The 288,358-nt window shown below is 40.3% G+C and overlaps 5 protein-coding genes and 1 long non-coding RNA gene across 9 annotated transcripts in view; 4 read left to right on the forward strand and 2 right to left on the reverse strand.

The window, feature by feature from the left end:
- The first annotated feature begins 8,147 nt into the window (after positions 1–8,147).
- Positions 8,148–8,891, forward strand: LOC134853225 (uncharacterized). The gene has a single exon (XM_063869186.1). The coding sequence runs from the start codon at positions 8,148–8,150 to the stop codon at positions 8,889–8,891; it is 744 nt and encodes a 247-aa protein (XP_063725256.1).
- Positions 8,892–13,167: 4,276 nt separating this feature from the next.
- LOC134853227 (uncharacterized) lies at positions 13,168–13,911 on the forward strand. Its single transcript, XM_063869188.1, has one exon. It carries the CDS (start codon positions 13,168–13,170, stop codon positions 13,909–13,911), a length of 744 nt encoding a protein of 247 aa, XP_063725258.1.
- Positions 13,912–30,879: 16,968 nt separating this feature from the next.
- On the reverse strand, positions 30,880–31,795 carry LOC134853278 (uncharacterized). Its single transcript, XR_010164334.1, has 2 exons — positions 31,692–31,795; positions 30,880–31,326 (listed from the first exon to the last, which is right to left on the reverse strand). It is a non-coding gene; the product is annotated as an uncharacterized LOC134853278 (long non-coding RNA).
- An 11,933-nt stretch (positions 31,796–43,728) lies between these two features.
- On the reverse strand, positions 43,729–151,570 carry LOC134853103 (polyamine-modulated factor 1-binding protein 1-like). 3 transcript variants are annotated; one of them, XM_063869042.1, is made up of 38 exons: positions 151,561–151,570; positions 134,832–135,030; positions 130,136–130,219; positions 109,083–109,145; positions 108,680–108,763; positions 98,331–98,504; positions 97,099–97,314; positions 89,614–89,688; positions 89,438–89,521; positions 82,157–82,303; positions 79,878–80,098; positions 79,191–79,359; positions 77,140–77,223; positions 76,837–77,004; positions 76,580–76,759; positions 76,055–76,159; positions 75,742–75,888; positions 75,508–75,657; positions 75,250–75,397; positions 65,646–65,758; positions 65,182–65,412; positions 64,547–64,777; positions 63,713–63,871; positions 63,345–63,505; positions 62,797–62,971; positions 62,240–62,385; positions 61,818–62,036; positions 58,469–58,586; positions 54,499–54,687; positions 53,968–54,135; positions 53,340–53,591; positions 52,713–52,964; positions 49,132–49,304; positions 48,656–48,854; positions 47,843–47,986; positions 47,513–47,740; positions 44,546–44,632; positions 43,729–44,175 (listed from the first exon to the last, which is right to left on the reverse strand). In XM_063869042.1, the coding sequence occupies exons 2-38, from the start codon at positions 135,006–135,008 to the stop codon at positions 44,026–44,028; spliced, it is 5,871 nt and encodes a 1,956-aa protein (XP_063725112.1). In that variant the 5' UTR covers positions 135,009–135,030; positions 151,561–151,570; the 3' UTR covers positions 43,729–44,025. The 3 variants fall into 3 exon arrangements, with proteins under 3 accessions (XP_063725112.1, XP_063725113.1, XP_063725114.1); XM_063869043.1 differs by lacking the exons at positions 89,438–89,521; positions 89,614–89,688; positions 97,099–97,314; ... (4 more) ...; positions 134,832–135,030; positions 151,561–151,570 and adding an exon at positions 87,223–87,671; XM_063869044.1 differs by lacking the exons at positions 82,157–82,303; positions 89,438–89,521; positions 89,614–89,688; ... (5 more) ...; positions 134,832–135,030; positions 151,561–151,570 and adding an exon at positions 81,359–81,467.
- Positions 151,571–222,969: 71,399 nt separating this feature from the next.
- On the forward strand, positions 222,970–261,473 carry LOC134853001 (trichohyalin-like). Of its 2 annotated transcripts, XM_063868910.1 has the most exons (10): positions 222,970–223,042; positions 223,494–223,672; positions 232,755–232,851; positions 233,347–234,023; positions 242,038–242,929; positions 249,255–249,307; positions 250,303–250,407; positions 253,060–253,208; positions 256,921–257,321; positions 260,819–261,473. In XM_063868910.1, the coding sequence occupies exons 2-7, from the start codon at positions 223,523–223,525 to the stop codon at positions 250,348–250,350; spliced, it is 1,917 nt and encodes a 638-aa protein (XP_063724980.1). In that variant the 5' UTR covers positions 222,970–223,042; positions 223,494–223,522; the 3' UTR covers positions 250,351–250,407; positions 253,060–253,208; positions 256,921–257,321; positions 260,819–261,473. The 2 variants fall into 2 exon arrangements, with proteins under 2 accessions (XP_063724980.1, XP_063724981.1); XM_063868911.1 differs by lacking the exon at positions 222,970–223,042 and having other exon boundaries at positions 223,074–223,672; positions 233,350–234,023.
- Positions 261,474–278,867: 17,394 nt separating this feature from the next.
- LOC134853231 (outer dynein arm-docking complex subunit 3-like) overlaps positions 278,868–288,358 on the forward strand; it is a gene marked incomplete in the record, with an annotated part of 44,972 nt that continues 35,481 nt past the window's right edge. The window contains 3 exon segments of the mRNA XM_063869199.1: positions 278,868–279,002; positions 279,381–279,565; positions 280,357–280,606. Coding sequence (XP_063725269.1) covers positions 279,399–279,565; positions 280,357–280,606 — 417 coding nt within the window.

Raw genomic sequence — 288,358 nt, forward strand, 5'->3', positions numbered from 1 at the left:
ATTAATATAGGCTGTATAAGTAATAATATTAGTAATACTATACCCCTCCGGGTTTGTTTAATATCCGAATTAAGGTGCTTAACTCGGATATTCGCAGTTCGGTGAAGGGTCACTACAGTGCAGCACTGTCGAGCCCCCCACAGATTACTATCTTAATTTTTTTACCAAAAGGGATACAAAACTTGTTAACGATACCCAACAGTCGATTGTTGTTGTCGTTGAGACCCTTCTTGTTGCTCCTTGTACTGCTTGCCGGATCAGTCGTCTCCCAAGACCCTTCCGAATTGAGCGCAAATCAGCTGACCCTTCCGGATTGAGCGCAATTTATCATTAACGTGCTTAATTGCTCAAATAACCCTAGAGTACAAGCCTCACAAACGGGCCACAAAATTGATCGTAACAACCTTGACTGAATTAAATGCCTGTAACAACAATATATCTATCAACAACAAACGGGGGGGTCGGATCACATTTTGTCTGGGGGGATGATTTCTACTGATTGTTTACTTCTTTTTAACTGTTTTTGGTTTTTTTGGTTATTTTTCATGTTTTTTGTTTTTTTTGGTACTAAACTACTTTTTGTTTGGTTTTATATATATTTTTAAGTGTTTTTGGTCACAAACCTCTCAGGGAACGAGGGGATGGCCGATCCCCCACCCTTCCTGGTTCGTGAATTTTTGGTCTTAACTAGGTTAAAAAGCTATTCACGGTAATCCGGAAGGCTTCCGCGTTCCGAACTACCCTTCCACCCCGGCGGCTTAGGCCTATTAAGGGCGTTAATGTGAGCATCCGCTCGGCGCGGAGTGCTCGTTAACAGTTCTGCCGGTCATGATGTTAAAAAAGGATAACACCCAGGAGCGCCATAAAAACATCTATGTAACATTCGCCCGGAAGATACATATCGACTGAAAATAAAGCTAGGTTCTAAGACGACTGGCCAACGTCTAAACAGAGCTCTACATGTTTTTCACCGTCTCTACCAAAGCCAGTTCTTTTGGTGATCTTTCTAACATCGGGTCGACAAAAACGTTACTGTTCTCCGGCTTCGACCAGAACGCTCAAATTAACTTAATTACATGCAAAATCAGTAAGCTCATGGCTGGGTCTCAGTAACCCCAGACCACGAGGTCACTTCTAAAAACAAGGCTACTACTATTTATTGAATTATTATTGTTTTTGTTCAGTAGATAAAAAATCATCATCTCCATCGAAGATGGATCAACCGTTTCCCCCAACTCATAGCTTCTCATCCTAGCAAAATGAATTCAGATGTTAATTAAATTCAATTCAAAACATAATAGGGAAGCTAAAAGTTTATATAAAAGGCTAAGAGTTTCAGTCCCGAGACCTCTCCGGATTCTTGAATCCGGGGAAATATGACCTCTATTTTCCTTTCGGAAGGCTGTCTTCTACAGTTCACCGTTGTTCGCAAAGGCCTTGCAACTATTGTAGCGACACACTAGTTGCATCTCGGAACGGTCTCTGCTATTTCTGCTCGTCTCTAATTCCGATTCTAAGTTTTTCCGTTGTTATCGTCGCAACTACTGTTGTTTTTGTTGTGTTTATTTCGGTTTTCTGCCAAAATGGTCGTTTCTGACGTTTCTCAGAAATATGACGTCATTCTTCAAAAATTTAAAAAATTGAAACACCAGAATTTTCTAGCCTTCACAGTTTGACTAATCGTTCCAATAACACTGCCAATCCTTCAAAACTGCTAATTCGGAAGGCTAGCTGCTAAAATTTCGAATCTGCATTTTCGTCCATTCTGGTCGAATGGCACACAACCGGCAGGTGACCAGTCAGCAGTGTGATCAAAACAGAACAGGGCAAACGGAGGAAGGTTGACAGAGGTTCTGTTTGGTGAAACAGGTATCGTTAAAATGCACTTTACATTTTAGGAAATAGGTGTAAATTAAATATGCGAATACCCACCGTTTTGGGGAAACCTTTTTACTTGAGCAGAGGTTTAGCACCCATCGCGCTTGGGGTATTTTTCGGCTTAAGTGGGGGGCTAGAAAGGGGGGAGGTTAGAAGGGGGCTGTCTAAGATAGAGGTTTGCGGTTGAAAATTGTAAAAAGGGGGGACACATTATGGTAACTATTCAATCGATATCGTCGATATAGTTACATTAGTAGTCCCAGAGTCTGGAACGATCCATCTTTAGACTCAGAACAAGATTTGCAACGCAAGGATATCCGAATTTGAGATCGAATTAAGGTAGGTAACCTGGTCGGATCGGGTGGGGGGATCGGAAATAGACAGTTTTTGGAACCCAAAAGGAGAATAACCATAAGACCGTTAGTAGGGGTGAAGAAAAACGCGTGACAATCAGGTATCAGACATTATTTTTACGAAAGACCACATTGGTAGCTTTTGAATATTGGGTGAATTCATCACATTTTTTGCTATTTTTTTCATTTTTCTCAGTTAAAATTTTACGTTTTCGGAACAGATTAAATTGGCTTTTAACGAATCGAAGATATCATAAGCGACTTGCTAACAACTCGTGTTTCGACTTGTGTCGGATTGATAAACGAAAAGCAAGTTCAAGGGGGGTTAGCAGGTAAACTTTGATTAAAGAGATCGAATTTTGGGGATTTTTTAATACTAGGGCTCTAGAGGTGGTACTGGGATAGTTGATCGGGAATTCCAATACTCGACACAAGGTACAAGAGAATTCACCAGAAGAAGAAACACTTGAGCTACGAGGTTGGAAGAAGTGCAATAGTCTTGCCGGCTTTCTTGGGATAGTGATCTAAGTGTCCTAACACTTGGTCTAGGGATAGTGAGTGTCCCAACACTCAGTCCTGGTATAGTGATCTAAGTGTCCAAACACTATGGAGCAAGAGATCCGACTGTCCCAACACTAAAGACAAGAGATCCGAGTGGACCAACACTCGAGCGAAGTCTCCTAGGAGGGTTCATCAAAAGTCCTGGGACAGTAACTAAGTGTCGCAACACTCAAATGAAGTCTCCTAGGAGGGTTCAGAGAAGTCCTAGGACAGTACGAAGTGTCCCAACACTTGAGCGAAGGGTCCTTGGAGGGTTAAGAAAAGTCCTTGGGCAGTAACGAAGTGTCCTAACACTTGCGCGAAGTCTCCTAGGAGGGTTCTGAGAAGTACTGGGACAGTATGAAGCGCCCCAACACTTGAAGCGAAGGGTCCTAGGAGGGTTCAGAGAAGTCCTGGGACAGTACGAAGTGTCCCAACACTTGAACGAAGGGTACTAGGAGGGTTCAGAAAAGTCTTGAGACAGTAACGAAGTGTCCCAACATTTGAACTATGGGTCCTAGGAGGGTTCAAAAAAGTCCGGGGACACTAACGAAGTGTCCCAAAACTTGAGCGAAGGGTCCTAGGAGGGTTCAGAAAAGTCCGGGGACAGTAACGAAGTGTCCCAACACTTGAGCGAAGGATCCCAAGGACTGAAATTGATTTAAATTCAAAACTGATTTAAACTAATTTGATTGATTTTAGCTTTTAATAAACAAAATTTTTATGTATATATACATAATTCCAATCAGACTTCACAATAGGGACTTGTAAAAATTAAAATTGTAAATAAAGAAATTGTATACAAAAATCATGAAACGAAATAGGGTATCGATAACCGAAAGAAAAAGCAACAAGACAAAAACAGAATCAAACCTCGTCGCAACGGAAAGCACCATCAAATCGGAAATATTGAAAAAGAACATTTCAGTACACATGGTCAATACAAGAAGCATAAAGGAGAATAAGGCCTAGGAGAAAGCAGTAGAAGAACCAACTGTACCGGCTAGAGAAACCGATCTTGAGACACCAGATCAGAGTGTTGACGGGGTGGAAAGAAAGACAACGGAATCAACATCAATGCCAAATGCAGAGGAACAAGAAAAGAAGACGATAGAGTTCTCACCAATTGAGATTGTAGACGACACAACAAGCAACACGCCGGAAACGATAAAAGACTATTCTCAAACAAAAAGAACGTCGTTCACAGAGAGGATTGCAGCGATGGTCGGAATGAAACCAAGAGAGAAAGAAGAGGTGATACCAACGACCGAGAAAAGCAAATTATTTGGAACAGTTTCCCCAATAACAACAGAGGCCAAACAAGAAGAAGAGCAGGTCACACATGGAGCAACGGCTAACCACGAGAAAACAATTTCGTTTCAGCTGGGCGACTTGATGGCAAAGTTGGAGCAAATCGACAAGAAACTGAAGTACAGTGAGGAGGATCGCCAAGAGCTAAAAAGGGAAATACGATACAACAAGAATGAGAACCTGGACAACTGCTTCAACCTGGCAAGGGCGACGGAAGTAAAGCTACAGCAGATGTCAAACAAGGTAGAGGCTACCGACAAAAGCGAGAGAAACATATCAAGAAAGATATGGAAGAAGTGAAGAAACGGTATGGCACCGTGAACGAGAAATTATGGAATCTAGATACAATGGGGAGGGAACAAGCTGACAGTTCTTGTGCCATACAGTCCAAACTGTATGCTCTCTTGAGAAACTCATTAACCCAAGACAAGTCAGTGGTGGAAATGCCATCGGGAACTAGAGTCCATTTTGCGGAACCGCAACGAAAGAAACGAGAATCTACACCGTTAGCACGGACTGATAGCACCATAGCGTCGGGATGAATAAGGACTGCCATGAAAGTGGGTGTCTCAAACACAGCGAGGACAAAAGAGGATTCAGGACCAAGTATAGTTGTACAACCGGATGCCATGACGTGGGCCAGTACCTGGGAAATGATGAACAAGACTCTTGAATCATTCGCAACAAGGAACACAGACTTCAAGAGACAGATAGTGGCAAATCTCGAAATACCTTCAAAAAACCTAAGAAATTCAAGGACGATTCAGATGGTTGCATTGATACATGGGTTGAGATAATGAGACTCCATCTAGAACAAGATAAGTTGAACGACGAAAGGCAGGCCTGCACGGCAATACTAATCAATTTAGAAGGCACCACACTAAAATGCGTGGTAGCAAAAAAGGAGAAGGAACGTGATACAGCGGACAAGATCTTCGAGATACTGTTGAACCAATTCGGGTCGGGGATGAGAGGTCATCAATTGATGATGAGATTTGAAAAAAGAAGACAGAGGGAAGACGAGTCAATCGATAGATTCCTGGATGATCTTGAGAGCTTGAAAAGAAGAAGCGACCCGGAAGAGTCGACGAATAGAATAAACTTTAGCATCGCCTCAAAGTTTTTTGACGAGGTGAGAAGTGACGACTTGAGAACAATGCTGGCAACGTATTATACACTATCAAAGGATACTGCATCGACCCCAGAGGAGATGAGACAAAAGTCAAGAGAATACATGTTAATGAAACCAAAGAAGTACTCATACTCAGAGGGCAGGAACATGCAAGGGGGGAGCCAGCCACAAAGGTCGTCATGGTACAAGCCTATAGACGACATGGACAAACGTAGGTCTTTTGCAAATTGTGGATCAGCAGATCATCATGTGATGGATTGCACCACATATAAGCAGGACATGAAGAGCTTGGGATACGCACCGGAAGAAGAAGACATGAGTCAAACGGTAGAACATGAATTTTACAGTGGCCTGATCATCAAGATAGGCGCGAGGTGCTTTTTCTGCAATCAAGAAGGCCATTTCAGAATGGAATGTCCCCTGTAGTGGGGTGTAGGGAAGAATCCGAATCACCCGAAACACAAGCTAGCACTGGCAGCAGTGCAAATTACTAGGAACAGACAAGCTGAAAACGATTTGAACAAAAAAGAAGCTGCGAGTTGTGACTTGTCAACAAAGACAGTAAAGGCCGTGACACAAAACAAAGATGCCAGGGGGTCCGAGAAAATAAACTCTCTAGAGATAAACTACGAGAGGGCAGCTGCAGAAGCGATCGATAAAGTGAAGCAAGACTTGGCGACGAAAGAAATCGAACAACGGCTTAAACAGGAGATAGAAAAACAGAGATTGAATGAGACACTCTGTATGACAAGACCAGAACCGGAGACCGGAGAGAACTCGATGAGCAGGAGCAACTGCTACACCTTGAAAATGGTAACTGGAAAACCATTTGGCATCACGAAAATTGGGTCAAGAATCATTTCAACACTCACAGTGGGCGGCAACGAAGTAACAAGAAACCTGACTGAACCGAGTGATCAGACAGTGATGCACGTAGATACAATAAGCCCGCAAACTGCTTCTAGAGCTTTAAGGGCATTACTCACGAGAGGTGATAGCAAATCAGTTCGCGTAGACAACAGATACACAGAAGCCTATGGACCACATGAGGTCATGTTGAATATAGATGGTATAAACATCCCTACAAAAACGATGATAACATGTGATGAGGATCTTGCCGGGCCATTCTATGTTGGTACAGAGGAACTAAAAGTGAGATCCTTTTGGCAGTGTAGGATACTGGAGGAGGATGCCATGTATCTGGTGACAGAAGCTGACGTGTCTGCACACGTATTGGACTTAAATGGAAAGAAGACACAACTGCGTGGGTTCTTGGACGCGGGAGCCGTCTTGAGTGTAATACCAATTGAATTTTGGAGAAGAATGGGATTTGACAAAGATGACCTGATCGATTCAAGCTTACAACTGTCAGCAACAAACAAGGGGGCGCTTCGGGTTATAGGTAGGACACCAATAATAGCCCTTAACCTGTGAGAACGCAATCTGTGGATGAGCTTTCTGTTGGTGGAGAATCTAGATGAGTCTGACCAATTCATTTTAGGGAGAGATTTCATCAGGAATTTCGATGTAACTATTGATCTTAACAATGCGATGTTCAGGGTTCGGAACCCGGAAAGGAAGTACGTAGTTAAACTGGTAAATTTGATAATGGCGAATGAAAATAAGGCTCCAGTTTAAATAAAGCTGAAAACAAATGAAGCGGCAATAGTAAGTTTAAGAATGAAGAACTATAATGAACTAAGTGACAACAAACAAGTATGTATAGTACCCAATCCAAAAGTCAAAGTGCTGCTATTTTAGGAAGATCCTTCTCGATAAACAAGGGTGGCCTCTGCGTCAGTGTCTTTTTGGGTGCTCTTGATATACCAATCACACTCCGGAGGGGAAGGCAGCTTGGATACGCACTGCCAGTGAAAACTAGGTATGAAATAACTGAAAAAGTGAAAGAAAATGAAGTTCTTGATTGCCCCAATCACAGGGACAAAATTTGTATCTTGAGACGATTGAAGAAATTAAACTGTTAATCAGGTCTTGTGAAGTCACTTAAGTCAGAGACAGACAACGGACTGTCGGGTTGTTCGAGTTTCTAGAAAAACCCACGCTAGAGCAATTGGAAATGGATAAACCAATATTACCAGAAATTGAACAGTTAAGGGGGAAGGTATCAGATGAACAGCTCGAAGCAATCAAGGACGTTCATGATAGGAATCAGGATGTATTTTCGAGACATAAGGCAGACATTGGAAGCTGCAACTTTGTTGAACATGAAAAAGAGTTAGAAGAATTGGCGGTGCCACATAGGGAGGGGGCGAGTTGTATGACCTCAAACAAATATGATGATTGTAGAAAAGAGATAGAGACCCTACTAGAGTATGACAGGATAGAACCATCCAAATCACCGTGGGCGTGTGGAGTAATGATGGCTAAGAAGAAAGGAGACCAAATTAGGTTTTGTGACTTTCGATATCCGAGCTCCGTCACGGTGAAGGATGCCTATCCCATACCTAGGATAGATGAATGTCTCTCAAAATTAGATGACGCGAAATTTTTCACAACTCTTGTTCTAGGGTCGGCTTTTTGGCAGGTACCACTGAGGAAGCAAGACAGAGACACGACGGGTTTTGCATGCGAACTGGGGTTGTTTCAAAGGAAGAGGATGCTCCTTGGCCTCTGCAATGCGACAGCCACCTTCCAACGACTAATGGCACAAGCGCTGACGAGCGTAACGAAGAAATATGGCAATTTAGTTATGTGCTACGTAGATGACGTGGTGATTGCCACACCCACACTGGAGGACCACATTGAACGAATGCACGAGGTGCTTACTTGTATGAAGAGAGCGGGACTGAAGTGCAAGCCATCGAAGTATGAAATTCTAAAGGACTTGATCAAATACCTGGGAAGAATGGTGGACGAAGAATCATTCATTCCAAAGAATAAAAAAGGATTTGTATGAAAAACCAGAGTTGGGGATGCCCACGGAAAAAGGAATGTACGTGCTGGACACGGATGCATCAGTGATAGCAATCTCTGGGATACTCCACCAAGAACAGGAATGGAAAGGAAATACAGTCTTGAGACCGATAGCTTACGGGAGCAAAGTCTTGAGTGATACAAAGATGAAGTACGGAGCACCCAAGGCGGAGATGTTCGCGGTAGTGACCTTTGTAGAAAAATATAGATCATATTTGGGCAGCGAGCCATTCAAGCTACGAGTCGACAACAGAGCACTCAGTTGGTTAAAAAGGTATTCACTGGATCAGAGCTATATCGGGAGATGGATAATGTGCCTGGATGGTTACGACATGATCATCGAGCACAGGACAAGGGACAAACATCAGAACGCCGACAACTTGAGCGAAAAGACGAAGTTTTACGAGAGACAGGAGCAAAAGGAGGCCGACAGGCCTGAGATCAAAAATGGATTCTCGTTTATGGACAAGGAGACGTACGACAATCTTCCACTCACGATGTGGCTTGACAAGTCAGGGAAACCAATAGAGGACGGGCAGTCCAGGATGAAAGCACAGAAGCTTTGCGTCCCCAGGGAAACAATGGCCCCTTTGCAGGCATCTCAGCCTGCAACGAGCTCTAGGAACAAATTACCCGATCCTTCAGACAACTACATGGCTCCTCAATTCCATGAAATATTTGAACAAGTAGCCAGAGCGGCGATGAACGGAAACAATGGAACCAGCGGAAACGGACCTTCCTAACGCACAGATAGCTCTTCAAGCAACTCAGACCGAACTCAGGCGATTGTGCCAGCGGGAGCAAAACGTGGCGAGACTACCTTGAGGTCTCGTGTGGTAGACATCAGAAAGAATCGTGCGGTCAGCAACTTCTTTTTGCAAGAGGCCGAGGAGCAACCTCGAGCCTGCCTAAATGGGATGAGCTGGAGCCCTGCCGTCAGCAATCAAGCAATTTGTTCGGGCAGTCGTCATCTGATTATAATGGACAGCTTGGTGAGGGATCTGAACGAGATCTTTGTGGGTAGTCAGACCACTGTTCTTTCCTTTAGATGATCCTCCGTGGCCCAAGCGATCAAGATGACGGAGTTCCAGAACAAAGATCAACTGTTCACGCTGATAGTAATGACCACCAACGACATCTCAAGGGCTTCGGTTACCCCAGAGAGCAGATGGGAACCTCTGTTGGTCTGCCTTTCGACTGAATTGAAGGAAAATACAAGCCGAGGTTCGTGGTGTGTGCACGTTTGCCCAGAATCCGGAAGTGGGTACAGCAGTGGCTGACTTTATGAATGGCAACGTGGCTCGATGGAATGAAATGATCCGTAATCTGGTCAGGAGCAATCCAGTCGAGTTAAGACTCGTGGATCTTGAGAACACGTTGCGCATGACTGACCAACTCGCGCTCACCAGAGATGGCATACCTTTTAACACCCTACAGGGAAGGTGATATATCAACGACGCCTTTCAGACAAATATCAAGGAGCTACAAGAAGAACCTAGGACGACTGACTCCCTGGCTGGGACTCGTTTGACTGGAAGAGGCAGAGTGATGAGCAGTGTGCCGGAGTCACTCACTAATCGTCTTGGGCCTCTGGCATCGGAAGCGAATGGTACTGCTCCCGCGGCTCCCAACTCAGACGTAAGAGAAAAGCTAGAGACTGCTCTCCCTCCTCGAAGACAACCATTGGAGAGCCGACTGGGAAGACCTAATGACCAAAACCAAACGAGCTCCCAGATCTCCACGAGTGCAAGTAACTTGCCTGCGACGATCCCTGCTCCTGCATGGAATTCATCGGCGAGTACTGTACCTTCAGAGGGAGTTGAATCGTCCAGTGTGCTGCTCTGGAACCGTCCATATCTCAGCGAATGGGGACAATACAAGGCTGAAATGGTAGCGAGTTTAAATATGAACACGTTGACGTGTAGATCAGACGCTAGAAGAATGATGAACGGAAATGGCCCCAAGGTGTCAGGATTGTACACGGTGTCAGGATTGTACCTCGGTGGGTTGCCTCAGGACAAAACCATTGAAAGTCCGACGGAGGTCCAGAGAATTGATACCACCTCTCAGAAAGGTTAAGTTCACGACAGAAAAACATCCTAACCAGATGTATAGGCAGTTCTCCGAGCCGCCGGGCCAATTGCCTGATGAATATTCAAGAGACCATCACCGTACAAGCTCGGTAGAAGGGGACGACAGGAGGTATAAAGGACTGGACACACCGATGGGTGGTAGTTTGTTTGCTGCCTATGACCCTCTCGACATCATGAACGCTAAGTATTTGATAGTGGCTAGTTCGGATTACCTCTACACGCCTCGTTCTCTCTTTTGGCCAGACGTGATTTTTCTGACGGCTCCCAAACTGGATTGGGGACAAGCAAAAGGCATGGCGATAAGCGTGCAGAGAATTATCAGTCTGGATCCACAAGTAATAATAATAGCCGGCTCAAATGAGGGACGATTCGACGTGGTCATTCTCGCGCCAATCAGATCTATCGATCCGAACCCCTATCAATTCCTTCGCTCTGAACTTCCTGCTGTCTGGGCAGACATTTCTAACGCAATCCATGGATTAAAAGAGCACAGAAGGACCCATGTGGTGCTGGATGACGTCCTGGGGTTGAAACTGTCCAACTTCGCTAGGTTATTAAAGTTAAGACCAGGATTGAATGACGACCACGTATTGGCGCAGCAGGTGGCGAATGACCTCTGCTTTAGGCAAGTAGATTATGAGAAGAACGCGCAGGAAAAAATGGTGGCGGAATCTGACGTCATCAGAGGAGGACCTCCTGGCACTGGCCTTTAGGACAAAACCGCACACTAATTCGTGGCTGTTTTTGTCGCCTAGAGTGTGTCCGCTGGGAGACGACGCCCATGAACATGCTCCAGCAGTAATAAAAGATATCCACGTGTAAATGAAGAACTTGCTGAACGAAAGGGAGCTAGCTGGAGGTTTGATCTTGCAGTTGATGCAGGATGTGAACACAATGTCGCTGGAAAAATTCCAAGCGGTAGTTTTAGCCACGAAGGCACAAAATGAAAAATCCGATGCGATCCTGGGCGGAATGGGAGTGGGATGGATGCCATCCTTCTTGTCCACGTTTTATCCGAGGGCCTCCAGGAACCTGATAGCGAGCTTTGTTAAAGACATCAGGAAGTTGCCGATCCGCCCAGTGCTGGCTATGTGCCAGCCTAGTCTCAGTAGTAGATTGTTCTGTACTAAATTGGGTGGAACAAAAAGAACTGAGAGGGCTGGCCAGTGACGACAGACTGTTTGGAAGAATAGCGGAGCCTAGATGGATATTGATGGACTTTAATAATAACTTTAAGTGTCAGATGAGCGGTGAAGACCTTTCCCATATCCAATTCAACCCCATGTTCTGGAATCTGCGACCGATAGTGAAAAATTCTGTTGAGGCGATGCGAGTTCCGTCCTGGCCGGAAGCGTACGCACACGTTGGGGAAAATCAGCAGGTGTGGCTTGCAGGGTCCAGGCTTTTACCGGACCAGTGCCCTCTGTACCTGCCGATAAGGATACTGCTAGGAGTTACGTCTCCTGTCATTGGACCTCAGTTCGGAGCAGCTCGCGATGTGGAAGAGAGAATACAGAAATGGAGTGATTGAATGGAGCCACGTTTTATCAGCTGGAATGTTGCGGCAATGCATACATTTGATTTCAGTTTTCTCGATGCATGGAGTCGAAAGAAGATGAAGGCACCACCCCCTAGGAAGCCCGGAGTTTTCTCCGACGTGTAGAATAACGTGTATCCACCAGCTTACGATTGGTCCAGACTGAAGTGGCCAGGAGAAGAGAAAGTAATATTGTTGGAACTATCAAGGGAGTGCAGAGGAGGCATCTACATGACGGTGGACGAGCTGGCGCCACATGGTGTTGAATTGGTGGAATTCCTAGTGAACGATGAGGTATTTTACCACGCAGGTGACCTGACTGTGCCGGCTCGGCCGGACTCGGGCATGGATATGCACCAGGGCCCTTCAGGACCGGAACGAAAACCAGATGATGCCAACAAAATTTGTATCTTGAGACGATTGAAGAAATTAAAATGTTAATCAGGTCTTGTGAAGTCACTTAAGTCAGAGACAGACAACGGACTGTCGGGTTGTTCGAGTTTCTAGAAAAACCCACGCTAGAGCAATTGGAAATGGATAAACCAATATTACCAGAAATTGAACAGTTAAGGGGGAAGGTATCAGATGAACAGCTCGAAGCAATCAAGGACGTTCATGATAGGAATCAGGATGTATTTTCGAGACATAAGGCAGACATTGGAAGCTGCAACTTTGTTGAACATGAAAAAGAGTTAGAAGAATTGGCGGTGCCACATAGGGAGGGGGCGAGTTGTATGACCTCAAACAAATATGATGATTGTAGAAAAGAGATAGAGACCCTACTAGAGTATGACAGGATAGAACCATCCAAATCACCGTGGGCGTGTGGAGTAATGATGGCTAAGAAGAAAGGAGACCAAATTAGGTTTTGTGACTTTCGATATCCGAACTCCGTCACGGTGAAGGATGCCTATCCCATACCTAGGATAGATGAATGTCTCTCAAAATTAGATGACGCGAAATTTTTCACAACTCTTGTTCTAGGGTCGGCTTTTTGGCAGGTACCACTGAGGAAGCAAGACAGAGACACGACGGGTTTTGCATGCGAACTGGGGTTGTTTCAAAGGAAGAGGATGCTCCTTGGCCTCTGCAATGCGACAGCCACCTTCCAACGACTAATGGCACAAGCGCTGACGAGCGTAACGAAGAAATATGGCAATTTAGTTATGTGCTACGTAGATGACGTGGTGATTGCCACACCCACACTGGAGGACCACATTGAACGAATGCACGAGGTGCTTACTTGTATGAAGAGAGCGGGACTGAAGTGCAAGCCATCGAAGTATGAAATTCTAAAGGACTTGATCAAATACCTGGGAAGAATGGTGGACGAAGAATCATTCATTCCAAAGAATAAAAAAGGATTTGTATGAAAAACCAGAGTTGGGGATGCCCACGGAAAAAGGAATGTACGTGCTGGACACGGATGCATCAGTGATAGCAATCTCTGGGATACTCCACCAAGAACAGGAATGGAAAGGAAATACAGTCTTGAGACCGATAGCTTACGGGAGCAAAGTCTTGAGTGATACAAAGATGAAGTACGGAGCACCCAAGGCGGAGATGTTCGCGGTAGTGACCTTTGTAGAAAAATATAGATCATATTTGGGCAGCGAGCCATTCAAGCTACGAGTCGACAACAGAGCACTCAGTTGGTTAAAAAGGTATTCACTGGATCAGAGCTATATCGGGAGATGGATAATGTGCCTGGATGGTTACGACATGATCATCGAGCACAGGACAAGGGACAAACATCAGAACGCCGACAACTTGAGCGAAAAGACGAAGTTTTACGAGAGACAGGAGCAAAAGGAGGCCGACAGGCCTGAGATCAAAAATGGATTCTCGTTTATGGACAAGGAGACGTACGACAATCTTCCACTCACGATGTGGCTTGACAAGTCAGGGAAACCAATAGAGGACGGGCAGTCCAGGATGAAAGCACAGAAGCTTTGCGTCCCCAGGGAAACAATGGCCCCTTTGCAGGCATCTCAGCCTGCAACGAGCTCTAGGAACAAATTACCCGATCCTTCAGACAACTACATGGCTCCTCAATTCCATGAAATATTTGAACAAGTAGCCAGAGCGGCGATGAACGGAAACAACGGAACCAGCGGAAACGGAACTTCCTAACCTACAGATAGACTTCAAGCAACTCAGACCGAACTCAGGCGATTGTGCCAGCGGGAGCGAAACGTGGCAAGACTACCTTGAGGTCTCGTGTGGTAGACATCAGAAAGAATCGTGCGGTCAGCAACTTCTTTTTGCAAGAGGCCGAGGAGCAACCTCGAGCCTGCCTAAATGGGATGAGCTGGAGCCCTGCCGTCAGCAATCAAGCAATTTGTTCGGGCAGTCGTCATCTGATTATAATGGACAGCTTGGTGAGGGATCTGAACGAGATCTTTGTGGGTAGTCAGACCACTGTTCTTTCCTTTAGATGATCCTCCGTGGCCCAAGCGATCAAGATGACGGAGTTCCAGAACAAAGATCAACTGTTCACGCTGATAGTAATGACCACCAACGACATCTCAAGGGCTTCGGTTACCCCAGAGAGCAGATGGGAACCTCTGTTGGTCTGCCTTTCGACTGAATTGAAGGAAAATACAAGCCGAGGTTCGTGGTGTGTGCACGTTTGCCCAGAATCCGGAAGTGGGTACAGCAGTGGCTGACTTTATGAATGGCAACGTGGCTCGATGGAATGAAATGATCCGTAATCTGGTCAGGAGCAATCCAGTCGAGTTAATCTTGAGAACACGTTGCGCATGACTGACCAACTCGCGCTCACCAGAGATGGCATACCTTTTAACACCCTACGGGGAAGGTGATATATCAACGACGCCTTTCAGACAAATATCAAGGAGCTACAAGAAGAACCTAGGACGACTGACTCCCTGGCTGGGACCAGTTTGACTGGAAGAGGCAGAGTGATGAGCAGTGTGCCGGAGTCACTCACTAATCGTCTTGGGCCTCTGGCATCGGAAGCGAATGGTACTGCTCCCGCGGCTCCCAACTCAGACGTAAGAGAAAGGCTAGAGACTGCTCTCCCTCCTCGAAGACAATCATTGGAGAGCCGACTGGGAAGACCTAATGACCAAAACCAAACGAGCTCCCAGATCTCCACGAGTGCAAGTAACTTGCCTGCGACGATCCCTGCTCCTGCATGGAATTCATCGGCGAGTACTGTACCTTCAGAGGGAGTTGAATCGTCCAGTGTGCTGCTCTGGAACCGTCCATATCTCAGCGAATGGGGACAATACAAGGCTGAAATGGTAGCGAGTTTAAATATGAAAACGTTGACGTGTAGATCAGACGCTAGAAGAATGATGAACGGAAATGGCCCCAAGGTGTCAGGATTGTACACGGTGTCAGGATTGTACCTCGGTGGGTTGCCTCAGGACAAAACCATTGGACGTCCGACGGAGGTCCAGAGAAATGATACCACCTCTCAGAAAGGTTAAGTTCACGACAGAAAAACATCCTAACCAGATGTATAGGCAGTTCTCCGAGCCGCCGGGCCAATTGCCTGATGAATATTCAAGAGACCATCACCGTACAAGCTCGGTAGAAGGGGACGACAGGAGGTATAAAGGACTGGACACACCGATGGGTGGTAGTTTGTTTGCTGCCTATGACCCTCTCGACATCATGAACGCTAAGTATTTGATAGTGGCTAGTTCGGATTACCTCTACACGCCTCGTTCTCTCTTTTGGCCAGACGTGATTTTTCTGACGGCTCCCAAACTGGATTGGGGACAAGCAAAAGGCATGGCGATAAGCGTGCAGAGAATTATCAGTCTGGATCCACAAGTAATAATAATAGCCGGCTCAAATGAGGGACGATTCGACGTGGTCATTCTCGCGCCAATCAGATCTATCGATCCGAACCCCTATCAATTCCTTCGCTCTGAACTTCCTGCTGTCTGGGCAGACATTTCTAACGCAATCCATGGATTAAAAGAGCACAGAAGGACCCATGTGGTGCTGGATGACGTCCTGGGGTTGAAACTGTCCAACTTCGCTAGGTTATTAAAGTTAAGACCAGGATTGAATGACGACCACGTATTGGCGCAGCAGGTGGCGAATGACCTCTGCTTTAGGCAAGTAGATTATGAGAAGAACGCGCAGGAAAAAATGGTGGCGGAATCTGACGTCATCAGAGGAGGACCTCCTGGCACTGGCCTTTAGGACAAAACCGCACACTAATTCGTGGCTGTTTTTGTCGCCTAGAGTGTGTCCGCTGGGAGACGACGCCCATGAACATGCTCCAGCAGTAATAAAAGATATCCACGTGTAAATGAAGAACTTGCTGAACGAAAGGGAGCTAGCTGGAGGTTTGATCTTGCAGTTGATGCAGGATGTGAACACAATGTCGCTGGAAAAATTCCAAGCGGTAGTTTTAGCCACGAAGGCACAAAATGAAAAATCCGATGCGATCCTGGGCGGAATGGGAGTGGGATGGATGCCATCCTTCTTGTCCACGTTTTATCCGAGGGCCTCCAGGAACCTGATAGCGAGCTTTGTTAAAGACATCAGGAAGTTGCCGATCCGCCCAGTGCTGGCTATGTGCCAGCCTAGTCTCAGTAGTAGATTGTTCTGTACTAAATTGGGTGGAACAAAAAGAACTGAGAGGGCTGGCCAGTGACGACAGACTGTTTGGAAGAATAGCGGAGCCTAGATGGATATTGATGGACTTTAATAATAACTTTAAGTGTCAGATGAGCGGTGAAGACCTTTCCCATATCCAATTCAACCCCATGTTCTGGAATCTGCGACCGATAGTGAAAAATTCTGTTGAGGCGATGCGAGTTCCGTCCTGGCCGGAAGCGTACGCACACGTTGGGGAAAATCAGCAGGTGTGGCTTGCAGGGTCCAGGCTTTTACCGGACCAGTGCCCTCTGTACCTGCCGATAAGGAGACTGCTAGGAGTTACGTCTCCTGTCATTGGACCTCAGTTCGGAGCAGCTCGCGATGTGGAAGAGAGAATACAGAAATGGAGTGATTGAATGGAGCCACGTTTTATCAGCTGGAATGTTGCGGCAATGCATACATTTGATTTCAGTTTTCTCGATGCATGGAGTCGAAAGAAGATGAAGGCACCACCCCCTAGGAAGCCCGGAGTTTTCTCCGACGTGTAGAATAACGTGTATTCACCAGCTTACGATTGGTCCAGACTGAAGTGGCCAGGAGAAGAGAAAGTAATATTGTTGGAACTATCAAGGGAGTGCAGAGGAGGCATCTACATGACGGTGGACGAGCTGGCGCCACATGGTGTTGAATTGGTGGAATTCCTAGTGAACGATGAGGTATTTTACCACGCAGGTGACCTGACTGTGCCGGCTCGGCCGGACTCGGGCATGGATATGCACCAGGGCCCTTCAGGACCGGAACGAAAACCAGATGATGCCAACAAAATTTGTATCTTGAGACGATTGAAGAAATTAAACTGTTAATCAGGTCTTGTGAAGTCACTTAAGTCAGAGACAGACAACGGACTGTCGGGTTGTTCGAGTTTCTAGAAAAACCCACGCTAGAGCAATTGGAAATGGATAAACCAATATTACCAGAAATTGAACAGTTAAGGGGGAAGGTATCAGATGAACAGCTCGAAGCAATCAAGGACGTTCATGATAGGAATCAGGATGTATTTTCGAGACATAAGGCAGACATTGGAAGCTGCAACTTTGTTGAACATGAAAAAGAGTTAGAAGAATTGGCGGTGCCACATAGGGAGGGGGCGAGTTGTATGACCTCAAACAAATATGATGATTGTAGAAAAGAGATAGAGACCCTACTAGAGTATGACAGGATAGAACCATCCAAATCACCGTGGGCGTGTGGAGTAATGATGGCTAAGAAGAAAGGAGACCAAATTAGGTTTTGTGACTTTCGATATCCGAACTCCGTCACGGTGAAGGATGCCTATCCCATACCTAGGATAGATGAATGTCTCTCAAAATTAGATGACGCGAAATTTTTCACAACTCTTGTTCTAGGGTCGGCTTTTTGGCAGGTACCACTGAGGAAGCAAGACAGAGACACGACGGGTTTTGCATGCGAACTGGGGTTGTTTCAAAGGAAGAGGATGCTCCTTGGCCTCTGCAATGCGACAGCCACCTTCCAACGAAGGAGGAGAATCGACGAAACTATAAGAGTATCCTTTCTGGGCACGTTGCCAGAGGAGGAATGGGAGAGATACCAAAGTGAAATGGAGTGACTTGGAACCGAGTCGCCTTCATGGAGAAAACTTTGCACGTGATAAGTAGGTACTGTACGCAGTCCTTAATGAAGGTTGGGTTAAATCAACCCATCATGCGTGAGATCCTAGAGAAATTGATGGGCCCTACGGGGTCTGACTGAGTCAGTCACGGAGGACAGTGCCGATGATTAGCCGATCACGAAGAAGCAACCCGTTAAGGGAGCTAAGAAAGGGCTGAGGAGACTGAAAAGCAAAGTAGGGCGCACAACGGTGAATTCCAGGATGATAAAGTCGAAAACGAATGCAGCAGTGACCTCGTTAGCAAAAGTATCCCATCCAAACGAAAATGGTATCGTGCGGCACCGAGTGGAGGAGAAAAGGAAAACCTGATACCACCTCTGCTATTGGCCGGCTTGATCTCAACAGCCTCGAAATCGAGAAAAAGCGTACGAACCCTGTTAGATACGAAACTTGAGATCAGGATTATGGAAGTCAACAGCCAGTGCGGATCTGGTGGGGTTGGTGACTGCAAGCCCTCGCGAACGAACATGGCACGTATGAAGCTGGAGGGACAACTCGACGTGGTCTAGTACTGTCGGACCACGATACCTGGTTCAATCCACATGAGAGATCCTGATGCTGGCTATGTGGAGATTCTCAAGGCGAGGAACTTGGCGAGAGGACATTTGATTGCTTGGAGTGAGAAGAATGCCATGCAAGAAGATCTACAAGGGTTAATGGAGAGCTCCAATCTGAAACGAAAAAAATGGCACTATGATGTCATCGGAGGTAAATGAAAAGGATTAGAGCAGCTGTTGAAAATCTCTTGTAGGGTCGCCCTCCAGAAATACTTTGATAAGTCTATGAACGCACCTTTAACGGTGATGGCGTGTCTAGCATACCCATGCTTGAGGACTGAGTGGCAAGAACGGTTGCCATGGTGTCTCATATGAATCAAAAGGTCAGAGTACGAAGCCGGTAAGGAGTTGAGATCGAAGGAACAGGAATTGGAACTGATGGAGGCGCAGGGAATTTTGATCAGCAGAGACGACTCTGGGATAGCATGGGCTAAACGTACAGATGCTCTTTGTTTGTGAGATCCGTGGTCGATCGCATCCCCACTCCTGTGTTAGAAGAATGTATAAAAACCATTCAGCAAAGGGTAATTGCTCGTGAACGGACCTTCCTAAGGGCTCTGCTGGAGTTATACCAGGACACGCCGCTCTAGATACCGATCAAGGAGTCTAATGATACAGAGAGCTACTGTAGATTGGAGGAGGTGAGGAGACACTCCAGTAAAGAACTTAAAGTGAATCGTGAATCAATTGAGAGAGCCAGATATCCAAAGGATTACGCGACCTTGGGCAAACTTAAATCATTTCAGTACGTGTCAGGTATACTCCGAATGGCGTATAACCCCTTTGTGGATGAGGAAGCCAGAGATGCGTGTTTTGACTTCGAACAGGGCATAGTCTTCGAATTCTGGGTCGAAAGAGTGAAGGAGATTGGCCTGCTGACAGTCCAAGATTAAGAATCATCTTAGAGGAACGAGTGGTCGAACCTCGGCTCCGGAGCTGAAAGGGCAAGTGAGCTTTGAGTGCGGTTCATGGGACGGTCCCTTAAAGTAACCATGTGGGAGCTCATGAAGCCTTCATGGTGCCCACACCCAAACGCCGGTTTGATATGGGATATGGCGGCAGACGTCGCACTAGAGTTGGATGATGACGGAAGTCTGGACGATTTGGCCGTGATACACCACCTATTGGCTCTCAAAATAATGAAGCAGGATGACAGATTAACCACGGAACCGTCCGAGGGGAAGTAATTGGATGAAGAAGGGCACTTGCCCAGCTTCCAGGTGTGGGATGGCAGGAAACGTGTGTGGACAGCACTGCTGAGTGAACAGCACTGCCAGTAGGCCAAATTGTACGGAACATTGGGTATGTCGGACAAAAGTGAGATGGAATTGTTTGCGGATTGTCATGGAGTATCGAAGGTGAACCTGATGACCGCCTTGGAGTTTTACAGCATGGTCAGCTCGATTGAGTCATTGGAACGCCTGGAGCGTGCCCATCAGCTGGTCATATCCTTAGGTGTGCAAGTGTTCCCTGGAGCGTTACAGACGGGAAAAAAATTGGAGACTGGCGAGAGGCTCTGGAAAACGAGATGAAGCTGAAAGATGGTGAAGCATATCATAGACATACTGGCTCAAAATTTCTTGTGAGTTCAAGTTCTGCGCAATACTGCAATAGTAATTATCCTACGCACATGCTGGTGTTAGATGCGAGATCACAACAGGTGTTGATCGATCAACTTTTCTCAGTACCGAAATGCGTCAAATTGGCCAGAATGTCGGAGAGGTCGTATGAATTGTTAACTAAGATCAGTTGGACTGTCCCGGCGAGATCAGAAGGCGATTTGCAAGACGTAGTGGTGAAAACTTTATGAAGTTGACTGAGCGTAAGGTGAGTGAATTCCAGAAAAAGAAGGCGAGAGGAACAATACCGACCTAATTACCTATCATAGATGAAAACGACGGAATGCGTCAGATCATGATCGCAGTAGAATCGCTGCTAGAAGCTTCAGGATACCTGGAGAAACATTTTGATGACCCATGGGGAGTATCCCTACCACTGTCTGGCTCAGACGTTAAGCTACCCCAAACGCCGAAACTTGATGTTAGTTGGGGACGTGGAGGAGTTGTTCTATACGGGATTGCCTGACCAAACCCAGCTTGTATCGATCTTGGCAGTCAGTGCCATGATTGCGGTGAGGTGGTTGGAAGCCAACGCGGGTGCGAGCGAGCAGGAGATGACCGTACCGACACCTAAGCAACTAAGCAACGTGAAAATTATTAGCTTGGATCTTTTCAAGACCACCTGCAAGGTCCTCAGGATACCCAAAGCCATCGAGAGAATATGGGCGAAGCAACGTCATGGATGTATGAACGTGCGAAGCGTCATATGCCCAGGAACACGGAGCGCAATCATTCCTTCCTGCTAAATATAGGACCGGCAGCCTATAAGAGAGCATTCCTGACGCTCAGGAACGCCGTGACTACTGCTAGGAAACGAGTAGTTGGAACGCCTTGCCCCACGGAGAACGAGAAGGAGGTCTTACAAGCTGACCTGGAACGGAATGTGACCTATGCTTGCACAATAGCTTCTGTAGGAATCGAGAACGTAGGAAGGTGAACGTGGATCTACTGCCATGTTTCAAGCAGAGGTTGCTAGAACGAGAGAGCTGGGGCATGGCCCACAGCTCTGTTGACTTGCTGCAGAAAGTCCTGGAAGACAGCGAGGTAGGTTAACCGGAACAGGAAGCGATGGAGTGAGAATTGAAGACGAGACACGGAGCAGAAGTGGAGAGAAGTGAAAAATTAATTGTTTTAGTGCGTTAAAACTTGAACGAATCAACCAAGATTGATTAATGAAACTTTTAAACTCTTTGGTTTGTTGATGTTTGGTCAGACCAGACTTTGAAATTTTAGGAGTTTCTATTAAAATGGTTGAAGTGTAATGGAAAGTCTTAGTTTATTGCTATTTATTGATGCAGGACTTAGGTGAGTATATTAACCTATTTAAAACTGTTTGAATTGTTTTTACTTGTGTAGGACACATCTTCACTTTGTCGCAAACTGGTAGGGTTTGGGTACGCTCGCTCGAGGAGGGTGTGTACCTGATTACCTTTCCTAGCCAGAGAGTTTCGTTGTTTTAATATTGAGGACAAAAACATATATGAACAATAAAACTTTGTGAGTGACACTAAGTTAACTTTAACGGGGGTGTGGCCGTGCCACGTCCCAAATCTTTTTAAATCAGCAAGAGCGAATAAAATTTTAAATTGACATGACGTAAGAAGGCAGAAAAGAAATTTTATCTAGGACACTCCTCATGGAGCATATTTTGTTAAAATCTTGAAGGTAAGAGGCATCGAAGCCATTTGTGACACGCGGTGAGTTGGGGTGACCTGGATAAAAAATAATTTCTGATGCGATTTGTAAGTTGATGATACAACACTGGATCACCACTCGAAGAAAACCCAGAGTTATGCGTTCAATGGTGATATTAAACGGACTGTCCGGGTAGTATATGCCATTCCCCCGGATTGGCACAGTGGAACCCTCCGACAAGAACCAAAAAAGGCATTATCGACATAAGCATCGAAATCGTTAGGAAAGGTAGGGTAGGATTATTTTGACGAAAAAAGGAGAAAAAAGAACACAACCGAAGTGAAAAGACGAAAGACAATCTTAAGAAAATAAGAGAAAACGAAGCCTCTTATCGTGACGACCAGACACGATATGACGCTTAGCTGAAGTGTATCAGAAAAAAGGAAGGTCCAGTGGGACATCCGATGCGGATCCATACCCTCCCGTAACACGAGGTTAGAGAGATAACGACCTTATCTCTGATGGAAGACGGAATTGGATGTGCGGTGCCTAGAGACTGTTGTATACTGTGAGAAACCATTAAACGCATATTCTTAGACGCATATTCTTAGATTTGAGAAGAATCAACCTAAGAATCACGTTATTTCAAATACGCTCAAGTAATTCAAATTCAGAAACTCACGGCTTCTAGACAATCAATTTGAATCTAACTCCATCAATGCACTTACGTAAATTAAACAAGAGTCTGAAGTTTTATAACACCTGAGTAAGTTTTATTAAACTTAAGTTGGTCGATGGACCATCAGATCGAAATATTGGGATGGTTTGTCCTTACTGCTAGTAGAAAACCCATGCTTGCCATCCTTGCCCATGATGTTGTTCATTTCCTCTATGATCTTTTCCAGAGCGCGAGAAGCGACATGAACAACGAGTTCTCTCGATACTTCGATACTGGTAGTCCGACAACAGCCCGCCGTGGTTTTTTATTGCCTTTTCAACACCCTCCCATTTAGACGTACTCCGGACGAATAGGAAAAAAACGACCCTTGTAACCGAATAAACTAAGCAAACTTTTAACCGAATAAAGTAAACAAAACACAAGCGAAACAAGGCTTTGCATTCATGCAATACAACACATATATAGCAAGAGAAACTGACCGACAGGTATAGAGACGATACTGTAGAAAAATTCACAAAAGTTCGAATGCCGCTTTTAGAAATTATCCATCATTTTTCTTGATTTTCATGTGAATTAGGTTTTATTTGAGGAAAATGCGCCAGCAATAAGGGCATTTGAGAGTTTAATAAACATCGGAGTAAAACTTACAAAGCAGCAAAAAGCGGAAAACTCTTTAGCAGGGAAAACTCTTTAACTCAAAAAATAACTAATGTGCCCAACCTCAACAGAATCAGATAAAAACTTATTGCTCTCAAACTATTTGTAAAGATGCGTCTAAGTTGATATATGAATGTAAAGGTTTTTCTATTTGAAATAAAACCCATATTTTTGAAAAATTGTACTGATAATACAACTTTCATTTATCAAAACAAAAGCACGACAAAAACTAGTACGAAAACCATAAGTTCGAAAAAAATCTACTTCGAAAAAAGTATTTTGAAAAATTAGTCAGGCCTAAAAAAGACTCCACTTAATAACAATCTAAGGATTAAACATTTATAATGAAATAGTAGACAAACAAACGTTTTCGCACATTTTCGCACATTCAGCTTGAAGTATTTTAACTTATATCAACTGAATGTTCAAAAATCATAAAAAGTGTCAAACCCAGTATTCACAAAAATCAATTTATTCAAACTTTACATAACATCTGCTAGGTAATCAATTTTCACAGGTTATTAAAAACATCCACAGCTCTTCCTTTTGTTTTTTTTTTTTTCAGTATTAATTTATAAAAGTAGAAAGATTTTCTAACGCTTTCGGTGTTTTAATATTGGACTGTAAAAAATGATGAAATCTAGTGGCTGCTTGAAGCAATTTCTCAAAGTGACCTTTGAACAGTGCTCAGTATATCATTAATCCAGCGGAGGAAAAGTTTTCTTCCTCGCTTTGCAGTACCAGGCCGATTCAATTACTATTCGGTAATTCGCGTTTGATCTATTTCCGCAATAAACGCAATATCAGATCAAGCATCTCTTCCACAGTAACTCGTTAGCCTGTAGATAATTTTTTTGTTGAATTAAGGGTACAACTCACTACAATTATTTGTGATAGTAGTCAATTCAAAATTTTCTTTTTCAAGTACATATTTAAATACTCGTCGAGCCAAAAACTTGCTATACGGCAAAAAAATAGTGCTGAGGGCTAATCCAAATTTTCAGGCAAACTGAAAATCATTGCAATTAAATTGCACCTGACTGACGGCCAATATTACTAATATTTTTTGACTTCTTGTAATTGCCGGTGGTGAGACCCCTTGTAGTGTTATAGTTTGATCAAATTCAAGCTTTTCAATGCACTATTTGCAGCACCAAGTCATTTTCGATAATCATTTTACTCCTCAGCCAAGATCCCGCCACAGTGCTTGCGATACCATTTCAAATGACCTTCATGTTTACTGTCTTAAAAATCATCTTTCTTTTGCATTTTGAGCACTTTCCGTTTTCAGCACTTTGCTCAAGCCTATCCGGCCAAAAAAAAGATGCGTTGACGAGATGGTGTAGTCTTATCCAAAATTACTCTGCGCGAAGACCAACCTGGACCTAAACTCATCTGATGCATCCAATGAGTCTCAAGCAGACCTAACACTAACTTAGTTTTTGAAGAAATAATCAAACAAAATAAGATCAAAAAGACAATTCCTACAAAATTGTTTTTCAAGGTAACGTAACGCAATTTCTTAATCTGCGTTGCAACAATCATGCGTAATCGCAAAACCCTCCAAAACCAAGCAAGAAACCAAAAAACACAAAACTTTGAGATAAGATATTTTTTTCCGATTGCGAAAATCATCCATAAAAAGCAAACAACTAAAAAAATCAATTATAACGAAAACCAGTACTGACATACATTTGAAATCAACCTATGAGGCATATTGAAAGTTAAACTCTAACAGTAAAACCACTCCATAGAAAAAGATTCCATTCCATTACGCTGAAAAATTACGCTGATAAGTGACCCATTACGCTGAAAAAAAAAATTTTGCCACAATGTCAAAACAAAATCTTTTTGAAAAAAAACAGCCCTTTTAAGTCCAGTAACAGTCCTTTTAGGTCCTTTTAGTTACTGAAAAAGTAAAATTCTAGTAATACCTGACCAATATCTAACAAGTCTGTGCAACATAACCTCCCATTAACCTCACAACCTCAGTTCACAATCGAGTTTCAATCACCAGACCTAAATTATCAAATCCCATATAAAATACAAAAATTGACCAGTAAAAAAAGACGTTCAAAAATTTTCGTAGAATTTGTTAAATAAAACAACATCAAAAAATTAAAACGACAAGCAAAGTCAATTTTTATGAATGATGTTTTTGCATTATCTTATATTGCTTAATCGTGGACCGAGACGAAACAATTTTTTTTGTATCACCACCACAAGTATGACGTCATACAGCAGAAAAAAAAAGAAATCAAATTGTCTTCAATATTGTTTTCAAATTGTTTTCAATTGAATAAATCCTTATCGCAATGCCAGTAACAACAAAACAAAGTATCTCACCAATTTATCCTGCATTTACAACACCACAAACAAAAAACACACCGTTCCAAAATTCAAAATTAAAATCAACAGATAAACCAACTCCCATTGGCAGATATTCATCTAAGAGAAAAAATTTCCTATTGAAACTCTGATAATTATAATTTAAACTATCAAAAAGTTTGAGTATTCAAAAAATATTTGAGTATAACACTGAATTTTGAGAATAATGTTTTTTTTTATGTTTAGAACAACGAAGTACCTGATTGATATATATTTGCTTAGTGCAAGGGTGAAAATTAATTGATATGGTTTATGAAAAAAAACAATCTAATAAGAATTTGACTCTTTTGGAACTATGTGCTTTGTCAGCTTTGGGAAAAAAATGTTATAGAACACATTACAAGGCAAATAAATGTTTCGATGCAAAACTTTTCAAAAATAAAAACCAATCAAATTTAAGCCCTATTACTTAAAAATAGTACTACTTAATGTCTAAAAACTTCTGGTTTTTTTTTATTTTACTTAACCTTTTCTTATTGTTTTTTTCGAATTTAAAATTTTTTTGATTAACCTCTACTGCAGAACTTCTTTCTTGTGTTGATCCCAAGCCAGTTATCCTTTATGCACCGCTTTCAATGTTAGGAAGTATGATAATGTGTTCGACTGATTTATGATCTCCCAAAATGACTGAGCAAGGATTGCATCCTCTCCACACTGCCATTTGCGTATGATAAGTGGAGTTTTTTTGTCGTGATCTTCAATCTTTGAGGCTAGATATAGAACAGTCTGTACAATATACGTGGAATAAAACTCACCACAAGGCAATTTGTAGTCCATAATGATTTTCAAACTAACTTGAAAATGACGAACTAAGGGAGGGAATAGCGGTGTTCGTTTTCATTCGTAAACACAATTGGTGCATTGGTGACGCTGCGCACCTTGTTTGGCAACAATTGGTTTTTGTATTATAGATATTGAGGCTTGATCGTTGGTTGTTCGTACAACTTAGAAGCGTGCCTGTATGCATTGGTTTTTGATGCCATCTACATATATAAATAAAACTAACTAGATCAAGTCACCGTTCTCGATCGTTGTTTGAACTTTCAAATGTAGTTTATGTTGCAATTTAATGACGGTTTGCATTACCGCGTGGAGATTGCATTTTGCTGCACTCAAAAAATCATCTACATATCGTAGGAAAAGCTTCAGACTTGTTATTATAGTCTAATCACGTTCACGCCTTTCATTGCCCTATTTTGAGAACCAAATCATTTTTGATTTTCATTTTACTCCTCATCCGAGATCCGGCCACATTGTTTATGATACTAATTCAAACAACCTTCACTTTCCATTGTCTTCGTTTTAAAAATCACCCTTCTTTTGCGTTTTGAGCGCTTTCTGTTCTCGTCCTCTAAGATATCAACCTTTTTCATGGATGTCCATAGCCAGAATCTTCTCATATTCTTTCATGAGAATTTGATGTGATGCATAAAAGGCCAATTTATCCTCTCAACCTTGCGTATAACCCATCTTGAACATCATCCCTTTTGTTAATCTCTTTAAAAATGTTTTTTTTTTGCGATTGTTTCAAAAATGATCAAACTTCTTTTTATCTAAAATTTAATCAGTGACTGGTGGATCAGATGGTGATGTCGGCAACATGGGACATGAAAACAATTCCACATAGCCTTTGAAAGCTACCTACTTAATCATAGCCGGAAATGACCAGAAAATAAAGGCTAACTTCGCAACGTAGGGTATAGCCATCAAGTTAAAAACATCGAAAGTTCAAATTGAGTCTTTCATGCTTAGTTTTGCCTGAGAAACTGAAAATTTAAAATTTTGCCGGATAAACTGAAAAAAATGCATGCTCACTCTAAGTTGCAATTAAGCAAAGATGGGAACTTCAGGTTTAAGACCCTTTTCCCTTGGCCTAAATTTGCCCACAAAACACTTTCAGAAACTCTGTAACAAAATTAACAAAATTTGAAAATTTGATAAACTAATCAATTCACTCAATTACATGTAGATAAATTATTTTTCTGGATTTGATTCTAAACTTGTTAATTTGTCTTGAATCCTACATTTAATTATTTGAGAACGTTTTATCTGATTATGTTGTTAAGATGACGTGAGTTCTTTTTCGATCCACCTGAAACGGATTACACACACATTGGCTAAAAAATAAACATTAGGTTCCCAGTCCCGTTTTTGTGGCGTTCGTTCTAGATACGTTGAGTCCTGACCGAGGCAAAGACTTTTATCCCGAGCGAGAAAGATATAGAGAGAGACAGAGAAACACAGAGAGAGAGAGATGAGAGAGAGAAAAAAAGAGGAGAGAGAGAGGGAGCAGAGAGAGAGAGAGAGAGAGAGAAATAGAGGAGAGAGAGAGAGAGAGAGATACGACAATACATAGACACTAATTTTGAAAGGCTCTCTAATTACAAATGTGCAAACAGCACAAATTTTGTGATTTTTTTTTGGTTTGAAAGTGGGTGTTAATTGAGTTTCCATGGGTTTCCATGAAAGTGGGTGTTAATTGGGTTTCTATTGTCCCAGTTTTCTCCATATAAGTTAGTTTTAAGAAAAAAGTGTCAAAACCTGAGAATAAAATCAATTTTAACATATAGGGAAAATTACATCAAGCTTTATTTTTAAGAGTCGATGAACGTTGTTTAGAATCTAATTTAAGTCGTGATGGTTTCTTTTCAGGAAAAAAAGTTTAAGTTTGTTCAAGCTCAATTGTGATTTTCGCGGTTTGACTTTTGATTTCTTTTAAAGTTCAGTTCTTTTCCTTTGTTGAAAAGAAGACAAAATCGCCATTTTTGAACGTGAAAAATGCAAAGGCCACAAAAAAGGTGATTAAAATCTAATTTCGTAGGTGGATTCATATTTCCAGCGGAATAAGAAGTTTGTCTTTTGATGCAGTTTTCTCGGCTCTTTCCCCCCCCCCCCCCACCTGCAAATTTTTACATGTAACTTTAATGACCACATTGTTCAATTGTTATGAAAATTTACATACAGACTAATAAGGCCACGACAAACATATTTGGTCTTGATACTCAACCTCGTAAAACCACTCGTTACACTAATATATTGAAGCTCGTGTGAGGTGGGGGGAAAAGGAAAAAGAGCCGTTTTCTCAAATTGGGTTAATTTATCAAAAAACTGTCAATCATAAGTTTTCTAGAAGTTCAAAGAGCTTTAAGGCCATCTGTTTTTCTCTTAAAAATTCCAAGTTTGATTTTTTTTTGAAAAAATTGTAAATTATTTTTTTGTTTCTTCGCGTTCATTGACTTTTTTCCAATTGTCATTTGGCTATGTTTAACTGTTTATGTTATTCATCAATTTGCAACTAATTTTTTATTGGTCTCGCTGTTGCCACGCCTGCCGTTGTCACTGGGTATATTAATTTATGTCGCCATTTCAATCGATCTGACAGCTTCATTTGCTTCTTAAGCATCAATATTGGCCAAAGTGAGCCAATGTTACAACGAGATAAATATTGAACTTAAAACAAAAATTAGCATATCCTCTGAAAATTTTATGAAGAATGGGAGAGGGGGTGGGGTTAGAAATGAACCTGCCATTAAGACAACTTTTAAGGCGATAATTATTTTTTTTAATGGGACCTCAAAATGACGTCACGCATTCTCCGACTATGCGTCTGCGATAATATAAAGCACTAAATGCGAACGATTTAATTCAAATGTTCCAACACGCAGTTGTACAATTGACGTCACCATTCCCCAGATCACCACAATTAGTCTTTATCTGTGCACGAGCGAATATATTCGAGCTGCTCTGCCAATCACTGACTTCTATTAAAAATTCCAACTAGCATTATATCAAAATCAGACATCAATTCAAGATCTGACATTTATAGTCAAACTTATAGATTAGTGAAACCAATTGTTGTAAGTTTTTGATTCTGCCCAACCACGACAGAATCAAAAACTTTAGTAGAAAAATTGTTATAATGCGAATTGAGAATTTTTAGTGAAAATCACTGATTGGTAACTATCTAGAGTTTTCTTTGGAAAAACAAACCCTCTAACTTGTTTTTTAAACATAGTTTCAGATTATGTTGCATATACGGAGAATAGAAAAAATACTTGAAGCTCTTTTTCCTTCCAACCCCCCTTCCCCCCACCTCGAAATAGCATGAATTTTTTGGTGTAGCGAGGGGTTTTACAAGATTAAACATGAAGACCAAATATGTTTCTCAGGGTCTAATTAGAACGCATGTCAATTTTTGTAACATTCGGATAACTTATGAAAATTTGAAGGTTGGGCGAAAATAAAAAGAGCCTCACTTGCAAAAAGAACCATAAAAACTTCGATAACCCGAAGCTCATATTGGCTTTTTTACAAAAAAAGGGAAAAACAGATTACGCGGGGAATTCTGAGCACCATGATTTATCCTCCTTAAAATCAGCAGGTTAGTTTTTGAAGAAAAAAGTTTCCAAAAAAATGGCAAAGATTCAGAATTTGGACATTTTCTAAGGCCATATTTTTTTCAAAACGCAGGGCATAGCCGCTTGGACTTGAAAGATTCACACAACTGTTTTTTCTTTGGGTTAAACACTTTGTCTTCGGTTTAACAGGATAGTTTGAGACAAATTTCAAGAATTAAATGTCAAAAATTGGGCTTTTTTGACGCCATAACTTTTTTCTACCAAATAAACGCTTAAAAGGGAGAAATCCCTATAATTTGTTATTTGAATGAAACCTTCGAACCTTCGTTTCATATTTGTCCATTTAATATTTGAGAAAAAGAAAAAAAAATCAAAACAAATATGTCAAAAATCCCCTACTGAAACTTTCGAAGGCCGTAGAACGTGGGGTAAATCAAAAAAAGACTAGCGAAACATGCAGGCACATAGAAGAGCAGCAGGTTTGTCTATTGGTACTTTTTTCGGAAAACGGTTCAGTAGTTTTTGAGAATTTATTCCTCAAAAAATTTTCCAAAGCGTGGCAAAAAAACTAACAATTCACTTACATTTTCATAATAACTTTTTCAAACAGTACCTAACACTAGCCAAAAATAAAGCAACAACATACGCTACTAAATTTTCTATGCTTAAATAGGCTGAAATATGATTAAATTGAAATATATCAAAAATGTCACCAAAAGAGCACATTGAATTGCGACTTAGATTGAAAAAATTCTTCGTAATAAAACACTACGCTTTGCTGGTGTATATATCATAGTTTTTTTTGAAAACTGAACACTACTCCATAGAATTTAAATGGCAGTTGGACTCGCTTTTAAAGGGCGTCGCCCAGTTACGAGCAGCCTGGTCTAGTTGTGTGACAACTCGATTTATGCTAACAATGAGAATGAAATTGATATCAAGAATGTATTACTCTTTCAGACATTGTGGCAATAAAGGCGCTGTACAATTTACAGTCTATTTACAAAACAAATCTATCAATAGGAAGAAACCGAAGAATTTGATTCAAATTTACAGAAAGACGGCAGATTAGAATAGAAAATTACAAAAAAAGGATGAGGTCACAGTTTGTGTTGGACTGATTGATGGCTGTTTTATATGGTCCAGTTGGCTAAGGTGTCTGGCTGGTTTGTTGGTTGGTTGTCTGATGTTCTTGTGATGAGGGGGAATAGACTAGAAGAAGACTGTTCTAGTAGTCCTTATGGTGGCCTGTATGGTGTGTCTGATGATGCTGTTGTCTGTTGGCTGACTTGTGGCTGTCTGGGACTGTGGCCTGCATCTGAGCATCTCTCACTTTGTTCTTCCAGTACTCCGTCGACTGCTGCAGCTGAACTGACAACTAAACACACAACACTCATTCTACCCACTTCATACATTCTTGCAGAGATACAATCATCCTCAATGTTGGTCAGCCACCAAATATTCTCATTGATAGTTATTTTGATTTACCAGTTGCCAAAAACAATTAGGAAATTTACGAGAATCTGTTTTTCCAGTTAAATAATATGTATTGGTTTAGCTGGTTTCAGTTTAGCTTGGGTAAATGTTAGTGAATAACCACCAACCATTCAATCAAAGATTCTGACCAATTACCCGACACTGAACAGAGGTTTAAAAATTTCAAGACATCCAAGTCCCAACGAGGGTTGAAAGACGTCTAATTTGATAAGTTATCTGTGTCTACAGTATATCTCTGCTGCTTACCTCCCCCACTCTGGCGATCCAGTAGCTCTTGTCCAGATCCCCCTGGTCCCCCACGCCCGCCTTCTCCAGCTCCTTACTCACTGTACTCTACACAATACACATCTTCATCATCACTCGAACTTTTACCGACTCACTTCTTTGATATTTTTGCTAAATGAGAATTCGTAGTTTTATTCAGGCGAGTTGCAAGACGTAGTGGTGAAAACTTTATGAAGTTGACTGAGCGTAAGGTGAGTGAATTCCAGAAAAAGAAGGCGAGAGGAACAATACCGACCTAATTACCTATCATAGATGAAAACGACGGAATGCGTCAGATCATGATCGCAGTAGAATCGCTGCTAGAAGCTTCAGGATACCTGGAGAAACATTTTGATGACCCATGGGGAGTATCCCTACCACTGTCTGGCTCAGACGTTAAGCTACCCCAAACGCCGAAACTTGATGTTAGTTGGGGACGTGGAGGAGTTGTTCTATACGGGATTGCCTGACCAAACCCAGCCTGTATCGATCTTGGCAGTCAGTTGGAAGCCAACGCGGGTGCGAGCGAGCAGGAGATGACCGTACCGACACCTAAGCAACTAAGCAACGTGAAAATTATTAGCTTGGATCTTTTCAAGACCACCTGCAAGGTCCTCAGGATACCCAAAGCCATCGAGAGAATATGGGCGAAGCAACGTCATGGATGTATGAACGTGCGAAGCGTCATATGCCCAGGAACACGGAGCGCAATCATTCCTTCCTGCTAAATATAGGACCGGCAGCCTATAAGAGAGCATTCCTGACGCTCAGGAACGCCGTGACTACTGCTAGGAAACGAGTAGTTGGAACGCCTTGCCCCACGGAGAACGAGAAGGAGGTCTTACAAGCTGACCTGGAACGGAATGTGACCTATGCTTGCACAATAGCTTCTGTAGGAATCGAGAACGTAGGAAGGTGAACGTGGATCTACTGCCATGTTTCAAGCAGAGGTTGCTAGAACGAGAGAGCTGGGGCATGGCCCACAGCTCTGTTGACTTGCTGCAGAAAGTCCTGGAAGACAGCGAGGTAGGTTAACCGGAACAGGAAGCGATGGAGTGAGAATTGAAGACGAGACACGGAGCAGAAGTGGAGAGAAGTGAAAAATTAATTGTTTTAGTGCGTTAAAACTTGAACGAATCAACCAAGATTGATTAATGAAACTTTTAAACTCTTTGGTTTGTTGATGTTTGGTCAGACCAGACTTTGAAATTTTAGGAGTTTCTATTAAAATGGTTGAAGTGTAATGGAAAGTCTTAGTTTATTGCTATTTATTGATGCAGGACTTAGGTGAGTATATTAACCTATTTAAAACTGTTTGAATTGTTTTTACTTGTGTAGGACACATCTTCACTTTGTCGCAAACTGGTAGGGTTTGGGTACGCTCGCTCGAGGAGGGTGTGTACCTGATTACCTTTCCTAGCCAGAGAGTTTCGTTGTTTTAATATTGAGGACAAAAACATATATGAACAATAAAACTTTGTGAGTGACACTAAGTTAACTTTAACGGGGGTGTGGCCGTGCCACGTCCCAAATCTTTTTAAATCAGCAAGAGCGAATAAAATTTTAAATTGACATGACGTAAGAAGGCAGAAAAGAAATTTTATCTAGGACACTCCTCATGGAGCATATTTTGTTAAAATGTTGAAGGTAAGAGGCATCGAAGCCATTTGTGACACGCGGTGAGTTGGGGTGACCTGGATAAAAAATAATTTCTGATGCGATTTGTAAGTTGATGATACAACACTGGATCACCACTCGAAGAAAACCCAGAGTTATGCGTTCAATGGTGATATTAAAGGGACTGTCCGGGTAGTATATGCCATTCCCCCGGAACCCTCCGACAAGAACCAAAAAAGGCATTATCTGTATAAGCATCGAAATCGTTAGGAAAGGTAGGGTAGGATTATTTTGACGAAAAAAGGAGAAAAAAGAACACAACCGAAGTGAAAAGACGAAAGACAATCTTAAGAAAATAAGAGAAAACGAAGCCTCTTATCGTGACGACCAGACACGATATGACGCTTAGCTGAAGTGTATCAGAAAAAAGGAAGGTCCAGTGGGACATCCGATGCGGATCCATACCCTCCCGTAACACGAGGTTAGAGAGATAACGACCTTATCTCTGATGGAAGACGGAATTGGATGCGCGGTGCCTAGAGACTGTTGTATACTGTGAGAAACCATTAAACGCATATTCTTAGACGCATATTCTTAGATTTGAGAAGAATCAACCTAAGAATCACGTTATTTCAAATACGCTCAAGTAATTCAAATTCAGAAACTCACGGCTTCTAGACAATCAATTTGAATCTAACTCCATCAATGCACTTACGTAAATTAAACAAGAGTCAAGAAGTTTTATAACACCTGAGTAAGTTTTATTAAACTTAAGTTGGTTGATGGACCATCAGATCGAAATATTGGGAAACCTTCCCAGTCGATCAGGTTAATTGTTCACTTGAATTTGAAACGCCTGCTGAGTTGTCTGGCTTCTCGCAACCAAACTTGATTTTCTTTGGATAAAAAATAATTTTACTCTAGTAAGGTATGGGAAAAGCAATTGGGCTCAAGATCGTGTTCTCATGCGTGTTTCCCGCAATTGTAAAGTCGACTGTTGTGATTTTCGATTTTTGATTTTCAGTTACCACGTGATTTTCAGTTACCCATATTATACCTTAAGTCCACCCTCAACAGATTTAGATGAAAGTCTTGTACATTAGACGAAAATCTTCCGGTAAATAGACTGCCGAAACAATTCAAGCCGAACCAAAAGAAAGAACCAAAGCGAAAAGAAGAAGCTGATACACAACTAAAATTTTTGGTTCAACCATTCTGAAACACACAAAAAATATAAAAAGAACTTCGCCCTCGAAACTACCAAAAAAAGTTGCCATATTAGTTACCATAAGCCAGAACTGTTTGATTCAAACTTAAACACATGCTTCAGAAAATAAGAACTGGTTCAATCAAATTAAAGTTCGTGCTTTGGAAAATCACCCAATAAAAAACCGTACCAGATAAAATTGACATTATTCATTAAAAAACGTGAAACTAAGACAAAAACAAGAAGTCGCGGAATGGTTCAAAAAAAATTTGAAAAATTTGTGTTGCCTGATACAAACTTCTACTAATTACAACCTAACTAGAGCACAGTTTGGTTATAATTTTCATCGAACATAGTTTCAAAATAAATAAAAATCATCAAAAGTGTTAAACACACTATTCATTAAAAAACAATTTATCGTAGTATTACATGACATCTATCAAGTAATATTTCTTTTAAAATTTCCCCAAAAAAATTGTCTCGATGTTTTGTTCTTTTTTGAAATTTTAGCTTCGGGGTCAGCTCTCTCTTCTTCTAAATTCTTCTTCATCTCGTTGCTGAGACATGTCTTGACTTCTCGTTGCTGACGCGTGTGTTGAGAACTGTCTTCTCCTTCCTAATTAACTATGAGCCCAAACCATCGCATTCACACTGTTTTTGATGTTGCCCGACGGAAGTACTCGCTTTACGGTGCTCCTCAACGCTAGTGGTAAAATCGTTGATCGTTGGGCCGACCCAGATGGATTTATATACCTTACTTTTAAATTGCGTTTCGTGAACACTATTTGCACAGCGGTGATATCTCTTATTTTTTTTTTTTAAAAACTCTAAATGTGGTTACCTCGATTTTGAACTATCAGTGTGGATGGTTTGTCCTTACTGCTAGTAGAAAACCCATGCTTGCCATCCTTGCCCATGATGTTGTTCATTTCCTCTATGATCTTTTCCAGAGCGCGAGAAGCGACATGAACAACGAGTTCTCTCGATACTTCGATACTGGTAGTCCGACAACAGCCCGCCGTGGTTTTTTATTGCCTTTTCAACACCCTCCCATTTAGACGTACTCCGGACGAATAGGAAAAAAACGACCCTTGTAACCGAATAAACTAAGCAAACTTTTAACCGAATAAAGTAAACAAAACACAAGCGAAACAAGGCTTTGCATTCATGCAATACAACACATATATAGCAAGAGAAACTGACCGACAGGTATAGAGACGATACTGTAGAAAAATTCACAAAAGTTCGAATGCCGCTTTTAGAAATTATCCATCATTTTTCTTGATTTTCATGTGAATTAGGTTTTATTTGAGGAAAATGCGCCAGCAATAAGGGCATTTGAGAGTTTAATAAACATCGGAGTAAAACTTACAAAGCAGCAAAAAGCGGAAAACTCTTTAGCAGGGAAAACTCTTTAACTCAAAAAATAACTAATGTGCCCAACCTCAACAGAATCAGATAAAAACTTATTGCTCTCAAACTATTTGTAAAGATGCGTCTAAGTTGATATACGAATGTAAAGGTTTTTCTATTTGAAATAAAACCCATATTTTTGAAAAATTGTACTGATAATACAACTTTCATTTATCAAAACAAAAGCACGACAAAAACTAGTACGAAAACCATAAGTTCGAAAAAAATCTACTTCGAAAAAAGTATTTTGAAAAATTAGTCAGGCCTAAAAAAGACTCCACTTAATAACAATCTAAGGATTAAACATTTATAATGAAATAGTAGACAAACAAACGTTTTCGCACATTTTCGCACATTCAGCTTGAAGTATTTTAACTTATATCAACTGAATGTTCAAAAATCATAAAAAGTGTCAAACCCAGTATTCACAAAAATCAATTTATTCAAACTTTACATAACATCTGCTAGGTAATCAATTTTCACAGGTTATTAAAAACATCCACAGCTCTTCCTTTTGTTTTTTTTTTTTCAGTATTAATTTATAAAAGTAGAAAGATTTTCTAACGCTTTCGGTGTTTTAATATTGGACTGTAAAAAATGATGAAATCTAGTGGCTGCTTGAAGCAATTTCTCAAAGTGACCTTTGAACAGTGCTCAGTATATCATTAATCCAGCGGAGGAAAAGTTTTCTTCCTCGCTTTGCAGTACCAGGCCGATTCAATTACTATTCGGTAATTCGCGTTTGATCTATTTCCGCAATAAACGCAATATCAGATCAAGCATCTCTTCCACAGTAACTCGTTAGCCTGTAGATAATTTTTTTGTTGAATTAAGGGTACAACTCACTACAATTATTTGTGATAGTAGTCAATTCAAAATTTTCTTTTTCAAGTACATATTTAAATACTCGTCGAGCCAAAAACTTGCTATACGGCAAAAAAATAGTGCTGAGGGCTAATCCAAATTTTCAGGCAAACTGAAAATCATTGCAATTAAATTGCACCTGACTGACGGCCAATATTACTAATATTTTTTGACTTCTTGTAATTGCCGGTGGTGAGACCCCTTGTAGTGTTATAGTTTGATCAAATTCAAGCTTTTCAATGCACTATTTGCAGCACCAAGTCATTTTCGATAATCATTTTACTCCTCAGCCAAGATCCCGCCACAGTGCTTGCGATACCATTTCAAATGACCTTCATGTTTACTGTCTTAAAAATCATCTTTCTTTTGCATTTTGAGCACTTTCCGTTTTCAGCACTTTGCTCAAGCCTATCCGGCCAAAAAAAAGATGCGTTGACGAGATGGTGTAGTCTTATCCAAAATTACTCTGCGCGAAGACCAACCTGGACCTAAACTCATCTGATGCATCCAATGAGTCTCAAGCAGACCTAACACTAACTTAGTTTTTGAAGAAATAATCAAACAAAATAAGATCAAAAAGACAATTCCTACAAAATTGTTTTTCAAGGTAACGTAACGCAATTTCTTAATCTGCGTTGCAACAATCATGCGTAATCGCAAAACCCTCCAAAACCAAGCAAGAAACCAAAAAACACAAAACTTTGAGATAAGATATTTTTTTCCGATTGCGAAAATCATCCATAAAAAGCAAACAACTAAAAAAATCAATTATAACGAAAACCAGTACTGACATACATTTGAAATCAACCTATGAGGCATATTGAAAGTTAAACTCTAACAGTAAAACCACTCCATAGAAAAAGATTCCATTCCATTACGCTGAAAAATTACGCTGATAAGTGACCCATTACGCTGAAAAAAAAAATTTTGCCACAATGTCAAAACAAAATCTTTTTGAAAAAAAACAGCCCTTTTAAGTCCAGTAACAGTCCTTTTAGGTCCTTTTAGTTACTGAAAAAGTAAAATTCTAGTAATACCTGACCAATATCTAACAAGTCTGTGCAACATAACCTCCCATTAACCTCACAACCTCAGTTCACAATCGAGTTTCAATCACCAGACCTAAATTATCAAATCCCATATAAAATACAAAAATTGACCAGTAAAAAAAGACGTTCAAAAATTTTCGTAGAATTTGTTAAATAAAACAACATCAAAAAATTAAAACGACAAGCAAAGTCAATTTTTATGAATGATGTTTTTGCATTATCTTATATTGCTTAATCGTGGACCGAGACGAAACAATTTTTTTTGTATCACCACCACAAGTATGACGTCATACAGCAGGAAAAAAAGAAATCAAATTGTCTTCAATATTGTTTTCAAATTGTTTTCAATTGAATAAATCCTTATCGCAATGCCAGTAACAACAAAACAAAGTATCTCACCAATTTATCCTACATTTACAACACCACAAACAAAAAACACACCGTTCCAAAATTCAAAATTAAAATCAATAGATAAACCAACTCCCATTGGCAGATATTCATCTAAGAGAAAAAGTTTCCTATTGAAACTCTGATAATTATAATTTAAACAATCAAAAAATTTGAGTATTCAAAAAATTTTTGAGTATAACACTGAATTTTGTGAATAATGTTTTTTTTAATGTTTAGAACAACGAAGTACCTGATTGATATATATTTGCTTATTGCAAAATTAATTGATATGGTTTATGAAAAAAAAACAATCTAATAAGAATTTGACTCTTTTAGAACTATGTGCTTTGTCAGCTTTTGGAAAAAAAATGTTATAGAACACATTACAAGGCAAATAAATGTTTCGATGCAAAACTTTTTAAAAATAAAAACCAATCAAATTTAAGCCCTATTACGTAAAAATAGTACTACTTAATGTCTAAAAACTTCTGGGTTTTTTTATGTTACTTAACCTTTTCTTATTGTTTTTTTCGAATTTAAAAATTTTTTGATTGACCTCTACTGCAGAACTTCTTTCTTGTGTTGATCCCAAGCCAGTTATCCTTTATGCACCGCTTTCAATGTTAGGAAGTATGATAATGTGTTCGACTGGTTTATGATCTCCCAAAATGACTCTCCACACTGCATTGCATCCTCTCCACACTGCCATTTGCGTATGATAAGTGGTGTTTTTTTGTCGTGATCTTCAATCTTTGAGGCTAGATATAGAACAGTCTGTACAATATACGTGGAATAAAACTCACCACAAGGCAATTTGTAGTCCATAATGATTTTCAAACTAACTTGAAAATGACGAACTAAGGGAGGGAATAGCGGTGTTCGTTTTCCTTCGTAAACACAATTGGTGCATTGGTGATGCTGCGCACCTTGTTTGGCAACAATTGGTTCTTGTATTATAGATTTGAGGCTTGATCGTTGGTTGTTTGTTGTCTCGCTTGTCACTTTTTCCCCAGAGTTTCTATCTTATGTGGAACTTTTCGACCCCAAAATCTTCTATAGTGTTCCAGTCTCAACTTTAGATGACCAATCTTCTGGGTACTGAAATTCCTTCCATTGCTTTCTATTGATCAACCTTGCTTTATGTTAAAGTTCAGATGTAGATGTGCACCTTAAGCTTTGAGCGCCTTACCCTCTATAATGTTTCTTTCGTACAGTTTAGAAGCGTGCCTGTATGCATTGGTTTTTGATGCCATCTACATATATAAGAAAAACTAAACAGATCAAGTCACCGTTCTCGATCGTTGTTTGAACTTTCAAATGTAGTTTATGTTGCAATTTAATGACGGTTTGCATTACCGCGTAGAGATTGCATTTTGCTGCACTCAAAAAATCATCTACATATCGTACGAAAAGCTTCAGACTTGTTATTATAGTTTAATCACATTCACGCCTTTCTTTGCCCTATTTTGAGAACCAAATCATTTTTGATTTTCATTTTACTCCTCATTCGAGATCCGGCCACATTGTTTATGATACTAATTCAAACAACCTCACTTTCCCTTGTCTTTGTTTTAAAAATCACCCTTATTTTGCGTTTTGAGCGCTTTCTGTTCTCGTCCTCTAAGATATCAACCTTTTACATGGATGTCCATAGCCAGAACCTTCTCATATTCTTTCATGAGAATTTGATGTGATGCATAAAAGGCCAATTTATCCTCTCAACCTTGCGTATAACCCATCTTGAACATCATTCCTTTTGTTCATCTCTTTAAAAATGTTTTTTTTTGCGATTGTTACAAAAATTGTCAAACTTCTTTTTATCTAAAATTTAATCAGTGACTGGTGGATCAGATGGTGATGTCGGCAACATGGGACATGAAAACAATTCCACATAGCCATTGAAAGCTACCTACTTAATCATAGCCGGAAATGACCAGAAATAAAAGACTAACTTCGCAACGTAGGATATAGCCATCAAGTTAAAAACATCGAAAGTTCAAATTGAGTCTTTCATGCTTAGTTTTGCCTGAGAAACTGAAAATTTAAAATTACGCCCGAGAAGCTGAAAAAAATGCATGCTCACTCTAAGTTGCAATTAAGCAAAGATGGGAACTTCAGGTTTAAGACCCTTTTCCCTTGGCCTAAATTTGCCCACAAAACACTTTCAGAAACTCTGTAACAAAATTAACAAAATTTGAAAATTTGATAAACTAATCAATTCACTCAATTACATGTAGATAAGTTATTTTTCTGGATTTGATTCTAAACTTGTTAATTTGTCTTGAATTCCTACATTTAATTATTTGAGAACGTTTTATTTGATTATGTTGTTAAGATGACGTGAGTTCTTTTTCGATCCACCTGAAACGGATTACACACACATTGGCTAAAAAATAAACATTAGGTTCCCAGTCCCGTTTTTGTGGCGTTCGTTCTAGATACGTTGAGTCCTGACCGAGGCAAAGACTTTTATCCCGAGCGAGAGAGATATAGAGAGAGACAGAGAAACACACACAGAGAGAGAGAGAGAGAGAAAAAGAGAGGAGAGAGAGAGAGAGATACGACAACACATAGACACTAATTTTGAAAGGCTCTCTAATTACAAATATGCAAATAGCACAATTTTTGTGATTTTTTTTTGGTTTGAAAGTGGATGTTTATTGGGTTTCCATGGGTTTCCATGAAAGTGGGTGTTAATTGGGTTTCTATTGTCCCAGTTTTCTCCATATAAGTTAGTTTTAAGAAAAAAGTGTCAATCTTGGTAAAACCTGGAAGGCGCAAGAGTTCAAACCTGAGAATAAAATCAATTTTAACATATAGGGAAAATTACATCAAGCTTTATTTTCAAGAGTCGATAAACGTTGTTTAGAATCTAATTTAAGTCGTGATGGTTTCTTTTCAGGAAAAAAGTTTAAGTTTGTTCAAGCTCAATTTTGATTTTCGCGGTTTGACTTTTGATTTCTTTTTCAGTTCAATTCTTTTCCTTTGTTGAAAAAAAGACAAAATCGCCATTTTTGAACGTGAAAAGGCCGTGACAAAAATCGCCATTTTTGAACGTGACAAAATCGCCATTTTTCCTCCCCCCCCCCCCCACATGCAAATTTTTACATGTAAAATTAATGACCACATTGTTCAATTGTTATGAAAATTTACATACAGACTAATAAGGCCACGAAAAACATATTTGGTCTTGATACTCAACCTCGTAAAACCACTCGTTACACTAATATATTGAAGCTCGTGTGAGGTGGGGGGAAAACGAAAAAGAGCCATTGTCTCAAATTGGGTTAATTTATCAAAAAACTGTCAATCATAAGTTTTCTAGAAGTTCAAAGAGCTTTAAGGCCATTTTTTTTCCTCTTAAAAATTACAAGTTTGATTTTTTTTGAAAAAATTGTAAATGTTTTTTTTTGTTTCTTCGCGTTCATTGACTTTTTTCCAATTGTCATTTGGCTATGTTTAACTGTTTATGTAATTCATCAATTTCCAACTAATTTTTTATTAAGCTTATGGTCTCGCTGTTGCCACGCCTGCCGTTGTCACTGGGTATATTAATTTATGTCGCCATTTCAATCGATCTGACAGCTTCCTTTGCTTCTTAAGCATCAATATTGGCTAAAGTGAGCCAATGTTACAACGAGATAAATATTGAACTTAAAACAAAAATTAGCATATCCTCGGAAAATTTTATGAAGAATGGGAGAGGGGGTGGGGTTAGAAATGAACCTGCCGTTAAGACAACTTTTAAGGCGATAATTGTTTTTTTAATGAGACCTCAAAATGACGCTCCGCATTCTCCGACTATGCGTCTGCGATAATATAAAGCACTTAAATGCGAACGATTTAATTCAAATGTTCCAACACACAATTGTACAATTGACGTCACCATTCCCCAGATCGCCACAATTAGTCTTTATCTGTGCACGAGCGAATATATTCGAGCTGCTCTACCAATCACTGACTTCTATTAAAAATTCCAACTAGCATTATAACAAAATCAGACATCAATTCAAGATCTGACATTTATAGTCAAACTTATAGATTAGTGAAACAATTGTTGTAAGTTTTTGATTCTGCCCAACCACGACAGAATCAAAAACTTCAGTAAAAAACTTGTTATAATGCGAATTGAGAATTTTTAGTGAAAATGACTGGTTGGTAACTATCTAGAGTTTTCTTTGGAAAAACAAGTTCTCTAACTTGTGTTTTTTAAACATAGTTTCAGATTATGTTGCATATACGGAGAATAGAAAAAATACTTGAGGCTCTTTTTCCTTCCAACCCCCTTCCCCCCACCTCACAATAGCATGAATTTTTTGGTGTAGCGAGGGGTTTTACAAGATTAAACATGAAGACCAAATATGTTTCTCAGGGTCTAATTAGAACGCATGTCAATTTTTGTAACATTCGGATAACTTATGAAAATTTGAAGATTGGGCGAAAATAAAAAGAGCCTGACTTGCAAAAAGAACCATAAAAACTTCGATAACCCGAAGCTCATATTGGCTTTTTTACAAAAAAAAGGAAAAACAGATTATGCGGGGAATTCTGAGCACCATGCTTTATCATCCTTAAAATCAGCAGGTTAGTTTTTGAAGAAAAAAGTTTCCAAAAAAATGGCAAAGTTTCAGAATTTGGACATTTTCTAAGGCCGTATTTTTTTTCAAAACGCAGGGCATAGCCGCTTGGACTTGAAAGATTCACACAACTGTTTTTTCTTTGGGTTAAACACTGTCTTCGGTTTAACAGGATAGTTTGAGACAAATTTCAAGAATTAAATGTCAAAAATTTGGCTTTTTTGACGCCATAACTTTTTTCTACCAATTAAACGCTTAAAAGGGAGAAATCCCTATAATTTGTTCTTTGAATGAAACCTTCGTTTCAGATTTGTCCATTTAATATTTGAGAAAATGAAAAAAAAATCAAAACAAATATGTCAAAAATCTCCTACTGAAACTTTCGAAGGCCGTAGAACGTGGGGTAAATCAAAAAGAGACTAGCGAAACATGCAGGCACATAGAAGAGCAGCAGGTTTGTCTATTGGTACAATTTTTGAAAGACTGTTCAGTAGTTTTTGAGAATTTATTCCTCAAAAATTTTTCCAAAGCGTGGCAAAAAAACTAACAATTCACTTATATTTTCATAATAACTTTTTCAAACAGGACCTAACACTAGCCAAAAAAGCAACAAAATACGCTTCTAAATTTTCTATGCTTAAATAGGCTGAAATATGATTAAATTGAAATATATCAAAAATGTCACCAAAAGAGCACATTGAATTGCGACTTAGGTTGAAAAAATTCTTCGTAATAAAACACTACGCTTTGCTGGAGTATATATCATAGTTTTATTGAAAACTGAACACTACTCCATAGAATTTAAAGGGCAGGTGGACTCGCTTTTAAAGGGCGTCGCCCAGTTACGAGCAGCCTGGTCTAGTTGAGTGACAACTCGATTTATGCTAACAATGAGAATGAAATTGATATCAAGAATGTATTACTCTTTCAGACATTGTGGCAATAAAGGCGCTGTACAATTTACAGTCTATTTACAAAACAAATCTATCAATAGGAAGAAACCGAAGAATTTGATTCAAATTTACAGAAAGACGGCAGATTAGAATAGAAAATTACAAAAAAAGGATGAGGTCACAGTTTGTGTTGGACTGATTGATGGCTGTTTTATATGGTCCAGTTGGCTAAGGTGTCTGGCTGGTTTGTTGGTTGGTTGTCTGATGTTCTTGTGATGAGGGGGAATAGACTAGAAGAAGACTGTTCTAGTAGTCCTTATGGTGGCCTGTATGGTGTGTCTGATGTTGTTGTTGTCTGTTGGCTGACTTGTGGCTGTCTGGGACTGTGGCCTGCATCTGAGCATCTCTCACTTTGTTCTTCCAGTACTCCGTCGACTGCTGCAGCTGAACTGACAACTAAACACACAACACTCATTCTACCCACTTCATACATTCTTGCAGAGATACAATCATCCTCAATGTTGGTCAGCCACCAAATATTCTCATTGATAGTTATTTTGATTTACCAGTTGCCAAAAACAATTAGGAAATTTACGAGAATCTGTTTTTCCAGTTAAATAATATGTATTGGTTTAGCTGGTTTCAGTTTAGCTTGGGTAAATGTTAGTGAATAACCACCAACCATTCAATCAAAGATTCTGAGCTGACCAATTACCCGACACTGAACATAGGTTCAAAAATTTCAAGACATCCAAGTCCCAACGAGGGTTGAAAGACGCCTAATTTGATAAGTTATCTGTGTCTACAGTATATCTCTGCTGCTTACCTCCCCCACTCTGGCGATCCAGTAGCTCTTGTCCAGATCCCCCTGGTCCCCCACGCCCGCCTTCTCCAGCTCCTTACTCACTGTACTCTACACAATACACATCTTCATCATCACTCAAACTTTTACCCACTCACTTCTTTGATATTTTTGCTAAATGAGCATTTGTAGTTTAATTCAGATATTTCAGGATCAAATTTTTGGACGTTAACGAAAGCCAAAAAATATCATACAGTGCAGAACACGCAGAGAAAAGACACTCAAGTTTTTTGCGCATTGCACACAGAGTAAAACGCATCTAAAAAGCCACAACATGAAATTTTCATTCAGAAAAAAACTAGTCATCTCAAGCAAAAAGAGTGGCAGTATTTTCTACTGAACACTGACCTTGGATGAAAAAGTAAACATAAGTAACTTGCAAAAAAAACAGGAGAGAGGCTTTTCCAGCTTATACATGTGCAGAAATTATAACATGAAGTGGCTAGATAAGGATCCGATTGAAGACCGATGTGTTCAGACATAATTCAGGCGTAAATACTTTAAAAAAGTGCCTAGAAATGAATAGGATGAGGTCTACATGGGAAAAGCTGATGATTGGGGGCTGCGGAGAATGGGGATGGGGATAGGGTGGGTGGCATGTGGTACCTTGTACAGTTCGAAAGAGGCACTGGCGTGGTGCAGGTTAGAGTAGAAGCGAGAGAGGCTGTTGCCACTGCTGCTGTTGTAGCAACTACTACATATACTACCCCCGCACAGCGCGTGCTGCTAAGAAAACAACAAGGCGGATATCAGATTACACAATGAGCAGTTGATTATTGCTTATGTCAAAACTTGCATTTACTGACTGGTTCAAAACTCCGGTCAGTTTGAATTTAATAGGCTGTTAACAATAAACAAAACTGTTTCTCGTTCAAGGAACATACATACAGTGCTGGTTTAAATGAACCGAACAACATAAGAAACTTCAAACGCGTTCTTCTTTTCCAAATTGAGTTAATATTGGACAAAAAGTGAAGAGTACAAAAACTGTCCAGAAGTTCACCAAGAAATAACACTGTGCTATTTGTGATTCGAAATTTGGGTTCGAAAATTGCAGCTAAAGTTTTCCTTTGGTTCGAAATTCGCAGCCAAACTTTCACCGCGGCCAAAATAAACTAAATCAGCATTGTAACTGTCCCTTACGCTGGGTTGAATTTCGCCCGATTCCCAGCTCAAAATATTGAGTTCATGTTCCGTATCAAAATGCTTTTCTTTCTGCACAGTGAAGTTATCGCATGACCAAATGGGTAGTTGCTACACCTCCAATTAAATTCGTCATCTTTGAGTATCAAAAACTAAACTTTTGGGCAAGCGTAGTAATCTAAATGATTAATCAGCTCACAAAAAATTAGTTGCTTAAGCAATCATCTTAAAATATTTCAAGTTATTTGCTAGACCATGTCAGTTTGCGATAAGTTAAAGACTTTCTAAGCAAGCTATTCGGGCTAGGAAACTTTGAAATAATTCGAATCATATCACGGAGAAAAACAGTTCGTGGAAATTTTTCTGAGCAAGCTGTTCTTTCGACGAAAACTTCGAAACATTTCAAGTTAATTCATAGAGCGAACCGGATGGCGAAACGTTTAAGTTTTTCTAAGCAAGCTATTGCAGCTAAGTATTTTCGGAAAACTTCAAGTTGTTTCTTAGACCGAATCGTTTTGCAAAATCTATAAGTTTTTCGATTGAAGCCCTTCAAGCCATTATACTTTGAAATATTTTAAGTCATTTTATAGAGCTAATTAGATTACAAGAAGTTAAGTTTCTCTAAGCAAACTTTTACATATGAAACTTTGAATTATTTTAAATAAATTCCTGAAGCGAATGGGATGGCAAAAATTGTAACTTATTGTAAGCAAGTTATTTTTCAACTTATTTTGGGACCAAAATGGGTTGCAAAAAATGTGATTCTAAGCAAGCTATTGGGGCTATTCGCATAGCAAAATGCTTAAAATTTGATATTGAAGCCATTCAATTGATGAAACGTTTAATTAGTGCAAATGATTTTAGAGCAAATCAGTTCGGGAAAGTTCAAGTTTCTCTTATCCGAGCAAAAAAGTTTGAAATAGTTCAAGTTCTTTCATAGATCGAAATTATTCGCTAAAAATATAGTATTTTAAGGAAGCTAAGTACGCTTTAAAATCTTAAGTTATTTCATAGACCGAATCGCTTCGCGAAAAGTTGAGTTTCTCTAAGCAAGCTATTCAGGAGATAAAAAATTCTTGGTTTTCTCTTAAATGTGAAGCTTAGCGAACTTTTTAAACGTTGCATTCGACAAAGCTAAAACATTGCGCTCAGTTAAACATTGCGTCCTCAGCGCATTCCGACTTTCATTTATTATATAAGATTTGTTGTTTTCTTTCGATTATTTATGATAGAATTTTACATTTTCCATAACCTTTTCCGAGAATTTCAGAGTTTCTGGCATTAGTTTTCAATATTTTTTCAAGTTCCGTGAATTTATCGTAACCGCTGTTCCAATTGTTTCCATTAAAATGCTGTGTACAGCAAGCAGATTGGGATGTTGGTTTGAATAACTTTGAAGGGAGAAAAAATATTCCTTAGTTTGTCCACCGTTATAAACTGCTAATTCTTTCACTATATTGCTTTCCATGCACGCAAGGTGATACACTACAATAGTTGGTGATTGAGTTTCATATTATTTATAACTTATTTAAAAGCCAAATTTTTTGAATTTTTGATTAACATTTAATTTATTAGATTCATGTATTTACAATAAGTTTTGAGAATGAAATGACTGTATTATCCATTATAGTTCTGAAATTTATACATGCACTATACTCAAAATTACCACCTATTGTAACATATCACCACACTCAATATATAAAACAACGAGGCTCGTGATTTTATCTTTTAGCGTAGTTAAGGATGAGGATAGGAATTTTGTGGCATCACGATGAGATATGCAGTTACCTTTGTGTTGTTGTTCTTGGATGCCCTATTGTTGTTTTGGTGTTGTGAGCGTGAGTGTGGCTGTGACTCTGGGTAGAGGTGTGTGAGTTTGAGCTGGTCCAGCTGCTGTCTCAGCTCACTCACAGCTGTGGCTTTGGTCTCCAGCTGGTACTGCAGCATGTGCTTCTCACTCAACTCCTTGTCCAGTCCACTCTTCAGCCGAAGATTCTCCTTGTTCAGACTGTTTAACTAAAACCACATAAACATCAACACGATCATCGGCAGCCATTTGATAAATGTGGTGGGTTGAATGGAGATACTAAAGATACTATTGAGTGCAGTAGTGTTAACCTGCTGGTTGAGTTGTTGTATGGTGGACATGTTGCTCTTCAGGCGTGCGTGCAGGTCCTCGATCACCCCAGTCTTCTCCTGCAGCTCCTCCGCCTGCTCACTCTCGTGGTCCTCCAGACGCACCTTCATCTGCTCCAACATCACCTACACATAACATACTACACATGCTAGAAAGAAAGAAAGAATTGATTTCTCAAGTCCACATTTTTTCATTAAGAGCATTTTAATTTAAATATTATATTAATTCAACTAATGAGACTCAGAGAGGATGGACAACGGGAGCGCCAGGTCCTCTAAAGTCTACTCTTATTGATTATTAACACTTAATAAAAATCATAATAAAAAATTTTTATATATATATTCGAAAGTGAACTCTGAAGATTTTTTAAATGGTAGAAAAGGAGTTTTTAACTGCAGAAAATTAAATGATTAAAATAGACACATTATTGCCATGAAAGAACATGTTGTCGATAAGGTATCAAAATAATGCAGGTAATAAAATCATAATAATCAATTTTTTTTTCTTTTCCTGTTTGCTCATTTTTGTTCCTGTCTTTCTAATTTCTTGTATAAAAGATTGTTCTAAAATAGTGCACGCCTATTTTGACTCTAAAGACTTAGTTGAAAATGGGATAGATTTTTTCCTTTCGTCTTTTTGAAAATTGTTTTTTATTTGCGCGCGCTCCCTCTTAAAAATTAGCATATATTGGCTCCATAAACGCGCTCAGAAAAATTTCAGTGTCGGTAAGCCTAAAATGAATATAGTAAAATAAGGCAAAATGGCGCTTTTAAAAAATAGTCCTTGAGTCTGACCTGTTGTTGTGTGGACTGTGTCTGCAACTCCTTGTATTTGGCCAGTTCCAGTCGTCTGTCTTCCAGCTCTGCGGCAGCTGCCTCGTAGTTCCTCTGATACCTCTCCGCCTGCTGGCCCACGTGCTCCTTCTCAGCACTCAGTGCCACCAGAGCCCGACTCTGCTCCCTAATCTTACTGGCCAGCTTCTCGTTCGCTTGTCTAAACCACAATCACAACTGATAATAACCAGGTAAACACACAGCTGGAGAAGGATGAACTGTGTTTACTATGCTTTAGCCTATTGAGACAATTTGTTCGCTACAAATCAAAACAGGTCTTAACTGTAAAACTAAACGAACTTAAAGAATCCAAAACAATTATTGAGGCACACCATGAAACTACATGAATTTGGGGGATCATGTGTTCTATTATATGTCAAGTGCTTTACTGCTTAGGATAGTGGTATGTGGAGTAAGTTTAGTTGTCTGGTACTCACTTCTGCTCCTGAACCCACTTGTTCACATTGGCCACCACCAGTTCGCTCTCCCGGTGCAGTCTGTCCGAGTTGGCCCTGGCCTCGTCCAGAGACATCCGCATGGCCCCTATCTCGCCCCTGCTCGCCTCCAGCTTCGACTCCAAACTCTGCACCTCGGCCGACAGTCGGTTGTTCTGCAAACAACACACTACTTTCAACTCAGAAAACCATAATAAACGAACAAGGATAGCCGGTTGCGGTACAAAAAGCACAGAATGTTCCGTCCGCTCTTAACTTAAAAGAAGGACAAAAATACGCAACTTTTATTTTCTAGTTGAGTAGAAAATAAACTGCCTACACAGTCGAACATGCGCTTCGCAAACACTAGCGAGAAGACAAAAAATCAGCTCTATAAAAAAGAAAAAGTGAAAACAAGCCTTGAAAATTAATATTATGCTTTGGCGGATTCGATCCTACAAGCAGGATACTTAGAGTCCCTGTCCTCGCATCTGTGCCACGGGCCCTCGACAATTTACTTACACTAGCCACAAATAATGCAGCTAAATATGCGAAGAAATTACCAATGCTCGACAGCAAAAGTGGCACCAGATAAAAAAGACAAACGTTTCATGAAAGAATTCGGACAAAGGCGAAGCAAAGCTCGCACCAATTGCTATCAATCACAAACAGTAAAACACATAAGTTGAAAAAAATTTAAAAAGCAGAAAACGGTGAAACAAAACTTTTGCATGTCTGATAAAATATAATTAGTGGCCCAGCTAAAGCTTGATGAACGTGGTTGATACTTTTCGAATTTAGTTATTTAAAAAATGGGAATTTGACCACAACCTTAGTTGTTTCTCTACTTAACTAAGTAAGAGTGAAAAAATTTTGAGATATTGCAATTTCCCTTTAGAAAAGTAACATTTCTTTCAAAAAGTAAGGAGTTGCCGCTTCTTTAGGAAAAAAAATTGCAACAAATTCTTTCTACGGAATCCTTTATCTCAGATAAGATATGATAGTCTTTAAATCAAAAAATGGGTCAAACATATTCGAAGACTAATTCGAAGGCTGTAGACCCCTGAAACTACAATGAACAAGGACAAGAAAAACCATGGATGTGGCAACTAAGCCGACAAAACTTTAGCAGTCCAAGGAAAGTCCGATAAAATCAAATTCTACCGGAAAAATAATCTTTCATTTGAACTAAAAAAAAAAGCAAGGTCCAGCAGGAACCCGAACCCCAGACTTTAGGGTGCAACGACGACGGCATTACCTCCTGGTTAAGATTCCCGATTATAAAACACTTGCTTTCGCAAGTGTAAATATACTAAACTGAAGGCTTCCACACTTACTTCGCGTGCAATAAATTGGAAAGAATGAAAATAATGAAGCCAAACTGTGAATAAAATATGCTAATAAATTGGAAAGCATGAAGAAAAACTATGAATAAAATATGCAAAATATCAAAAAAAATACATGGCAAAAATGCCAGATATATTGTGCCGGAAAACTTCTGAAATGGAAATTCGCTCTTTCCCACCGTCCCCCCATTTGCATTTCAGTTTTGAAAATTAATTTTACCTTGTCATAATGTAATGGAATTTAGCGTGGCGAATAAAGTAACTATTGTGAACAAATTTCGTCTTCATATCTTACATCGTGAATAGTCGTACTATTACACTCTGCTTGCAAGTGTACATAAAACATACTGCTCGCAAGCTCGATTGTCTAATAAATTGAAACACAGAGGCAAAGCTGCCCTTTGCAAACAAAAGCGAGAAAACGACAAAAATAATTCAAAAAGGCAAAGAAGTGAAATAAGCAAAAAATAAAGGTAAAAAAGCCTTGACAACTTTTTTCAAAATGAATTCCGGAATTGAACTTCCGATCTGGAGACTAGGAGTCTCAAGTCCTCGCATCTGAGCAAAGAGCGCTTGAAAAATACATAAAATCAGCTAACAATAAAGCAACAACAGTTGCTATCAAATTGCCAATGCTATGCAGCAAAAATTCCTCCAAATTAAAGTTAATTTTATTCAAAGTGCCTGCATTGAGTCTCCGACCTGTCTATTAGGAGTATCACACGCGTATGCACCGCGGTCGCTTGAAACAAAACTAACACTAGCCACCAATAGAGCAGCTACAGATGGTATTCAATTGCCAATGCTTCAAATTATACCAAATGTGCTACCAAATCAGCACTTTTACTGGCAATTTGGGTTGGGAAAAAGTTTTTTCATAGCAAAAAACTACGCTTGTAAAAAAAACTGATATCCGAGAAAATCGAATTTTACTGTTCATCATTTGTACTATCTATCTGAATGAATTAAAGTAAAAACTACAAGGATGATATTTGTCACAGAAGCGAAGCTGCACTTCGTAAACAAGCAAAAAAAACGCCGAGAAATAGCATCAAAAAGGGTCAAAAAAGAGAAAGAAAACAAAAACCAAAGGAAGCTTAAGGGATCGAGTTTTGAAAAGGAAGCTTAAAAATTCATAATAATTTTGTATGTAACATTTTAAATGTAAACTAGAGGCAACAACACTAACTTTGCATGTAATTCACTGGAAATTATGAAGCTAGTGTGTATAAGTTATGCATAAATTTTGCAAACAGTTATTTCTGAAATAGATTTTTTTACAATTCTACTGTTGTATGGAACAAATAGCTTCTTCGGTTCATTTGATGAAGTATAAAACGTCAAAGCATAGGGTATTAACAAGACAGTTCATCCTTCTGCTGTTATAGTATCACTAAAAGAATAAAGAGTGCAGGTATCTAAAAATAAGCCCAAAAGCGATATAAAAATAACATAAAAGTAAACCCAAATAAGCCAGTGCAGTATCAAAACATAGCCAACAGACAGCTGGAAACAACTCGATTAACGCAAGGAAACAAAAGAAAAACTGACTTGTTGACTGAAAAAGCTCCAACTTAAGAAGTTCAAAGTAAAAAAATATACGGCTTTACAGCTCTTTGAATTTCAACAACATATTACGATTGACACTTTTATGATAAATTAATTCAATTTGAGAAAACTAGATCAGTAGGTGAAAATTTTATTCATCCGGGAAATCTAAAAATTAAATGCCACTTTCGACGCTAGAAGTCGATCATGTTTTTGTGACTTTACACTTTTGATGTTCAATAGTGGCGTTTGCCTTCCTTTTAACGAAGTAAAAATTAGTAGTCAAGCCTGATTTGGGCCTAAACTTCCATGAAAAACGAAATAAATCATCACGACCTAGTCCGTGGCTGATTGTTTAGTGTGTGAAAATCATAACCTTGCAGGTTCGAATCCGAGACGTGGCTGAATTTTTATTAATTTGAGGTTTTTTTCTAGCTTTTATTGCACTTTATAGAGCTTATTTTTGTCGTATTATTGCTAGTGTTTGCGAAGCGCAGCTTCGTCTCTGTTTTAATATGGAGCAGGTATAAGAGAATAAAGTGATTGTTACTCAATTAAACCGTAGTTTCAAGTTTTTTTGGAAAAAGACTATATTTCGAAACAATTATAACTAAAAGGACTAGTATGCGGAGAAGTAAAATGTTTGGTGTGGTATAATGGGCAGAGCGAGAGAATTAAGGTATGTTTTACCTCGTCGTGTTTGTGTCTCAGTTTGTCCTCCAGCGTGGCCAGTTCATGGCGCAACTGCCCCACCTCCTCCTCCCTCGCCCCCAACTCGGCCGTCAGGTGTCTCTGCTTCTCATTGGCAGCCCCCACCCGGTTGTTGCTCTCCTCCAACTGGTGCTGCATCACACTTAACTCGTCCTGCACCCCCCTGAAGTGCTCCTGCGTCTGCTTCAGCTCCCCCCTCACCACCCGCAACTTCTCTTCACTCGCCCGCACCTGCAACACATACTTAAGATAAGAGGAGTTATCCACAAGGCAAGGAACAACCTACGAGCTGTTTAGCTCTTCACGGAGAACCGCTGTTGTGCTTCATAAAGCCTTGAAAAAAAGCTACAACACTCAAACACAACGCTACTCTCTAATTTTAGTGGTCGGAACAAAACGTCAATTTTAAAGCCCAAACACAAAAAAATCTGCCAAAAAATTTGAGAAGCGAGCATCAAATTGTTAAACAAAGCAGACCTAAAACGTCAATGAAAGCAGGCCAATTAAAAAAGTCAATCTCACAAACAAGAGATTGGACGATGTTGAAACACACAAAACCAATTAAGAAGAGCGAATGTGACACAAAAATAAAGTGTGGTTGGTTACCTCGTTGGTGAGGTTCTCATTGTTCTGCGTGAGTCTGCTGAGGTCTGTTCTGAGTTGGGAGTTGTGAGATGACTTCTCGTTCAGCTGTGCCATGGTCTCCTTGTGGTTGCCCTTCAGAGTGTTCACCTCCATCTGCAGCTGCTGCACTTTCCCCTTGTACTCCTCGTTCTCTGTCCCCAACTGCCTCACCTCCTCCTCAGCCCCACCCAGCCGACTCCGCACATCCGTCAACATGTCCTCGTACTTGTTCACCTAAACCACACAAACACACGCAGATTGAACACAAAGGTCGACCAAATTATTCGCACCGGTTCCGCTTTGTAAGTAGAGAGCTTATTTTTCCTTCCCTCGTGAAATTGAACTGAACTTGAAAAAAACACTCAATCCACGTACAATCAATTTCACGAAGAAAACCAGAGCGTGCAAAACTAAGCAGGATTGATTGCGCAAAAACTTGTTAAGAGACTTAAGATATCTGGAGTCTGAATCAGACAACGGAGCCTTTGAATGTTTAAAACTAAGTAGCAAACTCTATCTCATAGAGATTTGACGTAGCCAAGTGTTCTCATGAAGGATCAGTGGATTATCCCTTGTCTGTGTGTGGTGCTGCATAGAATGTGTGCGTTACCTCTTCCATGTGTTTTCGCTTGTCTCTGTCGCCACTGTCCAGCTGTGTGTGGGCAGTGTTGAGTTGTGCCTGAGTGTCTGCCACTGTCTCCTTCAACACACTCACTCTACTGTGGCTGTCCATCAACTCCTCTTTCAAGTGACCAATCGAGTTCTCCGCCTTCGTCAACTACACACAACAGAACACAACATATGACACCAGGCACGATCATTAAACAACTCAAGCAACATATACGGAAGTATTTGAGCTCACAAAAATAGATAATCGAACACAGCATTGAGCCTTGAGCATTGTTCTTTAAAAATTATCAAATAAAAGAAAAATTATGCTCCATCGGGTATCAAGTTATTAGCGACAGAAAATCTAAGACAAGGACGATGCTTCTGATATTTGCAATGTGAGCATATGAAACCATCTTCGAAGTGAGCCTCTATTAATAGCACAAACCCCAACAGAGTGAGGAGGTGTCTTCATGTGCATACATATGTAATGAATGACATGATATGAGATAGATGGATGGTATTGGTTGACCTGGTTCTGGGTGTCCTTCAGTGTCTTCTGGCTCTGAGCATAGTCCCTCTCCACAGAGGCCAGCTGGTGTCTGGTCTGGTGCAGCTGCTCCTGGCTCTTCTGGAACTTCTCCCTTTCCCTCCCTAACTCCTCCTGCAGTGCCTTCACCCCACTCTCCAAAGTGGAGATCTTGTCCGCCAGGTTGGCGTTCTACAACACTCGAATAAATCCACACACGCACACACAACCTACATCAATTTTCGCAACAAATTGCACTATATCTATTCCACAAAATGTCCAAACTACATCTTTTTTTTTCGTTATTGGTCTAAATAAGGTTGAATTAGAAGCAAGTAGCACAGAATGTTCCCACCATAATTTTAAAAAATACAAGAAAAAAAGATCTCAACGAAAAACCAGAACTTAGGCATATTCGACAAATTTTTGTATAAAATGACTAGAAAAACGCTAATAAAAAAATTTGAGAAAAGGCGCTAGAATACTTAAAAAAAACTTGGTCAAGTAAAACTAAATTTTTACCGCTTAAATTAGGCAGTTGTAAGCTTTTAGGCTATTTAAAGCGAAAAATCATTAATTTCAATAGGTTTTTTTCTTGACACCGGGAAAATTTTATGAATTTTTTAAATGTCGTTCGAATCACGATTGAAAGGGCTTTGAAATGATCTCTAACTAAACTCTCACCGATGACAATTTATGGAAAACGCACAAAAAAAACTAAAACATACCCAAATACAAAGTTCCCTCCCATTTTTCAAATGGTCGGAACAACAAGGATATCCGGTTGGTGTGCACATAAAAACCAAACAAAATAAAAAACTTTTTCCTTTATATTAGTATCGTTTTTAGTGCGTGGTGTGACGAAAGAGCTATACAATTACATAGAAAGTTGATGAATTCGACATAATCGACAACATTTGTTTTCAAAAAATGAATGAAAATCAATAAAAAGAAAAAATGAAATAAAAATTCAGAGAACTCTTCCTCTAATCCAAGGAAGCAAAACAGCTAAATAAAAGTTTTCCCTTTAGTAATATCAAACCGGTTTTTCTCGACACGGGGACAAATTTGTTTTTCAATGTCGATAGAATTACGCTTGAAACTGCTGTAATAGGATATATTACTCTACCCATTCCGATCATTGTTTGTGATACCTGATTTAGCGTGGAAAACAAACAAAACACATGCAGTATCAATTAAAATACCAAAAATTAAAAAATAATGTGTTTCAAACGAAAACTTAATGAGTTCTGTTGAAACAACTGTAGCCTAAGAAAATTTCCAAAAAATTAATATCGCAATTGTTATGAAAATCAATTACCTAAAACAAAAAGAAATCGAGCTCCGTTCATTTCTTTCATTACCAATAGATGATAACGCCCAGAAAAAGATTTGGTGAAAACATCGAGATCCGAAATTTCCTAAATGTATTCAAAACTTTTGTTTAAAATCTTGCAACCAAACAACCTGCATCTGCTACACAAACAATTGGCAATAAAAATTAACAGGAACATTTTCTTTAAGCAAATATCACAATAAAGAAAAAAAAAATGAATGCTAAGAAAATGATGCTCACCAATAATGAATTTGATACGCAACGTTAGGGAAGCTGCATCCGAACAAAAAAGACATCAAAAAAGACAAAAACGCCCGTAAACGAAAAAAAAACAAGAAAAAATATTTTTTTTTCAAAAATTTCTGCCAGAAAGAACCACATTCCTGAATCTCATGGCACAATCAATACATATCTTCGAAAAAAAACAATCAAAACTGCAAAAAAATTAACGGAAATTGTAACCGTTGGAAAATGGTAACGAATACCAGGAAAGAGGAAAAAACCGACAGTATTTTTTAAAAACTTCAACTGTCGATTTTTTAAGAAAAAATATAAGCACTTGAAGCTCTTTGATTGTCAACAACAATTTATCATTAAAACTTTTAAAATAAAATTAACCTAATTTGAGAAAACTGGATCAATAGGTGAAAGTTTTATTTCACAGGGAAATTCGGATAAATAAACTCCATTTTATGGACTGCATAAAACTGACTAAACATCAAAATAGTTTGTTTCAAACTGAAAATCATTTCGATCAAAACCGGCAGATCACAGCAGCCAGTATTAAATTAGCTTGAAAAACTTCGCCTTACGCTACACTTTGCGCTAAAATATAGTCAGTGGAAAAAAAGACAAAGTAAAAAACACCTAAACGTGTAACTTGAAAAACTACAGCTACAAAAACTCCATGGTTGTATTGACGAAGTTCATAAACAGCCTTAAAAAAAAACTGGAAACCATTCACCGAGCGACAACATAGGCAACAAAATATGGGTCGAAACCTGTTGAGCTGAAAACAAAACTAATGTCATAAAAAAACTTCATTTTACGACTCATCCATACCGAAAAACAAAATTCTATACCAATATTTTTACCCTCAAAATTACGCATCATAACTTGAGTAAACTGCATCATAAAAAAACTGTAGAAACTTTACAAAAAACCAACGGAAAAATTACGCAAAATCAGACTTGGTAAAATCGCAAATTACAGAACTTTCAGTTATAGTAAAAAAAAAAAGTGTTTAAATTGAAATTGAAACCCATGCTTCAAAAATTCAAGCCAATAACAGCCCTACCAGATAAACAAAATGTTCGTTTAAAAAAACGAAAAAAGGAACCGACAGAAACTAGAACGAAAACCACGAACCCGAAAATTGAAAAAATAATTACAACCTAAAACAGTCTTTACTCAATTACTACTTAAATGATGGTAGTTTTATCTGAACTTCGAACATGTCAGAAGTGGTAAATTTTTACTATTTGGGTACCATCCCTACTAAAATCACTATTCTGTGAACAAAGTTATTTACAAGAAAAAGTTTAGTACCCGATTGCAATACCCTAGCTTATCTCAAGGGTAATCAGAGATCTCGAAACGAAAAAATGCATTTTTTGAAGTTAAAAAAGCTTTCTTTATTAACAGAAAGTTTCGGAGTGAATAAAAACAAAGAAATAATGGGCTATATTAACCAACGAGAAAATTAAGAAAAATCTACCCGGAAAATAAAGAAATATAATACCCGACAAAAATTGGGGCGAAATCATTGATCCCACAAAAAAAATTGTTGGATACAAATTTGAGCATAAAATTATACTTCACTTAGAACGACTCAAAAATTGATTACTAAGTCAATAAAATATAAGCCGAAATCATTAGGGCAGAGTAAAGGTTTTAAACAAAAAAGATACAAAATCAAGTTCCATAAAATTTCTAACAGCGAAATCAATAACAACATAACACAGCGGCGAAGTTGCACTTCGCATGCACAAGCAAAATTATAACCGATAGCGCTACTGGGAAAAACTGAATGATTAAAACTTTGAGTTTTCAAAATTTTTTAAGTGACGCACGCCAAGTATGAGTCTACATAGTTGCTAAGTGACGCAAGCCAATTATGAAGCATTAGCAGTACCAGTCAGTTTGAAAAAAAAGAAACTGACAAGCTAACATGCCTCAACTTATAGAGCGGACGCATTTTAGCTAGTATACGAAAAAGTTCATATAAAACATCCGACCCTGCCCAGGTTCGAACCCTCTTATTAAGTTGCGGGTCTCCTTCCCTACCTCTACGTTACAGATCCATGATACCTTGAAGCTAAAGTGCTATTTGTAATATAATAGTCTGTTTTAATATCCTTAGCATTGGCTAAACTTAGTAGCTGGATTAAAATGAACACTTTCAAAATGAACATTTTTTCGCAACAATATTTGCGACTTAGGTTGGACAAAAAAAGAAAGTTCATACTATAACACAAGCTTTGCTTGTGTAAACAACTGCAATGCAAATTGCATGCAGCAAAAACAAACAACTCAACGATGTGGCAATTAAGTCGACAAAACATGAGCAAACAAATATTAAGCCGACATTTTTTTGAAAGAATCGACAATTTGTAAGAGAGTTGAAGTTGAGTGTACCTGTGTGGCGCTGACTGCCAGCTGGGACTCCATTTTGTTGCCCAGTTGTCTCTGTCTGTAGATCTCAGCGGCAGCCTCCTGGTTCTTGCCCTTCTCCCCCGCACACTCCTCCCGCAGTCTACACACAATCACACACACACACTCAGACTCTATTCCATCACATTACTAGAAGGAGGCGCAATATCTACGAATGAAACCGACTGCATGACCGCTCTGCAACTATACCGTACATAATACAAACCTCACATAATACAGAACACATTCAGTTATGCTCCAGTTATATAGTATCTAGTATTATATGTAGGTATATTGTGTAGTATATAATAAGTATGGATGAGGATGAGAATGATGAGTGAGTCTCTATCTAATCTGATCTCATCCTCACTCTCTGCTCTTCTTTGTTTCTCTCTCTTCATTCTCTCCTACTAGTGCTACTTCTGCACACACACTTCTCTGCAACTTCTCCCCATTTTCATCAACAACTCCCTGATGTCCATCTCCTGGTCCACTTAATCCAGCTTCACTTTGTGCTTCTTTGGCGCCCACATCCAGAGGTGGGGCATCCAGAGCACTTAACGGGGCCTGTTCCCTGGTGGAGACAGTGCTGCTTGTGTTAGTGTTTGATGGTTCCAAGGGCGAACTAGACGCCTGTTGAGTTAGTGTGGCTGGCATGGAGTTAAACATGCTGGCAATGAAAGTGTCCATCCTAACAGGGCGCCAAACAAATGCAGAGTCGTTAGAGAGACCACACCACTCACAATTGGAGAAACGAGAGTGCGCATGAAGTGTATAAGGAAACTTAAATTTACATCCAGTCATAATCGCAGAGCACATAGAAGTCAATTAAATGGCTAATTAGAAGTCTAGAAATCCCCTGACGACTTACCTCACACTCTGAATTAAATGCGGCGCCAAGTATGCGCTAAGAAAGGACAATATAGCACTCCCCATTATAGGAGAGCCAGTGAGAGAGTGACTTTAATTTGCAGCACTCGCCGTGCATTATAGTGAACTAATGGAAGTGCACTTAATGAAACTCAAAATCTGAAGAGAAGCGACTGATAATCAAAGCACACATACCAGGTAGACATGTTAGAAGAGTGTTGAAAGCGCAATCTGCAATAAGGCGCAAAGTAAAGAGGCAATCTTGGGAAAGATCAAGATCAACTGCTCCGCCAGACTTAGGGAGGTGGACGGATACGCCCTTTCGCTCCTCATAGATTCAACCCTGTCACTACCCAAAAGGTACTCACTTTGGTACTAATTTATACAGGGAGGCTAAGCAAAGCTTCGCATCACTTGCGATACCGCAAATATCGCATTGAAAGCTATCAGACAGGAAAGCAAAGGAGAGCCACTAAGTTCAAAGAAAACGGAAAAATTATGGAAGATATCACAACTAAAAAAACTTCAGAACGTTGTCTGAAATGATGTTCTTTTTATGGAGAATAAGTCCAGAAACACATTCAATGCCGTTTAATAAAAATTCCAAAACAATTATTGAGCGAAAAGAAAATTTAGTCGGGAAAAAACTTTGAACTTAAGACTAGATTTTTAACGTTTAGTGCGATCCGGAGGAAAGCATACAAAATATGGTTCCCTTGAAGGACCCAAAGTAAGACGATATAAATAAGCCAAAATCAATTAGGCCAAAAAATCTGTTAAGAAAAAAACATAGCCAACTGACAGCTGGACTAATGCACGCAAGAAAACACTGCAGGAATAAATGAAAACATAACACAGAGGCGAAGCTGAGCTTCGCACCACCACTTGCGATACGAGTAACCTATACGTTCAAGAAAAAATAAACACAAGACAATATACGATATAATTGCAAAAAGCATTTGAGCGTAAGCAAATTTGTGCGTGAACGAATTCAAAGACTTTTCCTTAATAAAAGTCATCACAAGTATATAAGAGCCTGAATTACAATCGCAACCATCCAAACTTTTACACCACAAAATTCCAAACGCTTACACCAAAAGGATCCTGAAATTTTTTCAAAATATTAATTTTTGCCTTTGAAACGACACAAAATAGGCCGAGGCATATTCGTTACTTCCAAGCTAAGGTGGCCGGGAACGCTAAGAAATTTAAATACATTATGAAACAAGGTAAAAATGAGTCCAGACGAGTACAGTGGAAAAAGTTGTTTATTGGAAAAAAAATCTGGCACCCGATTGCAATACCCTTGCTTATCGCCAGGGTAAAAAACAACTACAATTAAAGCTACATGCAGCAAACAAAATTAAGATGTGGCAGCTAAGCCGGCAAAATATAAGCAGACAAATAAGCCGACATTTTTCTGAAACGGAATATTTCCCGTTTGAAAAAAAAAACAGGTCCTGGTCAGATTCGAAATCAGGACCTTTGCAGTCACACGCGTATTTTTTTTCCTCCAGACAGCGTATGTGGAGACGCTTAGAATTTTGAATTCAACATGATACAAGATAACAATTGATTCTGTTAAACAAATTGTTAAACCGGCAAAAAATTGATTCCGATTTGATAACGCTGGCTAATCGCAAGTGTAAGCAACCATTTTTACCAACAAACATTAACTTGTTTCTCAAAAGCAACTTCGAAGCAAATACATACTGGTATGCAACGCTAAAACCTTTGACAAAATGGTGCCTATTTAACGAATTGTTGAAACTCGGAAAGAGAATTTCTTCGACCTAAAAATATATTACACCCTCAAGAGAATGTCTAATTCGAAATTGTATCAAGAAAACCTTTTGCCAATGAATCAATACTAACTGAGCCATGTTAATTGAATCATGAATAGCCCTTGAATATTCTTATTCAGAATCCAAAACAGTTTCTCTCTCTCACACTAAGACAAAAATCTTTCCGTCTATGCTGCATCACCATGTATTTCTCTTTCTACACAGATACACTACGTTGACACAGAGGCGCAAACACTAGCGAGAACACGACAAAAAGCAGATCTACTAAGTGCAATTAAAGTAGCAATGCGCCTCGAATGAATAAAAATTCAGTTGCGTCTCGAATTCGCTCTGCGACCTGGAGATTATGAGTCTCATGCACTAACCACTCAGCCACGGACACTTAATACATCACAAACACTTGCCATAAATAAAGCAGAGAACAGATGCTATGACATTTCCAATGCTACAGAGCTTTGAACAGAGATTATCGCAAAAGTATCACCAAATTAGTGGACAGTTTTATTTGCGAGTTAGGTTAGAAAAAAAGGTTCGTACTAATACATTAGGCTACTCGCTAGTTTACATAGACAATGCTCTTACTTCAATGCGAATAGATTAAAAGTAGGGGACGGGCTAGCGGGAGTAACAAAGTGGGTGGCGTATAGAGTGTGGCGTACCTTCCGATGGCTGCTCTGGCGTCGTGCAGTTCCTGTTCGTGAGTGACCAGCTGTTCCCTCGTGCTCCTCAACTCCACTGAGAGTTTGTGAGTCTGCTGTCTCTCCCTCTCCAACTCACTGCTTTTCCCACTCAACTCATCCTGCGTGCAGTTCAGACTCCTCTCCACCAACTCCAACTTCTCCTCACAGTGCGACAACTCCTGTCCACTCTCCGACAGTCTAACACACACATATATATAGTCACACTCTACTCATACACACTCACACAAGTAAGAACACAACATTCTATACTGTAGCAGCAATAGAAGCTGCTAGCAGCAATTACTGCTCCAATTGAGAAAAACAACAACCTAGATAGATACATGATAGATACATGTTAGACACGTCTCAGTGTTTAGAGTAAGCGACTATGCTGTTCGTACCGCATCTTGAGAGACTTCAGCTCTGCTCTGGCCTTCTCCAGGTCCTCCGTCAGCTGTGAGATCCGGTTGTCCTGGTGAGAGTTCGTGCCACTCAGAGTGGCCACCTGCTGCTCCAGCTCCACCACACGCTTCTCCTCCCCACTCAGCTGCACACAAAACACAACACAACAACAACATCAGTACACAATACACAGTCAACAAACACAATATCAGCACCTTCTTATTCAGTGCAACCAACCCAGAAGAATCGCCTCGCCATTTTCCTGAACTGGTAAACAAAAAGAGCAACCGATTGAGCATTGTGAACTTCAATGAATGCATTGATTTGCAAAATAACTCAACTCAAATAGCGAAATGAAGTGGAAAATAAGGAAAGAGTGTGGTCATCTTTTACCGTGTGTTTCATCAGCGGTGACTGTATGTTCTGAATCTGTCTCTGAGAAGAACATAAACAGTTATGTTTGCTTACTTTGTCTTCCTCTAAATTGGTATGAGAGGGCGGTGGTAGGGTAGCTGCTGATATCTGATATTAACCAAGTGTAATGTGGAGTAGTTACCTGTTGTGTGGTGCTGTGTAGATTGTGTGTGGTGTCTGTGATCTGGGCCTGAGCCCTCTCCAGTGCCTCATTCTGCAGCTTGATGTCCTGTCTGTACTGCCGGATGCTCTCCTGTGCAGACCCCAGTTCCCTCTCCAGCTCCGCCACTCTGGCCTCATACGCACCACTGCTCTTCCTACGCACACAATAAATCTAGTGCTCATCGAAAACACAAGCAAATACTGATAGAAACTTCGCGGACCGGAACGCAACAGGGCAAACACAGCACGTTATAATTTTACAGCTACGACCACGCTTGTAAGCACTTTAGAAAACTTAATTCTCTGAAACGAGAAGTTTAAAGAATCCATCAATCGTCTTGGCAGATATTCAATTGCTATGCAGTTTATTTGCAGTTGCGTGAAATATTTCAGACGCAATCTAGCTAAGCAAAGTCGTTCAGCTGCTACAACATGACCCTACTGATTGGCCCATTGTTGCAAGCTTCTGCACACGAGCTCAAACGAACAGCGCGTGAGTTTTTTTGGCGATGAGTGGCGGTGACTCACTTGTGGCAGGCCTTCTCCTCCTCCAACAGTTTGTAGGTCTGCTTCTCACTCTTCTCCACCTTCTGCAGCTCCCTCTTCGTCTGGTTCCTCTGCTCCTTGATGGCCGCCAACTCCACACTCAACACACGCACCTGCTCCTCCTTCCCACTCAACTCACCGTCCTACACACACACAATAACACAACAGTTCACACACACGCAGTTAGAGTCAACACATCTACAACTGTGATTGACCCATTGCACACTCGCCTGACTGCATTTTATATCTAACTTACTCTAGACCGAACAGCGTCTCTTCAGCCAATAACTATTTCAATCAGAACACTTGTTCCACAATAGAACACGACATGTATGTATGTGTGTGAGTACCTTTGCCTGACACTCTGACTGCAGGTGGAGTGCCCTGTCTGTCAGCTCCGAGATGCGACTGTCTCTCTCGCCCACCTCCCCCACCGAGTGCTGATGCTGCTGCTGGTACTGCATGTACTCCGCGTGCACCTGCTTCGCCCGCTCCTCATGACGACGACTCTACACCACAAAACACAGCACACACATTAAAAGAAAACACAGGGGTCTATTAACAAGTGGATTTGTGTGTTCGTTTGGGTGGGGGGGGGGGGCACAGTAGAAATAGAACTCATGCATTAGGAATGTTTGATCGAATCATGCATCCGTCATTTTAAGAAAATACAGATCACGGGCTGCTTGAATTTAAAGGATATCTGTTTGATTCTTTTTCATGTTTTATCATGACTCTAACGTGAACTATTTCTAAGAGTTAATTGCAAAGATGTGTTCCTAATATTACATTGAAACGAAATTGATGATTGTGCGACTCATACCGTTTCCGATGCCTGTGAAAATATGTCAACGATTCAGTAAACTTCAGATTACAAAGGATGATATTCCAATTCTTTTTTTAGCTTCTTTTTGTTGCCACCACCTCGCAAAAACCTCAATTTTATGCTGTAACCGAACATTTGATTGGCAATTTTGAGTATGATGAGCAAACATGTTTGTATTATGGTAGATACTTATTCTCTCAAATTTCATGAATACGATAGGATTAATCGGTATATTAGTAAAATTTACACGTAAAACAGGGGGGAGGGGGATGCAATTGTATAGTCGCGTGTGTTCGCTCTTGAGAGCAAGAGTGGAATGCAGAGTAGAGGGTGTGTTTGTGTGTGTATTGTGTCTTACACTGTGTGTGGTCTCAGTCAACTTGTCCTTGAGCTCCTCCAACTGTGCTGTGAGTTCGCTGCACTTGATTCTGCTGGCACTCAACTCACTCTGGCTGTGTCTCAAGTCCCCATTCAGACTGGCCAGCAGCTCCTCGTTCTCCCTGATGTGCGACTCCTTCAACTCCACAGTGTGTTCCAGTCCCCCCACCTTACTGCGCATCTCCACCAGCTGATTGTCACGCTCCCCCAACTATCACACAACAACATCTTCTAACTATCAACCCTCATTTACATAACACTACTTGTGGTGGCTTCTCTTGGCAAACAACTGTAGCCACCATGAATAATCACTGATTTCTTCTTCGTTTTTTTTTATTCAAACACATGTGCTTCCAATCATTTAGTTAACTTCGCTCAATATAATTGAATTGAAAAAATGAGATCATAATAATGTGGGTTAATTCGAATGTGTGTATCATATTCATTGACTTAAAATTTTTCATTGGGATACCAAATACACATGTCGTCACAAATCATGTCAAATAGGATCACAAAAAAATGAGCATTTTCGATTTTCAAATTATCACATTTTCGATTATCACAGAGAAAGTAAAGATAAGAAAGAGTAGTAGTGGTAGTGGTGAGAGGACAGACCTGTTCGCGCAGCTGTTCCACCCGATGCTCCATACCCATGCACTTGTTCTCCATCTCGTTGATGGCATTCAGTGCCTCCAGATGTTTGGCCTGAACTGCGTTGAGGTCCTGCTGCAGTGCCTCGCCACTGTGTCTGCTGGAGGCCAGCTGCTGCTCCACAGTCATCACCTGGTGTCTCAGGGACTCGATGTCACTCTCACAGCTGCGCACCTTCTCAGTCGCCATCATATTCTAACACACACACAATTAAATATTACAACACTACACTTTTCAATACACGTCACAGACTACCCAAAGAGAAAGGAACAACACAGGATGGGGGATTGAACAGGACAGCTGCGTCTCACTCTTTATGCCGTCTTATTAAATCGAGATTGGTTATTTCCCTTTCGTTTATTAGGAATGATGATCAAGTAAGTGGTTGGGATAGACACTGTGTGTTTGTTTGCGAATGATTGACTGACCATGTCGCACTGGTCTGCATGCAGTCTCTTCACTTCCACCAATTCCCTCTCCACACCCTCCATCTCCCTCTTCTCCTTCTCCCTCGTCGCCTCCACCTCACCCAACTTCTTCCCTAAACACATTCACATCGACTATAAACTGCAATTACCACAACAGATGACAAGGCAAACGATGCCGCCATGAATTCATTTTTTGACCTTCAAAGAAGCAGTCGCTCTCCAACCTAAACAACGTAACTTGACCGAAAGCGAGTCGAATTTAGAATTCCTAGAAACACGAGCGAAGCAATGCCAAAGCTCCCAGCAGGGTGAAAAAGTCGAAAAAATGTCCGAAAGCCCAAGTTGGGCTACGACTTCTGCCCAAGTTTGAAAACGTTAAGGGAGCAGGAAAAGCCCTTTTTTTAGGTCGACCAAATTGATTTTTTGAGCTCTCCCAAATTGATTTTTCGAGCTCTCCCAAAGCACTATTTTTCCCCTATTTTGGGCAAAATTTTCAGCGCCGCAAGAAATTTTTGAAAAAACAGTCAAAGCCGTTTTTGGGCACTTTTTGAAAAATGTTGTTTAAAAAATCGCGTTTTTTTTGGCGCGCGCTCCCCCTCAAAGTTAGTATGTATTGGCGCCAATGGCGCCTTTAGAAAAATTTTAGGGTCGGTCGGCCAAAAATGGATTTCTTAAAAAGTATCAAAGGGGGGACCCTTTGGGTCGGCAGGGGGTCGAATCCCTGAGGAAGGGGGGGCGTCCCCCCCCCCTAAATCCGCCCCTGGACTAAATGAAAATAAAAACGAGGGCAAAGATTCAAAAGCCTTCCAATGTTTGCCAGGAACAAAGAATCAAGGCAGAATAATATCGCCAGTTGTAGTGAAGTTGATACACTTGCATAAAAATAAGGAAAGTAAATATTTTTGAAGTATGCTCCTAAAATGTTCAGCAATACTTTTGGTAAAACGTATGAACCGTATCAGTACAAAGCATCTTGACCACTCAGGTTTAAACAGAGGCGGAGTTGCACTTCGCAAACACACGTAAAACACGCCATGTAGCTTTTGAAAGGTTGAAAAAGAGAAAAAACGTTTAAAAAAAACTGAAATATGTTAATGAGTTTTGAAAAACAAAAGCCCTGTACGGTAACCGAACCTCAGTCCTGGGACATCTCAGCATTCAAGTCAACTGCGCCAAATAACTGTGCGACTGACGCTTAAAGGCACGAAAACTTAGCCAAGAATACTGCCATTATTTTGCAACAAAAACGACACTCAAATGAGCACTTCATTTGCCAGCTGGTTCGGAAAAAGTCGACTTCGTTTTATACACTATTGCTCCCAAGCTCGTTTAGGCAATAAATTGAGCACAGAGGCGAAGCTGGGCTTCGCACGCTATTGCGAGAACATAAGAAAAGCAGCTTTACGAAGTGAAAAAAGAAAAAATAGAAAAAAGCCTCGAATTAGTGAAGATTGCTATATATCGGACTCGAATCTCCAACCTCGAGATTTTCAGTCTCGGCCACGAACTGTTAACAGCCCGCACACACTAGTCACGAATAAAGCAGCTACATATGCTACATATCCACGTCAACTTTGCGCGTAATGAATTCGAAAGCCTGAAGCCAAATTATGAATAAACTAAGCACTTCAAAAATATTGCGAGATATATTGAGTTGAAATATTTCGGAAATCGAATTTTTAGTATTGCACTGGTCTTTGCAGCAAATAGCTTTTTTCAGTTCATTTGAACAATAAGAACTGCATCAACTGTGTCATATTATAACTGAACTAATTTCAAAGCACAGTCTATCAAAAAGCACCTGTCTAGGACATTTGAACTTTATTCTTTGCCGAACCTAATTTTGCCACATTTTCGACATGAATATGCCGCCAAATTAGTAAACTGAAAGACTCAAAACTCAAAAATCAAAAGAAATCATTTAAAAGAAACAACTAAACTACGATCTGAAATTGGAATCTTAATCATCCAAAACGTATTGCCATTGTCATTGGCGCACAATAGTTTTTTTTTAAAAAAGAAACCGAAACCAAGGTTTTTTTTTGTTTGAAAAATCAACGAACCCATCCTTATACTAACCAATCATATTGTTTACTTTTTTTTTCTTTTTTTTGGATAGTAAGTTCCAAAGAAAAAAAACTCAAAATCATTTTTTTTGTTACAATACAATTGCGAGGGTTCCATGTAATCAAAGGAATTACACTCCTTGTACTCCTTAGAACCAGCGTCTCAGACTCTCGGAGTCTCCTTACACTCCATGTAATCAAAGGAATTTTTGTCTGACACGTCAAAACGTGAATTAAGTTTAGGCGACATAGTCAATTAAAAATGAATTCAACCTATGATGCTGTTTTTAAAGTCATAGAAACAGACGTAGAAATTTTAGCAAAAGCAATTAACCAATCCATAAGCGATTCCGACGAAGTACAGATCATAGACGATTTCTTAACGGAATTGAAGAGCTTGCTTGACGATGCCAATAACGAAGCAGTCAAGATAATACGCACCGGAACGGACCAGCAAGACTCAATCATTGAACGATTGAAAACTTTGAAAGTTTTGTACCGAACGATCCAACTACAATCAAAACGATACGAGCGTACCCTCAAAAACACTGCCACGTCTTCTTTAAACTCATCACGAGTAGCCAGCAACGTCTCGACGCCTTCAATAATACTACAAGCCTTGGAAAATCTTCCCCTTCGACGCCAAACGGAAAGTTTAACCCGTAGTACCACTACACAAAACGTCACCATGGACCAGGACACCCCGGACGATTTGCCACAATTTTCAGGATTGTCAGCAATCTTAAGCGCTACTTCAAACCACAGATCAAATTCCGCCCAGGACAATTCAGGTCTCCTACTTCGCCCCGGATCTAACAGCGACGCCAATGCCTTGGATCATCGCATTCATCAACAACAAACAGAAACTCTTGGAATTCAAACTGCCCATGGAACTCACATCCATCCTCAGTCAAACCTCTCATTGCAGCAGCCGAACGCCGACTTGTCACAAAGTTCAAACCTTCAGCCGAACCACCCAGAAGCTCAACTTCAAGGAACGACTATAGAATTGAACAATGGAACTCAACTCCGAATCGACAATCACCAATTGACAGCAACAGTGGGACAAAGCAAAGACCGAACTCAGAAGCTCAACTTCATGAAACGTCACCGCACTCCAACACTGGAACTCAAATCCAAGTTTTCAATCAGCAGATGAACGCACCAGTAACCCGACAAAGAAATGTTTCAGCGCCAATATTTCTTCCGACAGCAACTTCAAAAGCAACTCAGAGTCAAATGATTGGACAGCAAATCACACACCCAAATCTTGCTCCCCAGACAGCTAGTCCCCCACATGGACTATACCAGCCTTCAAGCCAACAACAGAGGACACATAATCCGAACAGCGCCTTTAGACCCATCTTGACGATTGGAAGTCAGAATTCAACCAATCATCCCCCCACCAACGTGTTCAGTGGACACCAGACGACAGCTAAGGGTATCACAAACATCAACGGAGTACCGATACCAGCACAACCAGCACTACTGCCAACAAACCAAGCAGATCAACTAACAGCAACAAATTGGACCTCCAGCCAGCCGACCCTGACTCACCAATGTACACAACCTGCCATACGATCGTACCAGGAAGGATTTCTGGGAACCACGACAGCATACAACCCTACGAACATGCCGACATCATCAACAACAGCCTTCACTCATGCAGGCTGCAGGGGACCAACAGGAACAACTCACCCAAACATCAACCGACCTCCCCCTCAACATGCAGTCCATCAACATGCAGCACATCAACATGCAGCACATCAGAACCAGCCGACTTATTTTCCGATTCCGACCAACCTTGGAACAGCACCGACAGACCACAACCATCATCAAATGATCTCGAAGACATTCAGGAAATCAGTGCCCATTGTCAAACCATTCATATTCGACGGAGAACATGAACAATGGTTAGATTGGATAGGACTGTTCAATGCAACCATTAACAGCACCGACATGACAAACTCGGAAAAGATGACACATCTGCAGAAACTTGTATCCGGAGATGCCAAATCTCTCATCCGAGGATATGGATACAATGGAGCAATGTATGACGCAGCCCTTCAGCGACTGGAAAACGACTTTGGTAACCCGACGAAGATAGTTACATCCTTCCTTCGACGACTCGACGCCATCAGCGGCCCCAATCTACGACATACCAGAAGCTACAAGGACATCGCCAACTTCCTACAGACAATGGTCGATACATTCACGACACTTGGATTCCAGCACGATCTACACTCTACGACAAATGTCCAAACAGTTTTGTCAAAACTGCCTACCCCTTGCCGACTAGAATGGAATAGATACAATCTGCAATTCAACATCAGACAACCATCACTCATCGACCTCACCAATTGGTTCAACATCTACGCCGAAGCATGCAGCGATTTGCCGAGCAACAGCAACAACAACAACACCACCAGAAACAGCAACAACTACAACAGCAGCAACACTCAAGGATCATCATCCAACGGTCACACCCACCAACATGGACCATCGGATCACCGCGCCAATCAGAGCAACCGGAACCAGCAACGCAGCCAGCAGCAACATAAATCTGGACAAAAGGATCAACGACGAGATTTTTGCCCGGAGAAACGCAATTGCCAGTACCTTGGAAAATGCCAACACTTCATCGCAATGAACCCAAAGGACAGATTACAGCATGCCAGGGACCTACAACTATGTTTCAACTGCCTCAGCCCCCACAAGTTCGCCGACTGTCAATCAACGCAAACCTGCTGGACGGACGGATGCAGTAAGAAACACCACACGCTTCTGCGCAACAGCAGCACCTACAACTCGACGACACAGAGGGAGACAGCCAACCGGAACTCCAGACAACATGACGACACCACCAACTGCAGCACCAGCATAAGCAGAAGGAAATCGACTCGCCACATTCCTACCCTGCCAGTAACGATCTCTCATGGCAAACATAGAGTTCGTGCCTATGCAATGCTTGATTGTGGAAGCAAACTGACATTGCTTAAATCATCAATCGTCCTCCAACTCAAACCAGATCTGCAATTAGACAACACCATCCAGCTAAACCAAGCACTGACATCATCAGACACAGATTCTACAAAGATGACGATCGCGATTGGACCCTACAACCAGCAAAAGCAGCCATTTCAACTAAATGACATCGACGTCATAATGGATTGGAACCTTTCCCAATTCAACCCTGAACTCGTCAACTCCATCTGCCAAAGGAACGAGCCACTTCAAAACATTCGGATAGCAACACTGCCCTCGAAAGAAATCGGAATCACCATTGGATGCGATTTCGCCGAACTCGTGACACCTTCAGAAGTAATCCATTCAAAACAAAATGTGCCTATTGGATGGAAAACGCCACTTGGATGGTCTCTCTGTTGACGAGACAATGCAGCGACACCCAACGACATCAACACAATCAACTTCACGACAGACGATACACTGTTTCGCCACGTAGCTGAATGGATGAAAATGGACGCCGAAGGGATTTCAACTGACCAACGCAGCCTCTCAACAGACGACAAGGAAGCTCTCCGCATCTTGGAATCTTCAACAACCCGCTTGCCCAATGGACACTACGAAGTTGGAATGCTTTGGAAACGTGGACAACAACTGCCAAACAATAGATGGCTTGCCAAGAAGCAGCTCGACAGCCTTCTCCAACGACTGAAGAGAAACACCGAGATGGCACAGAAATATCAGGAGACCATCGACACCGACTTGCAGAAAGGTTTCATAGTCAAAGTTGATGATTCCCATGAAGACTCAACAGGAAAATGGTACCTTCCTCATCATCCAGTGACAAACATCAATAAACCTGGCAAGGTACGCCGAGTCCTTAATGCATCGAGCATCTACAAAGGAGTATCACTCAACAGCAACCTACTAACTGGACCAGACCTCCTCACAAACCTTACTGGAATCGTTATGCGATTTCGCGAGCACCAAATCGCTATTTCTGCCGACATTGAAGCAATGTTCATTCAGGTCTTCGTGAGCCCAGAGGACCAGCCGTATTTGCAATTTCTGTGGAAGGACAACACGGGCCAACCCGCAACCTTCCAATACACCTGCCACATCTTCGGAGCTACCGACTCACCATGTGTTGCCTGCTACGCCACTCGACAATGTGCGAAGGACAATGCCGACAAATATCCAGCCTTGGAGCAAATCACAAAACGCAACATATACATGGACGACCTATACAAAGCCGTTTCAACACCGACGGAAGCGACACAGTTAATGAACGACCTTCAAAAGATGTTCAGCCTTGGAGGTTTCAACCTCACAATATGGACCTCAAACTCTCAACAATTCCTCACAACAGTCAACGAGAACCACTTGGAAAACAGCGACAGCCTCACCAAGCAGGAACGACCCCTCGAAAGAGTTCTTGGATTCAAATGGAAACCAGACACGGACGTCTTTCTTGTGGAAGCAAAGAAGTTTCACGCCATTGACAGGAAGGACTTAACGCAGCGCAAACTATTGAAGTTTGCTTCTTCAATCTTTGACCCGCTTGGAATTACGATACCACTGACAATTCGACTACGACAATCACTTCAACTTGCCTGGAGTAATGGACCTCAATGGTACAAGCCTCTAAACATGGAGCATTTAACAGACCTCAACGATTGGATAGACAAGCGAAGCCAATTCAACGACATCTGCCTACCCCGGATTTACTTCAAACCAGAAACGAAGATACTGGAAACCCAACTCCATGTATTCAGCGACGCCTCCGAACTTGCCTTAGCATCAGTTGCTTACCTCAGAATCAGATACGACGACGACACAACGGAACTCAAGTTCGTCATTGGAAAAGCCCGAGTAGCACCCATCAGCAGAATGACAATTCCAAATCTCGAGCTTCAAGCCGCCACTAACGGAGCTAAACTTTCTCGTTTCATCGAAGAACAACATGACATACGAATCGACAGTACGACACTATGGACAGATAGTACAACAGTTCTTCATTGGATAAACTCGCCAAATCAACGACACCGGATCTTCATTGCCAACCGCCTGAATTTCATCATGGACTCAACATCTTCACTGGACTGGAGATACGTGCCCAGCAAAGACAACCCTGCAGACGACGGAACACGTGGTTACAAAGCATGTGACATGACTACCGATTCACAATGGACCACACTTCTTGTTAAGACCATCATCAGATTGGCCTAATCATCCGCCAACACAAACTACAGCCGATATTCATCTGACAGACAACGACCCACAACCGCCAACATCAGTAATCGACTTCAACCGATTTAGCACTTGGACAAGAGCACTCAGAGTTACTTCATATGTTCTTCTCTTCGCAGAAAACATCAAAAGGAAGACACGCCAGAGCCTCTCACTTCAACACCTCACCTTAGGATTCGCATGGATCATTAAACACTCACAGAATCAATCATTCCCCAAGGAAATAGCATGCCTGACAAAGAAATCTGACATTCCACCCCGCAGCCCTTTACAACCTCTTTGCCCCTTCATCGACGATCACGGATACTTACGTGCCAAAGGACGACTACAGAAAGCCCCGCTTCTACTTTGCAGCCGACATCCAGTCATTCTGAACGCAGAAAACTACCCAATACAACTCTTCATGAAGCAAACACACGAAATAAACTCCTATTGTGGAATGGAACACACCCGAAGCATTCTTCAGCAGGACTTTTGGATCATAAGATCACGCAAGCATCTGAAGAAAACTATTCGACAATGCATACCTTGCCGACGCCTTCGACAGGAACCAGTGAAGCCTCTGATGGCAGATCTACCCCTACAACGACTCCCTTTATCGGAAAACAGTTACCCATTCTACTCAACAGGAATTGACTTCTTTGGACCCTTTGCCACGCGGAACAACGACGAGTACAGTAAGCGATACGTTATCTTCTTCGCCTGCCTCGTCACGCGAGCAGTTCATTCAGAAATATGCCAGCAAATCGACACAAACTCAACTCTACAAGCCATACGCCGTTTCATCGCTAGACGCGGTAAACCCAGGATCATCTTCTCTGACAACAGAAAAGCCTTCGTTGCAGCTGACAAGGAATTACAGGAAAGCCTTTCTGAGATTCAACACAGCAACGACTTCAACAATCACTGCCAGTTACTTGGAATAACCTGGAAGTTCAACCCACCTGCAGCTCCTCACTTTGGTGGATCATGGGAACGCCTCATAAAAACATTTAAGATTGCCTTCTACAAAGTCATTGGAACACGGACACTGGACGACGAAACTCTGTCAACCTTCACGTGCGAGTTTGAAGCTATGATGAATTCTCGCCCGCTAACCCACGTCTCATCAGACCCAACCGACGACGAGCCCCTTACACCCAATCACCTTCTACTAGGACGACCAACAAACAATTTGCCTCCCGGATTGTTTCTCCCTAGCCACACAACGGACAAGAGAACTTGGAAAAAAGCTCAAGCCTTGAGTCAACAGTTCTGGAACAGATACCTCAAAGACTACTTGCCAACCTTGACGACCCGAACGAAATGGACAAAGCAAGTGGAAAATCTTCAGCAAGGAGACCTTGTATGGGTACTGGAAGACCTAACGCCTCGAGGTCTTTGGCCCCTGGGACGGGTACTTCGTACTTTCCCAGGTGCAGACGGAATCGTTCGCTCCTGCGAAATTAAAACTAGCAGGGGGATTCTACACCGACCAGCAGTCAAAATCTCGCGAGTATTGGACCACAGTAACAACTAGATGACCAACATGATCAACGACAGCTAACAACTAGATGACCATTACAATCAACGGCGACGTTACCATCAGCTTCAACGAACAATTTTCTAATTTGCAACCTGCAAATGGGCCCGGCTATGTCTACGACATTTGAACTTTAGTCTTTGCCGAACCTTATTTTGCCACATTTTCGACATGAATATGCCGCCAAATTAGTAAACTGAAAGACTCAAAACTCAAAAGAAATCATTTAAAAGAAACAACTAAACTACGATCTGAAATTGGAATCTTATCATCCAAAACGTATTGCCATTGTCAGCACCAATATGTATGAATGCACATTTGTAGTTATTAGAGACTTCTAAAACTTTTTCTGAACAAAAACAAAAAACATCGGCAAGACCTATATAAGAGTCTTCACTACGTTCATTACTTCTGAAAAATCCTCAAGGTAAACACAAAAAGGCAAAAAACTGAACTAAGAAAAAATGACAACTTTTTTTATAATAAATTCCGGAATCGAACCTCCGATCTGGAGACTAGGAGTCTCAAATCCTCGCATCTGCACTATGGTCGCTTAGAAATATAAGAAAACTAGCCAGGAATAGTGCAGCTACAGATGCAAGTAAATTGCCGATGTTATCCATTGAAGCAGAAAAATCCACCAAATGAGCATTCGAAAAAAAGCCACCAAACGCTCGCATGGGTAAAAATCCCCATTCTGGAAGATGATTATCATATATTTGTCTATAACGCTCTTTAATCGCAAGCACAATTAAAGAGGATTGCCACTAGCCAGCCCTGCCCCTGTTGTCTCTGCACTTACCAACGGAGTCCAGTTGTATCTGGGTGTCATGGAGGAGTCGGGTGAGTCTGTCCTCCTCCTGCAAGTGCTGCTGTTTGCCCTGTCTCAACTGTCTGGTCAATTCCTCAATGCTGCTACTGCTCTCCTCCAAACTCCTTTCATGCTCCTCCTGAAAAAACACATACACACATGCAATCTATATACAGTTTGATATACGTGATATACACCATGGGATAATTTGACGAAACCTCACTTCAAAAAAACTTCACTTATGTTTACCTTGAGTTGTTGGAGAGTGTTGATCTGTGAGTGGAGTGAGTTCATCTGCTTCCCACTCTCCTCCTCCCTCTGTCCCATCTGTGCCAACTCACTCTGCACACTCTTCAGTTTCCCACTCAGACGACACACCTCCTCCCCCTTCTCATCCACCTACACAGAGACACATTACGCATGAACGACACTTGCTACTGCTTCCCAATAGACGGCAATGCTACTACTACTACTACTACATGCCTCTTTCTGGAGTGTGTCCGCCCTCTGCTCCGTCTCCTCCAGGTCTGCCTTCAGACGCAGGATGGCCTGGTCTCTCTGGACAAGTTCACTCTGGGTGCCCCTGTACCGCTCCAGTGCCATAGAGAGATCCAGCTCCAGTTTATGCACCTGCAGCCAAAACACAAACAAATCAATTTCCACAATTAACACACCGCGTGGAAAGGGAACAGAGAAAGATGGATGCCATTTGTTGGAAGCAAGATCAGAGGCTGAGTAGGAGTTGTCGTTATTATAATTATAACGTTGTGAAGGGGGGCCTGTTGTTGCCACTTGCCTGTTCTGCCATGTTGAGCATCCTCTCGGCGTCGTTGGTGGTCTGCTCGTGCAGCTGGTTGTTATTCTTCCTCAGCTGGTTGATCATGTCCTCCTGTCTGATCACCTAACACACACATATATACACATTACCCCAAATCACAGGAGCAGGTGACAAATGACAGATGAGGACAGTAGTCGAGTCGTACTATCCAGTATGATGATATTCGTGAAACAGTGGCTGAATGGATGGGATGAGATGGGATGGATCTAGACTGATGATAATCATTGGGTATATGACATTAGGTGATCAATAAGTTTGCGCGTGGCCGCCAATTTACCTCTAGGTGCAAAGTGTGGTACTAAAAGAGGAAAAATTCTACTCTTGTGCCTCTGCAATCCCACTGGTTGGCAAATATACTTTTAATGGGCTTTATATTAACTTCTATCCCCAAATTGAATCTGTACAGTCGTTGTTTCCTATAGTCAGTGTAATAGAATGTTAAGTAATGTGGTGGATGTGGATGTGGTTGGGGTTTTGAGTTACTTCGTTGTAGCACTGGCTGTACTGCTGCTGTGCCTCCAGCAGATCCTCCCTCAGCTTCTGACACTGGCTCTCCTTCTTCCTCATCCCCTCCTCCGCTTGTTTCTTCCCACTCACCACACTCGCCCGCACACTCTCCAACTCCTTCTCCGCCCTGCTCAACTCGCCCTTCTTCAGATCCACCTACACACACGCATACACATAAGGACACAATTTCACACAAACACCTTATCCCATGATTATCCATCCACTACACTTGCCTGTGCTGTGGTGTCTTTGAGAGTTGCCTTGAGAGAGTGTATGTCCATGTGGCAGTGGGAGATGGTGTCCTCCCTCTCGCCCAGTCTGTCCATGGCCTCTCTGTACTGACCCCTCACACTCTCCAACTCACTCTTCAAATCACTCACAGCCTCATCACGCATCCCCACCTACACACATACATACACACACAGTTCATGTCTTGTATTCACACATTCTGTCAGCTGCTTCTAGTGTTGCACGAACACTTTTTTATTTCTATTCATTTATGGGGTGTGCTTGGGGGGTATCTGTACTGTACTGACCGTGTTCTCTGCACTGGCACACCTGGCCTTCACCTCCCTCAGCTCAGCCGAGAACTGACTCACAGAGTCCTCACACCTTCTCAGCTGAAACAACACACAACCATATACCCGTTTCTACTATTACATAATTAAACAGCAATATCACATCTCAACAAACTGCATGGTCCAACATGCATCTTCATACAGAAGCAGGACGGTTTTGTAAGGAAACACAGTAAATGTAAATAAGTAATTTTTTCGTTTGCCGAATACTGCTACAAAAAGAATCAATTTCTAACTCTGTTTCGAAAGAACATTTCTTTAAATTGCCCAAGTGCTGTAGTTTTCTGGTTTTTGTTTCTGTTTTCTTATTTATAGCCAGCGATGACACTTTCGATGTTACAACTAAAACTAAATGTAATACAAATGAGAATCTATTTAGTCGCCAGTTGACTGCTGTTAATGTTGTTCTTGCATCTCAGGTTCATTCCTTGCACGAGGGGGAATAACGCTTTCATTTCCTGGTTTACTTTTTTCAATCTTATTTTATATCGATGTGTAAACTATAAAGGGAAGTCTTTCGTTAAGCAACTGCTTTAGTTTTTACGCTATCCGCTTCGATGCTTAACTCAGATTTTAACATGAAATCATTAATTGTTCCGACTTTCGATACGAAAGTAACGGAATATTTGTGCTCGGGGTGGGTTTTTTTTCTTCAGACAAATTTCGACTTTTTAACTAGCCATTTTTACAGAATTTTTTATATCATTCGAAAGGTATTGTCGTAAAGTTATGGGGGTTTAAAGATTGCCATTTCAGCCAATTTGGGACAATTAACGCGTGATATATTTCGCGCTATTAACGCGTAAGCGAAGAGTTAATCCGTCTTAGCAATCGTTTCAAATTGGTTGAAGCAGGCTATTTGCCATAAATACTATGTTACTAGGAGCTAAATCTATCCTTTTGAACTTTAAATCGCGAGTGGGGGATGGTTTTCATAAACATTTTCAAATTCTAGAAAAAAAAAGTTTTTCATTTTTTATTACATTTAATTTTTATTATTGCTCCATTCACCTTAAAAGGTAGACGGAACATTCAGGGCTTCGCCCTGATACCAGCAGTCTTGTTCTAATTTTGTCACGAACGATTATCAAACATACGACTAGTAATTAACAAAGACAAAGCTGAGCTTCGCACTGCTTGCTATACAGAAAGTATAGGATCAAAATAGCATGGCGATCAAGAACTTGTAAAGAGGCCTTCGAACAATAAAACTGTTGAAGAAAGAACTAGAAACTAGACAAACGAATTTGGTAAACTTTTTTCCGATGCTAATTTTGCAAAGAGGCAACAAAGCCGAACTTACCTGTGCAACACCCTTAATGCCAAAAAAACTCAAATTTAATTAAAAAAATTCAAGTCACCATCTCCCTCAGAAAATACACTTTTTTTCAATCATCAAACGACGCAATATAAGGCCGCTAAATCGATATAAATTAGGACGAAATCTATAAAGGGGAAAAAGGGAAATTAACACATCGGAATGGCAAAGTTGCAACCACCATAAAAAGCAAATTTCTCATAGGTCGGATACGTAAAATGCTAACACGCTGAAAGAAACATTGAGGATCAAGAGATGAGTCCTGCGAACAAAGTTAGTAACGAGATAAAGTCTAGTACACAATAGCAAGATCCTGGTTCAATGCAAATGTAATCAAAAATAGTATCAGACAAGAGGACTATATTTTTATCGGGGGAGAAGAATAAGGGTTACCAAACGTGATAGAGGGATCCCGGTAAAAACAAGTGAGAGATAGAAGTACCAAATCCCACTAATTTTAAGCATACAGAGCAATTAACTGAATCTAAATGCAGTGGTCGGTCAAAGATTTTTCTCACACGTAATGAACCTGTCGCAATTATGCTAGCTTACTCGATATTTTGAATGAGATCACCGAAGATAAAAATTGAACAATTTTGAGGCACTCGCACAAGGGGTCTAGTATATGTATACTTGTATCTGTGAGTGGGGATAGTGAATAGTATTCGTATGAGTGTGTGTAACTTAATACCTCTTCCTCTGTCTTGTGCAGCTGTTGGCGTGTGTCTTCCAGCTGTCTGTGTGCAGTGTGCAGACTGTCCTGTTTGGTCGTGCTCTCACTCCTCAACTGTCCAGCCTCGTAGTTGCACTGGTCCACACTCTGCTCCAGACTCACCACCTTCTCCTCCAGCCGCTTCGCTCTAACACAACACAACACAACACATAACAATAGGCTAGTAATAGGCCACCCATTTACAATCCCGTGCGTCTTTTGCTATCTTTTAATCGGCAAGAGCGGTCGGAATGGGTTGAGTAGCCATGAAAATCAGTCAACAATATCTAAAATACTGAGAAAATCCCAGAGGAACTAGTTGGAAAACAAAGTCTGAACTTTCCAGTTTGAAAAATAGGTCTAAAAAACGGAAAAAAAATCAGACCACTTTTTCTGGACACTGAGACACCATTTCAGAACTCAAGTAACAGCTGAAAGAGATTTAAATCGCTCATCTCAACATAAAACATTTATTAAGTGACTTTGGGAGAATGGAAAGAACTGGGGTTCCAAATTGACTCCGAGTAGTGATTTAGATGGAGTATTATGGTGTGTGCAGAGCGATGTGGAGGGTTGAGCTAATACGCATGCATATATGCATGCATTGTATCTGAGTGTGCATATATGCATGCATTGTATCTGAGTGTGTGGGAGTGTGTGACATACCGTGTTCTCCACTCGTCGGCCTCTATGCGCAGTTTGTCTGCCTGTTCGCCCACCCTGTCCCTCTCCTCCCTCAGCACTGCAGTGTCGCTGGACTGGGTGATCTTGAGTGCCTGCATCTTGGCCTCCAACTTGCCGTTCTCCTCCACCGCCTGTCTGTACTGTCTCCTCACCCCCTCCAAGTCCGCCTCCTGCTGCCGCAACTCACTCTCCTTCCGCGACAACTACACAACACAAACACAGCACGATACAATCAACCAACACTATACGGAGCAAAGGAGGCAATTGCATAAAATTTAAGAAAAATGGTTACTTAGACATCACCCATGAAAAGTGTGCTTGCATTTGCAAGTTTTTACACAGACGAAGCTGAGCTTCGTACCACTTGCTATACACAATAAAGCTCCAAAAATCAAAAGACGTCTTAAAAAAATTGAACAAAAAAAATGAATGAATGTTGTCGAAGAAAACGTTAGCTCAAAAATCAGTAAAAAAATTATTGCAATTGTTATAGAATTCAATTACCTTCACAAACAAGAAGGATTTGGGCTTAACTCAACTCCATCCATTACTTTTTGATAACCAATTGATGAAAGCGATAAAACAGTTCGGTTAAAAAAATTGAGATACAAAAAACCTTAAATTACTCGAAAACGGTTCATTTAATCTTGCAACCAAACAATCTGCATATCAATAAGAACAATCGGGGATAAAGGCCCTATCAGCTATAGTATAAGATCAAAATGAAAAAAAAAATTCAAACATGAATGCAAAAATTAAAAACAATTGCCACAAAAAATTATGAAAACCTATGAAAATAACGCAATTACATTTTTTGACACTACGATAAACCATCAAGTTGAATGGATTTGCAAATAGATGTGCAAAAAGTTTTATTTCTAAGAGAAAATTTTGGCGCCTATAACAACCAGAAAACCGAGAGCTATATACCTTTATGAAAACGAAGAAAAAAGTATTAAAAAATCTACCAAAAAATACAGAATTAATTACCGGCAAGTAAGCCGACAAAAATTGGGTCGAGATCAACAAAGCCGACAGAAAATCAACTTAAATCCAATAATATTTTTCAGCTGTAAAAAATTATCACTTTAGTCGTTGAAGCCAGCTATTGAATTACAGCTGTTAGACGTGCATCTTGAGTAGAATTAGAGATACATTTGGAGATAATCAAATTTTAGTCATCCCGTGGACAAAGTTGTTTACGGGGAAAAAGTCTAGTACCCGATTGAAAAACCCTTGCGTATCGCAAGGGTAATAACTTTTATTAAGAACCACGAAATTTTCGAGAGACAAACAATTAAACTAGCACCAAATAAAACATTTTCTAACTTCCAACAAAACAGCGCAAAAGAGATTTTCAATATGAATGCACAAGCGGCTTAATTGGTGAGAGAAAGGCGGACCGCCCCTTTCTTTCGCCCAACTTTTGCTCAAGGAGGCAGAAGCAACAAAAAAAAGCTCACCTATGGAATTGTTTCTGTTTTTACTATTGATTCCTGGCCAACTTTTCAAATTAGCAAAGTGGAGCAATCGCTGATCGCAATATTAATTTTGAACTTCAGTTTTGGGAATATGCAAGCAATGCATAATAAATGGAAATGGAAAGGAGTTGTAGCTCCTGTTGGAAATGAAACATTTATGCAGTGGCGGCTGACTCATTTTATTGCTGTGGTGGCGGGAACAAATGAGAAGAGAAGCTGATGCTGACACAATCAAACACCTGATAGATGACACACACACACGTGCACGCACACATTCACATAGCAGCGAATGAAAGATGGAAAAAAGAGAGAGAGAGAGAGAGAGAGAGAGAGAAGTGAGGAACAGTTGAGAGGAGATAGACTGAGTGTGTGTTGTTCTGTGGTTACATTTAGTGGATGAGGAGCAGCAGAAGTGTTCTTCCGATCACCCATCCCCCTTTCTCACATCACAGCCGCCTGTGAGGAGAGGAGACAAGCTTATGTTCATTGACAGTGTGACTTTGAAGTGGTGTCTGCTAGAAGAGAAGCTGCTTAAGACATTCAAACCTACAAGGAGACAATAAAAAGAAGAGGGAAGGGAAGGTAACTGCTAACTTGACACTGTCATTTATTGCATCACAAGACAATACACCATGTTATAATTGGTCGAGTCTATAAAACTGCAACAAGTATTAGTTGAGTATGGGAGAGAGAAGTTACAAGACAGTTAGTGGGCATGGTTGGGTGGATCTCAACTGTGTATGAGTGGAGTGTGTGAGAAGAGAGAGAAGAAGTAGTTACGTCATCATGAGTGCGTCTGCTGTCCTCCTGTGCTGAGAGGAGCTGCAGTTCCAGATTGTGTATGCTCCTCTCCCTCCTCCCTATCTCGTCCATGTACTCCTGGTGACTACTGTCCACACCTGCCAGACACTCCTCCCGACTGGCCAACTAAACAAACACACACCACACTCAATATACAACATACAACACAACAGACTCACATTCTTCTACAACATTCTTCATCACAAAATTCAATGAAACCTTTTTTTGTAGCTGGCAAATCGCGAGCAACTGTTAAAACTTTAGACACTTGGAGAAGTTTTTGAAAGAAGTTAGGGGAGGAATCTCCCCAGGTGAAAACCTGGCAAACTAGAAAAACAACAATAACAACAACAATAGTGGTGGTATTTCGTTAACCAAACAGAGAATAGCTGATGAGATCCAAAATAGCCAACAGAAATTGTAAACGTGTCAATGAACTACAGGTAACCGATAAGATGATTGACTACTATGTATGAACGATTATAATCTTTCGATTTGAAGAAAAATACTATTCGATTGACATTTTTCCATTATAAGAACTCAATTAAAGAAAACTAGCGTTTAACGCACCTTCGGTGCTTCGAAATTTTACGACAGCTCATGAAAAACCGCATATATTGGAAACAACATCTGCAAACTTTTAGTGTACTCTGACTGCACCCAATTACAGGGTTGGTAATTTCAGATTTTCCGAAAAAAATTATTACGTTTTCTGAAATTTTTTTTGAAAAATCACAAAAAACGTCATATCTCGAAAACTACAAAGTTTTAAACAGTCATATTTGGAGGCAAGATTTGTAACTCCTTACAGTACTCTGACAGCACCCAACTATAAGATTGGGAATTTCAAATTTTGAGAAATAATTAATTAAAATTTTCTGAAAAATATTGAAAAAATCACAAAAAATATCATATCTCGAAAACTACAAAGAATTGAGCAGTCATATTTGGAGGCAAGATTCGCAACCTTTGAGATTACTCGGACAGGACCCAACTACAGGGTTGGGAATTTCAGAATTTGCGAAAAAAAAATTTATATAAGTTTTCTGAAAATGCTAGAAAAATCAAGTGCGCGCCCATAAACATAATGCGCTATTGCACAACTTCCAGGAAGAACTCATGCACAAATTGACCGAGAAAAGCTAAGTGCTTTGTTGCGGTTTCAAATCGTCGAATACTATCTTTGAATGGAATGCCTACTATCTCCGCCTCTTTTGCTGTCAAACGAATTCAAAACCAGCTATTTGTTTTACTGCGGTTTCTTCTGGTCGTGAATAACGAGAGCATCTTCGTAGCACAGTCAGCAGACTTTCAGCGCCAACCATCAACCGACATCGCAAAAAAAGGTAACACACTTAACGTAACTAAAAAAAATTTTTTGCCATTTTGAATTTAGTCGTCTTATTTTGATCTCTTTTGATTCATCAAAAGTAAATTTCATAAGCTATTTTTGCTCATTTTTTCTATCTCATTATCGATTCCTCTTACCAACCCAGCAGCTGATCTTTTTCTCATTGCCTATCGCACTAAAATAAGTCAGCATTGAGGAAAGTAGCATTGAAACAGAAATCAGATATTGCGGAAAGATGTGCAATACAAGAAATAACCGTTGTCAGAAAAAAAAGCGCGCAGTTTCAGGAACGACACGCCCCTTTTTGACCACCAGAAAAAAGCGCAATTATGATAACCTCAGAGCTTTCGGTACATGATCGTTCTTGTTGTTGTAACTGGATCGATCTGTGCTCCGAACTTCTGCTTGAAATCGGCGTTCCTTTTCTGCGCAAGATTCAAGACTAACTGGTTCTTAGCGAGTGAATAAAGAAATCTTTACAACTCAAAGGAAATACTTGTTATATAATAATGACGCATAAAACTAAGAATGGTATAGTTGCGGTTAAAAAGAAAAATAATTTATTTTTGTGGTAGGTAAAAACATGCGACAAAATATAAAATATATCAATCAATAAGTTACTCATCGGAAGGAACAACCTTGAATGATTAAAAACATCATGAAACAAAAAACAAAGAAAAGAAAACTACAAAATCCAAGTTACTTAAATTTCACAAATACATTAAGATTTTTGGAGTTCAATATATGTTGCGTATCAACACCGCTAATCACAGCAAAACAGCCAATGTTTGAGATACATTGGCTACCAAAGATACCACTGGCTGTAAAAAAGAATCTAAATTTTTTTGAAAATTTTCCAATGTTGCACGAAATTGTCGAGATATTAAAAAAAATCGCCATAACTCCAAAATTAGGAGTCTCGATCATCATCTTTTTCCACATAATTCGCAAATGGTTCTGTTAATAAAAAAAACTTGAAAAAGAGTTACCAGCACGTTGTTACTTAACAGGTATCCATTTATAAAACTATGATTCAAACGTAATTTTCGATATATTTGCATTTTCTAGTCCTTCTTCGAGTTAGCCCTTTTGTTTAAAGCAGATTGAAAAGTCTACATACTCGGTAGATTCCCTTTCAAAACGTTAATTCCGAAATCTTTCTTTCAGCGGATCGTAATGGATTCTCGTAATGGATTTTCAAAACTAAATAACTTATTCAAGAAATCTTCAATATGGAGATTATTTATCGATCGTTGACAAATTTCAGTAACTCGTAGACATGAAGCACATGCACTATTATTGTTAGGCTTTTTTGAGAATATAGCTGCTTTTTTACTTCTGAGAGAACTTGTTTTCTATGTCTTCCATAGCAACATTGATCATTGACTTCATCAACCCTTCCATCTCATTTTTCAGATTTGCGAACCAAGTTCGGATTATACGATTGTTTTTCATGAAATACAGCTGGCAAAAGAGAGCATTAGACAGTGCTGCTAAAGATAAGTGACTTATACATAAGCAACACACAATACTAAGCAAAACTTTTACTGATCAATACACAATAAGGTTTTAGATCATCCATACACTACTCTGGATGAAAAACTATACTGTACTGAATTCTTCTGAAATTGTATGGACAAACAAATAGCCTTATTAGATCTTTCAAAAGCTTTTGAATCAACTGCTCATAAGTTTCTCAAACTTGAATAATCTGGGTTTCTCAGAATCGCCTTTTCATATTATCAGCAAACTTTATCAATAGCAGGCAACAAAAGAAGAGAATAACACAGAATCGGACTGGATATGTGTGCCTCAACGTACAGACTTGGGACTTTTAATTTTCAACCTTTACATAAATGATCTAAGCAAACAATTAGCCGAAAATTGCAAAGTAGTGCAATATGCAAATGATACCTTCATTATGTTTATTTTGCTCTTCAGCATCTGCAGGATTCTTGTCAAATTTTTTTATTATTTTACAGCAAATTATCTGAAACTAAACAGTTAAAACTGACCTGACAGTTTTCAGCAAGAGGCAAAATAGAAGTGAGCAAAAAACTGAGTATACAACTAGTTGATAAAACAATGAGAAAAATTAAAATTAGAGTATCTATGAGTTATCCTTGATCAATATCCTACAATTACAGGGCGAAGTAAATAACATCTTGAGAAAAATTGCAAGCGCAATTAAAACACTGCAATCAATTAAAAAACCTCTACCCATCAAGACTCGAATATTATCAATGAACACCTTGGAAACTAAAACATCTACACTACGCATCAATACTCTTAAGCGGAATAACAACAAATTTAACAGTATTACTCAAAAATCAGCTTAGCTGGGCAATTAGGATCTGCTGCAATAGTAAGAAACTCGATTTTTCATCAGATCTAAAGCTGAATCACAAAACTACCACGATCAATGTTTCTCGATTGGAAATTCAGTATGTCATCTCTGGAAAAAAAACACAATACTTTACCAGCATAGAAGAATCAAGTACGAAAACAGTCGTATTGAAGAAAACAAAAGAACCAATAAATTATATTTCTAGGAAAGATTTAACGGTCATTGGATCAAAAACAGCTTTTCTATACGTGCAGCTTTAATACGCAATCAAATTTAAGACCAGAATAATTGTTCCGACCATTGAAAATGGGGAGGAATTTGTATTCCGGTGTTTTAGTTTTTTTTCTATCTTTTTGTTTCCAGCAAAATCAGTTAACACAAAAGATCATCGGACTGAGTTGAGTGATATATTATATTAAAAACCTTTCAGTTGAGATTCAAACCACATTACAAAATTTCAAACAAAATTTCCCAGTGTCGAGAAAAACCTGTTTGAAGTTTTCGATTTTTTTTTTGTCTGAATTCGAGCGAATAAAGTAAGCAATCAGGTTCCTTTTGTTTTCCACGCAAAATAAGCTACTCTAAATAATCATCAGACTGGGTTGAGTGATATATCATATTAAAGCCCTTTCAGTCGTGATTCGAACCACATTGAGAAATTTCGAAAAATTTTTCAGTATTGAGAAAAACCAGTTTGAAATTTTGTTTGGTCTAATTTCGAGCTAATAAGGTGACCTTGTAGACTTTCTAGAGCATATTTAAGCATAATTTAAGCCGTGAATAAAGGTAGTTTTTGGAGTTTTTAGTGCAAATTTGGAAATCAAAAACTTGAAAATAATTTTGAAGTATATCAATTATTTTTCCTTTTTTTAAACGTTTTTTTTCGCAAACTTTTACCATTGACATATTTTACTATGACTCTGAAATATGCCTATGTTCTTTGTTTTCATTCAGATCTTTTTATCACATGCAGAAAAAAAACGACAACAATTTGAAAAAAATGGTTTGTATTTTTTTTAAGACTGTGATCGGAACATTCTGTGCTACTTGCACAATAACCGGCTATTCTTGTTTAATTAGCTATTGTTTAACTTTCAAAACAATAAAAGTTAAATTTAAAAAATATTTCTTATCTATTTTTAAGGAAGATCCATCAGTGGCAACCTATGAAAAGGTCTCTCGGGAGCAATTTAAATTTTTATAGATTATTATTGATGTAAATTTGAACCATATCCTCAATTTTGCTTTTGTTCAATTAATATGCATTTTATAAAAACTCATCGATATGACGCACACTAGAAAAACGATTCTCATTTAGCAATTTAAGTTTATCTTATTTTTTAATACCTTGGCTCTGTAGGGCACCTCAAAAGTGACCTGGTTCTTCACTCTGCTGGGACTGAGGGAGGAGCGGGATCGGGAGGAGGGTGATCGGGAGGAGGGCGACCGGGAGGGGGAAGGGGAGTAGGAGGAGTGGGTGTGGGGTGGGGGTGGTGTGGCGGCTGTGCTGGTTCTGAGGGGGGCACTGAGGTGGTCCTGCTGGTGGATGCGACTGGTGCGGTAGGCCTCGTAGCTCTGCAGCCCCTTACTCTTCACACTATCTCTACCATCCATCTCTCTCTCTCTCTCTTCTCTTCTCTTTATTATCTCTATCTCTATCTCTCCTCACACACCCAGTCAAGATGGATTGATGGTCGGTGATGAGAGTAATGATGATAAATGCAATATCCCAATCTAATCCTGTATGCTCTATCCCGACTGTAACGCCACTTTTTTTAACTTCAATAGCCAAATGTGCTCCACTGCGAGAGATTTATTATTATCAAATGAGTTGTAAAGTTGTGAACGTGCTTTTTAAAAACACACGAACGCAAACCACATACAAAGCAGACCGAATGCAAATAGTCCAGTCCTGATTTTTCGAATGTTTAACACAAAACCAAATACAAAAGTATATTTTTGACAAACCAATTCTCAAGAGATATGTTTGCATTTTTCATATAATATCAGAGATATATTTGCATTTTTCATACAATATCAGCATATCGAATGAACAAAAACGAACCATATGATAATGATTGCATGATTGTTAACTTGGTCAGGTACTGCAAACAGAAAAAGAACATTGATTTGAGAGCAGAAAGAAGCTTGAATGTGGCAAGAAAAACAACGAAAGAAACAAAAGAATTAATTTCTCTAGAACAGAGTAGGAGACATGAAGCGAACTGATATATCAGCCAGCAAGTCAACCCATTACACACATGTCATGCAATGATGAAAAAAGAGCACATTTCTGATGCATATTAATCGAGACTAAATTATACTCCTCTCAGAGAAAGAAAAACTTTTCAAATAAAAGAAAAAATTAGTATTTAATACACAACATTACTTAAAACAAAAATAGCAAAACTAACCTACGGACGATAGGCAAAAACTTGATTGTTTAAATAAAAATAATTTAATATTATTTTTAATTTTGTGGCATTACAGACAAACAGTGTGCGATTGTAACGCAACACAGCGACCACAAATAACACAACGTACAAATCAAAAAACAGCCGCCTTCACTTTTGGTCAAAAAAAATATTGGCACAAACTTTAATTTGAAAAATTTACAAGGCATAAGAATAGTCTGATCGCAAACTCCTTCCTTCTACCTATGACCATTTCTATGAACACAATATATTTGATTTCTCAGAGTGGGAAATAGAATGTAGGCAACTACTGATGGGATGTCTAATGTGATGTCTAGTAATGAAGTGGTCTGCTTGAATGAAATGCATTGATTGAGGCGAAGAAGAAGAGACACTTACTAAGTTCTTGCACACCAGGCGAAGAGTTTCTCCCTTGAATAAAACGAGACAGTCAAATTGCAGAATGTTACGATCAATATCACATCCAGACAACTATCACAGATATCATACACATGGACAACATTCGCAACAAAAGACAACTTCCAATATAATCAACTCCGCAGTCGCGCCAACTTCTTGCGAGATTGCCAACCGAGGGTGGGAATTGATTAAAAAAAACGAACTGGTTATGCCCACTTGCGACCTTAAAACGAAATTGAAACCTTGTGAGTTGTCGCTTTCCTTGAATTTTACAAGGCTTGCTTTTTGTTGCGCGTTGTCCCAGTAAAACAAAATATTCTCTTAATTTCAGAGAAGAAAAGAACACGTGCTTGAGTAAAAACACAAGTTGCGATTTAGGTTGGAGAAAAAGTGAAGTACTCGTATACAAACTGATGTAAAGTAAAGTATGGGTTGTTTCGGACACATTATATGGGTGGGGGCATGCCCAGCAGACATCTGATCGGGTGGGTGGTATGAGTTAGGTTCGTACTGAATTGCTTGCTTAACAGCATGTTTTGTGGTTGTGACATGCGTGTAGCAGCATTCTTTTTGTTATGTTTCATGCTTTTGCATGAGAAGCCGTGTGATAGCGAGTGATTAAACTGACCCAACCGATATGTATGTGTATGTTGTGTGGCCATTGCCAATGAGAGAGAGTGTTGTGTTGTGTAGTGGTAGTGATAGTGGAGTACTTTACTTGTGCTTACGTGGTACTTGGCACTCTCGTACTTCTCCCTCAGCTCCTCCAACTCCCCCTTCAAACAGTCGAACTCTGCCTGGGTGACTGAAATCTAAACCACACATCACATATAAGTACAACATGTGTAAAGGGAGGCGGAAGTGATAGTGATTAAGAGAAGAGAGTGAGTAGTGGCAGTGGTACCTGGTGGTCCTGCATCATCATGTGTTCTGTTGACCTGCCTTCCACCTCACTCAGAGCACGCAGCAAGTTCTCCTTCTGTAAAACACACACATACACAATATCAATATATCAACACGAAGGATGCACTATCAGAACAATTATAAATAAGAAGAGTTGAATAGAGCTGCAAAAACAATCCAAGAAGGGTGATTTTGAAAAGACTGACTGAAAAATCTTGAAAGAATTTTTTAGCAGACAGTTGGAACTCAAGAAAACAGAAAACAAAAGCTGACTCATTTTTTTGAAAACTTTCGAATTTCAAAATTAAAACAAATGGCTCTAATGCTCTTCAAACTTCAAAACGAATTTACGATTGGCACTATTTCAATAAAATAACTAAATTTGAGAAAAATGGATCATAACTTATTTTTTTTTAACTTCCTGTGAAATCTGAACAATGAAATCTACTTTAGGAACTAGAATTCTATCACGTTTTATAGATGAACTATCGTCTGATATTGACAGTGAATCAGTTTGGTTGAAATATCAAGAAACAACCTTTATTCTTATCGTGGTGTTTAATCCACCAGATTGAATAAACTCTGTTAAAACTGGAGAGAGATTTGATTAATCTAACCTCATGGTCATTTCCTGAGATAGTGTGCGTGACTTGAACATTGATTTGACGTAAAAACAAACCTTTCAGTTGAATATTTAGATAAAATTGGATCTAATGGTTTTGATCAACTACTTAGAAAACCTACTTAACGTCTCAGTTCTTATTTATTAAACATGCTCGGATCACTATTCAATTTCGCTCACATTTTGCTACCAAATGTAAGTCATTGTTTTACAATGGATGAACCAAATTTCTCCAAGCACTTATCTGAAAGTGATGTAACAGAACTGTAACAGATCGATCGTCTTAAAAATGAAAAGCAAGGCATCCTCAGGTATTGACTAAATAAACAAGACTGCTCGTATCAGGGTGAAGTCCTGAATGTTCCGACTGCCTTTTAAGGTTTATGGAGCAGTAATAACTTCAAAAAACTAATTGAAAAAAAATAAAATGAATTTTTTTTTCATTTGAAATTTTTTAATGAAAATCATCACCCCACACGCCATATAAAGAACAAAAGGACAGATTTCGTTCCTTGAAACAAACCAATTCTGGCAAATAAGCTTCTTTCAACCAATTTGGAACGATTTCTAAGACGGATTAAATCTCCGCTTACGCGTTAATAGCTCGAATTATATCGCGCGTTAATTGTCCCAAATTGGTCAAAATGGCAACCTTTAAACCCTCATAACTTTACGAAAAATGATCACAGGTAAAAATATCTTTTCAAATTTAAGCTCAGGACAACAATACCTTTTGAATGATATAAAAAAAATTCCGTCAAAAATGGCTAGTTAAAAAGTCGAAATTTGTCTGAAGAAAAAAAACCCACCCCGAGCACAAATATTCCGTTACTTTCGTATCGAAAGTCGGAACAATAAACTAATTGACAAAGCAAGTATATACTCATTTGCGCCACTATTGCATGGGATAGAGGATCATACACTAAAATGGCTCATATACTATCTAAAACAACAAAAGCAAATGGTACAAAGACAAAATTGTCAATTCAGCTGGCTGAAAATTGAACATGGCGTACCACAAGGTTACCACTCGAGGGCTTTGGCTTTATCCCATATCCCATCTATACTAATGCTCTTCCGACAGCCTGGATAAAATGCAAGCAAAATTCCTCATTGCGGACGCTACCAGGTAACAACTGCTCTTTAGAAGATTTCAACAGTAATCTCGGTGCTGCCAGCTCTTGGCTTAACGTCACTAAACTTTCAATCATCTTAGATAAAATGTATCAAGTTAACTTTACATCCAAAAATGCTTCCAGTTCTACTTGCGAAAAAAAACACGATTAAGATTTCCAATTCTTTTATGTAATTAGGCAACCATATAGACTCAAAGAGATTCTCTAAGAACCAAATTACGAACTACTTTAGTTCGCAATCAATTTCGGGCCTTCACAGCAAAACATTTCGCAATATCCTTCCCATGTACGAAGACTCAACAAACAAGCGGAAAAGAGCTGCCAAAAACTTGATGAAAACTCTCAAATTTAAGATCAAACTTAAACATGTATCTTTAACTTATCAAGTTGCAACGCATTTTAACCTAAAAAAAAAACAATATTTTTCCTGACTCTACACCTGCCTTTTCGCGTTCTTAAATCCAATCTATAGCCCATAAAATAAATCTTTGAACAAATAGGATCTGAGCCGACTCATTTTCCAGTAGGTTCAGTAGGTTTTTGACCAATTTTTTTTGTGTTAATGCTTTTGAGCATAGATATCCCCCCTCCCCTATGTCACCTCATGAATCATCTCCGACTTCAAGATTTTCTGATGTGATCCTTGGAATTCTAGTCAACCTGACTTTGCGTGAGTTCAGGTTACTTATAAAAACCCTATCAATTAAGCCATAAGGTGAATACAATGCCTTTATTGGTTTCGGCAATCAGTTTTGCTTTTCGCAAACTGAATTCCTTCTTGGACTTGTTCACTGGTTACTGCCGCATAGGCTGTTAGGTTTCCTCTGTCAAAAAGCCTCAATCTATTTCCTACGGTGAAGGCTATAGGCACATGACAGAGTTAGTAGACACAGAAACCGCTAAGAGAAACACAGCCAATCGAATATTCGCGAGAAGAGCAATGAACACAAGTAAAAAAAAAACAATGACTTCGTTTAAAAAAATCTCAACTTTCGAACTTCAAAAACAAAAAAATAGATGGCCTTTAAGCTCTTTGAACTTCTTGAACGATTTATGATTGGCGTTTTTTAATAACATAAACCAACTTGAGAAAACTGGATCAACTGTAAAGTTTTTATTCCACTGGAAATCTTAAAGTTAAATTCCACGTTCGAACTAGAAATCGTTCAAGGTTTTTTTTCACGCCAATTCCAAGTTCGTAATTGGAGAGTGCTATTTACGTCAATTTCAGCAGATGAAATTCAATTGAACTCAAAATCTGTATCTGCATCTGTAGTTATTAGAGACTTTCAAGCACATTTTAACTTTTTCCTGAGAAAAAAATCAGCAGAACTAAACAAGAGTCTTCGTTACGTTTATTACTCGAAACAAGATGAAGAAATAAAAAGAAACTGGTTACAGGGGCCTACGACAAGTTTTTGGGCCTAATTTGATCTTTCAGTTGATTTTTTTAAAAGCCAAATTGAATCAAAGTATAATACAATCAATCGTAGGAATATTCCAATGAACCTCAGCCTTTAGCAAGGTTTAATGCACCTACCCTGTGTAGTAAGTGATATTTGCTTTTTTCAAATTATAATTCTGATGAATTGAAATTGAGGGCTTGTTTCTATTCTATTGGTTGTAATTTATTCACTCTTAATTTTGTTATTATTATTGTCTTATGAACATGTTCGTGCAATAGGGCAGTCTTCTGAAACCCAAATGGGTCCGCAGGCTGTCCTCTCAGAGTTATGAATTGTGTATATCTTTACTAATGTGTATTTTTAACTCTTGAGAAATAAAGCTGCTTCTTCTGTAAAAACAAATTTTTCTCGAAAAAGCCTTTATGGCTCGCTAGAGGGGTAACCATAACCTAATTTAAAATTCCTTCCTGAAATCGATTTAGAATTGTAGGTTTCTGTCCAAGTCCAACGCCAACCAATAATAACGTTTTATCAAAAATTCGGCAAAAAAGTTTATTAAGATTGCTTATTTTACTTTTTCAGTGTTTCATCAATAAAAATCTATCCGCAGAGTTGAACTTAAAAAATATCAAAGTAAATTAGAGCTTGAATAAACTTTAAAACTTTTCCTGAAAATAAAACTCACTACAACCATGACTCGACAAATAGCCATATGTTCATAAAACTAAATTACTCCCAACTCTCCACTTAAGACTTTCTTACAATATCGAACACAAGAATTTTGGTAGTTTTAAAATCACCCAAAAACATTTCTGTGGTCCGTTTATCTTTTCCAATAGCAAAAAAAATTGAACCTTTTCATCTATCAATCGGAGTCCCCCTCCGGAACTTAAAATTTCAGTGCTACATATAAACGTTCGCTCTTTGAAAGGTCATCTAATTGAATTGGAAGCACTAGTATACAGTCTTGAGTCTCCTCCTTCTATTTTATGTCTATCAGAAACATGGCTAACAGAAAACGATGACAGTAAATGCTATCTCATTGATGGCTATAATAAGTTTGTAACATGTAACAGAAAAAGCCGTGGAGGTGGTGTAATGATACAAATACGTGAAGATTTCAAGCTCCTAAAACAAACTACCACGAGCATCGATGAATGCACCCTTGTCAATTGAAAAAAGTAACTACCAGTTTAAAATAGCCGTATTATACAACCCTCCCAGAATAAACAAATTAACATTTGTTGATCAACTTGATAAATTTTTGGAAGATAACTCCTCACCCTCAATTCCCTTTGTTATCTGTGGCGATTTCAATATTGACATTTCAAAAGTTAATCAACTATCTAACAACTACCTGAATTGCATTTTTTCAAATGGGTTTGAACTTAGCGATACCAAAGGAACAAGAGTTACTGATACAACAAATACATGTCTAGATCATTTCATTTATAAAAATTTAACCGAAACGGACCACCAAGTCCTCGAATACCAAAACTTCTCGGATCATTTCCCTATCCTCTTGCAATGGACTCTTCCATATTTAATAAACCGAGAAAATCGTTTATTTCGTGACCTACAATTTATTAAAAGCAAGCATAAATCAGATATGTATATAAACGCTTTACATACTGAGATGAGTGATAATATACAAATATGTCATTCTACTGATCCATCGGAATCCTTTAACAGTTTTTCTGCGGCTTTCAACAAGATTACAACATACTTTGCACCCATGAGAATAAACAGAAAACCTGAGTTCCAAAAACCAAAGTGGTTCAACAATACGTTGAAAAACTTACGCACCAAAAAAAATAGAGCCCACCGTTTATGGAAAAGTAATCCAATAAATCAGATATTATTAGAAAATTTTAAAAACTTAAGATCTAAGTTGGAAAAAGAAATTAATTCGGCGAAAAGAAAATACTATAATAAGAAATTTACAGCATGTATAGGAGACTCAAGACAAACATATAAACTACTCAATGATTAAAGTGGAATAAATACTAAAGATGCAAGTGTTCCAGTGCTTGAATCCTGTCTGCAGCACAAGGAAGCTCCGTCAACATTTGATATTGCTGAGAGATTTAATAATTTCTTCTCAGCTATAGGCACAGAGCTTACGAAAACTTTAGATTACTTACCAATGCCATCTCTTAATCAGGCTGAGCAGTCGGTTTTTCTATATCCTGTTACAGAATGTGAAGTGCAAAAAATCATCGACAATCTTGATAATAAATCTTCATCGGGAGACGACAACATAAACAACATATTAGTTAAATTATCGGCATCAGCAACCATTCCTTATTTAGCTTCTTTAATTAACAACTCCTTTATACAGGGCGTTTTTCCAGATAGATTAAAAAGAGCGAAAGTTATCCCTATGCATAAAAGTGGATCAAGAGTTGTAGAAAACAATTACAGACCAATATCTCTCCTAATAGTGTGGAGTAAAATCTTTGAGAGAGCCATGTACACAAGAATTTATAATTATCTTGACAAATTCTCATTAATTTATTGTACGCAGTTTCGTTTTCGATCAAAACACAGTACTGTCGATACACTAGTTGATTTTACTGAAAAAATGCGTTCCCATGGCAATAAAAGCATAATTAGTTTCTTTTTTGATCTGAAAAAAAGCCTTCGACACAATAGAACATAATATTCTGTTACAAAAACTCGAATCATACGGTATCAGAGGAAATGCGCATAAATGGTTTAGATCATATCTAAATGAAAGAATTCAACGTGTAGAAATTAAGGGAATTTCTTCAAACTGGTCGACTATTAAATGTGGTGTCCCTCAAGGATCTATTTTAGGTCCGTTACTATTTCTTATATATATTAATGACCTACCTCATGCATTCAATTCAACAGAAATTGTCCTTTTTGCCGATGATACAAATGTCACAGCAATTGGTCAAATAAATCTTCGGGTTGAAGAGGACATTATCAAACTGAACTACTGGCTTAATGCAAATAAATTGATTATAAATATGGATAAAACGGTACAAATGAATTTAAAGACTTCCAATTCAATGACCTTTCAATTAAATAACTGTAACATTAAGAAAGAACCAGTGATTAATTATCTGGGTGTATACATTGACTCCAATTATCGTTCGTTTCGCATATAGACAATGTAAAAATGCGATTAGCCAAGCAATCGGGCATTATTTCCAAGCTACGCTATTACGCACCTAGCTCTTAGAGTACTATCGTAGTAACATCACAACAACAATCCAATATGGTATTCTGGTCTACGGTTGTTGCAGCTACTCATTTTTGCTGCCGATTTTTATGCTTCAGAAAAAGATTCTAAAATTAATATTTTTCAGAAATCGTAGGGACCACTCCGAAGACATTTTCATTAAACATCAAATACTAACAGTCCATGAGCTCTATGTCTATGCATTACTGAAATTCGTGCTGCGATCGATTAATAAACTTCATAGCGAAAGTTTTTTGAATAATTTATTTGAATTTGAAAATCCATTACGCGAAACCCGTAGGGGAAAACTAAACATGCTAAAAGAAACATTTAGGAAAAGACTATTCGAAAAACACTCATTGGCGTATCGGGGATCTAGGCTTTATAATATTCTCAGAACAAGGGGTTTACTTCTAAATGATATCGAAAATGCGAACATTGAAAAAGTTAAATGTTATAATCATGAAATCAAAAATGGATACCTATTAAATAACAACGAGCTGACATCTTTAGTATTTAATTTTTAAAATGTTTAATTACGAATACCTTGGGTAAATGCTGCAAGACCACCAACTATATATTGCGATTCTTGACGAAAAAAATGATGCTCTGGAGCCTTTTAGTTCAGGAGATATGACGATTTTTGTGATTTTTTGAATTTTTTCTCAGTAAAAATTTTTTCAGAAAAAACTTAGAAAATTTTTAGATTAAAAAAAAAATGTTTTGATATTCATGGTTGAGAGACAGGTTATAGGTGTAATTCACTAGAGATCACACGCACACACCATTAAAATGCAGAAAATATGGCCTTTTGTATGTTCGCAATTTCTCTTTCTTTTCTTTCACTTTTTTTTTCTTTCAAATTTGATTTTCTTCCATAATGCTGTTTACCATTGATGTTATACTAAAGGGCAGCTGTTGGTAGACCGCATGGTCTCGTTTGCTGTCCCTCTTGATTGTATATAAATGATAAATTACTTTAATTTTGTCAATGTCTTTACCAATCGAGAAAATAAATTCTTTCTTTCTTTCTCTTTCTTTCTTTTACACCTAGAGTTCTCAAGCTTGTTGGCATAGTGTTTAAGTAGTATGTGAATAGAGTGAGCCTCACCTCCACTTTGAGTGTGTTAGTCTGTTGGGTGAGCAGCTGATCTCTCCTGCCCCACTCCTCCCCCCTCGCACTCCACTCTGCCTCCCTCTTCTTCCCAGCCTCCCCCTCGGCCCTCAACTGTGCCAGGAGCTGCTGCTGCTCCGCCAGTCTATTGCTCTGGCCACGCCACTCTTCCAACAACTGGCTGTGTTCCGCCTGCAACTTCGTCAGAGACTCCTCAAACAACACATCAAACTTCACTCTTACATTATCCACACAACTTACCCAGATCGACTACAAAATCTTCGTTTCATTATCCAACAACTTATAACTTGAGATAAACAACCGAAACCAAAACTTCATAGACTTTACCGCACGTCAATTTCCACGAGTTATATTTTGGTTTAAATTGACATCTAGAAGCTAACCCTAGAACTCTAGAGCAGTTCCATTGCCGAAAATATCATAATGGCATAGTTTGGACTGCTTGGCCTAATTTTAGAGATAAATTCTGCCAAAAGATTGGAAACAAATCAACGAACTGGACGAATTATCTTCGGGTAGACCTTTTTTTTAGGATATCAGAATTGCAGCTAATAATATACACCCATACTCTACAGAATCGGAATGAATCCTAATAAAGATTAATAGCTAATTAGCCGATTAACTAACATTATTCGGAAGGACTTCTTTATAGGGTGGGTCTCTTCGCCTTATAGAGAAAAGTATAAGTAGTTGAAACTGTGCGATTCTTAGCACCCCCCCTTTGAAAGGGCGCACGGGACTGAGGGCCATTGTTTGTATGACTTTCTTTGGGTTGTTTGGAGCGTTGCCCTTTACAATGCACTTTCAGACCGCAGTCCTTTTAGACTAAATGCCCTTCCTGACATCCACCTTCCTCCTTTTTCCGGGATTGGGACGGCAGTTCCATCTTAATACCAAGACAAACCAGTTCTCTGGGAAAAGGCTGCTTTAAGCCCTGGGAATAAAGCGTAAAGCGGCCACTTTTCTAGGAATAACATTTTCAATGAGAGAAAGTCCTGTAGTGGCTGCTCTTCCGGTAATTTCAAGAGCACTTAGGTTGGGAAACTAAGGTGCGCTGTACTATCACATAAAGCCCAGCTTGTGTGAACTCATTTTATTCGAATCCAAGAGAGGGTTATTAGGATACTTATTAGTCAACTAGAAGAAGTATGGGACGTGTGTGTTCAGGAGTGCGCGTGGTGCTGAGCTATTTATATTTGTGTTTTTACCTGCAGCAGTTGCGACTCTGAGGTGAGAGAGTGTCTGGACTGCATCTGACTGGTTTCCAGCTGGGCCACACTTGCCCGCAGTCTCTCATTCTCCCCCCGCACACTGGACAGCTCCGGCACCAGTCGGCCCAACTCCCGCTCCAACATACCACTCTTCTCCTCCCACTTGGAAGCCTGACACAAACATTCAATCTCCTTATTTCATATAATCTCAAAAATGAAACCTTTGATATGCGAGCCATATTAATTGCGACTGATCTCGCTGCGCTCACTTGCATAAAAACGTTTAAATATTGTTTACAAAACACTGGCACCAAAGACGCCTTTGGAAAACATACAGAATCAGAAATACGCATGAAAGCACAGAAAAGTAAGCCGAAATCGAAAATGCGCATTGCACAAAGGCAGAGCTGAACTTCGCAAGTGAAAAACACCAAACTGGCTTTAAAAAATGAAACAAGGAACAAATTTTCGCCATAGTAAGAATCCAACCCCAAGTTAGAGATTAGGAGTCTCATGTACTTGCATCTAGGCCATTTGATCTTGATTTTCACTAAAAAAATTTAGCTACCAATAACATTAAAAAAAACACATAATTTTAGATCGCCAATGCTTTTTTAAATCCTATGGAGCAAACTCCATTGGCACTTCTAATTGGATTGAAGACAAGCGGACTCGAATAGAATATTTCTCGCACGCTAGCTTGTTTCATGATAATGTTGTCAAGATCCTGATGTTAAAGCTACTTTTATATTTGTTGTTAGGAGTAAATTCTGATTTATCCCAGTCTGTTAGTCAGTCCAAAACATTCCGTTTTCTGGACGCGTTAAATACAATAGATATATGAATCAACCCAATCATAATTGATTTTCCTGAAAAGTAACGCATCAGAAAATTTTTTACTTTAGTCATACCAAATCAGAAAAAAACCACCCTTTCTTTCAAGGAAACAACTCACTGTACTTAATGCAAAACTTAAAAAAGAAATATTTAGTTGTTTTTAAAAATTTGTATACGGAACTATAAATCTCACCGTTTAAAAAGTTTAAATCGTTTCTAAAAACAAAAAAGAACAAAATACATTGAAAAAGAAATAAATGACCAAAACCTGTTTTCCAGAAAGGTAAAAAAATTGGAGATATAAAAGAAAAGTTTAAAAATAATCAAGAGTAGAATTTCAAAACATTATCTCGTCCTATCCATTTATTTGAGTTTTTGAATGTAACCGAGGAAAAACTCAGCAAATATTTAGGAAAAAATCTCAAAACTGACAAAATTGAAAAACTTACACTAGACTTAGTAATCCATATCCAAAACGGGAATTTAAAGTTTATCAAGTGATTTTTTAGATTTGTAATTCGATATTTTCTAGTAAGTAATACTAAAATTTTAAAAGTCTTTTCTCTTTGGGTAAAGAAAAATTCTTGTTATTATATGTTTTCTATAAGGCGTCCAGCAAAAATATGAAATAAGTAAGAACCCACTTTTTTTCATCAGAAAAGAAATCACTTGTATTTTTTTGAGAATTATCTTGTTATCATTGGGAAAAGTAAATAAAATAACTAGATTTTACATAAGGGAAAAACTTTTTTTGCTCACATGTTCCGATTTTTGATTACTTTTTACCAAAAACACATTCAACATATATCATCTTATACAAGGACACATTGTGGAAGTTGCTTAAACTCATCTGATAATGAAGAGGCAGCAAAAACTTAGAAACCCTTCTGAACCAATTGAATACGCTTCAACAGATCAGAAAATTTCAGGTATTTATTCTCATTTAAATTTCATACAAAGAGTTTCACCTTCAATGATTTCTCATATCACATCCTCTCTCCTTCTCTAAGAAGATCTGTCGGTATAAGATCTCCGTAGTGTTTCGTTGACTTCCGGAGTCTTGTAGATAGTTTGAGTTCGTCTGAGATCGGTTCAGGTTGACTTTCTGAAGTCAGTGAAAGTTGTTTTATGGTTTTATGTTGCACTGGAGTTTCATCATCGATGGTGTCACGAGTTCCATCTGTGGTATTGATCTCTTGACTGCATCTCGCAATCTGGTTGTCGCTTGCTTAACAGTCCATTCTGATTATTGGTTTGGATCCGGGATGCGATGGTTCAACGTCGAATGATGAAAGTTGCACGCAGTGCTCCCATGTCTTTATTCGAATTGAAGAGAAATTTTCACATACGTCAAATTCTATTGTGGAAAAATTGCCTGATAAATTTTTGCCCCACGCATGGCATGTTTAGTAGTACTCTTTCTGCTATTCCATTTGCTCTTACGCGGTAGATTGATGATGACACTCGGTTAATTGCCTAAGGTTTGAATCAGGCTTTGAAGTCTTCGCTCACAAATTTGGGTCCGTTGTCAGAGACTAGAGTTTTTGGTACTCCAGATCTTGCAGATTGCTGATAGACACTTCCTGAACGGTCATTGGTCCGGAAAGCTTCGATCCAGCCATTTTCAGCGTCATCAACAACCAGAATGTTTCCTTGCTCTTTGATGTGTGCCCAATCCATATGAATTCTGCTTCTGGTCACTCGGAAACTGTTTTTCCACGCGATTGTCTGCTTTTTGACAGATATAGCATCTTAAGACAAGTCGTTTCACGTCTTGTGACATGCCAGTCTACCAGGTAATCATTTTCAGAGACATTTCTTTTGCCTTTCTTCCCGGGTGCGTCTGGTGGGCATCGACCATAACTTTGTTCTGAGTCTTCGCGGTATGAAATGTACAACGCCTCTATAGATAACATGACGCCTTCTCGTGTAGTCAATGTTTCATCATCCTTCTTGCAGCGTGATTCAGCTTTTGAGCACTGTCTCCAATGCCTTTGAAGACGTCTTGAATGTCCTATTAGATTGAAGATAGGTTTTAAGGTCGTTCAGCTTAATTGTCTGCGAAAAAGATGTCCTTTTGAAAGATACCGATTTTCCCCTCTTCTGGTGTCTTTTCGTTAAAGCGCAGTCTGCCCAGAGCAGCCACATGTGGGATCTGCTCGCCTGACACATACTTCAACTTGTAGTAACCCATCACCGCAATACCCTTTCTGGTTGATCTAGCTAACGCTGTTTTCAGTTTCTCTCCGTCTGGCACAAAGAAGTGCTGCAAGGGTTCGTGATCGGTTTGTAGGGAAAGCTTGCGCCCCAGTACGGACTGTTTCAGTCGTGTAGCCGCAAACACGATTGCCAAAGTATCTCGTTCTATTCTAGGCTCTGCTGATGATAGCTTCCTGGAAACGTAGAACACTGAATGTTCTTCTTGTGCATCGGTGGTCACTGTCACTTCTTTGTCCAGGGAGTGCGGTTGCGCGACTGAGGTCTTGACTCCGTAAGTCATTGAGGGGGAGCATAATGGTGGCAAAGATCTGAATCATTCGTCCGTAGAAGCTTTTCAAACCACAAAATGATTGGAAATTTTTGTGGTTCACGTGTAACTTGGTGATTCGAATTTCAATTGCACAAAACAATGTTTTTAGTAGTTTCGAGTTTGGCTTATTGATGGCAAAATTTTCCTCTCGACGATTTCATATCAGATCAGAAATTGCTGTTCCTATGAAGAAGAGTTTGTGACCAACGCATGATTTTAGAGTCCGAGCAGTTCCACCTAGAGTAGGTCTACCAAGCTTCTCCCAGATGCTCGGCGATATCACTCTTGTGTCAGCACCTATGTCCATTTGCATTTTCACATGAGGCGGCCACCCGATGAGATTTGATGCAAAAAACAGTACACATTTAGTACCGTTGTCAGAGCTTTCTAATCCTTCCTCTTCTAATTCTTCCTCTTCGTCGTTCAGCAACCACCACATCTTCTCTGAATCTGCACTAGTTTCGTATGATAAAGTACGTCTCACTGAACATCATATCGCTGAGGTTGCTTGGCGAAACAAGACTCCTCAACTTCTTGATTGATTGCACTCCACCTTTGAAGATCTGCGGGATTCTTTCCCTCTGCAGCCTTATAGAATTTATTCTGAGCGTTCTCGCCCAGGAAAAGCAGTCGGCTAAGACATTTCCTCGGTTTTCGAAAAATTTAATTAACTATTAGGGTTATTCAATTCATGTTTCCAACCTGGACACCACTGTTATGGATCGGTGCAAGGCAAGAGACATGTTAAGAAGATTTTTTGAGATCGATGTTAGCTACAACTTGCCTTAAAACAAATTGGTATTAATAATTGTTATCAGTGGGAAAAGTCTAGATAAAAACTAGATTTTTTTACTTTTTAACAAAAACGCCACTTTTTACAACTTTTGACAGAAAATATATTCGACATATATAGCAGCGCATTCACGGATAGGATTGATTAGATCATAAGATCTACCATGGTTGACACACTGTGATAGTTAATTAAACTAATCTGATGATTACGAGACATCAAAAAATAAGAAATCACTTCTGAACAAAAATTTAACACGCTGCAACAGATCAGGTAAAATCATGTATTTATTACAAAGAATTTTAAGTTCGATGAATTCTCAGATCAGAACAATTACAAAAAACGTTTGAGAAATGAAAATTAGTTAACTTCTAAATATGCTTGATTTTCATTGGTTTACTTCAAAAATTGCATTTAGAGAAACACTTGATTATGATTGGTCGATATCAAAATGGTTGAGTTAATTTTTTTTAAATTTCACCATATTGAAAAATGTCCAAATTAATTAAATAATTTTCATTGAAAGCAACCAATCAATACATTGTAGAAATACTTTTAACAATTATGATTCATTTTTTAAAGATTTTCAAAAATAAGTTTACATCCCCACAAAAGTATTTTGGGACTTTCTTAATCTTCAATTCAGTGAATTATCTTGAATTCTCTCTAAATTTTTGTTAACTTTATTTGCGTCGGAGGCCATCACTGAAACTAAATGAAAGAAATGCATGTCTTGAGTTTGGCAGAGATCACACACCTCAAAGGGCATCAAGATATCTGAAAAACGGTCGCGTTCGAAATACATCAACTTTATAATTTATACATATAATAGCAAGGATCCTAAATCTCACATTAAGAAGCACCGCTCGTCTTGTTTACTCTGCCTGTCGAAATTATATCATAAAACACAAAGTGATGGAATAAGTTATCATCAATTTCCAAACAAGACTAACATACCTGCGAGACACGGTAAAGTAAAATCTAACACCTTCAAAAAGCTATTGTGTTGAACTATTATCTTTTTTAAAACTCTAAAACAAACTTTGGTAATTAAATACTTGAAAATTCGCAAAAATTCTTTACTGTGGAATGTAAAACAACAAAAATCAAAAACATCTATAGATTTTTGTCAAAACTAAGACAAAATAAGACTACGCAAACCTTCTTTACAAAGGTGGTCTTGTCAACTGGATCAATCGCAGCTGCTTTTGTTCAAACGATATGATCGATGAAAATATACGCAAGCAAAAATCGAGTTCGAATTGCCGTGAAATGTTCATTTTTAGAAACTAATCCAGTATCGGACTTTGTTATTTTGGTTTAATTTTGTATTTGATTTCACGGTTATTTTAATAGATGTTTAAAAAATGCTCAGTATAACCCAATGAGAGTACAAGGATTCGATTTTTTGGCTCATTAACAAGACTAATAATCATATTAACACAGGTATTAGTAGTTGTTTTTCTAAGTTATTGATCAGAGTAGGGTAAACAATTATGCATAAAAAATAAAATTTTTCTGCTGTTAACACTGTTTCAGAACATTTTGATAAGTGACGAAGAAAAGATAAAAATTGTGATTAATTTACAAAACTTTGAATATTCATTATACCAAACAACATACATCTGCTCTCATAATTCATTTTAAAACGGAACTCAAGAACTTAGTTTAGAAACATTTTTTTAACACTCATCTGACACAAAAGATTTTTTTTTTAAAGTTTTAAACTGGTTTTTATTAGCCAGCAAAGATCGGTTTTTGGTGTTAACTTTGTTTGGTATTAATAAAAGATAGTTCAAACGATACAACTTTTCATTTTAAAACCTATTTATTGAATAAAACTATATGCAAAAAGCACTTAATTGGAAGATCGCAGATTAAGCAAAAACTAAGAAAAAGCATACTTTAACTTGAAGTTTACGGGAAAAAAAATAAGAAAACGCTTAGTTACCGTTTCTAAGGAGTTCGAGCAAACAAGACGCTTGCTTGAATTTTGGTTACAAACTATAGTTTTAGGTAATATTTTCTCAATTAGAAAATTCTAAACTGGTATTTATCATTTTGCAAAAATTACATTAATATACAGACGTTTCCAATACTAATAAAACCGTTGATCTAATTTTTCGTTCAATTGATACATTTTTTTTTCTAAAATCATGAGTTTTGACTTTTCAATACAAAAAGAAACCAAAAATAAAGTTAAAACACATAAAATCACTTGACAGTTCATAAAAAAACATGTTGTAGAAGCAAAAGAGGGATTATGAACAGTTAAGTAGAGTTGTTGTTTGAATTTTCCCCCAAATTCCGACATGTAAGAAATAAGCAGATAAGAAGCTCGATTTACAACAATGATCAAAAATTTGCTCTAAATTAAGTGAAAGATTTCCCAGAAGTAGTTATTTGTAATTCAGCAACATCTATTCACATCTCAGAAATTGCATTGATTGGGTTGAGAGAAAGTTAGATAGTGTTTATTTTATGTTTTTCACCTAAATTTGAAATAAACTTGAATTAAATTTGCTACAATTGATCTTTTGAATTGATGTCGTATTCAATTATACTTAGAGGATTTACGAGATCACAATCATCAAAAATGAAGTCAAATCGAAATGTCATTAAAAGTAATTTAGACACGTTATTTAATACACTCAATGCTTTATTTCAAATAATTTAGATGACAGATTTAGATACTACTATTAAGCCCCTGAACGATACAGTTATTAATTTAATGAGCGGATGGAATGAAAAAACGCAGCAACAGTTACTCGCCCGATTAAAAACAGTTAAACTGGGCTATAGAAAACCCGGATTGAGTATAAACGCTATGCAAAAAAGTAACGCTCAACTTGCAATGTATCAATTACATATTCGCGAGTTGGCATGTTTTGACGCGTCACTGAATACGTGCAGTTGAATGTCGGTTGCTTTTCTTTGTGGTCGGAAGTACGTTCGAGGTAGTTTCACGTTGTTGAAGTTTTCGATTTCGTCAAGCCAGTCGCTGAGGTTGGACAAAATTGTCAGGTCGAGGGCTTTATCCCATAGAGGTCCTGATTTCCAGGCAAGTTGTAGGTTCTGTCGAAGGCTAATTGTCATGGGCATGGCAAGTTCGAGCGGGTCAAATGGCGAGGATGCAATTTTAAGGAGTTTCCGTTGCGCGATGTCTGCTTTCCTTGGTGTCTGGAACTTCTTGGCTTCCATGGCGTCCGTGTTATGGCTATCTTTGGATGGTCTCAGGAGAGTCGGTTGCTCCAAGATGTGTCGCGGGTACTGGTATGTGATGATGTCCTGGTTCTCGTCTTTCCACAAAAAGCGTAGGTATGGCTGCTCTGCTGGGGTCACGAATAACTGCATGAACAATTCCAGTCAGTTTGCACAGAAGGTCAGGTCCGGTGAGTAGGATGCTATGCTAGAGGCATTGAATACTCGGCGTAACTTGCCGGGTTCTTTGGCGTTCGTTATTGCGGGGTGAGACAGGTACCAACATTCGTCGTTGTCGTAGCTGTTGATTTGCTTGATGAACCCTTTGCGTATATCGGTCGTGATGGTCTCTTGTTTTTGCTGAGACGTTCTGGTTTGCCGTTAAAGGTGGAATAGGAGGCTGTGTAGTTGCTTCTTTGCAAGCCAATAGTTGTTTTGTAGTTGTCGAGTCTTCTTCCATAGCAGTCCAATCTGGTTATGTCCATTGTCGAGAGCGTCTTTGTCGTTACTTAACATACTTCGTTTGTCAGATGAGATTCATTCGGCGTCGAGTTTCATCTACTCTACAACATGGTGAAACAATTGATCGTCGTCTATGAAGCTCGTTGTGTTGATGTCTTCGGGTTTTGCTGCACTCTTTACCACAGAGACCATCCATGTGGCGTGTTTCAACCAAGGGGTACATTAACAAGTGATACAACTTCTGTTGGTGGGACAAGGCGGGCGAAGTGACATCTACTGATGATTTCAATGTCGTTTAATGGCAACTGGGCAAGGTGTATATGTCCGAGGCAGACACTGTTACGGTGTTGCCACGTGGTATAATTCAACTGTCGCCATGGCCACTGCCCTGACAACTTTGAAGAACACCAGTTCAGCAGACTAAACGCAAAACTGGTGCAGGTAGCAGCCATAAGCGACTATGATTATTGTCCCTGTCGACGCTATCAAAGATCGATCCTCCCGGACTTCAACCTAGCCCTACTTAACTAGGGCTGGGTTCAAGTCCGGGAGGTTCCAATCCTTGATAGCTTCGACGGGGACAATAATCAAAGTCGCTGATGGCTGCTACCTGCACCAGATTTGCGTTTGGTCTGCTGAGCTGGTGTTCTTTTGAAGGGAAACCTATGTAATTATCCATATCACTTGGGATAAGGTTGAGCATCATGAGTTAGAAAATTAGGCGAAGAGTTACATCGTCGTAATAAGGATCATCGCGGAAAATCAATATGATAAGTCCTAAATTGCTGAGAAATGGCAGCAAACTAACTAGAAAAGTCTGTCCTGCTTGATTTTTTGACGCTGAATTTTCTCAAAGGGACGAAGTTGGAAAGAAATTCCAATCATTTGAGTTAAGAGTCACTTATTATGTTCCAGCCTAGTAGCTAAAAATTTACAGCTCCTCCAGTTGCTATTCCAGCCTAGTAGCTAAAAATTTACAGCTCCTCCAGTTTCTATTCGTGAATGCAACCAGACAAAGCATTCATGTTATGCTAGTTCCGAAGTTAGCGTTGTATAGCGTTACTAGTTATGAAAAAATATACAGATGCACAAGCTATTCTTCTAAAGACATGGTATTTTTCTGAAATTCTACTTTTAAGATGCACCAGCTATTTTCTAACCTTTTGAAGACTTCTTGTTAGACACAACTTATGTACCATGGAGGGAAGCCGAGGGAACAACACAAATAGCTTATTTCGAACATTTATAACAGCAAGAGAGGCTTCGTCTGAGGGTTCTATTCAACGGTACTTTTTGACCAAAAGAAACCGCATTAACCAACGCAGCCGCAAAAAAAAACAAAGCCCCTATTGAGACCCTCAGTCGACTTTCTTAGTTTAAAGCCAGAATTTGGAAACGTAAACTTCACTTAATAAAAGATGCAGCACAAACGCAATTTTCATTTTTTTAAAACTTGTACAACACTTCAACGTGAAGCCCCAAGATGTGAAAAATCTATGAATAAATGATTTATAGGACTGTCATTCGATAACGCCAGGAAATAAGCCAAATCAAGAATCACTAGAGTCGAGTTTAAGCTGGAGGTACTTGTTTGATATTTTTTGTAACTTTTGTACTGATGCGGATTTTTGTACTCACCCAAAACCTTAGTCGCTCCTCTAAAATAATTAGGAATGAAATTTTTGGAAATGTGGAATTTTCCCAAGGCCATAACATGTTTTTTTTTTAATTTTGAGGCATATCCGCAGCAGCATGAAGGCTTCCTAAACACTGTTGCCTCGATTAAACCCTTGATATCAGATTTGGCTGGTAGTTTTTGAGAGATCGTCAAAAGTTTTAAAAAACAGGAAACAGAATATTGATTCTTCTAACTGTCATAATATTTTAGTAAGAAAATTTTGACGTCGCCGCTTAAAAAGGAGAGCTTCGCTCAACTCTTTTTTATTGAGCCCAAAATCTTAGATTTGGAAGGATCGTTTTCGGGACAAGTCAAAACTTTTAAAAAACGGTCAAAATTGAAAAAAAATTGTGTAGCCTCTTATGCAGAGGACCTTCCAACAACCTTTCCTTTCGATTGAAATAAAAATCTCAGATTTGAGAGTAGTTTGTGAGAAAAGTTATAATTTTGAAGCAAAAAAAACAGTCAAAAATCGAAATTTTGATTTTTCCAAGCTATCCCACAACCCGTTCTATTTATTTAACCCCAAAAACCTCAGATTTCGGACGCAGTTTTCGAGAAAACGAAAAAATCAAAATTTTGAGTCAAATATCCCCCCACAGACTTTTTGAAGGCTGTAGAAAGTGGGGTAAGTTGAAAAGAGACTAAAATTCGAGTGTTACCACTTTTTTTAAAAATCGGCGGAGTAGCTTCTGAGAAAAACCAAACATTTTTGTGAAAAGCGAAAATGTTTTCCATAGCGTCTAAAAAAAATTAAATAAAAAAACCGATCCCAATATTTTTTCAAAATACCCGTTTTGCTCAAACACAAATTCAAACGCTAAAATGCATGCAGTAATCGAACAGACCTTTTGCTGTGCATCGTGGCGTGCAGATTCGCATTTGTCCAGGGACCTTTTTAGTTCCTTGTTCCTTTCAGAGACAGAATCCAACTGAAACAAGAAAGTCACATCTTAGCGGTCACGCATGGCCCTCAAAAATGTTCGATTGACTCTTCTTCTTTTTCGAAAAGCCGTTCCCTCCTCATGCTTGACCGACCAAATACTTATGCAACAAACGTTTGGGTAGTAAACTGTGCAAACATTTGAGAATGGCAGATGATCAACCATTTCCAAGTCAAAAGCAGTATTGTGGAAAAAAAACTCTTTCTGTAGTAAAAACTTCCACTTTTAAGCAACCGGAACATTTTTTAGCTGTTCATCTTGCTTTGAACTTGACGATATCTGAGGCGTGAGTAAAAATGTATCCTACCTGTTGTGTAGTGTCTTGTGCCGTGATTTTGAGCTTATGCATCAGTCGCTCCTGCTCCTCCAGCTGAAAACAACAAAGCACATCTCAACACAATACTCAATGCTTAAAACATAGTTGGAACTGGCAGTTGCAAAAGAGTAATGAACGAAAGGAAACTGAAAAAAAAACGATTTAATTTTTCAAAAATCTTTTGAATTGAGAAGAAAATAGATGGCCTTAAAGCTCTCTGAGTGATGGAAACTTTTTTTTGATGAACATTTTTTTTTTAAATCAACCCAATTTGAAAAAAACTTGATAAAGAAATCTGATAATTAACTTCATTTTCGAAATTAGAAGTTGATCACATTTTTCGCGACTTATGCATTTTTGCTGTTGTGGAGTTTGCCTTCCTTTTAACAATGGAAATTCACTGAACTTAAAAAGAAATCACAAGTCAAGCGACGAAAAATCGAAATTGAGCGTCCTGAAAAAAAATCAGCAAGAACTACTTGAGACTACTCACTACGTTCATTACTCTTAAAAACAGAAAAACAAACACACTATTATATCCCACTCTAACAATAACTCTATGGAACGGACATTTACAAATATACAGCCTTGTGGGGGAAGGGGGTTTAAAGAGCTCACCTCTAATTAACCCTACTAGAATGTTAGTAGTATTGTATCGTGTCCCGGATCCTAAGGGGGGGGGTCCTTCCTAAGGGGGGGGGGGGGGGTCCTCACGTAAAGCAAAATCCTAGGAAAGGGGTCCTTAATTTTTTGGAGGACCCCTATCCTAGGATTTTGTAAATGATCGCAAGTTCCCACCCCTAAAGTAAAAGACCCCCTCCTTAGGATCTTGTTAAGCTGAGCTCAACAACCGGGACGCGATACAATAATTCCTTCTAATTCCTTTGAAAGCGGTCCCTTTTCCCGCGATAATTAAAATTAATCGTCCTAATTCCTGAACTTTTCTTTTTTCGTCCTAGTTTCATGTGGATATCATTTCCTGGCTTTCTTTCTTTTCGTCAAAGATTTGTCATGCTATTAAAGTTTATTATTCAAAACAAGCCTAAGGATTTCACACATTTGTTTGAATTAACACTTGGTTTGTGTCTACTAGTTTATTTGCCTGAAGCTATTTATGTTAAAACAGTGATTGAGCTCAATACGAGTATTTTATTAGTTGTAAATTGGTAAAAACCAAAACATATACAATTCGAAGTATAAAAAGGACGAAGAGTAAAAATCATCTGAAAATATATGTTTCAGACTTTAATGTTTATTGTTTTGGTTTTCTTTGCGGTGTTTTTTAGATGGTCGTTCTTCTGAAGCTTCAGATAAAATAAATGGGTTTTTTATAGGGGGACGTTCACGGACTCGGCTACTAGAAGCTTCTTCTTCTTCTTGCAGCTCTGCTTCTGAGTAGGGCCGCTGTAAAAATCCCCAATCCGGGAGTGTAAAATCGGGAGAACTGTTATCAGTTTCATTGTATGAGTTGGCCCACTCGGTGTCCATGTAAATGTCTTCTAGAAAAGCATTTTCTTCAGCGGCTTTATGGCCAAAGGGCACTGTCGAAATTCCGTCGAAAAGTAGAAAACGTTTTGAGTCGAATGGTGATAATGCAAGTTTGTTTTGTTTCACTGTCATATTGGTGTGACCTTTCGAAACTATATTATAGTTGTATACTCTCATTGTTTTTCCAGTGAATAATGTGTCCCTGAAGGTTTGGTGGACCAGTTCTCTCTGTGCACTCCGTTTAATTCCTTTGGCACTCAATTTTTGAGTGCCTTCTAAACAATAGCAAAATTATTATTCTTTTCTACAACGTTGGGGATAGCTTCATTTCACTTCAGCAACTCAATTTATACCGAACAAAATTTGATTCATTTTACCAAAAAAGAGCAGAAGACTCTAAATTATGATTAAAAAAGAGGAAACAAGAGGGAATATGTTGTCAGATAAATCAACGTTTAGGCAACATTGTATAATGTTGCCTAAATCAGCTAAATGCCCATAGTTTAATGCAACAAATTAAGGGGTGTAGGTAGGTTGGTGGTGGTATTTTTGTTCTGTAAAAGGTAGGAATGGGGGGTGGAAGGGTGGCTTAAATTTTATTTACCATTAAGGACGACCGAATATAGTTTCGGTTTTAGGGCGATGAATTCTCTGATCGGCTTCCCACCAGTCTCGTCTTTGAACTTCAGCACAACTTTCTTGTTGGTATCCTCGAACAAGAAATGGTCCTTATCGTAATTTGAAAAGTCGAAATCAGCTTTTATTTTCTCCAAGTCTCGGTAAACGTCATCAGTTTTTATGGCGTAAATAAAACTATCCGTGTCGGAGTAAAGGAGTTCCAAGTTTAGATTTGGTTTCATTTTTTGATAGTGAAACTGAAACATGAAACGCTTGGCGAGGTCTAGGATGGTCGCACCAACTATCATAGGTTTATCCCACAATATTTTTGTTACTGAAAAGCTAATTGTGGCTAATTGATCGTCAATGATTTGAAAGCTTTTCATTGTGCTCAGAGCTGTTTTTTGTAAAAGTTCTCTCTCATTCCTTACAATCTCCAGCTTCTTTCTTCCTAACTTAGACTCCATTGTCTTACCGAAAGCTGAATTAACAATTAGCTTGTAGAAGTTCTCCTGGAATTTATTTACCGCGGCTTTTCGTAGGCGGGTGTTGAGGTCGACAAAGGGTGCCATCCAGTGACTTTGGCGGAACTGAAGAACTTTTCCGAGGTGAGTTATTTTCATTCCTAGCTCATGGTACAATTTTAGGGTAAGGTAGTGCAAAACATAACCTTCTTTAGGATGCAAGGTCTGTAGAAGCTTTGGCACTTTTGGCAGTGTGGTGATTCCCAATTTTCCCAACATGTCGACTTGCTCGTTGCTCATTGCACCGATGTCCACTACTTCACGAGAGGGGGCAAGGGGGTAATCAGCAAAGAAGTCGTGAAGCTCTTCGGGTATGGTTAAATTGACTTCAACTATATAACCCCATTCTGATGTTTCGCTGGTGAGCAGTATGTCTGCCAGACTTTTTTCAACTATTGAAAAATCGTTTAAGGGCAAAGGGCAGTGTTTCATTATCCCCCCGTACAAATTGTTTGCATCAATATTGAGGATGTAGCTTGATGGTTCTGAGGGCGAAAAATCGTCGAGGTATTTATTGTTTGCTTTGTAAAATCGGCGCGCGTAAATCGACGACATGCCTCCTCGTATCATTCGCTGCACAAGGTCTAGATGTTCACGGTCCGTTAAGAGTTTCAGTTCGGGCTTACAAACTTTTAGAAAGGCGTCCCCGGAAAGGTTACTTGCCGTGAAGTAACAGGCGCAATCCAGCCCGTATGTTTGATAGCAAACTTCACGAAAAGCTTCGAAAACGGAAGCAAGCAATAGCACATCTGTAGTCAAGTACAAGTCGTGGTAATCACCAAGTGAGCCACACTTCAGTTCGGTGAAAACTTTAAGGGCATGATTGTACTCGCTTCTTGAAACACTCACATCCCCTCCTGTTAGACTATTTTTCCACATTGCTCGTGGGGGAAGGCGAGTTTCTCGGAATTTTTCGAATGAGTTGAAGTATGAGTAGGGGTAATGCCCTTTCTGTTTCAACAGACTGACTTTTTCACGTGAGTGGCCGAGTTTTTCAAAATAGTTCTCCAGCAGAAAAAACTTTTCGTTGGGCAAATTATCGACAAGTTTTGCCAACGATGCCAGCATGAACCTATACGAATCGATGAATCTCAGATTTTCGTAGAGTTTTTTGATTTTTCCGTTTTTGTCCGTGTACGTTTTTATGTAGACTGAGATTGTCAAGGATATATATTTTTCTTCAGATGCGGGTATTACGGAAAAAGTGTTTTCCGAATCGCTTTTTGCCAGCGCTTTGATTATAAAGTGTAAATCATAATTTGACAAATTATGAGCTACCACTGGAATGTAATTTGTTGTTTTTCTATTAACGTTACACTCATTGTGTGCCCAACCCAGAAACTTGTTGGTGTAATGGCAATGATCAAGTACCACTTGATCATTGTCGGAAAAATCATTCTCGCATATCCAACAAATTGTAGCATCTTCCCGTTCCTGGTCTGTTATACCAGTGAAAGTGTAATATTTCCTTTTTTCTACGTAAATTTGTCTCGCTAACGATTCAAGGGAGCTAATTAGCTCTTCCATCACATTCGGTCCTCTTTTAAGCTCAAACTTTAACAGGTCTTTTTTCCCAAATTCGATTACTGCTAACGCGTAGCCGCACGGTTGATGGATTTCAATTGTTTGCGTGCTAGATTTTCGCGGATCAGGTTGCGGTCCGTATACTGGTAAGAGCAGTGACTCCAAATCAAAGTAGATTACTCTGGGTACGTACCAACGAGCTGTTAAGTTTTTGAACTTGTGGTCATCTTTTCCCGGCTTGGGCATTGTTATGACGACATCTTCGTCTTGGTAGCACAGTTCTTGATGTCTTCTCAAAGTTTCGAATGAAGCGCATGTGTGGAAACATTTGCGACAAATCTCAGATTGAAATCGGTGCACTTTGTGCCGCACGTACTCGACCAGTTTCTGGAGATCACTTATCAACACATAGTGATATTTTGATCCATCTGTCAGCAGCAACAAGTCCACAATCAGGCTAGTAGTGAATCTGCTCGATACTCTTATGGGCAACAATTCGCCATCGTTGTACCTGAACAGAAAAATAATTTTTATACCTAGGTTTGAAATGAAATAAAAAGGGTGTTTGAATAGGTGAAGAACATTATTGAAGGAATTTTAAAATTTTTAGAAGGAAATTAGAATTTGCTTACCGGAAGACGTTGATTTGACAATTGTTCAACTTTTCAAATCTGTCCATATCCATCAGACCCATTGGCATTTCGTATTCCCCATTGATTTTCACAATTCCTTCTTTGTCGAGATTGTAGGTTGAGACTTTGTTTTTCTCCAGCCACCGTCTAGATGTGGGGTAGAGGGCCGGCTCATTCACATTGTGATATGCGGCAACAAAGGAGTAGAGAAAGCAACGGTCATCATCTTTAGTGTTGATATTTGTGAGCAGAGTAGATGCTGCGCTGAGTGCATCAGGTAGCTCGAGGTAGGATCCTGCTCTTATTGGTGAGAAGGCCGCGAAACTGATTTGCAATTTTTCAATTCTGTCAATAATCCATCCGCTACCATGAGAAGAGAATTGACTTGGTTGACCATATGTTCAATCAGTTCCAAGAATTGAACCCCAGCTATTCCCTCGAAGTACACTGTCAATGTCTTAGTGTTCAGAAACAGCATGGTCCTTTCGAAGTTTCCACTGTCCCCGTCTTGCACAGTGGGAATTTTGATCATTCCCACTTCCACATGGAATTGCACCTTGTTCGGACCCTCTTTGACCCTTTCCAGTATAAGAGCATCTATTTCCTCCTTGTTTTGCATCATGACTTGAAGCAAATCCATTTCTTTTTCACCAACTTTGAGATCGTATCGACGCAATTTGCCTCTGAACGCGCTTTCCGTTGGGGCAGCGGAAGACGTCGTCTCAATGCCGTCCCAAACAGGCAATGCGTGCTTCTTCAGCAAGTGTTGTCCATAGCTTTCCGCGGTGAGAAATATTATATGGCAATAGATACAATGACTATTCGAAGTCATGTCATGTACCAGCTCGACGTGCTCTCGGGCTTCCGACAAACTCTCGAATGACTCTAGACACTCATCGCAAACAGTTTGAGGAGGAGGGGGAGGAAGGATCTTGTGAACTTTTTGCTCATGTCTTCTCAAGTTCCTTTTAGAGCTCAGTATTTTTCCGCACTGCTGGCAAGGAACAGGTGTCGCGATAGAAGTAGAGTTCGGCATTGTTTGTTGAAGTTACTGAAGTAATTCAGGAAAATTTCAAGAAAATTTAGGAGAATTTCAAGTAGAACTGGTTATGGAAAAGCAAAAGCGAGAAGTGACTAGCACCAAAAAACTTTGCGGGTAAGGGCAAGTAGAAGCCATTAACGAGAGTTATACTTCGCCGTCTTGGCAATAAGTCTTTTCCTTTCCAAAAACAGGGTTTATTCTAGCTTTAAGCTCTATATGTCTCATCACTCTGCTCAAGTGGAGGGGTTTTGTATACTAAAAACTGATTCATTTACAGCCTCAAACTTTTGCTGTTAATTTTAAGGGTTAGCGATAAAATTTTGGCTTTTTTTAGGCGACTGGTTTAGACTTTCAATTAACATTTCAGCACTAAATTACAAAATTTAATGCTTAGAATGATTCAGATAGAGCCTAAAACTTTTTCTGACTAATTTTAACCGTGAAACAGTAATTTCCTAATGATTTCAAGCCCACTTCTTGGTTTGCGTAAATAGGTAAAATAAAAAGTAGATTTATGAGATAAAAGTATTCAGAAAGTAAAGCCCTCAACTAACTAATTAAGTTGAAAAACTAGTAAACTTAAAAAATGAAAATTTTGCAAATTTGACACCTTGATAGTTACCGATGCATGATAAGCATAGATTGTCATTTGAATGTGTAAAAGATATCGGAATCAAAGTTTCCTTCATGTCATTCGGTGTCCCGTGAAACATTTCATATCATGTCCTTCGAAATATTAAGGCATGGCCGTTTGGTTTAAGGGGCAATAGCTAACCCGGCGTTGCTCGTCGCTACGCTCCTCGGGAACGCCTCCCGTTCTGTAATTTCAAGTGAAATTTTTTTTTTTTTCAAAATAAAGGAAAACCTCAAACTTTTTATGTTGTGAAAAAAGGAAAAGTAATGTTTAAAAAAGTGTCTTTTAAATCTATCAACAAAAAAACCAGTAAGTTTTGTGGGACCTCGAGCACAGTTCTACTGGTCAAGTTCGAAATTTAAAAAACATAATTTTTTAACTTCTTTTTTCCTTCATTTTTAGCTTGAATTATTCGTTCGTTTTAAATTCAAGTGAATGTGGTTTGAAATTTTTAGGAGCTATCTGATACGTAATTAGGACAAGCGTAGAAATTCAAAAAAAAAAAACAATTATAGCCCAATCAATGAGAGTAGACGCCTGAAAAGTTGTGATTTTTTGAGAAAATCTGATTTTTGTGAAAATATTGAAAAAAAAAAATTGGGAAAAAATTTTTTTTCTCTCCAAATCCATTGAAACTACCCTCAATCAATTTGCCATGAATTTCTGAGCAGGGTTAAGGGTCATGTTCATTTTTCGAAAAAAAAACATACTTTTTTTTTTTTTTCACATTTTTACCAAAAAATTGTCCGTTTTTCACCCAAAACATGTATATGAATGTAATATAATGCAGATTTATGGCTTAAAACACTCTCTGTTACTTTGCGTAAGACCTGGCTAACCCCACCGGGCACAAAGTATGATGAGAGAGAGAGGACAGAGAGTGTTTGATAAAAAAGCCAAATAAATATGGTTGGACTACCAACAAGAAAATGTTGGACCCTTCCATATTTATCTTTCTTTTGAAAAGAAAGCAATATCCCGAAAAGGATATTCCAAATGGGGTTCACTAGTGAGCAAGTGTATTTATCTCTCTCTCTCTCTCTCTCTCTCTCTCATTCTTTCTCAAAAAACAATTTTAGCGTAAAATTATTCTCGATTTCTGATTTTTTTCTAGTTTTTCTCTAAGATTTTGCTGAAAACTTTACGGGGCAAACTTTAATTGATCTATTAAGCAAAATAAAAACTGAGACAAAAAATATACACACAGTAATGTTAAAACAGCTTAGAAGTCAAATCAAACAAAAATGAAAATATAAAACCTTGGAATAATATTTGAAACAAAAGAAGGAAAGTTTTTTGTTTAAGTTATTAGAAACCTCGAAACTGTAGTTTTCTCTTTTTTGGCGCATAGCAAGCTGCATTTGGAGGAGTGCCTTGAATGAGATCTGGGGTGACTAGATCAATTGTCTCCGCACTAGATGAAACCCGAGCATCCGAATAGGAAGTTGATTGTTCTGGAGTTGAAACTGGTCCCCTAACAAACGACTCGGGAGACATTGCTGTCGGAATATCCCAGTACGCTTCGCGCTCTGCATAGTCACGAATACATCCCTCCTGATTTTCATACAACGGCATTGACTCGCAGTCATACGCGAAGAGAATTTTTCTTGGAGACTGCTCGAGCGAGGTTGTGTCGTTTATCTCCGTCTTTTCTAATGCCGGATAGCTCTCGTGAATAGTGCAACTCTCGTACATTCGTTTTCGATTCTGTCTAAGTAGATCGATGTGATCAAGGAGGTAGTTTGGTAGCATGATATGACTTTTTGTAGTCCATTCCTCGTTTTGATTCTCGTCGTTTTTTCGGGGAGCCAAGTCATTGAACGGACTTGCTGTAGACGGAGAAACTCTCTCTTTCTGTTGATGGATGACTGCAATCGACTCTCTCGTGTATGTTTGGTAGATAATGGTTCTTTCTCGATCAGACACTGAGATTATTTGTAAAGGACTAGTCATGACTTGAAGAGGTTTAAAGTTTTGTTAAAATGAAATGACTGAACTACCGAAATGAAATTGAGAGAATGAAAAGTATGAAAAGTTTATTAATGAAAATGAGATCAGGAAAGGGGTGGCATAGTTCAATTAGGTCAAAGCTAATAACTTTTTAGGCGAGGCTATCAAATTTTATTCATTCTTTTAAGCATGACGCCTGAGGTCATGTTAGGAATGAATGTGAAAACCCGATTTTTTAGATTTATGTGACAGCTTTATTATAGTGGCTACGGGCGAAAGCACTCAAAATCAAGTTTTCATGATAGTTTGCCAGACATTCATTGTTATGCTGTTAGAAATTCATTACCATGATTCATAACAGTCATTAAAATAACCGTCACAATAAATAACACTAGAAGATTTTTAGAGTATAGCCGGGGGAAAAAGTAACTAAATACCCATATAAAAGAGGTTTATCGTTAAAGAAATTATATCCTTGGTGATTAAGTCTTATCAATATGGCTTAGGGCGCTCGTAAACTTTATCACCTAAATTTTTACTTTGGGAGCGCATGATCTGTCTCGTATACTGTGATCAGTCATTCTTCAACGTTCCACACTAAAAACCAGTTGGTTGTTATTCATTTATAATGTACGCTTCTCTTGACACGGATGTAGACTATTTCGATGATTTTAGGGATATATCTTCGAATGATAAACGTTTAGTTAGAGTCGGTGCAAAAACATTCGCACAGACCGGTACTTACATAACTATCAAATTGTACAAAAAAGACGAAGAGGGAACTTTTAAGTATCGACAAGGAATAACTTTGTCAACTGGTGAATTCGAGTCCTTGGCGGACAATTACACAAAAATTAAAAGGTTGACGAAAGCAAAAAACTGCGACGTGACTGAAAAACTTAGAAAAAAGCGAAACAAATCTAAAAAATCTTCATGCTCTGAAAAGGAATGCGAAAGTGAAAACGATGATAACTGTCGGGTTGTGTAACATTATCAACTCGTTATTCGATTGAAACTTCAAAGCAATGGTTGAAGCAATGTATGAGCAATCCCCTGATTATTTCAAACAATTCCGTAAAAATTACAAATTTTTCATCCTGAATCATGAACCCAACTTTTCAGGCTTCGCTTCAAAAGCAAATTTTGCAGTTATCCTCCCATTCGAATAAATTAGATTTTTGCAACCATTCGATTGACAACGAAAAACATTATCATGTGCTGGTCGAATTTACGAAAGAGTCTACCGATTTACTTAACAAGATGACTTCAAAAGCCTTCGTTGTTCCTTGTCTTCTCTCTACATTCAAATATTTAATTTTGGGTTGCTCCAACTATGAATTGTCTGGCCCTCTGATGGAAAAACTGAAAATAGCTGTGAATTATAACTCTATCAACAACTTAGATGTTAGTGGTGTTCCAGTTCGCAGACGATTGCCTCAAGTTTGCTTCGGCTCGCAGACTAAATCTGTTCAAACTCAAACTGACCTGATTACTAACGTAACAATTGAACGCTTTACTAATATTTTGAATGGTGAAAACGCTGCTGAGTTTTCTAAAATAATTGACATAATTTTAAGTGGGTATGGTTGTATGGAAATTGATTCAAACACTTTGTTTGTGAAATTTATCATGGAGAAGAAATTCAAGTTTTAAATATTGGTTTTCTTTCGCTCTTGTATACTACAAGAAAAAAAAAATTGTTACTACACAAGCGGGAGGCGTTCCCGAGGAGCGTAGCGACGAGCAACGCCGGGTTAGCTATTGCCCCTTAAACCAAACGGCCATGCCTTAATAATTCGAAGGACTTGATATGAAACTTTTCGCGGTTCACATAAACTTGCAGAAAAAAACTTTGTTGTTAATAAGAATGAATTGAAAAAAAAAAAAACGAATTTATAAATTTTACAAAAACATCAATAAATTAATTTAGAATAACATATGTTTGGCAAATCTTATCAAATCATGATCATTAAGTTTGAAACCTATTGGAAATTTGTTTGTAATTATAACATGAGCAACATAAATACAATAAAGTCCGCATAACACTGAATCAGCTGATTGTATTGGTTTTTTCAACAGTAGCTGATTTCCCTCGTGAATTGTTCGTCGCATATTCTTGTACACGAGGGGATAATCACATAATCGTTTACCTAGAGGATCTGCGAAGAATATCTGTCCTCCAGCTTGAGCAAAAAGCAACCAGTGGGTTCCAGGTTGATCCGATGGTGAGGCATTCATAATCATGAACGTATTATCGTTTTTCAGTACTGAAGAGCATGGCAAATCTGCCGGAAAAACACCTCTAAAGCGATGTTTCAAATGTTTACAACGGTTAATAATTTCTACTAGTTGAAGATTATCCATGTCTATCTTAGGTCATAAGAGTGTTTTTGGTAATTTTTCTATCTGAACGCACATAAACTGTTGATGCACGCTCTCCCATAAACAATAACTCGACGTTATTAGCGAGACCTGCGTCAAACTTGAATTCGAGCGAAATAGTGCAATTGGTCAATTCAGGATGAATAAAATCGTGTGAAGCCTCCTGAGTAGACGTGAGATCAAAAGCCATAATATAATGATTATCATAATTAGCGAGACTGATTCCATGACTAGTGTTTAAAACAAAATCAAGAGCCTCAAGCGTATTGTAATAAATTCTTTTATTGTCTGATGTTGAGATGGGAGTTCCGGCAATGGGTAGACCGTTTCTGTAAACAATGATCTCATTCAACCCAAATTTCTGGTAATGAAAAGGGTTTGTTCTATTAGTACCCAAATATGCTTCGTTTATGCTCATTGCTACTATCATTCTTCGAACAGGTTCTTTTGCAAAAACATCCTCTTGTCGCCAGCTTTGTACTCCTGCAGTTGCGAGAAACGTTTTTGGTACTACTTCGATGTAATTGTAAATTGCCGGGTTCTTCAACAAAGTTTTTTCTATTGATGAGAGAACATAGTCAGTCACAGTCATCTTTCTGACATAGAGGTTAGCTTCGATTATTTGGACCTTGTAGTGTTTAGCTGCATCTTCAGATATGACAACAAAATCATTAGGAGAACGTCTAAGAGACAATCTTATTGTCACACCGCTAAGTAGATGCTTGTCACACGACAAAAAATCGCAAGCAATTTTACCAAATAGCTTCAGCTCGCTCGAGGCCGCAACGAGACCTTTACGCTCCGTAACATCATCAGCTCTCCTTCCAGCACCGTCAATGGCTGATGGATTTTCTTCATAATAATAACCTTGACAAGCCAACCATGTTTTCTTGGCATCATTACCGTATGAAAACTCGGTCTCAATAAAGCTTTTATGGGCAAAATTAGCATTGGTAGTTGATATTTTTTCACCATTCAGAGACAGTGTACACTCAGAAAATAATGAAGATAAAGGATTGTTAACAAAATACGGCGTATCTCTGTTTGCCGCCTCTGTAGCATGTGTTCGAAGCACGTTTCCATTGCTTCGAACAATTCGTGCAACTATTTCCAAACGAGTACGTTGAAGATCGATGAAATTATTTCTGTCGCCGAGTACTTCAAACTCTAGCATAGGACCATCAGGGGAGTAGGAAGGTCCAATTTTTTGGGTGAATGCATTTTCAAAAGTGACAAGCAAAGGCGGTTTCTCAAATAAGTCCAAGGAGCTGTGAGTTGCTTCACTCGGGATTAAATTAGAAATCATTTTTAACCCTTGTAAAGAAATCGGAGCGACTTCTCTGTGCAGTTCGTTTTCTGGGAATGACGCGTCTCGTTTTTCGTTTAAACGCCGTCGTTCTTTTCGGATGACTTTTCCGAGATCTACTTCCTCCTCCTACTTGCTTTTTGATTGTTTTTCTAACGGTGCTTTTGAGTGCCTGCTTAGGACTTTTTCTTTTTGTTGCAACTTCTATCAGTTCTGGAGCTGCCTGAAGAAGTAGTTCTTTTCCGATTTTTTTAGCCGCGGGTATCACAAATTTTCGAGCCAGTGGAAGTGCGACTCTTCCTATTCCCAAGGCTAATGCACCGAAGCCACTGCCTCGTTGTCTATAATGCCCCGAGAAATGTGGTAGGTTTGCTTGGTTGTGGTAATATGAATCCATTTTGATCAATTGCTAAACTTTTGAAATTTCAAAGTCAGAACAACTTTTCCCCCTCCAGCGAAAGGAACAAGTCCTCCAGTTTCTGTGCGCAAGTTCACAGAAATATTGGAAATATTATTGACCAAAAGTTTTTTAAAATCCAAATTACTAAACACTTTACGATGATTCGGTTCAATTGTACATGCGTAACCGTTTTTCACTCGACGATTTGTATCAATGACTCGTAAAAGGGGTGCTTTTGTGTCTCCGACTATTTGATAATGAATTATGTCCAGATAAATAAACATAAGCTGAGTACCAGCGCATACATCAACGGGATAGTCAGCAATAAGATCTTGGGTAGAGAATGTGCTATGTTTCGTGCTTCCTTGTTTGTAACCTATATGATAACCAGTTCCATCTCTGACGCCTTTGAATCCAAGTAGACTAGGAATTTGCGGGCTTGAAAAAGTTATACCTTCCCAATAATGCAGCCATAAGGAAAGATGTTTGGTTATTGGATCTATTACGTAATCCAATTTCTCTAATTCTGTCTTTCGACGAATCTCGTCCAGTATTTGATCAATGCTCGTATATTCTCCTTTTGTTAATTTTGCTGTTTCTCCAAGGTAAGGTCTGGAGATCTTGTCTTTCTCAACTTTCATGCTTGCTATAACCCGATCTTTTTTGTAGTACACAATGTTGTTGTCAGTTACGTTGTTTATCTGAGTAGGGAAGGTAATTTCTGTAACTGCTACTCTCCATTCACCTTGCAAATTTATTTCTTCACTCAGGAGATTTTTGAAGTTGGCCAGAGTGTTATCCTTAAAAACGTTCATTGATGCAGATGAAACTAGGGTAATTGTGAAGGAAGGGGGAACATTATGGGTGAAAAGACTGTCGGAAGTGCCCTCAGTCATGATTGTCCTTCTCCAGAACGCGAATCAGTTCAGACTCGTAAAATTTTCCCTCAATCGGTTCTCTGTTAGAATCAATCAAATTGTATGTTGGAGGATTTCGTGTTGGTATGTCAAAAACTTCAAACACTTCATCGGTGAACGATTGTTTGTAACCCTTGCGAAAACGTATGTCTACTTTGGCAAGTCTAACATAATCACCAACATAAAGCTTTGGACGTCGAACTAACTTCAAAGACTGTTCTGCTCTTAATGAAATCAGGCGAGGAACATCTTTTTTAGTTACTTTATTTGGTGCAAGATTTGTGACACGATTTGTTCTCGAATTAATTGCATTGACAAAATCTTGCAATTTGTCAATGTATGAGTAAGTCCATTTATCCTCCAAGTACTTATAAATAAGATTTTTCAAGGAACGGATATTTCTCTCAGCGAATGCGGACTTTTTCTCGCTCTCTGTGCTATATGTGTTTATGCCTTTCTTTTTACATAATGCTTCGAAGGACCCTTTAAACTCTGTGCCCTTGTCCACCCATACTTTTTCCGGTTGTTTTGTCGTTATCATTAGTTTGAACGCTTCTGCTGTTGTAGTAGCATACTTTGATTTCAAGGGTTGCACTCTGAGATAGCGGGACATGCAGTCAACTGCAACAAGCAGATACTTAACATCATGGTTGTACTGGGCAAGTTTATCAACAAAGGCCAGATCTAATGACCAGATTTCGTCGATATCGTAAACTATGACCTTGAGTCGCGGCGTTTTTCGGATCACAGTTCGATATTTTGTGTAAGCAGGTTCAGTATGAAGGAAATGTTTAACTTTCTTTCGCGACAAATTGCTTGCTTTTATCAAGTTGTTCACACTACCAAATAACGCGGGACCTTTGTCACTGTATTTAGTTTTCAACAATTTTTCTTCAATCTTGGTAATTTTCCCATTGTTTTGTTTGCGCCTTCGTCTTTTCTGACGTTGGAGAATCTGAATCGTTATGGGGCGTTCCGTATGAGTCAGAGCCTTCTTCTGACTCTTTTTCACGTTTTTGGTTTTGGGTTTTTCTATTACCGCTGAGACTTTTTCGTTTGTGTTTTTTACTTCTCTTAAGGTTTGCACTACTTTTTTCCTGCCAAGTGGGCGATGTTGAGCGGGTTCTTGAGGGTCCGGGTTCTCGTTTCTCTTGAGCGTTAAAAGACGCTGACTGAACCGCGTGTTTGGCATTTCGATTTATTACCAGGTCTTCATTCAAGTTGAGAGCAGTTAAAATGTTAATGAACGCCGGATTGTGTAGTTTTTTCGTTGGTTGTTGTATGTCGTATAAAAATATTGTAGCTTTAAGTCCTGTTGGTACTTTATCTACATATATCACCTCATTGTCATGGTTTATGGTTACTCTTTCTGAATTTTCTATAATTTCAAGTACGGTTTTTGCTCTAACAAATTTTTTGTCTTCTAAAACTTGTAACTGTCCTAAAATGCTTTCGGTCTGTCTATTGTGTTTCTCTTCTAGTTTTTCGTCTTTAACACGTTCGACCGGTACTTCTTCATCGTCCGTTAACAGTTTAAGCTGTTCTTGTTGGGGCTCAACATTATCCGTAAATGTTTCCTTCGTTGCAGTAGTCTTACTAGTTTGTGGAGGTAATTGGGGTCTAAGCCGGTTAAGATAGGACAGTTGAGCATTTTTATGTTTAATATTATTATCATGAAGAACACGTGCAGCATGTGGCTGCTCTTTAACATATAAATGTTTCGGAATTAGAATGAATTCTTCAGCAGTCATCATTAAGTTGTGAGGTACTTGTAACAAAAATAAAGTATTTGTCGAACTAAATGGAAGCCTTCTTTACTCAAAATAATCGCACGTTTTTTGACAACACTGGTTTTTGGAGTTAATAAGTATTTGTATGCTGTCTCGAATCGTTCGATGTTTGCGATTTTAACGGGTACGTTTCCATTGACTACATTGAGCAAACATTCACAAACAAGTGTTATGATCTCACGATTTGAAGTTTTTCTAATTAATCTTCTTAGCTGGTCAGGTTTCAGTTGTACCATATGCCGCAGAATAGATAAGTTTTTCTTTTTCATTTGTGATTGGAGTAGTTTCTGCTTCAGATAAGGGTAAATAAAAAACTGTTGGCCCAGGTGGTGTGATATTTGAACAATATCTCAAACAATCTGATGTACGGGGGTCCAAGTCGATTAGAAGATGTCCAAAAGAGTCTCTGGTAGCTAATTCGTAACAGTTTCTCAAAAATTTTGATACATTCAATTGTCTTCCTAATAGATCTAGTTGCTGAACGTCGCGAGGCGATTTGAACAGAATGATGTGTGAAGTGTTCAAATCAATCGTACGCGACCATCGACTTTGTTGAAACAAGTTATGCTTAACATATATTACATCTATCCCTCTATGTCTACCCGCTGTCGCTAACCTAACAAATTCCTTGTCATTATAGATGTCTTCACATGAATCATCGAAAACTAGAAGAACATTTTCTAATTTTCTCACAGATTCGAATCCGTCGAATTTCATGAACTCCATATTCACTTCGCGAGAAGACACTTTTTCTGAGAATGCAGGTTGCATCTCTTTGTAAAGATATAGAACGGTTCCAAATTTAGGGTAAAAAGTATTTCCCATCAGAAGTTTCAAAATTAACTCAGTTTTCCCGGATCCTGAAGGTCCCACTATCGCCATAAAAATTCTTGTCGAAGTATCAATCACTTTATTCATATTCTTGGGTTTGGTAGTACGTAACCAACCAAGCCTGATAAAATCGAGAACCAAACTGACGTTTCTTCGCAACTTAATTTAGTGAAAGAAAGTTTGAGAATGCAGAAAGTTAGTAAAATTAGAATTACTACCATTTGCGCAACAAAAACTACTTCAGACCTTGGCAAAGTTACATTGTTACAAAACTTCCATGATTTTTTTTCACTGTTTGTCTCGTTATAAACAAACTCTGTTACTAATGTTGCGTCAGGTTCATCTACTGCTGTTGTTGCTTCTGACATTTGAGAAACTATTTATTCTACAGACTGCGTTAGACTTTTTCTCTCTGCGAATGAAGCTTGTAAAAAATTAAATTACTTTTGAGAACAGTAAAAAATTTCATAACGTGTGAAATCTCTATCATTTATGTCATGCATTTCTAAAACAAAGTTTGCTGGGATATTTGCGGTTTTTTTGTAGTACATTATTTTCTTCACAGTATCCTCTTTCACAATCGTCTTAATCTCATCTGGCAATTCACTGCTGTTTAGATCCATCTGAACTCCTGGCTGACGTTTGGGTACTAAGACTAGTTCGGGAAGACATACTCCTCGCTTGCTGGCTAACATTTCTGATAAACTTGAATCTCTGGAAGTATACAAATTGATCAATAACTGGAAAAAACCTCTTCAACGTAGACAACTCTTCTTCGGAAATTATTATTTGCTCCTTCCTCTGAACAATTTGGCCACTGCAATCAATACGCTCTATTCTCGTTAATGAAATTTTAATATCACCCTCTGGAGTCATCCACGCACAAAGCATTGAATTTTGTGATAGGTATGTCTCCACTTTCGCTGATCTCTCGCTGTTGTTCATTTTTCAACCAATCATAAAAAACCTTGGTTTTCTTCAAGGCACAATGATTCCTGGAGTTGTAATGTGGAATATGTTTATTGCAACTTGGATAATTTTTAAAATATAAGTTTTCAACCCGAGGACAGCCCAAATCATCTAGGTTTTCAATCTTTCGGTCCAAGTACTTGGCCAAAAATTCTGTCTTTTCTTTTCCTTTAGCGTAAAAAACGGCACCAGGATTTCTCAGCACAAAACTCTGAAGTATTTGATTCAAGTTTATATAAAGATAATCACCGTTTTCCCAATGGAGACCGTGTAAATAATTAGTTAACCAGTTGTAAGCTTTTTGTTCAAGCTTTGGTAGTATATTGAAATTCACTGGAGGTAGGAAAATGAGTCGATCGCTGTAGTCTGAAGTTGTTATTGCTAATTCTTTAACCACAAAGGCGTTTTTCTTGTAACGAAAGCCTTCCACGTCAAGCACAACTGATCTCTCGCCTAGCATTCTAGTAAATGATAAACTTCTGGTTTTTTCAACTTAATGAAAAGGCAGAACGCTATTCCACTCAAATGTCCCAATAAGCTGTTGTTACAGTTCCAGGGCAACATGTAACAGTACGTGGGACCCTGTTGATAAAATTCGTGTATAGATCCGGCCGCATCGTGCAAAATAGCGTGCAATCGTAAAATTTTGGAATTTTTCAAATATTTGTCCAAGGAAGAGTTATCAATACCAATCAAGCCACCATAAGGTCTCAACTTAATTAAAATGTCGTAGTTAAGGTTATCAGAACTAACAAAAAACAGAGAACATGCAGCTAGAAAATAGTTGCGTCGGTTAGAATTATCAGGATAAGTTTGTTTCAAAGACGTATAAATTTCGTGAATTATTTTCAAATCAATAGGAGTTACTCTGCTTTTTTGCAATTTCATTATTTATTTTTTCCAACACCTCTCCAACCTGCTGAATTTCAAGCCAGTGGAAATAAAAGTGACCTTGCAAATACCATTTAGACTCATTAAGATAACGGTGGTAAATAATTAAATAAACCACCGGAAGTTTTTTGTATTTTGATAGCTTGTTGAAACATAGACGGATTTTTCTCTCCAAGTCTTTATCAACCCATAATGAGTTAAAGTCAAACGAATAGTCGAAAACGTTTTCATAATCAGCAATATTCAAATCGCTCACAGTGCCATACTTTTGTTTTGTAGAAATGCACCAAGAGATTTGTTGAAGCTCACTCAAATAAAATTGTTCTTTGAAAATCAACTCGTATTCTTTCTTTGAAATTTCCTTTGCCCTTTCGAGGAAGACGACGTAGCGTTCATTACATAATTTGAAAAATGAATTTTTTTCTGCGGTTGAAAACACTCTTAATTGTAAATGTTCATTATCAATATCTTCAGTACACCAAGTTCCCTCTAATTTCATTTTTCTTATTTCAAAATTTGACAATTTTATCATTTGGTATATTTTGCCCAGAAACGGCCGCCGCCTTTTGAGAGTAATTTCAATTTACTGCCTTTTCACCATAAAATTTAGGTCAAGTTAAGGAATTAGTTTACTGCTGCCAACAGTTAAGCTACGCTGCCAAAATGGCCGGCGAATTTTTATTATATACCATAAAAGTCAATTCCCCGTTCACTAACAAATTTCAACTAGGTCGAAAGTTCATTTACCCTAAACAAGCATAACAATTAATATGATTCATATAATTAATCAGGACCAATAATTGGGACCCCAAAATTTGGAATTAGAAAGATTTTTGTATCGTGTCCCTTGTTGTTAAGCTAAACTTAGCAAGATCCTAAGTAGGGGGTCTTCTGCTTTTTGGGTGGAAAATCTCTTTCGTTTACAAAATCCTAGGATGAGGGTCCTCCAAAAAATTAAGGACCCCTTTCCTAGGATTTTGCTTTACGTGAGGACCCCCCCCTTAGGAAGGACCCCCCCCTTAGGATCCGGGACACGATACAATACTACTAATGTTACAACTGCACTAAAAGTAACCACCTTTAGTGCAGGCGTAGCTGATGTCCTATTAACCTCCCATAGTATCAATTAGTTAGCCAACCATTCCTAACTATTTTGTTAAACTATTTTGTACAGTTTAACAGAAAAACAATGAGGTACACTGAGTATCAATAATCGAACGGGTATCAGTCATTACTCATTTTCAATGAGCTATTAAAAAGGGTTTCTTCTGTACCTTTTGATTAAATTTTCCTTCTATTTCAAGCAGGAGTAAGAAGCTGAAAGTCGAGCACTGCTTATCGCTGAACTCAAAAAGTCAATAGTTTTTTTTGGTTTTCTGGAGTTTTGACTTTTGGATTTACTGCCACAAATAATCATGAGCGCAGATTACTTCTCATCAGCACAAGCCAGTGCAAAAAACTGACATTTAAGCGGAAATTATAAATAATACAAAAGATAATTTTGGTAAACCGCAAGTTCACATTGAGCCAGACGCCAACATGCTTTTCGCAGAGACAAGAAAACACGGCAAAAAAGAGCTCTCAAAATTGCTTGAGAAAAAAATTTTACAAAAATTAACTCAAGATTTAATTTTAAAAAAATAATAAACAAGATAGCCCAAAAAACTACAGAAACCTCCACTCACACTGATTCAGGAAAAAACCAAGGCAACAGACAGTTGGAAAAGAGTCAATGAACGCAAAGGAACACAACAAAATATTGACTTGTTTTTTTATTTTCGAATAAACTTTCGAACTTCAAAGAGAAAAGTAGATAAACTTAAAATTTGAATTCCTAGAACAATTTATGATTCAAACCTCTTTGACAAAACTAACCCAAATTAAGACCCAGAGGCAAAGCTTCGAGAACACGATAAAAAGTAGCTCTAGAAAATGCACTAAGAAAAACTAGAAATAAGCCTCGAATTAGCAAAAATTAGGGTAGGCCTAGGATTCGATCTGCGGACCATTGCAATCAAGAGACTTTGAGTCTCACACACTAACCACTCATGATTAACAACTGAAAAACACTAGACAAGAATAAAGCAGCTACATATGCTAATAACTAGCCAATGCGATTCAGCAAAAATGGCATCAAATGCAAATAGACTCAATTTTGCATGTAATAATTTGCAATATAACAAACTGAAGGCATCCACACTAACTTTGCATGTACCAAATTGCAAAGCATAAAACCACATTATGTATAAATTATGCATTTCCAAAAATGGCGATATATATTGAGTTAGAAAATTTCTGAAATCGAGTTGTTTTTATCATCGTTACGTTGTTTTAAACAAATAGTTTTTTTTTCGGTTCATTTGATGATTTAAAAATGCACCAACTGTGTTAACCTATAATTATGTGTCAAAGTCTTTCGAATGTCAAAGCACATGCTATCAAACGCTGTAAAGGTGCCCCAAAAGTGGCACTAATATTTGCAAATTAGTTTAGAAAAAAAAGAATGTTCTTAATAATACACTAGGCTGACGCTAGTGTAAAAACTAATCCAATAAGAAAATTTTTTATTTCGCTTTGAAATCTGAAATTTAAATTCCAGTCGAAACTAGAATTCGATCACGTTTTCCGTGACCATTAAACTTTTGCTGCTCGATAGTGGGGCTTGCCTTTTGCCTTCTAGTGCTAGTTTGAATTGCATATTATTTCATTTGACAGGTACTTTACTAAAAGTCCTATAGCGGGCATATTTTAGCGTGTGTTGTGTCGCATATGTTGTGTCACAAATCGTTTGTAACTTATTTGGTATGAAATCAATCTTGAACCGCTATATTTCTTATCTACTTAAACAATGGAATCACTGAGATATTCCACTGGAGTATTATTTGTCCAAGTAATAAGTATCACCTAACCAGGATACTTCAATAGTAGAAGGAATTACTATTTTGAAAGCCAATATTGGTAAGCTGGTTACTTGAATGTTTCAAAACCAGATAATGACACACTTGCTCTAGCAAGCAGGGATGGAGTTTTGCTTTTGTTTCAAACCATTCAGACGGGTTAGGAGATGACTAAATTGTATCTAATTGGTGCAGTAATTCAGACAGTAGTGTATTATGTATAGTGCAGTGCAATGTGTATGTTCGTACCTCTGCCATGGCTGCATCCCTGTGTTCCTGCAAAGACAGCACCTCCCTTCGCAGACTCTGCATCGTCTCGTCCCTCCTGCATAACTGAAACATAGCACACATGTCACACGGGATTGTCATACATTTCGCCGTAGCCGGTCCTACCACGCGGAGTCGGATGAAAACAGCTCCCCTCCAAGATAGCGTTCGGCCTGCTTCGATTGAGTAGACAAACAAAAAGTGAAACAGAGCGGATGAAGACTAGCAAAGCCATTATAACGTCGAAAATATCCAACACGTAATCATTGAACTACTAAGCGAAAAGGTATGGCGGGACTCGAACTACAAACCTATGTCAAACATAAGAGTGCAATTACCTGCATAATGACTCCCTCCAATAACGAAAACAACTCAAGCCATACGAAAGTTGCACTTAATCTAATAATCGATTTGATAACACTTGCTAATCTCAAGAAATAATCTCCCCAGTTTGACACTTCAATCACACAACATAAAACACGGAGGCAAAGCTGAGTTTCGCACCACTTGCAATACACAAAAAAATTGACAACACGCCAAAAAAAACACTTGAAATTTTCAAATGTATAATTCAAACTGAAGCTCATTTTAAAGAAAAGATGTGGCAAAAACTAACAGCCAGAACTGAACTAGCTTAAAAACTTCGCTTTGCACTACACATTGCGCTACAAAATAGTGGAAAAAAAACAGTCAAAAAAATTCAGAAAAATTAAGTTGAAAAAATAACTTGATAAGGTGGAAAAACTACAGCTACAAAAACTTCATGGTTGCATCGAATGAAATCTTCGATTGGAAATCTTTCACCGAGCGGCCACAAAGGCGACAAGTTTTGGGTCGAAGCCTGTTGTCGTAAAAAACTAAATTACGCAATATAATTTGATTAGGCCGAAAAAAAGATGTAGTAAAAAAACTGTGAATTGGATTAAAACAAGTTTTAAAAACTCAGCCAGTAAAAAAAAAATCAGATAATGAAAATTGATCAGCATTTGATCTGAATAAGGAGGGCAGGACTAGCGAGTCTCAGTGCTTGTCATAGTCATGACTTTTGTTACCTTGAAATTAATTGATTCCAAGGTCCAAAGACTTTCACGTTCGAGAACTAGATTTGAGAATTTGATATTCATGGAAATTTACGCGGATTACTCAACTTTTGTCAACGTGACTTCCAAACAAACACAGCGAACAAAAGTGAGCATAAATTGCATGAGGTGAGCCATACGTTTCGTTTACAAATTTCAGGTAAATTATTGTTAAGACAGTAACCACATCAGAACTATGAAATTACAAAAAATTCATGTTTTAAAACAAGTTTTAGACATTGAGAACGTCTTTTTCTATATTTTCGGCGGGTTCTACATCGAGAGCCAGACAACGCGAAAAAAAAGTACAAAAAATTTCGAAAAACAAAAAATTGAAAAATAAAGTAAGAAGGATTGAATACGAAATAAAATCCCCTATGATAAAGTTATAAAACTAATGTAACCATGCAATTATGCAAAGATGTTACAGTTTGGACCCAAGTTAAACGCCAAACTGAAACATCTTTGTCAATTTGTATGGTTACCTTAATTTTACATATTTATAAAAGCGGATTTTATTTCACCTTCTATCCTTTTTTCTTTATTCTTCAATTTATTGTCTTTCAAACTATTTTGTTCTTTCTTTTTCGTGCTGTCTGACTCTCGACATTGAAAATTGATCAAATTTTGTCAAGAATCTGACTTCTCAGTTGAATACGCTGATTTGAAGAATAAATGTCAAGTTTCTCTATCAAGTAGACTTCGAACTTTGTGCAACTGCATCGAAGATCTTGACCGTATTCGCTCTCGAGATCGCTTGTCTGTACAAAGCAACATTTTCGAAAACCTCTAGATATCCCATCATTCTAGATGGCTCAAATGACATCGTCAAGTAACCCATGAAAGCACCCATATAGTGACAGTCATTCTGGAAAGGAATAAACGCGTAATTTTCTAACGGAAAATTACTGGTATCCTTCGCTAATTGTAAGGCAGACTATAAGAAGCTGCCTATCTTGTCGTAGAATGTTGCAGGAAGTTTTAGCACCCCCTCGGCAGACCTTCCCAAAAGATCGATTATCGACGGCAAATCATTATCAGTTTTACACTACTGGACAAGACTTTACAGGACCTTTCCCTATTTACGACAACAACTACTTCTCTTCATCTGTTTGGTTGTGCGCACGGTAAACTTAGAAGTATCACCTAATTTGTCTACTGATAGAACAATACAAGGTATCAGACGTTTTGTTTGTCGGCGGGGAAAGCTGACAAAATTCATATCGGACAACAGATCTTCTTTTGTCAGCGCGAACAAGTTTTGAAGAGCTCAGTAAGCGACTTTGCTCAAAATTCTGATATCAAAGACAAACTCACGCTCATGGACATAGATATAGAATGGTTTTTCAACCCGCCAACCGCGCCTCATTTTGGTGGCAGCTGGTACCGACTAGTTCAAATTTTCAAATTGTCCCTCTATAATGTTATCGGTTCTCAAACACTGCATGATAACACGCTGCACACCCTCGTATGCAAAATCGAAACCGGCATGACCTGGTGTCCTTTAAATAACGTTCCTACGGGCATAAATGACCCATTGCCGCTCACACCGAATCACTTCCTTCTCGGTAGGCTATCAATTTATGTACCCCCTGGCGTACTTCCGGACAAATCAGTCACTGTTTCCAAATCATGGAAAAATGCGCAACTTCTCACTCAACAAATTTGAAATTGTTTCCTTCGTGAGTACCTTTCAGAAACGCAAGCTCGGACAAAGTGGAACACGGCCGCCAACAACTTGGCAGTCGATGAGCTTGTCTGGCTGGTAGAAGATTACACACCACGGCCTTTGCCTTCTCGCTAAAGTTCTCGAGGTTCACCGAGCCAGCGACGGAACAGTAACACCAGTGACAATCCCGACTCATGTAACCCGCTTATTGGTAATCAAATAATATATGTAACTCGCTTATTGGTATTATGCAGAACCTTTGAGTAGGCATCATGAAATATTTAACTTTTGAAGCCAACACACAAAATTGAGAAAAGTGCGATAGCTCAAAAACCAAATAGTTTCAGAAGGTCAAGCTTCGAGCAGAAATCTGCAACCTATTTTTTTAATATTTCGACGATGAAATATATCAATTTTTAAATATAAAGCGAGAGATCTCCGAACTTTCCAGAACTAAGGTATTTTTAAGTTTATGAACAAGGGAGATAAGATTTGCAACTCCTTGGAGTGCCCTCACAGTATCCACCTACATATTGAGATTCAAAACTTTTGAATATTTTTAAATCTCTAATTCAACATATGCAGCGAGATTTTTGAATATCATAAAATCATAAAATATTTAATTGCAAAATGATAATCAATATAACAAACACCGAATACAAAACAAACAACAAATGTGGGATGAACCATTGAGGATTGAAAAGAGAGGGGGAATGCACTAACAGCAAAGGAACAAAGGAGCACCAGAATTGGGAAGGCAAAAACGTAATAAACTGAACAAGACTAGATGGCCCGGCTGACATCTAACTTTTTAAATCTAAGTTTTCTGAAAGTTTTCGAAAAAAAAACATAAAAAATGTCATATCTCGAAAACTATAAGGATTTGAGAAGTGAGATTTGGGGGCAAAATTCTCAATCCCCGGCAGCACCCAACTACAGTGTTTGGAATATCGAGTTTTCTTAAATTCAAGTTTTCTAGATACTTTTGAAAAATCTCGAAAATTGCCGTATCAGTGAACTAAAAACGATTTGGTTATTCATATATGGAGGCCAAATTCGCAACCCCTCGGGAATCCTTATAGCATCCCACCATTAGGTTGCTAATTTCAAAATTGATGAAACAATCCTCGACCTCAAACTGAAAAACCGAAAAAAAATTCTTAACTATTGCAATATACCTTGAACGTGAAAAAATTCAATCGTTAAACATGCAAAAATAATACGTTGAAAAAGCTTTAACATGGAGAGATAGTGAGGTCCGCATTTAAATAAATAATAATATATTATTCCAAATTTTCTGATAAAAATGGGTTTTTGCATCAAAAAAATTAAGGAGCTTGGCACCCCTATTCTGCAATGAAGCGTATTTGAGTTTTTTGCCCAGAGATTGGTTTTTGAAAAATGGGGGAGATGACGTTGAATTATAAGCAAATTCATTTCTGATGAAAAGCTTGTTCAAAAATTATTCGCATGAAGATTGTTGGAGAGGGAATCCCTAAAACACATGTATGAGCTTGAGACATCGGAAAAAGATACGAAGCGAACGTTATAACCTAAGCCGCAAAAATAAGGGTAGAATATCGCTGAGACGAACAAAATGATATCATTAGAGCTTGAGTTACAAAAAAATGAATGAACATTTACATAATCAAGAAAATATTTTTTGCCTCCGAAAACATCATATTATGTGGCAAATTAACAGACATAGAGCATGCTATATCTTTTAAGCCGCAAAAAAATCGGATATTGTGAATGGGAAAGCTGTTCACGGGGGAAAATTATCTGTTAGCTATTGCAAAATTATTGATGATTTTAATGAAAACAACTTATTCGCCTTGGTTAACGCAATGAAGAAAAACTTAAAGCCATCATTAAGGTTACGACAGATACCAACAATTGGAATAATTGATGTCAAATCAAACAGACCAACCTCTGCCTTCAGGAGATCTTTGTTGTTATTATTGAGTGAGGTGGCTTCCCTTAATCTGTTCTGAAGTATTCCAATCTCATCCACTGCTTTGGAAGCTTCATTTCTTGCATTGAGGAGTTCCTCTTCTAAGAGCTTGATTTTTCGCTCCTTCTGATCGAAGTCATGATGCTTTTCCATAATTTCATAACCATAAGCAACTGTAACAGCGCCAAAAACCAAATCAAAACAACCATAACAAACGGAGGTGACCCTTTCGTTAGCGACCATCCGTAGCGGTTAAGTCGCATCAACGCTACAAAAAATGCAAATTACAATAGAAAAAAGGGGTAAAAAAAATGGGTCCTTTTGTCATGCGACATTCCGTGCACACGTTGGATAGGGTCATACCAACGCAATATGTATACATATGTGAAATCCGACCACAATTTACGAAAATGCAAAGTCGGAATTCGAAATTTTATTGTGACATCCGAGTCGGAAAATTAACGGTTTTAACAAAATACTGGTCTTAATCGTTATTTTGACGAATGCGGAAAGGGTTAATTTGAACTTTCATGTTAATTTTTGAAAGAGTTCGTTCGAAAAGAAAGACACGTACCAATGTCTAAATTTCGCGCCAACTGAAAACTGTGAAAAGAAAACAGAAGAACATCAGAACTCGTGAAAAAAGCAGTAAACGGAAATTGTGTGATAGTGATAGAGATTGAAAAAAACTTAACGAGCACCATTCCGAGTTTTAACGATTGTGCCGATATGTACTTCCGGGCAAATGTTACAAAGATTTTTTTTATGGCACTCCTGGGTGCTATTCTTTTTTAACATCATGACCGGCAGAACCGTTAACGAGCACTCCGCGCCAAGCGGATGCTCAAATGAGACCCTAACCACCGAGGCGGAAGGGTACTTCGGAACGTGGAAGCTTTCCGGAATCCCGTTAATAGCTTTTTAACCTAAATAAGACCGAAAGTTCACGCACCAGGAAGGGTGGGGGGATTGGCCGTCCCGTCGTTCCCTGAGAGTTTTTTGACCAAAAACACTTAAAAATAGGCTGAAAACCAAGCCAAAAAATTTTGTAGTACCTAAAAAAACCAATACACAAATAAAACAACCGTAAAAAAATATATAAAATCAGTAGAAATGATCCCCCCAGACGAGATGCGATCGAACCCTCCCGTTTGTTGTTGTTAGATATATTGTTGTTACAGGCATTTATTTCAGTCAGGATCATTACGATCAAATTAGTGGCCCGTTTGTGCTGCTTGTACTGTAGGGTTATTTGAGTATTTAAGCACGTTAATGCTATTTTGCGCTCAATCCAGAAGGATCCCGGGATTATAAAAAAAGACTGATCCGGCAAGCAGTGCAAGGAACGACAAGAAGGAGCCCAAGGATAACAACAATCATTTTTTGAGTATCGTTAACGAATTTTGTATCTCTTTTGATACAAAACCTAAGATACCAATCTGTTGGGGATCGACAGTGACTGTGTAACATTCGTCTACTGCAGTCACACATGAGGCTTAAGAAAAATAGGCCCTATAACCACTGGCTCAAGGGTCAGGGACACCATCTCTTGTGTTTTTCTACCTCAAGAACGGTCGGAGCCAGTTCGGTTCGTTTGTGACATGAGACTACGACCCGTTACAGCTTAAAGGCTACTACTAAAATATCCCCCCACTCTAGAATTAATAACGTCCCCATACTCAGGTCTCTAGATACCCAAAATACATGAACGCTGTTAAAAACCGGGTTGGAACAATCCGTTAAGTTACTTTTTATTAGACAGTGTAACTTTGATCCATTTCAGATGGATCAACCTAAAACTCGCCTTACCTCAACATAACAATCATAAAACACACTCTAGGAATTTAAATTAAGTACTCACATTGTAGCACGCTCAAGAACCAGGAAGTAAATAAGTCGGTAAGCAACTCAAGAATTAATAAAGTAACTAAAATGAGTTTAATGTTAGTCAGTTTTAATGGCAGAGATAAGTTTGAACTCTAGACTGTAAGTTCTCGTGAACCATTGGGACACTCTAGCTGTCCACCTTTCCACCGAAGGTTCACTCTGGTCCAGTTAATAATAGTACTCCAGTCACAACAATCTAGTTCGTGGGAATGCGCTCGTCTCTGTTTCAGATGGGACAGCTCTACTCTCGATTATTATTGCTAGTGAAATTGCAAATAGCAATTTCCCACTGATTTTTCTAGCAACTTTCCCGCGATTGTCACTCGATCGTTCTGACTTCTCTCTTCTGATTTTCAGTTATCGCGAGAAAATCGTGCATGACATGCTCCATTCGAAATTTTGAAAAATTAAATTTCTCTCCTAAATCAAGTGTTTTTTTGTTTCTCTCAAGGTCAAACTTCCAAATATGACCGACTGGCACATACTCCCCGGACTCGAGATCGATGTCCTCATCGCGTGCTGTCTTCTGCCAGTGAGTCCCAGAAAACCGAGTGTTACTCAAGATACAGTGCCAGTGGTCATTTACAGAAGTTTGCAGCAGACTTAAGCTTATCTACACCCCAAAATTCACAGCCATGTAAAATTTTCACACTATCGCTAAACAGCAATCAAAATCTGCACACACCTGCACCCTCGAATTCTCGCTTTTTAAGCCAATCATTTAAAATTTCTTTTGTCCCATTTAATCAGGAAATTGTCATGCAGTATTTCCATTTATATAATAAATATAGTATATTAATAACAATATTTGCTTTGTTAAAACTTCTTTTTCGTGAATCCTGGTTTCACCCGGACCCACGCTCAAGCCCCCCTTTCCCTCTCAAGACTCAAGATCCATTCGAGCCACCAGCTCATCTCGCACTCTTCGCCTTGGAGGTACTGCACCCTGAAGTACTAGATACGGCAAACTGTCTCAACAGTTCCTCTTCATCATCGGAGCTAATCACAATCTCCTCCCAAGCCTTCAGCTGTTCGTAGGATCGCATCCATTCTCTTTGCTCTTGCAACCTCTTTGCTTGGTTGGGTAGTGCCTTCACCCTAGATTCCCGGTTCAAACAAAAGGAGTTGTGCAGGCTCAAGCTCACGTTCTTCGCCAGGTCCTCCTCTAGTATCGATTCCCTCGCCTTGGTATTATCTCTAGACATTTTACCCACTCTCTTCCATCCTGTCGTGATTGCATTACGATGGGTTAACAGGGGTCTCTTGAAAGCTTCCGGCCCAATCTCGGCCTGGAACTGTCGATACTCCTTTCGATGTTTTCTCATGTGATCTTTCGTTGTCATGTACAACCAGGACGTCAGCGTCGCCCGAAACCATGGGAAGTACCTTAAACGGCTCCAGACATGTCTGACTTCCGTTGGTATGGCGAATACCTTGCACGCAGTCTCAAACAACTCGAGTCTCCTACTGTAGTCTATCGCGTGTATTGATTCTGCCGTTGGCGTCCCCGCTTCCCGATACTTCGTTATATTCTCTTCTATCTATCTCAGAGCCAACATCGTACTCACTACCAAGATCGTCACCTTCTGTCGGTGATCCGGTAGTCCGATCGACCGGATTTCTTCCATATCCCACACCAGGCAAAGGTTCTTGTGATCTGGATACCACACCGTTTGCGCTAAACAATGGCATGGGCATTCTCCATGGGTGATTTCAATGCTCCTGAGGTTACGCTCCCCCGAGGCTTCCAAGAGAGGCTCAAGCTCCATCATTTTCTCATGCATCGTGTCGTTATCTTCCAGGTTTGGAGCACTTCCCACAGGTTTTCCGATCACGTTTTGTCTCTCGTGATCGCTTGTGTTCTCTCTCTCCAACTTCAAAAGTTCTTCTCCCCAGATTTCACTCAAGTCATCTCTCAATTCTTTTGGTACTGTCCCTCTGATTTTTCTCAACAACTTGTGCGAGTGATGCGATACCCGAGCCAACCTCACGCACTTGGGCACTGAGAAGGCCTTGTCCACCAGTACTCTCTGGCTGGATGCTTCCACCATCACCATGTGCAGTGGGTAGTGACTTCCGCACAAGTTGGCCATCATTGACCCTATCAGCGATTTCGCGTTCAATGGCAAGCCATAAGCTTCGCTCATGGGAAATCCCATTTCCGCCTCGAGACCAACCTTCCAGCTCCGGATGTGTTTTTGAGTCACCTGCAACACCCCGGGCCATGATTCTACGCTCAACGCCGTCACTAAATGATGTTCAGATTCTAGTCTTTCCAGTGACTGCAGACTACACATTCTCGAGAAGAATCCGAGAGCTGTCGCTATATTCACCGTGGTTCTCGCGTAACACTCCGCTACTATTTGCACTTCTTTTTTCTCCCTTTCTGTTATGTCTTCGAACCAAGTGACCAGGTCTTCTTTTTGAAATGACAGTATTCTAACGCATGACCGTCCATCGCAGATGTGCTCTCCGTTTCCACACGTCGAATCCAGACAGCTACCCGGCTCCAATTTCTTTGCTGACCCGGGATTACTAGTCTTTTCGCCTGGCTCTTGCATCTGAGGTGAAATTAGCTTGTGCAGCACACTCAACTTTGCCAGATCTTCATCTTCCGTTGGTGCTAACCTCACTCGCTCGGTGATTTCTTCGATCAGACTCGCGTGGGGATGTGGACACCAGGAGGGTCTTAATAGTTTCCATACCACTCCCAAGTTCGTGATTAACAAGCCATTTCCATCGCCCATGTTCACTTCAACTCTCTTGTTTGAATGCGGTATGCTCACCACCTCTGGTGTTTTCTCAAGAATCAGGCCCAGGCTCGGCCCCTCTTTTTCCACCGCGTCTATTTCCATTATTCTTTCTGTCCAAAACTTCAGTAGCTCCGCTACCTCATGGTTCCGGTTGGCGCCTCCAGCTTCCGAGTCTAAGAAGGGGTTGTAGGCCATTCCCATCACTCCAGACACATATTGGTATTCCCCCTTCTCGCTGATTCTCGAGTACTGCTCTGACGAGGCCAGGTTACGGTGAACATCATGTTCTTCTTCGAACTTCTTATTATAAAACCTCCGTACCTCGTCTAGCTTCCTATGGTTCTCTAGGGATAGTCTGGAACCCTCTTCCTTTTCTATTCCTGTGCTCTGATACACGTTCAAGATGACCGTTGAGACTCTTTTTTCCATGGTTTTGCTTGCGCTTGCTCTCTGTTGGCATGCCAGGATGGTGCTATCAGACATCATCGACATTATCCATCTCAAGAAACACGTGGCATCCTTTCTTCTGGCCAGGCTCAAGCCTGAGTTGTCCCTGGCTACGTGTTGCATCAGTGCCTGATACACATCTAGTTTCTTGCTTCCCAACTTCAGCCTGTCATACGAGGTCAGTGTTTCCAGCTCTATCCCCACCAGACTCCAGGTGAACATTAATTGTCCTGCAGTTCTAACGAAGGGATTCGCCATTAATGGTGGTGCTGATGAGGGTGTCCTCATTGCTTCTTCAAAATGATCTTTCAACAAACTCTGCCAGGACCTCTTCAGATGATTTGCCATTTCTATTCTATTAACCTCGGCATTTTGCTGGGTGGCCCAATTACGTCGCTTGCGAGCTACTCCACTGTCCAACTTCTTCCAGCAGTCCTCCATTTCTTTCAATGTTTCAAGGGCCACCCACCACGTCCGGGAGGTGTTCCTCGTCTTGTTCCTTTCCAATGGATCACTTGTCACTCGCTTGCCCGTGGCCTGGTGTGCCTTCGAGATCCATTCTTTGCCGACATCTACTTCCCATGTCTGTCCCTTCGTTGAACCTCTCTTCACGTTTATCTTCTGAGGCTTGAAGTCTTCCTCCGATGTCGAACTGGTGGAAACCTCTATTTCCCTCTCTACTTCAAGTGGTCTTCTGAGCTCCGAGCTGCTCTTGTATGCCGCCGTCTTGCATCGAGCCAAAACCATGGGCGCCGTCTCTCTCAAGTTTCCTTCCGAAACAGCATCCACTGAAGGACTACCCAATCCTTCCACTTCTCTCTTCCTCTTGCGAGTCTTCACATCTCTACTTGAGGGTGTTGTGGCTACCATTACTGATTCGACCTCTCCATCCACTCCTTCCAACTCTTGCCTCCCCCCTGCTCGAGCCTTAAGGATATTAGTACTTTTAATCATATTACTAGTCCCAACCTTATCCCTCTTTATATCATCAACCATTTTATCTACAGTTTTTTGTCTCCGAGTAGAGCTGTCCTCACATTTTTCTTCTCTAGTCTTCGATCGTGAATTCCTCAGCTCTACCAGCTTGCTCAGTAGCTCTTTTCTCGCCTTCTCATCCAGGCCCGTTCCTATCAGAAGCGGTTCTCCAAATCTTACGACTGTGTCCCACAGTTCCTCCTTGAATTTGTCCAGCGTCGTCTCGCTGCCCACTTCTTGATTGAATTCTTCCAAGAACTCCTGCCAAGCATCGTCCTTCAGTGATCCCAGGAATATGTCCCTGTTCCCTTCGAAAGTGTTCTTTTCCCTTTCCTCCGAGCTCAAGAGTATCATCCCCATATTGAAGGTCTCACTTGCCAATGGCAATTCCAGATCCTTCCGGGGGGACGGAATCAGGGGTGGTGTGGCAGTATCTGCCCAATTCTCCTCGCTCAAGTCTTTCAACAGCTCTTGAGTGGTGAGCTCCTCCCCTGATGGCCCTGGTTCAGGCGTATTCCCCACTTCCATGTCTTCACCGGCTTCACTGAGAGTTTCATCCATACTCTCTTCTTCTGACTCATGTCTCCTTCTCTCGAGAATTTTCTTAAATCGGTCCTCGACGGGTCCGCTCCTCTTGTCTCCAGGTGTGTCCACGGACAGTGGTGATGGTGTCGTAGGATCCAGCTTTTTGTATTCCGTCAGTGCTACATGCAGTTGACCTGCTGCATCTAGTTCTGTTCCTTCCTGTCTTATTTCCACCTGTTCCAAGCCATAGGGCGCCTTATATTTTCTCGTGGCAAATTTCATGTCGTCCACCAGTGCGACGTGCCCCTCCATCACGATCATCCTGCCATCGTCCCATATGGGTAACATGTTCTCAAGTCCCTCCTTCTCTAGAGTTCTCAAGACCTTCCGCACCTCATACCCTGGGGGCTGCGAACCTCTACTCTTTTTCGCTTGCGTCGTCCACGAATTTACCTTCATCTCGCTGGTATGGAAGTAGACCGCCGCCGTGTAGCCAATGAACAGGGGGTCCCAGCCATCAGTGAAATCCTTCTGCATTTCCTCCGTCGTCATCCTCGCCATTATGGAGGGAACTACCAAGGGACTATTCATTCCTAAGGTCATCCTCCTGACTATTGGGAACTCAGGCATGGTGGCTGGGAGGATTTCTTTCTCCATTATGGTCTCCAGCTCCCTCCTCACCAGTGCGAAGCACTCCTTCCAGGCAGGAATTTTCAAGATTTCTCGTCCGTCCGCCGTCAATGGGTTCAAGTTCCAGAATTTGGGATACATTTCAATGGGACCATCTCGCTTGCCTCCCATTCTACATTGCAATAGCCCCCTGAAGTTGTACACTATTAGCTCGGCATCTTTCACCTTTCCAAAGAGTACCGTGTTGCTCATTCGCCCTCTGAGCACCTCCTGCTGACACCAATTTAACGCCGTCCCATCCAGTATACTGATAAGGCTCAAGTGCGTTACAGAGTGACGATACGTTGTCACCAGGGGGTCTGGGAACGCGTACGTCACTGCTGGACCATAAATGCAGGTCACCACCTCCTCTAGGCCCCGGATTATCCCCATTGGGTCCGACCTCATTGCCAGGCATAGGTCCGTCAGCAGAGGCATCCCTCTGTTCGTCTTCTTCCATTCTTCTCTCGAAGTTGGATTCTCATCTTCACCCGTCATGTGCCGATTTTGCATCATGAGGTATTGCACTAGCAACGTCTTCAACCCTGCGGCACACTTGTAGGAGCTGGTTTCAATGCTCGTGTGGACTCATAGACAGAGGCTCTCCATATTCCATTAATCGATGAAACGACACCAATTCCCCATGGGTCAAGAGCACCAGTGCCAGGCACCCATCAACTCGAAGTGTCTCCACTCCCCGACTAAACATGTATGCTGGGCCCATGTTGAACAAGTATCTGGGGTAGACCAAATACAGGGCCAAGAGCAGGCTGATGGGCATGCCCAGTATCTCCTGCACGAAGGCTCCAAAGATAGTCGCCGTGGTACCGAATATTCCTGCCAAGAATTCCTTCTCCCAGCAAGGACACAAAAACTTGAGAATCTCGTAATCCCTCCGAGTCTTCAATTCGCCTTTGGCGTGCTCTCTCCAGAACCCTCCAATCGTCACTTCATTGGCGGCCGAGACAAATCTAGCCACCGTCATGTCTCTTACTTCGGCCAGCTCCAGTTGCTTCTCTAGAAAACTCCAGACTTGTTTCACGAGGAGTGGTGCTTCCTCCCTTGTCTTATTCGTGGCGTTCTCCAGCCTTGGTGTCAAAAATGGCCACCAGCCATTCTCTTGAGTCAAACGATATTTCAACGATCCTAATTGCTTTTCCGTCTCGGCCACATTTCTTCTCTCGTTACTGGGACCTCTAGACTTGCTGGTGGAGTTTGTGATCTTCACATCCATACTCCGAAACCACAGGCTGGCCGTTAATCTGCTTATCGCCGGGTGATCGTCCCCGATGACTGGGCTGAACTTGAGTTGCCTGGCAAAGTTCGATATCTCTAGCAAGAGCACCTCGTCTAATACGATCAGGATGTCGGCTAGTCCATAAAAGCCCCTCAGTGCATGAGATATGTCCGCCCATGCCGCCGCCAATTCTGACTTGCGAAGCCTCAGGTTCGATGGCTCCAACTCCCGATTGGGAGCTGCCATTAGAATCCACCATTCATTCCCTTCTGCTATCAGGATCAAGACCGCGTACACGAACTGTAGGGCGGGTGGCATATTCGCGTATCCAGGGGATGTGGTAAACACCACCTTCGTCTTGGACCCGAATCTCGAGACAACATTCTCTTGCACTTCATTCATCGCCGCAAACAACGCTTGAATGGCTTCCCATATCTTCCTCGATGTCGGAATTTCATCGCCCTTTAGTTGCTCAAGAAGTCCCATCGCGTGCAGGTGATCATTCATCCCTGCAAACAACAGCAGCTCAGGTTCACAGGGCATCTCCGACTTTATTGCCACTACCAGAGTTAACATCTGATTTAATTCAGCTCCTGGCAAAGAGTATATCAAAGTCTCCGGCCAGAACAACTTGGGAGACGTTCCTTCGAAGTCTGATCCCGCCACAATGACTACTCTCGCAGCAGTTGGGTCTGCTCTATCATACACTGCCAGGGTTTTGGCCAGCTGGGTACTCCCACAGGGCTTCCCGTACCTGGGATCTTCCGCCAATTTCGAGCCTTCGTAAGCGGCATCTGGCAATCCCGTTCCTCCCGGATTGAGTAGCTTGTCTACCACCTTCAACTGTGCCGGGGTTGCCAACCTGATCCTGGCGATGCTAGTTCGGTGCTTGGGAGGTTCTGCTATAAGTCCCGGACTCCCCAGCAGCTTGAGAGGTCTGTAGTTAATGGGTCCCATGATCGTTTTTGTGGGAATTCCCGTCAGGTCTGTGGTCTCCATCAACTTCGCTCTCGAGAAGTGCGCCTCATGAGCTTTCAACCAGTCCACGCAATGATGCCTATTCAAATCCTCGTGTGATACTCGTTCGATCCCCAGGGTTTCCGCCAATTCTTGCCTGCATTCCAAACTCTCTAGATCCAGTTCTTTCACCTTCTCAGGATATCTCAAGCGAGCGGTCTCCATAGACTTATTTGCCCGTTTGCTCTCTGCCACTACCACTGAGGATATCGCCGAGCTTGGAGGTGTTGATGACGTCACCTCCTCAGACTCCATTGGCGTGGCACTCTGCAATCTGGTCTGGCTGCTCCTTGAACTGTCTCTAGTGTCAACTCTCGGTCCCAAGCGACCAGACAAGGACCTTGAGGCAAGGAATGGTGGGTTCGGAGGTGATCCTAAAGTGAATTGGGCTGTCTCTAGCAGATCCGCCTCCAGCGCATTTATGTGTTCTTGGAAGACGTCGTTTAGCCACTCTGCTCCCCTCGGTCTATCAAAATGGATTCCATCACTGGAGGTGTCTTCAGGGAATCCCTCTTTCTCCATGCGCTCTGCCACGTCCAACAGTCTGACAGGGAGCACACTCTTCCGGTGGATGTCTCTTATCCCCTTGTTTAGGTTCCGCACCTTCTCGTTCATCTCCAAGGCGTGCTGATCAAACATCATGTTGTAGGGGACAGTACATATCGTCAACAGGATGGGGTCCATCTGAATCCTCAGTTCCTCAAGAAGGCAGCTCACCTTATCGTGCAGCCTTGTTATTTTCCTCGCTTCACCCCTTGATACATCGTTGGTCCCGATCATCAGGGTCACCGTGTATACTTTGGTCATCCCCAGCATGTCAAGCGTTGCTAACATCTGTGGCGTGGCAGCTCCAGCGAAACTCAAGATTCCCGTCTGCCAGTGCGATCGGATCCGGGTCAACACCCGCACCAGGCTGTCCCCTACGATTAGATGAACCGCATCTTCTGGTACCCGGGGTGGCGCCAAGTACTGCACCCAGGCCGCATCATGAAAGCAGTCTCTCCTAGCTTTCTGCTCCGTACTCCAGTCCAGCCGATTGTGCCTGTGGTACCTCCCCTCTGTATTCTTCTTATAACTCAAGATCACGACACTCCTAACCGTCTGTTCCCTCCACGTCGGGGGAAGCTCCGGTCTTGCCGAACTCTCACGACTCTTTTGTCGCAATCTCTCGCCCAGTTCTCTCAGACGCGATGAGCCGCCGCTCACCTGACTGTCACTCGAGGTCGAGGTTGGGGTATATCCCGGCAGCTCCACATCCATCAGTGGGCGTATGGGTTGCGTCTCTAGGCTACGCAAGGAAGACGTTGCGTCATTCGGTATCCAAACTTCCAACCCTTCACTCATGTGTTCACGGGCCTCGCGGTCAAGGTTGAACCGTGCTCTTGCTCTGGGGGCCTCATCCACCTCCATACGTGACTCTGGCCTCGAGCTGGTGACCACTCGCTCCTTCGGCCTGGCTCCCTTCTGTGCATCAAGCTCGCGTTGTCGTTGTTCTATTCTGTCTAATTCCGACCTCAGTTGATCACGATTTGCGGCGTTCTCCCGCACCCTTAACTCCTGTTGATGTTCAGCTTTTTGTATCTCAAGCAACCTCAGAGCCTGGTCTCGCTCGTTGACCACCTGGTCCCTTTCCAGCTGAACCTTCTCCCGATCCAGATTTGCCTGATCCCGATCGAGGTTCGCCTTATTCCTTTCCTTCTGCGTCTTCTCGAGCTCTTTCTTTAGAACATCTAGATCCGGATATGCCTCGGTCGTCTGTTGCATTCGTGACATCGATGGCACCCTACTCGAGCTCTGGCTTGTGGACCTCACTGTTGGCCTAGTCGGTAGTGGGAATTCCCCTGCGCCATATTCGGTATTGTTATTCAGGCCAGGATTCCTTGCCAAGTCAAAACCCCTTACTCCTCCATCCACATTCCAAGACAACCATCTGGTCTGTTCTTGGTTCGATATTCCCTCGGTGGTGTAGCCGATCATCAAGACAGCCTCCGTTGCAGACTCCCTGCACTCACCCTGGTCCTCCAACTGGAGGATGGCATTCAGCATCACCGCCATTCTCTCGTCTATTTGGGTGTAGTCCAAGTCCCTCAGGCGCCTGTACAGCTCATCAAGAGTGGGCTTCCTCAGGGCCGCGGGCACGGATTTCCATAATCGGTCTGCCATTCTTCGTGACTTCGGGATGTATACAGGTATGTGTTAACCAGCTCAAGAATTACCTTACCAGCTCAAGAATTACCTTACCGACTCAAGTATTCTCTCGAAATGTTCCCTTGCAAATATTTGCTGCAAGTGCCGATTATCGCGAGTTCAATCAAGATTTCTCTCTCTGTTTCTCGCTGGAGTATAGTTGGATTTTCAACTTTGTTTTTCAAACTTGATCTGAAAACAGAAAGCATATTGAAACTTGACATGTCATGTTCCTAACCTAGAGACCCCCCTTTTACCAGTATGGTTAAAATCTTATCATTTTCATATCACTTAAAACAATTCAATTGGAATTCCCTTAAAAGCATGCAGATTCATTTTATGTTTTAGCACCGTTAACTCGTTTTAAAATTTAATTGTCATGCCAATCATATCTTTAAGATCCCTTTACCTGCGCCGCACCCCAGTACCTAACTCAAGACTCCTCCCTCACACCCGACTCGATACCCCCATGTACCCGACTCAGGCGATGCTCAAGTAGTACTTCTTATGAAGATACACCATTATCTCAGTTTCTGCAAAGACCACATGTAGGATAGCGTACAATTCCCTCGGGCTCAGTTTGCCCCTGTTCGGGTCATACACCGGCATTGAGACTTCTGTTATCCCTCTTTCAATCATGAAGTCTCGTAATCTTGTTAGTGCCAATATCACGTGTTCGGGATCGATTGTGTTCCTGTCATTGACCCTCGTTACTAGGAAGCACAGATATTTGCCCGGGACTTGTGCCACTGACGGTGGAAGCGCTGCCATCCCTCCCAGTCCTGGTCTCTGTCTGAACAGAAACTCTACATTCTGGTACTCTCTTTTGAAGTCAGCTTCCAATCTTGATTTGAAACTCATGTCCGCAGTGATGCAGATCGCGCTGGTCCTGTTTGACAGGATGAAGTCGCTATCTGTTATCATGATGTTCTCCGAGTATTCATTGGGTATTTCGAATTTAGTTTTGAAATTCCGACCTATAGTAGGCTCTGGCTCTTCTTCCTCCAGTTCCAATTCGCTCGTTTCTCTCACTTCCTTGAGCTTCTTTATCATCAAATTTTCGGTGTGGGTAAGTCCTACCCCCACTCCCCGGACAAAAATATTTATCGACGTCCCCGTCGATGTTGTCGGGTCTGAATTGTCCTGAGGAATGTCCAGTGGCCTGTCTGTTGCCGTCCATCCGAAAAGAGGGTCCTCTGTCTTCATGTAAATTGCTGCTGATACATCGACTTGCTGAATGCTTTGTCCTTCGCGGCTCTCGTCTTTGACATCACGCATCCACTCTAGAATCCTCAAGTTCGTGTTCTCCCTCCTCTCTATCTCACTCTGTTCGAGATCCGTTTCTACTTCTGGCGTCGAGTAATCATCCTGCGGATAATGACCACCATCGTCAATGACCTGCCATTCCTCTCCAGCTTCCAGTTCTCCTGCCTTCAGTAATTCCTCGCCCAATTTGTCTGGCTGTATCTTATCGATCAAGAAGTCATCCCCGTACCTGTTGTACCTCATGCCTGTGCGTTTGCGATTGCCAGTCCTGGTTTCCGGTGGTGTTGTTCGATCCGGTTCCATCCATTTCGGCACCTCGTCTTGCTCCGGGTCGTTCCAGTCTTCTTCTACAAATGATCCTGCATCAGACTCCACTCCTATCTTTTCATTGTCGTCCAAACTCAAGTTCTCATTACCATCATTTTTCTCTCTAGTGCCTTTCTCATTCACTTCACACGCTGGCTCTACCACCAGGTACTCAAGACCCTCCATGTCCTTCGGTATGCACCAATCCTCTGGAGACGGGACGTGAGGCTTTAGATTTTCATAATGTGCAGCTCGCCCAGTACTCAAGCGATAGAACCGTCCTTGTTGATGAACCTCCGTTATCATGAATGGTCCCCTCCACTTCTTGAGTAGTTTCTTTGTTCCCTTGGGCGGTATGACATTTTGGAAGACCCACACGTATTGGCCCACTTCATAAGGCTTTGCTCGTAATATTTTTTCGTCGTATTTCCTGCGTTGCCTCATTTGCGCTTGCGCCGTGTTCCTCCTGCATAGCTCGTTCAACTCCTGTTGTCTTTTGATCGCTTCTTTCACGTATGCCTGAGGCGACGTCCTTTTCCCCTCGTATTCCGGGTAAAAGAATGTCAGAGGCATTGCTCTCTCCCTGCCCGTCAACATCATGAAAGGACTGATGCCCGTAGTTGAGTGCTGTGTACTGTTGTAGGCTCCTACTACCTGTGGCAGGTATTTGTCCCAGTCCGTCATGTATCTTGAGCAGTACACCCTTAACATGTTCACCAGTGTCCTGTTTTGTCTCTCTACCAACCCATTGGTCTGCGGGTGATAGGTCGTCGAGTGTGCTTGAGCAATGTGCGATCTCTTCATCAATTCTTTTGTCAAGTCCCCCACAAAAGCTTTGCCGTTGTCCGACTGGAAAGTCATTGGACAACCATACCGCGATATCCAATGCGTTATCAGATGATCACATGTCTCTTCGGCCGAGGCTGTCTGGCACGGAACCGCTTCCGCCAACTTTGTGAAGTGATCTATTATAACCAGTATCTGGTTGTATCCCGACTCTGTCATGCAGATTTTTTGATGGTCTATCTGCACCACTTCATTGAACTCCGAGCTCTCAACGGACTTGAGGGGAAACTTCATCTTCCTTGGGTCTTTTACCTGGAGACATGCCAGGCAGGCATTCACCCATCTCTCGCAAGCTTTTCTCATTCCTGGCCAATCAAATCTGTGAAGTATCCTTTGTTGTACTTTGTCTATCCCCTGGTGACCCATCTGGTCGTGTGATCTGAAAAGCACCTCTGTCTGGTACAATTGTGGTAGTATGATGAGGTTGTGTTTGTGTAATATCTTTTCCTCATCTCTCCTCTTGCACGCTACCACTCCATCAGCTGTGTGATAAAGTAAGTCTTTTTTCTCTTTGTAGAACTGGCTCAAGATCTTGTAGCTGTCTTCCTCGCGTTCCCCCTTCTCCTTGACCCCCGACTGGATCCATTTGGAGAGGTTACTTGTCATTTTGTCATTCTTTTGGGCTCTTATTAGGTCTGACAGCCTATATCTTGCCTTGACATGCTCCTTTAGCGCCATGATCTGTCCATTCATCTCACCAGGTTTGTGGATGTCATCACTCAGCTTCACGCATATCATCCTTTTCACGATTTTCATATCATCTTCTGGCACCAGATTTGTTCTGACGTTTGAGTTGCATGATAGTTCTCTGTATGGCTTCCTTGAAACCGCAATTCTCTCAAGTTCCTCACCACCTCGCATCTCCTGTATGTCCATGTTGTATGTTCCTGAAGATGGATCCGTCTGTAACTCCCTGTCGTGGTGCCTTGTCTTCTCTTCCGCCAGTATCATGCACAGACTGTCCTGGTTTTCGCTGCTCTCATCCGAGTCTTCATCCCATCCTTCACGCTCCCCGGACAATTTTCCTTCTCCGGTTCCTTCTTCCGTGAATCTGGAACACTCCCCGGACTCTTGACCTAGTCCCAGGTGTTTAGTATCTTCCTTGAACGTCACTTTCTTTTTCCTAACCCTGGTCTGCTCCAGAATGTCTTCGGGGATTTTGTCAACTAGTGACCGCACGACATCTTTGCTGTCAGTCACGCTTCCTCTTGTTGAGTCAGTATCGTTCACTGTCTCTTTTCTCCGAAGTATAGTGAATTCCGGTTTCTCTTTACCCTTCTCCTGGATCACTGGCTTATCATCTGATAGTTTCTCGAGCAACCTCATTAAGTCATCATCTATCTGTGCAGTTCCTGCTTCCACCTGGTTAAGATCATAGCCTTTTGCCTTGAGCGTCTCCTTCACGATCTTCGACTTGAGTATAATCTCAATCGGAATCCTCTTGCTCTTCCTCAAGATGGTCTTCTCTGGAGGCTCTTTAGGCAATTCAGGATGATCTTCTATCGGTTTGCCTGACTTGTCCAGCCATCTCGTGAGTGGAAGACTGTCGTACGTTTCCTTGTCCATGAATGAGAAGCCATCTTTGATTTCAGGTCTGTCTGCTTCTCTTTGCTCTTGTCTCTCATAGAACTCCGTCTTCTTACTCAAGCTGTCGGCATTCTGATGTTTATCTTGCGTTCTATGCTCAATTATCATGTTGTATCCGTCCAGGCGAACTATCCACCTCCCAATGTAACTTTGGTCCATTGAGTACGTTTTCAGCCAGCTCAGTGCTCTGTTGTCGACTCGCAACTTGAATGGTTCACTGCCCAAGTATGCCCTGTATTTCTCGACAAAGGTAACCACCGCGAACATCTCAGCTTTCGGTGCTCCGTACTTCATTTCCGTGTCACTCAGGACTTTGCTCCCGTACGCTATTGGTCTCAAGACTGTCTTCCCATTCCATTCTTGTTCTTGGTGGAGAATCCCAGAAATCGCGACTACCGACGCATCCGTGTCCAGCACGTACATCCCTTTCTCAGTCGGCATACCCAGTACTGGTGCCTCACATAGCTCTTTCTTTATCCTCTGGATCAAAAAAATTGTGCATCACCTAACTTGGAGAGGCTCTCATCAATCCTAGGTATGGGATAGGCATCCTTCACCGTGACGGAGTTCAGGTATCGAAAGTCACAACAAAAACTCAACTGGTCGCCTTTCTTTTTGGCCATCACTACTCCACACGCCCACGGTGACTTGGATGGTTCGATCATGTCATACTCTAGTAACGTCTAGATTTCTTTTCTACAAGCATCCGATTTGTGTGGGGTCATGCGCCTCGCCCCCTCCTTGTGCGGTACCGCGTTCTCCTCAAGTTCTATTTCATGCTCAACGAAATTGCAACACCCGATATCCGCCTTATGCCTCGAAAAAACATCCTCGTTCCGCTCTAGTACGTCCTTGATGGCTTCGAGCTGTTCATCTTTCAGTTTGCCCCTCAAATGTTCAATCTCCGGCAGAACCGGTTTTTCATTTTGCATTTCATCTAGTGTGGGTCGCTCTGGAAAGTTCGAACAGCTCGAAAGACCATCATCCGTTTCTGACTTAAGTGATTTAATAAGACCTGAAGAATCTTTTATTTTCTGCAATCGTCTCAAGATACAAATTTTGTCCCTGTGATTGGGACAATCAACAACTTCATTTTGTTTTGAGTTCTCAATTGTTTCATATCGAGTTTTAACCGGTAAAGCATATCCCAGTTTCCTCCCTCTCTGTATCGTGATCGGTATATCAAGGGTATTCAACAAGACACTGACGCAGAGGCCGCTCTTCGTTATCGAAAATTATCTTCCTAAAACAGCAGCACTTTGACTATTAGGATTCGGAACTATGCACACTTGCTTGTTGTCACTTAGTTCATTGTAAATTTTCATCCTCAAACTTACGATTGCCGCTTCATTAGCTTTTAGCCTCACCCTCCTACTCAAAAATACCGGTGCTTTGTTTTCATTTACCATTATTAAATTTACAGGTTTGATTGCGTACCTCCTATCCGGGTTCCGTATCCTGAACATTGCGTTATTTAAATCAATCGTTACGTCGAAATTCCTGATGAAGTCTCTGCCCAAAATGAATTGGTCAGATTCATCTAGGTTTTCTACCACGATAAAGCTCATCCACAGGTTACGTTCCCCCAAATTGAGGGCTATTATCGGCGTCCTGCCCAATACCCGTAGGGCCCCTTTGTTTGCAGCTGACAGCCGTATTCTCGAGTCTATCAAGTCACCTTTGTCAAAGCCCATTTTCTCCCAAGTTTCGATTGGTATAACGCTCAAGACTGCTCCCGTGTCAAGCAACCCACGCAACTGAGTCTTTTTGCCACTTATATCTAGCACGTGCCCTGTCACATCTGCCTCTGTTCCGATGTGCATTGCATCTTCTTCAAGCATGGCGCAGTGTCCAATCGATCTCACTTTCAACTCTTCTTTCCCTACGTAGATTTGCCCAATTAGGTCTTCGTCACATGTTATCATTGTCTTGGTATAGATGTTGATTCCATCTGTATTTAGCATCACCTCGTGTGAACCATAAGCTTCAGTATACCTGTTATCAACACGTACCGACTTGCTGCCCCCTCTCGTGAGTAGTGCTCTCAACGCTCTAGAAGTCGTTTGTGGGCTTATACAACTCAAGTAATCTGCGTACACGTCAATGTGCATTATTGTCTGGTCGCTCGGTTCGCTCAAGTTTCTGGTTACCTCGTGGCCGCCCACTGTGATTATCGACATTATTCTAGCCCCGATTTTCGATATGCCGAGTGGCTTTCCCGTCACCGTTTTTACGGTGTTACAATTCCCGGTCTTTGTCGAGCCCGGTACAGCCTCTGGTGTTGGCTTTGATCCAGTTAATGCTTCGTTGAAATTCTGTCTTTCGATCTCCTGCTTTAGTCGTTGCTCTATTTCTTTCGCAGCCAGGTCCTGTTTCACTTTGGCAATTGCTTCCGTCGCCGCTTTCTCATAATTTATCTCTAGAGAGTTCCCTGCCGCGGATTCTATGGCATCATTAACATGTGATACAGCTTTCACTGTCTTCGTCGGCAATTCCGTGCTTGGTGCTCCTAAGTTCCTCGATTCAAATTCGTTTTGCCTGTTCCGCTGATTCTGCACCGCCGCTAATGCCAACTTATGTTTAGGGTGACTCTGGTCCTTGACCGCTTCCCAGAACAAGGGACAATCCATTCGGAAGTGCCCCTCCTGGTTACAGAAGAAGCATCTTGCACCTATCTTGATGATTAAGCCACTATAGTACTCGTGTTCCTCCATCTGGCTCATGTCCTCCTCATCTGGTGCATATCCTAGACTCTTCATGCCTTGTTTGTATGTTGTGCAGTCAGCCACGTGATGATCCGCCGACCCGCAGTTCGCGCATGATCTGCGCTTGTCCATGTCATCTCTAGGTTTGTACCATGACGACCTCTGCGGTTGACTTCCCCCTTGCGTGTTCCTGTTTTCTGAATACGAGTATTTCTTGGGTTTCATCAGCATGTATTCCCTTGATTTCTGTCTCATTTCTTCTGGGGTTGGTGCGCTGTCTTTCGACAATGTGTAGTATGTTGCTAACATTGTCCTTAAGTCGTCACTTTTTACCCCATCAATGAACTTCGAGGCAATGCTAAAGTTTCTTCTGTTTGTCGACTCCTCTGGGTCACTCCTTCTTCTCAAGCTCTCGAGATCATCTAGGAACCGATCTATTGACTCGTCGTCCCTCTGTCTTCTCTTTTCAAATCGCATCATCGCTTGGTGACCCTTCATGCCTGACCCGAATCGATTCAGCAATATCTCGAAGATCTTGTCCGCGGTATCGCGTTCTTCTTCTTTCTTCGCAACCACGCATTTTAATGCTGTGCCTTCTAAATTGCTGAGTATGGCTGTGCATGCTTGTCTTTCATCGTTCAAATTGTCTTGCTCTAGATGTAATCTCATCACTTCCACCCACGTGTCAATGCATCCATCTGAGTCGTCTTTGAATTCTTTTGGCTTCTTGAATGTTTTTCTTGATTTCCCATCTCTCCTATCGCTCGAGTTAGTGTTCCTCGTGGCGAAGGCCTCTAGAGTCCTGTTCATCATCTCCCAAGTGTTTGCCCATGTCATAGCATCCGGACCTGCGTTGCTGTTAGCTTTTGAGTCCCCCGGACCAGTCGTTGTACTTGACATTCCATTCTTCATGATTGTTTTAGCAGCTGTTGGTGCTATGCTCACCGTATCCCGGGTTAGGGGCAACGGTGTCGATTGCCGTTTGTTCCTTTGTGGTTCCACAAAGTCAACTCTGGTGCCTTGCGCGCGATCCGCTGCCGGTCTTTCTTGTGAGGTAGAAGTACTCAAGATTGCATCCAATTTCGCCTGTATTGCACACGAACTCTCGGCCTGATTTTTGCTCATTGTGTCCATTCTCTTTTCCAGGCTACCTAATTGGCTGTTGACATCATCATATCGGTTTTTTAACTGTTGCAAATCTTTTTTGATGTTCTTATCTCGTTCTTCATTGGTGGTTTCTACATTATCTGACATTTCCTTGAGTCTCTCTTCTGTTGCCTTGGCCAGGTTAAAATAACTATCCAGATACTCGTTTTTGTTGTATCTTAATTCTTTTCTTATCACTTCTCTGTCCTCTTCGCTGTGCTTCAGCTTTTTGTCGATCTGATTCAGTTTCGCCATCAAGTCACCTAGCTCAAGAGTAGCCTCTTCATGGTCAGCCGTCGGTCTTTCTTCGACCGTCGCTTCTGCTCTAGTTTGCTCCTCTCTCGGATTGGCTTCTGTCGTCTTCGTGCTCACTGTTCCAAATGTTCGTGCTCTTTCAGCTTTTGGTTCTTCAGTCACGTTCTCTTTCGTTTTTATTCCGACCATCATCGCCAACCTTTCTGTAAAAGATGTCTTTTTTACTTGAGAGTCTTCTTTCACCGTTTCTTCGGTGTTGCCTATTGCATCTTCCACGTTGTCTATTGGTGAGAATTCTATGGGTTTCGAGTTTGGTTCTTCTGCATTGGGCATTGGAGTTGACTCCGTCGCTATTTTCCTTGTTTCATCAACACTTTGATCAGGTGTCTCTAGATCAATCTCGATGGTGGGTTCTACTCGTTCCCCTTCCATGCCCTCTCTTGCTCTCTCCGTTGTACTCCTTGTGCTGACCATGTTAACTGAAAAGTTCTTCTTTGTTATCTTTGGGCCCATTGATGTTGTTTTGCGTAGCGACGAATTATACTTTGCTTCGGTAGGTCTTTTTTCAGCTACCGGTACCCTGCTCCGCCTCATTATTTCTATTTACAATTGCTCTTATTTACAATTTTACTATATACACAATCCTATTCTAAGAATAAAATCTTTCGAGGAAAAAAAAAATTTCTTAAAAAAAAATATACAACGTGGTGAAAACCTTGTTTCAGTTCTCTTTATTAACTTTTCGAGAAACTTTCCTTATTTGTGGTCCCAACCGTACCTGGTTCCAATTAGTCTTGTTCTATCTTAATTCTGTCTTAAAACACTTCTTGTAATTTTACTTCAATTTTTATACTGTCCCAAGACTTCCAATTGCCGTCCCTACTCTTCTTTGTACCGTCCCAGGCTTCTTTCTCCTGTCCCAAGACTGTTCGGTACCGTCCCAGTACTTTCCGGCAGTGTCCCAAGACTCTTGTCCAAGACTACTGTCCCAAGGCTAGTGTCCCAAGACTACTGTCCCAAGACTAGTGTTCCAAGACTAGTGTCCCAAGACTAGTGTCCCAAGACTAGTGTCCCAAGACTACTGTCCCAAGACCCTTGTCCCAAGACTCCTGTCCCAAGACCCTGTCCCAAGACCCTGTCCCAAGACCCTGTCCCAAGACCCTTGTCCCAAGACATTGTCACAAGACCTTGTCCCAAGACCCTGTCCCAAGACCTTGTCCCAAGACCCTGTCCCAAGACCTTGTCCCAAGACCCTGTCCCAAGACCCTTGTCCCAAGACCTTGTCCCAAGACCCCGTCCCAAGACCTTGTCCCAAGACCCCGTCCCAAGACCTTGTCCCAAGACCCTGTCCCAAGACCCTGTCCCAAGACCCTTGTCCCAAGACCTTGTCCCAAGACCTTGTCCCAAGACCCTGTCCCAAGACCCTTGTCCCAAGACCCTGTCCCAAGACCCTGTCCCAAGACCACTGTCCCAAGACTGTACTGTCCCAAGACTGTCCCCAGACTGCTCTGTCCTAAGACTTCTTCGGCACTGTCCCAAGACTGTTGACAAGTGTCTGGGTGGTGGGACTTCTTTCCTCTTCGTTATGGGGACTTCTTGATTCGCCGTACCTTGTACCACCACTCAAGCTCTAGTAAAATTTTCCCAAAATCCTCTCTTAAAAGCCAAATGCTGACCCCCCTTTTTCTTATTTCTCTTTTTGGCTACCTCTATTTCAATGTTCCAAGTAACTTGAGACCAAAACCTGTGCGCAGGTATCTTGTGATCACCTGTTCGTACAAAATTTTAACACAAATCCTCACCAAAATGCAACAAAAATCTAAGCAAGAAAAAGTAATAAAAACAGAAAGATGAGCCCACCTAAAATTCAAAGGTGACAAATGTCTACCTTCTATCGAAAAAAAATGTCTTGTACCTAATTGCCACGCGTTTCCTTCCTCCCTGCTAGCGATCTTATGGGGTATTACAAAAACTGTCTATGTCACTTCCCCCCTACCAATCCGACCAGGGTACCTTCCTTAACTCGAGTTCAAATTTCGATATCCACCTAATATTACCAACGCGTGTTAATTTCTAATGTAACTAAGTCAACGATGTCGACTAATTAGTTACTCTAATTTCCCCCTTTTTACAATTTACAACCGCCAACCTCTAACTTAACCAGCTCCCCTTCTAACCTCCCCCCTTTTTAGCCCCCCTTCTTAAGCCTAAAATTACCTTGAGCGCCGGGTGCTAAACCTCTCAAGAGAAAACCGTAGACCTGTCTCCAGGCCTGCTCAAGTAAAAACGTTCCTCAAAACCGGAGGATGTCGCTTATCCTATTTTACACTTATCTCCTATAATGTAATGTGGATTTTAACGATACCCGTTCTGCCCAACTTGAGAACTCGAGAATTGCCAAATCCTTCTTGGCCGCTTTCCCACTCGACTGGTCACCTGTTCCAGTCCAGTCTCCTATTGGTTCAGCTCAAGTGTCCCTGAACCACTTTCCCACTCGGCTGGTCACCTCTTCCAGTCAAGTCTCCTATTGGTTCAGCTCAAGTGTCCCTGAACCACTTTCCCACTCGGCTGGTCACCTCTTCCAGTCAAGTCTCCTATTGGTCCAGCTAAGTTCCAAGCTATCTGAAAACCCTTGACAACGCCCCACTTCGGGCACTTTATTCAGTTTACTGGTTTAAATTGCTAGGTTGATCGAAACGATCGAACTTGTAAAACAGTATGGGTATACTATTTAATTAATATAAAGGTTTGATCCAACTAATCTGGTGTCAAAGTCACTGTCTTTTTTCGTTTTATGGTTTTTGTTCCTTTTTCTATTCTTTTTTGGTTTTTGTTTTGCTTTTTGTCTTTTTGCTCGTGTTTTTGTCCCCCTAGTTGCCCCCCTTTACTCGGTTAGCTAAGCCTCGTTCGGAGAGCGTACCAGGAAATTTTCTCGAGTTTTCTTAAAAAGCTATCACGGTACAACCGGAAGGTTTGCACGTTCCTGTCGAACCGTACCGCCGGTACTCTAGAATGGGCATTCAGCCCGAAGCTGTCTCAAGTGGGTTCGACTCCGTAGTCTTGATGTCGTAAACACCCAGGAGCGCCATAAAAACACTATGTAACATTCGTCTACTGCAGTCACACATGAGGCTTAAGAAAAATAGGCCCTATAACCACTGGCTCAAGGGTCAGGGACACCATCTCTTGTGTTTTTCTACCTCAAGAACGGTCGGAGCCAGTTCGGTTCGTTTGTGACATGAGACTACGACCCGTTACAGCTTAAAGGCTACTACTAAAATATCCCCCCACTCTAGACTTAATAACGTCCCCATACTCAGGTCTCTAGATACCCAAAATACATGAACGCCGTTAAAAACCGGGTTGGAACAATCCGTTAAGTTACTTTTTATTAGACAGTGTAACTTTGATCCATTTCAGATGGATCAACCTAAAACTCGCCTTACCTCAACATAACAATCATAAAACACACTCTAGGAATTTAAATTAAGTACTCACATTGTAGCACGCTCAAGAACCAGGAAGTAAATAAGTCGGTAAGCAACTCAAGAATTAATAAAGTAACTAAAATGAGTTTAATGTTAGTCAGTTTTAATGGCAGAGATAAGTTTGAACTCTAGACTGTAAGTTCTCGTGAACCATTGGGACACTCTAGCTGTCCACCTTTCCACCGAAGGTTCACTCTGGTCCAGTTAATAATAGTACTCCAGTCACAACAATCCAGTTCGTGGGAATGCGCTCGTCTCTGTTTCAGATGGGACAGCTCTACTCTCGATTATTATTGCTACTGAAATTGCAAATAGCAATTTCCCACGGATTTTTCTAGCAACTTTCCCGCGATTGTCACTCGATCGTTCTGACTTCTCTCTTCTGATTTTCAGTTATCGCGAGAAAATCGTGCATGACATGCTCCATTCGAAATTTTGAAAAATTAAATTTCTCTCCTAAATCAAGTGTTTTTTTGTTTCTCTCAAGGTCAAACTTCCAAATATGACCGACTGGCACACTGCACTGAAGTGACCCTTCACCGAGTTGCGAATTTCCGAGGTAAGCACCTTAATTCGGGTATTGAACAAGCCCGGAGGGGTATGATATTAAAAATATATTACGATTTATACAGCTTTTTATAATACTCCCATACTGTTTTTAAATGAGGAAAACAGTAAGCGGACCGGTTTTTAGGGTCAAAACAGCGATATTTTGATCCCCTCACAAATCGCGATTTATGAGATATCGATATTTTTTGAAACGGAAAAAGATCAAAATTAGTGAGTTACATCATAACTGTACTAGTATAGTAGGTGGAACCGGTTAAACTTAGTTCGGACGTAGTTGTAGCTAATTGGTTACCAAAAACCAAATTTTCTTGATTTTTGAAAAAACGAAACGCTACAAAATAATAAACATTTTTGAAGTTTTTGAGTTAGGGCAGAAAAAATTGTTGTTCGGCCAAAGTACACTAGTAAATCGACAGGTTTCAAAATCCATTTGCCAATAACCTTCCGGGTTACAGTGAAATCAGACTTAACGTGTTTGATTTAGTGGATTCATCAATCCGTCCGGAAGGGTCCAAATAGCAGTGTTTTTGGCAAATTTTTTCAGTTCAAACGTTTTTTAAGTTTTGCATTAAGCTAGAAGAGTATAGACTTTTTGAGCTCGGATCAAAAATTTATAGGCCAAAAAGATAAAAATTGCGAAAAAAAGAAAGACAATTTTGAGCTCGGATCAATAATTTTTAGGCCGAAAAGATCAGAATTGCGAAAAAAGGGATAACCTATAGGAGAGAAAACTTTTTTGACTTTAAAAAAAGATGTTTTGGTTAATAAATTTTGAACTACTGAACAGACCCAGTTGGTCTTGGTACCATTAGATCAGAAATTAGATTAACTTGCTCATAGAACAATTTATCCGAAAAGTAAGCTTAAAAGTTTTTTAAGATTGTTTTCAGCAAAATTACCAATTTGTGAAGTTAGACCCTTCACGTTTTGTAAAATTTTTATTGTAAAATTTTTACCCTTATTCACCTACCAAAGGGTAGTAACGGTTCGATAAGGCCTTTTCACGCTGTTCTAGACAAAAAGAGAGGGCTAAGGAACCAAGAAAACAACAGTCGAGTCGAAACTAGGCTTGTTAGAAGAATAGTAAAATAAGAGGCTTAAGTACGATCCGGAAGTGTCTAGGGACGCAAAGAAACCCTTCCTAGTTAGTTCATACAGCATAATAGCATCGGAGAAGGTATCCGGAAGGGTCTCGGGTGAGATTTTTAAAAGTACCGGAAAAGCTATTTTTACAAACCTGAGGGGTCCCAATCCTGAAGGGTCCCAATTTTGCCAATCTGGAGGGGTCTTATTTTTGCCAATCAGGAAGGGCCCCATTTTTGCCAATCCAGAAGGATCCTATTTTGCCAATCCGAAAGGATCCACTTTTTTCCAATCCGGAAGGGTTCTATTTTTCCAATACGGAGGGGTCCCAAATTTGCCAATCCGGAAGGTTCCCAATTTTTCCATTCCGGTGGCGCCCTATCTTTGCCAATCTGGAGGGGTCTTATTTTTGCCAATCAGGAAGGGCCCCATTTTTGCCAATCCAGAAGGATCCTATTTTGCCAATCCGAAAGGATCCACTTTTTTCCAATCCGGAAGGGTCCTAATTTTGCCGATTCGGAAGGGTCCTATTTTTTCCAATACGGAGGGGTCCCAAATTTGCCAATCCGGATGGTTCCCAATTTTTCCATTCCGGTGGCGTCCTATCTTTGCCAATCCGGAAAGGTCCCAGTTGTTGCCATTCCGAAGGGGTCCGAGTTTGCCAATCCGGAGGGGTCATATTTTTGCCAATCCGATAGGGTCCAAATTTTTGGCAAAAACCCAAGTAGACAAAAGAAAGTAAATAGTAAAAAATATTAGGTGTTTAGGTGTCAGGCTAGAAAGCAGTGACTGCACTGGTAACTTGCCTTTGAAAAAAGACTAGAGTAAAACAAATAAGGTTTAAAACTGCATATTCGCGACAGTAAGTCTATTTGAATAAGAGTTTGTCGCAAATTTGTACAAAGCACCATTTTCGGTAACCTCTAGATATCCCATCATTCTAGATGGCTCAAATGACATCGTCAAGTTACTCATGAAAGCACCCACATAGTGACAGTCATTCTGGAAAGGAATAAACGCGTAATTTTCTAACGGAAAACTACTGGTATCCTTCGCTAATTGTAAGGCAGACTATATGAAGCTGCCCATCTTGTCGTAGAATGTTGCAGGAAGTTTTAGCACCCCCTCGGCAGACCTTCTCAAAAGATCGATTACCGACGGCAAAACATTATTCGTTTTACACTACTGGACAAGACTTCACAGGACCTTTCCCTATTTACGACAACAACAATCAATATTCGAGTTACATACTTCTCTTCATCTGTTTGGTTGTACGCACGGTAAACTTAGAAGTATCAACTAATTTGTCTACTGATAGAACAATACAAGGCATCAGACGTTTTGTTTGTCGGCGGAGAAAGCCGACAAAATTCATATCGGACAATAGATCTTCTTTTGTCAGCGCGAACAAGTTTTGAAGAGCTCAGTAAGCGACTTTGCTCAAAATTTTGATATCAAAGACAAACTCACGCTCATGGACATAGATATAGAATGGTTTTTCAACCCGCCAGTTGCGCCTCATTTTGGTGGCAGCTGGTAGCGACTAATTCAAATTTTCAAATTGTCCCTCTATAATGTTATCGGTTCTCAAACGCTGCTTGATAACACGCTGCACACCCTCGAATGCAAAATCGAAACCAGCATGACCTCGCGTCCTTTAAATAACGTTCCTGCGGGCAAAAATGACCCATTGCCGCTCACACCGAATCACTTCCTTTTTCGGTAGGCTATCAATTTATGTACACACTGGCATACTTCCGGACAAATCGGTCACTGTTTCCAAATCATGGAAAAATGCGCAACTTCCCACTCAACAGTTTTGAAATTGTTTCCTTCGTGAGTACCTTTCAGAAACGCAAGCTCGGACAAAGTGGAACACGGCCGCCATTAACTTGGCAGTCGATGAGTTTGTCTAGCTGGTAGAAGATTATACACCACGGTCTTTGGCTTCTCGCTAAAGTTCTCGAGTTTCACCCAGCCAGCGACGGAACAGTAAAACCGGTGACAATCCGGACTCATGTAACACGCTTATTGGTAATCAACCAATATATGTAACTCGCTTATTGGTATTCAACGAAATTATGCAGAACCTTTGAGTAGGCATCATGAAATATTTAACTTTTAAAGTCAACACACACAATTGAGAAAAGTGCGATAGCTCAAAAACCAAATAGTTTCAGAAGGTCAAGCTTCAAGCACAAATCTGCAACCTATTTTTTTAATATTTCGACGATGAAATTTATCAGTTTTTAATTATAAAGCAAGAGATCTCCGAACTTTCCAGAACTAAGGTATTTTTAAATTTACGAACAAGGGAGATAAGATTTGCAACTCCTTAGTGCCCTCACAGTATCCACCTACAGGATTGAGATTCAAAATTTTTGATTATTTTTTATTCTACGTTTTTTGAAAAATTTTGAAAAAAAAACATAAAAAACGTCATATCTCAAAAACTACAAAGATTTGAGAAGTGAGATTTGGGGGCAAGATTTTCAATCCCTGGCATCACCCAACTATAGTGTTGAAAAAATCGAGTTTTCTCAAATTCAAGTTTTCTAGATACTTTTGAAAAATCTCGAAAATTGCCGTATCTAGTGAACTAAAAAGGATTTGGTTATTCATATATGGAGGCCAAATTCGCAACCCCTCGGGAATACTTATAGCATCCCACCATTGGGTTGCTATTTTCAAAATTGATGAAACAATCCTCGACCTCAAACTGAAAAACCGAAAAAAAAAATCTTAACTATTGCAATGTACAAAATACCTTGAACGTGAAAAATTCAATCGTTAAACATGCCAAAATAATAAGTTGAAAAAGCTTTATGATGGCGAGATAGTGAGGTGCGCATTTAAATAAATAATAATAGATTATTCCAAATTTTCTGATAAAAATGAATTTTTGCATTAAAAAAATTAAGGAGCTTGGCGCCCCTATTCTGCAATGAAGCGTATTTGAGTTTTTTGCCCAGAGATTGGTTTTTGAAAAAAGGGGGAGATGACGTTGAATTATAAGCAAATTCATTTCTGATGAAAAGCTTGTTCAAAAGTTATTCGCATGAAGAATGTTGGAGAGGGAATCCCTAAAACACATGTATGAGCGTAAGACATCGGAAAAGGATACGAAGCGAAATTTATAACCTAAGCCGGAAAAATTAGGGTCGAATCTCGCTGAGACGAACAAAATGATATCATTAGAGCTTGAGTTACAAAAAAATGAATGAACATTTACATAATCAAGAAAATATTTTTTGCCTCCGAAAACATCATATTATGTGGCAAATAAACAGACGTAGAGTATGCTATAACTTTTAAGCCGCAAAAAAATCGGACATTGTGATTGGGAAAGCTGTTCACGGGGAAATTATCTGTTAGCTATTGCAAAATTATTGATGATTTTAATGAAAACAACTTATTCGCCTTGGTTAACGCAATGGAGAAAAACTTAAAGCCATCATTAACGTTACGACAGATACCAACAATTGGAATAATTGATGTCAAATCATACAGACTAACCTCTGCCTTCAAGAGATCTTTGTTGTTATTATTGAGTAAGGTGGCTTACCTTAATCTGTTCTGAAGTATTCCAATCTCATCCACTGCTTTGGAAGCTTCAATTTTTGCACTAAGGAGTTCCTCTTCTAAGAGCTTGAGTTTTCACTGCTTCTGATCGAAGTCATGATGCTTTTCCATATTTTCATAACCATAAGCAACTGTAACAGCGCCAACAACCAAATCAAAACAACCATAACAAATGGAGGGGACCCTTTCGTTAGCGACCATCCGTAGCGGTTAAGTCGCATCAACTCTACAAAAAACGCAAATTACAATCGAAAAAAAGGGTAAAAGAAAATGGGTCTTTTTGTCATGCGACGTTCCGTGCACACGTTGGATAGGGTCATACCAACGCTATATGTGTACATATGTGACATCCGACCAGAATTTACGAAAATGCAAAGTCGGAATTCGAAATTTTATGGCGACATCCGAGTGTGAAGATTAACGGTTTTAAAAAAATAGTGGTCCTAATTGTTATTTTGACGAATGAGGAAGGGTTAATTTGAACTTTCAAGTTAATTTTTGAAAGAGTTCGTTCGAAAGAAAGACACGTACCAATGTCTAAATTTCGCGCCAACTGAAAACTGTGAAAAGAAAACAGAAGAACATCAGAACTCGTGAAAAAAGCAGTAAACGGAAATTGTGTGATAGTGATAGAGATTGAAAAAAACTTAACGAGCAGCATTCCGAGTTTTAACGATTGTGCCGCTACAATCGTTACAACGCGAATCCCGAGAACAAGGAACGGTGTTGGGACGGCGTGTCCAGCCTTTCTGAAAGAAAAAAGGACGTTTTTTCCCCGGATTCCAGAGGGGTCTCGGGAGAACTAAAACTGTGTTTTATAAATTTTGAGCTTCCTGGAGATGTCCTGAGTTGAATTCAATTAGCATCTAACTTCTTTTTCAGATCATGATGAGGTAGGAGTTAAGGGAAAGGGTTGATCCATCTTCGATGGAGAATTGATTTTTATCTACTGAACAAAAACAATAGTAATATAGTAAGTAAGTAGTGGCCCTGTTTCTGGAAAAGACCTCGTGGTCTGGGGATACTGAGACCCAGCCATGAGCTCACTATTTTTGCATATAATTAAGTTAATCAGAGCATTCTGATCGAAGCCGGAAACAGCAACGTTTTTTTATCGACCCGATGTTAGAAAGACCGCCAAAAGAACTGGCTTTGGCAGAGACGGTGAAGAACATGTAGAGCTGGGTTAGGACGCTAGCCAGTCGTCTTAGAACATGGCTTTATTTTCCGTCGATATGTACTTCCGGGCAAATGTTACAAAGATTTTTTTTATGGCACTCCTGGGTGCTATTCTTTTTTAACATCATGACCGGCAGAACCGTTAACGAGCACTCCGCGCCAAGCGGATGCTCAAATGAGACCCTAACCACCGAGGCGGAAGGGTACTTCGGAACGTGGAAGCTTTCCGGAATCCCGTTAATAGCTTTTTAACCTAAATAAGACCGAAAGTTCACGCACCAGGAAGGGTGGGGGGATTGGCCGTCCCGTCGTTCCCTGAGAGTTTTTTGACCAAAAACACTTAAAAATAGACAGAAAACCAAGCCAAAAAATTTTGTAGTACCTAAAAAAACCAATACACAAATAAAACAACCGTAAAAAAATATATAAAATCAGTAGAAATGATCCCCCCAGACGAGATGCGATCGAACCCTCCCGTTTGTTGTTGTTAGATATATTGTTGTTACAGGCATTTATTTCAGTCAGGATCATTACGATCAAATTAGTGGCCCGTTTGTGCTGCTTGTACTGTAGGGTTATTTGAGTATTTAAGCACGTTAATGCTATTTTGCGCTCAATCCAGAAGGGTCCCGGGATTAGAAAAGAAGACTGATCCGGCAAGCAGTGCAAGGAACGACAAGAAGGGGCCCAAGGACAACAACAATCAGTTTTTGAGTGACGTTAACAAATTTTGTATCTCTTTTGGTACAAAAATTAAGATACCAATCTGTGGGGGGATCGACAGTGACTGCACTGAAGTGACCCTTCACCTAGTTGCGAATTTCCGAGGTAAGCACCTTAATTCGGGTATTGAACAAGCCCGGAGGGGTATGATATTAAAAATATATTACGATTTATACAGCTTTTTATAATACTCCCATACTGTTTTTGTAAAGACAACAGTAAGCGGACCGGTTTTTAGAATCAAAACAGCGATACTTTGATCCCCTCACAAATCGCGATTTTTGAGATATCGATATTTTTTGAAACGGAAAAAGATCAAAATTAGTGAGTTACATCATGACTGTACTAGTATAGTAGGTGGAACCGGTTAAATTTAGTTCGGACGTAGTTGTAGCTAATTGGTTACCAAAAACCAAATTTTCTTGATTTTTGAAAAAACGAAACACTACAAAATAAGAAAAACTTTTGAAGTTTTTGAGTTAAGACAGAAAAAATTGTTGTTCGGCCAAAGTACGATAGTAAATCGACAGGTTTCAAAACCCATTTGCCAATAACCTTCCGGGTTACAGTGAAATCGGACTTAACGTGTTTGATATAGTGGATTCATCAATCCGTCCGGAAGGGTCCAAATAGCAGTGTTTTTGGCAAATTTTTTCAGTTCAAACGTTTTATAAGTTTTGCATTGAACTAGAAGAGTATAGACTTTTTGAGCTCGGATCAAAAAATTTTAGGCCAAAAAGATAAAACTTGCAAAAAAAAGAAAGACAATTTTGAGCTCGGATCAATAATTTTTAGGCCGAAAAGATCAGAATTGCGAAAAAAGGGATAACCTATAAGAGAGAAAACTTTTTTGACTTTAAAAAAAGACATTTTGGTTAATAAATTTTGAACTACTGAACAGACCCAGTTGGTCTTGGTACCATTAGATCAGAAATTAGATGAACTTGCTCATAGAACAATTTATCCGAAAAGTAAGCTTAAAATTTTTTTAAGATTGTTTTCAGCAAAATTACCAATTTGTGAAGGTAGACCCTTCACGTTTTGTAAAATTTTTATTGGAAAGCCCTTATTCCCCTACCATAGGGTAGTAACGGTTGAATAAGGCATTTTCACGCTGTTCTAGACAAAAAGGGAAGGCTAAGGAACCAAGAAAACAACAGTCGAGTAGAAACTAGGCTTGTTAGAAGACCCTTCACAGTTGAGTAGAATAATAAAATAAGAGGCTTAAGTACGATCCGGAAGGGTCTAGGGACGGGAAGAAACCCTTCCTAGTTAGTTCATACAGCATAATATCAACGGAGAACGTATCCGGAAGGGTCTCGGGTGAGATTTTCAAAACTACCGGAAAAGCTATTTTTACAAACCCGAGGGGTCCCAATTTTGCCAATTCGGAAATGTCCTATTTTTGCCAATCCGGAGGGGTCCCAAATTTGCCAATCCGGAAGGGTCCCACTTTTTCCAATCCGGAGGGGTCCTATCTTTGCCAATCCGGAAAGGTCCCAATTGTTGCCATTCCGAAGGGGTCCGAGTTTGCCAAACCGGAGGGGTCATACTTTTGCCAATCCGGAAGGGTCCAAATTTTTGCCAATTTGGAAGGGTCCTATTTTCAACAACCCAGAAGGGTCCTATTCTTGCCAAAACGCAAGTAGACAAAAGAAAGTAAATAGTAAAATATATTAGGTTATTAGGTGCCAGGCTAGAAAGCAGTGACTGCACTGGTAACTTGCCTTTAAAAAAAGACTAGAGTAAAACAAATCAGGTCTAAAACTGGACATTCATGACACTAAGTCAAATTGAATAAGAGTTTGTCGCAAATTTGTGTTGAATAAAATCCAAATATCAGATAGAAAGTTAGCAGAAGCAAAAAAGCTTGAAGGAGAGAACGAATGAACACTTGGCCAAAAACTTGTCGCAAATGACGAGGGAACCTGAGCAGAGAGAGTTACGGTTGAGAAATGACGTGGAGAAGTTGAGAATTTATAAGTGCAGCTTCTTGGGACTCTTGACACAAAGATTGATGCGATGATGGAGAGGCGAACTCAGGCTATCATGGATAGGTTGAATGGGCTACTAGGAAACAAGAGTGGATCGAAGAATGGGGAAACAAACTCAGGAGAACCAAGCAGGAGACGAGAGTGAACGTCAAGGAACAACCCAATAGAAGAAGAACATATGGAGCCACTAGAGGAAGGGGTAGTTCATCCAGTTATGCCACAGGGTACAATAATCCACGGGGCCCAAACATCAGAGGAAGTTCAACTGGCAACAGACCGACCTCAAACGAACGACCGACGCAAGACACAGATGCGACTGGGAGATGTGGTTCCATGAACTGGAGTCAGGCGAATCAAGGAAGGAGTCATCCAAGCGCTTCGAACAGGAGAGAAAACCCAGAGCCTCTATCAGAGGGTAATGATGCTCAAGCGGGGCATTCAAGGGACGCGACATCAATGGCCGTTAACATTTTGAGTGTCGTTAACAAATTTTGTATCTCTTTTTGTACAAAAATTAAGATACCAATCTGTGGGGGGATCGACAGTGACTGCACTGAAGTGACCCTTCACCGAGTTGCGAATTTCCGAGGTAAGCACCTTAATTCGGGTATTGAACAAGCCCGGAGGGGTATAATATTAAAAATATATTACGATTTATACAGCTTTTTATAATACTCCCATACCGTTTTTAAAAGACAACAGTAAGCGGACCGGTTTTTAGGGTCAAAATAGCGATATTTTGATCCCCTCACAAATCGCGATTTTTGAGATATCGATTTTTTTTGAAACGGAAAAAGATCAAAATTAGTGAGTTACATCATAATTGTACTAGTATAGTAGGTGGAACCGGTTAAATTTAGTTCGGACGTAGTTGTAGCTAATTGGTTACCAAAAACCAAATTTTCTTGATTTTCGAAAAAACGAAACACTACAAAATAAGAAAAATTTTTGAAGTTTTTGAGTTAGGACAGAAAAAATTGTTGTTCGGCCAAAGTACACTAGTAAATCGACAGGTTTCAAAACCCATTTGCCAATAACCTTCCGGGTTACAGTGAAATCGGACTTAACGTGTTTGATATAGTGGATTCATCAATCCGTCCGGAAGGGTCCAAATAGCAGTGTTTTTGGCAAATTTTTTCAGTTCAAACGTTTTATAAGTTTTGCATTGAACTAGAAGAGTATAGACTTTTTGAGCTCGGATCAAAAAATTTTAGGCCAAAAAGATAAAACTTGCAAAAAAAAGAAAGACAATTTTGAGCTCGGATCAATAATTTTTAGGCCGAAAAGATCAGAATTGCGAAAAAAGGGATAACCTATAAGAGAGAAAACTTTTTTGACTTTAAAAAAAGACGTTTTGGTTAATAAGTTTTGAACTACTGAACAAACCCAGTTGGTCTTGGTACCATTAGATCAGAAATTAGATGAACTTGCTCATAGAACAATTTATCCGAAAAGTAAGCTTAAAAGTTTTTTTAAGATTGTTTTCAGCAAAATGACAAATTTGTGAAGGTAGACCCTTCACGTTTTGTAAAATTTTTATTGGAAAGCCCTTATTCACCTACCAAAGAGTAGTAACGGTTGAATAAGGCATTTTCACGCTGTTCTAGACAAAAAGGGAAGGCTAAGGAACCAAGAAAACAACAGTCGAGTAGAAACTAGGCTTGTTAGAAGACCCTTCACAGTTGAGTAGAATAATAAAATAAGAGGCTTAAGTACGATCCGGAAGGGTCTAGGGACGGGAAGAAACCCTTCCTAGTTAGTTCATACAGCATAATACCAACGGAGAACGTATCCGGAAGGGTCTCGGGTGAGATTTTCAAAAGTACCGGAAAAGCTATTTTTACAAACCCGAGGGGTCCCAATTTTGCCAATTCGGAAGGGTCCTATTTTTGCCAATCCGGAGGGGTCCCAAATTTGCCAATCCGGAAGGGTCCCACTTTTTCCAATCCGGAGGGGTCCTATTTTTGCCAATCCGGAAAGGTCTCAATTGTTGCCATTCCGAAAGGGTCCGAGTTTGCCAAACTGGAGGGGTCATACTTTTGCCAATCCGGAAGGGTCCAAATTTTTTCCAATTTGGAAGTGTCCTATTTTCACCAATCCAGAAGGGTCCTATTCTTGCCAAAACGCAAGTAGACAAAAGAAAGTAAATAGTAAAATATATTAGGTTGTTATGTGCCAGGCTAGAAAGCAGTGACTGCACTGGTAACTTGCTTTTAAAAAAAGACTAGAGTAAAACAAATCAGGTCTAAAACTGGACATTCATGACACTAAGTCAAATTGAATAAGAGTTTGTCGCAAATTTGTGTTGAATAAAATCCAAATATTTTTTTGAAAAAGTGATTGCCTTGAGGATTTTAATAGGTCTAGCTCGGGCAATCCGAAGGCAGACAGGTAACACAGGAAAATTGAGAAAAAAACTTCCTTCAAAGTTTGTCTGTTTGGTGCAGCACCAAACAGGGAAATTTTTTTCTGTAGAAACAAGTTCGACTATTAGATTGCGATTAACTAAAGTACAAAACACACACGTTTTTCATTGGAAATAATTTTATTTTTCTTCATTTTTGGTTTTAAATCAATTTTATCAGTTGTTGATTGGATAGTGAGTACACTATCTTTTAAAAAAATTGATATCATCAGACTGTACTAGCTTCATATCTTTACAACCAATAATCGATCATTTTGAATAAATTGTATATACTCTGAACTGTGATGACATACAAGTATTCGTGGTCACTATTTAGGTGAAACTTTTGGAATTCATTGTGTTGTGTTATTATTATCAGTAGTCAAAAATAAGGACAGTAGCAATCGAAATGAGTGGATACGCAGTAAGAAATAATAAATCGAAAATGAGTCTAGACGAGTCAAGGATACCTAAACTAATTGATAGCTCTAGGAAATTCATACCACAGAAACAAAGAAAAGCAATGAACGACCCTTTTGAGAAAAGGATCGCACTAGCCCGGACCGACAAAGGGCAGAAAGTTTCAGGCGGAATGGTTGAAACCAGGAGTCAAAAGTCCTAAGAAGGACAAAAGGCAAGGTTAGAAGTAGAGGTCCATCCGCACCCTGCCATAGATGAGAATCGGGAGGGACATGGACCGGAGGGGAGAGGAAACAGAAGATTGGCGAATGATTCTACTCCTGTAGAACAAGGCCAAGATTTTGCCACTTCCACCGGGACTCTAGACCGAGAAGAGATGTCGGAACTGTCCGACATCTCTACTGAAAACATGGCGACAACAAGATCACCCACTCTCAACACTTATGATGCATGGAGTGACGGAGAAACCGGCAACGTCCTCCTCGTTTTCATAAAGTGTGAAGAACACTTTGGGAAACTTCTCTCCCTTTACCATGGCAACGGGCACAGAAGAAGAGGCAGAAACCCAGGAAGATGAGGAGGACAATGACCAGCAAGATGACTTCGGATCTCAAATGAGCCTCAATAGTTCAACTCAGGAGAATGATGCATACACTAATAGAGAGACTGGCTCTATGGACCGACTTGGTGCTGTCAGGACAATAAGCAAGACCACAAATGGATCAGGCCAGTCAGGAGACTTTGTGACCACGACGAATTCGGAAATGCTAACTGGGAAGCGCGGAAACACAGGGCTATGTAACCCACCAGCGGATCCAGAAGCGGATTATGAAGAGACGTCGAGACAGAGAAATAAGACTCGATTCTCGACCAGCACCAAGCTACCTGGAACTGATAGGGGGACATCACCACTTGTGACGCCATAAGTGGACAACGGAGCATCAGTCGAAGAAGCTTTGACCAACATAGAGGACAGCATAGGAGAACAGAATGAACATATGTTCTTTAGAATGAGTGAACTAGAAAGGACAGTTCACGTCGAGAGAGAAAGCCTGCGGGAAGAGATCAACCGCAACAGATAGAAAGTTAGCAGAAGCAAAAAAGCTTGAAGGAGAGAACGAATGAACACTTGGCCAAAAACTTGTCGCAAATGACGAGGGAACCTGAGCAGAGAGAGTTACGGTTGAGAAATGACGTGGAGAAGTTGAGAATTTATAAGTGCAGCTTCTTGGGACTCTTGACACAAAGATTGATGCGATGATGGAGAAGCGAACTCAGGCTATCATGGATAGGTTGATTGGGCTACTAGGAAACAAGAGTGGATCGAAAAATGGGTAAACAAACTCAGGAGAACCAAGCAGGAGACGAGAGTGAACGTCAAGGATCAACCCAATAGAAGAAGGACATATGGAGCCACTAGAGGAAGGGGTAGTTCATCCAGTTATGCCACAGGGTACAATAATCCACGGGTCCCAAACATCAGAAGAAGTTCAAGTGGCAACAGACCGACCTCAAACGAACGACCGACGCAAGACACACATGCGACTGGGAGATGTGGTTCCATGAACTGGAGTCAGGCGAATCAAGGAAGGAGTCATCCCAGCGCTTCGAACAGGAGAGAAAACCCAGAGCCTCTATCAGAGGGCAATGATGCTCAAGCGGGGCATTCAAGGGGCGCGATATCAATGGCCACAGCCTTTGAACCTCTGAACAGGTCCATGGAAACAGTCCTAGCGAGGTTATCTAGAGCCAGTGAATGAAGTGAAAAGTCCAGAAGAGTTTTTAAGAAACCAAGATGCTATAAAGACAAATGTGATGGCTGCATTGATACCTGGATATTGGTAAGGAAACTGCACTTTGAAGAGGAGGACTTGACAGAAAGACAAGAATGCTGTGCGCTCACCAGTTACCTGGAAGGGAGAGTACTAAACTGCGTGATGACCAAAAAGCAAAACCAGCGGGACACTGCTGAGAAAAATCGTTTTGGCTCAGGATTGCAAGGACATCAAGAGATGATGCGCTTCGAGAAACGGAGGCAACTTAAAGACGAGACGATAGAAAAATTTTTGGATGATTTGGAAATGCTTAAATCGCAAAGCGGGCGTATGTTCTTGCGGGGTAGTCATGGCCAAGAAGGGGTAGTCATGGCGGGGTAGTTATGGCCTTGGGCTTGCGGGGTAGTCATGGCCAAGAAGAAGGCTGGACAGCTTAGGTTCTGTGCTACTTTCGTTACCTGAACGCAGTGACAATAAAAGATGCGTACCCGATATCGCGAACAGACGAGAGCCTCTCGAAACTTGGCGACGCCAAGTTCTTCAACATATTGGACTTGGGTTCTGTCTTCTAGCGGGTCCCTCTGCGGAAGACGGACGGAGGAAAGACCGGATTTGCATGTGAATTTGGGTTGTACCAGTGGAAGAGGATGCCCTTTGGCTTGTGCAACGCCACGGCTCTTTCAAAGACTGATGGCTCAAGCTTTGACCAGAGTAACGAAGAAGTACGTGAACATTGTGATGTGTTACGTAGATGACGTGGTCATAGCAACACCCACCTTGGAAGAACACATTGATCGGCTCGATAAGGTCTTTAGTTGCATGAAAAGAGCAGGCTTGAAATGCAAACCATCGAAATGCGAAATTCTTTGGGGTTCAATCAAGTATCTGGAAAGAATGGTAGACAGGCATGGCGTGAGGCCGGACCCGGAAGCAGTAGAGGCTGTGTTGACATGGAAGGGTACCAGAACGGACACACAACTCATTAGCTTACTAGCGTTTACCAATTATTACCGTGAGTTCATAAAAGGATATGCACACAAGGTGGACCAGGCCAGGCTAACCACGGACGGCATCCACTTCGACAGTATTGAAGGACAAGCTTGGTTGAATCGAGTCTTCCAAGAGCGGTTGGACGAGCTGGAAGCAGAACTCTTTGACACAGGAGTGCTCAAGGAAGAAGAAACAGTGAGTGACGCGGTGATTACCACCTTTGTGCCTCCTAGCTTGGAAACACGCTTGGGTACGGTCCCGGCCGTCACGAACTACAGGCAACAAAGCTCCAGCGAACCAGGTCAAAGGACAGACGTACAGGATCGATTGGGAGAAGCGCCGATGAGGAGGACCATTCATTCTAGGAGAAGAATAGGACCTGTCAACCCAATCGAAGAGACAGCCGGCACGTCTAGATCGGACACTAGATCGGAGACGACAAGTATCAGTCGAGAGGAGATACGCCCAGATAGAGGCTCGTTGATGTGGTCAAGGCCCATACCATCTCCCTGGCATGTGTACAAGGACGAACTAATGAAGCTGGATCTCCAGAGAGTAAGCTTCATCGAAGATGCAAGGAGGATGCTGAATGGAGCGATGCTATCCGTCAGCAGATTGTACTCGATAACCGGCGTAGACTGGTTGATAGCCGCTAGCATAAATTTCAGCTCCACGACGGCCTTAAGATTTGCTGACTTGGAGGGACTGCCATCTAACAACACGATGGGACCAGTGAATGCGAGACCGTTGCAAGATGTGAGACTGAATCATGATGAGGAGAATCGTGAAGAGAGACCAGGAAGGTTCCTGACGACGAGTGCGCCGATTGGACAACACGTGAAGACATTCAGGCAGCTGACGACACCACCTGGTCATGTGAAGGAAAGAGAGTACCCAAAACTAGTGAACCAAGACGGTGATGCCCAGAGATATGGCGGATTGACAGCGATAAAGAAAGATGAAACCATCTTCGCTGCCTGTGATAAAGCAGAGATGAGGAAGGCCAAGATTATGGTAGTAGCGAATTCAGAGTTCGTATATACCTCCAAGTCTTTGTTTTGGCCTGACGTCATAATGTTGGCAGCGGTCGACCTGGACCTACTGCAATCAGTATCTTTGGCTATAGGGGTACAAAGGCAGACGGACATGAACCCAATTACGATTGTGTTTGCTGGTATCAATGACCATCTACACAGTAGAGGTTTTCTGAGCAGACTCAGAGATCCTACAACAGCAGAAAACGAAGTATGGCCAGCGATAAAAGACATCCATGAGTCGATGGGTGAAGTGGTGGATGCGACGAAGGAGGGGTCATTCAATAAAGTGGCACTGAGAGTAGTATTCGCGTTGTCTCCGGGATATGCACATCTCCCGGATGGACTGAAATTCGTGTCTGCAATTGTGGCCTTACTCTCGGAAGGAAAATATGATGCGATCATATCAGCCCCGAATCGCATGATAGAAATGGAGGACCTGAGGCCACTTAAGGCTGAACTGCCTGCAGTATGGTCAGATATCTCAAACGCGATGAGAGGATTCAAGGACCACGCGCTACACATGTTAGTGTTGGACGAAGTGCTGTGGTTGGAACTGTCCAATTTCAGTCGACAACTCAAACTGAAACCGGGAATAGACGACGACCATCGAGTGATCACGGCAATTTCCAACGACTTATGGTTCCGAGCAATGGAAGTGGCAGGTGAAGATACAAGAAGAAAAAATTCACTAGAGACGAGAGCTCATCTGGAGGCGATGGTTCTGACAACCAAGCCGGAAGCCAACCAGTGGCTACACCTGAACCCTAGAGTAGCGGCATTGGGTGCAGATGCTTTTGAGCAAGGCCCCGTGATGATCACGAAGATACATGCCTACTTGTTGAAGGCGGTGAACCTGGCGGAAAATGCCGGAGAAAAGACCGCTGAGTTTGTAAACAGAATGTGTCAGATTACTCTGGAAACCTTCTGGACCCAGGTAGTGAAAGGACAGGAGGGCTTTGAAAGGACAGACAGCATGCTAGAAGGGTTGGGAGCCGGATGGACCGCGTCCTTCTTGGCGAAAGTTTACCCGAAAGTCTCGCACTATTTGATAAAGGAATTCCTCCAAGCAGTAGTGAGAGTATCGATAGTGGAACTAATAGCCTTGTTCGTGACATTCAGAGCGGAGAGTTTCGTGAAAGGACCGGCGATGCTGCTCACCGATGGAATTCAGAATCTGCGGCTAGACGGACTTCTGACATTGATTGCAATTACCCACGGAAACTTGGGAGGACTAATGAAACTGGCACGTTGTCCAGAGCAGATGAAACAGAGAGTGAGGAACTTGGATATGAAGAAATCCACGGACTCGTGGAACAAGATAAGAGACCTGAGACACACTCTTATCCAGTATCTCTTACAACAAAATCGCTTTGGAACGGGAGAAGACGAGATGATTGACAGAGAGGAGGATGTTAGACGACATGTTAGAGGCATGCCGCTGTTAACTGATCTGAGTTTGGCTATGAGAACCGATCCCTTGGCGCTGATCAGAGGAGTCACGGAGTTCGTGACAGTGATCTATGGACCAGCAGTCACGTTTGCGTTCCCTGACGTTAAAGTGGAAGCATATAGGAGGTCGATGCTGCACCTGAACCTCATATCGGCAGTGGACGGTAGTACACTGAACTGGTGTGAGCAGCACACATTACGGGAGCTCATGAGTGAAGATCTGTTATTTGCGAAAATATCGGAGCCAGAGATGACAGTCATCAATTTTGACGATCACTTCCGTGATCGCATGGGAATGTAGAAAGAGGACCCATCGAGGTGTTTCCAAAGCTTTGGAATCTGAGACCCTATGATAAAACGAATGGTGAAATAACCAGAGTGCCTCGTCTCAGTGCAGCATATCACAAAGTGAGAGAAGAGACGAATGACTGGGGCGATTACAAGAAGCTGCCGGAGGCAATCCCTGAATTCCCTCTGATAAGAAGGATGTTGCTCGGAGCAGTCTCCGTGGTACAAACTCCTAGGTTGAGAGCATTCGAAACCAATTAAAGGAGAGTAGGGAATTTCGTGGGAACGATGGATCCATACTTTGTAGGGAGAAATGCCGCCGTGTTATAATACACACGATTTGCATACACGGATCAAGCGACGAGAAGGCGAATAAGCAACGCCGCTACTCCCAAGCCTGGAAGATTTGATGAGGAATGGAAGGGATTAGGCTTAGCTCCGATGTGAATGAGAGGCAGGACCGAATTGCCTGAAGCCTCATTAAACCTGACTAGTGTAAAACAGGAGATGAAAGTGGGAGGAGTACTGCAGACAAGAACCTTCCTAGCACCCTTCGGCAGCGAAGAAATCAAAGTGGTCCATGGAGAAGAGGAAGATAAATCGGCCGGTACATTGCTCATACCGAGATTCCAGGAAGAAGCCGTCAATGACGAACAAGGACCATCGAGCCCGAACAAAGATAAGTCAGAAGGAGATGACGGACAGGGTGGAAGCCGTCAAACCGAAGAACCCATGCAACAAGATCAAGCTGGTGGAGTAGACGACAGGGCATCGACAGGAGGAACATCCAGCCTGGATTTCAATATCTTCAGTGATCTTGAGAACAATGCAGATACGTTGGAAACGACTGAGCCAGCGGATGAAGGCATCTCGACACTGGAGCCTCCGTCAGCCTTTATGGAAATGAAACGGAATTTGCCGGAGAGCAGCTCTCCTGGCAATTCAAGAAATAACGACCAGAGAATCCTCATGGAATCACCTCGGAGGAGAAGAATAGAGGCCTCAGCCAGAGTACCTTTCTTGGGAACGCTGCCCGAAGAAGAATGGGAAGTACATCACCGCGACCACGAGAGTAGGACGGGATGCAAACTGGACAGAGTGGCGTTTTTGAAAGAAGTCTGGACCGTGGTTCAAAGCTATGGGACCCAGTCTATCCTGAAAACGGGTCTCAACCAACCCTTGATGAGAGAAGTACTTGACAAGCTTGATGAGTGTGAAGGGAGACTGAGTGAGTTGTTGATCGACTCAGCCACTGATGAAAGTGAAGCGAATTCTCCCATCAAGATGACACCGCAGGACGATGAAGGAGAGGTGGTGTATCTGTCAAGAACCAGGAGAGGGACGATGCGATCAAAATTGGTGATTGATAAAACCAATGCGATGAAAATGAAGTTAGGCAGCAGAGTGATGCCGAGGAGAGTTGGAAAGACGAAAGTGGATTCAGAAATATCGATGAAAGCTGGTAACTCAGCGAAAAGGAAACGAGTTGAGGAGGTCATGGATTTGGGGCAAGGTGATTATCAATTGTCTGGCACAGATAAAATATTAACTGATATAGCAATGGTGCCACCCATTCTCATGGCGGGGATAAAGTCAACCGGTTATAAATCCAAAAGGAGTGACCGCACTCTGACTGGAGCATTCTTGGAAATGGAAATACTCAGCCAATGTGGAGAGAGCAAAATGAAAGACTTCAAGCCATCTCCCATGAATCATGGAAAGGGAAGTGTCGCAGGACAACTAACTCCAGTAGAATACAACCGATTAACAGTATCGGAGACTGTGTCGATAGATGAACCCACCGGTGGATACATGGAGATATTAGAATACCGAAACTCGGCTAGAGGGTATGTAATGGCCCTGGAAGACGAAAAAGCCATGGAGGGTTATCTGGAAACGATGTTGCAAGGCACCACCCTCAAGCAGAAGGCGTACGGGACTTTGGCGTCGTCTGACATTCAGGCACAAACGATAGAGCAGTTGGTGAGCCTTCCATGGAAAGCAGTAGTATTAAAGTATTTCGAGGAAGAAATGAGGACTACGCCAAGAATACATGCTCTCGTGGCAGTACCTTACGTAAGAACAGAGTTACAACTCAGGTTCGCCTGGTGCATGATGGGACTGACTCGCGAAGAATATGATTCAGAAGAAAGGAAGAGATCAAAAGAAGAAAAGGTTTTCCTTTTGACGAATTTGAGGGATCTGATAGTCCAGGAGGAAGCAGCAGTAGCGTGTGCGAAGCGGAGAGACGCTCTCTGTTTCATTCGATTCCTGATAGAGCAGATTTCAGTACCTGCATTAAACACTTGTGTTAAAATGTTGAGGGATGGCAATGAGCGAACGAAAGCCCTATTCTTGCTAGCACTGCTGGATATGCGGCAAAGTAAACCGATGAGGGTGAACGTGAAAGAACCTGAGGAATTGGAACCCATGAAAAAGATAGACGAAATCAGGAGATTCTCAAACAAGGAGCTGAGACTCACTAAAGAATCTATGGGAGCATTGCCGAAATCCAGTGAATACTGTGGACCGATCAAGAAGAAATCGTATAGCTACGTATCCGGGATCATAGGGATAGCGTACAATCCTTTCCTGAGTGAAGACATACCCGATTGTTTCTTCGATTATGAGCAGGCGGTGTTGCTAAGATTCTGGACGTCCAGAATTGTAACGATTAAGAGCGTTAACAATCCACAGGCCAAATTGGGACTGGTCTTGGAAGAAGAGGTGACTGCACCTTCAGTACCAAAAACCGACAAAAGAGTGGAGTTTGGGTTGGGATTCTCAGATGAATTACTGAGAACGAGCTTGATGGCAGTGTGGGAATTGATGAGGCCATCATGGTGTCCTAGTCCCAACGCTGACTCAATATTACGGGCGACGCAAGACGTACAGAGGGAACTGAATGCAGACTGTAACCTGCGTGACCTCAACATCATATAAATTGTGATGATAACAGCCTCTAAGAGCAACGGAGAAGATAAAGTGGAGTTGCCTGGCTGGGGACCAGAAGACTGGGTCAAACCTGGTAGCTGTCTGGCGGAAGTCTGTGGACTGGAGGGTCACGTTTGTGGAGGTCTAGACTGTGTGAAGACCCTGGAGAAACAACACAAGCAATTGACGGTATTGTTTGGAAACGTAGTGATGAAAGCTAGAACAGAAACGGAACTGATACAGATTGCCATGGAGGAACCGATGTGAATCTAGTGACTGCACTAGGATTCTACAGTATGTTTGGTTCATTAGAGTCACTATTGAATCTGGAACAGAAACATGAGATGGTCACAGCCATCAGTTTAGAAGTATTCCCAGGAGTTCTGCAGACTGAGCAGAAATACATAGGAAAATGGAGGGAAGCAATCGAGACGGAAATGAACATCAGACACAGCGAGACTTATTGTAGACCATCAGAAGCACGATATTTGGTGGGTTCAACTTTGGCTCCAATGTGCAAGAGCAGATACCCTGTACATTTTGTAGCTGTGGACGTGAAGAGTACAAGAACGATTGTGGATAAAGCCTTTTCAGTGCCGAAGTGTGTGAGACTGGCGAGAAGGTCCCAAAAGTCTTACGAGTTACTATGTAAGATGTTCTCAGCAGTTCCAGAGAGAACCAAAGAAGAATTGGAGTCGATACTAGGAAAGAAGTTCATGCGATATGTGAGCGGGAACTTCAGTGACTTCGAGAGACAGAAACAGAGAGAATCAACTGTCACAGATTACAATGCAGTAGATGAGAATGATGAAGTCCACCGAGTGATGATGGAAGTAGAACCATTGCTGGAAGCTTCGGGAAACCGTAATTGGAGGAGCATCATGTTGACGCATGACGAGTTTCCTTGCCACTGCTTGCTGAGACCTGGTGGTATCCCAAGCGTAGTAATCTGATGTTGATTTGGGACTCTGGAGAGCTGCTCTCCATGGGTTTACCAGATTCATCACAGCCCGTAACAATAGTGATAGTGGGAGTTATGATGGCGATACGATGGCTGGAAGCTCAAGTGAGAGAAAATAATAGACAGGAGGCACCAACGAGAGAACAGTTGCGGAAATTAGTTGTCTAAAAGATTTAGATCTTTTTGAGACAATGTGCAAAGTTCTAAACATTCCGATGGAAGTGAAGAAGATATGGGCAAGAAAACGATTGATGCCATGGTTCAGAGCTAACATGACTGCATGGTTGTACGAGTATGCGAAAAAGCATATGTCGAAGCATGGCAGAGTGTACAGTGAATATCAGCTGGACATTGGAGCAGGAGCTTTCAAGAGAGCTCTCGTGACTCATCGGAATGCAGTGACCACCGCTGTGAAAAGAATTTCCAGGACAAGTGAACGTAGTGGAAAGGAGAAGGCAGAGATGTTAAAGGATGATTTGGAGAGAAACGTGACGTTGTGTCTCCACAACAGCTTCTGCAGGAACAGAGAATCTAACGTGGATCCCCTACCTTGCTGCAAACAGAGGGTAGAAGAGCAGAAGTGTTGGAGGACGGCTTCCAGCAGCGTCAGGATAGCTAACGACGTGTTACAAGATACGGAGACTGAGAGTGCAGAGTCAGTATCACAGGAGGAAGAAATGGAGCATTGACGAATGACCGAAAAACAAGATGAAAAAAGAGACGAAATTAGAAGAATTTAGAAGTTTTAGAACTTCTAAATCGACGAAAAAAGAAGAAAACAAAGGAGTGATGAAGAAAAGTTAAAACTAAGAATTGTTTTATGTGTGTGAAAAACTCAAGTGAGAAACCAAGCAACCAAGTTGTAATTGAAAACTGAAACATTAAGTTGAGTTTTGAAATTGTTGCATTTATAAATTTGCATTTTGATTTTAGTTGAAGTGGCTTTAGAGACACTCACTTACTATTTATTTAGGAAAGCTTAAGTGAAGGAGTATATTTAAATATTCCAGCCTGCATGACTGTTTTTAATCAGCTAGGAGGACTGATCACTTTGTGGTGACATGGGAGGCTTGAGTAATCTCTCGAAGAGGGAGATTGTTTCATTGTTCTTTCTAACCACAGAGTTTCTTAGTTTTAATATTCAGGACAATAACAAGCAAGATTTCCGAAGGGAAGATGCATAGTAGGATAATTTTAGCTGGTTGGTTGGCAGGACTGTCCTGCAAGCCAACACCTTTTAAATCTAGGAGAAAAAGTTTAAATCGGGACATTGACACTGGAAGTCAGAAAATATGTTTTATCTTAGGTCATATCCTCAATGTGCAGATTAATGAAAGAATTTGAAGGCTATAGTGATGTAGTATGATGCGATTTATATTCTGCAGTGAGTCGATGTGACGTGGATAAAAGTGATTTCGTGCATTTTGTAAATTCTGTTCGATGACACTGTATCTATTTTACGAACATTGCGTGATTCAATGAGGACATTGACCGGACTGTCCGGGGAGTATGTGACATTCGATCAGAATGGCCAAAATGCAATCTCTGCAGAATTCGAATTTTTAGCAGCGAGCCTTCCGGATTGATGATTATTAAGAATTAAGAACGTTATTGGAACGATTGGCCAAACGGTGAGGGCTAGAATATTCTGGTATTTTAAAATTTTAAAAATTCGAATTATGACGTCATATTTCTGAGAAACGTCAGAAACGGCCATTTTGGCAGAAAAGCTAGAAGACAACAGAACAACATTAGTTGCGCGGACGAGAAGTACGAAAATTGTGAGAAAAAACAATAGCCGATTGCAGAAATAGCAGTGAACGTTCCGAGTTGCAACTATTGTGTCGCTACAATAGTTGCAAGGCCGTTGCAGACAACGGTGAAGGGTGGAGGACAGCCTTCCGGATTAAGAAGAAATCAGGATTAACGAGCTTGATTCAGTGGATTCAAGAATCCGGAAGGGTTTCGGGACTGAAACTTTTAGCCTGTTATATAGACTTTTAGCTTCTTGTCATGTCCTGATTTGAATTTAATTAACATCTAGATTCATTTTGATAAGGATGAGAAGCTAGGAGTTGGGGGAAAGGGTTGATCCATCTTCGATGGAGATGATGATTTTTATCTACTGAACAAAAACAATAGTAATATAATAAATAGTAGTAGCCCTGTTTTTAGGAGTGACCTCATGGTCTGGGGATACTGAGATCCAGCCATGAGCTCACTATTTCTGCATGTAATTCAGTTAATTTGAGTGTTTTGACCGAAGCCGAAAGCAGTAACGTTTTTGTCGACCCGATGTTGGAAAAGACCACCGAAAAGTACTGGCTTAGTAGAGACGGTGAAAAGCATGCAAAGCTCTGTTTAGACGTTAGCCAGTCGTCTTAAGACTTAGTTTTGTTTTCCGTCGATATGTATCTTCCGGGCGAATGTTACACTCTCAAGAAAGGAAAACCCAGGGGGATCCACTAGCAATGGCCATGCACGGTCTAGCCATAAGACCCCTCATAAAACTCTTATCATTAGACGATGTAACCCAGAAATGGTAGGCAGACGACGGAAACGCAGTCGGTAAATTAAGCAATCTACGAACCGTCCTCAATAAAATTGTATCACTGGGTAAATTTTTCGGCTACCACGTGAAAGCATCCAAATGCCAACTCATTGTCAAAGATGAAAAACTCGGTGAAGCTCAGAAAGTTTTCGCAAATACAGGAATCACTATAAAGGCAGGAGCCCGAGTGCTTGGTTCAGTTATAGAAACAGAATCTGAATGTAAAAAGTTCCTCGAATTTCAACAGAATGAGCAAATCAAAATTTTGAAAAAACTAACCAAAATTGCTAAAACCTCCCCTCAAAACGTTTATGCCTGCTATACTAAAGGAGTTCAAGAAAAGCTTTCATTTTTTGCCAGGACAACGCCTAACACTATGGAAAACTTAGAAATATGTGAAAATATTATCAAAGAACAATTATTACCTAACTTAGTCGGTAAAGACACTTTAAACCCCCAGTTCCGTGAGATATCTTCCTTACCCCTTAAAATGGGCGGACTTAACATCAAGCTGCCATCCGATCATGAAAGCTACCTAGAATGGTCTAAGGAAACATCACTGGTACTGGAATCTCAAGATCCTATTACAGCAGTAACACAGCAAGAAAAAATATGTACGGAAATCAAAAAATTGAAAACTGATAGAACAAATCAAAAAAAGACAAACCTCATTAACTCCTTAAATGAAACAGATAAATACGCAATCGACCTGGCCTCTGAAAAGGGAGCCTCTAACTGGCTCAATGCTCTACCACTGAGCAGATACAACTTCAACCTGAATAAATCAGAGTTCAGAGATGGTTTTTACTTAAGATACGGATGGGAACCAAGCAAAACCCCACTCACATTGTGCCAGTCGGTCATATTTGGAAGTTTGACCTTGAGAAAAACAAGAATGCTTAATTTTGGAGTGAATATTGATTTTTCAAAAATTCGAATGGAGCCTGTCATGCACCATTTTCTCGCGATAACTGAAAACCGAATAAGAGAAATCAGAACGATCGAGTAACAATCGCGGGAAAGTTGCCAGATAAAACAGTAGGAAATTGCTATTCGCAATTTCCGTCACAATAAAACTAGAGTAAAGCTGTCCTATCTGAAACAGAAGGAAGCGTATTCCCGAGAACTGGACTATTATTGCTCGACTGGATTATTATTCAAACTGGACTAGAGTGAACCTTCGATGGAAAAGTGGACAGCTTGTGTGTCCCAATGGTTCACGAGAAACTATACTCTAGAGTTCAAACTTGTTCCTGTTATTGAAACTGATAAAAATTAAACTCATTTAGTCATATTATTTAATTCTCGAGTTGCTTACCAACTTAATTACTCCCAGTTCTTGAGCGTGCTACGATGTGAGTACCCAATTTAAATTTCTAGAGTGTGTTTCATGATTGTTATGTTGAGGTAAGGCGAGTTTTAGGTTGATCCATCTGAAATGGATCAAAGTTCCACTGTCTAGTAAAAAGTAACTTAACGGATTGTTCCGACCCATTTTTTAACGGCGTTCATGTATTTTGGGTATCTAGAGACCTAAGTATGGGGACGTTCTTATTTCTAGAGTGGGGGGATATTTTGGTAGTAGCCTTTAAGCTGTAACGGGTCGTAGTCTCATGTCACAAGCGAACCGAATTGGCTCCGACTGATTTGAAGTAGAAAAACACAAGAGATAGTGTCCCTGACTATTGAGCCAATGGTTATAGGGCCTATTTTTCTTAAGCCTCATGTGTGACTACAGTAGACGAATGTTACATAGTGTTTTTATGGCGCTCCTGGGTGGGCTTGAACCACCAACCTTTCGGTTAACAGCCGAAAGGTTGGTGGTTCAAGCCCACCCAGGTGACGTTGATGACGTCACCTCCTCAGACTCCATTGGCATGGCACTCGGCAATCTGGCCTGGTTGCTCCTTGAGCTGTCTCTAGTGTCGACCCTCGGTCCCAAACGACTAGACAAGGCCCTCGAGGCAAGGAATGGTGGGTTCGGAGGTGGCCCGAATGTGAATTGGGCCGTCTCTAGCAGATCCGCCTCTAGCGCATTTATGTGTCCTTGAAAGACGTCATTCAGCCACTCTGCTCCCCTCGGTCTGTCGAAGTGGATTCCATCATTGGAGGTGTCCTCAGGGAATCCCGCTTGCTCCATGCACTCCGCCGCGTCCAACAATCTGATGGGGAGCACACTCTTCCGGTGGATTTCTCGGATCACCCCGTTTAGGTTCCGCACCTTCTCGTTCATTTCCAAGGCGTGCTGATCGAACTTCATGTTATAAGGGACAGTACATACTGTCAACAGGATGGGATCCATCTGGATCCTCAGCTCCTCGAGAAGGCAGCTCATCTTGTCGTGCAGCCTCGTTACTTTCCTCACTTCTCCCCTTGATACATCATTCGTTCCGATCATCAGGGTCACCGTGTATACTTTTGTCATTCCTAGCATCTCAAGCGTTGCCAATATCTGTGGCGTGGCAGCTCCAGCGAAACTCAAGATTCCTGTCTGCCAGTGCGATTGGATCCGGGTCAACACCCGCACTAGGCTGTCCCCTATAATTAGGTGGACCTCGCCTTCTGGCACACGGGGTGGCGCAAGATATTCCACCCAGGCTGCATCATGAAAGCAATCCCTCCTGGCCCTCTGTTCCGCGTTCCAATCCAGCTCACTCGCTCTTTTGGCCTGGCTCCCTTCTGTGCATCAAGTTCACGTTATCGTTGTTCTATTCTCTCCATCTCCGAATTCAGTTGCTCACAATTCGCGGCATTCTCCCGCACCCTTAGTTCCTGCTGATGTTCAGCCCGCAGCATCTCAAGCAACCTCAGAGTCTGATCTCGTTCGATGACCGCCTGGTCCCTTTCCAGCTGAGCCTTTTCCCGATCCAGCTTTGCCTGATCCCGATCGAGGTTCGCCTTGTTCCTTTCCCTCTGCGCCTTCTCGAGCTCTTTCTTTAGAACACCAAGATCCGGATATGCCTCAGTCGTCTGTTGCGCTCGCGTCATCGATGGCACCTTACTCGAGCTCTGGCCTGTCGATCTTGCTGATGGCCTAGTTGGTAGTGGGAATTCTCCTGCGCCATATTCGGTATTGTTACTCAGGCCAGGGTTCCTTGCCAAGTCAAAGCCCCTTACTCCTCCATTAACATTCCAAGACAACCATCTGGTCTGTTCCTGATTTGATATTCCCTCGGTGGTGTAGCCGACCATCAAGACAGCCTCCGTCGCAGACTCCCTGCACTCACCCTGTTCTTCCAACTGGAGGATGGCATTCAGCATTACCGCCATTCTCTCGTCTATTTGGGTATGATCCAGGTCCCTCAGGCGTCTGTACAGCTCATCGAGAGTAGGCTTCTTTAGGGCCGCGGGCATGGATTTCCAGAACCTGTCTGCCATTCTCTGTGACTTCGGGATGTATTCAAGTATTAACCAGCTCAAGAATTACCTTACCGACTCAAGAATTACCCAACTCAAGAATTCTCTAGAAATGTTCCCTTGCAAATACTAGCTGCAGGTGTCGATTATCGCGAGTTCAATCAGGATTTCCCTTTCTGTCTCTCGCTTGAGTATAGTTGGATTTTCAACTTTGTTTTTCAAACTTGATCTGAAAACAGAAACCATATTCAGACTTAACATGTCATGTTCCTAACCTAGAAACCCCCCTTTTACCAGTATGGTTAAAATCTTATCATTTTCATTCCACTTAAAACAATGCAATTGGAATTTCCTTAAAAGCATGCAGATTCATTTTATGTTTTAGCACCGTTAATCCTTCTAAAATTCAATTGTCATGCCAATCGCGTCTTAAGATCCCTTTACCTGTGCCGCACCCCAGTACCTAACTCAAGACTCCTCCCTCACGCCCAACTCGAGACCCCCGTGCGCCCAATTCAGGCGATGCTCAAATAGTATTTCTTGTGCAGATACACCATTATCTCAGTTTCCGCGAAGACTACGTGTAGGATAGCGTACAATTCCCTTGAGCTCAATTTGCCCCTGTTTGGGTCAAACACCGGCAGTGAGACCTCCGTTATTCCTCTTTCAATCATGAAGTCTCGTAGTCTTGTTAGTGCCAACATCACGTGTTCGGGATCAATTGTGTTCCTGTCATTGACCCTCGTCACTAGGAAGCACAGATATTTGCCCGGGACTTGTGCTACTGATGGTGGAAGCGCTGCCATCTCTCCCAGTCCTGGTCTCTGTCTGAACAGAAACTCCACGTTCTGGTACTCTCTTTTGAAGTCAGCTTCCAATCTTGATTTGAAACTCATGTCCGCCGTGATGCAGATCGCGCTAGTCCTGTTCGACAGGATGAAGTCGCTATCCGTTATCATGATGTTTTCCGAGTTCTCATTGGGTATTTAAAATTTCGTTTTGAATTTCCGACCTATGGTAGGCTCTGGCTCTTCTTCTTCCAGTTCCAATTCGCTTGTTTCTCTCACTTCCTTGAGCTTCTTTATCATCAAATTTTCGGTGTGGGTAAGTCCTACCCCCACTCCCCGGACAAAAATATTTATCGACGTCCCCGTCGATGTTGTCGGGTCCGAATTGTCCAGAGGAATGTCCAGTGGCCTGTCCGTTGCTGTCCATCCGAAAAGAGGGTCCTCTGCCTTCCTATAATTTTCCGATGACACGTCGACTTGTTGAATGCTTTGTCCTTCGTGGCTCTCGTCTTTGACATCGCGCATCCACTCTAGTATCCTCAAGTTCGTGTTCTCCCTCCTCTCTATCTCACTCTGTTCGAGATCCGTATCCAATTCTGGTGTCGAGTAGTCTTCCTGTGGATAGTGTCCACCATCGTCAATGACCTGCCATTCCTCTTCGGCTTCCAGTTCGCCTGCACTCAGTAGTTCCTCGCCCAATTTGTCTGGCTGTATCTTATCGATCAAGAAGTCATCCACGTATCTGTTGTACCTCATGCCGGTCCGTTTACGATTGCCTGTCCTGGTTCCCGGTGGTATTGGTCGATCTGGCTCCATCCACTTCGGCATCTCATCTTGCTCCGGGTCGTTCCAGTCTTTTTCTACAAACGATCCTGCTTCAGACTCCACCTCTATCTTTTCATTGTCGTCCAAACTCAAGTTCTCATTACCATCATTTTTCTCTCTGATGCCTTTTTCATTCACTTCACACGCTGGCTCTACCACCAGGTACTCGAGACCCTCCATGTCCTTTGGTATGCACCAGTCGTCCGGGGACGGGACGTGAGGCTTCAGATTTTCATAATGTGCTGCTCGCCCAGTACTCAAGCGGTAGAACCGTCCTTGTTGATGAACTTCCGTTATCATGAATGGTCCCCTCCACTTCTTGAGTAGCTTCTTTGTTCCCTTGGGCGGTATGACATTTTGGAAGACCCACACGTTTTGGCCCACTTCATATGGCTTTGCTTGTAATATTTTTTCGTCATAATTTCTGCGTTGTCTCATTTGCGCTTGCCCCGTGTTCCTCCTGCATAGCTCGTTTAGCTCCTGTTGTCTTTTGATCGCTTCTTTCACGTATGCCTGAGGCGACGTCCTTTTCCCTCGTATTCCGGGTAAAAGAATGTCAGAGGCATTGCTCTCTCCCTGCCCGTCAACATCATGAAAGGAAAGATGCCCGTCGTTGAGTGCTGTGTACTGTTGTAGGCCCCTACTACCTGTGGCAGGTATTTATCCCAGTCCCTCATGTATCTTGAGCAGTACACCCTTAACATGTTGACCAGTGTCCTGTTCTGTCTCTCTATCAACCCGTTGGTCTGTGGATGGTAGGTTGTCGAGTGTGCTTGAGCAATGTGCGATCTCCTCATCAATTCTTTTGTCAAGTCCCCCACAAAAGCTTTGCCGTCGTCCGACTGGAAAGTCATTGGACAACCATACCGCGATATCCAATGCGTTATCAGATGATCACATGTCTCCTCGGCCGAGGCTGTCTGGCACGGAATCGCTTCCGCCAACTTTGTGAAGTGATCTATTATAACTAGTATCTGGTTATATCCCGACTCCGTCATGCAGATTTTTTGATGGTCTATCTGCACCACTTCATTGAACTGTGAGCTCTCGACGGACTTGAGGGGGAACTTCATCTTCCTTGGGTCTTTTACCTGGAGGCATGCCAGGCAGGCATTCACCCATCTCTCGCAAGCTTTTCTCATTCCTGGCCAATCAAACCTGTGAAGTATCCTTTGTTGTACTTTATCTATCCCCTGGTGCCCCATCTGGTCGTGCGATCTGAAAAGCACCTCCGTTTGATACAATTGTGGTAGTATGATGAGGTTGTGTTTGTGTAATATCTTCTCCTCATCTTTCCTCTTGCATGCTACCACCCCATCAGCAGTGTGGTAGAGTACGTTTTTCTTTTCTTTGTAGAACTGGCTCAAGATCTTGTAGCTGTCTTCCTCGAGTTCCCCCTTCTCCTTGACCCCCGACTGGATCCATTTGGAGAGGTTACTTGTCATTTTGTCATTCTTTTGGGCTCTTATTAGGTCTGACAGCCTATATCTCGACTTGACATGCTCCTTTAGCGCCATGATCTGTCCATTCATCTCACCAGGGTTGTGGATGTCATCACTCAGCTTCACGCATATCATCCTTTTCACGATTTTCAAATCATCTTCTGGCACCAGATTCGTTCTGACGTTTGAGTTGCATGATAGTTCCCTGAATGGCTTCCTTGAAACCGCAATTTTCTCATGTTCTTCACAACCTCGTATCTCCTGTATGTCCAGATTGTACGTTCCTGAAGATGGATCCGTCTGTAACTCCCTGTCGTGGTGCCTTGTCTTCTCTTCCGCCAATATCATGCACAGACTGTCTTGGTTTTCGCTGCTCTCATCCGATCTTCATCCCATTCTTCACGCTCCCCGGACAATTTTCCTTCTCCGGTTTCTTCTTCCGTGAACATGGACCACTCCCCGGACTCTTGACCTAGTCCCAGGTGTTCAGTATCTTCTTTGAACGCCACTTTCTTTTTCCTATCCTTGGTCTGCTCCAGAATGTTTTCGGGGATTTTGTCAACTAGTGACCGCACGACATCTTTGCTGTCAGTGACGCTTCCTCTTGAGGAGTCAGTATTGTTCACTGTTTCTTTTCTCCGAAGTATAGTGACTTCCGGTTCCTCTTGACCCTTCTCTTGGATCACGGGCTTATCATCTGATAGTTTCTCGAGCAACCTCATTAAGTCATCATCTATCTGTGCAGTTCCTGCTTCTACCTGGTTAAGATCATAGCCTTTTGCCTTGAGCGTCTCCCTCACGATCTTCGACTTGAGTATTATCTCTATCGGAATCCTTCTGCTCTTCTTCAAGATGGTCTTTTCTGGAGGTTCTTTAGGTAATTCAGGATGATCTTCAGTCGGTTTGCCTGATTTGTCCAGCCATCTCGTGAGTGGAAGATTGTCGTACGTTTCCTTGTCCATGAAGGAGAAGCCATCTTTGATTTCAGGTCTGTCTGCCTCTCTTTGCTCTTGTCTCTCATAGAACTCCGTCTTCTTACTCAAGCTGTCGGCATTCTGATGTTTATCTCGTGTTCTATGCTCAATTATCATGTTGTATCCGTCCAGGCGAACTATTCACCTCCCAATGTAACTTTGGTCCATTGAGTACGTTTTCAGCCAGCTCAGCGCTCGGTTGTCGACTCGCAACTTGAATGGCTCACTGCCCAGGTATGCCCTGTATTTCTCGACAAAGGTAACCACCGCGAACATCTCTGCTTTCGGTGCTCCGTACTTCATTTCCGTGTCACTTAGGATTTTGCTCCCGTACGCTATTGGTCTCAAGACTGTCTTCCCATTCCATTCTTGTTCTTGATGGAGAATTCCAGAAATCGCGACTACCGACGCATCCGTGTCCAGCACGTACATCCCTTTCTCAGTCGGCATACCCAGTACTGGTGCCTCACATAGCTCTTTCTTTATTCTCTGGAATGACTCTTCTGCTGCGTTGTTCCACGTGAACTTCTTGCCCTTGTGTCTCATTAATTGTTGCATCGGGTATACCTTGTCCGCATAGCCTTTGATGAACTCTCTATAATAGTTAGCGAAACCCAGGAAGCTCATCAACTGGTGTTCTGTCTTCGGTGATTTCCAGGTTAGGACTGCTTCCACGGCGTCCGGATCAGGTCTGATGCCGTGCTTGTCTACCATCCTGCCCAAGTATTTTATTGAGTCCTTGAGTATCTCGCACTTTGATGGTTTACACTTTAGCCCCGACCTTTTCATGCATGCAAACACTTCGTCAAGTCTCTCAATGTGGTCTTCCAGTGTGGGCGTCGCTATTACCACGTCATCCACGTAGCACAGTCCCAGATTGCCATACTTCTTCGTCACGCCTATCAGCGTGTGTGCCATCAACCGCTGAAACGTGGCTGTGGCATTGCAAAGTCCAAACGGCATCCGTTTCCATTGAAACAGACCCAACTCGCAGGCAAACCCTGTCTTGTCCCTGTCCTGCTTCCTTAGTGGTACCTGCCAAAAGGCCGAGCCTAAATCAAGAGTCGAAAAAAAAATTGTGCATCACCTAACTTGGAGAGGCTCTCATCAATCCTAGGTATGGGATAGGCATCCTTCACCGTGACGGAGTTCAGGTATCGAAAGTCACAACAAAAACTCAACTGGTCGCCTTTCTTTTTGGCCATCACTACTCCACACGCCCACGGTGACTTGGATGGTTCGATCATGTCATACTCTAGTAACGTCTCGATTTCTTTTCTACACGCATCCGATTTGTGTGGGGTCATGCGCCTCGCCCCCTCCCTGTGCGGTACCATGTTCTCCTCAAGTTCTATTTCATGCTCAACGAAATTACAACACCCGATATCCGCTTTATGCCTCGAAAAAACTTCTTCGTTCCGCTCTAGTACGTCCTTGATGGCTTCGAGCTGTTCATCTGTCAGTTTGCCCCTCAAATGTTCAATCACCGGCAGAACCGGTTTATCAGTTTGCATTTCATCTAGGATGGGCCGCTCTGGAAAGTTCGAACAGCTCGACAGCCCATCGTCCGTCTCTGACTTAAGTGATTTAACAAGACCTGAAGAATCTTTTATTTTCTGCAATCGTCTCAAGATACAAATTTTGTCCCTATGATTGGGACAATCAACAACTTCATTTTGTTTTGAGTTCTCAGTTGTTTCATATCGGGTTTTAACCGGTTAAGTAAATCCCAGTTTCCTCCCTCTCTGTATCGTGATCGGTATATCAAGAGTATTCAACAAGACACTGACGCAGAGGCCGCTCTTCGTTATCGAGAAGGATCTTCCTAAAACAGCAGCACTTTGACTATTAGGATTCGGAACTATACACACTTGCTTGTTGTCACTAAGTTCATTGTAATTTTTCATCCTCAAGCCTACGATTGCCGCTTCATTCGCCTTTAGCCTCACCCTCCTACTCAAGAATACCGGTGCTTTGGTTTCATTTGCCATTATTAAATTTACCGGTTTGATTGCGTACCTCCTATCCGGGTTCCGTATCCTGAACATTGCGTTATTTAGATCAATCGCTACATCGAAATTCCTGATGAAGTCTCTGCCCAAAATGAATTGGTCAGATTCATCTAGGTTTTCTACCACGAGAAAGCTCATCCATAGGTTACGTTCCCCCAAATTGAGGGCTATTATCGGCGTCCTGCCCAGCACCCGAAGGGCCCCTCTGTTTGCAGCTGACAGCCGTATTCTCGAGTCTATCAAATCACCTTTGTTATAGCCCATTCGTTCCCAAGTTTCGATTGGTATGACGATCAAGACTGCTCCCGTATCAAGTAACCCACGTAACTGAGTCTTTTTGCCACTTATGTCTAGCACGTGCCCTGTCACATCTGCCTCCGTCCCGATGTGCATCGCATCTTCTTCAAGCATGACGCAGTGTCCAATCGATCTCACTTTCAACTCTTCTTTCCCTACGTAGATTTGCCCAATTAGGTCTTCGTCACATGTTATCATTGTCTTGGTATAGATGTTGATTCCATCTGTATTTAGCATCACCTCGTGTGAACCATAAGCTTCAGTATACCTGTTATCAACACGTACCGACTTGCTGCCCCCTCTCGTGAGTAGTGCTCTCAACGCTCTAGAAGTCGTTTGTGGGCTTATACAACTCAAGTAATCTGCGTACACGTCAATGTGCATTATTGTCTGGTCGCTCGGTTCGCTCAAGTTTCTGGTTACCTCGTGGCCGCCCACTGTGATTATCGACATTATTCTAGCCCCGATTTTCGATATGCCGAGTGGCTTTCCCGTCACCATTTTTACGGTGTTACAATTCCCGGTCTTTGTCGAGCCCGGTACAGCCTCTGGTGTTGGCTTTGATCCAGTTAATGCTTCGTTGAAATTCTGTCTTTCGATCTCCTGCTTTAGTCGTTGCTCTATTTCTTTCGCAGCCAGATCCTGTTTCACTTTGGTAATTGCTTCCGTCGCCGCTTTCTCATAATTTATCTCTAAAGAGTTCCCGGCTGCGGATTCTATCGCACCATTAACATGTGTTACAGCTTTCACTTTTTTCGTCGGCAATTCCGTGCTTGGTGCTCCTAAGTTCCTAGATTCAAACTCGTTTTGTCTATTCCGCTGATTCTGCACCGCCGCTAATGCCAACTTATGTTTGGGGTGACTCTGGTCCTTGACCGCTTCCCAGAACAAGGGACAATCCATTCTGAGGTGCCCTTCTTGGTTACAGAAGAAGCATCTCGCGCCTATCTTGATGATTAAGCCACTATAGTACTCGTGTTCCTCCATCTGGCTCATGTCCTCCTCATCCGGTGCGTATCCTAGACTCTTCATGCCTTGTTTGTATAACGGCCTTGTTTAACGGCGTTCATGTATTTTGGGTATCTAGAGACCTAAGTATGGGGACGTTCTTATTTCTAGAGTGGGGGATATTTTGGTAGTAGCCTTTAAGCTGTAACGGGTCGTAGTCTCATGTCACAAGCAAACCGAATTGGCTCCGACTGATTTGAGGTTGAAAAACACAAGAGATAGTGTCCCTGACTCTTGAGCCAATGGTTATAGGGCCTATTTTTCTTAAGCCTCATGTGTGACTACAGTAGACGAATGTTACATAGTGTTCTTATGGCGCTCCTGGGTGTTTACGACATCAAGACTACGGAGTCGAACCCACTTGAGACAGCTTCGGGCTGCATGCCCATTCTAGAGTACCGGTGGTACGGTTCGGCAGGAACGTGCAAACCTTCCGGTTGTACCGTGATAGCTTTTTAAGAAAACTCGAGAAAACTTCCTGGTACGCTCTCCGAACGAGGCTTAGCTAACCGAGTAAAGGGGGGCAACTAGGGGGACAGGAACACGAGCAAAAAGACAAAAAGCGAAACAAAAACCAAAAAAGAATAGAAAAAGGAACAAAAACCATAAAACGAAAAAAGACAGTGACTTTGACACCAGATTAGTTGGATCAAACCTTTATATTAATTAAATAGTATACCCATACTGTTTTATAAGTTCGATCGTTTCGATCAACCTAGCAATTTAACCCAGTAACCTCAATAAAGTGCCCGAGTGTGGGGCGTTGTCAAGGGTTTTCAGATAGCTTGGAACTTAGCTGGACAACAAGGAGACTTGACTGGAAGAGGTGACCAGCCGAGTGGGAAAGTGGTTCAGGAGCACTTGAGCTGAACCAATAGGAGACTTGACTGGAAGAGGTGACCAGCCGAGTGGGAAAGTGGTTCAGGAGCACTTGAGCTGAACCAATAGGAGACTGGACTGGAAGAGGTGACCAGTCGAGTGGGAAAGTAGCCAAGAAAGATTTGGCAGTTCTCGAGTTCTCAAGTTGGGCAGAACTGGTATCGTTAAAATCCACATTACATCATAGGAGATAAGTGTAAAATTGGATAAGCGAAATCCCCCGGTTTTGAGGAACGTTTTTACTTGAGCAGGCCTGGAGACAGGTCTACGGTTTTCTCTTGAGAGGTTTAGCACCCGGCGCTTAAGGTAATTTTAGGCTTAAGAAGGGGGGCTAAAAAGGGGGAGGTTAGAAGGGGGCTGGTTAGGTTAGAGGTTGGCGGTTGCAAATTGTAAAAAGGGGGGAAATTAGAGTAACTAATTAATCGACATCGTTGATTTAGTTACATTAGTCTTTAACACGCGTGTGTAATAATAGGTGGATATCCAAATTTAAACACGAGTTAAGGCAGGTACCCTGGTCAGATTGGTAGGGGGGAACGGACATAGACAATTCTGGTGATACCCAATAAGATTATTAGTTGGGGGGAGGGAAACGCGTGGCAATTAGGTACCAGACATTTTTTTTCGACAGAAGGTAGACATTTGTCACCTTTGAATTTTAGGTGGGTTCATCTCTCTGTTTTTATTACTTTTTCTGGCTTAGATTTTTTGTTGCATTTTGATGAGAGTTTGTGTTTAGTTTTTACACGAACAGGTGATCACAAGATACCTGAGCACAGGTTTTGGTTTCAAGTTGCTTGGAACATTGAAAAAGAGGTAACTAAAAAAAAAAAAAAAAAGGGGGATCAGCATTTGGCCTTTAAGAGAGGGTTTTTGTGAAAAATTTACTAGAGCTTGAGTGGTGGTACAAGGTACAGTGAATCAAGAAGTCCCCATAACGAAGAAGAAAGAGGTCCCACCGCTCAGACACTTGTTAACAGTCTTGGGACAGTGGTCTTGGGACACTAGCCTTGGGACACTAGCCTTGGGACAGTAGCCTTGGGACAGTAGTCTTGGGACACTAGCCTTGGGACAGTAGTCTTGGGACAGTAGTCTTGGTACACTAGTCTTGGGACAGTAGTCTTGGTACACTAGCCTTGGGACAGTAGTCTTGGGACAGTAGTCTTGGTACAGTAGTCTTGGGACAGTAGTCTTGGTACACTAGCCTTGGGACAGTAGTCTTGGGACAGTAGTCTTGGTACAGTAGTCTTGGGACAGTAGTCTTGGTACACTAGCCTTGGGACAGTGGTCTTGGGATAGTGGTCTTGGGACAGTGGTCTGGGGACACTAGCCTTGGTACACTAGTCTTGGGACAGTAGTCTTGGTACACTAGCCTTGGGACAGTAGTCTTGGGACACTAGCCTTGGTACACTAGTCTTGGGACAGTAGTCTTGGTACACTAGCCTTGGGACAGTAGTCTTGGGACACTAGCCTTGGGACAGTAGTCTTGGGACAGTAGTTTTTGTACACTAGTCTTAGGACAGTAGTCTTGGTACACTAGCCTTGGGACAGTAGTCTTGGGACAGTAGTCTTGGTACAGTAGTCTTGGGACAGTAGTCTTGGTACACTAGCCTTGGGACAGTGGTCTTGGGATAGTGGTCTTGGGACAGTGGTCTTGGGACACTAGCCTTGGGACACTAGCCTTGGGACAGTAGTCTTGGGACACTAGCCTTGGGACAGTAGTAAGAAGCCTGGGACGGTACAAAGAAGAGTAGGGACGGTAATTGGAAGTCTTGGGACGGTATAAAAATTGAAGTAAAATTACAATAAGTGTTTTAAGACAGAATTAAAAACAAGACTAGTCGGAACCCGGTACGGTTGAGACCACAAATAAAGAAAGTTTCTCGAAAGGTTTTGAAAGAGAACTGGGAACAAGGTTTTTATCACGTTGTATATTTCCTTTTAAAAAAATTTTTCATAATAGATTTTATTCTTAGAATAGAATTGTGTATATAATAATATTGTAAATAAGAGCAATTGTAAATAGAAATAATGAGACGGAGTAGGGTACCGGTGCTCGAAAAAAGGTCAACTGGATCAAACACGAAACATAACTTGTCGCTGCGCGGAACGACATCAATGGGCCCAAGGAAAACAAAAGAATATTTTTCAGTGAGCATGGTCAGCACGAGGAGTAGTACCGAGAACAAGACGACAGAAGGTGCTAAAGACAAACAGGTGGAGCCCACAATTGAAATCGATCTAGAGACACGAGACCAGAGCGTAGATGAAGTGGAGAAGAAGACAACGGAATCCACACCGATGCCCCATATGGAAGATCAAAATCCAAAAACCGTGGAGTTTTCGCCGATAGACACGTTGGAAGACACAACAGGCAATACCCGAGAAACGGTGAAAGACAACTCTCAAGTAAAGAAGACATCTTTTACAGAAAAGTTGGCGATGATGGTCGGAATGAAATCGAGAGACAACACGGCCGAAGAATCAAAAACTGAAAGAGCACGAACATTTGGGACAGTGAGCACGAAGGCGACAGAAGCCGACCTAAAGGAAGAACAAGCCAGAACAGAAGCGACAGCCGAAAACAAGACAACGGCTGATCATGAAACAGCTACTCTTGAGCTTGGCGACCTGATGACAAAACTAAATCAGATCGACAAAAAACTAAAGTACAGTGAGGAAGATAGAGACTTAATAAGGAAAGAGTTGAAATACAACAAACACGAGTATCTGGATAGTTATTTTAACCTGGCTAAGGCGACAGACGAGAGACTCCAGCAGATGTCGGACAAGGTAGATGCCACCAATGAAGAACGAGATAAGAACATCAAAAAAGATATGCAACAGTTGAAAAACCGATATGATGATGTCAACAGCCAATTAAGTAGCCTGGAAAAGAGAATGGACACAATGAACAGGAATCAGGCCGAAAGTTCGTGTGCAATACAGGCAAAATTGGATGCAATCTTGAGAAATTCTACCTCAAAAGAAAGACCGGCAGCGGATCGCACACAAGGCACCAGAGTTGACTTTGTAGAACCACAAAGGAACAAACGGCAATCGACACCGTTGCCTTTACCCCGGGATGCGGTAAGCATAGCACCAACGGCGGCTAAAACAATCATGAAAAATGGAACATCAAACACAATGAGTGGTCCGGGGGACTCAACAGCTAACAGCAACGCAGGTCCGGATGCCATGACGTGGGCAAGCACTTGGGAGATGATGAACAGGACTCTAGAGGCCTTCGCCACGAGGAACACTGACTCGAGCGATAGGAGAGACGGAAAATCAAGAAAAATTTTCAAGAAGCCAAAAGAATTCAAAGACGACTCCGATGGATGCATTGACACTTGGGTGGAAGTGATGAGATTACACCTAGAGCAAGATAACTTAAATGATGAAAGACAAGCATGCACAGCCATACTCAGCAACTTGGAAGGCACGGTATTAAAATGCGTGGTTGCAAAGAAAGAAGAAGAACGCGATACCGCGGACAAAATCTTCGAAATATTGCTGAATCGATTCGGGTCAGGCATGAAGGGTCACCAAGCGATGATGCGATTTGAAAAGAAAAGGCAGAGGGACGATGAGTCAATTGATCGGTTCCTAGATGACGTTGAGAGCTTGAGAAGAAGGAGTGACCCAGAGGAGTCGACAAACAGAAGGAACTTTAGCATGCCTCGAAGTTCATTGATGGGGTAAAAAGTGATGACTTAAGAACAATGTTAGCAACATACTACACATTGTCGAAAGACAGCGCACCGACCCCAGAAGAAATGAGACAGAAATCAAGGGAATACATGCTAATGAAGCCTAAGAAATACTCATATTCAGAAAACAGGAACACGCAAGGGGGAAGCCAACCTCAGAGGTCGTCATGGTACAAGCCTAGAGATGACATGGACAAGCGCAGATCATGCGCGAACTGCGGGTCGGCGGATCACCACGTGGCTGACTGCACAACATACCTTCAAGGCGAAGAGTGCGAAATGAGCGGATGGTTCGAAGAGATCTTGAGTCTTGAGAGGGAAGGGGGGCTTGAGTGTGAATCCGGATGAAACCTGGGTTCACGGAAAAGAAATTTTAACGAATCAGATATTGTTATTGTAACATTCGTCTACTACAGTCACACATGAGGCTTAAGAAAAATAGGCCCTATAACTATTGGCTCAGGAGTCAGGGACACTATCTCTTGTGTTTTTCCGCCTCAAATCAGTCGGAGCCAATTCGGTTCGCTTGTGACATGAGACTACGACCCATTACAGCTTAAAGGCTACTACTAAAATATCCCCCCCCACTCTAGAATTAGAAACGTCCCCATACTTAGGTCTCTAGATACCCAAAATACATGAACGCCGTTAAAAACCGGGTTGGAACAATCCGTTAAGTTACTTTTTATTAGACAGTGGAACTTTGATCCATTTGAGATGGATCAACCTAAAACTCGCCTTAACTCAACATAACAATCATAAAACACACTCTAGAAATTTAAATTAAGGACTCACATGTTGATGCGCTCAAGCACAGGAAGTAATTAAATGGGTGAGCAACTCTAGAATTAACTAAAGTAACTAGATAAGTTCAATGTTTATCAGTTTGAATGGTAATGGTAAGTTTGAACTCAAGAACGAAGTTTTATGTGGACCATTGGGACACTCAAGCTGTCCACCTTTCCGTCGAAGGTTCACTCTGGTCGAATAATTACTCTCTCGGGAATACTCTGTCTTCTATTTCAGATAGGACAGCTCTACTCTTGTTCACTATGATGGAAATTGCGAATAGCAATTTCCCACTCGTTTTTATATGACAACTTTCCCGCGTGTGTGTCTTAATCGTTCTCATTTCTTTTTCTGATTTTCAGTTCTCGCGAGAAAATCGTGCATGACATGTTCCATTCGAAATTTTAAAAATTTAAATTTCACTCCAAAATCAAGTGTTTTCTGCTCTTCTCAAGGTCAAACTTCCAAATATGACCGACTGGCACATACTCCCCGGACTCGAGATCGATGTCCTCATCGCGCGCTGTCTTCTGCCAGTGAGTCCCAGAAAAACCGAGTGTTGCTCAAGATACAGTGCCAGTGGTCATTTACAGAAGTTTGCAGCAGACTTAAGCTTATCTACACCCCAAAATTCACAGCCATGTAAAATTTTCACACTATCGCTAAACAGCAATCAAAATCTGCACACACCTGCACCCTCGAATTCTCGCTTTTTAAGCCAATCATTTAAAAATCTCTTTTGTCCTATTCAATCAGGAAATTGTCATGCAGCATTTTGATTTATATAATAAATATAGTATATTAGTAACAATATTTGCTTCGTTAAAATTTCTTTTTCGTGAATCCAAGTTTCACTCGGATCCACGCTCAAGCCCCCCTTTCCTCTCAAGACTCAAGACCCACCCGATTCGCCCATTCATCTCGTACTCTTCGCCTTGGAGGTACTGCATCCTGAAGTGCTAGATGCAGCAAACTGTCTCAACAGTTCCTCTTCATCATCGGAGCTAATCACAATCTCCTCCCAAGCCTTCAGCTGTTCATAGGATCGCATCCATTCTCTCTGCTCCTGTAACCTCTTTGCTTGGTTGGGTAGTGCCTTCACCCTAGCCTCTCGGTTTAAGCAAAAGGAGTTGTGCAGGCTCAAGCTCACGTTCTTCGCCAGGTCTTCCTCTAGTATCGACTCCCTCGCTTTGGTATTGTCTCTAGACATCTTCCCCACTCTTTTCCATCCCGTCGTGATTGCATTACGATGGGTTAGCAGGGGTCTCTTGAAAGCTTCCGGCCCAATCTCGGCCTGGAACTGTCGATACTCTTTTTGATGTTTTCTCATGTGATCTTTCGTTGTCATGTACAACCAAGACGTCAGTGTCGCCCGAAACCATGGAAAGTACCTCAAGCGGCTCCATACGTGTCTGACTTCCATCGGTATGGCGAATACCTTGCACGCAGTCTCAAACAACTCGAGTCTCCTGCTGTAGTCTATCGCGTATATTGACTCAGCCGTTGGCGTCGTCGCCTCCCGATACTTCGTTATATTCCCTTCTATCCATCTCAGAGCTAACATCGTACTCACTACTAAGAGCGTCACCTTCTGCCGGTGATCCGGTAGTCCGATCGACCGAATCTCTTCCACATCCCACACCAGGCAAAGGTTCTTGTGATCTGGATACCACACCGTTTGTGCCAAGCAGTGGCATGGGCATTCCCCATGAGAGATCTCAATGCTCCTGAGATTACGCTCCCCTGAGGCTTCCAAGAGAGGCTCAAGCTCCATCATTTTCTCGTGCATCGTGTCGTTGTCTTCCAGGTTCGGAGTACTTCCCACAGGCTTCCCGATCACGTTTTGTCTCTCGTGATCGCTCGTGTTTTCTCTTTCCAACTTCAGAAGATCTTCTCCCCAGATTTCGCTTAAGTCATCTCTCAATTCTTTTGGTACTGTCCCTTTGATTTTTCTCAACAACTTGTGCGAGTGATGCGACATCCGAGCCAACCTCACACACTTGGGCACTGAGAAGGCCTTGTCCACCAGTATTCTCTGGCTGGACACTTCCACCATCGCCATGTGTAGCGGGTAGTGACTTCCGCACAAGTTGGCCATCATTGACCCTATCAGCGATTTCGCGTTCAATGGCAAGCCATAAGCTTCGCTCATGGGAAATCCCATTTCCGCCTCAAGACCAACCTTCCAGCTCCGGATGTGTTTTTGAGTCACCTGCAACACCCCGGGCCATGATTCTACGCTCAACGCCGTCACTAAATGATGTTCAGACTCCAGTCTCTCCAGTGCCTGCAGACCACACATTCTCGAGAAGAATCCGAGAGCTGTCGCTATATTCACCGTGGTTCTCGCGTAACATTCCGCTATTATTTGCACTTCACTTTTCTCCCTTTCTGTGATGTCTTCGAACCAAGTGACCAGGTCTTCTTTTTGAAACGACAGTATTCTGACGCATGACCGTCCATCGCAGATGTGCTCTCCGTTCCCACACGTCGAATCCAGACAGCTACCCGGCTCCAATTTCTTTGCTGACCCGGGGTCGCTCGTCCTTTCGCTTGGCTCTTGCATCTGGGGTGTGATTAGCTTATGTAGCACACTCAACTTCGCCAGATCTTCATCTTCCGTTGGTGCTAACCTCACTCGCTCGGTGGTTTCCTCGATTAGACTCGCATGGGGATGTGGACACCAGGAGGGTCTTAGTAGCTTCCATATCACTCCCAAGTTCGTGGTTAACAAGCCATCTCCACCGCCCATGTTCACTTCAACTCTCTTGTTTGAGCGCGGTATGCTTATCACCTCTGGTGTTTTCTCAAGAATCAGGCCCAGGCTCGGCCCCTCTTTCTCCACCGCGTCTATCTCCATTATTCTTTCTGTCCAAAACTTCAGTAGCTCCGCTACCTCATGGTTTCTGTGGGCTCCTCCAGCTTCCGAGTCTAAGAAGGGATTGTAGGCTATTCCCATCACTCCAGACACATATTGGTATTCCCCCTTCTCACTGAGTCTCGAGTACTGTTCTGACGAGGCCAGGTTACGGTGAACATCATGTTCTTCCTCGAACTTCTTATTAGAGAACCTCCGTACCTCGTCCAGCTTTCGATGGTTCTCTAAGGATAGTCTGGAACCATCTTCTTTCTCTATTCCTGTACTCTGATATACGTTCAAGATGATCGTTGAGACTCTTCTCTCCATGGTTTTACTTCCACTTGCTCTCTGGTGGCATGCCAGGATGGTGCTATCAGACATCATTGACATTGTCCATCTCAAGAAACATGTGGCATCTTTTCTTCTAGCCAGACTCAAGCCTGAATTGTCCCTGGCCACGTGTTGCATCAGTGCCTGATACACCTCTAGCTTCTTGCTTCCCAACTTCAGCCTGTCATACGAGGTCAATGTCTCCAACTCTATTCCCACCAGACTCCAGGTGAACATTAATTGTCCCGCAGTTCTAACGAAGGGATTCGCCATTAGTGGCGGTGCTGATGAGGATGTTCTCATCGCCTCTTCAAAATGATCCTTCAACAAACTCTGCCAGGACCTCTTCAGATGACTTGCCATCTCTATCTTATTAACCTCGGCTTTTTGCTGGGTGGCCCAATTGCGTCGCCTGCGAGCTATTCCACTGTCCAACTTCTTCAAGCAGTCCTCCATTTCCTTCAATGTTTCGAGGGCCACCCACCACGTCCGGGAAGTGTTCCTCGTCTTGCTCCTCTCCAATGGATCACTCGTCACTTGTTTGCCCATGTCCTGATGTGCCTTTGAGATCCATTCTTTGCCGATCTCCACTTCCCCTACCTGTCCGTTCGTTGAACCTCTCTTCACGTTTACCTTCTGAGGCTTGAAGTCTTCTTCTGACGTCGAACTGGTGGAAACCTCTATTTCCTTTTCTACTTCAAGTGGTTTCCTGAGCTCCGAGCTATTCTTGTATGCCGCCGTCTTGCATCGGGCCAAAACGATGGGCGCCGTCTCTCTCAAGTTTCCTTCCGAAACAGCATCCACTGAAGGACTACCCCATCCTTCCACTTCTCTCTTCCTCTTGCGAGTCTTCACATCTCTGCTCGAGGGTGTTGTGGCTATCATCATTGATTCGACCTCTCCTTCCACTTCTTCCAACTCTTGCCTCCCCCCTGCTCGAGCCTTAAGGATATTAGTACTTTTAATCATATGACTAGTCCCAACCTTATCCCTTTTTATATCATCAACCATTTTATCCACAGTTTTTTGTTTCAGAGTAGAGCTGTCCTCACATTTCTCTTTTCTAGTCTTCGATCGTGCGTTCCTCAGCTCCACTAGCTTGTTCAGCAGCTCTTTTCTTGCTTTCTCATCCAGGCCCGTTCCTATCAGGAGCGGTTCCCCGAATCTCACTACTGCGTCCCACAGTTCCTTCTTGAACTTGTCCAGCGTCGTCTCGCTGCCCACTTCTCGATTGAATTCCTCCAGGAACTCCTGCCAAACGTCATCCTCGAGAGATCCCAAGAATATGTCCCTGTTCCCTTCGAACGTGTTCTTCTCCCTTTCCTCCGAGCTCAAGAGTAACATCCCCATATTGAAGGTCTCACCTGCCAATGGCAACTCTAGGTTCTTCCGCGGAGACGGAATCAGGGGTGGTGTGGCAGTATCTGCCCAATTCTCCTCGCTCAAATCTTTCAACAGCTCTTGAGTGGTGAGCTCCTCCCCTGATGGCCCTGGTTCAGGCGTATTCCCCACTTCCATGTCTTCACCAGCTTCACTGAGAGTTTCATCCATACTCTCTTCTCCTGACTCATGTCTCCTTCTCTCGAGAATTTTCTTAAATCGGTCCTCGACGGGTCCGCTCCTCTTGTCTCCAGGTGTGTCCACGGACAGTGGTGATGGTGTCGCAGGATCCAGCTTTTTGTATTCCGTCAGTGCTACGTGCAGTTGACCTGCTGCATCTAGTTCTGTTCCTTCCTGTCTTATTTCCACCTGTTCCAAGCCATAGGGCGCCTTATATTTTCTCGTGGCAAATTTCATGTCGTCCACCAGTGCGACGTGCCCCTCCATCACGATCATCCTGCCATCATCCCATATGGGCAACATGTTCTCAAGTCCCTCCTTCTCAAGAGTTCTCAAGACCTTCCTCACCTCATACCCTGGGGGCTGCGAACCTCTACTCTTTTTCGCTTGCGTCGTCCACGAGTTTACCTTCATCTCGCTGGTATGGAAGTAGACCGCCGCCGTGTAGCCAATGAACAGGGGGTCCCAGCCATCAGTGAAATCCTTCTGCATTTCCTCCGCCGTCATCCTCGCCATTATGGAGGGAACTACCAAGGGACTATTCATTCCTAAGGTCATCCTCCTGACTATTGGGAACTCAGGCATGGTGGCCGGGAGGATTTCTTTCTCCATTATGGTCTCCAGCTCCCTCTTCACCAGTGCGAAGCACTCCTTCCAGGCAGGAATTCTCAAGATTTCTCGTCCGTCCGCCGTCAATGGGTTCAAGTTCCAGAATTTGGGATACATTTCAATGGGACCCTCTCGCTTGCCTCCCATTCTACATTGCATTTGACCCCTGAAGTTGCACACCATCATCTCAGCATCTTTCACTTTTCCGAAGAGTACCGTGTTGCTCATACGCGCCCTGAGCACCTCCTGCTGACACCAATTCAGCGCTGTACCATCCAGTACGCTGATGAGACTCAAGTGCGTCACCGAGTGACGATACGTTATCACCAGGGGATCTGGAAACGCGTACGTCACTGCTGGACCATAGATGCAGGTCACCACCTCCTCTAGACCCCGGATTATCCCCATTGGGTCCGACCTCATTGCCAGGCACAGGTCCGTCAACAGGGGCATCCCTCTGTTCGCCTTCTCCCATTCTTCTCTCGAGGTTGGGTTCTCATCTTCACCCGTCATGTATCGATTCTGCATCATGAGGTATTGCACCAGCAGTGTCTTCAACCCTGCGGCACACTTGTAGGAGCTGGTTTCAGTGCTCGTGTGGACTCTCCCCATAGACAGAGGTTCTCCATATTCCATTAACCGATGAAACGACACCAATTCCCCATGGGTCAAGAGTACTAGTGCCAGATACCCATCAACTCGAAGTGTCTCCACTCCTCGACTAAACATGTATGCTGGGCCCATGTTGAACAAGTATCTGGGGTAAACCAAATACAGGGCCAAGAGCAGGCTGATGGACATGCCCAGTATCTCCTGTACGAAGGCTCCGAAGATAGTCGCCGTGGTGCCGAACACTCCTGCCAAGAATTCTCTCTCCCAGCAAGGACTCAAGAACTTGAGAATCTCGTAATCTCTCCTAGTCTTCAATTCGCCGTTGGCGTGCTCTCTCCAAAATCCTCCAATCGTCACTTCATTGGCGGCCGAGACAAATCTAACCACCGTCATGTCTCTCGTTTCCGCTAGCTCCAGTTGCTTCTCTAGAAAACTCCAGATTTGTTTCACGAGGAGTGGTGCTTCCTCAAAGTTTTATTCGTGACGTTCTCCAGCCTTGGTGTCAGGAATGGCCACCAGCCATTCTCTTGAGTCAAGCGATATTTCATCGATTCTAACTGTTTCTCCGTCTCGACCACATTTCTTCTCTCGTTGCTGGGACCTCTAGTCCTGCTGGTGGAATTTGCGACTTTCACATCCATACTCCGGAACCACAGGCTGGCCGTCAACTGGTTTATCGCCGGGTGGTCGTCCCCGATGACTGGGCTGAACTTGAGTTGTCTAGCAAAGTTCGATATCTCTAGCAAGAGTACCTCATCCAATACAATCAGGACGTCGGCCAGTCCGTAAAAGCCCCTCAGTGCATGAGATATGTCAGCCCATGCCGCCGGCAATTCTGATTTGTAAAGCCTCAAGTTCAATGGCTCCAGCTCTCGATTGGGGGCTGCCATCAGAATCCGCCATTCACTCCCTTCTGCTATCAGGATCAAGACCGCGTACACGAATTGTAGGGCGGGTGGCATACTTGCGTATCCCGGGGATGTGGTAAACACCACCTTCGTCTTGGACCCAAATCTCGAGGCTACGTTCTCTTGTACCTCATTCATCGCCGCAAATAACGCCTGAATAGCCTCCCATATCTTCTTTGATGTCGGAATTTCATCCCCCTTTAGTTGCTCAAGAAGTCCCATCGCGTGCAGGTGATCATTCATCCCTGCAAACAATAGCAGTTCAGGTTCACAGGGCATCTCCGACTTTATTGCTACCACTAGAGTCAACATCTGATTCAATTCGGCTCCTGGCAAGGAGTATACCAGATTCTCCGGCCAGAACAACTTGGGAGACGTTCCTTCGAAGTCCGATCCCGCCACAATGACTACTCTTGCCGCAGCTGGATCTGTTCTATCGTAAACTACCAGAGTTTTGGCCAGTTGGGTGCCACCACAGGGCTTCCCGTACCTGGGATCTTCCGCCAATTTCGAGCCTTCGTAAGCGGCGTCTGGCAATCCCGTTCCTCCCGGATTGAGTAGCTTGTCTACCACCTTCAACTGTGCCGGGGTTGCCAACCTGATTCTGGCGATGCTGGTTCGGTGCTTGGGAGGTTCTGCTATAAGTCCCGGACTCCCCAGCAGCTTGAGAGGTCTGTAATTAATGGGTCCCATGATCGTTTTTGTGGGAATTCCCGTCAGGTCTGTGGTCTCCATCAACTTCGCCCTCGAGAAGTGCGCCTCATGAGCCTTCAACCAGTCTATGCAATGATGTCTATTCAAATCCTCGTGCGACACTCGTTCGATCCCCAGGGTTTCCGCCAACTCTCGTCTGCATTCCAAACTCTCTAGATCCAGTTCCTTCACCTTCTCAGGATATCTCAAGCGGGCAGTCTCCATAGACTTCTTTTCTCTCCTGCCATCTGCCACCACCACAGAGGACATCGCCGAGCCCGGAGGTGTTGATGACTCTACCTCCTCCGACTCCATTGGCGTGGCACTCTGCAATCGGGTCTGATTGCTCCTTGAACTGTCTCTAGTATCAATTCTCGCTCCCAAGCGACCAGCCAAGGCCCTCGAGGCAAGGAATGGTGGGTTGGGAGGTGGTCCTAAAGTGAATTGGGCTGTCTCCAGCAGGTCCGCCTCTAGCGTGTTAATGTGTTCCTGGAAGACGTCGTTCAGCCACTCCGCTCCCCTTGGCCTATCGAAATGGATTCCATCTTTTGAGGTGTCTTCAGGGAATCCCTTTTTCTCCATACGTTCTGCTATGTCCAACAGCCTGAGAGGAAGCACACTCTTCCGGTGTATGTCTCGGATCATCTTGTTCAGGCTCCGCACCTTCTGGTTCATCTCTAGGGCGTGCTGATCAAACATCATGTTGTAGGGGACCGTGCATACCGTCAGCAGGATGGGGTCCATCTGGATCCTCAGTTCCTCAAGAAGGCAGCTCATCTTGTCGCACAGCCTCGCTACTTTCCTCGCTTCTCCCCTTGACACGTCGTTGGTCCCAACCATCAGGGTCACTGTGTAAACTTTGGTCATCCCTAGCATGTCCAGGGTTGCCAACATCTGTGGCGTGGCAGCTCCAGCGAAACTCAAGACTCCTGTTTGCCAATGGGACCGTATCTGGGTCAACACCCGCACCAGGCTATCCCCTATAATTAGGTGAACCGCACCCTCTGGCACACGAGGTGGCGCTAGATACTCCACCCAGGCTGCGTCATGGAAGCAGTCCCTCCTGGTTCCCTGTTCCGCACTCCAGTCCAGCCGATTGTGCCTGTGGTAGTTCCCTTCTGTATTCTTCTTATAGCTCGCGATCACGACGTTTCTGACCGGCTGTTCCCTCCAAGTTGGGGGAAGCTCTGGCCTTGTCGATCTTTCACGACTCTGCTGCTGCAATTTCTCGCCCAGCTCCTTCAGGCGCGATGAGGCGCCACTCACCTGGCTGCCACTCGAGGTCGAGGTTGGGGTATATCCGGGTAATACCACATCCATCAGAGGGCGTACAGGTTGGGTCTCTAGGTTGCGCAAGGAAGGCGTCACGTCATTCGGTATCCAGACCTCCAAGCCTTCACTCATGTGTTCCCTGGCCTCGCGGTCAAGGTTGAACCGTCCTCTAGCCCTGGGAGCTTCATCCACCTCCATGCGCGACTCCGGCCTCGAGCTTGTCACCACTCGTTCGTTAGACCTGGCTCCCTTTTGTGCGTCAAGCTCGCGTTGTCGCTGTTCTATCCTTTCCAACTCCGACTTTAGTTGATCACGATTCGCGACGTTCTCCCGCACCCTTAGCTCCTGCTGATGTTCAGCCCTCAGCATCTCAAGTAATTTCAACGTCTGATCTCGCTCGTCGACTGCCTGGTCCCTCTCCAGCTGAAGCTTCTCCCTATCCAGCTTCGCCTGATCCCGATCGAGGTTCGCTTTATTCTTTTCCTTCAGCGCCTTCTCAAGCTCTTTCTTTAGGACCCCCAGATCCGGATATGCCTCTGTCGTCTGTTGCGCTCGCGACATCGACGGCACCTTACTCGAGCTCTGGCCTGTGGATCTTGCTGTTGGTCTCGTCGGTAGCGGAAACTCTCCTGCGCCGTGTTCGGTGTTGTTACTCAGGCCAGGATTTCTTGCCAAGTCAAAGCCCCTTACTCCTCCATCCGCATTCCAAGATAACCATCTGGTCTGTTCTCGATTTGATATGCCCTCGGTGGTGTAGCCGACCATCAAGACAGCCTCCGTCGCAGACTCCCTGCACTCACCCTGGTCCTCCAACTGGAGGATCGCATTCAGCATCACCGCCATTCTCTCGTCTATCTGGGTGTAGTCCAGGTCCCTCAAGCGTCTGTACAGCTCGTCAAGAGTGGGCTTCTTCAGAGCCGCGGGCACGGAGTTCCAGAATCGGTCTGCCATTTTTGCAACTTCGGGATGTATATAGGTAGATGTTAACCAGCTCAAGAATTACCTTACCAACTCAAGAATTACCTTACCAACTCAAGTATTACCCAATTCAAGAATTCTCTAGAAATGTTCTCTTGCAACTACTTGCTGTAGATTCGGATTATCGCGTGTTCAATCAAGATTCTCTCTTTTTGTTTCTCGCTTGAGTGTAGTTGGATTTTCAACTTTGTTTTTCAAACTCGATCTGAAAACAGAAAGCTTATTAAAACTTAGCATGTCACGTTCCTAACCTAGAGACCCCCCTTCTACCCATATGGTTAAAATCTTATCATTCTCATATCACTTAAAGCAATTCGATTGGATTTTCCTTTAAGAACATGCAGATTCATTTTATGTTTTAGCACCATCAATTCTTTCTTTTAAAATTCAATTGTCATGCCAATCACATCTTAAGATCCTTTTACCTGCGCCGCACCCCAGTACCTAACTCAAGACTCCTCCCTCACACCCGACCTGATACCTCCATGTACCCGACTCAGGCGATGCTCAAGTAGTACTTCTTGTGAAGATGCACCATTATCTCTGTTTCTGCAAAGACCACATGTAGGATAGCGTACAATTCCCTCGAGCTCAGTTTGCCCCTGTTTGGGTCGTACACCGGCATCGAGACCTCCACTATTCCTCTTTCAATCATGAAGTCACGTAGTCTTGTCAGTGCCAATATCACGTGTTCGGGATCAATTGTGTTTCTGTCGTTGACTCTCGTTACTAGGAAGCAGAGGTATTTGCCCGGGACCTGTGCCACTGACGGTGGAAGCGCTGCCATGCCTCCCAGTCCTGGCCTCTGTCTAAACAGAAACTCTACGTTCTGGTACTCTCTTTTGAAGTCAGCCTCCAATCTTGATTTGAAACTCATGTCCGCCGTGATGCAGATCGCGCTGGTCCTGTTTGACAGGATGAAGTCGCTATCCGTTATCATGATGTTCTCTGAGTATTCATTGGGTATTTCGAATTTCGTTTTGAAATTCCTTCCTATGGTAGGCTCTGGTTCTTCTTCCTCCAGTTCCAATCCGCTTGTTTCCCTCACTTCCTTGAGCTTCTTTATCATCAAATTTTCGGTGTGGGTAAGTCCTACCCCCACTCCCCGGACAAAAATATTTATCGACGTCCCCGTCGATGTAGTCGGGTCTGAATTGTCCTTAGGGATGTCCAGTGGCCTGTCTGTTGCTGTCCATCCGAAAAGAGGGTCCTCTGTCTTCATGTAATTTGCTGCTGATACATCGATTTGCTGAATGCTTTGTCCTTCGCGGCTCTCGTCCTTGACATCACGCATCCACTCTAGAATCCTCAAGTTCGTGTTCTCCCTCCTTTCTATTTCACTCTGCTCGAGATCCGTCTCCAATTCTGGCGTCGAGTAATCATCCTGCGGATAATGTCCACCATCGTCAATCACTTGCCATTCCTCTTCGGCCTCCAGTTCGCCTGCGCTTAGTAGTTCATCGCCCAACTTGTCTGGCTGTATCTTATCGATCAAGAAGTCATCCCCGTACCTATTGTACCTCATACCTGTTCGTTTACGATTGCCCGTCCTGGTTTCCGGTGGTGTTGGTCGATCCGGTTCCATCCACTTCGGTACCTCGTTTTGCTCGGGATCGTTCCAGTCTTCTTCTACAAATGAACCTGCATCCGACTCCACTTCTATCTTTTCGTTGTCGTCCAAACTCAAGTTCTCATTACCATCATTTTTCTCTCTAGTGCCTTTCTCATTCACTTCGCACGCTGGTTCCACCACCAGGTACTCAGGACCTTCCATGTCTTTTGGCAGGCACCAGTCCTCCGGAGACGGAATGTGAGGCTTCAGATTTTCGTAATGTGCTGCTCGCCCTGTACTCAAGCGATAGAACCTTCCTTGTTGATGTACTTCCGTAATCATGAACGGTCCTCTCCATTTCTTGAGTAGTTTCTTTGTTCCCTTGGGCGGTATGACATTTTGGAAAACCCACACGTATTGGCCCACTTCGTATGGCTTTGCTCTTAGTATCTTTTCGTCATATTTCTTGCGTTGCCTCATTTGCGCTTGCGCCGTGTTTCTCCGACATAGCTCGTTTAGCTCTTGTTGTCTTTTGATCGCTTCCTTCACGTATGCTTGAGGTGACGTCCTCTTACCCTCGTACTCCGGGTAGAAGAATGTTAGAGGCATTGCCCTTTCCCTGCCTGTCAACATCATGAAAGGACTGATACCCGTCGTTGAGTGCTGAGTACTATTATAGGCTCCTACTACTTGTGGCAGGTATTTGTCCCAGTCCGTCATGTATCTCGAGCAGTACACCCTGAGCATGTTGACCAGTGTCCTGTTCTGTCTCTCTACCAACCCATTGGTCTGTGGATGATAGGTCGTCGAGTGTGCTTGAGCAATGTGTGATCTCTTCATCAATTCTTTTGTCAAGTCCCCCACAAAAGCCTTGCCGTTGTCTGACTGGAAAGTCATTGGACAACCATATCGCGATATCCAATGCGTTATCAGGTGATCACATGTCTCCTCTGCTGAGGCTGTCTGGCACGGAACCGCTTCCGCCAACTTGGTGAAGTGATCTATTATAACTAGTATTTGGTTATAACCCGACTCCGTCATGCAGATTTTCTGATGGTCTATCTGCACCACTTCATTGAATTCCGAACTCTCGACAGACTTGAGGGGAAACTTCATCTTCCTTGGGTCTTTTACTTGAAGGCATGCTAGGCAGGCATTCACCCACCTCTCGCAAGCTTTTCTCATTCCCGGCCAGTCAAACCTGTGAAGTATCCTTTGTTGTACTTTATCTATCCCCTGATGGCCCATCTGGTCGTGTGATCTGAAAAGCACTTCCGTTTGGTACAGTTGTGGTAGTATGATGAGGTTGTGTTTGTGTAATATTTTTTCCTCATCTCTTCTCTTGCACGCTACCACCCCTTCAGCTGTGTGATAAAGTAAATCTCTCTTTTCTTTGTAGAACTGGCTCAAGATCTTGTAGCTGTCTTCCTCAAGTTCTCCCTTCTCCTTGACTCCCGAATGGATCCATTTGGAGAGGTTACTTGTCATTTTGTCATTCCTCTGGGCCCTTATTAGGTCAGACAGCCTGTATCTCGCCTTAACGTGCTCCTTTAGCGCCATGATCTGTCCATTCATTTCACCAGGGTTGTGGATGTCATCGCTCAGCTTCACACATATCATCCTTTTCACGATTTTCATGTCGTCTTCTGGTACCAGATTCGTTCTGACGTTTGAGTTGCACGATAGTTCCCTTAGTGGTTTTCTTGAAACTGCTATTTTCTCGAGCTCTTCACCACCTCGTACCTCTTGTATTTCCAGATTGTACGTCCCTGAAGATGGATCCGTCTGTAATTCCCTGTCGTGCTGTCTTATCTTCTCTTCCGCCAGTATCATGCATAGACTGTCTTGGTCTTCGCTGCTCTCATCCGAGTCTTCATCCCATTCTTCACGCTCCCCGGACAATTTCCCTTCTCCGGTTTCGTCTTCTTCCATGAATCTGGACCACTCCCCGGACTCTTGATCTAGTCCCAGGTGTTCAACTTCTTCTCTGAATGTTACTTTCTTATCCCTGACTTTTGTCTGTTCCAGAATTTTTTCGGGGATTTTTTCAACTAGTGATCGCACAACTTCCTTGCTATCAGTGATGCTTCCTTTTGGGACGTCAGTATTGTTCACTGTTTCTTCTCTCCGAAGTATGGTTAGTTCCGGTGCCTCCTGACCTTTCCCTTGGATCACGGGCTTGTCATCTGATAGTTTCTCAAGCAACCTCATTAAGTCTTCATCTATTCGGACCGTTCCCTCCTCTACCAGGATGAGATCATAACCTTTTGCCTTAAGTGTTTCCCTCACGATCTTGGACTTGAGCATTATTCCTATCGGAATCCCTCTGCTTTTCTTCAAGATGGTCTTTTCAAGAGGCTCTTTCGGCAATTCGGGATGATCTTCAATCGGTTTGCCTGATTTGTCCAGCCATCTCGTGAGTGGAAGACTGTCGTACGTTTCTTTGTCCATGAAGGAGAAGCCGTCTTTGATCTCAGGTCTGTCCGCCTCTCTTTGTTCTTGCCTCTCGTAGAACTCCGTCTTCTTACTCAAGCTGTCAGCATTTTGATGTTTATCTCGTGTTCTGTGCTCAATTATCATGTTGTATCCATCCAAGCGAACTATCCACCTCCCAATATAGCTCTGGTCCATTGAGTACGTTTTCAGCCAGCTTAGTGCTCGGTTGTCGACTCGCAGCTTGAAGGGCTCACTGCCTAGGTATGCTCTGTATTTTTCGACAAAGGTGACCACCGCGAACATCTCTGCTTTCGGTGCTCCGTACTTCATTTCTGTGTCACTTAGGACCTTGCTCCCGTATGCTATTGGTCTCAAGACTGTCTTCCCATTCCATTCTTGTTCTTGATGGAGAATCCCAGAAATAGCGACTACTGACGCGTCCGTGTCTAGCACGTACATCCCCTTCTCTGTCGGCATACCCAGTACTGGTGCCTCACATAGCTCTTTCTTTATTCTCTGGAATGACTCTTCTGCCGCGTTGTTCCACATGAACTTCTTGCCCTTATGTCTCATTAGTTGTTGCATCGGGTATACCTTGTCCGCATAGCCCTTGATGAATTCTCTATAATAGTTGGCGAAACCCAGGAAGCTCATCAGCTGGTGCTCCGTCTTCGGTGATTTCCAGGTTAGGACTGCTTCCACGGCGTCTGGATCAGGTCTGATGCCGTGCTTATCTACCATCCTTCCCAAGTATTTAATCGAGTCTTTGAGTATCTCGCACTTTGATGGTTTACACTTCAGCCCCGATCTTTTCATGCACGCGAACACCTCGTCAAGCCTCTCGATGTGGTCTTCTAGTGTCGGCGTTGCTATTACCACGTCGTCCACGTAGCACATTACCAGGTTGCCGTACTTCTTCGTCACGCCTATCAACGCGTGTGCCATCAGCCGCTGAAACGTGGCTGTTGCATTGCAGAGTCCAAACGGCATCCGTTTCCATTGAAACAGACCCAACTCGCAGGCGAACCCTGTCTTGTCCCTGTCTTGCTTCCTTAATGGTACCTGCCAAAAGGCCGAGCCTAAATCAAGAGTCGTAAAAAATTTCGCATCACCTAACTTCGAGAGGCTCTCATCAATTCTAGGTATGGGATAGGCATCCTTCACCGTGACGGAGTTCAGGTATCGAAAGTCACAACAAAACCTTAACTGGTCGCCTTTCTTTTTGGCCATCACTACTCCACACGCCCACGGTGACTTGGATGGTTCTATCATGTCATACTCTAGTAACGTTTCGATTTCTTTTCTACACGCGTCCGATTTGTGTGGGGTCGTGCGCCTCGCCCCCTCCCTGTGTGGTACCGCGTTTTCCTCAAGTTCAATTTCATGTTCAACAAAATTACAACACCCGATATCCGCCTTATGCCTTGAAAAGACCTCCTCGTTTCGCTCTAGTACGTCCTTGATAGCTTCGAGCTGTTCATCTTTCAGTTTGCCCCTTAAATGTTCAATCTCCGGCAGAACCGGTTTATCAATTTGCATTTCATCTAGTGTGGGTCGCTCTGGAAAGTTCGAACAGCTCGAAAGCCCATCGTCCGTTTCTGACTTAAGTGATTTGATAAGACCTGAAGAATCTTTTATTCTCTGCAATCGTCTCAAGATACAAATTTTGTCCCTGTGGTTGGGACAATCAACAACTTCATTTTGTTTTGAGTTTTCAATTGTTTCATATCGAGTTTTAACCGGTAAAGCATATCCCAGCTTCCTCCCTCTCTGTATCGTGATCGGTATATCAAGGGTATTCAACAAGACACTGACGCAGAGGCCGCTCTTCGTTATCGAAAATGATCTTCCTAAAACAGCAGCGCTTTGACTATTGGGATTCGGAACTATACACACTTGCTTGTTGTCACTTAGTTCATTATAATTTTTCATCCTCAAGCTTACGATTGCCGCTTCATTAGCTTTTAACCTCACTCTCCTACTCAAGAATACCGGTGCTTTGTTTTCATTCGCCATTATTAAATTTACCGGTTTGATTGCGTACCTCCTATCCGGGTTCCGTATCCTGAACCTTGCATTATTTAGATCAATCGTTACGTCGAAATTCCTGATGAAGTCTCTGCCCAAAATGAATTGGTCAGATTCATCTAGGTTTTCTACCACGATGAAGCTCATCCACAGGTTACGTTCCCCCAAATTGAGGGCTATTATCGGCGTCCTGCCCAGCACCCGTAGGGCCCCTTTGTTTGCAGCTGACAGCCGTATTCTCGAGTCTATCAAGTCACCTTTGTCAAAGCCCATCTTTTCCCATGTTTCGATTGGTATGACGCTCAAGACTGCTCCCGTGTCAAGTAATCCACGCAACTGAGTCTTTTTGCCATTTATGTCTAGCACGTGCCCTGTCACGTCTGCTTCCGTCCCGATGCGCATTGCATCTTCTTCAAGCATGGCACAGTGTCCGATCGATCTTACTTTCAACTCTTCTTTCCCTACATAGATTTGTCCAATTAGGTCTTCGTCGCATGTTATCATCGTCTTGGTATAGATGTTGATTCCATCTATATTTAGCATGACCTCGTGTGGACCATAAGCTTCAGTGTACCTATTATCAACACGTACCGATTTGCTGCCCCCTCTCGTGAGTAGTGCCCTGAGCGCTCTAGAAGTCGTTTGTGGACTTATTCCACTCAAGTAGTCTGCGTACACGTCAATGTGCATTATCGTCTGGTCGCTCGGCTCGCTCAAGTTTCTGGTTACCTCGTGTCCGCCCACTGTGATTATCGACATTATTCTTGCTCCGATTTTCGATATTCCAAAAGGTTTACCTGTCACCATTTTCACGGTGTTACAATTCCCGGTCTTCATTGAGCCCGTTCTAGCCTCTGGTATTGAGTTCGATCCGGTTAATGCTCCGTTAAAATTCTGTCTTTCGATCTCCAACTTTAGTCGTTGCTCTATTTCTTTCGCAGCCAGATCTTGTTTCACTTTGGCAATTGCTTCCGTCGCCGCTTTCTCATAATTTATCTCTAGAGAGCTTCCGGCCGCGGACTCCAACGCACCGCTAACATGTGTCACAGCTTTCACTGTCTTCGTCGGCAATTCGGTGTTTGGTGCCCCCAAGTTCCTAGATTCAAACTCGTTTTGCCTGTTCCGCTGATTCTGCACCGCCGCTAATGCCAACTTATGTTTGGGGTGATTCTGGTCCTTGACCGCTTCCCAGAACAAGGGACAATCCATCCTGAAGTGCCCCTCCTGGTTACAGAAGAAGCATCTGGCGCCTATCTTGATGATTAAGCCGTTATAGTACTCGTGTTCCTCCATCTGGCTCATATCCTCTTCATCCGGTGCATAACCTAGGCTCTTCATGCCTTGTTTGTACGTTGTGCAGTCAGCCACATGATGATCCGCTGACCCGCAGTTCGCGCATGATCTGCGCTTGTCCATATCATCTCTAGGTTTGTACCATGATGACCTCTGGGGTTGGCTTCCCCCTTGCGTGTTCCTGTTTTCGGAATATGAGTACTTCTTAGGTTTCATCAGCATGTATTCTCTTGATTTCTGTCTCATTTCTTCTGGGGTGGGTGCGCTGTCCTTCGACAATGTGTAGTATGTTGCTAACATTGTCCTTAAGTCATCACTTTTCACCCCATCGATGAACTTCGAGGCAATGCTAAAGTTCCGTCTATTTGTCGACTCCTCTGGGTCACTCCTCCTTCTCAAGCTCTCGAGGTCATCTAGGAACCGATCTATTGACTCGTCGTCCCTCTGCCTTCTCTTTTCAAATCGCATCATCGCTTGGTGACCCTTCATGCCTGACCCGAACCGATTCAGCAATATCTCGAAGATCTTGTCCGCGGTGTCGCGTTCTTCCTCCTTCTTTGCGACCACGCATTTTAATGCCGTTCCTTCCAAGTTGCTCAGTATGGCTGTACATGCTTGTCTTTCGTCACTCAAGTTATCTTGTTCTAGATGTAATCTCATCACTTCCACCCAAGTGTCAATGCATCCATCGGAGTCGTCCTTGAATTCTTTTGGCTTCTTGAATGTCTTTCTTGATTTTCCCTCTCTCCTGTCGCTCGAGTCAGTGTTCCTCGTGGCGAAGGCCTCTAGAGTCCTGTTCATCATCTCCCAAGTGCTGGCCCATGTCATAGCATCCGGTCCTGTGTTGCTGTTAGCTGTTGAATCTCCCGGAGCAGTCGTTGTATTCGACGTTCCATTCTTCATTATTGTTTTCGCAGCTGTTGGTGCTATGCTTATCGCATCCCTGGTTAAGGGCAACGGTGTCGATTGTCTTTTGTTCCTTTGTGGTTCTGCAAAGTCAACTCTGGTGCCTTGCGTTCGATCCGCTGCCGGTCTTTCTTGTGGAGTAGAACCTCTCAAGATTGCATCCAACTTCGCCTGTATTGCACACGAACTCTCGGCTTGACTCCTGCTCATTGTGTCCATTCTCCTTTCCAGGCTCCCTAATTGGCTGTTGACATCATCATATCGGTTCTTCAACTGTTGCATGTCTGTTTTGATGTTCTTTTCTCGTTCTTCATTGGTGGCTTCTACCTTATCTGACATTTCTTGAGTCTCTCATCTGTTGCCTTAGCTAGGTTAAAATAACTGTCTAGATACTCGTGCTTGTTGTATCTTATCTCCTTTTTTATCACCTCTCTATCTTCTTCACTGTGCTTAAGTCTTTTGTCAATCTGATTTAATTTCGCCAACAAGTCACCCAGCTCAGTGGTAGTCTCTTCAAGGTCAGCTGTCGGTCTCTCTTCGGCCGTAGCCTCTGCTTTAGCTTGTTCCTCTCTTGGATTGGCTTCTGAGGTCTTCGTGCTCACTGTCCCAAACGTTCGTGCTCTTTCTGCTTTTGGTTCTTCAGTCACGTTTTCTTTTGTTTTTATTCCGAACATTATTCCCAATTTTTCCGTAAAAGATGTCCTCTTTACTTGAGAGTCTTCTTTCACCGTTTCTTCGGTGTTGCCTATTGCATCTTCCGCGTCATCTATCGGTGAGAACTCTATGGGTTTCTGGTTCGGTTCCTCTGCATTGGGCATTGGAGTTGACTCTGTCGCCATCTTCCTTGTTTCATCCACACTTTGATCGGGTGTCTCTAGATCTATCTCGATGGTGGGTTCTACTCGCTCCCCTTCCGTGCCCTCTTTCGCCCTGTTCTCCGCTGTACTCCTTGTGCTGACCATGTTAACTGAAAAGTTCGTCTTCGTTATCTTTGGGCCCGTTGATGTCGTTCCGCGCAGCGATGAATTATATTTCGTGTTTGATCCACTTGACCTTTTTTCGAGCACCGGTACCCTACTCCGCCTCATTATTTCTATTTACAACTGCTTCTATTTACAATTTTATTATATACACGATTCTATTCTAAGGGTAAAAAAAAATATTTTTTGTGGTAACAAATTCTGTACAACGTGTTAAAAACCTTATCCAATTCTCTTTCTAAAACCTCCGAAAAATTTTCCTTAATTTGGTCTTAACCCTACCTATTTCGATTTGTCTTATTCTGTCTTAAAACGCACTTGTTGTAATTTGACTTCAATTTCTTTACCGTCCCAAGACTATTCGTCACTATCACAGTACTCTCCGTTAGTGTCCTAAGACCCTTGTACCAAGACCACTGTCCCAAGACTACTGTCCCAAGACCAGTGTCCCAAGGCTAGTGTCCCAAGACTAGTGTCCCAAGACTACTGTCCCAAGGCTAGTGTCCCAAGGCTAGTGTCCCAAGACTACTGTCCCAAGGGTAGTGTCCCAAGACCAGTGTCCCAAGACTACTGTCCCAAGACTAGTGTCCCAAGGCTAGTGTCCCAAGACTACTGTCCCAAGACTAGTGTCCCAAGGGTAGTGTCCCAAGACCAGTGTCCCAAGGCTGGTATCCCAAGACTAGTGTCCCAAGACTAGTGTCCCAAGGGTAGTGTCCCAAGACCAGTGTCCCAAGGCTGGTGTCCCAAGACTAGTGTCCCAAGACTAGTGTCCCAAGACCACTGTCCCAAGACCACTGTCCCAAGACTGTCCCAAGACCACTGTCCCAAGACCCTGTCCCAAGACCACTGTCCCAAGACCCCCGTCCCAAGACCCTGTCCCAAGACCACTGTCCCAAGACCCTGTCCCAAGACCCTGTCCCAAGACCCTGTCCCAAGACCCTGTCCCAAGACCCTGTCCCAAGACCACTGTCCCAAGACCACTGTCCCAAGACCCTGTCCCAAGACCACTGTCCCAAGACCCTGTCCCAAGACCCTGTCCCAAGACCACTGTCCCAAGACCACTGTCCCAAAAACCCTGTCCCAAGACCACTGTCCCAAGACCCTGTCCCAAGACCACTGTCCCAAGACCCTGTCCCAAGACCACTATCGCAAGACTGCTCTGTCCCAAGACTTCTTCGGTCTTGTCCCAATACTCGTCACGGAGTGTCTTCCTCGTTGTAGGGTCTTCTTGAACCACCGTACCTTGTACCACCACTCAAGCTCTAGTAAAATTTTCCCAAAAACCCTCTCTTAAAAGCCAAATGCTGACCCCCCTCTTCTTTTTGGTTGTTTCTATTTCAATGTAGGTGCGCAGGTATCTTGTGATCACCTGTTCGTATAAAACCAAACACAAATCCTCAATAAAATGCAACAAAAATTTTAAGTAAGAAAAATAATAAAAACAGAAAAATGAGCCCACCTAAAATTTAAAGGTGACCAATGTCTACCTTTCGTCTAAAAAAAAATGTCTGGTACCTAATTGCCACGCGTTTTCCTCCCCCCACTAGTGATCTTATGGGGTATCACAAAAGCTGTCTATATCCGGTCCCCCCTACCAGACCAACCAGCGTACCAGCCTTAACTCGAGTTGGATTTTGGATCTCCACCTAATATTACCAACGCGTGTTACTTTCTAATGTAACTAAGTCAACGATGTCGACTAATTAGTTAATCTAATTTCCCCCTTTTTGCAATTTACAACCGCCAACCTCTAGCCTAACCAGTCCCCCTTCTAACCTCCCCCCTTTCTAGCCCCCCTTCTTAAGCCTAAAAATTACTTTAAGCGCCGGGTGCTAAACCTCTCAAGAGAAAACCGTAGACCTGTTTCCAGGCCTGCTCAAGTAAAAACGTTCCTCAAAACTGGGGGATTTCGCTTATCCAATTTTACACTTATCTCCTATAATGTAATGTGGATTCTAACGATACCCGTTCTGCCCAACTTGAGAACTCGAGAATTGCCAAATCCTTCTTGGCTGCTTTCCCACTCGACTGGTCACCTGTTCCAGTCCAGTCTCCTATTGGTTCAGCCAAGTGTCCCTGAACCACTTTCCCACTCGGCTGGTCACCTCTTCCAGTCAAGTCTCCTATTGGTTCAGCTCAAGTGTCCCTGAACCACTTTCCCACTCGGCTGGTCACCTCTTCCAGTCAAGTCTCCTATTGGTCCAGCTAAGTTCCAAGCTATCTGAAAACCCTTGAGGACGCCCCACTTCGGGCACTTTATTCAGTTTACTGGTTTAAATTGCTAGGTTGATCGAAACGATCGAACTTGTAAAACAGTATGGGTATACTATTTAATTAATATAAAGGTTTGATCCAACTAATCTGGTGTCAAAGTCACTGTCTTTTTTCGTTTTATGGTTTTTATTCCTTTTTCTATTCTTTTTTGGTTTTTGTTTTGCTTTTTGTCTTTTTGCTCGTGTTTTTGTCTCCCTAGTTGCCCCCCTTTTCTCGGTTAGCTAAGCCTCGTTCGGAGAGCGTACCAGGAAATTTTCTCGAGTTTTCTTAAAAAGCTATCACGGTACAACCGGAAGGTTTGCACGTTCCTGTCGAACCGTACCGCCGGTACTCTAGAATGGGCATTCAGCCCGAAGCTGTCTCAAGTGGGTTCGACTCCGTAGTCTTGATGTCGTAAACACCCAGGAGCGCCATAAAAACACTATGTAACATTCGTCTACTACAGTCACACATGAGGCTTAAGAAAAATAGGCCCTATAACTATTGGCTCAGGAGTCAGGGACACTATCTCTTGTGTTTTTCCGCCTCAAATCAGTCGGAGCCAATTCGGTTCGCTTGTGACATGAGACTACGACCCGTTACAGCTTAAAGGCTACTACTAAAATATCCCCCCCCCCCACTCTAGAATTAGAAACGTCCCCATACTTAGGTCTCTAGATACCCAAAATACATGAACGCCGTTAAAAACCGGGTTGGAACAATCCGTTAAGTTACTTTTTATTAGACAGTGGAACTTTGATCCATTTCAGATGGATCAACCTAAAACTCGCCTTAACTCAACATAACAATCATAAAACACACTCTAGAAATTTAAATTAAGGACTCACATGTTGATGCGCTCAAGCACAGGAAGTAATTAAATGGGTGAGCAACTCTAGAATTAACTAAAGTAACTAGATAAGTTCAATGTTTATCAGTTTGAATGGTAATGGTAAGTTTGAACTCAAGAACGAAGTTTTATGTGGACCATTGGGACACTCAAGCTGTCCACCTTTCCGTCGAAGGTTCACTCTGGTCCAGTTCGAATAATTACTCTCTCGGGAATACTCTGTCTTCTATTTCAGATAGGACAGCTCTACTCTTGTTCACTATGATGGAAATTGCGAATAGCAATTTCCCACTCGTTTTTATATGACAACTTTCCCGCGTGTGTGTCTTAATCGTTCTCATTTCTTTTTCTGATTTTCAGTTCTCGCGAGAAAATCGTGCATGACATGTTCCATTCGAAATTTTAAAAATTTAAATTTCACTCCAAAATCAAGTGTTTTCTGCTCTTCTCAAGGTCAAACTTCCAAATATGACCGACTGGCACATATTAATATGCTATATTTACCATATAAATCAAAATGCTGCATGACAATTTCCTGATTGAATGGGACAAAAGAAATTTTAAATAATTGGCCTTAAAATGGGCGGACTCAACATCAAGCTGCCATCCGATCATGAAAGCTACCTAGAATGGTCTAAGGAAACATCACTGGTACTGGAATCTCAAGATCTTATTACAGCAGTAACACAGCAAGAAAAAATATGTACGGAAATCAAAAAAGTGAAAACTGATAGAACAAATCAAAAAAAGACAAACCTCATTAATTCCTTAAATGAAACAGATAAATACGCAATCGACCTGGCCTCTGAAAAGGGAGCCTCTAACTGGCTCAATGCTCTACCACTGAGCAGATACAACTTCAACCTGAATAAATCAGAGTTCAGAGATGGTTTTTACTTAAGATACGGATGGGAACCAAGCAAAACCCCACTCACATTGTGCCAGTCGGTCATATTTGGAAGTTTGACCTTGAGAAAAACAAGAATGCTTAATTATGGAGTGAATATTGATTTTTCAAAAATTCGAATGGAGCCTGTCATGCACGATTTTCTCGCGATAACTGAAAACCGAAAAAGAGAAATCAGAACGATCGAGTTACAATCGCGGGAAAGTTGCCAGATAAAACAGTAGGAAATTGCTATTCGCAATTTCCGTCACAATAAAACTAGAGTAGAGCTGTCCTATCTGAAACAGAAGGAAGCGTATTCCCGAGAACTGGACTATTATTGCTCGACTGGATTATTATTCAAACTGGACTAGAGTGAACCTTCGATGGAAAGGTGGACAGCTTGAGTGTCCCAATGGTTCACGAGAAACTATACTCTAGAGTTCAAACTTGTTCCTGTTTTTGAAACTGATAAAAATTAAACTCATTTAGTCATATTATTTAATTCTCGAGTTGCTTACCAACTTAATTACTCCCAGTTCTTGAGCGTGCTACGATGTGAGTACCCAATTTAAATTTCTAGAGTGTGTTTCATGATTGTTATGTTGAGGTAAGGCGAGTTTTAGGTTGATCCATCTGAAATGGATCAAAGTTCCACTGTCTAATAAAAAGTACCTTAACCGATTGTTCGGACCCGGTTTTTAACGGCGTTCATGTATTTTGGGTATCTAGAGACCTAAGTATGGGGACGTTCTTATTTCTAGAGTGGGGGGATATTTTGGTAGTAGCCTTTAAGCTGTAATGGGTCGTAGTCTCATGTCACAAGCGAACCGAATTGGCTCCGACTGATTTGAAGTAGAAAAACACAAGAGATAGTGTCCCTGACTCTTGAGCCAATGGTTATAGGGCCTGTTTTTCTTAAGCCTCATGTGTGACTACAGTAGACGAATGTTACACATGTGCATGTGGTGCTGATTTTAACTTGACACATGCGCTTCACTGTGCAAAGGGTGGTTACACACACATAAGACACAATGAAATCAGAGACACATTCGCCAACCTCATGAACGAGGTTTGCCATGACGTCGAAATTGAGCCGAAACTTCAGCCGTTGCAAGGCGAAAGCTTTGTCAACAATTCAACTACAACTGAAGATGAGGCACGACTTGACATTAAGGCAAACGGACTCTGGGGTTCACGATTCAGCCGCGCTTTCTTTGATGTGAAAATTTTCAACCCCTATGCCAAAACATCGCGAAAACTGCAGAAGGATGCATACAAATACCACGAAACGCTGAAGAACTCCAAATATCAGCAAAGAATTTTAAACGTAGAGCAGAATTTTAAACGCAGAGCTAATTTTTGGATGCACCGGTGGCGCTGCTCCAACAGCCACGCGGACGATGCAGCGATTGGCCGAAAAACTAAGTGAAAAAAGACAAGAAAGCTATCCAGAATCTATAAACTACATAAGAACTAAAATAAGCTTCGCGCTCCTGAGGAGCTCTATACTTTGTATAAGGGGGTGCAGATCGCTACGCAAAGTTCAATTTATCGACAACTCCATAAGCGCTATTGTAGAGGTAGGACGGCTAAGATAAATTATTATTATGACGATGCATTTAATGCTGATTTATGACATCATTGCTGATATATATGCATATTTATATCACTGGTATGGCCCTATCCAGCTTGTGCACTTACCGTAACTAAACGGAAGGGCCCCTTTTGTAATTTAATTTTTTTTTTTAAAATGTATGATACAGTTTGCTGATAAGCATGCATTTTTAGAACGCTGGTATGGCCGTATCCAGCTTGGGCACTGACCGTAACTAAACGGAAGGGCCTCTCATGTAATTAGGTAAGGCCTCTTATAAAAAAAATCGTAGCAATTTAGTTCAGTGCTGATTTCTCAGCGGTTTCTTGCGATTGTAAGTTCGGCTGTTCTGATATTTGCCTGATGAGTTTGAGTTTCTGACCAAAAGTCCATGACAGGCACAATTCGAAATTGAAAAAAACTCAATCCAGATAGAAAGTTATCCGTATTTTGACCGACTGAGACCTTAAACTGAAGTATAGCCCGGCCCAGGATAAAATACTGGTGTGGCTCTAGCCAGACGGCACGGACCGTACCTAAATGAAAGGGCCCTCTCTAAAAACTGAGTTTTCAATTACTAGTCGACCTGTGACCGGCTTTTCCCGATTGGGATTTAAGTTATTTCTTTCGGCTTTTAATCTATATCAGATTTTACTTGAACACAGATTTGTTCTTTATTTATTTTTTTACAATTGGCTGTTGTTTTACTTTACAGTTTCTGGGATTGGTTTGTAGTCAATCTCGATGCCTGGAGAACAAAATGATTTGTCCACGTGCATGTCTGATGAGCAGTTAAAGAAAGCCTACGAGGCTCTGGCGGAGTTTTTTCAATTTGACAATCATGAGCAGGGTTTTCCCGTAAGCAGCGAAGGGGATGATCTTAATATTGGAGAGGTAATATTCTTTTATTTTCACATCCGTACCCCTAATTGTGAGGGTACGATTGGTGATATTTGTTTGGGTACTTTATTTGAAAACTCGTAGTCAGGGAATTCATAAGCTGGAAGGAACCCGATCATGCTAGAAAAATATGTGAAAAACGTGACAATTTGAAAAGGAAAATATATTGTTTTGAGAGTTGACTTAATTCCTGCAATATTGTTTATTGATGGATTTATATAATGCTGGTATGGGCCCTATCCAGCTTGTGCACGACGGAAGGGACCCTTTTATAATTTACTTTTTTGAGAGTTGAAATGTTTATTTTTCGGAAAATGGATACCTAAATTGTATTTTGAGCTTAGACTTTGAGACACGGGAAGCCCTTCCAATGGGCAGTGTCATAAGATTTTTATTATTATTTGTCGTAATCACCATTGCAGAGTCGCTCAAACCAAAGTTTCATGCTCATTTTTTTGATTGGCCAATTAAAAGATAGATATCTAATGCGCTTTTATTACATATGAGGGTTACTCACTCCTACTTGGATTACTATCTTCGTAAACATTTAAAAGGCGAAAAAGTGTAGTTTAAATTTAATATAGAAAAGTATGAACATAGTTTTTGATTTTTAGTAGGAGATCAAATACCCATTGTTATTTGAACAAACACTATAATAGGATAGAATTAGGCTTTTCAGCACTTTTTGCTTTTGATAATTTTTATGTTGGCTTTGCCATTTTTCGAATAAATTTTTACCGTGTTTTGCTCTTGGGCACTAATTCAATTTTTATGCATTTGTTTAGAAAGCGCTTGTCTTACAGGATCAGTCGACTCAAATTTGCAGCCTTCTTAGTTCAATATCAGTATTTCAATAAATTTAAATTTTCTTTAGGAGATTCAATAGCGTGTGTTTAAGAGCTCAAATAGAAGAAAATTCATTGTCAATGAATTAAAGTTTCAAAAAGCTTCGTGTTTTTCAAAATTTTCGAATAGTGAAAAAATAAATTTTGTATTTAAGACATCTATCGTAGTCCTGAGCAGGAAGGGCCCAATGAATAGGATCGCTGGCTAGAATATTGAATTAATAAGGCTATTGGGGGTTGAAAGCAGCACTAGAATTAGTTGAATTAGCCTTATTAAATTGCCCTCAAACAATTCAAATTAAGAATGAATTTCACTAGGGATTCACTAATGAACAAATGAGCTCAAACTAGTAAATCAAGATTAATGAACGTAATGAAGACTCTTATATAGGTCTTGTTGATTTTTTTGTTTTTTTTTAAAGGAAAAAGTCTTAAAAGTCTTTAATAACTACAAATATGCATTCATCATATTGATGCATTTATGAATGCACGATAGGTATATTTACACTTTTTGAGTGCAATTGAAATTCATCTGCTAAAAGTGACGTAAATAGGACTCTCCAAATACGATTTTGAAAATGGCGCAAAATTTTGTGAACGATCTCTAGTTTCGAAAGTGGAATTTAATTTTTAGATTTCCAGCCGAATAAAAAACTTTAGCTGTTGATCTAGTTTTCTCAAGTTGGGTTAATGTCATCAAAAAAGTGCCAATTATAAATTGTTATAGAAGTTTAAAGAGCTTAAACGTCATGTGTTTTCTTCGAAACTTGAGATTACAACAAAGTCAGTGTTTTTTTTTGTTTACTTCTATTCATTACTCTTTTCCAATTTTTGATTGGATATTTTTTGAACTTATGATTAACAAATATAGCATCCCGAGCGTTTTACGAACCAGTCGAAGAACAAGCTGCTGGTTTTACCGTGCTGAGGGTTTCCTTTTTCCCCGCATGTGATCTTCTGTACAAGTTGATAACTGAAGTTGGCTCCGCTGTTTGTAATGAGCTCCGATGCGACTTTTTCGCGTTGTTTGTTTAAATCTTACACGCCAGTTTCGAGTTTACCGTCCATCTCCCAGTGTTATGGCTGCTGGTGTTGATGCCAGCTATTTAATTAGTGAGTTAACTAATCAAATTGTTGTCAAACATTTTGATTAAGATAGTGATTTGCAAAAATGATATCTTGAGCGCTCTGAAGAGTATGTTTTTGCTCTTTCACACATGTTCTTTCACGACAAGGTATGAATTAAAAATGAAATATTAAAACGCATGAATGAAAAAAGAAAACATTGCATAGTTTAGCGCACTTTTCCGGGCTCTTTCACAATTTTCCGGCATCTTTCCCTCAGAAAGAGCAAAAACATACTCTTCAACAGTTAGAACATAGTTCAAAGATGCCCGAGGGAAAAAGATCCATACTCGGGCACTTAGTGCCCTCAGGCCGGGCTCTTTTTCCCTCGGGCATCTTTCAACTATCTGCTAACTACTACAAAGTCAGCAATTATCATGCTTTTTTTTTCATTGATTTTACAACTTTTTTCTGCCGTTTATATTGTTCTGGTTACTGAATGTATATGACGTAATTGGACTCTTTTATTACCAAAAACTGCGACGAACTCTAAAGTTTCTCTAATTCCTGAGCTTTTTTTCATAGTTATGTTGCTTGGTGTGTGCGAGGGTTTTTGTAACATTTTCAACTGATTTTTTTTTTCATCACCATCCTCCTCTTATTCCCATTTACGCCCTGGGGCCTTGCATCTTCTTCTGGTCTATGTGTCTGGCTGAGTTGCTCGACGTTATAGGCATTTCACTCTTGGCCGTAAGCATGTATAGCGGTTTGCGATTATTGCTTTATCTGGTAGTTCTCGCTTCTTGCAAGTCTCTTAGTGGCTTGTCAATTGGCCTTTCTCATGAAAACTTTTTTTGCATCCCTGGCTTTCAAACACTCTACCCGCCTGGGGCTGACCCGGTCTTTTGTGTGTCGCTCTGTCCGATCTGATCTTACAGATTTACCCACATCTCTCTATTCTGCAAGTTTTTCCGTCTCCCTTTCTTGTCTGTTCAGCATTCGTTTCTTTCTACAATGGTCTGTCATCGCTGTCTCCCTTTTAATCAGGTGCTGTCGCCGAAATGTTCTATAAGCTTTTCAGGTTTTTTGGTCACGCTCGATTCCAAGCGTTGGTCCAGTCTTCTGCTTCACTGATGAGTCGCCTCCACTAGCCGATTAAACCGTTTCTTAGTATTCCATTCAGAGTTTGTTAGTAATGCGTTTAAGTAGTACGGTCTGCTGCGCATTGGTACGGTCTGTTGGTAAACAGGGTCTTTGATTCGAGTCGCATATAATGGATGCCTCGACGACCCCCTGTATAATCACAGCTTTTGTTCGCCTTAAAAGATTTGTTTTCCATAACCGTTTCTCCATTTAAACCAAGCCTGGAAGACTCGTTCTTTAAGTGCTTTACGGTCTTCTGTTTTTCCGAATAAAGTTCACAACAGTTCCGTTTTCAGGATAGTTTCCGATCCAATAATGACGCTTTCCCCTCGTCGCATTTTTCTTCGAAATTTTTGTAACAGCTTCTTTTGCCTTTTTCGAGTTCATCGGTCCATCGATCGGATTAAAGCAGAATCATCAGCGATCAGCAATTCGGTTTCCATAAACTTATCCTGAGTGCCACTCTCGATACCTTTGTTTCATGTGGTTTTGTGGCAACCTGTTTTGTCGGTTATATAGCCATGTTAAGCCGTAATCTAGACTGTTTACTTCATACAATTTTCGGTTCTCTTCAGTCAATTTTCATAGCTTCGGAGTGATAGAGATTGATCAGTATCGGTGACATGGCACACCCGGTTGTTAAACTTCTATGGGGGCAACGGCTCACTAAGGCCGCCTTCTCGGCCTTTCACTCGAGTTTGAGTTTGTTCAAATAGTCCTTCAATACTGCAGCTGGGCATCATTAAGTTCTCTAGAATGCTCGTAGCGAGTTCTCTGTTGACTCTTGGGTATGCATTCTTTATATTCAAAAATACCGCACCAGGGCTCCTCAAATCGTCACCAATAGGCCCTAGAACTCGTCTGCCCCCTCATCAATCCGGTTGATCCTGCTGTTTTTAGGGGCAGTTAGGGGGGGGGGGGTTCGAGTTTATCCTATTTAAAAAAGCGTTAAGGTAGGGACCGTATCCGGATTGGAGCGAGGGTAGGTCTAAATGCGCGGGGAGTGTCGGTTCTGTTGAATGAGATACTTCTGGTAGTATTAGAGGGTGAATTTTGGCGAGGGACTTCTTTTTTAAACTCTGAGAGTGTGAATGTGCTTTAAAAGCGTTATAAAATTCTGGTTAACAAAAACGCTAAGCTGGCTGAAATCTTATAGTTGGAATCGTTTGCCTCAATAAAAACCAAATGAAGCTTGTCTTTGTAAGTATCTATAATGTTTCGGCGTAGTTTTTGGGGGTGGTTGGTGAGTGTGGAAAAACGGTACTGGGTTTAAAGGCTTGTACGTTTTGAGGGCAAATTGAGATGCGAGTAGCTAACGGTAATTTCTCTTAAGTAATTTGCACTCTGAGTGTAGGTCTCATTAGTGTAGAGCTATTTTTATTGCACCACTATGTCACTATCCGAAGAGCTGGATTTTGCTTTGTTTGCAGTTTTCAAATGTAAGTATCACTGGCAGTATGGGCCCTGGCTGGACGGTCGCGATCAATAACCATTCTTTTCAAAGTTTTATCAGTAACATAAGTTTAATAAGTAACGTATGAGTCTTTCGACTGGCCCCAATTTGTACCCGACAATGCTTTCAGGATTGATATTCTGAGCATGGATTTACTTGCAGATTGTCTGCAGTATTCGATAAAATAAGAGCTGGGTCGAAATAGACGCTAAAGATTTTTTGGGTGCTTCTGCGTGAAATCGAGTCACACATACTTTGGGGTCAAGGTAAAATTCGTTGTTTGAAGTAGAAAGACTGACTGAACCGTTGGTGGAGGAAAAACCAATGGAAGGGGGGTTGGACGCGCAAAAAGTTTTAAAGAGTTGGCGAGATGACTGAACCTTGAGGGACACCTGTACACAGAATCATTGATGTCGACAAGGCGTCCCTGTATTGCTTTTAGGATTGTAGCTTTTGTGAACTGTGATGTTATGTAGCTGTTCCAACAGAGTCCGATAGAATACCATGCTTCGATGAATGAACGATCTTCCAGATTTGAGGTGTTCTGTTTAACTTGAGAGAGGCTGAAAAGATGCGTTAAAAAGATTATAGCCCGTGGCCCTAGATGTTTGATGTGGACTGTGCAGAGGCCATCAGGGTACAGTGCTCTGGAAGATTTTGCTGCCTCAATGACGGCCTCAGTTTTGCATAGCAAGAAGTACAGTGGCTCGTTCAAACTTTGGTTTTAAAATTTCTTTTTGGTTTCCTGTTCGACTTTCCGATTTATGAACTTTCAGTTTAGTAAATTGCACGTTTAACGGGTTTGCTATTTCTCTTGCCTTCGAAAAGTTTGCTCTTCTAAAAAAGATAAGGAATGATCCTGCTACCCATTTTGTTCCCTTTAGGGAGCGGACATTTTTCTAAAACCTACTGGATGACGTGTGGTGGCTAAACGTTCGTAGGAAGTCATGCCTTTTTTTTTTGGAATTTTTATCAAGTTAAAGTTTAATGCCTTTAAGACAGGGTTTGATTGGTTTCTAGTCTAAGTGTCTAGCTCCTTTGCCAACTTCTTTGTTTCGTCGCTTAAAGCCGGAGTATAACATTTATGACGCACTGTGGGTATATGGTGCCTTGCTTGCTTTAAAATGACATTTCTAAAAAATGTTCAGCCTTGCTTGCATCGTTGATAATACCGGTGTTTACAAGTTCGTTTGCTTGTTCCTCTGTTAAATTTTCCCAGTTTGCTTAATTAAAATTATAAAAGATTTTTCTTGCAGAGCGTGGGATTTGCTCAGTTAAAGGGAGTTTTATTAAAATTGGAAGATGGTCCGAGACCAAAGTTAGAGTAGGTTTCCAAAATAAAGAGTAAGAATGATGATGACGCTAGACAGATGTCCCGGGAAGAGGGTGAAGTGTTATCGAATAATATGCAGGTCTGACTTTGATCATTTATTGGGGTAAAAATTGAATCCGTGAAGACTTCTATTGTCTTCAGGAATGTTTGAATATCATAGGGTGAGTGGGCATTAGCGTCTAACATGACGATTGCATGATCTTCTCTGAGCAGTTGAGCCACTGAGGCCTAATGTTTTTTAGGGCAACTGCTGCATGGGTTTATTAAAACTTGTAAAAATGAGGCTTGTTTTAAAAACCTGGCTCCAACGTCCCATCCTGCAATTTGCATTTCATCGTAAATAACCGATGTGTGTTTGAAAGTTAGGAGGCCTCATCCATCTCGCGGCGGTCTTTTCCTAAAACATTTTAGTTCAGACCAAACGAGGGAGTCGATTTTTCTCAGCTAATATAGTTTCTTAGAAAAGTGCAATGTGTATTTGGTACTCGCACATTAATATGCCACTGCTCGGATATTCCAGTACAATCAGGTTGTAAAAACTTGAGGGACTTAGTGGGAGTAGTAGAGTTAGCCGTAAGAGGGTCATTGAGATATGGGGGATGCTTTGGTTAGTCGGGGGGCTATTAGCTTATGATTAAGTGTTTTTAACATGTTGATTTTTTGTCCTTTGTCTATTAGTGAAGTATGTTACTAGGAGGGGTAAGATGTGGTTATTTGTACAAGTGGAGCAGTAAATTTTTTCGATGGTGTTGCTTTGAGTTTGCTAGTCCACAGAATTTGAGTGGATCCATTCGCATATATGGCACCACATACTAGCTTTTATGCGAGCGATTTTTGAGTTACAATTAGTGACCAGGGTGGGTTTGATGCGGGCACGTAAAAGTAGAATGAGGATTGATAGACGAAGCAGACCAGCCAACTTTGGTCTTTGGTGCTTTCTGCGCTCACAAAAACGGGAGGGTTGTACTGGAGTCGTTTGCGGCGACTGTAGTCGCTCGTCGGGTCCACCGCGAGAAGGCGGCACCACTGGACCCCATCAATCTAAAAGATAACTTGTGTAGCATCAGCCGTCAATCTACTTTTCTGAAAGCCGCTTTGGTTATCTTCCATCTCTTCTGTTTCTTCTGCCCAGATCCTGAGCTTGGATGCAAAAATCTTTGAAATAATGCGGCTGGCTAGAGTCAATTGACACATCCCTCTATAGTTGTTCAGGTCGTTCCTTATGCTTTTCTTGTGTAGGTACGTGATACAACCTTCTTTCGGCCAGTAGTCATGGTCAGTGTTGAGGATTTAAATTATGCAATCGTACACAAGATCCTTTACCCATCTGACACTACTTTTATCGCTACTATTCCGATCTTGAATTCATGAAAAAGTCCAGCTCAGATTTCTTAGTTTTTATTTTACCGGGTAAAGCGATGGTTTGATTCAGTTATTTTTTGAATATCTGATTTAATCCTTAGGAAGTAGTGTTTGCGCTTGAATTTCGCAGCACTGTGCTATTAAAATTTTGGTTCAAGTCCCTTACTCGCAAATAAAATTGTGCGAATAATTGGTTAACCAATCACTTGAAACAAAATAAAACATTAGGTATATCTTTTAGTTTTTTTTTTGTTTACGAGAGTGTCTATGTTCTTATCTGGGCACAGAACATATCTGAACACTAATCTAACCTCGCGTTTACTTGCTTTTTAATCTTCACTTCATTAAAATGTTTCAGCTCAGGTTTCTTTTCTATAAAATAATTGGTTAAGTAATCTTTTGTTAAACTTGCGAGAGCAAGTGTTTTGGATCGAAAGCTAGACTTTTTTCCCGTTAACAACTTCTCTTACATACATTGTAAGGAAGTCAGAAATAGGTGCAGGTGTTTTCACGTGCTATCTTGATCATTTTTTTGGGAATGCAACTAACTATATTTAGCAAGCCCTTTTTTTGGCTGTAATTCGTTTTTTTTTTTAAAATAATTTAGAGAGAAATTTCAGGTTTTGTTTTCGGATTCGTTTTTTGTCCTAATTTTTGTTGGCTGTATTTATTTTGTTTTCAAAATCTGGTGTGGCTAAGTTTTTATTGGCTTACCATCTAAAGGCTTACTACTGCGTCTCAGATTTACCCAGGTTTTTCTTAGATTTAATTAGTTTTTTCGATAATTGGAAGTTTATCTGTATTTTGTAAATTTTTCAAATAGTTTTGAATTTTAACTTAATATATTTTTTTTCGATGATTTCGTCTAATGGTTACATCCATGATTGAAAAGTCAAAGCATGGGAGTTCGATTTCAGTCGGTAACTTCTTTTCGCAAACTGAAATTTTTTGGATTTTTAGGACTACTGTCTGTCTGCTTATTTTTGTCGTCTAGTTTCCGCAGAAATTACCTTTTCTGTAATTTCCAATGGTCCTTGTAAAGTTTCTAATGGTGCAGGTAGTGTTCTTCCAGGATTTTTTTGGCTTTCTCTGTATTACCATTGCGATATTTTTTTCCAATGAATCAGGTTTTTTTATCTAAAGCCTTCGAGATCTAGAGCGACTGTTCTTTCTATCGACCTTCTGGTAAATGATACTGCGTCTTTTTGCAATATTGAATTTACGCGCAGAGCACTTTTCCTGCCAAATGTCCATTCAAGCTGGTATTACTCTTTCTGGGTGACATAGATGAGTATGAAGTTCCTTCTTGGTAGGTTTCTTCAACAAAACTAGCTCCGTTGTGTAGATATCATGAAAGACGTAGAAATGTTGTATGATTAAGATCTTTATCCTTTGTCAGCCTGTCAACCCACGATTTTCGAAGTATTATCATATTTGGTTTTATTTGAGTTGTAGAATGAGAACAGGCAGCAAGAAAATAGCTCCTTCGATCAGTGTTTTCAGGGTAAGCTTCACGGATTATTTTGAAGTCGGCTGTTGTAAAAAATTGTTTTTGAAATCATACTTTTTTAGTCAAGAACACTAACTAGCTGATTTTCAGATCGTAATTTTTTTAATAGCTCAAATCAGAGCTCAAAAATTCTCTTTGCGGAGACGAATAACTGGGAAAAGTTTATGACGATTTCGACCTTTTTCCCTTTTAGTTGTTATTGCTTCATTTTTCAAGTTGGTTATCAACACCGAGTATTTAGCCACCAAACACCAGTTTCTTCGATTCAAATATACCAAGAGTAAGCTGATTACCAGGAGTGATGGCAGCTTTCTATACTTTCTATACTTATAAAAGAAATTGTGTTTGAGGATGTTTGTTTTTAGCTCTCGCCTATTGATTCTGAAGTAATCTTGAGTGGAGACCTGTACTGTGACGCGTTTCCTTCCGATTATCCATGTGGCAGCGGCTCAGGGCAAATACGTGAGTTGAAAAATGTTTCTCGAATCCGAACCAAATGTTTCATGAAAGTTTCAAAATAACGCCAGTTTTTGAAGGTTTGATTGAGATTAAATAAAATTTTCACTTTATGTTCATGTATTTAATTCTTTGATTGAATCACAACAATTCCTGTTTGATTCTTCCCTAGTTGGCAAGAGCTTGAGAAATTTTAGTGATTGTTTCTTAAATTGTATAAAACCAAATATTTCGTAAAGTATTAAGGATTTACAAATTTCATCAACTTAATAATACCCCTTCAAAATTAGAGGTGGATGTTGGTATATTTTCTTAAATTATCGTTCAATTTGGATCAAGACTTTGTGACAATTGTTTGATTCTAAAAAGAAAGTATTTACTATTTTTAGTGCGTATTTTAAGAAAAAAAAGCGAGAAATGACTCTTGACAATTGACTTTTTTGAAGCCAGAATTTAGCTTATAATTCGAAACAGGTTTACTCGTATTCGTTTTTTTGTCAGTAGAATCATCTGAAGTTTTGTGTGAGGGTGAGTTGGAGAACGCGGGCAGCATTTGTAGTGCAATCTACGATCTACAAGAAGAGAAGCAGCAGCAAAATGAACAGATGATGAGGATGTATGAATGGCACAATCGCCAAGAGGAGGGCGTCGATTTAGCTCTGCAAGGTTGCGAAATGCCCGATGAATTACCAAAAACTGCACAACAGAGGGAAACAACACCCGACGCCAAAAGAAAATGGCCGGAACAGCAGCGAAATGCAACAAAACAGCAAAAAATACAAGATGAGCCAATAAACCCTCAAGAGTTTAAATATGAATTGCGAACAAAACCTAAATGCGATAAAGTCATTGATTTGCAGGAGCAACAAGTTAGTGAAGGGCAAAGAACCTCATCAAAATTGATGGAATCTCCGGAAGTTCTGAATTTTCCGAAGAATATAATTGTGCGAGAGCAGAAAAATGATGGACAAACGACGAAATATCCGCCGAGTAACTCTAAAAGAAATAAATTGCAAAAAAATCGAGAGGAGGAAGATCAAACAAAGTTAGTTAAGCAGCAAAAATTTTTAGACTTCAAACCATCTGAACAACCACAGAAGAAAGGCCAGCAGAAATTTATTGAAAAGCATCAAACCTGGCACTGTGATCAAAGTCTGGATGAAGACCAAAAACTACCTGTATTATTTTCTGTTTCAGCAAATTTCTTTTTTTTTGTTTTTTTTTCTGAAATCAAATGCAACCGATCAAAAGAACCACTTCAAGTCTTCTTTTCAAGTCCAAAGTAAAAAAAAAACTAAATACTACAGCAGAGAATTTACAGTTCACCGTTTTTCTTGAAATTTAAATTTATATTAGCTATCAATGACAAACCTTTCCCTCTTCTCTCGCTCGACATACATTTGTGGCGGTCCATATCTGTTGACAATTTTGTTTCTCTACATTCGGTTTTATTGGCTTTATAAACCCTTGGGGTTTTTGTTTGCCCTTCGTGCATCTTTTTGTTGTATCGGAGTGCCCCATCTGTGGAACAAAAGGTTTCAGATATGTATCATTTTAGTGTATTTGGGCTTTAATGGCTTTTCCAACTTAGCTCTCGTTTCCTTACCAATTTTTTCCCACCTTTTCTTGTCAGCCAATGGACCTCTTTCTAATCTACTATCGCCTCTCTTGGTAGTTTCTAACAATAGAGTAACATCCTCATTTTTCTTACTTTTTGTGTTGGCTGTGGCTCTAACTGTTCGAGCCACCCGAGCATGAATATTTTGGTGGGTCTGTTATCCGCAGGACGTGTCCTATCCTTTATAGTTTTCTTTTTCCAATTTCCCATCTTATCGACTTCGCAACCAATTCGTTTCATACGTCATACATGTTTCTTGTGCATTTCGATTAAAGGGGACTCCTTTTTGCTGCTCCGGATGTGTTGATAACTAAGATCAATCTAAGATTGAATGCTTTTCATTTTCCATCATACCACATGCGAGCAGTCGCGTTAAAAATTAAACCGCTTTCTAAATGCTTAGATTCCTTGACGTGTTCTGGTTGTTTTTTGGTTAATCGGGTTCCTTTGAGTCGTCGGCTTTCTAACTTTTGCCGATGAGCACCGGCACGTTTTTGGCAATTTTGTATGTCAGCCTTAGGGCCAATCCAGCTGCCAAGAAACCTTTTTTCCCGCAGATTTTTTCCAAATAAAACTTTCCTATTTGTCCTCGTTGTTTTGCTCCCCGAAATTCCTCAGTAATTCGTTCATGGCTTCAGCTCCCTGAAATTTTATTGATGACTTCCTAAAGTGAGTGTATTATCTGCAAAAAATGCGTGAAACGGTTTCTGTAACGGTTCACTGTTGTGTATTTCTCGAGTTTCTTTATGACTCTCAGTTTGATCCTTGGTACCCATTTCCCTTTACATGCTGACATTTTGTTCCTTCCGGATGTTTCTACCCGGTACTTTTCTGCTAGCCGCCTTACGATTTAATGGAAAATTTTAAAGAGACAGGGCGAGGTAGAGCTACTTTCACGTGAACCTCTTTCTGGCTGCCTTTCGTTGCTATCTCCGTCTTTTGATTTGTCTTTTGGTGTGTTGCTTGATTGATATTTCATAAGACACTTCCTTCCATGCCGTAGCGGCGTTTTTTCCCACAGTGCCGGTTAGTTTATTTACTGGTTCCACCAGTTTATTCGTGTTTCTTCTCTTCGTTAAACAACTGTGTCCTCTTGAATCCGTATTATGATCTGTTCACGACTGCGATGGAACCGTTTGATCTGACCTCATTTTGAATTTCGACCAAAGCCAATTATCGGTCTGTAAGGAATGCATTCCTGTAGTTACATCCAAATACATCCAAAAACGGTTCTTGTTCAGTTTTTGTTATGCGTTGCCATTTTCTGCCCTCTGGTTAAACATATATTCGACAAGACGTATAACTCTGTTTTTTTTTTACCGTAGGAAGCTTTTCAATGAAGCTTAATCGTACACAGGCGCGGACTATTTTACAGTCTCTATGCATCCATTAATCTGATGTGTGGATAATGGTGTTTTTTATTTGCGGTTTTCTGACCTTGCGGCACTGCCACGGCTGACATAAGAGCAGCGGGATTTACTTCAAATTGGCCTTTACCTCAAGCCATCGCTTTGTCCTTGGTCAACCTGATCATCTTATAACAAGGGGCTTGATTATTTTTTAACTATACCTGAGAAAAAAAATGAAATCAGTCTATTACTCGCTCTGCTTAATCAATACTGAAGTCACCGCAAGCGAGAAACACGTAGATACTGAATCTCGAATGAAATTTCCCAAATTTAAATAAAATTCACGCATTCCAATAATTAATTCACCTCGACCTTTTCAATATATCTCGAACTGTTAGCAGGTTGAGCAAACCGATTTCGAGTTGAATAGCATCGATTGAAAACTTTTTAAATATTCAGTTGGAACGGATTGAACAGCAACTAGCTGCAACAACGGCTTTATAACGCCGCAAGCCAATAACACTTGCTAGGGTAGCCATATATGACTCAAATTAACTGATTTTTTAAAAAAATTTAGATAAAAAATTTTACGATGAGCAAAGACTAGTTTGAGATCAAAATCCTCGAGCAGTACAACCCCTGAATGCTTTTTTTGAAACCTAGAAAACTAGTTTCACTAGTCAGACCAAGTTTAGACCGCATTTCCAGTTTTTTTTACAATTGCGCAGCGATTGTATTAGTACGAACCTTCGTTTTTTCAAACCGATCGCAAATATTGCTGCGGCATTTTTATGCTGCGCTACTCCAATAATGGTGGGGCACCGTTACAGCTTTTTGATAGCATGTGCTTTGACATTCGAATAGTATGCAAAGAAGTAAATGACTGTTATTTACGTATTATACATCAGGTAAGAGGTTACATAATTTCAAATAGTTTTCAAGTTATTGAGTCACAGTTTTTAACAAGGAGGTGCAGTTTATATGTTGTTTCTTCGCTCGAATTCAGCCATGAGTCGTACAAAATAATTGCGATCAATTTGCATTTGAGATTCGTAGGTGGAGTAAATATATCGTATAGAGACGTGATACCGAGATCGTTCAAGTATGTCGCTGTTTTAGGACAATTACCCAGAAGGTGTTTAATGTTTTCGAATGAATATGTACATGAAAAGCAGAGAGGGTTCGGCTTCAGACCACGGTTCCACATAACATCTTTGTCTGGGAAAGCTGTTAACTTCTGCTGTTTTGATACCCAAATTGGAGTTCTGTTGAACTGTTCTTCGCTCAAGTTGATTTTGTGACAATTATTTCGGATTCTATTACTCCAGTCTTCAGGCTTAGTAATAGTTTGAAATAAGAACTGATACAGAGAGTTTAATAAGGGATGTTTTTGTTTTAATGGCGTTTTCTTTTTTTGGTAAGCACATCATTTGAACGCATTGCATCTCTGATGTCAACCAGTTTTGCAGCTAATACGTGACATCTTAAGTTGGCCCAATCTATTCGCCCGTTAAATCGTTCTCGTTGTAGATGTTGCAACGCTACTTCGCTTCTTTTGCGGTTGCCCTTTTCAAAAGCACAAAACTTAGGCTGAGCTTTTGAAAGTCTTGTTCTAAGTTCCTTCCAAACGGGGAGTGTCTTGCAAAGTGAAGAAACTTGGGCAAGAAGAAAGTTTTTATGATTTGAGCTTTAGCGAAGACACTCATCGACTTATTGAAATACTTTGGCATGTTATCCATTGTCTTCTGCTTACTCTCGCGATTGAGCTTGACAGCTTTATTACTACCTTGATAGACCCCGAGCACTTTAATTTTGTCAGTGTACCGATCGTTATTGGCCTCTCTACGTTTCAGAATGCGACATTTTCCTCTGTTTACCTTGAGTTGGGTTCCTTTACAAAACGTATCTAATTCCTGGAACATTGAGGCCAGGTCTTCCTTATGTACATAGACATTGACGTCATCGGCGTAAGCAATTACTCGTCGTTCTGGAGCATATTGATACCATGGATGACGCCTTAGAATCTCTAGCAGCGGCTCCAGGGCTATTATGAAATGTAAGGCAGAAAGGGGACAACCCTGTCGAATTCCTCTTTCCAATTTAACTTCTCGGCTGAGATATCCATATACATTTATTGAAGCAGTCGTTTTGTTGTAAAGATTTTCCAATGCATCGACCAGATATGGTGGTAGATTCATTTTCCGCAGCAGTTGAAACAGGTACTTTCTATCAACTCTATCGAAAGCTTTTGAGAAGTCGAGACTGGCAATGCACATATCTAGGTCATCATCTGCAAGTCGGAGCTGTGTGTCGTTAATGGCAACATGCATGCTTAGATGACCAAGGTAAGCATATTGGTCTGTGAGAACTACTTGCTTTATGGCATCTTTAAACCGAGATGCCATCAAATGGGAGAAAATTTTTTGGTCGGTGTTGATCAATGATAATGGTCTGAAATCAGAAGCTGTCTTAACTCCCTTCTCTTTGGGTCACAGTTTCAGTATGGCGCAGTGAAAAGAGGACGGCAGAGACTTTTCTTCAGCGTTCGTTGAAATATTGGACAAAGCAGATTGGCAAAAAGATGCTTATGCTGCCTATACAGTTCAGATGTTAGCCCGTCAGGACCGGGACTGGTAGACAAATTCAGTTTATCAATGGCATTTTCAATTTCAGTTACTGAAAATGGAAGAGACAATTTGTCTTTCTCATCATCTGTGATAGCTTTGAGAAAAACCTCAGGACATGAAATCTATCTAGTGGTTCCACTTCGTCATTCTGGTAGAGGTCTTCGTAATACTGTTATGTCATCAAGTATACGGCCTGAGCTCGTGGACATTTCCCCATTGCTACACTTAAGTTCATTGATTAATGTTCGCGGCTGAAAATCTCCCACCCATCGCTTGACCGATTTTGGATTTCCCTCGAATACTTCTTTTGGTTTTTCGTTTTAGAAAGCAACTCCTTGCATTCTTTTATTTCGATACCACGCAACACTTTGGATTAAAAACCATAGTTTGGGTCAGCTGGGTCACAATTGGAGAGAAATTCAATTACTTTTTGTTTTCGTTGATTTTCTAATGATTTTTACTTCAAGCATAGGCCTCTCAGGTAGTCTCGCAGCTTCTGTTTTTCCATATCGTAGTTTTTTCGGTTATCATCGCTCATACCAAGAAAATTTCGTATTAGTTTGTAGTTGGGTATTCAAACATTGTTGTTGAGACGCCAGCTTCCAGGACCAATTTCAATCTCGGTTCCAGTAACAAGTTTCAATTTTACCCAATGATGGTCGCTCAGGTTATTTTCCGATGTTTCAATTTTCTCTACATTGCTGAAATCATTCAGAAAGAAGTAGTCAATTCTTGTTCTTGTTCCGGTTCGTTTGCATTCATGTGTCACTGTGTCGCAATCTAAGGTAAGAGCTACATCATCGAGTTGAAAGTCATCAAATATAAATTTCAGTATTCTGAATATGCATAAGTGTAAATCTTTCTTCACAGTGCCTCCTTTTTTCTGACCAACTCGTTCCTTTTTTGCATTCTGATATGCATTTAGGTCACAAGTAAAACAGTTTGATGATCAGGAAGTAATTTCAGGCACTGCATGGCATTGCCCAATTGTTGGCAGTAGATGGGATAGTGAGCTGCTTTTATGTATGTGTTAACTGTAGTTATGGAGAAGTCAGTAAAGTGAGTAACAAGGCAAGCGTCGTGTAAAGTTTCTGTACTTTTGCGTCCAAGTTCCAGCAAGTCAGAAGACCTCCGCTCCTACCAATGCTTGGGTGGTATAGGTAGCTAAGATTGTAATATTCGAGGATAAGTAATGTCTGAGTCAAGTTCTACTAGTTTTACTTCATGAAAGCAAAAAATGTTAGTCGTTTGTCAAAGTCTGTGGATAATTTTTTTGAAGGAAACTGTTAAGCTTTATCCCTTTGTCAAGTCCGCAGCAGTTTCATCTTTTAATGTTAATCTTCATTTGTATCGGCGTCCTCCTTTTTTATCGGAGTTTTGATCCGTTTTCGCTTTCCTGTGTTGTTGTCGATTCCTTAGAACACGTCCCAGTGATACTAAATTGGAGTTTTCGCTTCCTTTATTCATTTTCTCTGTATTCGCGATCCATTAGTTGTTTCCAAGTCGTTCTGCATATCTTGTACTGGTTGGTTCATTTGCTTGGTTTCAATGTTTTGGGGTTTCAGGGATTTATGATACTTTTCCTTTTTCCCATCTTCATTTCTTTTTTCCGGGAGCGGGGTTGGCGAGTTTTCGGCATCTTCGTGTTGCTGCTGAGCTGCTATCTTCAATTCCCAGCAATACTTCGCATGATGGCCGTTGAAACGTTTACCTGTCGTTTTGCAATGTTGCAATGTTCGCATTCGAGTATCGATGGAATATTCGCGTAGAATTCCATTTCATCAATGGCAAATGTTTCCGTAGATTTCTCATTTGCCCATGTTTTAAACTGCTCGAGCTCCATGTCATTCTCTACCATGAGTTTTGTGTAGGCCCAACCAGTAAAGACCGCCCACCATCTTCGGTTGGCAATCTTTGCTTCACAATTGGGTTGAAGTTTTCCGTGCTAGGCAGTTGAATAGCATCCAGGACCATTTCATCCGGAATGAAATGCGGCAGGTTCCTAAATTGAAGAGATACTTCTCGCGAAAACCCGTTTGGGTTCCGTTCCCTAGGGCACCAGGCATTCAAATGCTTATTTCTTACGTTAATGCCAGTCATTTTGAGCTTCAGCATATTCTGTTCATTTCGATTGGTCCTAGAATACGAATGGCATGAAGTTTCTTACCGTCTGTCTTGTTTACGGACGTTTTAAGAATTGTGATATTATCTCTATGTCTTGCAGGAAGTCCCTTACGAATACTGGTAACCATTTCATTGAATAATTTATCCTGCTCTTCTCGGTTTTGGAAAATTTATCTGGTAAATGGCAGAACAAATTCAATTTTAGAATACTTCTTTTCGTTTTGCGTCACTGATTGAGCCGTTTTTTGCGCAAATGAAAGGGTCGTAACATTCGAAGGGTCAATTATTCCTTGGATATTAACATTTCTGATGTCGATTCGTTAGCTTCGTTGCCCGTTTCCATCGTTTTTTCTTTGAGTTTTCTACGGTAACATCCAAGAAATAACCGTAATTTTTTTTTTCGGTGTTAAATTATTTCTGAGTGCCGCTGAACTAATGTTACTGGTTTTGCTCCAACTGCGTGCGAAATTGCAGAAATCTAGTTCAATTTGCAGGTAATTTATGCAGGATTAAAGGATGACTCAATCCGTAATACGCTCAGCAAATAAAATAAGAATTAGCTAAGTTTGTTTAAATAGAGAGAGCAAAATAAAGAGAACCGATTTCCATTAGTAAATGGCGAAAGTTTGTCTCGATTTGCGAAGAGACAAGTAATAGTAATAACGAATAGTAATAACTTAACACAGTTGAAGCATTTTTAATTCAGAAAATTTCTGAAATCGAGTTTTCATTATTGTTATGATGACTGAAGCAAATCACTTTTTCGGTTCCTTTGATGAATTTAAAATGCATGAACTCTGTTAAGTTATTACTATTCGAATGTGAAAATTGATTTTTTTCAAACAACTTAACAATAATGAAAACTCGATTTCAGAAATTTTTTGATATGCATAATTTATACATAATGTGGCTTTATGCTATGCGATTTGTTACATGCAACGTAAGTGTGGATGCCTTCATTTTTTTTTTGAATTCCAAATAATTAATTGCAAAATCGAGTCTATTTGTAATTGGTGCCACTCTTGCTGGGCATTGGCAAGTTATTAGCATATGTAGCTGCTTTATTCTTGACTAGTGTTTCTTGACTACTGTTTGTTGGTTGTTAAGCTTGCGTGGCTGATTGGATAGTGCGTGAGACTCTTGATCTCTTGATTGCAGTATGTCGCAGATTCGAATCCTACACGTAGCCAAGTTTTCGCTAATTCGAGGCTTATTTCTACTTTTCTTTACTTGAAAGAGCTGCTTTGTGATCCTGTTCTCGCAAGTGTTTTTAAAGCGCTGCTTCGCCTATGTGTAGTTTGTAGACCAGGAATTAAGAGTAGAATTGAGATCAAGATTAGTATAGATGAAAAAATTGCACGGTCCTCTTTGGTCGAAAATAGATAATGTTACAAACAAATGGTAAGCTGAATCTAATCCATCTCCATGATAAAAGATCCATCCGATCTCAGTTGCTGGAACAAAATTAATACAGGAAGAACCGAAAGAAATACCAGAGAAGATACAGCTTGGACATCGACAAAAACAAGCAAGAAAACCAAATCCAGAACGGCAAGAGGTTCAGTTATTAACACGCTTAGAAAAGAAATTACGTAAAAAGCAGCAAAAATTATCAGAACAAGAAGCAGTGCAGATACAACTACATCAGGAAACGGAGCAAAGGGTGAGAGAGCAACAGTTAGAGGAACAGCGAAATTTGGCAGAAAAACAATGTTTGGGAAAACGGCAAAAGTTACGAAAAAAGCAGAAAATAAAACAACGGCGAAAGTTGGAAGAAAAGCAGTTAAAAGAACAAAAAAAGTTGCTCAAATTGCAAAAAGTGCAAGAGCGTCAAAAATTGCAGGAACAAAAAAGTTTACAAAAACATGAAATGTTCAAGGGTAGACAAAATATGAAAGGTATGTTAAATTTGAAACCACAGCTGATGTTTCCTGATCATTTGGGAGCTGAGCGAAAGTTGGGGGGAACTAGTAAAATAGAAGACCATCAGAAGCTGCGAAAAAATCGAAGTATGCTAGAACAGCAGAGTTGCGAACACGTACAGCAGACGGAGGTAGAAGAGTGGGCGATTTCAAGTCCCAGAAAAGAAGGAAAAATGGGTAAGCAAGACACGGAAGTAGACCGAGAAGAAGAGGAGGAGACGGAGTGTGAGGAGTTAGAGGATGAAGACGAGGATTCAGTGGCCAAAGGGGTTGAGTTGCGGGCGATGATGCTGAGGTACAGGGATCAGCTGAAACGGGAGCAGGGCAAGGAAGCTCTGCGCAGGATGAAGGTGGAGGTCGTCATTCTCTCCAGTGACAGCGAGGAGGGAGAAAGAGAGCAAGAGAGAGATAGCGAAATCAGCGCAACATGGCAACCGACGCCAGGTAATATTTGAGTGTAATCTCGTTTTATTTTTTATCAGTTTAACGAAATATTCGGCGAACTCTCTTCGCTCGCAGTTTTTCAATATCTGGGTAACTTCACTATTTGTTCACTTTTTTGCTGAGTAACTTTCAATAAAATCTCATTTTTAAAGAAAACTTCCCTCACATTTCAAATTTTCCGTTTTAATAGGTGTGTTATAACGGCTAAATGCCTGGTTTCACGATGAGAAGTATGAGGATCAAATCTGTTCAAAATTGTTGGTTTTTTTTGCCAGTGCAAAGTTTCATTGCATTATGACAATGTTGAAATAGTTTTTAAAACTTGAAATTCAAATGTGGGGAAGGGGAGTGGAAAAAACCGCGATTGATAATTACACTTGAGAGCTAGTGAGCGTAGTGTATTTGTATGACTACTTTTTTTCCAGCCTAACTCGAGAATGAAATTGCTAATTTGGTGGCACTATCGCTATAATGACGGTCTGTAGCAGTGAAAGTTTCACAGTATCTGTGCTCTGCTTTATTTGAAGCTAGTGTTTGCCGATTGTTAATCGTCCTTGGCTGATAGGTTAGGACGTGAGATTCGTAATCGCTGGTCGCAGGTTCAAATCCGTCGCGAGGCAGAACTTTTTTCTAATTTTAGGCTTAATTCTACTTTTTTAAATTTCACTTTATAAGCTGCTGCTCTTTTGTCGTTCTCACTCTTCTTTGCGAAGCGCAGCTTCCCCCCGATGAGTCACAGCAGTTTAATGGGTGCTGTTACGATTTTTTTGCGATTATTTGTAAAGCAAAACAGAAACCTTCAAGATAGTCCCGCTCAATTTGATCCATTTTTTAAAAATTTTTAACAATGACATAGCTTGAAAAGCTACATTAGCAGTAGGATATATCAAATTGTTCATTATGCACTCGCCTCCCCTGTTCAAAAATCGCATGCTGTAGCTAAGGTCTTTGGCTTTTCTTATCAAGCTGAGAGTCAGAAACTATTCGTCCGAGTCAACCTGCTGAGGGGGAATGTGACCAACATATCACAACGCTTAAAAAGGCTTTTTCTAAATGTCACGTGAAGGTCAGTTTTTTACTACATGTGTATAATCATCATTGTCAGCCGTTGGCCGCCTAAAGACAAATTTGTTGTCGCTCGAATTTCTCCAAATTCCGTTTGTTCGCCATTTCGTTCAGAATCATCGCGGATCCAAAAAGTCAGAGATGATTTTTTCGCTTTTTTTACTGAAGATTCACTGGTAGAATTTATAGTTGTTACTCTGTCGATGCAGTTTTCTTCTTCATAGTTTTAGGAAATCTATCTTTCTGTTTATGTCTAAATGCAAATGTATGTATATGATTTTGCTTGTTAAGCGAAAGAATTTTTTCACTCTTAAGCTATATCGTACAATGGTTAAGCAATTTTTGAATTCAGCGTTTATTTCACCAAGTTTAAAATCAGCAACCCCCACTAATGCTGTCAGGGTCTCCTAGGGGTTGCGGTTTTGGCCTCCAATTATGAATACCCAAATCAGAGATGGGTAGTTTACGAGATGGTTTACTTAAATTTAAAAATATTCCTAAAACTCGAAAGTCCGAACCCTGTAGGTAGATACTGTGAGGGCACTCTTAGGAGTTGCAAATCTTATGTCCAAATGCGACTGCTCAAATGCTTTAAATATTCGAGATGTGACGTTTTCTTATGTCTTTCAACAATTGTTCACAGAACTTAGATATAAAAAACTTCAACAAATTCAAAGTTCCCATCTCTATAGTGAGGTGCTGTCAGGGTATTTGCAGGGCTTGTGAAGCTTGTCTTCAAGTTTGACTGCTCAAATCGTTGTAGTTCTCGAGATACGCAGTTGTTAATGATTTTTCCATAGTTTTCAGAAAAATTCAAACTTCAGAAAAGTTCGAAGTTTGAATTTCTCAACCCTGTATTTGGGTTTTTTGAGGGTACTCTCAGGGGTTGCAAACCTTGTGTTCAATTGCGACAGCTCAAATGCCTTCAGTTTCTTTACGTTTTTCAAATTATTTTCTATAAATTTCAGAGATTTGAAAAAAAAATTTACACAAAATTTCAAATTTGCATCCTGAAAGTGAGACACCCTGGTTGACAGATTAATCTCAAGCATTGCGAATCTTGCCTCCAAACCAAATTTTGTTTACAATAAATATGCCGTTTTTTATAGTTTTCAAAAATTCGAAGCACCGGAGGTGCGTGACAAGCTTGAATATATTGACTTTCAATGCTATGATTCTTCAGATGAATTTTGCTATGAATTGCTGTTCTTTGTCGCGTTGTCGTTCTCACTCTTCTTTGCGAAGCGAAGCTTCCCCCCGATGAGTCATAGCAGTTTAATGGGTTCTGTTAGGATTTTTTTTGTGATTATTTTTAAAGCAAAACAGAAACCTTCAAGATAGTCGCGCTCAATTTGATCCATTTTAAAAACAAACTTTAACAATGACATAGCTTGAAAAGCTACATTATCAGTAGGATATATCAAATTGTTCATTATGCACTCGCCTCCCCTGTTCAAAAATCGCATGCTGTAGCTAAGGTCTTTGGCTTTTCTTATCAAGCTGAGAGTCAGAAACTATTCGTCCGAGTCAACCTGCTGAGGGGGAATGTGACCAACATATCACAACGCTTAAAAAGGCTTTTTCTAAATGTCACGTGAAGGTCAGTTTTTTACTACATGTGTATAATCATCATTGTCAGCCGTTGGCCGCCTAAAGACAAATTTGTTGTCGCTCGAATTTCTCCAAATTCCGTTTGTTCGCCATTTCGTTCAGAATCATCGCGGATCCAAAAAGTCAGAGATGATTTTTTCGCTTTTTTTACTGAAGATTCACTGGTAGAATTTATAGTTGTTACTCTGTCGATGCAGTTTTCTTCTTCATAGTTTTAGGAAATCTATCTTTCTGTTTATGTCTAAATGCAAATGTATGTATATGATTTTGCTTGTTAAGCGAAAGAATTTTTTCACTCTTAAGCTATATCGTACAATGGTTAAGCAATTTTTGAATTCAGCGTTTATTTCACCAAGTTTAAAATCAGCAACCCCCACTAATGCTGTCAGGGTCTCCTAGGGGTTGCGGTTTTGGCCTCCAATTATGAATACCCAAATCAGAGATGGGTAGTTTACGAGATGGTTTACTTAAATTTAAAAATATTCCTAAAACTCGAAAGTCCGAACCCTGTAGGTAGATACTGTGAGGGCACTCTTAGGAGTTGCAAATCTTATGTCCAAATGCGACTGCTCAAATGCTTTAAATATTCGAGATGTGACGTTTTCTTATGTCTTTCAACAATTGTTCACAGAACTTAGATATAAAAAACTTCAACAAATTCAAAGTTCCCATCTCTATAGTGAGGTGCTGTCAGGGTATTTGCAGGGCTTGTGAAGTTTGTCTTCAAGTTTGACTGCTCAAATCGTTGTAGTTCTCGAGATACGCAGTTGTTAATGATTTTTCCATAGTTTTCAGAAAAATTCAAACTTCAGAAAAGTTCGAAGTTTGAATTTCTCAACCCTGTATTTGGGTTTTTTGAGGGTACTCTCAGGGGTTGCAAACCTTGTGTTCAATTGCGACAGCTCAAATGCCTTCAGTTTCTTTACGTTTTTCAAATTATTTTCTATAAATTTCAGAGATTTGAAAAAAAATTTACACAAAATTTCAAATTTGCATCCTGAAAGTGAGACACCCTGGTTGACAGATTAATCTCAAGCATTGCGAATCTTGCCTCCAAACCAAATTTTGTTTACAATAAATATGCCGTTTTTTATAGTTTTCAAAAATTCGAAGCACCGGAGGTGCGTGACAAGCTTGAATATATTGACTTTCAATGCTATGATTCTTCAGATGAATTTTGCTATGAATTGCTGTTCTTTGTCGCGTTGTCGTTCTCACTCTTCTTTGCGAAGCGAAGCTTCCCCCCGATGAGTCATAGCAGTTTAATGGGTGCTGTTAGGATTTTTTTTGTGATTATTTTTAAAGCAAAACAGAAACCTTCAAGATAGTCGCGCTCAATTTGATCCATTTTAAAAACAAACTTTAACAATGACATAGCTTGAAAAGCTACATTAGCAGTAGGATATATCAAATTGTTCATTATGCAATCGCCTCCCCTGTTCAAAAATCGCATGCTGTAGCTAAGGTCTTTGGCTTTTCTTATCAAGCTGAGAGTCAGAAACTATTCGTCCGAGTCAACCTGCTGAGGCGGAATGTGACCAACATATCACAACGCTTAAAAAGGCTTTTTCTAAAGGCCAAGATAAATGTCACGTGAAGGTCAGTGTTTTTACTACATGTGTATAATCATCATTGTCAGCCGTTGGCCGCCTAAAGACAAATTTGTTGTCGCTCGAATTTCTCCAAATTCCGTTTGTTCGCCATTTCGTTCAGAATCATCGCGGATCCAAAAAGTCAGAGATGATTTTTTCGCTTTTTTTTACTGAAGATTCACTGGTAGAATTTTTAGTTGTTACTCTGTCGATGCCGTTTTCTTCTTTATAGTTTCAGGAAATCTATCTTTCTGTTTATGTCTAAATGCAAATGTATGTATATGATTTTGCATGTTAAGCGAAAGAATTTTTTCACTCCTAAGCTATATCGTACAATGGTTAAGCAATTTTTGAATTCAGCGTTTATTTCACCAAGTTTAAAATCAGCAACCCCCACTATTGCTGTCAGGGTCTCCTAGGGGTTGCGGTTTTGGCCTCCAATTATGAATACCCAAATCAGAGATGGGTAGTTTACGAGATGGTTTACTTAAATTTAAAAATATTCCTAAAACTCGAAAGTCCGAACCCTGTAGGTGGATACTGTGAGGGCACTCTTAGGAGTTGCAAATCTTATGTCCAAATGCGACTGCTCAAATGCTTTAAATTATCGAGATGTGACGTTTTATTATGTCTTTCAATAATTTTTCACAGGACTTAGATATAAAAAACTTCAACAAATTTGAAGTTCCCATCTCTATAGTGAGGTGCTGTCAGGGTGTTTGCAGGGCTTGTGAAGCTTGTCTCCAAGTTTGACTGCTCAAATCGTTGTAGTTCTCGAGATACGCAGTTGTTAATGATTTTTCCATAGTTTTCAGAAAACTTCGAAGTTTGAATTTCTCAACCCTGTATTTGGGTACTTTGAGGGTACTCTCAGGGGTTGCAAACCTTGTGTTCAATTGCGACAGCTCAAATTCCTTCAGTTTCTTTACGTTTTTCAAATTATTTTCTATAAATTTCAGAGATTTGAAAAAAAATGTACACAAAATTTCAAATTTGCATCCTGAAAGTGAGACACCCTGGTTGTCAGATTAATCTCAAGCATTGCGAATCTTGCCTCCAAACCAAATTGTGTTTACAATAAATATGCCGTTTTTATAGTTTTCAAAAATTCGACGAAGCACCGGAGGTGCGTGACAAGCTTGAATATATTGACTTTCAATGCTATGATTGTTTAGATGAATTTTGCTATGAATTGCTGTCCTTTGTTGCGTTGTGACGTTTGCTTCCTTGAGAAGTGAATGATTTCGCATATTGTAAACAATGGAACAGCAAATGAGTTTTTATGGACATTCGCGGGATCTGTACCCCAGCTTAAAGCAGTTGATAGCGAGCATGAGGTTTTTAAGAGCTGAAAATGAGGCAGTGCATTAGTGTGGTATCCGTCGCTGAAAAAGCTAGAAATTGATGTTTGATAAAAACAAGTACTATGGGAATAAATGGAATCGGTTTGTAATTTTTTTTGACGCTTTGGATTTTTTTTTCAAAAATACCAGTTTTCAAAAAGTTGTACCAATGGAAAAACCGCTGAATTAAATTTTTTTCGGCGGTTTGGCGTTTTAATGTATTTCAGTTTTCCTATTTTCAGTACTTCCTTGAGAGACAATAATCCCACAGTATCTAAAAGGCCTTGCAATACTATGCATTACCATTAACATATGCAACTTACGTTTCGACGTTGCGTAACTATTGAAATACAGGGCTAAATGGATTGAGATACGTTTGAAAAGGATAAAATATCGTGTATTGATTAGTTTCACTCCTACGTAGATTCTATTTGCTGGCAATTAATAACTCTGAGGTTCACTTATTGATACTGTTCAATGGTTTCAATAATTGTGGATAAGACCTAAAGCTGTCTCAATTATAGTTTTAGCTGAATTGAACCAAAGCATTGGTCTCGAAACTGCACCTGTAGTGGATAGAAAGATTTTTTTGTTTGGGATTTGTGGATAGCTCTAAAAATCAAAACAGTAAGCCTAAAAAAACGGAAGCAAATTAGCCGTCGCAAAATTTAAAATAAATGAATGTTGATGGTTTGAATTTTTGTCAATTTTTAGTTATGCGATTGTTCGATAGAACTATTGCATTGCTGGCAGCTTCTGAAATGTGGGTGAGTAAACTTGATTTGGTTCCTACGGATCAACTAATTGGTTTGTATTGTGTTTTATTGTATTGAATGCATTGCATGGTTTATTACGGATTGACTGGTTTAGCCATTTAACCATTCACCTTCTCCTAGCCTTAATCAATACTCAATCAGAATGATATCCATGCTATAAACTTAGCATATAATGTTCCGACCACAGTCATCTTAGCAAAAGTTATGTTAAATATATATTTTAAATTAAGGGGGAAAAGCATAGGCGCTCTTAAATTTATTCAAATAAAGCAACAAAAACTGTTATATTAAAAACGAAGACCTTCAATTGCATGGGGGTACATCCTAATTTCTGAGAGAACTGTTTGTGAATCATTAGTTGCTTTGAATCTTAATAACGACTGGAAGGACTTCGACATTTTTAAATTTCTATGTGTTTGCATGAAAATGGTATCATGTGAATCTATCGGGGGTAATTTGGAAAAGTGTTTACTTTTTAAAACAAGTGACGAGTAAATAAGATTTGCGCTACCATGGTGTAACAGAATGTAAAAAGACTAAAATGTGGTGTTGCATGTATGATATGTTGTGGTGTTGACCATATCGTTCTGGCCTTGACAATGCTGTGTGTGAAACAAGAGTTTGGCATACCATGTAAAATTTATCACTTAACTTTCCACGCTCACTGTACTATGCTATTTCAAAAGGACTGTTTCGGGATCAAATTAACATCCACCCTCCCAATTGACCAAATGGAGATTTTCAATCCGAGTTGTATTTTTATATTGGAATGAATTTAGTCGTGTTATGTGTACACGCAATCGATTGGGGCAAACTTAAAGTCAAAACATTGGAGTCGCGTAGGTGGGGGCCGGGAAAGGGAAGTTCGTTAGTTTGATCCTAACTGCATTGCAATTGTCTATTGCCTGACTGTTTTCATTTTAGTTTTTGACTTTTCACCTGCAAACTGTCATTTCAGAAGCACATCTAATCGATCCTGTGTTTAGACTGCTCATCGACAGCTAAGGCGAGTATGGAGACAATCTCGTGGGTGAGACCGCCGGAAATCACGTACATGGATGAGACCCCACGTCCCACCGACAGATGCTACAGTTGGTCATTCACTTCTCTCATATCAGCTACTTTTAAAGACAACCAAATCATTCATCTCTCCTCTTTTTTTTTCACTCAAGATTGTGTCATTTTTTTGTTTCAAAAACTGTTAGATAATCTATTTTTTTCTTCCAAGATGCTGAGTTTCTAAAACGAAAACGCTGAATCTTGTCTAACTAAAAGTAATATCAATTTTTTAATCCTCAAAAGTCGAATCTTCTGCGTTTAATTTTTTAGGCTTTTCACTTGTAAGGAATGCAGCTCACTATAGGTTAGCAAGTTTTTTTCACAGGTCACCAGTATAGAACGAACGGATGAGATCTATTTTAACACTACTAGTCTTACTTTCTATCTTGGTTCAATTACCAAGTGGGGGTGAGGTGAATCGTCTCATAGAGTCGATAGACACTGTTTAACTTAATTTAAAACTGTTAGTTTTTGAGTATCCAATATCAAATCTTAATTATTCCAGGCTCTTTTTTATAGGCAAGGAGGGTGAAAATAAACCAGTGGGTCGTTTGACGCATTTGAAGTGATGGTTGACGTGAACATATTTTCGGGCGAGAAGAACAAATATATAGATCCAAGAAACGCCGTGATGAAATCTTATGTTATTTTAAAAACTTGTGATTCCTAAAATTTATTTCTGGTCGCTAAGTTCTAGAAAGGGGTTTTACACTAAATGGAACCAATTTCTTTTACCTGACTTGTGGATTGATTCACTAGGTTGATAATATAATGAAGTAACTATTCTTCAAGTTGGTTCCGTCCTGGGTCAATTAAAAGATGTGGGTAAAGTGAATACTCCGAAGAGTAATTAGATACTGTTTGACTCAATAAAAAATGAGAATTCAAAATCAAAAATTGATGATTTGAATTAATTAGTCTGGGTCCTGTTGATAGGATTGGAGTGTGGATCATAAGACACAAGTAAATTGATGAGTGATATGAATTTATAAATAGACTATGTAGTTGTAACTATAAAGATATAAGGAAAATCTTGATGATATGTTATATTATTTTAGAAATATTTTGACTTCTAAAGCTATATTATGGTTGCTAGGTTGTCATTTAGGTTAATTTGCTAAAGAACTCAGAAATATTTCATTTTTGTTTTGTTGGTCTGGCTTTAAGTTCAGATTGCGATAATGAGTAATGAAAGGATGCAAAAATTGGAACAAGAAAAGTTATCCAAATATGAGTTATAATAGAGATATTTTCCAAATGAATACAGTATGTGTATCTTGTCTATCAATGCTAGCATATCTGTCGAAAAAATAGTGGAAGAACTGCACGAAATAATTTGCATTCGCAATCTCTAGGTTAAAAAAATAATTTTAAAATAGGAAAACATCAATTATTCAAGTAGATGAGAGCTACAAGGAAGCCTCTTAGCAACCAATTTACCGCTACAAATAACCAACTAATCGCTACAGATATATGTTGTGCTTGTTGGGATTTTAAATAGCTGCCCTGTTTCAATTTTTTGAAATGTAGTTAGTAATTTTAGCGACTCGATTTGTTAAATGCTCATGTTTTTTTTTCGTTTTCTTCTTGGCCTGATAGATTTTTTGCCTATATTACATCGGCTTAATTGCCGCATATTTCTCGTTCGACGAGCAAAAAATTTTGTGTATGTGTGTGTGTGTGTGTTTTGAGGGTGAGGGGAACTATATAACTTTTAAAAAGTCTTAAAATTATTGATTTTTTTGGCCTAATAAGTTTTGGTCGATATCATCTCGGCTTAGTGGCCTCATATTGCATCGCTCGACGAGCAAAAAATTTTTTAATGTGCGTGTGTGTTTGGAGGGTGAGGGGGACTTAATAACTCTAAAGTAGTCTTAATTTTTCAAAATTTTTGTCGGCTTTTTTGTTCTGCTTTAAAAGTTTCCGTCTATAATATTTCGAGTGAGTGTCATTATATTGCGTCGTTCGAGGATTGAAAAAGTTTTTTTTGTGCGTGTGTTTGAGGGCGAGGGGACCTAACAATTTTTTTTAGTCTTGAATTTTTTGAATTTTCTGTTCCTTATCGGCTAAATAGGTTTCGGCCTGTTATGTCGATGTCGGCTTAGTCGCCTCATTTTTTTCATTTGAGGGGCGAATAAAGTGTGTGTGTGTGTGTGTGTGTGTGTGTGTGCGTGTGGGTGTGTGTGTGCGTGTGTGTGCGCGCGTGTGCGTGGGTGTGGAGGGTGAGGGGACTTAAAATTTTTTTTAAGTCTTGTTGATTTTTTTTCAGCTTAAAGAGTGTCTGCTAAGGTGTTTTCGGCTTTGTTACTACTTGTTATTTTTTCTTTTGGTGCGAATTTTACATTCTATTGTCTTGGCTTGTTTTTCCAGCGGCTTTTTTGTTTTGTATCGCGAGTGGTGCGAAGCTCAGCTTCGCCTCTGTGTTTTAATACTCTTATATTTTTGGCCTTACCAGATCCTACGAATTATTAGTAAAATTAGGAGTGTTTCAGAAAATAGGTTCCACCTTCTTTAGAGTGAAAAAACATGTTAGGTTTTTCCCATGTTCAACGAAGTTTTAGGAATCACTGATTAACGTGTTTTTAGATCGCTTTGTGCGTGTGCAAAATCTAGAAAATCGACCGAGTAGTTGTCGAGATATTTCCATTGTTTTTTTTGGGACGCCCTGTATTTGCTGTTTGTAGATTCGTCTCCTGTGAGGCATCAATGGCGTTGTGGAGAAAAAGTGTCGCGTGATAAAAGGAGAGAGAAGCTGAAGTGCAGATCGGATGTTCTCTCTGACCCTGATACCCTGATGGTTGGCAATTCATCTCAACGCTCACCTGCAGCAGAGGTTAGGAGATATTCAATAATTGAGCATACTGAAGAGAATGGTATGAGAATCCTGTCGCAGCAATATAAATTTGGTTGTAGCTCTTGCTACTAAAACTTCTTTGTACATATTCTATATACTCTAACTTAGCTTAATTTTTATAATACTTTAATGTATATTTTTCCTGAGAGTTTAGAACAAAACATGAATGCCTAAATATTAAAACAAGCAGTAGCGTACTGTGTTCGAGCGTGATTATTTACTAAACGGTTGACCTTTTGCTATTAGGTTTTAAACTCATTACCCTTGCTGTGAACAAGGGTATTGCAATCGATTACTAAACTTTTTTCCCGTAAAGAATTTTTCCAATTTCAAGATCTCCATTTTCAGCACATTGCATGTTTAAAACATGTAGTTACTGTATCTAGAGTTCATTTTTGTAGGCTTAATTGATTTTGGCCCAATTTTTATTGGCCTATTTGATTAATTCAATTCGAAGAACGTAACACGTTCAAACGCTTTTTATACACTTTTTTTTAAATGCTTTTTTGAATACAGGCTAAAACTTTCAGTTTGAAAAGAAAAACTTTTTTGTTACTTTTTTTTCAGTTTTTTTCGAAGGCATGGTTTCAATTTTTTTTGTTTCTATAGTGCTCAGTTAGCTGAAGACATTTTAAAAGCAGAATTTCATTTGGAGCAATTTTTTTCAAATCCATTCAAGGTGATGGCACATGGTATGATTCAAATGTTTAAAATTTTTCTAAAGTAGTCCAAACTTTAGCTGCTGAAAATAAATTTCCGAAATAAATTGAGGAAGATTTTCTATAGAGTAATGAACGTAGTGAGTAGGTGTTTGTGATTTGTTTTTCAGAAAAAGTTCTCGCTCCATTTTGATTTTCCAGTTTTGGTTTTTGTTTTTCTTTTTAAGTTCACTTTATTTCCTTTGTTGAAAGGATTGCAAACTCCAATATCGAACAGCGAAAATGTAAAGATCACAAAAAAGTGATCTAATTATTATTTCGGAAATGGAATTTAATTATCAGATTTCTTAGCGAAATAAAATTTGTATCTAATGATCCATTTTTCTCAAATTGAGTTAATTGTATCAAGAAAGTTTCAATCATAACTTGTTGTTGAAATTCTAAGAGCTCTAAAGATGTATATTTTTCTTTAACATTCTAAAGTGTAAGTTGTTCGAAAAACACGTCAATTTTTTTCTGTTTCCTGGTGTTCATTACTCGTTTTCAACTCTCAGTTGGCTATGTTTTTTTTTTAATAATGGATTTGATTGTTTTGTCCACGAAGATATTTGGCAGTTGTTACACGATGTTGAAGAATATGAGTGGTTCTAGTAGTCTTGAACTTATGTGTTTTTTTCACATTCGGGTGGTCGTCATTGTTTCGACTTTTTGAAAAATGTAGAGGAACTGTGTTTTTGGGATTATTTTTTTTCTCGCAAAATCAGGTAACAAAAATAATCATCAGAATGGGTCTAGTGATATACCAAATTGAAGCCCTTTCAGTCGTGATTCGAATGGCTCTAAAAGTTTTCAAAAATTTTTCTCAGTATCGAGAAAAGCGGGTTGAAAATGTTTGATTTTTGTTTCAATTTCGAGCGAATAAAGCGAGCGAGCAGGCCTACAACACCTTATTTATGCTTAATTTAAGCCCTCAAAACTCAGTTATCAGCAATTAAACTTGATTTTTGAAATTTTTTATTGCCATTATCGAACCAAACAAATCAACTCTAATTTTTTTTTAAAAACTTGATTTTTTAGTTTCTTGTTTTTCCAGTCATTTTTCTACAAAATTTTTGGCCAATTTGCCTCTATTAGCATGACTCTCGAATATGCCTAAATTATAAGTTTACATCAGATATTTGAATCACATCACAAAGAAAAAATTACGAAAATGCAAAAATCTTGTCGGATCATCATGTACTACTTGCACAGTAACCGGCTATCATTGTTTTTCAATTTTGAAATTTTTGTTTTAGTTCAGTTAACCAATATACATTTGGAAATGATAGTTCTGCGAGTTTTATCTTGTTCGTTTTTCATAATGGTCTTGTATCTGCTTCGTTTGGTTCTGTCTTTTTGATGCCATGATTTCAGTTATTTAATTACTGAGTTTATTTTTTGAAGCGGTGAGAAATATGTTTTGTAATTTTGTTGTTCGAAACATCGTAATCTGCAGGGTGTCAAACTTCAAACAATCCTGGATTTTATAATATCTGTTATCTTTTGGTTACAGAAGGTTTTTTTTCGACTTGATGTTTTTGTCTTTGGAAATTCGACTTGGTTTTATCTGTTTTGTTTTTGTTGCTACTGGCCTTGAATCCAAGGTGATTATAGAGTTTTTTTAAATTCTGAGGCCATCCTTATATTGTTTTGTTTGGTGTTCAATGTATAAGCGAATTGTTTAGTGGCTACCTCTACTGCGTTTTGCATCCTAGTCTTAGACTTAAACCATTTTTCTTTATATTACCACTTGTGAGGTCTCTTTTTAGTGTATCTGGTAGTACCAATTTTTCCCTATATTAAAATCAAATATCAGCATTTGAATTTCATTAATTTTCTTTAGGGTTTGAGTTTTTATGCAGAGAGAATTTATCGGACTGTGATCTGTGATTTTTATAGTGGGTTGTTTTGATCCTAACATGATGTTTTCGTGCTCGGTAAACCTGTATCCTGTTGATATGCGTTTCATAAGAGTGGAAAGTCGTAACTCTTGCGTGTACAGTTAATACTTGCTTGTGTAAAAAGTCGAGTTAGTTGATAAATTATCTATTGAAATAAGACTGCTCCTATGCCAATCAACCCTTGAAATGTGGAGGAACCTCGTATTCGGGTGTGTTTGTTTTTTTTCCACGCAGGTACTACAAATACTTCTTTTTGTTTTCCAAATCAGGTGCTACAATTAATCATCGGAATAGGTCGAAAGATATATAATTTTAAAGCCCTTCAGTAGTGATGAGAGCGACAGTTTAAACAAGTCCAACAATTTTTCTCAGTTTTGAGAAAAACCGTATGAATTTTTCAAGTTTTATTCCAAAGGGATCAATTACCGTTCGTTGAATATATAAAATATTCATTGAATGTATTTAAATATTGGCCTCTTAGGCTAAAAAAAAGCTTGATTTGGCTTAAATGAAAACCAGTTTTTGAAGCTTCATTAAGCGCTTCCTGGCCAAGAAATTTTTCACACAGATTAAATTTGTTTTTGTTTTCGGTTTTTCGTTATTTAATTTTTGAAGAAAATTGTAGTTTTTAATGCCTTTATTCAATAATTTTCTACGCGCTTTTAAGTTTCTGTAATCGCATCACGCAAAACAAACGTCGCTAATTTAAAGGTAGAAAAAAGTTTTTTTTTGTAGTTTTTTACGAATGTGGTCGGAACATTCTGTGCTATTCGCACAGCAACCGGCTATCCTTGTTTCTATTTTGCATTGGTTGGTGAAATTGTTTGTCCTTCAGTCATATGTCTCAGAAGTTGTGTTTTCTATAGCAGAAAGAGATGTCGGGGTGTGCTTTCATATTTTCACGTCTTGCTGATATAAGTTTTGATGATATTTTTCCAAAAGAAAACATCTGCCCTGTTTTTAGTTTCATGGAAATTTCTGTATACTGGTGCTTTTTAAGACATCAAATATGTTATCCCTTAGATGTATTATTGAATGTCCGTTGACTACATCAACTGTTTCTCCTTAAGGTTACCTGTCTCTGAGTTTCAGTCGAATGTCTACCCGGTATCAGCAGGATCTTCTGGAACAGTCCTGTGTGTTGATCGAGCCACCGACTGCTCTTCAGACTCTGTGGTTGGTGTTGTGAGTGGGTTGGAGGGACAAGAGACAGGGAGCGAACACATCTCAGCACTGCGAGCTTTTTGGGCCAACCCCAGACGCGCATTGTCTCGAGTTACCCGCAGTTCTCAAGTGAGCATGGACGAGAAAAAAGAGCTGGCAACGGTGCTGTCTAATACCGACAAAATAGAAGGCAAAGAGAAAAGAAGATGTGGACATGATGCCCATCAGAAGTGTGAGGCATGCGCGGATGATTCGGTTGCGGGGAGCCATTCAGTTGCTTCTTTGTCCAATGTATCAAAGCATGACCCACTCGGTCTTTGTGCAGAGGGGTTAGTCCGTTTGTTGGGTTCGAATTTGTATTTCAACACTAGATGTTTCAATTTAATTACAGATACAATATTGAAAAGACTTGGACTGAGTGCATTCGTATACAAGTGTTCAAAGAATGTTTAACTTGATTTTTCGCGGTTTGACTTTTGATTTGTCTTTAATTTCGGTCAGTTTCTTTTGTTGAAAGAAGGCAAACTCCGCTATCGAACAGCAACAGTGCTAAAGGTCACAAAAAAAGTCATCGAATTTTTTTTCGAAAGTAGATTTTCCTTTGATCCAGTTTCTCCAGAAAAAGTGCCAATCATAAGTTATTCTTGAAGTTCAAAGAGCTTGACGGCCATATAATAAACGTAGTGAGTAGGTGTTTGTGAGTTGTTTTTCAGAAAAAGTTCTCGCTCAATTTTGATTTTCCCGTTTTAGTTTTTGTTTTTCTTTTTAAGTTCACTTTATTTCTTTTGTTGAAAGGATTGCAAACTCCATATTGAACAGCGAAAATGTAAAGGTCACAAAAAAGTGATCTAATTAATATTTCGGAAATGGAATTTAATTATCAGATTTCTTAGCGAAATAAAATTTTTATCTAATGATCCATTTCTCTCAAATTGGGTCAATTGTATCAAGAAAGTGTCAATCATAACTTGTTGTTGAAATTCTAAGAGCTCTAAGAATGTATATTTTTTCATCGAATTTTTTTTCGAAAGTAGATTTTCCTTTGATCCAGTTTCTCCAGAAAAAGTGCCAATCATAAGTTATTCTTGAAGTTCAAAGAGCTTGACGGCCATATAATTCTTAAATTGAAATTCAAGTCAGTTTGCTGTTTTCTTCCGTTCATTGACTCTTTACCAGCTGTCTGTTGTCTGTTTTTTATTTGTCGCTTATCATCGAACTGAATCATCTGCTGCCTAAAAAGAAACATTTTATATCGAGAAGATAAATTTGATAAAACATCTGATCATGTTTTACTTATTTTTCTAAGGTATTTAGAAAAATAAGGAAAACATATTTTCAGAGTTGAGTCATCTACTGCCTGAAAAGTAACATTGTGTATCGAAAAGGTAAATTGAAAAAAGCATCTGATCAAGTTTTCCTTATTTCTTCTTAGTATTTTTTTGTTCACACTAACGAGCTTGCGAGCGTTAGTGTATCAGTACGGACCTTCTTTTTTTAAGCCTAACACGCCAATAAAAATGTTCATTAAAAGAGTTCGCTTATATAGAAATTTCACTGTAGCATTGGAAATTACATAGCATCTGTTCTCTGCTACATTTGTGGCTAGTATTTGTTTTTAATTAAGCGTCCGTGGCCGAGTGGTTAGTGCGTGATACTCATATTATTTAGGGCGCATTGGGTCATAGGTTCGAATCCGAGACGTAACCGAATTTTTACTAATTCGAGGCTTGTTTCTACTTTTTTCTTTTTCACTTTAGACAGCTGCTTTTTAGTCGTGTTCTCGCTAGTATTTGAGAAGCGCAGCCTCGCCTCTGTGTTGAAATTCTGTGGTTTTATCACTGTTACTTGCAGATCAACCGGCAATCATTGGTTTGTAAAGTAGTTTACTTGATCAACTAGTTCTCGTTTTTTTTTGTGTAATTGACCTTTGCTAGATCGCTGGAAAGCTTAAGGGGGTCAGAGGGGCTTAAGGTATGATTTGTAGTTTTTCAGGTATAGGTTATTGAGTTTTTGGGTGTTTGTTGTTGTTATTAGTTTGGTTTAAATTAATTGATAGAGTAGCGAATGTAAGCCGACTTCATGATTCTTAAGGTAGAATGTTTTCGAGGATTTTGATAGGTAGAGTTTCTTTTTCTGTTTTCGTGCTTCCTTTTTCTGTTTTCGTGTTGTTGCATTTTCCCCTTACAGCTTTTTCAGCCTTGATTCGATTGGTAATACAATTCAAAAGAATTTCCGTGTTGAGAAAAAACGGTATGATTTTTTTTTAATTTAAGCGAGTAAAGCCAGCGAGTATCTTGTAGAAATTGAAAAGTTATTAAATAAGCTTCGAAAAGCTTGATTCTTTAGCCGTAGATAACTATTTATTTGCTCACAAATTACTGATATTTTGATATTTTGACTTAAATCAATTCAAGTTTGGTTTTTTACTTGAGGCGATTTGATGTAGACGTAGTAGAGTCCATGCTGCGAAGAGAAAAGATACAGGGGTCGATCCTGGACGGACTGTTTTGTGTTATAATTGGAAGATATTTTTTCGTATTGAAATTGGTGCATGTAATTAGGTTCCAAAGATTTTTTGCCAAAGATTTTATTTGAGTTCCTCTACGACACGGCGCAAAACGAACGACTCGAATTTGAAAACAAAAAGTGTTTTATTTTTGTTTTTTAAAATAGTTTTGACCAGTACTTTCTGTGCTGCGTGCATAGCAACCGAAATTTTCTTCAAGAGTCATGAACATAGTGAATAGTCTTTCTTATGTAGATCTTGGTGATTTTTTTATTAAGGAAAAACTTATGTAATTTTTTTTCACGCTCAAACTTGGTTTTTCGCGGTTTGAGATTTGATTTCTGCTTAATTTCAGTTAATTTATTTTAAGTAATGAACGTAGGGAAGTCTCTTCTATAGGTCTTGGTGATTTTTTTTTCACGAAAACAATCTTAATTGCTGTAATAACTACAGATGTGCCTTCATACATATTACAGCATTTATGAATGCACTTAGGTATTTATGCACTTTTTGAGTCCATTGAAATTCATCTGTTGAAAGTTACGTAAATAGCCTTCTCCAAATACGAACGTGGAATTGCGCAAAATTTGTGAACTATTTCTAGTTTCCAAAGTGTAATTTAATTTTTAGATTTCCAGCGGAATAAAAACTTTGCATATCAATCCAGTTTTTTTTAATTCAATTATTTTTGTCTAAAAAGTTTCAATCATAAATTGTTCTTGAAATTTAAAGGGCTTGAAGGACATCTGTTTTTTCTTTGAAAATCGAAAGTTCAAATTTTTTCGAAAAACAAGTCAGTATTTTATTTCTGTTCACTTGCCTTCATTGATTCTTTTTCAACTGGATGTTGGCGTTGCTTTTTTTATTGGTGAATGAAGTGATTTTTTCATTTTTTGGTATTTTTAAGGTTAAAAAAGAAGTCAAAGAATTTTTGTTGTTCCAGGTAAGCTTTTTAAAATTGTTGTTCAGATTTAATTTTTTCGCGGTTTGAGTTTGAATTGTTTTTGAGCTCACTTTTTTGAGTTAAAGGCAATGCAAGTTATACTGTATTTTGACAAATGTGAGTGAATTTAATTTAAAAAAAAACGGTATTTTAACTTTCAGAAATCCCAGCGCAATAAAAAAATCACTTTTTAATCCAGTTTTCTCAAATTAGGTTAGTTTAATAATGATAAAAAATTAATAATGATTGAAACTAAAAGCTCAGAAGTGATTTGTATTCGTTTTATTTCATTATGGGTTCATATTTGATATCTGTTTATGTTTTCGTAAACGGTCTTCGAGCCGTCTCCTGGCTATGGTTTCCTTGTCTGCTTTCAGCTGGAGTGGCGAATCTGTGCAGGACGGACAAAGTGGCCAGCATTGTGAGGGGGTTTTCCCTGTTAGAAAGGAGGACGGGGAAAAGGTTAGGGACATGTGGGCTTGCATGGAGTGTGGGAAGCAGTTCCATTCGAGGAAGGGGGCTGAGTGGCACTACCACGTGTTCCACAGGAGGAAACTGCACCTCTTTTTCCGCTCGTGGCCTCACTTCAGTAGTGCCACCAGCAAGAACGAAGAAGAGGAAGAAGAAATGGACTCCGAGGTTAATAATGATCAGCTATAATTGATGAACAGAAAAAAAGCAAATTAAATTAATTTAAAACACACTTGGACATATTTTCCTATTACAAACTAGTTGATAGTATTTGAGTGTAAACACTTTTTTGGTGCTAGAATTATCCTTGTGCATTTAATGATCGCTATCACCAGCTTAATCATAAATACATAATTTATTTTTTAGAAAGACAATAGATTTGTTAAATGAAAATGAAGATTTCTGTATCAAATATATTTATAATCTGAATAATTTATTAAGGGTATTAAAGTAATTTAAATGGAAATACCGAGGAAAGTAATAGTGAAAGAAACAAATGCCATGGGCTTGATAATGTTATTGCGGATCTCTTTAACTATTTCCCCAACTAAATAAAGGGGAGGGGGGTTCGTTATTAGGTACTAAAGGTAGAGGGGGAATAGTTGAAGAGATTGTTATTTATGTAAAATCTTAATGTAAATATTTGTTCTGCTGTTGTCGAGAACGCTGCTGCTTCCGATTTTTTTGCAGTCACGTTCAATTAGACTGTGAACAGTTGAATAAATTTATAACTAAAAAGCTCAAAACAGATAATAAATTATGTTGCTTTTAGATAAAAATATGAAATTATAAGAATAGTTTTATTTCGTGCTATTTATCAAATTTTTGTACATGGAACATCATTTTATTCCTCATAGTATTCTGGAAAAGCAACATAAAATGTCGGTCTCAAAATTTAAAAGGGAATTGTTTCCGCTGTGAATTTTGGTCCCAATTTAAGAGTCGATGAACGTAGTTCAGGCTATTATATAGGTCGCGATGATTTTTTTTTTTAGTTTCTATTGCACGAAAAGTTAGAAAACTAATTCAGGCTCACATTTACTTTTTCGTGGTTTGACTTTTGATTTCTTTTTAAGTTCAGTTTATTTCTTTTGTTAAAGGAAAGGCAAACTGCACTATCGAACAGCTAAAGTGTAAAGGTCACAACAAACCTGATCGACTTCTAGTTTGGGAAATGGAAAGAAAAGATTTCCCAGCGAAATAATTTTTTCGTTTTGACCCAGTTTTCTCAAATTGAGTTATTTTTATCAAAAAATTCGAATGTTAAATTGTTCTAGAATTTCAAAGAGCTTCTAGGGCATCCATTTTTTCTTAAGCAAGTTGAAGTTTGATTGAATTTCGAAAGTTAAATATTTCGTTTCGAAAAATAAGTCCGTGTTTTTTTTATTTGCGTTCATTGACTCTTTTCCAACTGTCTGTTGGTTCATATCAATCTACCTCATTTTGATTAGCCACAGAACAAATAGCACGATGCTAAAACTATTATTTTGGAGTAAATTTTAATATCCAACTAATTTTTCAGCTTGTCGAGTGTGAAGTTTCTTGATTTCCAACAAATCCAATGGCCGATTCTTGAAGCTGACCATAGTTGATTCTAAACCCCTTGATTCGGCTGTGTGTTAAAATGAATTTAAGTGCGAATTAAAGCGGGTTGTTATTCCCGTATAGACCTATATATATATATATATATATATATATATATATATATATATATATATATATATATTCTAATTTTTTCCAGTTCAATGAATTGAATACTAATTAACTGAACCAGTGGCATTCATATTACTGCATTTGAGTCGAAAGCTAGTTAGTTTCGAGATAAACAAACAAAGTACCATAAAGTATAAATTGTTCTTTTTTACACTTGTGAGCTTGCACGCCTCGTGATAAAGAATCAGTGCTTTTTTAGTTTTAGAGCGCGCATTATTAGGTAATATTTTCATTTAGCTATATCCGCGCTAGTAAAACGAACGTTTGCTAAAATCTGCACGATTCGCAGAAGTGTTCATGTATTCTCTACATGAAGCGATATTTTTGGTCGTCATTGTTCTTTATTAGTTCATTCATTCACGTTCAGAAACATTTTTATTGGTTTTGACTACCCCTTTATTATGTTAGGTCAAAGTTCACCAATCTCAAAGTAATATTTTTTCCTAAATTAGGAATGCAAATTGTTGTTAAAAAAAATTAGGTGATAATGCACGAATTGATAATAGATTTTTTTTACAGGAAAACAAAAATGCTCAAAATAGTAAGATTCATTTCACGCCTTAGTGCACTTCAAAAACCACTTGTGTATTTTGAGATGGGACTAGATTTCTAACTCAACTAATTTCTAATAGAGTACTCCGTCTGTTCGTCATGCTATTATGAGTCGTTCAACGTAGTTGTGACTCGTTTATATGTCGTGATATTTTTTTCCAGGAAATTGGTTCAGGCACAAATATAACTATCGGGCTCAAATTAAAAGGCCACTTCTACTCTCGATTGGGTTTGAACTCTCAGATTTAAAAAAAACTACTTGATCCAGTTTCTTACACAAGCATAGCGTAGTGTGATAGTACGATGCAACTTTTCAAACCTAACTTGCAAATAAAAGTGCTACTTTTGGTGACATATTTCAAACGGTTGGCTGTATTACCAGTATTTTGCCAAGTCCTTCGACTTCTGATTAGTAATAGATTAACATAGTTGATGGTTTTTTATTTCATCAATTGAAACGAAAAAGCTAGTTGTTTCATACAACTGTATGATAATTTAAATCCTTTTCAGAAAATTTCCAATTTGATTTACCTTGCGAGATTTTAAAATGCAATTTTTGTTCACAATTTGGTTTAATACATTCCAAATTATCACATGTAGAGATTTTGTGCATTTTAAAGCTGCTGCTCGTATATGCGAAACTGCAGCTTCGTCTCTATGTTCAAATTGAGTTGATTTTATCAAAAAAAGTATCAATCATAAATTCTTCGAAAAAGTGCTTCGGAAGTTGAAGTGTTCAGAAGACAAATCAGCGTTTTTTTGTATACTTGCGTTGAATCGTTTCCAATTGTCTTTTGGCTATCTTTTCTTATGTCAGATAGGTTCGTGGTAACTAATTAATCCATTACTGATCGTTTTCTCATTTATTTAATATTCTGGGTCTCATTTCATCCCTCAAAATACCAGTAAAAGGTTTTTGTGTTTGAGTTTCTAAAAGCTGCCGGACTGCAAACAGATAGATTACACGCTTAATATTGTACATGTTAGCTATGGAAATTGATTTGTAAGTGGTAAATACTTTAAAATCATATTCGAAGATGTTATGCGAGAAGCGATATCAAACAGAAATTTCCAACGTAAAAAGTTGAAATGGTTCTAGTAGTTTGTTGTGTACTTCTGAAATTCGGGTTCTCGGCTGATATTTGATGTGAAGCAGTTGTTTAATAGAAGAAGCTTCACTCGGCCAGATAGGGTCATAAGTGATGAGTTGTTACAACTTTACTCTGAGAGGATGTTCGTAGAAAAGTCAGATTTTCCACAAGGGAGTCTGAAGTGAGGTAGCGAGGCGTATCGGGATGTGAGGAGATAAGTCGAAATCGTTCTTCTTCGATGGACTTGTGTTCAGTTAACCTCCATTTGGAAATGCCAATTGGTGGTTTCGTCGGAACCAAAGCGTTCACACTGTTGAGTGCGATCATCTCGTTCCACGTTGTTTTGCTACTAAAGTGAGGTAAGTAACTTTATTCAACAGCTTAATTTTTTTGTTATGAATTTACTGGTTTTTGTTAAGTTTTGCTATGAACTTACTAATCCTTTCGTTCAAGCTTTATATTAGTTCGTTTTTTCAATAGTAGTCACAACTGTTATTTAAACCACTCCAAGCGTTACCTTAGCACGTTGGGTAAGGCCGTCTATAAAGCATGCTCACGACGTCCTTTAGTGGATGAGACCAGTTGTTGGAGTATGCCATACAAGAGTGGTTGAAAAGAGTGATTTTTCCACCTTAAGTTTTTTGCTATTTTGTTGAAGCCATATATATTTGGGTTTATGCGTTTTTGAGTAATTTTCAAAAATATGCTTTTCGTTAGTATATTGGTCATAAGACTAGATCAGCGACAAATTATATGATCTTTATAGTTTTATCTTAATCTAAAAGAATGTGTTATGTCCCGGCCGTTGAACCGGGAAAGTTCAGGCTGAACTCCTTCACCAACCAGGCTCATCCAAGTAGTCAGCGAAAGTTTTACCGCAACCAAGATTGACCCATCTACTGACTCAGAATAGATAACACCCCACGCTCTCAGTAGCCATTAATAATTTTTCCCCCGATAATATGAGCTTGAATCACCAACTGATTCTAATACCGACACAAATACGTCAGTTTTTTTTAACTTAACTAGTAATAAAAAAATCATTCTAACATCAGTTATACATTAAACAAAAGAATCCGAATAGGGCATATTTTAATCCAGACTTTTTATATAGGGTAGAACCCAATCTATTTTGCTTCCTTCAAACGCATTAAATCAGAAACCACAAATTATGGCCCCTATGTACATGAACGCCACACATCGTCGGACTATGTTGTAAGATAATAATTACACAATAATTTCACCAATCCCATGAGCTTCAAAATGAAACGCATCAGAAAGAAGTATCACATTCACCGCTCTTGAAAAAGAGCCCTTACCAGAAAAAGCACAAAAGATAGGACAACTACTATCATGAAAATTGTGATATCAGTATTAGAAAAATGTTTTAGGTCAACCTAAAATTGCATTATGTATAAAATTGTAAACCGTTTTTTATCTAAAACGGAAAATCGTATCACAAAAAACGCAACTTACAACAGTACTTTTTTTCAATTTGTCCTCATTTAGCTGAAAATATATTGTTTGGAGTTTTAGCTACCCAATTTTAAGCCATACAGACTAATTAACTTTTTTTCATCAATTCAAATTTGCAATTATTTATCAACTATTTGTTTATTATTTCGTGAACATCAATCGTTTCGGCAAGCACCAGTGTAGCAATGTCCATTGTGGCTAATAAAAGCAGATTTACATTGTAGACCATCCGTAAACACGTCGGGGCCAACTCAATGTCGGGGTTGATTCAACTCGTGAACATCAATCGTTTCGGTAAGCACCAGTGTAGCAGTGTCCATTGTGGCTAACAAAAGCTGATTTTCATTGTAGAACATCCGTAAATACTTCTCTAGGGTAAGAAATCCTGGTCTGAGCCAAGACTCCTCCACTTGGTCCTTGTGCCTCGGAAGCACACACTGGAAGCATGGAGCACGGCGAAAGACAGCCGGCACTTCACCCAGTTCATAGTTTTACTATAGGGTTTCTCCCACTTGGTAGATAATGCTTCTCCTATTCTCCGAAGGAAACTTGCAAATTCTGGAGCAAGCATCCCATCAACAGACACGACGAAAGGAGTGAAAGACATATGTCTTTCCTGACACGCGTCTGAATATTTTATCTTTTTCTCAACTTCTGCTGAATGCAAAACACTCATGGGGCTTCTGCTCTGATAGGAGATTGCGTCGGTAATAGAGACACGAATATCAAAATACGCTCCTCCCTGTCTAACATAAACTCCAGGACAAAACAAATCTGCAATTAATGCGAGTGTATTATCTTGCGGGCTGTATTCTCTAATAACAGGCTCTCTCTGTACATCCTTCCACACTAAAGAAGCTAATTCGCCTACAGCATCCCTAATCTCAGTGTGCCGTAAAGTTAAGAGATCACCTTTTTTGCACGCTAACGCATGCTGTAGGGTAATTGGTGATTTGCAACCATCACAAAAAGATGGCGAAGTGATCAAGTTTTTCATCCCGAAACTCCACTTCTGAAAGATCAAAGTTTTCTGCAGCAATCGGTAATGCTGTCAGCCAGACAGGCAAGCTTCCTTCATTGATTCTTTTTACTGCGCGAAATTGGTCTGCTGGTAGCTCATTTAATAACTCCCCCAACAACTCTTCATGTTTTTCGCCATCAGAAGGTTCTCTAGCGGTTGAAAAAGCTGACTAAAACCACCCAAAACACGATGGGAAAAATTCCATTCCGCTTGTAGGGACTTAGTCAGTCCTGATAAAGCACATTGTGGTTCTGTTTTTGCCACAAAAGAAATCTTTTCAATTTTGTCTACCCATTCAAGTTCTTTCTTTTTCAGGTAGATGTCCTTCTCATTTCCGTCTCCAATGAAACCGACCAAAAACCTCTTCCCTTCTACTATAGTAATCGAGTACTTGTCAAATATGTGATGCTTTCTTCAGCATATTCTTTATCGACAACCAGAAAACTTTTTTGGAAGGCTCTGGAAGGTAACCGAAGGCGGGACTTTCCTCAATCAAGTTTTTGAGCCATATTTCCAATTTCTTGAGTTTTGCTATGGCCGCAGATAGCATACCATTTTTCTAGCACATTGTTCGGCTCCTTCAACTTCCGAATCAGGGGAAGAAGTGAAACACCATAGAAAAACCTTGCTGGTGGGTCTCCCGGTGTGGTTCCTTCCGTACTGTATCTAAAACGGTCACACCTTTCTTCACCTTTCTTCGTTGCTGGCGTCATCGGCGCCAGCAACGAAAAGCGACGCGAAGCCTCTGTAAGTAATGAAGAGAAATCTAGAACATCTAGGCCACAATATTCGAGCATTCCACAACGCTGTTTCACGGTTGAGTGAGTTGAAAGTATTTGATGCATCCATCAACAGCATGCCACAGCCATCTTCCTTGTTGTCATCAAAAACATCAGAAAGCGCATGAATTGCACCTTCAACCCCAGCTTTCAGCCCACAAGCTAATTGATCAGTCGAACATGTTTCTTCAAGGTCAATTTTTGTGAACTCAGCCACACTTTTGCAAGTTATTCTCCGTAGACACTCGCCAGGACATTCAGCCAATAGATCGCACGCAGGAACATTCATCAAGCGCAATCAATCTTCCAGAAAACAGTGCTCGCACTTTCGACCATGGTAAGATTTGCTTGCACATTTTTGTGGCAAGAGTTGCAACTTCGTCTCTCAAGTGTGAGCTGTGAGCCCAATGACGTAATAAAACAGTCTGCCAATGCTCAGAATCTGTTCCCGAAGCTCCCGAACTGCCCTGCAAAGAACGTGTTGTCTTTTCAATGGAAGCAGAACTGATGATAACATCTTCAAATTCGGGTAAAACTGGCACTTGCAATCGCGAAGAGAGATGTGACTTGTGTGGCTCTGGATGCTTTGACTTCAAAGTCTCTAAAACGGTCACACCTTTCTTCACCTCTTGCATCGGATCAAGAACGCCCCCCTTTGCTCTCTCCGAGAGCCACCGCATAGCGCTTCTTACTTTGCCTTTCATCAATAATGAAGCAAACACTTTCGAGACATCTTTGTCGTCCAAATTATCTTGATTTATTTGTTTCTTTTTGCCACATCTCACTGTTTCCGCCAACAACTTCTCGAATTTGTTTTCCTTCCAGTCTTCAATGCGCTGTCCAATAAGTGTTCGAATGTCTTTTGATGCTTTAATCATTGGATCTCTTTGTAACAAAACACGACTCATCACCAGAACTCTTTCTGATGTGGAATCAGCAGCGGTAGAAAGAAGCTTCAGTTCATCTGCCAGGAAGTCCACGTACTGCTTTTCAATGTTACCATTAGGCAAAGTATATAGTCTTTCTGGCAACCGTACACTTTTCACCCATCTTTCAGTCCAAATCGAAAGATCAAGACAAGTTGATTTGTCAAGTGATGCACCGAATGCTTCCATCATTATGTCTTCGTCATGGCTTTCAAGATTCGGATCAGTTTGTGGAAGCACATCTTCTATTTGCAGATCTTGCATGGCTTGAGTTAATCCTGTGCGGCCATTGCTTGTCGGTTTAACATTAACGCGCTCATTGTTATCTTGTGATATTAACAAGGCTTCCACTTCAAACCCGCTGGTATTGGAACCACTGAGCTGCGAATCAGAATTATACCCCAGATAACTAGGCGGTTTGATAATTCTCTGAGTCCGCCTCATGATATCAAATCAAAGCACCACCGTGGTAGTGAAACCTTTTGTGTCACGAAGAAAAGAAAACCAGAAGCAGCAACTCCGAGATAATGAAATCTCTGGAGTTACACTCAGTACAACAAACGATATTCTGCTCCGCAAGCCAACTCCGCTGCAAACACGAGCGTTCCTCTAACCAAACTCGAACTTTTCCCGAGCACGGGCCACTCTGCTCTAGAAACGAGCTCCTTTCCAAAAACAAGTTCCAAGCACTGGCTCTGTACCAAACACACACGAGCTCCAACTCCGGCTCTGCATCCAACACGAGCACCAATCCACAAATAAGCTGTACTCCGAACACGTGCTCTGCTCTAAACTCACGAGTTCAGCTCCTAACACGAGCTCTGATCCAAATGCGAGCACTACTTGAAATAAAAAGTCCGCTCAGTTTTCGATGTTGCAGTGGTTGTTTTTTTTCTCGCTTAACAAGACACGTGCAAAATTTTAAAAAGCTAATCAACTTAATGTAAACTCTGTTTTCTACCAAAAAAAAAATCAATACGACAAACTTAACCTGGAAAAATTGAAAACTCTGGTCGACCATAAACTTGATTGTTTCAAAACCTTGAATTTCAATGTAACAATACACGGGACTTCCTCACTTCAATAATAAAAATTTTATAATATTTCTAGATTTTTTTTAATTCATACTTAAATTTCAGATTGGAGTTTAAGAATTTTGTAACTTTTTGGTGCTTTTAAAACCAGAGAGTAATCGGCATCAGCATGAAACGCCATTTTCATTTAACTACTAACTCAATCACAGAAATATGAGCAGTGGTAATTAGTAGTCATAGCCTAAAACTATTCAAAATGAATAACAATCCGGACAGTACGCATACCTTAGCTATTCAAAATTATTTAATTTTTTTTAATCTTTGGCTCCTTTTCAGTTTTGCCTTCTATTATTGCTGGATACTAGCATAGAAAACCTGTTCAAAAAATTTTCAGTTTTTATTTGTCACCATATATTTACATCTTGTAGCTCACTGCGTGGTGGTGCAATGTTACGTATCAAGAATTAATCGTCTCATAAGTTTGTTAACCATGACATGTTTCCTTGCATAAGGACAACAAAAAGATTTATTCAGAATTTAAAAAATATCGTTGGGATAATGAACAAGAGCCATTTCATTTTGCTACCCACTGCTTGCACAACTCGGAATCAAGTTCAGTTTTATCGTTTTTTACACAAATATAGCTTGTGTTATAGTATGAATTTTCTTGTTTTTTGCCAAACTAAGTCGCAAATTTTGTTCCGATGCAATTGTTGCGACGAAATGTTCATTTGTTCATTTGATCCAGCTATTAAAAGTAGAAAAATTCATTTTTATCCAGCTAATAACTACAGCCAAGGCTAAGAATATTAACACAGACTATTATATTACAAATAGCACTTTAGCTTGAAGGTATTATGGATCTGTAGCGTAGAAGTAGTGAAGAAGACCAGCAACAAATTAAGAGGGTTCGAACCTGGGCAGGGCCGGATGTTTTTAATGAACTTTTTTTATACTAGCTAAAATGCATCCGCTCTATAAATTGAGGCATGTTAGTTGGTAGGTTTCTCTGTTTTTAAAATGACAAGTACTGCTAATGCGTCATAATTGGCTTGCGTCACCTAATAACTATATAGACTCAAAAATGGCGTGCGTCACTGAAGAAATTTTGTAGTCTCAAAGTTTTACTCATTCAGTTTTCCCAGTAGCGTTATCGGTCATCATTTTGCTTGAGTATGCGAAGTGCAACTTCGCCACTGTGTCTAAATCAATTTTGAGTTTATTCAGCTTTTTTGTTCACTCTGTCTTCAGAATCTGCTTTTTGAATGCTGTTTATGTTTACTCGCCACTTTTTCGCCACATTTTTCAAAAATTGTTTCCTTGTCATTAGATACTGGAGCTAAGCTTGGTAGAAGAAAATTCAGTTTTGAATGTTTCACGTCACTTCTTCCAAAAAATTAATTAATTGATAAAAAGGCGTGTCTGCTCTAGACAATGAACTTATTAGCAAACAAAGTGAATGCTTTCCAGTGGGTAAAAAAACCAATTAGGCGTTGAACAATTATTTATTTCACTCTTTGCTGGACCCGAGGTTGAACGAAACTGGGAATAAAGTTGTGAAAATAAACAAAAACGCTGTTCACAAATACTGATCAGGTTTCTGTCTAATAAATTTATTCTGTTAGGGCGTCTGGCTAGAACTTTGTTTGCATTACTGTCTCTTATAATTGTTTTTAAGTTTTCTTTAGATCTGGAGAGAATACCTATTTCCTTGTCATTCATTTAAAGTCATGACGCTCTTCGAGCCCCCACCTTCAGTTGTTTTTTAATTGTTTTGCGTATTATTATGACAGAATAGTGATTTTTAGGAGACACACGTAAGCCTGATAGATGCCGTTTTATCTAATCTGTCACAATTTGAAACTCATTCTTCAGAGCGAAAAATATCCGTCTTCAAAGTTTTCTGATGTAACTTTTTGATCCCTCAATTTCCCTAGTTGTACGTCCATTATGAAATAAACTTGAAATTTTGGCAGTAGATATATTGTTAGCGAGTTATTAAATCAGTATGTGTAACAAATTATGAACATGATTTAGATTTTTTTTCAAACCCAACACACACCATCTGAAGAACCTAATCCAAAACGGCCGAGAGCTCTCAAAGTCATAATAGAATTGCAACCTATTATACGGTATTTTTAAAACAACTCCAAACCATAAACAGTTACGATCAGTACCAAAATTAGACAGTGCAAATACACGCACAAGAAATTCCAGGCAAAAATTAGTTTAGCAGCACCATAAGTTGCATCGAGATTTTTGTGAATATATTGAGACGCGCAGTATAGAGATGTGAACAAATTTTTAGATGCGCTATAAGCTGATGCTAATCTGATATGAACCATGCAAAAAAAATTGAACAAAGCACACTCTTTGAAATATGTTTCACGCTAACCATTTCCTTCTAATTTGTTTCCGTTGATTGCTGTAGGAAAGATATTGCACTAGTGTCTCAAATATTGCACAACTGATTCAAATATTGCTCTAATTTTCCAAATATAGCTCTGCTGTTTCAAATAATGCACAGACAAAAACAGTATACACACAAAAAAAACCATGAAAAAAGAAAAATGCTGAAAGACTGCCATTAGTAGCAGACAAGTTCATCATTTTCATATCAGACAAAATTTAGACTAATCAATGAAAAAATACCACTTTCACTTCAAAATGATTATATTAGTTACAGCAAAATCTGTCTTGCTTATTCAAAAACGCATTAAATTTATAATCACAGAATTAAGACCTCTTTGCAAATGAAAATCACAATCTGTAAAATGATAAGCTCTTGTCGTAAAGCAAAGAAACTTTGCATGATAGTCGTAATCCAATGAAATTTGTTGTAATGCAAGAAATTTGTCGTATTGCAGTAAAAATTAGCATGATGAACAAGCTGACATCACGGAATAATTTTTTTTATTTTAATTTTGTAAGATCATTGAAATATGCAAAAATTGAAAATCGAAAAAATACAAAAAAGTAACCAAAATTGATGTTTTGAAAGGTGACTGGGAGTGCAGAAAAGCCAAAACTTGTTTTGAGATGGAGATAATGCATGACTTTTACTAACTTCCACGAAATTGAAACTAACCGCAGCAGAAAGAAGCAGCATAACCACTATCATTAAACACAATAACTCCCAGCTGAAGCACGGGAAGTATCGCAACAACTACCATTCAACGAAAATTCCGTAAATAAGTAAGCCTCAACATGCAACATAAAATCGCATCTGGACTCATCTAAGCAAGACTAAATTGTTTGAAAAATTGTTTGATGTGTCGCCAAGATTAAACAAGACTGCTCGTATCAGGGCGAAGCCCTGAATGTTCCGACTGCCTTTTAAGGTTTATGGAGCAGCAGTAATAACATAAAAAATTAAATGAAATGAAATAAAATGAGATTTTTTTTCTTCTAAAATTTGAATTTTTTAAATGAAAATCATCCCCCCACACGCCAAATAAAGTACAAAAAGATAAATTTCGTTCCTTGTAACAAATCAATTATGGCAAATAAGTTTCGTTCAATCAATTTGGAACGATTTATAAGACGGATTAAATCTCCGCTTACGCGTTATTAGAGCGAATTAAATCGCGCGTTAATTGGCCCAAATTGTTCAAAATGACAATCATTAAACCCTCATAACTTTACAAAAAATAATCACAGGTGACATATCTTTTCAAATTTAAGCTCAGGACAACAATACCTTTCGAATGATATTAAAAAATTCCGTCAAAAATGGCTAGTTAAAAAGTCGAAATTTGTCTGAAGAAAAAAAAACCCACCCCGAGCACAAATATTCCGTTACTTTCGTATCGAAAGTCGGAACAATAACGTATATTTAAGTGGGTAACCGTAAGTTTGTTTGTTTTCAACTAATGTCTCAGAATATAACCATATACGTTCTTGAAATAAATTAGCTGTTTTGAGATTTGTTTTAACACTGTCAAAATGCAATAAAACTGCCTCTTTTGAAACCCACATTTGAAATTAAACTTTGAAAAACTAATTTTATGTCGTCCCAATGAAATAAAAACTAGAATGGCGAACAAACTAATTACTGAACATATTTGTTCTTCATATCTTACATCACGCATTCAGTCACGATAACACAGAAGATTATAAGAAAATAGAAAAATTAAAATGTGGTGGAACGTGGAAAAGAGCCATAAAACTTTTTTTTTCTTCATACTTTGAATCGTAACGTTACGGGTTTAGCCAGAATAACACAAAGTAATTAAAGAATATAAAATTGAAAAGAGGAATGGTAAAATGCCGTATATTCGAAAACACTTCTGCATTCTATCTTTCGGTACTCTACACCGGGATCAACCATTTTGCTGCACTAAGCTTAGACCACCAACAAAAATTTCAAGAAAATGACACTTCAAAATAGCTATTTTTTTCACATTTTTTTGCAAATAACTAACAAAATCATAATTGGAACTAGTTAACAGTTTGAATCAATGTATGATGTAAATCATTTTTTTTTCTAGAAAAAGAAGGAAACTGGTTAAAATTACTCCGTACATTAACTGTGAGGCTATTTTGAAGACTATTGCTGACAATTAACTTTCACTTTGAAGCTGTAGTTCATTTTTACGGGTTTAGCCAGAATAACACTAACTTTCAACTAATCATGATCCTGACAATAGATCACAGACTCGAAGAATTTGCATGACATGAGTGTAGACAACTATTAAGCGAGAATAGTGTCAAAGAATATTGCACTCAATCCTGATTGTCCTGTTGCGCTCTACGTCTCCCTATGTTTAGCTCATGTCTACCTTAATTCAAGAAACATGTTTCTTCTACCCACTCAAGATTGGGATTATTTTCCACTCCCTCTCCCCGTATTTCAAATTTTCTATCATTTCAATTATCTTTCGGGCTCTTTTCGAGTTCCCCCTTTCAAAATACCGAGTCTTATGTTTGTTTTACGTGTTATTACGGCTAAACGCGTGATGTTACGCTGTAAAGTATGAATGACAACGAAAATTTAGTTTTTCAAATGAAAACAATATGGGGTGAGGGAGTGGAAAAGAGCCGAGATTGGTAGAGCCTACTGAAAGAAATATGCTGGTCTTTTTTAGATGTGGGTTTATGCATAACCGGTCCCTAATTTTGTCGATGATAATATTTAACAACAGCTTTCTTATAAAATTTAGTTGAAAATTTATTGAACTGCGTCATTTATCTTGGTTATATAGTCGCATTGGTTTCCATGGGCGAGAATTTCGTGTCTTTCATATTTTAGCAACCCGCCACCCAGAATTAAAATGCAGTCACACAAGCAGAATATTTTCTATTTTGAGGGGTCTAAAGTTTAATTAGGGGAGGAGGACTACAATGGGAAAAACCCGAGGTTTCCTCACAGCATCTTGCATAGTTTGGACACTGGGTTGCATCTCGTTTGCGGTGGACATTGGAAGTGGTCGCTATATTTGGGGTCACAGATAATTCCCTGGCACTTGTAAAGTGGAAGGTTACACTCAAGATCGAAGGGACACATGGCGTCACTGTCGCAGTACTTGCCCATCACTACCTCCCCACCCCACACACACAGCAACACCACACCCAACACACAAATGTTAAACGAACTCACTGTCATTGCAACAAACTCGTACGTAATTCTCCAGTTGAGTCAACTTGTTCTGATGCTCAAAATTATAATTATGAGACGAAATCATGTGGTCGTAAATTATACTCAGGGATTACCCTCTCGATTTGAATTGCGTGTGTGATTAGTTGCAAAAATTAAATTGCACGCTCTTGAAACGAGCTGTGGCACATGGGTATAAAACAATTCGCTACTCTGCGGTTGCAAAAATTCCTCTTTCGGCTCTTTTTCCTTCCCCCCCCTCCCACCTCACTTGAGCATCAACTTTATCGTGTAACGCGTGGTTTTACAAAGTTAATTATGAAGACCAAATATGTTTGTCATGGCCTAATTAGTCTGTAAATTTTAGCGTGTAAATTTTCATGACAATCGGATAAAGTGAAAAAAAAATTTGCAGGTGGTAGGGAAAAGGAAAAAGAGCCCCTCTTTCCCCCGCCTTTCAAGTGCTCTGATTTTGTAATTGTTTTGTGTGTTGTTAGGGCTGCCCGCACTTAGTAAAAGTTCTAGTTCAGATCTGAAATAATCGTTTTTGGATCTTATTTTTAGATCTGAAATATGTTGTTAATAATTAAAATAACGCTTGGATACTTGAAGAATGGGTTATTTCCGATCTAATTTCAGATCTGATATGATCTGAAAAAATTTATTTCAGATCTAGTTTCGGCTTTTTTTCCTCCCCCCACATGCAAATTTTTACATGTAAATTTGCTGGTCACATTGTCCGATTGCTATGAAAATTTACATACAGACTAATAAGGCCACGACAAACATATTTGGTCTTCATATCCAACCTCGTAAAACCACTCGTTACACTAATATATTGAAGGTCGTGTGAGGTGGGGGGGTTGAGGAAAAAGAGCCAAAAACTGTTTTTGAAAAACTGAACAGCTCTTTTTCCTTCCCCTCCCCCACCTACAACTTTACAAGTGTTTTGAAACTGGCATACGAACAAAATTAGGCCATGACAAACATACTTTTCTTCATTTTTAACCTTGTAAAACCCCTCGTTACACCATAAAACTGATGCTTATGTAAATGTAAGGTGGGGGGGGGGGGTATGTTGAAGGAAAAAGAGCCACTTAGGAATTTTTTACCCCTTGTTAATCTAAACATAATTAAGAATTGCAGAAACAACAGAAATTCAAAACTGAATTGTTTGCTCAAAATGTATAATTTATAATTTAACAAAAGATTTCTCATATCTAATTTCAGATCTGAAATTTTGTTTTTCAAGTTTTTTTTGAGATTTGAAAACTTCTATTTCAAATCCAATTTTCACATCTGCAAATTTCAAAATATTATCAACATCTAGAGCAAAATTTTTGGATCTGAGAATCAACTTCTGCAAGAAATAAAGAATTTCAGATCTTGTGCAGAAAGTCCGTTGGGTTGGGGCAAACCCATTTTACTACCATGTAAAAGTTGATTAAAAAATCTGTTTAGAAAATTTAGTTTGTTCATCAGGCCAAATTTTCTTCCTCTAGCCATGTTGAAGAAGTTTTGAAATAGTGAAATTAAAAAGGGGAGGGAAACAAAATAGTTTAAACTCAATTGCAACGTTTTCTCGATTAACTCGTTTGCTGAAACTATTGAACGGAATCTGACATTGAAACGGTTCTTGTAGCTTTTTTGCCATATTTGCTTTTGATTTCAAAACATATTTTGACTGTCAGCAAAAACTAAACATATTTAGCATGGTGAAAAAATTATCAATTTTAATTTTTTTCCTTTTTTAATTTTTTTTCCAAAGAGAAATTCTTGAGTCTTTTTCAACACTCCTCACAATTTAATGTTTCCTGGTTATTTTTGTCATCTGACGATTTACTACTGTTAATTGCGTGGTATTATGATATAATGTGTGAAGTAAAAGTCTATTCACATTTCCTAGTTTGTTCACCAAGCCCAGCTTGCTTGAATTAGGGCCAAAAATAGGGTTTTTTCCATTTCCCGTCTCCTCCAATTTTTTCGGATTTTTTTTGATTTGCCCAAATTTTACAACAATTGGCATGCCAAAAAATGGAGCCATGACAAACGTTTTTGATCTAGATACTTGGATTTCTAAAAACCCTCGTCATACCACAAAATTTATGGCTTATGTGAGGTTGGGGAAGAAAGAAAAAAAACAAAAATGGTTTTTCAACAAATCTTTTAAGAAAATGGATTGGAAAGAAAGTCAGCCTAATTGTAAAATAAGTTAAAAAAAAAACAAATCATAGGTCGAACAGAGTCGAAACATATGTCCAGCACAGTCGAAACATTTTGGCACGGTCAAAACATGGTCGATCACGGTCAAAACATAGGTCGAGCATGGTCGAAACAATTTTGTGATCTAGAGAGTTGATATAATCATTACAAATAACACAGTTAGTCACGCGGCTTAAAACAGATCTTAGATGGATCAAACAAATATGCTCGACTTATGTTTTGACTTTGAAAGTCGAGCAAGTGATGATTTGCTACTGAAGTTCAGCGGTCGAGAACCAATTTTAAGTCGAGCACAAAGTGGGAACAAACCAGATTACGGGCAAAAAATTGAAAAGTAGGTCAAGATAGTCAAAACATATTCCAGCACAGTCAAAACACTCCAAGTTTTGCCCTAAAAATGTCGAAATATACCCATTTTTGGTCGAGACATAAGTCGAGAAAGTCAAAACATAGGTCGAAAAATTCAAAAAATACCCAACTTTGGTTGAGAAAGTTGAAACATAAGTCAAGCACAGTCGCAACATTAGTCGAGCACGGTCGAAACATAAGTCGAGAACAGTCAATACATTGGTCGAGTCTAGTCGAAACATACCCTTGTAATGACAATCGTAATGAGCCAAAACCAACTCATCCTTGTTCACAAGAAATAAGTCTACGGGTGATGACTTATTTTGGTTACGATAGAAGTACCAAATACCACGTGTTGTAGACAAAAAATGGCCTTAGTTCTCAAAGAAAAAGCTACCCGGGTTGACCAAAAATGCTAATCTTACATTTTTCTTATGAGGTCTATGATTAGCGGTTGCATGAAAAGTGTATGATTAGTGATTTTTCTTATTTGAAAATTGTATGACTAGCATTTTCGCATAAACTCAAAATTTATGATTTTTTTAAAATTTAATTTCTCAAATTTTTTTTGGGATCTGTTCGGGGCCGTACACAGGTGACAAAATCATAGTTTACTCAAAAGTAGAGTCACCCAAAAGTTTGATTGTCTTGCATTTACAATGCACTGGAAACGACCTGCATGGCATAAGATTTTTCGTAGTGAAAGCATCAAACTTTTAAATTTTGTCGAAAGTTTTCAAAGATGATTATTTTCAAAATTTGATTTTTCAAGTTATCAGAGCCTCTAGGCATACATGCCATGAAACATGCCATACAAAAGAAACAAGCGTTTTTAGCGTTTTTGAGAAAAATTTATCCAGGTAGACGGGAGAATATCCAATTTTTGTGTATCCAGCACTACGTTATGCACACGCAAAAATTAAATTTTGATTGTAAAATTTTTTTTGGAAAAAATTTGTTTGAGTACAAAATTCGATTTGCGGTTTACCTAGTATTTTCAACCCAGGTTTCATTAAGAATAATCCTTGTTCATCATCACTCCACTCCGCTCAAGCATCGAGAACCAAAAAATCAAGGTGATTTCTTTATGCATATAAAGATGGTTTCATTTTTTCAATGAACATTTGTAGTCTAATGCTTGAAAACTACACGTGCATAAAATAATCTGAGCCAAGGTGCAGGTGCTGTATTGTATCTCTATGTACTATGGTGTGGTGTATTGACTGTGAACAAGAAAAACAAAAACACACCATGTGCACTTGTGCTGCTGCTGCATTTAATCTTTCTTCATTGCGTTGATTGGTAACACAAATCCACGTTTTAATCTTTCGGTAAGTTTTATTACAATTTTGTTGATTGTACCAAAAATAATGTCGGCATTTTTCAAGCCATTTTATCGACGGTTATTGAAGTAAAAGATTGCTCCGACATAACCCATTAGTTATATGTATCAGTTTATTGGAAATATTCATCTGAAAAACATTTTTGATACGTTACAATTTGAGCAATAATTCTTTGAGAATTTACTGAAAAAAAAGTAGAAATTGCATTTTTCATTTTTCACATTTAAGGTAAATTTTTGCTACCAATCTATTAAACTGGTTGAAAAATCAATTAATATTCGGAGAATCCTTTATAAATTCAGTGTAACTATTAGTAGTGTGTATGCTCTAATCAAGCCTCGAATGAGTCCACAAGATTGTGTGTAGAGAAAAAGAGAATAAGACATGCCTCGGGCGAAGACGACGAATGAGCAGATAGCGGAGTTGAATGGCAAGATCACTCTGCTGGAGGGGGACAGGAAGGCCTTCGTGCAGACTAGCCAGTACAAGATCAAGAAGAACGACCAGAAGATCGCCAGTCTGCGCAAGGAGAACAAACAGCTGCACCACAAGTAACTCAAACAATTCATATCCATTCCAACGCTACAACGTTCAACCTTATCCCCTTCAGCTTGCGTATTCATCTCACAACAGTTTTTCAACCGTTGTTCGTTCGAGATTTGCAGTGATGATTTGGAAGTTAATTTTCGAAATCACCACTGCAAATTACCCTGCAAAGTTTTATCATCTATCCGGATTTTTATATAATTACTATATTCATGATTACCAAGTCATCCTAAGGAGAAAAATTCTATTTGGAGAAATATTCAAATTAGTATTGGTAGAGTTACTTGTATTGCTAGGCTTTTAGTTTTTAGCTTTCGATTGTTTCAATGAAATAGCAGAAAATTTTTTTGTTCGTACGGTGTTAACGTTGTTATGTGAAACTTTTTTGCTCAATTTGTTATAAGTTTCATTAACTATTTTGTTTTTGCGCAGCTCAATTCTGTTTGAAAGCTTCAGAGCGCAGCCTAACCATTTCTCTCTATAGCGGATTTACAGGGGGCGTATTTTCAAAAAAAATTTTTGTCAATATGGGGTCTTTATAGTGCTTTGGGAGAGCTCAGAAAATCAATTTGTTTCGAAATAATTTTTTTATTTCCGCCCCCTTCAAGAAATTTTTGATTCGCCCCTGCTTTTTCTAATGAAAGCATAATTTTTACATTTTTATTTTCTCTACCTTTCGAACTGATTGGAAGGCGTCGAGTGGAGCTTCATTGGTTGGATCTATTTTGCAGCAGTTTCTAGTTGCTGCTTCATAATAGTCTCGTGCTGACTTCGATATGTTGAACTTGTTGTGCAGGTATGCGTCGACACTGAACTGTGACGAGGAGGTGATCAATGAGACGTTCAAGGAGGACAACGAGCGACACAAGGTGGAGAAGCCTGCATTTCGGGGCAAGAGTACGGAGGACGCCATCCGCATCATGAACAACAAGAAGTGCGATGCTCTGAAGAGACTGAACAGACAGAAGTACAGGACGGAGGAGAAGAGACGCCAGCTGCAGCAGGCACACAACTCCCTCGAAGAGTTCGAACAGGACCAGAAACAGGTCAGTTGGGGGGGGGGGGGGGGGGAGAGACTTTTCTAGAACACCAATCAAACTGTACTCCACAAAACATCTCGCTTAACAGATGATCATCTGCATAGTTATTTAAAAATTGTAATAGACCGGTTGTTTTTACTGCAGATCACCCCGATGGCCCGCTATACACTAAGCGAAACTTAAAATTTTAAAACCCGGGTTGACCTCCATAAACAGAAAATGCGTATCGTACAATTCCATGCATCAAGTGTAGGAGAAAATGATAGTCATACAATTTTCATACAGTTTCAAAAAATGATAGGAAAAAAATTGAACTAACTTCTGCGGCTAATTAAAACAGTCCAAGGTGAAAAAATAGAATTTTAATTTTTTTCGCAAACAAATGTTTTTCATACAATTTCCATAAATGAAACCTTATAATAAGCGTTTTTCCCTGTTTGAGCAAAATGAAACCATTTTTGTTGCCTTCATTAATGTGCAAAATGCAAAATTGAAAAGGTCGGAGCTTTAGCATAGTTTTTTTTGACAATTTCTGTGATCTAAAAAACTGGAAGAGGTGGAGGGGGACAATCTTTTGCAGAAATTTTGATGCACGCTGCAGTCAATAAATACTTTATCTTTCTGATCAAACTGTTCTCTCAAAAACACTTGATTTTCAAAACAAGTTAGTTTTCCGCATAATTTCAGCTTTGTTTTCATCAGATAATGCATCAGATCTTTTCAGCAAAAAAATGTCAAAAGTTATAGTTTTTGAATTTTTTGGACCTGCTGAGAGAAATTTGGAAAAAAAATTATTTTCAGTTCAAATACTACATTGTCTGTGAAATCGCTTTATCATGGTACCAAATGAGATACAATTGAAGCTTCATTTTAGACTTTATAAAAAACGTAGAAATTTACCAATTTACAGTGCCCAACAAAACTCGTTTTTTTTTCATTCAGCGCGCAAATTTTCTGGCAAAAAAGCGTTCCTCACAAAAACCCAACAAAAACTTTTTTATTCTCTTACAATGGTTCTTTCATTGAATCCTTACCATTTCTGTACCCTACCCTAATATATCACACACCCTATACGCTATCCTAATAGGTAGCGCGAGAGACCGAAAATCTTTAGCTTATCTTAAAACATGGAGTCGCCCATCTCCACCCTTATGACCACCCCGAACATATGCTACTCGACACATTTTAGTAATTTTGCTTTGGTCACAACTTAAATTTTCTGAATAATCTGAATCAGTTTTTTATGGTTTTTAAGAAAATTTTTGGGCAAAACTCATTTTTGTCGAAACCGGTCCTCACGAGTTGTTGATAATTTTTGTTCTCAACTTAGAGCTCTCTATTTGCTTTATATTATTCTTCTTAACTTTTTCATCAGAAATTTCGAAAAAGTCAAAAAACAGCTAGTCATTCAACCGCTTTTTAATGAAGTTCAATTTCCGACTCAAGTGAGCTATTTCCACCAGTTATATTGGTTTTCTACTAACGTTGACTTTTAGCTTGGTTGTCCTGGAAGTTTTTGCCAAGCTTTTGAATTGTTTTTTTACGACCATGAAGAGTAACTAAAGCCTCGGATGCCATTTTTTCACGTAATTATGAAAAAAAAAATATAGCTTAGTATTGTTTAGTTTTTATTTTTAGTCACTTTAATGATTTGATTCTTCCTTAAAAGTCTATCTCAAAAAAAAACAAATTGGATTGAATTATTTGCTTTTTTGGTACGCACCAGACTTTCCTGAAGCTATTCCATTTTTATTTTAACTCACGCTGTCCTTATGACTCAAGCTGTAAAAACATTTTTAAAACTGTGTTGGATGCTTAATATCACACTGTCTGTAGACATATTAGCTTCAAAGCCCCCCACCCGCCCCTCTTTAAAACCACAACCAGCTAATTTTATTCATTTCAAATTGTTTTTACTTTACTCGGTAAAGATATTTACTGAAAATTCTCGTCGTAAGTTTGATTGACTGCTCAAATAGCGGGGCCACAGATTGTTATTTTAGTTTGCATCAGCAAGCACATTAAGTGAGATTTTAAGTTTGGAGATAATTATGCGTAAGCGAAAAAAAAAGTGTGTACCGCTATTTTCTCTCTACGCATATTCGATTGGTGATAAGTTTGGAAAATTAGTGATATGACACAGTGGCACATTTGAACCAGATTGTGGAGGAACAATGAGAGTTGGAGAAAAGCTTAAATAAGAGAAAAGCTTTTGTCAAACTTACTTAGTAGACAGACAGAGGGAGGCGTAAGATTTTAAATTTCAAAAATGCAAGTTAGATACACAGCTTTTCAACAAAAAAAATAAGGTATTCAACAAGCTGGATTCGGCAGCAAAATCAGTATTGTTTTCAATTATTGAAACTGAAAACTATCAACCTTTTTAAACTCAAGAAAAAACTGTATTTGAAAAATCTGTTTGCTGTGCACTAAAGCTGACTTGATTACAACTCAAGAAGAATTTTTATCAACAAGGAATGCACTCAAGAACGTCATAACACAAAGTGGAGATTCGACCTGATAACGGACCAGGTGATTTTTGCTGCACTGCTCAAAAACAACTCAATGGGTTGTCTGAATTTAAACTTTCGTGGAGTTGCCATTGATGACTTACCCCTTGTTGAGATAATTTTCCTAAAAAGCACCGTTATTTAGATGTTTTAGTTGAAGAAAATGTAGGAGAACTAGCACAAAGTAGTATAGGAAGATATGATGATTAAACAGTGTTTAACAATTATATCATCCATAAGAACAAAAGTAGTAGCTTCTTCAAGTACTTCGTTGTCAACTTTTTTTAAAAAATCAGAGTTCGTCAATGAGCGTTTTCCCCGGAGGCAAGGATGGAATAAAACAAAGTTCAAAAAAAGTTGTATAAATTTTGAAAAAAAAAACGAGAAAGTTTGAATATTTCGGTTTCTGAAGGTAAAAATTTTTCAATATGCTAGCACTCTGTGATTTGAGTCCCTTTGCGTTCCGACAGAATCCAATCTTTCGACCTAAGATTTGAGACAATTATATGTAATTTCCTAGACGCAGGTGCAGAATCTTTGAACCTCTTGTTTCTTCTTTTGCCCTAAGAACCTCTTTAAACTGAATCGATGTAAGTCATCTTTCAATAAATACCCTGAATGGCTCTGTTGGCTGAAAAACCACCAAAAATGTTTGATTAGCTTTCAAATTGTGTTTGCTTTCATCCAGGGTTTTGATTTCTTTATGATCACTCATGCTTATATATGTATCTGTGTTGTATGTGGTTTGTTCAAAAAATTGTGTTGCTCGAAAAAATGCAAGCTCAGTTAGTTAACTTGAAGTTTTTTCATACATTACCCTAACCAAATTTTGAGGAGTTAATTTACCTAAATGCGGTCAGATTCATTTCAAGTTCTGGACAAACATTTTTTGGTATGATATAACCAACAGCCCCAAAACAGCTTTAATTTTTGCATGAAAAAATTGTCAGTTATGTTTTTTGTATTTACTCTCTTTTATTTGTTGAACGTTAATCAGAGAGTTTTGAGGCCAAACTTAGCTGAGGATAATTGACTGTGGACGAGCCTATAAACACATTACAATCTCGTTGTGTAGTGATCTTACCGAATTGTTGCGGACTGCACACGCATTTAGTTGTAACATAAAACATTGAAAAAAAACTACTTTTCGACTTGTAGTTTGTTTTTCCAAAACCAACTGCTATCGAAATTTTTTGTGGTACATTCGCAGCTACCTGATTTTAAAAAATGAATATAATGATTGGGTAGTTTGTTGGCTTACAACAAATTGAATGTATATATTTTACTGACTTCATTTATATCAATTGAAAGATAATGATACCATCGCCAATATAAAAAAAACAAATCACAAAAACTTTGTTTCATTAAAAAATATGTGGAAGCGAAGATAATTTGTGACGTTATAAGATTTAAAATTTGACGATTGATCAAACTTTGGTATTTAAATTGCAATACTGAAACTGACCCAAAATGTCTTTTAGTAGAAATGAATTGCATCATTTAGAGAAAACTGTTTTTCAGTTTTTTGAAAAATTGATAAACAGTTTTGACCAAAATTCACTTTCAACACTTTAAATTTCATTAAAAAATTTTCGAATGTTATCCTTGATACAAGATTTTTGTAAGTTTGTTTCAATCTGAATCACATTAAATTGTTTTAGAGATGTCTTGTGAATTTTAGCAAAAAGTGAGCTAAACAAACTTCAATTTGCCTTTCAGTGCTCTTTTGTTATTTACATTACAATTTTTAGAAAGTACTGATTGATTGCTCATATAATGGGGTCGCAAATTATTAATTTTTTATCCTTAAGCCACCGATAACAATGGGATCAAAAATTAGACAGACAAATGCGCAAGAATGCAATAAACGCATCTTTATAGCAAAAAAGCAGCCATTTTTCCGTGCACATTATCGAATCGTAGTAATTTAAGATAGTGGTAACTTATTCCTGTTGATATCATCAGATGGTATAACTGATCCCCTGTCCTAGCAATGATAATGAGTCAAAACGAACTCTTCATTGTTCAAAAGAAATAAGTAGTATAAAGTTAGGTGGCGTAATTTGGCTATAATACAAATAGCAAGTACCGCGTGAATGTTGTAGACAAAAATGGCCTTAGGTCTCAAAGAAAAAACTAATTAAAAAACGCAATCTATAATTTGTGAAAGTTGCTTTTCATAGCCCCTTTGCAATTCGGGTAAAAAATTTTTTTGTAAGTAAGTTTGCTAAAAATAGCACCAAAATTTAATTGATGCCGCTAAGCTTGCTAAATTTGCTTTTGTTTTATTTTTAAATATCCCTGTGCTTGGGTGTTTGTATTGTCATCTTTGTTGTCCCGCAGTGACAAAAATGGATAAAAATCGATTAGATACTGAAAACTCTACAGATTAGCGTAAGTTACAATCGATTTATCTAAAATCATTTTACGAAAGATAATCGTTTCTATACAGACAGAATCGTTTTTTTTCCATTGAAAATAAATTGGTTTTAGTGCTAAAATAATTGATTTTATAGTGTATAAATCATGCAAATAACCTGTATATAAAATGTATATAATCTGTATAAAAAACAAAAAACTCTAACTCAACAACGAAGGCCATTTCAGGGATGTGTGAATTACTAAAATAAAGCCATACAGTTCTAACGATCAAAATGATCATTAATTCAAAAATCATACTATTTGAGCAGATATGAAAAAAAAAAATTCAAAAAATTGTGTTTTTGACTGATACCAACAACATAAAAACTCAGAATTCATCTTCCTTTTGAAACAACACAGATTTGGCAGTTCACGAAGGCTCTACAGACTCATATTAGGCTAATTTAACAACTTGATTCCAAAAATGTCCGGCAGGCACAACATTTTATCATAACACTCGGAAAAAAGAATAGGGAGTATCAACACTTCCGCTACATACGTACACACAAACATGCATACATACACACATACATACATACATACATACATACATACATACATACATACATACATACATACACACAAACATACATAGATACACACATACAGACGTACATAGATATATACATACTTACATACATACATACATTTATACTTACACTTATGCATTCATACATACATAGATAGATACATACTTACATACATACATACATATATTCTTACATTTATACGTACATACATACATACATACATACATACATACATACATACATACATACATACATACATACATACATACATACATACATACATACATACATACTTACATAGATACATACATAGATACATACATAATTACATACATACATACATACATACATACATACATACATACATACATACATACATACATGTATACTTACATTTATACATACATATATACTTACATACATACATACATACATACATACAGACATACATACATACATACATACATACATACATATATACATACATACATACATACATACATACATACATACATACATACATACATACATACATACATACATACATACATACATACATACATACATACATACATACATACATACATACATACATACATACATACATACACATAAATACATACATACTTACTTATATACATACAAACATACATATATACATACATACATACATACATACATACATATATACATACACACATACATACATACATACATACATACATACATACATACATACATACATACATACATACACACATACATACATACATACATACATACATACATGCAAATACATATTCAATGATACATATAGTCAAAATAAGTTTAATCGAAAGATGAAAACATTTTTAAAATGCCTCGTTTGCAAATTTTTTTTTGGTCAAGGTTTGGAATGTTTTTTTTCCTCTGTCGAAATATCCGAAAAAAAAAACTGTTTATTATCTGTAAATAACTGTATATAATCTGTATATAATTGTAGATAAACTATAGATAATATGTAGATAATTTTCATAAAATCTGGGTGGCGTCCCTCATGCTGGAGGGACCGAATTCTTGAAATTTATTTTAGCTTATTTTCAGCCAATCAGAATTGAGTATTCAAAATCTCAAAGTAAATCGCGAAAATCTCAAAGTAAACAAATAAATGCAGGCCATCAGTGTTAAAATTGACTGATTAAATAATAAGCAGATGAAATATCAAATATTGCCGGATCGAAAGGTGATTGGAACAAATTTAATATTTCAAAACACCGTTTCACGAAAAATGAAAAAAAAATATTAGATCTATCGAATTGCCCAGCTTAAAACATTTTCGGTTATTATTAAATTCGAGTTTGTGGGAAATGCATTTAGCCAATAAGAACGCTTAGCGATTTTGATTGATTGAAATTTTTCAAGCATTCGGTTCCTCAAGCATGAGAACCCTCCCCTAAAATCTGTATATAGTCTGAGTAAAAATTGACAAAGAAAAACAAATGTTGTTGTGTTTTGATAGTGATTATACAATGAATATATACTGTATAAAATCTTTGCAAAACAAAATGAATTCTAATCGATTATCTATTGGTTATAATCGTAGCTTTGTTTTTCTAAAATGTGTATACTTTTCTGTAGATAATCGATTTTAATCAACTTTTGTCTCTGCGGGTTTGTATTGTCAAAACTGATTTTTATCCTTTATGTTATTTTATCTGTTACGTTGATTTTGATCTGTTACGTTATAGAAACTTACTCAGTCATTTTGATTTTTTCGAATTTTGGGAAAAGTCAGCCATCATAGAATTTTTCTTGTAAGAAAATTGTAAGAAAGCGGAAATTTCCTACAAATCTTATAAGAAGTTCTAAGATAGGGGAATTTTTTGTAAGATGGTTAACGCAGGCAAATACATACAAAAACAACCATGTCAAAAAAGTGTTTTCATCTTTGCAGCAGCTTTAGGCCTTCTTGAAAGCCACATTATGTTCTGGAATTTCCACTTGTCAGCATCATGCACCTTCAATAGTGAGCTATCCAGTGCTAACGGCTTGAACTTTGTGTTCATATAATGCAGAAATTTCCACGTGGTCTCCTTTTTCTCCCTGTCATTTGCCTTTGTTGATCTCAGTTTATTACACAGATGTCGCATTTCCATTTGTATGAACGGAACATCAATCGTTTCGAAAAACTTTTTTCCTCCCAATATTGCATAGGGCTCAGACTCTTCAATGTCAATTTTTACTATTATCTGGCTGACTTTCATTCGTATCAAAGTGTGCAGAAATCTGTCAAGTGTTGAAACTTTGATCTGACTTTG

The sequence above is a fragment of the Symsagittifera roscoffensis genome, chromosome 8 (assembly GCF_963678635.1).
Source record: "Symsagittifera roscoffensis chromosome 8, txSymRosc1.1, whole genome shotgun sequence".
Classification (NCBI taxonomy): Eukaryota; Metazoa; Xenacoelomorpha; order Acoela; family Convolutidae; genus Symsagittifera; species Symsagittifera roscoffensis.

Bases quoted from the DNA above. Each gene is read 5' to 3' on its own strand.
- LOC134853225 (XM_063869186.1), top strand. From the start codon at position 8,148: ATGCCCACGGAAAAAGGAATGTACGTGCTGGACACGGATGCATCAGTG.
- LOC134853227 (XM_063869188.1), top strand. From the start codon at position 13,168: ATGCCCACGGAAAAAGGAATGTACGTGCTGGACACGGATGCATCAGTG.
- LOC134853103 (XM_063869042.1), bottom strand. From the start codon at position 135,008: ATGGAAAAGCATCATGACTTCGATCAGAAGGAGCGAAAAATCAAGCTC. The intron at 54,136-54,498 runs GTCAACCAATAC...TGTTGTGTGTAG, and splicing joins TGAAGGACACCCAGAACCAG to TTGACGAAGGCGGAGAACTC. The intron at 44,633-47,512 runs GTAACTGCATAT...TGTATTGTGTAG, and splicing joins CCAAGAACAACAACACAAAG to AGTACAGTGAGTAAGGAGCT.
- LOC134853001 (XM_063868910.1), top strand. From the start codon at position 223,523: ATGCCTGGAGAACAAAATGATTTGTCCACGTGCATGTCTGATGAGCAG. The intron at 232,852-233,346 runs GTGAGTTGAAAA...TTTTTTTGTCAG, and splicing joins CAGCGGCTCAGGGCAAATAC to TAGAATCATCTGAAGTTTTG. The intron at 242,930-249,254 runs GTAATATTTGAG...GTCAATTTTTAG, and splicing joins AACATGGCAACCGACGCCAG to TTATGCGATTGTTCGATAGA.